The sequence below is a fragment of the Paralichthys olivaceus genome, chromosome 11 (assembly GCF_024713975.1).
Source record: "Paralichthys olivaceus isolate ysfri-2021 chromosome 11, ASM2471397v2, whole genome shotgun sequence".
NCBI classification, from domain to species: Eukaryota; Metazoa; Chordata; class Actinopteri; order Pleuronectiformes; family Paralichthyidae; genus Paralichthys; species Paralichthys olivaceus.
Genome location: NC_091103.1, coordinates 8786843 through 9075200, shown reverse-complemented (window position 1 = coordinate 9075200; position 288358 = coordinate 8786843). Strand labels below are relative to the sequence as shown.

Here is a 288358-nt window from a genome sequence, read left to right as displayed (position 1 = left end):
ATGTGTGGAAGAACACAGAGCTTAATTTAGCACATTCAGAGTGGCTAATTGTCGTGGAGTTAATTCCCTGTCAGTTAGAGCCGGATCACAGACGATGAACTGCTGCTGAACAGCGAGTGACGTAATGGCAGCTTATAATATTTCATTTGGAGCCCTGTCTCTCAGCGGGACCCAGGGCAGGGCTTTTAGTGGTGTTTTCTGGAGGAGGCAGAGAGATTAGGATCAACTGAGGTATAATCTCACCTGACAGCATGATGAAAAATAAAAACACAAAAAAAAGTAGGAGTGTGTGCAGCCTGAGGGCCAGCGCTCAGTGGTTCAGTATCCCGGCTGAGGGCTTATACAAATCTAAGTGAGCAAAAAGAAGGTTTTCATCGCATCTTAAACCCTAATCTGCTGCAGACAATAAAGCCTCCCATTAAGCACAAAGCTGTCTTGAAAGGGTTGATTACACCCTTGTCAACACACAAGCAAGTACACACATACACAAAGACTAAACCTGCGCACGGCTTCCACCCACAGTAAAAGACAATGCTTGACAACCTGTCATCTACCCGTCATTTCCTCGCTGCCATCAGATTTTTTTTCTCTATTGCGACAAAGGATGAGTAATAAATCAGTTCTTAAAGCAGTTTAGGGAACAGGCATGATTTCAGGTGCAGCAGGAAGACCTGTACGGATCAGGTTTCACATTAAACAGTTAATGCTTGTGTTAAACATAATTCCTTTTAAATACAATTGCCAGTGTGCACCTGAGAAACTACTGACAATTACAGTCAGCAAGATGCTCTTGATTTGTTGAGAATCGAAATCAAATTGCTCTAATCTGTCATGTCCCGAAGGTGAACGCTTCTAATCAAAGCAAATCAGTCAGGACAGATATAGAAGCTGCGTGGCCTGTTGCCCTTCCCACTCTCACAGCCATTTATTTGCACACTCAAAAAAGCAAGGCCGTAAAAAAAAAAAACCTGTTTAACTGAGAAACTCTCGAGCTGTCACCACCGGTTTATACCCAAAACATGGCAAAAGTTCACTAACACATGTCGTAGCCGAGCTATAATTCTGTCATGCAGGTGTAAAAATAAAAATGTTCCACACAATGACAGCCATTTCAAATAATAAAAATGTGGTCTGCTAAATGGGGATTACGCCATAATGACTACGTGATCAATTGTATGAAAAAGGAAAGCTTAACAAAGGGCTCTTCTTAGATCTATTCTTAGCAGGTATGTCTTCTGTAATGGTTTCCAAGAAGCACTTGTGCTAGTCCCCACATTCCCACTGTGATTATCAAGAGTATCAGTGTGCCTTTCACGTGGGCCCCGGCTGCAGCTACACTCAAAACAGTTTATTTGTAGATTATTGACAGGACTCTGGCACTTGTCAACTTGTCAGAGAGAGACGTTCTCGCTGTCAATGGAAAGTCACCACGAGGGCTGACACTTCTCTCTCTCGCTTTGCTCGGTCTCTCTTTCCCTCTTTCTTTCTTTCTCCTCTCTTACACTTCCTCCGAGGGACTGGCCCGGAGACAACTTCAAGCTCGCTGTTGACAAGACACTTCCTGATGGTCCCGAAGACAAACGCAGACGTTATTTCTCGTGACTGACATTTTCACTTGATGTTTGTGTCTGCCATTTCACAAATCTCTTTTTTAAAACCTTTTATTTATTTCACAGATAATACGACATGATACATATGGAGATATAAACGTATCCACCTCATCTCAATACTTTCTCTTATGGAGCGTGCCCCCTCATCTTTAAGTAGTCCACTAAACCAAATAGGTGCGCTTACAATTCTGATAGAGGGAATGATAGATAAAAGGAAATAAAAGATGCTTGTATAAATAATAAGATTAAAAAGAAAGAGAGGTGCTTAGAGCTCTGTCATTGCTATTAAATCTGTAGTCTCACTGTAATTTCAACCATAAAAAGAGTTTGTTATATTTGGTGTCTCCATGGCATTATGTTGAGGGGCTTTGGCCCTAACCAGGAGATTAAAATCATTTTATTTGCCATTAAAATCAGAATTTTCAGTAAGTAACTAATATCTCTGTCCGTCTGGCTTTCAAAGATTATACCTGGTATTCAAAGTTTTGGTTCCATGTATTAAAATTGATACCCCAAACTTTCTTCATCTCTTTTTGAACCTGTTTTCAGAATTCCACGATTTTTCCCAGAATATAAACTCTCCCACCATCCAACACTTGATCCAACATCATTTAGAAAATTGTTGTATTTTCAGTTGATATATGGAGTATAAAAAATACCTCATCTTCACCCACACCCCCTCCACGTTGGGCTGCTTGGCAGTTTGTGTCGTGTTTTCAACGTTTCCTGTCACTCTTGATCTCTTCTCATAATTCATGTGAAATTCCTCCTATAAAGGAGAACATACACTAACCTCACTGATCAACTGACAATCTAACATGTATACAGGTTAGTGCTGGGAGAAAAACTCAAAGCAATATAAGCAGGGAGAGAGAGTGAGGAGGTCTTCTTGTTCAGACCTGTTGCAACAGCAGGATTCTAAATGCTGGAGGGTTACCGATGACCTCAGCGCCTTACTATGATGTCATGATGAGCCCAGGGCAGTGTCTGGTGTCTGCATGTGTGCAGAGAGCAACTGTGCATGCAGCACTTAGACTCCTCATGCTCGGCTTACTTCTGATCGAGGCGTTTATTTCTGCACAGTTCATATATATCAAGGTTTTTCAGTTTGCGTTATTCCACATGTGCTAAAATTCACGTTTTCTGGGAGAAAGAAAAGAGAAAAACAACAGAAAACTAGCAAAAAAATCAAAGTCGGGGTCTGATTTAGTGTCTGCTGTGGGGAATTGGTTTTCGTGTGTGTCCAAGTGTTTATGTTGTCTGTTGCAGTCGATGAGGAGATTAGGGGGAAAGATCTACCGCACATGAACACACATGCAGTGTGTGTGTGTGTGTGTGTGTTTGTTGGTGTGTGACAACCTCCTGATTTCTCTGCTCCATTGTCAGCCTTTTTATCTCACCCTATATATTCCTCCTCTACTCCCATAATCCCCCCACTGTGAGTCCACTTATCAACCCGTGCATCACAGTCTGAGCTGTGCTGGGCCTGCTGCTTGTAAATTCTTTTTTTTACGGATTGTTTTTATATATTTGAAGCTGTGAGGATTTTTCTGGCAGATATTATGTTCACTTTGGTTGACCCACCACATCCTGTCGGCCAACCTCCTGGTCTCCTTCCCTCCAGCCTCGGCTCCAGACAAGTGTTACTTTTTATTGATTCTGGCGTCTTGCTGCTTCTGTCTGCACTGATAAAGAGCAAAGACGTGTGTGTGTGTGTGTTTGTATATGACTGTGCACTTGCATAGGAGCGAGGGAGATTGTTAAGAGAGAGAGGGGAAAAAAACTTTATTAGTTCACTGGTGTTTGATTTAGTTTTTAGGGATTTTATTGCCGCTCAGTCTGCGTCTGAATGTGTGTGTGTGTGTGTGTGTGTGTGTGTGATGCTGTCAGACTCGGTGTGTGCTTGAGGTTTTGTGTTGGGAAGCCAGTTATCATTTAACAACCTCTGAAAAATAATCATTCATTTGAAGGGTTCAGGGGAAGCGGTGTAAAACACAGCCTGCGTCATCGAGGTCACGGCCCTCTACATGGAGGAGGTCAAAAGCATAACGCTTTCCACAGCAAACAGTGCGATTAAAAATGAAGCTGTCTCAGCAATTACAGCCGGTCGATAACTGTACAACCGAGGTGACAGAGGAGCTCACTAAAAACGAACTGTGAATCAGAACGATAACACAATCTACTCTATTTTTCATCCACTCCACCTTAATGCATTTCTTTCTGTTTGTGTCATCTGACGCACCGTCTCTGCTCCTCCAGGCTCCTCATCACTTCGGGCCTACCCGCTCCTCTCGGTGATCACGCGGCAGCCTCCCAACGTGCCCCCGCACCTCCCCCAGCCACAGTCTCCAGGCGGGGTCCCCTCGCACCTGTCCCTGCTCTCCCCGCAGCATCCACGGGGGTCTGAGCCGTCGCCCAGCCAGACGCCCCTCAGCATCAGCAGCGAGTCGGAGACAGAGCGCAGCACGCCCCGCCTGAAGAAGCCGCGCCGCAGCCGCACCATCTTCACCGAGCTCCAGCTGATGGGCCTTGAGAAGAAGTTCCAGAAGCAGAAGTACCTCTCCACGCCAGACAGGTCAGTGTAGTTCAAACGCTCACATCTGATTGGATCGATGCAGAAAGAACTCTGGATAATCTCCAGACATTCTCCGGAGGGGCTGCATGTGAGATTTCAAATGTCCAGACAGTCTTCAGACTTTCTCTGGAGTTAAAACCTCAATGAGCTCATATGAGAAAACAGCATGAGACGCTCTGGTGGTGTGACTGTGAGCAAGTGGGTGTGTTGATAACGTTTCTTACACAATATAGACGCAAAACTGAGAAAAACTAAAACAATAGAAATATCTTAGGATGGAAAAGTGGAGCCAAACACGTAGAAGACACCAACAGAGATGTCAAGAGAGCTTTTGGTGATAAGGGCCATGTCGGTGTGAATGAGTCAGAAACAAAAACCTGTGACCTCCGCGGCAGAATTACAATGTTACGTCCTGACTCCGCCTGCTGCTCCACCCCTCACCTGAACGCTCGGGGGATTTCTGTGTTTGAGCTGAGAATTTCCTGCTGAGTTGTTCTTATGTGAATGTTCAGATCTGATAGTCGAAAAATTCTCCAGTTTATGTTTGAAAACGACTTGGGTAGATTGGATTAGGTAGATTAGAGTCATCAACACACACATACACACACACAATGAAAAGAAAGAACACTCTGCATATATACATGATATATAATGACAGCGCTGACCTCATAGCAACCTTAAATGATTTTGTGATTAAGTCACAGTGAAGAAAACAAACTGATGTGTTAAAGGTTACCAACATCTCAGTTATTAAAATGTATACATGAAAGCTACCACAGCCATATAGATGTCACTCAACTGTGACATTTTGATAACCTGCATACCTGGCATAGAGAGCATTTTGAAAGTACAGTGCAATCATGCGCACACACATCACAAAGCCGCAAGAGCAATTATGGCACAGCGGTTAAACTAACGTCATATTCTTTCTCTTTTTTATTTATCCCATGGGGGGAACGTCGCATGTAATGTGAATTTGTCTAAGCCAGAACATTACCTCAGCATTCTAGTTGAGACAAGAGTAACGTTTTAACCCGGTGAAAAAAAGGCCCCAACAAAGAAACACTGCCTTATTCAAGAAAAAAGGGAAGGTAGCCAACACAAGCAAACACAAATGTAGTACATTGATTTACTGCCAATCATCTCACATGTGCAGGTGCACATGAAGCACAGTCAGCTCTCTACGATAAGATGAAGTAATCTGCATGTTAATATCTGTCGGTCTCGGTCTTAACTTTCATTCTCTGGGTCATTTTTGGGACCCGACATGAGGTTGGACCATATTTTCCAGTTTTATTGAATGTCGTACTTTTATATTTGGCCTGCAGGCCACTTTTCCATTTTAACCCAGAATAGTATTGGACCATAAATGTTGTAAAAAGCTTTCCCTTACATGCACAGTAAGAATTTAAAACTGCTTGTGAACCCACGTTACTCAAATGTGTTATTTCATACAGCGGCAAGAAAAGAAAAGTGTGCAACCCTTTTGGAAGTACCTGGTTTCTCTGGGATAAACGGTCATAAAATCCAATGTGTTCTTGATCCAAGTCAAAGTACAGATAAACACAAAGCTTTTAAGATAATAGCACACAAACACTTATTATCTTCTGTGTCTTTATTGAGCACACCCAGTAAACAATCACATACAGTACTGGTAGTAAAAAGTAAGTGATGAAATAACTGGTCAGACTTCTTTTGGCAGCAGCAGCTTCCGGTAGCTCCTGTAGCTGTGGTGCACGATGCTTTTCTTTCTGCTTCAGCTCAGCCATTATCAACTCATTCTGTTAGATGAGGCTCACTGTGCTGCTGCATTACACAATGTCATCGGACTCACGCCAACCTTCCATGCCCCCCCACATCCCTTTCCTTCGGCCGGACGTATTCTGTTTACATAAATGCTTTAAACACATCAGATACCTCTCCATTAAGTTGTTTTATTGATATACTCTATTACATTTCAGTCTAGTTCTGTCCATACTGGTAGAGAGATCCCTCACATGTGGCTCTCCCTGAGGTTTTTCACCCCTTAAATTGTTTTTGGTTGTTTGTTTACTCACCATAGTTGAGTGGTGAGGACTGAGGGTTTTAAGCCCTAAAGCATTACATTACATTGATTTGATCGTTCTGTAAGACACCTTGATAGTGTAGGAGCAAAGTTATCAGACTCCCTCCGTGCTTCACCTTTGTGATGACGTTTCCATCTTGGTATGCAGAACACTTTACACCAGGTAGAGCTGCGCAGTCGTTTCCAAACAAATGAAAGTAAATGTAATCAGTCCACAAATCTTTTAAAGAAAACCTTCATTAATAACTTCCAGTGTCAAGCTGCTCTACTGCAAACATTAGGTATAACAGCAAGTGTCCTCCATAGTGTCCTACATTGGACGACTTGCTCCATGCAACCATGATTAAATTTTGAATGGTGAATATAGGGCTTGGCAACAAAACATTAACCTATCAATAAGTATTATTATTATCAATAGTAATATAACAAAGGCCCAAAATGTATTGATATAATTCATATGCATTGTTAAAAACAGTGAATAGTTTAACACATAATCGATCTAGCTCAGATTTGTAAAATGTTTTGCAGTTTGTCAAGTGTTTCTCTGCTATCAAAGAAGAGTTCAAAACCACAACCTTCACTCAGGAGCAAAAAATGACTCATAATCTATATGATATGATTTTTATCTTAATATAGCTTTTGGTCACATCATCCAGCTCAGGTGGAGTCCCTAAAGAGATGTGAACCAGCTCCTTTGATTCCCACCTGGTACCTATGGCGTAACATTTTTTTTTTTTTTTACCTCATATGCTCAGTTAACTTTGTAACCCAGCTTTATGCAAATTATATCTCTCTTTTTGCTGTGCATAGTTCACACTGGCATCAAACAGCGAACTAAAAATGTATCTCTAAGCCACACCTCCAATCTGGTTCCAGATTGACAGAAGTTCACATGCTTTCTCCAACCTGCACCGTGAATGTTTCAGTAATAACAAGAGCCACACAGTGCTTAGTTTGGTGTAAGTGCAAAGAGATGTAACCATATTTTATGACAAACTACTACATAAATGCAGACGATCGCACAAATAGTTCATGCACTTTGCATGTCAATGTACGTATACAGTGTATGAATCAGTAGTTAATAAAAACATCATGTAGAAAATATTCACACATTTAGATGTGCAAATGTCTACACTCACCACTCAGACGTCTCAAAGATCATACCCTCTTATCAACATATCTGCTCACCACATCTAATCTGAAAATACATTTGCATATTCTGAATAAATCAAAATTATTTGTCATGCTATTTACATCCCCCTCCCCAGGGAAAACTCCCACGATGCGTTATTAAAAATATCACATCTTGGCTTGCCTGGACCCGTTGGAAAAGTGCCATGACTCATCTTACAGGAGCCCCGAGGCAGAGCACAACTCACTGATCAAAACCAACCACCGTACGGGTGGCTGTGCCAAAATACTGTGTCCTGTCAAACTATCTGATTCTGACACTGTGTTCAAAATTAATTAAATACACTGCTGGTGGAAAAACATCAACGGAGAAAATCCCCCCTTTTAAAAACCCACATCAAAAGGTGCGACGTGCCCCACTTTGGTTTGTTGTGATATAAAGATAACTTTTTTCTCTTCCTTTCCTTGGCATTAAAACTCTGCGGTCTGGAATTAAGACTGTGTGTGGGGAGGCAGGAGGAACCAAACCCAAATTATCCCTGAAAAAAGATTTATAATTAATTATAAAGCAATAATGATTTTACGGAGTTTCCAATTATAATAATCAGTGCCTTAATCTTCATCCTCCTCCTCCTCATCATCATTATTATTATTAAAGGGTAGTTACAGCCAAGATTCCCTCATTAAAAAGGTCTGAGACTGGAACAAAATGGCGGGCTTGCCTAGAGGGAGTAACTCAAAATATGGTTTCTCCAAGTGTGTGGTTTCCCTCCATTGGGAACTAATGACCATACATAAGTGGGATGTTTTTTCCTTCTGCAATTACTTTCCCTCACCTCCAGTCGCTGCCCTGCTTAAGACCGGGGCACATCTAGATAGCTTGACTGCCTGTATGTCACCCACACGCACAGCTCTTTATGTAAGGTATAAGGTTGTGTAGATGATCCCATGAATCTCAGGGATTTGTCGTCGCTCTGCTTTTTAGATTCCGTTCACTGCTTTTTCCTGTCTCCTCTTCCACTTCCACCATCACATGACCCTTGGTTCGTTTCACTCTGTGGTCGGTGGGTAAGAGAAACCCTTCATCTGACTCTTAAAGACTTTGAGACGAGCAGGGAAAAGGAAATCTCATTTGAAAAACACTTCGAAATCCACTCCTCTCCTTAACAAATGCCTTTCTTACTTTATCTGTCTCCTTCCTAAGCTATCGAATTTCGTACCAACCAATAGCCCTATTAGTCATGGATCAACACATGTGGTGGAAACATTGAGAATTTTCTCAGAGAGCCCCAATCATCCAGCTACAAGTGCAGTGATTGGGTTACTGACCTCGGTATGGATGTTTCAAACACTGTTTCCCTTAGCTTCAGGTGTGTAGTGTCAAACTCAAGCTATTAGCAAATCGGCTTTGATGCTAGAATCGAAGACAGAGTTAAGGTTGTTGGAAAAGTCTTATAATGTATGTTGAGGTTGAGTTTGCTATGCTGGCTACTAGAATTGTTCAAATATGCTGAAGATGCAAAAATAACTGAAACACAAACTGAAGTAATTTCACCAAGTTAAAATTTGAAAGGATATTTTAATAATCAATAAAAACAAATCAGCACCATATGACCCCATATGAAGTTAGCAGCATTAACATTGAAGATGGAAGGATTTCACTCACTAAAGACTAATTTCTTTACAATGAAAACTTGGTTTAAATGAATACCGCCTTAAAATAAGTAAATCAAATGTACTTACTAGCAGCTCTAATGCTGTTACTATACCAACCATCAGGAATTTTACCACGATATAACATGAAACATGATGCAATAAAATTTTATAAGCATGTGTAGTATAATCTTAGTATAATCATATTATAGTTTGCAGTAAGTGTGTGAAATGTCTCATGTCTAATGTGCAGCTTGTTTTTCTTTATGGTTCTGCAGGTTAGACCTGGCCCAGTCACTTGGTCTCACACAGCTCCAGGTGAAAACATGGTACCAAAACAGACGTATGAAGTGGAAGAAAATGGTAAGTGTTAGCACCACAGTAAAGCCTGGCATATGTTCTTATTATTATTCCTCCAGGACTTTATATTACTTGACTTATTCCTTCTCTTACGGAAATGCAGCCTTTAAAGATGTAGTATCGGTGCATTCACACGATCCGCAAATTACACAAAATCAATGCAGAGTGGCATAAATACAGTTTGGATGCTAAACCTGATCTTCCTAAACCAAAGCGGTTCATGACTGATATAAGAGAAACAGAGTACATGATCCATATGACAGAACAAAGTGAACCAAAAGTCTTTTAAATGATATGTGCCACTGAAGGACACATTTGTTTGTATTGCAAGCTGTCATTTCTTTCTTTCTTTCTCTTTGTCATTCACAGAACAGAGTTTTTTCTTTTTTCCCAGAAGTCCTTAATTTTACATGCTAATCAACTGTTCCATGTAATGTTGGTATGCACCATCAATGTGAGAGAAGCAAATGGAATGGGAGGAAGAGAGGGAGTGAAAAGACAAAGTGTAGTGTGAGGTGTGACCTATGATGACGCCAGTGTGAGCAAACACTTTTGCAGAAGGGTCAACAATTCAGAGAACAAAAAAAAAGAGAGCTGAAATCGTTAAAGATGAATGATTGCAGGAGGGGCGGCCAGCAGCAATATGTCTTCTCTTAATTACTATAATAGCAAGCATTGCCTTTGACTGCTGCTGCCATTTATTACCAGGAGCGGTCCTCTAATGTCGTCTACGTGTTATTCTAGGTGCTCAAAGGAGGTCACGAGGCCCCTACTAAGCCCAAGGGAAGACCCAAGAAGAACTCCATTCCCACAACGGAGGAGATAGAGGCTGAGGAGCGAAGGATGAAGATGGAGAAGGAGGATGAGGAGAGGATGAGGCAGGATGACGGCGAGGTGGCGTTGGCTTGCGGATCGGAGGCGTCTCAGCTGGAACCTCAAGATCTCAGTTCAGACACTCACAGTGCGGCCAGAGTGATGGAGGAATCTGAGCGAGAGGTGCCGCTCCTCATGCAATCAGAGACTCACGCAGACAGCTAAGCAAGAACAAAGCAACCAAAGACTAACGACAACCTGAAAACAAATAGTGCCTCAGGATCACTGTAAAAAAAAAAGAAAAGAAAATAAGAAATACACAGCCTGTGTGGTGTTTAGAGCCATTTGCTTTAGGGATTTGACTGGAGACATATCAGTGTCCAATCTTTACCTAATGTCGTCTTTTTTATTTTTTGTGTGTACTGGAAAATGTACCATACAAAGAGCTAACCTGCATAGACACTGATCGCACTGGTAAAACTTTGGCCCTGGGTCCACGGTAAGAGGAGTGTAAATGTGTCAAATCCAAATAGGTCAGTCAAGCCTTAACACACAGTGACATGCCTCACGATACCAAGTCATTGTGATGACAAGATCACACACACACACACAATACTGATCCACAAAGCTGCCTCACACAGTGCATGTGCCAAAATACCAAACTTTTGCCTTGTGCCTGTATTTATGTATTATACAGTAAATCTCTCTACACTGCCAAAAAAACCCTAGGATATTAAAATGGCTACAGTGCCTTGACGGTCTCAGAGGAACGCTTTTAAACTGTTGATGAATATAACAAATGCAAGTATATTTTCTAGAGTGATTTTTGATTATTACACGTGCTGTTTTTTCTTTTTTTTTTGAAGATTGTAAAGTTTAGAAAAGGACACTAACTGTGCGTAGGTCGGAGTTAGGGTCTGTACAGATTTAAGGCACAACTGTGTTCATGATTTCCCTGCCTTTTGTTTCCACGTGAAAAGTTTCTGCCAAGCCATACACACCCTGTATCATACTGTAGAAATGTGTATAAAGTATAAGATATATGATCCTGACAGATATATATGTAAAACAGTATTTTTAGCTGCTGTTTTAAATTGGATTAAAATAGTTTGTATGTATGGTGTCACAACCGTCCCTTATCTTTTTTCCCCTCCCTTCTTTCTTTCATGGGAGTCGGTAAAACTGTTTTCTGCCGCGAGGCCACTAAGTCTCTTAAGCTGTCACAGAATCTCAGAGGGAGTAAATCAACAGCCGGTGCCAGAGATGCACAGTGAATGCTAAACATTTAAAATCTCACAGGCTTTTTTTTTTTTGGATCGCAGCCTTTGCGTGACTGCTCGAATCCGTACGTTAGACCTGCATTAACATAACGCTGTCTTCAGCTGCATGTCACTGACTCATCTGTGTACTCCTTGCAAAGATTTGTCGTTTTAAAAGAGTTCTCACTTTTTTGGATTTATACAGATTTATTTTTATTTGTTATGGTTCCATATGAAAATTGCAGTATTTTTCTGATGTAAATATAATGCTTGTTTGGTGAGCTTATTTGCTGTTTTTTTTTTTAGTTTTGTGTAAAATCATTTTTACCATATACCATATAAAAGTGTGTGTTTATGTATTTAAATGCACTTAATAAAATAGCCATCATTTAAGTTGTGTTTGGTATTATTAAGGTGCAATTGTGTGAAATCCTGTTTTTAATTTGACTTTTAATCCTCAAACATCTAAAGCATCACACTCATGCTGCTTTGCATATCCAACCAGATTCTACACGCTGTTTTTGCCCGTTTGCTTTTTTTTTTATGTCTCCAGAATAAAAACTGCTCAAACGACAATTTGAAGTCGCCTACAGACTCCCATTAAATGACTCCACAAATTATTCTCCAGTGCACTGTCACTTCATGCCGAGTGTATAAATCAAACAGTTACAGTAGCTCTGGCAGGTTGGAGTTTCGGGCGGATCCATTACCGAGGGAAGCTCTTGAAGATGTATTAGTCGCAGGCAAAGTTCACCATAAATCACAGTGGAGAGAACAAAGCATTTAAGCATTCCATGTTGTGACATTTATCATCTTTATCTGTACGGCAAACAAGATGTGCCTGTGGTGCACCTCAGGGCTTCTCCCCGTGACCATGACGGAGTGAGGAGCAGTCTGAAGTGTATTTTTAGTGCCTGATACTGGACATGGATGATTTCTAAAGCAAACAGCAGAGGTTAGCAGTGAGTGATCAACACTGTGCTTTGACACCTTGTGCAAACACTCACATCATGCTCGGTGTGTGTGTGTGTGTGTGTGTGTGTGTGTGTGTGTGTGTGTATCCAACAGCAGAAGATGGATTATCTCGAGGAAGAAGGGTTAAACATTTTATGGTTTTCCAGCTCAAAGAATAAATTGAACAGGGAAGAGCATTCCCTTGTCTCTGACTCAGCACAACTTGTGTTGAATTTATACTATTAACGTTTGCACGGAATGTTTTAAACTTGGATTTTTAAAAAGGTGTTGCCTGTCTTTTCACGGTTATATATGCTGCTTCACCTCAGCTTCCCACCTGGTTGAATTAAGACTGGAATAACAAAAGCCTCTGGAGCACGTACAGTGTATATCTACATTAATTGCTGGGAATGAATGCCAAAGTTTTCCTATTCCACATCCTTGTGAAAACAGAGGCTCTGGCTGACAGGCTGAGAGGCCATGAGCTGCAAGTCCCCACAGGCCAGTGAGCTCCTCCAGGCTAATTGTTGTGTGGCGAGGTAAGGAAGACTTCCAGAAACAGCCCTGCGGTGAGACACTGGCCTAATTGGAGAACCTGTTATTTTCTCACAGGTCCAAGTTCAGCGGTAGGTCACAGGAGTGGAGTGGTGTCAGCCTTGGCCAGCCCTTCCCCCACAGCGCCCACCCACCCACCCTGCGAGACATCCATCGCGTACCTTCACCTGTCAGCTTAGCGTATGCTCAGGTAATTAGCAGAGGGGCTGAGCCGAGGGGGGGAGGGGGGGTACAGCTCGTGTTTCGCCTTTATTGGTGTTATGACAGAGGAGTTATCTCTAAACAGTGACTGCAGGAGCAACAGCAGGGGCTTAACTGAGTCAATAAAGGTGGATGCTATTTTACGACACGCACAATGCTCCCCACTGTCTTCCACCACAGAGGAGAGGCAGTGGCTTGAGGATCACCTCCTGCCTGTCAGACGTGTGGATGACTGTGACTGTTCCTCTGATTCAACTGTTGAGCAAGACGTGGCTTAAATCAATTTTTGCTTTGTGGAATATCAAAATACGAACTGAATGTCACTCAGTAGAGGGAATACCAACGCCCCAAAGTCCCCTTATGTAACCATTTAAAATTTTATAAACATAAAATTAAAATTATTTTGATAAATGGTTAATCTTGCAAAGCGAGAAAAGTTTCCTGAATCCGCCCCCTTTTCCAGATCTGCACCAAAATGTTTTTGGGTTTTCCTTCTTTCGTGCCATACCGCTCCACGAAATTAAGTGTGAATTGGTCGCATAGAATTTGTGTAATCCTGTAACAAGAAAAACAAGAAAACAAAGGCAGTAGAAAAAATAACTTTGCAAATATGGAAACAGGCGAAATCATCACCCCCAAAAAAGAAATGATTGAAAAATGCATTAGCACAGGGGTGCACTTTCATAGGGCTGCTCTTAAAGTGCAAACCTCCAACAAGGAGAATGACGTATCTCACCATGTTAAAGAAAGTTTTGCATAATCTTCCAACTGAAGACAGATGGTCTGTATTTATACAGCTATTTTCTAATCTTGATGACTTCATTCAAGCTCACAACATTTATTTTTCACCCATTAACACATATATTCATACAGTGCATCTAGAAAACACTCTACTGTTACACATCAATCATGGAGCAACCACCACGACCTTCTGGCTAGTGGACAACTCGCTCTACCTCCTGAGCCACAGAGGCCCTAAAGGGAAACTGTTTATTTATGTTTTAATTATTTAAAGACACTAAAGTGATTTCTGCTTATCAATCTCACTGTTTGCTCGCTCAAGACCAACTTTTCAACCAGTGGTGATGAATGCAGATGACTGACAAAGCAGCTGCTCCTGATATTCAACACACGCTTCGTACTAGTTGCAGTAGAATATTGCAGGTGCTAGTTGAATCAAGTTCTGTTTTGTCGTCTCAGACAAAACAAACTGCTTCGAGTAGAGCTTGAACCCCGTGTACTGAGACCAAGGTGCAGCGGCCGCAGGTTCGACTCCGGCCTGCTGCCTTTTGCTGTGTGTCTCCCCAAATACAAGTGTCTCAGATTACAAAGTGACCTGTTCCACTAAAAGCTGTGCCATGTCTCCCCCGAGTGTGATATCTCCGTTCTGTCTTCAGCTGTGGTTAGAACACATCTTAAGAATTACTGAAGGCATACACTAATTTTATGAGTAAAACAGATATCGGATCAATTCGTAGAAGTCCCACATTGCAGTTTTTTTTCAGCTGTACTTCAGGATGACACTGCATCTTGGCCAGATTCAACTTTTCTTGCAGGATTATTCTGTGTATCCAATTCCCTCTGTGTTTTATTCAACACCATGAACATCATGCACCGTGTTTTCAACTAGAGTTCACTACCACAGATATGAGGAATCCCATTCCATTGATTTTCATAGATTACAGGTATGCGTGAAAAAAACTCAAAATCCCACACCCAGCTTTGAATAAACAATTTATTTAATCAGTGCAAGAAGACTTTTGATCATGATTCAGTGATCTGCTTGATTCTAACTTACAACCGAGGGAAGAATGAAACGAAGCATTCATGCTTTGCCAGAATCTCCTTCCGTCATTTACGCAATCCTCCCTTAACACAGATGCTTCAGCACTAAGAGCTCACTCCTCTCTCAGTGCGTTAATGTACTAAGGGATCTTTCAGCCTAATGTATTTAGTGCGTTAATTACAGTGCTGCCCGCCTCCCTGTCTTCTCTCGATAGCTCACTCTCTGGTCAACATGTCTGGGAGACGCCGACACTGCCTCCCACCTCCAGGCTCTCAAGCTCATAAATCAACTCGTGAGCATGTGTGTATTCTGTATATATGTGTGTGTGCATGCTTGATTTTGCTGCAGGGATATTGAAGGGCTTGTTATGGAAGTCATGATCACCGGCTTGGGGTTGTATATCCGCCTGCTGAGGAGATGGGCGGTAATAGACCTGTCAGTTCTGTTTTTACCCAGGAGCTACCGTGTGCTGCTTTGTCCAAATCACTGCTGAATCTCCCAGAGCTGCACAGACCTCCATGGGAAAGCAGGATGTATTAAACCTCTCTAAAACACAGCATTCAGCATGTATAACCACTTGCATGATTGTTAAATCTGGTGGGAGCGCACACAAAAAACCCACAAGGCGTAACACAAGTTTTACATTAACTGAAACCCTGATTTGATAGTGAAAACAAATGCAAAGGTTTAGATTGTTATTTCCCAAATTGCCCACATGTTAATTAGATCTTGCAGAGACTAATTTCAACTTGTTCACAGATAAAACCAAATCCAAAGGGAAAGGGAAAATCTTGTGAAGTGAGTTTGAACTAGAGACGAGTCAGTGCCTTCTTCACACTAAATGTATTAATCCAGATGATTCTCTTTCAGTTTCACCTTCAAGCAGAGACTCAGATCCTGTGCACACATTTTTAAATTCTAATACTTTCCTGCAGCGGCAAATTAGAAAGTATTTTATCTATCACTAAATGCAAAAACTGCCTGTAAAATAAGAATCCAAAATGAGACAAGAGCAATGTGGGTGGTTGGTGCCATTGGAGTTTCTCACTGTGACCATAACTCATTGTGCGGCACAGCTGAGTCTATGGGAGTCATCCATACAAAATCCTGCAAAGCCTCCTGCTCTGTTGCTTTTTTTTTTCTAGTGTCCTAGTCTGGCCTTTGAAAGATGTGCTCACATTTGCCATTTTAGACAGGCAATTTTATGGTGCCGTTCCTTGCTTTGCTTTACAGTAACAAATCAAACCTCTCAGGAGGTAAAGAATGGCTTACAGGGGGGAACGTGTACAGCTGGCGGCAAATCGATTGCTGACAAGATACGACCACAAGAGGAGAAGTCTCTCAGACGTCGCTGGTGCATGAGGCAGAAAGTTGCAAGTTGAAACAGCCCTGCCTAATACCCTCCACTAACCCTGAAGTTTTAAGGTTTTAAACATTAGTTTTCTTTACTCATCATCTAAGAATGCTGCAGTGTCACATGAGAAGTATTCGTCCCAGTTCTGAATTTCTTCTTATCACAAATATCATGTCTCTTTTTTCTTGTTTCTCTATTTCCTTACCTCTTTTACACACTGCCTCCCCCGCCTCCCTCTCTCTCCTCTAGGCTCTCACACAGGGTTTTCCCTAATGGTAAAGAGCAGCTCCATAATGCACTTAATTTGGGCGACATGAAAAACCGAGCTCAACAGGCTTGTAATCCACATTTTACACCGAGACTGGAGTTTATAAGGGAAGCCGCTCTGCAGAAGCCAAGGAAACGTCAAAAGGGGTGTCGAGGGAAAAAAGTGCAACAGTGCCGGCTGTGTAATGGGGGATCAAGCGAGTGGTAGAATGACTGAGCAATTACGTATTTGTTGAAAGTCCATTTCATAGGTCTGTGCCTAGCAAGTGAAATAAAATCAACTAGACCACAGAAACATGTGTGTGTGCTCATCTGTGTGTTTTCATGTGCTCTGTGTTCTGTATTGTTTCTTTTAAATGATGTTTTCTCAGAGAGCAAAGCAAACTTCCTCCTTGTCAAAATATCTAAATAAGACTTTTCTTTTGACACAAATCCGTGCTAGGGTGCTTTCCTGTGTTGACAGAATCCACTTTCCTTTTCTCTATATGGTGGGACACCCTCTTTTCACAGTCAAACATGTGTGTGTGTGTGTGTGTGTGTGTGGTGAAAGGTCACTTGAATTATGCAGCGTAGCCCAGCGGGCAGGTAATGAGCTCAGGTGAGCGATCTCTTCTCTCTTCTCTGTCGACTTAGAGGACGGAAAAAAAGAGAGAGAGGACGGGTATTTGTGATTGGCAAGCTGCGGGGAGCTTCTATTTTCTCAACATGTTTAGCTTCTCCTCTGTCAACTGCTCTGACAGCAGCGCATGTCAGTGAACCGGTGAAGGGCCTCTGTGCTCCTCTACCTCGGCTGATGTCAGGGAGCAGCCAGGGGTCAGCCGTCAGCCCTGGAGGTGGAGCCAGCAGAGCGGGGGGGGGGGGGCTTTGCTATTCGTTACCTTACGCCATATGTGTTTTTTGTTATTATGAATGAAATAAGCACAAAGTTTTCTTAGATGTGTCGCGTATTTCATCTCCAATCATTTCACCGCTGTCGATGGAATCAGATGTAGAGAAACAGCTGTGCTTCCACGGCCGAGGAGCATGCAAGCTGCTACATGTGAGGCAGATGTGTGTGTGTGTGTGTGTGTGTGACTCATCTGTGGGTTATTCAAGGGAAAATGTACCACGTCTTACTCAAGATTGTCATAAATAACAAATGTGAATAACAGATCATATAGACAAAGGTTGGCACAATTTATTTTGTGGGCAACGTAAGTGAAATTACTCACTTAATCATAATAAGTGTAATAAAAAAAAGAGGCAGGTGAAAGGGGAGAGGAAGGAAATAACAATCATAAAGTTGTAATAATAATGTTAACGTACAATTTGTTTTACAAGGGGTACTTTCAAATATAAATAAAAAATCTGTTGCTTTAAAGTTTGTAACACATCAAATATTAACGACTGTTGTTTGCAGATTATACTTCGGTAATAGGAGAGCATGCATACGCTCCCGATCCTCGTGCTGCTCACAGACAGAAACGTCTTTACATGTGACACGCTCAAAGTGAGTCAGTTCCTCTTGACTTGCTGTCACGGGGCATCAGAAACCACAGCTCCATAAAGAGCGAGAAGGTTCGCGCTGCCAAAGGTTCATCCCTCTCCACCTGTTGTGGCACTGGTTGCTATAAACATCTGAGTGATTTGAATTGAGAATGCAATACTGTAATGTTTCCTTCAAGATGTTATCTGCCTGCTTCTGGCACCGCGCCATGCGCTCGGGGTGTAAGTGCAGGCCGGGACACATACACAATTAGTCACTCGCGCACACACAGAAACACACACAGTTGCATTCAAGAGTTTGAAGAATATATGAAAAGTTGGAGAAAAGAGAAAAAAAAAAGAAGAGGGGTAAAGGGCAAAATGAAGAGGGGTTGGAGAGAGAGGGGAGAGAGAGGTGAAATCTCCGTCCTCGGCCCTGACAAGGTGAGCTCTCGTTTGCCCCGAGGACTGCACAAACAACATTGCTGGCAGGTGAAGCATAAGAAAGAAGGCTCAGAGCCATCACTTAATATAGATAATTTCATAAGCACTTAAAGGTGATGAAACACGAGGGCACGGCAGGTGTAAGAGAGATATGCTGTGTTTTATGTCCTAGAATGTTCGTGCGTGTGTGTGTGTGTGTTAATTGACAAAAAGACAGACACGCTTTATCACGGTGTCGACCTGTGCCAAAAGGAAAGGCAAGTGAAAGAAAAACATTCTTTGACAATGCATAACATCCTCAGACAATGCTGCTCTTATTATGATCATTTTTTGCTAACGCTGTATCAATCTGTGCGCTCTGACCTTTCTGCTCGCTGCAGTTCTGCACGTACACGTTTTGTTTACAGACTGACTCAGCTGCGGAGCTTGTGATTAGCTCTTCGGGTTCAACATTAATTCACCCCACCCCCCCACTGCCTGCTTAATTCTTTTTCTTCATTTATTTATTTTTTTTCTGTCAGTCAACTTAACCCATCACTGAAGACTGGGGCCTATCCCAGCATGCACTGGGCAGAGGGAGCGGAAACACCCTAGCCATGTAAGCCGTATGCCACAGGTTCGAGACTCTTCACGTACAGACAGTTTAGAGTCCGTCCTCAGAGGAGCCCTGAGTAGATTTCATTAAATGTATTACTCATCTGTCCACATGATCCAGACTGTGTGCTGCTAATGAATCATTGTGAAATGTTTTAATAAGTGGCGTTAAATGCTGATTGGCAGAAAGATGGATGTGCCCATGTCACATACTGTAAGATCAAACATGTTTTTCTGACATGAACGTGTTCGGTGGTTGTTACATAATTCCCTTTGTGTTTTGCCACCTTTTTCTTGTATGATGGACGATATGTTCCTGCTGTTACATCTTTTACTATACTTATCATAATGCTTCAAGCTTCATAGTGCAAAACAAAACCATTGTTCATTATTCTACACTGTAAAATCTTACTCTTCGATTTACTTTAGACAATCAAGGAAACCAATTTAAAAGAGTTAAATAGCTTTTAGTCCTAAATAATGTTCACTTTATATCTACTTGTTAATTTCACTTAACTTAGTCGCGTTTACTTAATTTTTTCCAATTGTTACAACCTATAAATGTCTTGTGAACCTGTTCTAAGTTTTATCAGTTTAATTAAAACAACTGACTAGTCTGACTTAATAGTTGTGTTTACACAGTAGACTTAAGGAAACAGATTGCGTTCGATATAAAAGGTAAGCACAACAAATAATGTTTAGTTCACAGGACAATTTTATCTGAAGAAGATTTTAAGCCAGTGACAATTAAACAATTAAACGACTTCACATCTTTCAAATGATCTTTTAAAAAGTTACATCTATTCACACTGCCACTGTCATCCATATCCATTGTTCTCACACAATTGGAATTTTACCAGGGCATTAACTCAGGCAGAGGTTGAGAGTAGTATGAGTGAACCCTTATGTTATTATCACACACTTATTGCAGGGTTTACTACGTGAACAGCAGATAGATTCACTCAAGACAAAATGCTGTCTCACCGCATAATGGGAGGTCCCGCCCACTAACACCGACCCTAGATGGTCCCTGTTCTGCTCATGTGCAGAGCTGAACTCTCATTCAAGCCAGAAAACACAAGTCCAATTCACTAAAGTGAAGTTGGTTTTATTACTGTCTGAAGAAAACATGCAAATTAGTGTGGTTAGTGACAGCAGTCATCATGTCGGGTCAGTTATTGTAGTGTGTTTATGTTTTTTGATTATGTCATAAGTTTTTAAGAACAAGTTTTCATTCATGACCACCTTATCTGGTGGAAGAGGATTATTGATAATGTAATATTATCTTAAATGTATATGATAATATACTACAGATAATATTTTTTAATAAAATAAACTGTCAAAAAAGAATAAATTATACAGAGATAGTTCCCTGTGGTACGGTTATAATTAGTGCAAAATGGAAACATTCAGGGGTCAAAAATCAAAGCAACTCATTTAAAGAAGATCAAAGCATTATCATTAACCCCCCACATCTGTTTAAATGCATAATGGCAATCACTATAAATGCAGTCTCAAAATGCATTAGGCAATGATGATGCTTTTCTTTCCTGTGGTGTGGGTGGTAATGATTCCATTTCCATGATAAATAGGGACTAGGTGCATCCTGATTAGCAACGTAACTGGAAAAAAGAGAAGAAGAAGAAATGATGAAAATGGCCCTACTATTAGGTTTGGGAATGATGAAGCGAGGGAACAGCCAGGCCTGTTGATCACCAAATGAAAGCACAAGAGAGAGGGAGGGAAAAAAAATGTCACTGCACTATTTTTCTTCCACCAAAGGAACACAGTAACAGAGCCTCGGGGGGGATTTTCCTTGCAGTCGAGGGGCTTATTTGAATTGGATCTGCTGTTGATTGAAATGAATCGGCCCAATATCACAAGTCTTTATAACTCGATCCTGGGGACAGATGGACGAGTCATCTGAGAGGACACTTTCTCTAATCCTCAGTCCTCTCATGTGCTGTGGCATTCTGAGACGTCGCACAGGGAAGAAAGAGGATGGCAGAGAGCGATGACCCTCAGGGCCCTCAGACGTATATGCAGACACACACACACACACACACACATACACACACATACACACACACACACAAACTCACACTCAATTTCATCCATAAGGCATCTGCGACTCTGGGCTCTGAGGCAATCTGATTTCATGGTGGACAGAAGAATCAGATCAAAAACAACAGAAAGGTGTTGAGGAGAGTGTTTTCTTAGTTTTACTTGTCATCCAGCAGTCAGAGCGGCAGGGTGCTGGGGTCAAAGGTCAGCTTGTCAGGCGTACTTTTCTAAACATGGCTTTGACCCGTCCTCACCTTTGACAGGGTCAAATTTCACGGAGTATCAGGGAAAATGTTTTTTCTACTTTTGCAGAATATAGCCTGTTGCAATAGCGATTAATGCAAAGTCAGATTTGACAGACACTAGTCACTATATCACATTTATGATTATCAGAATGACCTACTTTAAGCTAGGAATTTTTTTTAAATTGTAAAAAATACCATGCAAAAACATTAGGCCTAGAATCCTTGTATTTGCACTAATGAGCCATTGTTTCTGATGACTTTCTTAAACCTTGCAGCTTCTTTTTTATTTACATTTCCGCTTTTGTTTCCTTCTCACTAATTTGTCATCGAATATCCTCTGGTATTTGAACCCGTTCTCTTTCCTGCTGTTAAAACACAAAGTTTAAAAATACTAAAAATGTAAAGTCCATCATTAAATTCAATGATATAATGGCAACAACAGACAGAGGACTCAAGACCATGACACGCTGACTGGTTGAGTAAAAAGTCTTGACAGTTTTGTCAGGGAGCAGAATACAGCACAAGAACTATAAATATATAGGATAAGTCCAAAAGCACTAAAAACACAGGGAACAAAGAGCTGGAACGTGAGACTCAAAGTACTGCAACAATCTGGCAAACAGAACAGAAGGGAGAACAAAGGCTAAATACACTGTAGGAAACGACTGAGGTGTAGGTGGAGGAAACAGGGCAGGAAGTGAAGTTCTCTGAAAAGACACAAGAGGTGACAATACAAAATAAAACAGGAAATTATGCAATATAAGATGAAACATGAAAACAAAACCTTAATCATGAGTCAGGGATGTTACAAGTCCAACAATTTTTTACTGTTTCTGATATCATGATTCCATTTTTGAATGTTCCTCCTGTAGTTGTGTAGAATTTACAGACAGTTTCTTTTTCCATTATTTGCAACCTCAAAAAACACCACTTGGTAAAAATGACCCAAATTGGGTTCACTAAACCTTTACCCCTTATGGGAAGTAAATCACACAGGAGCAGGGTTGTACTGTTGAATGTTATATTATCATTTTCCAAATTACTGTTGGGTTTATACAGTTAAGGTCAAAAATGTATTCTATTTATTTACTATTTCATTTTATAAAAAATATTTGTCCTGTGTAAATATTTGTATAGAGCCTATGGGTGAAACTTGACACGGAGTCAAACACTACCATGTTTTAGTGTTAGTTTGGGTAAAAAACAGTAACATAGATAAAAATGATATATTATATATAATATTTGACTTTTTTAAAATTATGTAGCTGTTGTAGATTTAACGTTTGAGCAATCATTGAGCTTTCACACAGGGTGCTTTTCTTACAGGTGTCTCTGTCTAAAAGTCAGACATACTTTGGGACTAAATGTTTAACTGCGATGCTTCTATTTTAATGTCGTAGTGCGTTCAAACAAATTTCACATGTAATGCTGTCAGCAGCAGTTCATCATTTCCGCTGGTATTCAGGGCGAGCCAGTGGAAGGAAAGACACAATGGGTGCTGTTGTTCAGTGACGGCCTTGGATACAAACGAGTGGTTGCTATCTTTATCAACACTGGCTCAAAACACATCTGGTAGATTTCTGTTAGCTTGAGTGGCCATGCACAAAGAACGCCAGTGTTCCGCCTTGACTGACAACATCTGTGAGACATAAATGATTTACTCAGCCTTTAATACCAGGGCAGGGCACGTCCAACGTTAGGCTGCATGACTGAGAACCGAGAGATCCTACCTGCAGTCAAAAAAGCCTATGGAGGTTACGTCTTATATACCTGCATGCATTTAGCAGACACATGTGCACTGTTGACTAAACTGTATGCAACAAACCTTCAGTTACATGCACCAAATGCACACATGCACCATGCACACGTAGGAGCTGATGCATTACTGTGGTTATTGTAGCTCTGTGGAGCGTGTGCACACTTCAATTGTAGATTGTTGTGCATGTGCAGGGTTACCCAAACAGACCAGCAGCCAAGAGACAGTGAATAACACCCGATACTTCTGTGTTTTCCATTAACTGTCATCTCTGACACTCAACTCTTTCCACACATTGAGCTAAATATCTTCACAGTAACTGTCTGTCCAGATCTAAATACAAAGGAGAGGCATGGAGTTCTTCACTGCTCCAGACATTGTTTTGCTTTTACTGCGCTGCAAATGGGATTTGAGTTTTATTCTAAATTTATGTCTTTATCTGTCCTACTCTGAAAAGTCTGGTGACTCAGAGATGAAATAAAAGTACTATGTTGGGTTTCTTAAGTGTTTTTTCCACCCATGCAATCAGCAAAGATCTTGAGGCAATTACACTGCTCATTTATAAAAGTCGCATTAAGGCCTGAGTTATAGAGAACAAAGGTCCTGCAGACTCTTCTCTGCAGCACACGCATAAAATATTGTTTTCTTAATTGGATTAAAACCTCAAAGTGAGTTTGGAGACCTCCCACGTCCTTACAATGGAAAAAGCAAACTGGATCACTGTAGATTCACATCTCATAAGGTCTTCAGTTACTCAATAGCTATTAGACAAGGAGCCTTGTTACAAATTCTTTATTTTATTGAGACAATAAATCTGTCATCTAGACAATAGAGAAGGGATGCAACCCTTTTTTCACTCTCTGCCCCTTGGAAAAGATGTTCTATAAAAATAAACATTTGGTATCGTCCCCCATCATCTTCCTCAAGCCTTTTTTTTCTTCCTCTCCCTCCTCCTCCTCTTCTCCTTTGTCCCCAGGTGAAAGGAAATTGTTGGCACATGTACGTAGGATTGCTCAGCCAGTTGCAATGTGCAATGTTCAAACTTCTCTGACAGTAATCCTGGCTGATATGTGTGTATGTGCACACATACACACACACACTGTAGGTTTGTGCATTGGCTGTATGTGTGTTTGTATGAGTTGGGTTTGGGCACTTGTGTGTGTTGACAGCAACCTGCTGGGTGAGCTTAGTGCTCCGAGTGAGTTGGACGGATGACACTGTGACACATGTCAGCAAAAAGCATCCTGTTCAGTCAGCAGTCATTTGTAACTATTTACTCACACACACCCAGGAAGTCAAACACACTGTTGAGATTTATTCGTTTCTCCTCTGAAGAGAAGGAAGAACCTGCTTAAAATGACAATCTCCTCAAAGTAGATTAGTGCAACAAAAATGTAAGACTTTTGTCTCTAACAGCTTTTAACGGAAGTTTGAACAGTGTGACCTGTAGCAGCACCCATGGAGCTTAAACTAATGAGAAATACTTTTAGAGTGCGGAACACAAACATAAAATGTATTATTATTTTAATAATTATGAAGTATGTAGTGTAAGTAGGTGGATTTATGTGCCTGATTATCTGTTGCACATAATCAACAGCAGGTTTTGGATAATAAAATAAAAAATGTAATTTATTTTAAAATGAAAATCAATTGCAGTATCAGGAGTTTAACTCAGTGTGCTTCTGTTAGTTTCTTGTTCCATGATGCGTTATGTATTTTATTAGGCACTCACCCAGTAACTGTAATATTACTGAGTAAACACAATCATCACAAAAAAATGTAATCATTTCTTCCATGGCAGGACATCAAGCTTTGATTCCAGCTGTGAATCACAGCTGTAGACAGCAGGGATGATAACTTTCATCAGGCCAAAACAAATCCAAAGAAAGAAGATTTGGTTGAGGAAGAGGAGGCTGGAATTAATGTATGCATGATATATAGCATATACATATAAAGAAAAATCATGAGGAATTAACGCAACATTTAAGTGTTATAATAGTGAAAATCATGTTAACCACATACAGCACAATACATTTTGTCAATGCATCTGAAAATACTAAAACTGAGCTATCGCTAATTCATGATAAATATATGTTTTACTACCCTGAAGTATAGTCAAATGATTAGTCACTGGAAATAATCTACATTTCTGTGACAATGTTGCCGGGCATGATGGGTCTTCTCATCGCAATCAGATGACAGCCGCTCACCGGTGCCAACATTTTTATTACAGAATCAATACGTCAAACTTAAATAGCCCGGCACATAATGTTCTCCAATGGTAGCTCAGTTCTCTCTGTCCAAAGTGAGTTTTGTAGTTCTGTCCATATGTCTAGTGATTTTTTTTAAACCCTATATAGTGCACTTACAGTTTCCTACAATGCATTGTGAAAGAAGTGCACAACAGATGGTCACGAACCGAGCAATATGTACCATCATGCATTGCGCTCCTCTCGAGAGGAGAGAGGGCAGCAGGACCAACCCGACCTGTCGTACAAACATAAATATGAGAAGAGCAGCGGAGTACAAACTGCAGCAAACACGTTTATTTCAATTGCACCATTGTGATCTTATTAAGTACCATCTATACAGTGAAGCAGGGTTCAGTGTGTGGGTGATGTCTCTGTCTGTGTCTCTGTCTACGTGTCTCTGTCTGTGTCTCTGTGTCTCTGTATGTGTGTGTGTCTGTATGTCTCTGTCTGTGTGTGTGTCTCTGTATGTGTCTGTGTCTCTGTCTGCGTGTCTCTGTCTGTGTCTCTGTCTGTGTCTCTGTCTTTGTGTGTGTCTCTGTATGAGTCTCGTCTCGCAGCAGCTCTCTCTGCCACCTTTCAACCAGGCAGAGTAATGAAACCACAAGCTCAGCTTTTCTAACCCTCCTCCCTTCTACACCTCCTCTGATGAGCCAGCTCCACTGTTTCATACAGACTGAAGCTGAAACTGACCTGATTTATAAGAGCAGAATAACATAAAGAATAACATGTTTCATTAGTGCCAGTGTACAAACATCACAAGTGATATGCTGCATTGAAACTTGATAAACAACATGCCTATATACTTAGATTTCCATACAATAGCTTGCTACTCAGTAGAAAAGTATGTTTAAACAGTAGCAACAACACAACAGCAGTTGTTGTGACAACCGAAGCTCTGAATATGGATTGTGGACGTGGATTAAAACTGATTTAAAAAAACAAAAGGACAGACACGGTTGAAAAAACAAACCAGTGGTTTTTGTGTGGGGCCAATTTAGACATATTCAACTCTCACACACCAGCAAAGGTTTCCACTTGCTCATCTGAAGAACCCAATCCTCCCTGAATTACAGGGAGATTAGGGCTGGATTACGCTGCCTCTGAGAATCCCAGCCAGAGAGCAGCTATTATATCCATCAGAGGAGACAGTGGGGCCGCACCTGTTGCCACGCAGCCGCCTGGATAGGGGACAGTTTGGTCCTAATTTAAGATATATCATGGATATTTTAAAAAGAAGAAAACAAAAAAGGCAAAGAGAGTTTTTAAAATAAAATCCCGTGTTGCTTTAACCTTTCGTATTTCTCCTCCAAAGCAGCAATTTCACTTTTAAGCACCACATGTGAAACGTGTTCTGAATTTTATACCATTACTTCATACCCTGGCAAAAGATGTCTCCAACTGAACATGAAATGTGCGCGAGGCCCAAAAGGTTCTTTATTGTTCCTGCAAGCACTTTACAACCAGCTGCGTGCGCAGTAACTCACTTAAATGCAATTATCTTGAAAAAGTGGACCATAAAAAAAGCCAATTTCAAGAGAACGGTGTCAAGAGAAGTTAATAAAAGTGGGAGTTATTTACATGGATAACTGTGCAAATGACTGCTAATGCTGCCGTAATGGAAGCGGAGCGCTCACAATTAACTGCCTCTCTTAAAAGTGCTGCCGACTTGCAGGTGCAACATGAAAAAAAAAAAAACCATGAATGTGTGCATGTTGTGGAAATAAAACATGAGACGTCACCAGAAAGACTTGATCTTATAACATGGTATTACAAAATCAGAGAGGTTTTTTCTTTGCTGTGTAATCTGAGTGACACGTTGCCGAAACAGAAAAAAAAAAATGATATGATTCATTAGGATTCAAGACAATTCCAGTATTAAAGGATCTAAAGGGACAAAGGCCCCTCAGCTTTCACAGTCCACAATCCGGATCACTCAACCTTAGAATGACCGCACCCATGTCTTGTTAAACCGTATTCTCCGAAGGTGTATTTACACGGACAATGACAAGCCTTTCGTCATGCCAAGATGGATTGAGCAAGCGTGTAATGGTTTAGTACGAGTGCATTACTATTGAATCAGCAAAAGCACAACAGCTTGTTACTCGGAGCCACAACTGTGCTTTTTACCGTGTTTTGATTCGAAGAAATAAAAGGAAATGAGACGGTTACTGTGATGTTAAAGCTCTTATAAAAATTCCAAATTACAAGGCAAACGTTAAAATTAAATCCTTCAATTACCCAAAGCCAAACCACTGTATTAGTAATATGTGCACAGTGAGTGCTCAGGATTGAAGCTGTGGGCGGACAAAAGTTCATTCTGTACCATATGTGGAGTCGCGCTGTCCCCAAATGTGAACAATGCGATTGGGCAATAAATAAGATGAGACAACTTACTACAAACAGGACAGGTAACAGCACTTTAGGAAAACAACCTGCAGTTGCTAAGGAACAGGCAAACAAACAGAAATGTGTTGGGTGTAAATCAGCCTGAAGGGACAAGGGCCCAGTCACTGAGGCACAGAGAGCCAGTTTCACAAGGGAGGCCCAGCCAAGTATCATCCAGCATGCAATACCAGCAACTAATCGTTAACCTTTTTTCCTTCTCTTTCTCTCTCTTTTCTTCTTTCTATTTTTCTATTTAATCCATCAGGTCAGATCGGCAACCGCAGATTATTTGACTTTTCTGTCAAATCGTCATTTGTTCATTGTTTTACTTGTAATACTTAAATTTCCTACGAACATTTGATGGTTCCAATACCTTCTTAGTTTCAAAGCGAGCAAAGATGTGTGCTGCAAACTCTATGATCAGTCCATGCAACTGTGTGAGTGAACCCACTTTTTAAAAATGTCCTCACCCGCTACGTTTCTATTTCCCGTTCTGCTCTAATAATGATGTTTTTTCAAGAAATGTGGCAGCGTCAAATTATCCTGTCATGTTCCACCATAAATTCTAATTACGGCTCTGTTACCCTGTTATAGGCAGTTTAAAACAAAATGGTTTCACCAAGGTTAACAGTTTTATTTGACCTCTCAGAGTGAAAGATTTGCTTGTCACATTTGCGGACAGCCTTGCATCAGAACATACTGTATTAAGTTTACACGGTGCGTTGACTCTGCGCTCGCAGCATGTAATTTCCGTTCCACTTAGGCTGCTCCGGCGGATGACAGACGAGTTAGAAAGGTTGACGTTAAATGTGAGATGTCGGTATCTGCTCCTAACCGTAGCCTCTCAGTATCGCTGCTCAGCTGAGGTGATACTTGCGCTCCGGGTTTCGATGCAGTTCCACTTGACCGGGTAGACTGGGGACATTCCTCAGATGAACAGGGCACACACACACACACATACACATACACACACACACACACACACACACACACACACACACACACACACACACTTCTGTCACATGCTTAATTCATACCCACAGGGACGAGCAGCATCTTATAATGTGTCTCTTCTTGACATGTTAAGCTAAGGAATGCTGGTGAAAACAGGGAGCGAAGGCCTCGGCGCGGCTTAGTGGCCTTTTTTTCAACACCTCCAGATAACTTCATTGTGACAGGTGTATAGTGCACATTAATGTCACATTAGTGACACATAATACACACACACACACACACACACACACACACACACACACACACACATTTGCAGAACACTTACTATTTATACTCCAGAAAAGGAACAGTTTACATGAAAGGATGTATTTAATTACTTTAATGGATCGGTTTCACAAAGTGAAATTGACGAGTAAAAAAAAAAAAAAAAACATTTTACACTGACCCCGCTGACCTTGCAGCTTTTTAGGGTATATGACACACGTTCAAAAGTCAAGTACCAGATAAAAGTTCAAGGAAGTGAAGTGTCAGATTACAAAGGAAAGCCATCATAAAAACGTCGTCAGAAATAGAGTGTTCTATCTATAGTCTGGGCAGAAAGAGATTTAATCTGGCGTGCAGGAGGATTGAAAGAAAAAAGACCTGTCCAGATTTATCTAAACATTTATTTACTGATTTATTCTTCAATGCCAGATGTTTAACTTTAGTCCTTTGGTTAAAGCACGTGCACACACAGGGGTTCTGGGGTGGCTGGCTGCTTTTCCTGGTCACCTTATAGCTCCTATAACCTCATGCAGGCTGGATGCTGTCAACCCAGCTGCTGGCAATATCACTCGGCACCGGCGGCGGTGCCGTGCGGCAGAGGGAGCTAATAGGCCCCACGTTACTTCATCGCACTTCTAAAGTGTTGCTCCATTTAAGAGAAGCTGGAATGACTGCAGAGGCACTAATAAAGCCATTCAGGAGAGAGCGAGCGAGAGAGAGAGAGAGAGAGAGAGAGAGAGAGAGAGAGAGAGCGTCCCCGGAGATCTCATGGCTCTACTTGTGAATCGTTGACAGGCTTTTCCTACAGGCCCAGGTGTATCCTTCAAAGTAGGACTGCTCATTTAAATACTCTGCTTGGGCTGCGTAGTGAATTTTGCAGATGCAATAACTCAACTGAGCTCGTCAGTTTTAAGGGTTTGTCTCTAGTTCCTGTGATTTTGTTTCTCCAAAAGTTGCAGGATTCTATTTGAAGTTATTTTACTAAAAAATTCCTAAAAAGCAAAATGAGTGATATATGTTGATGGATTAGAGCCACCCATCTTAAAATGCGGCTCTAAAATCGGAAAGCTCAAGAAGAAGAATCACTTCTTGGTACTCTGTTGTGTTTGCCTCCAGGTTGGGCCCCCCCCGGTTTCTACACAAGAAGACATGTATCTGAGGATGTGGGACACATTCTTTAAGCACCATAAACCATAGAGAAACTAGGAAATGTAAGGATTCATGTGGATGGAGACACCTGTCTGGGTTGTAACACGATATTTGTTTTCTCTTCTGGAACAGGAGCATCGATCATCCTCAGTTGAGGAGATACATGCCGTTTGAGAAATGTCACATGGCCCGTGCATAAAATCCCTCAACACTACACCCTGCGAAACCCCCCGTAGATCTGCTGCTGCAGCTCGGGTCTGAGCCCATGAGGCATTTTGCGTCTATAAATTAAATAGCAATTATAGAACTGGTTGACAAAGCACTGAGTTTGTGGATCTGTGTGAGGCTTGACATTTTGGCGTGACTGTCAACACATGCAGCTGGGTGTGAACAGCGGTTTGTTAAATCATCCTCGCGATAGAAGCATTGCTTACAACAAAGCTTTACACAACGCACACACAAACTTAAGCTAAAAAAAGCTTCAGTCATTTTATTTTTCTAAATCTAAATTTAACAGGAGTCACTCGCTGCTGTTGATTGATCACACGCCTGTAAAGATTATCAAAGAGTTAAAAGGAAATGCTCCAGTTCTGATTTTGGATGCAGCGTCTTAAGGTCATTTATCATGAAGTATAAAGTGTTTTTCAAGAGCTTGATCAGTCAGGTGAGCTCACTGCGTTGGCATCGATCCTCAGGACTGGACACGCTCGGCTGCTTTCCTGCCAGATGAAGTTGCCTTTATTTTACAAGAGGAGCGTGCAGATTTTTTCCCCTCTACAGTTCAGTGTTGTTTTCTCCTGTCACAGTGATGCCAATTTTCCCTGTAAATTCACAAGATCAGATCTCAACCCATCCATGCACGTCACTCATTTCTCAGAGCAAACTGACAAATAGGCAAAAAGGACAGAGAGGAATCTTGGAGGGTTGTTAAGGAGCGATTTTAGAGAATCATAACACATAAAGACGCAGGAGTTAATTTTAACCAGTTTTTTCCCTCTAGAGGCATCAGCGTAGGTCTTTGATGGAAAAAGAATTCCTGTCCAAACGGTAATCAATATTCGCCTTGTGTAAATGTGCTTGTATAAGATTAATCCGAACGTTCTCACAGCCGTGTATTAAAGGATAACACTTAGTCCAGGTAGTTTAATAAACGTGTTGTGGACAGATCGATGCTCGGACATGTCACTGTGCAAACAGAGTAAGATTGAACCTCAGTCAACAGATACATTCGTCATCATGCAGCTGCATTGAAGGATGTTGTTGTTAGACCCAGGAATTCACAATGTGAAGAGTTCAGTGCCGTCATGACACTGAAACAATATTTAAAAAAATCAAAAACGGTTGCAATGTGTTTGTGTTTGCAAAGTGATAATCTGATATTGGATCAATTGTAAAAAATACACCTTCACATATTTTAACATAAAAACATATTTTGTCATAAAAAAATATGTTGTTTTATTAAGTTCAGAGCATTAAAGTTACAGGTTATTTCAGAGAAAATGATTTTTGTGTAAAAGCTCAGCTCACAGGTTTGGGTTTATTTTAGGGGTTTCAGTAGGAGAGTGTATAATTAATTTCAAACCTTTTATTACTTGGTATGAGCTCTACTGAGAAGTAAACATGTATACCTACGACTTAACTTCAAAGAGCTAATTGTTGTACTTTTTACTCCATTACCCCGGATAGCAGAAGTAATCAGATAGTTTGCAGCTTCAGAGAGTAGGGGATATTAATATCATCTACTATTTGAAACTTGCAAACAAAATTATGATTACTTTTTCCTCAGAATTGTCACAGCAGCATGTTTGACAGTGAAACCCTTGTCTTAAAATCTTCCACTGAGCTCAGCAGCCTTATCTCCCTCCGCTCTGCTCTGTGTGTCTTGAGCACCAGCAGTGACATCTATAGTATCTGCCCGAGGGCAGAAGGTTCAAGGAAAAGGAAGCAAGAGAAGCACCTATTCATAACTGTTAAAAAACAGGGCCCTTCCCACCGGGCCTCACCTGCTGATAGACTTACGGCCATTGACTGATAAGGAGGAGGGCATCTTTCAGCATGCATTCTCCTGCGGGGCTTACTTAGAGAGACACACAATTCACCATTCAGCAGAGAATCTGGTGTTGCACACTGCCTCTCAAGTGGCGTACACGCAGCGAGCACTGGTGTAAATAAGAGATAACCTGTCAGCCTCGCGAGCAGGCTTGACGGACTGTCAGCAACAGTGGTGGAGGTGGGGGTGAGAGAGAGGGAGCGTGGTGACCATCAGGCATTAAGGAGAACTGTAAGAAACGTTTGCATCTGTGTGCAGCGTGAAAGAAAAGAGGCAGAAAGACAAGAGAGCGAGCTGGAGGGCGGCCAAGTGCTGTCTGGCGCTCATCCAGTTGGAATGATGTAATAGCAGGTTAAGTAGTTCAGCGAGCTGAAGGACTTGGAGAGAGGCTGTTGGTTTTTTTGGGGGGGCGAGTGTGCAGCAGGTGAAACATAACAATCGCTGGATTCATTCATTGCTCAGAGGGTGAGCGGAGCCTGGAGACAAATCTGAGGACGTGGAAATCTTTCCCTGATTTTATCTCTTTGTCTCCCCTGTGTTGCAACTCTGACCGTTGTTCCGTCCTCAGGAACGGTTAGAAACTCCTGCAGTACGCAGTTGTGGTCCAGACTGTTGTCCTCGTCACTCACCCATATTCTCAGAGGAAAAATACAGATTCTACATTCACTAATGACGACTGCAATTCTCTATTTGCACGCATGAGTCAATTTTCATTGTCTCGGCTTCAGCTGCTGCAGAAAGCTGCTGCTTAACCAACACCAAGCGTATAAGGCCCATATCTCTCCTATTCCTGCCTCCTTTCATTGGCTGCCAGTCAAATTAACAACCGACTTTAAGATTCTTTTAATAACTTTCAAAGCTCAGCTCAGAGGCTCCAGACTTTCTTTGGAGTTTCTCCTGCAACCCCTCAAATAAAAACTCTGGAGACTCTTCTGCTCTGTTCTCATAAACCTCATTCAGACATTATCCAGAGTAGTCATTGTGAGTGAGTGGGGGGTTGATGACGTTTCTAATATCGGAGGATAAAACATTGGAGCCGCACGTGTAGAAGACACAGAAGTTTCAAAACACGTTAATATTATCTACCTTAACTTAGTATTTCTCGTTTTATCTTGTGTATTTTGTAAAGCACCTTGTTTAGATAAGTGCTCCAGAAATAAGGTTTAATTGTTATTCTTTTTATTACTAATCAGGTGACAGTCTTTATCAGAAGAAATAGTTGCGCTTAGTCTCATTTCTTGCAGCACTCGTTGCCACATCCTGTGCATTGCCACTTGGGGGCACTGCATTAGGCGTAGTGCAGCAGCAAACTGTTGTCGCGAAACCAAAACATCTCAAGTCATTTATTCAGTAAATCAGGTGGGTGTTTTCCCTCAATCTGAGCATCCCTGAGTCAATAAATCACTCCACAAGCAACAATGATGCATACCTGTGTCACATAAAAGCTTTTATTATCTGTGACCTTCGCATGACAGAATCTCGTGCAGGTGCATGCACAGATATCCCGTCGAGGAAAAATAAAAAGGTGTCTTTTTAAAGAGACAGATTAGATGTGGGAATTACAAGAGGGGAAACTGTTTCTCCCTTGTAATTTCATTTTGGAGCGAAGATGCTTAGATAATTCATCCGTCTCATCCGTCACGAGAGCTGGCCAGCGCTGGTTTTAAACAGGATACGTTCGACGCCAGCGCTGAATTACACAGTGCACCTCGAATGAGTCACGCTGCTAAAATGGAGATGTTTATACAGCAAATGAGAACACGTTGTCTAATTGCAGAGTGCGCTGCCACCAGGTAACTCAGGGCCGTTCTTTTGTATCATAAAAAACATGTAACCACAAACAAGGAGGGGTTAAATCGTTTTGCTGCATCAAATGCTTTTCATTCCTACAAAACACATCAGTTTACAAATCACAAAATGGACAGATCAGAATAGTGACAAATCTGTGATCAGATTTAAGGAACATTTTTTGATTTTATTGTTTTTTTGCACTAATTTTCTTTTCTTTTAGCACACATAGTTTCTTGATTGCTGCATGGTGCTGAGTCAATTAACATGACAGCAAAACATTTTGACATTTCACAAGAAAATTTAATGAAGCATCATCAGCCAATACTTAGTGCAGGATATTGCATTTTTTTCGTCAGGAGCACGATAAATACAAATACTAATATGCCAGATAATTAACTTTTACAGAAATTCCTTCTTGCAAGATTTTACTAATTGTTTTAATGAAATGTGGAAAAAAGGGGGAAGGACTAGCTAAGTATTTGTTTTTAAAGTTCACTTGTTTGCAGTGGTTTTTTTCAGTTGCTGTTTATTTTTAACATCTTTGAAATAAAAAAAGTAAAATGTAACTGCTCATTCTACTTTGTGAGAATCGAAACTTGGATGGATGCAGCACGGTTTAGGGAAGAATCAATAACAATTTTCGGAGGAGGTATTTCAATATTTAAATAACAGGCATATTTAGAGGACTGATATCTTGAGTGTGTAAATGTGTAATGCAAAGAGTGTTGCTGTATTTGACAGTGAGGGATTGTTGTTGAATGTCTGTGTCTCAAACAGGCCTCGAGTGACTGCTCCGTCAAATACCAACTCCGTAAGTCACCCTCCCTCTGACAGTGTGTTAGCAAACAGTTGATGTTACTAGGGAACGTTTGAAATGACGACACACGCAAGATTGAATAAGAAATAGGATTTAATGTCAGCGGACAGAGGTGCCAGGTAGCACAATATTACTTGTTGGTCGCCGCCTCAGCAGTATTTAAAGCCGTTGATATTAATGGCGGTAGAGGGAAACATTATCCTGAGGTCCTGTGGTTGATTTGAGCAGAGAGACCAGCAGGTCTGCCAATACACATGCAGCGAAGCCGGCCTAATATCCAAATGACATTATGGCACACTCAATCAGAGCGAGGCCCTGTTATTGCTCACAGGAGAGGACACAGGCACATTCTGTGGAGAATGGTTTCATTTATGAATCGGGTCGTAAAAAGTTTTTTTTGAGGTGGGGGGTGCTGCAGGGTAGTTAAAAATATCTGAACACGGGACGTGTCGCCGGTGTAATAACATTAAATTCACCCTTTAATCTCCATTGAACTATGTTTACTTTGCAATTATGAACAAGTCATGCACACAGGTGGATTTTAGAAATGCACTCGGATTATTTCAGAAATATGTACTGAGCAGAACTTTGACAGCTTGAGTGTGGAAAGAAAGAGGGAAGAAAGGAAGAAGTAGGGAAGGAAGGAAAGAAGGAAGGAAAGAAGTAAAGAAGGACGGATTGAAAGATAAAAAGTTAGGAATGAAATAAGTTCAAAAGAAAGAACTAAAAAAATCAAATGTTGCCATCGTTTCCTCTGTGACATGTAAAGAAACGTGTGCTCGGCCTCTGCTCTCCATTAACTCTATATTTCTGTCTGAGTCTTCAGAACTTTAACATGCACATCTCACACAGATATTCACTCAGTCCAACAACAACAGAGACAGTCTACATGTCCCCTGGTTGCTCTTTTATTTCAGTTGGACTGAGCTTAACACAGTAAAAGTATTTACGATCTCGTAGAACTAAGCCATGGCCAGTATACTGCAGAGAAATGGAACGCTTATTTAAATTAAATTTTCAGTTTGAGTTAGGTTTTTCTTTATTTTATCTGATGCTTTTACTCAATAAAACACAGATGTCATTACTGAAGTTCTGCTAATCGGGCGCCTGTAATACTTGATATTTGAAGACGTCGTGCAGGAGCCATACTCCACGTCTCTCAGACAAAACGGTGACATCACGCTCTCACTGATATTATGAGTACTATTTTGAAGATATTTAACATGGTGGATACCACCCCTCCTGAAAGCTCAAATGAACATGAGATGAAGCATTAGACCTCTGTCTTTGTGTAAAAGACCCTTTTTCTCCCCCGTCTACAAAGAAACAAGGATTTGTGGTGTATTAAGCCATTTCGCTCCACCATCATTTCCACAATCGTTTGTCTGTTGAGGGGGAAGTGGGACTGATTTCCTCGCCGAGGAGATGAAAGCCCCTCGCATCAAGGAAGAAATTGAGCTGAAATGCGGGAGCTTGCATTAGCCGTGGTGGTCTCCCCTTTTCTCCCCGCTCGGTTCTCTCTCATCCCTCCCTCCCTCTCGTGCTCTCACTTTTCTCTGGACAGTGTTTGCCAGAAGTGGACCCCCACCAAACCCCCCTCGTCTCTGTCCTGCAGCCCCTCTCCATGGACCATCGGCGAGCGGCCACCTTTGAGCGCGGCACTGAGCTGCTGTGATCTAACGGCCATAAAATGCCAAATAAAACTTATGGACAGCCATTGCCGCAGAGCAGGAGCCCGTGCAACACAATGGATCATTGTTATGGAATGGGATGATGTCATGGCTGTTGCTGCTCTCAGAGCTGTTCCTCTTCATTTTTTTTTAAGCGGAGTAAAACCTTCCTTATTATATGTGAATGCGTCTTTGATTATATCTCTTGTTCATTACAGCTTTACACAAATCTGTGACAGTTGAGTAGGAAGAAAAAAAATGCACTGAGATCACACATTTGATTGCCTGATTTTAGTTTGGTGCTTCTTGGTTATTACCGTGTGCATGTTCGCCGTAATTTCGCAATATCCATTAAAAGACACAAACAAGTTAATAACCCGTTATTATAATTCAAAAGACATCACTCCCCAATTGATCCGTTTCATAATGACATACATGGCAAATAAGAATGTGTTCATGTTTTCTTCTTTTGCAGTGGATTTTTTACATGAATACTTTTTGAAAAGTTTGTGTAGCATGCTCATGCTGTATTTTCTAGTATACATCTTATTAGAATCACACAAATTAGATTTGTATTTGCTACAGTCAGAGTTTATGTACACATCATGTAAACATTTGTTTTAATGAAGGCTGGAAAAAGCTAAAATAACTGGACCTTGAATTATATTTTCTTTTTGTCAAACTCCTGTTTCCAGCCTCGAGTGTGGATTTCCTGCTCGTGTAGTTGCTGCATGTTGAACCATGTAACACCTGAATAAAAAAATCTTTTTACAGATAAACAAGAACAGTTATATAATTGCATACTTCCCCACTGGCATCATCACTGCAGCAAATCATGGCAGTTTTCTTGTCATTGCTCATTTTGCAAGCTAAGTAATAATTTGATATGTTGCCCTGATATGGCCAGAAACTATGTGTGCATAATAATTCACTGGTAACATCATCGGGCAGGTAGTAATTAAATAGATCGGCCATAAATCTTCCCCCTGTGAACTTCACATTGGAAGTATCGTGCAATCGAGGTTACAACTGGTTTCCATTCTCCTGTTGAACGCTATAACTTTTAGGAGCATCTATATATTCATGTGATGCATTTATATATTAGTATTTATTATTCACTGGTGTCATCCAAACATAAGTGTTGTTTTTATAAGCCATCCATCTGTAGGAGTTTCCATCATATGAGTTGAACCATTTTGACTTTAAACCTATTGATGTTACAACATATGCAAATGTGGGAGTTTTACCGAGGGAGTACTTATTAAGGTACAGTGTGTAGAATTTTGTGATATCTAGTGATGAAGTTGCATGTTGCAGCTGAACACCCCTCACCTCACCCTCCCCTTCCAAACATGAAAAAGAACCTGTGGTAGCTTCAGTTGTCATAAAAACTCAGGTGTTTAGTTTGTCCAGTCTGGACTAATGTAAAATAACATGGTGACCTCCATAGAGAGGACCCCTCGATGTAAATAGACAGTATTTATATATATACAAATATAATATAAAGAGCCTTTTCTGGGGTAAAGAAAACTACAATTCATAGAATACAGATGAAACAAACTAGTTAAAACATCATGAGAATTATTCTACATTAAATTTCTGCCAATAGATCCCTTTCACCTAAATCTTACACACTGGACCTTTAACCTAACTAAACCTAATTCTAACCCCAAAATGTCCTCACAACGTCAAAATGTCCGCACAATGATAGTATTAAACCAAAATTGGCCCTCATAACTGTAGCTTAGACATGCACATTCACAAACACACACACACTATAGCTGGGATTATCTTGAACTGTTTATGATGGCGAGCTTGAGTCAAGGGAAACGCTCGAATTTTACGAGAACCTAATGTTCCAAATCTGGAAGCATTGGTGTGTCTTTATTAAACGGATTTAATAAAAATAAGACGACATAAACTGTGCAGCCACACTGTCTGTCACACTCAACCTCTCTGAGCTTTTTTGGCAGTAACTTTGTGGACCCCCCCACCCTGTGTGAGTGTGTGTGTAACCAAAGAACACAGCCTTTGGCCACAGCAGCACATGCACTCAGCCTTGTTCTTTTCTCCCTCATCCCCCTGTGCCATCCCCAGCGGTCCCCTAACCCGCCCGAGCCGCAAGCCCACCAGCAGCACCAGCCGAGCCGTGCCGCCCTTCGAGCCATCCTGAGCTCCGTCACCCTGGCGTCGCATGACATTCTTTCCCACAGGCAGCCACATAGTTCCAGCGTCTCCTCATGCGAGGGGGCCTGGGACCCTGCAACAGGCGGGGGGCACTTCAAAGGCCGGCCGGCCCACAGCTGCAGCCTGTCGCTCCAGCAGCCAGCTCCAGTTTGTAATCATTATTAAAGGCTTGACCTCGGAGGCATCTCTGCCGCTGTTCACACCCCCTTCCCACCCCTGATAACGCTTCACGGGGCTCCTCTCAAGGCGACTCCAGTTACCCATCAGTTGAGCGAACTGAGAGCGATGTGGAAGGGTCATTGTTTCTTGCTGGTGTGATGGTCCAGTGGAAGCATTAAGGACCTGTTGTCTCGGAGCTCTTCTTCAGGCACCTGTATGGCATCAGCGTGAACACTGCTTCAGTGACAAAGCCTTGATGGAGACGTGACTCATCTAGTAAAACAGTGAAATGTCATATAAAGGGTATTTAGTGGGGATCTGCAATCATGTCCATGCAGAAAATTCCTACAGTCATATGGTCTAAAAATAAAACAAACATTATATCAGTTAAGTGTTAACATGTTTTAACAACAAAAACAATTATAGCAGGGCTGTAATACAAATTATACCTGATTAAAGGCTTCATAATTTCTGAAAAATGTTGATTGACATGAAAGATAATTTTAACTTTTTCCACTGAAACTTTGACACCTTACCTCTAGGCCAAACTGGGTGCATGTGCAGAACGTGAGGGCTGCACCGCTGATCTGCTGCGTAGCTGATCTGCTGCAGCTCACACGTCTGCTGCATGTCTGCTGCATGTCGGCAGGGGAGCTGATATGTGAGCTTCTGGGTTTGATCACTGTATTTCCTTGAATAAAAGTAGCCTATGTATTCAAATTAATGCCAAGACTCTGCAGGATGAAGACGTGCAACTTCTGGTCCGGCAGTAACAATAACAACTTAATTGTTTCTGTTTAATTAATCAATCCATTCCTTATTTTTAACAGAGTGCTTTTAATTTGAAAGAACCACAGGAAGTGTTTCTGACATATTCAACAGATACAGACATTTTGCTCTTCTGCTGTGAATGGCGCCCTACATGTGGAGAAAATAGGGTGAGACCCTGAATCAGCAGCACCGTTCAGTGTGGTCACTCTAACCTAAAATATCAGCTCTGCAGTGCATTTACTGTACATCTATGGATCCTTAGCATTTGGCGCTGTGCTCCTCGCTGACACCCCTGCCCTGGCTGTCGGCTCAGGAGGCTGTTATCAGCTCGTCAGTCATGGTGTGATGAACAAGGAATTTATAGATGCAAAATACATTGTTTGTCGTCAACCTTCGCTAACTTTATTGGCATTTTTGTCATTACAGCAGCTCATTGATTAGTAGTCAGGTTACCATCAATTAACAGGTTTTAGCCTGAAGAAAGTCACGACAACTGAAGGGAAATATTATTTGGCCAGTAACCTTATCGCTCAACAGTTGAACAGCTGGATCTGTTAATAATATCGATTGTAAACAAAAAGAAAGGCTGGTTCATACCCACTATTAGACAAGCTGATAACCATCATCAGAAGCACAATGCACAATGCTCTCATGCTTCGGCACCTCTAAAAATCTGTGGCCAGATGTGAATGTGCTGAGATCCAGGATGCCCTCCTTCCTTTCCTCATTAATTCCTCGCGCCCTTTATTGATGTCATGCTCTTGACTCACTCCAAAACAAGAACAACAGCAGATGTCCAATAATGGCAGGCCTGCAAAAGTGAATGGGAGGGGCCTTTACCAGGTGTGCTGTATTGCTAACAAACACAGAGTATGATAACCCCTTATTACAGATTCCACACTTTGTATGGCATCCACCTGAAGCAGAGCTTTGACCTCAAACTATCTGCCTCTACATTATAATCAATCCTCACAATAACTCATTGGGTTTATTGCTCCGTTATACAGGTCGTAAATCTTCGACGACACCTATGTGTCAAATAAAAAAGCAGTAGAAAACAAGGTGTTAATGACACAGTTGTGTACGGCGTGAAGTTTGATGAGACAGTAGAGAAAATATGTCCTGCCCACATTTCATTCACAAACGTTATCCTCAGTAGGCCCACAGATTTGAGTTGGGCTCAACAAAGCTTTTTATTTTTAAATGGAAAACTTAACGTCGGCTTCATCCATCATCAGGAGATTAAAGAGGCTAATTGTATGCTGTGAATGTTTGTGCTTAAACTACACAGAGGAGCCTTCTTAAGGATATCTGAACTCTTAATCCTGTGACCACCTTTGACCTCCTGGTATATTTAAAAACAACAAATTAACCCCAGAACATTTTGATGAACTTTTGAACTCTTTCTTTATGCCAACTATTTATAAAATACTTTGTTAAAATCTTCTGTATACTAAAAGGCATATAACAGCATCCAATGGGACATTCTATTGAATAAGTCTTGCAAGGTGCACCAAAAACTTTTCCAGTGACGTTACTTTGCTTTAAGATTTCGCTGTTTTTCCATGTACGCAGCAACAACACTGCACAGCTACAGCTCCCATGGTGACATCATACAATCATCATGTGGGATTGAATTATTTTGAAGAAGAACACAGACGACATATCCATCTGTGTTAACAATGAATCCTGCCATGTCAAAAATCATAATCATGACTTGATCCTATCTGCTAGGAGATGCATTATTTGTTTTTATGCTTGTGATTGATATGAACACCTGCGCCTGTGTGATTTCCATGACTGATAATTCATGTCCTGTCTCACCATGTCTGCACAAGCAGGATTTACAATTGCTCATTGAATCCAAGGAAAAACAAACCTTTAAAACAACATCTTCATATTGTCAACATTACAGGGAACCCCCTCCTTTGACACTCAGTTGTTTGTATGTATTTTAACAGTTGTCACGCTAGACTAGCTGCTATACCTCATTGCTGCACCATATTTCAATTATCACAGCAGATAAGAGTGCGCTGCTGATCTAATGCATCCTGAGGTATTCCAGTTATCTAGTATCAGCGCAGTAAATATACTAAATGCTCAATCAGAGTGTAGCCGACAGTGTCATGGATATACACAGGGTGTGTGGCGAAGTGTTGCCGAGTGGAATCATTCCAAAGCCCGAAGGCTGACGGCTCCAAACAGATGGAGAAGTCTGTCGGTCCCACGCAGCCTGCTCTCTTTGTCCAACTTTTGTTTTGTTGATTTGTTTATTTTTGGTTTCCACACAATCAAGAGCCGCTGGAGCTCGAAGCACGGAGAGGCCTCTAGACATAATACGACAGTGGCAATGGACGTGAGGGACGCGCATGGGGCAGGACCCCCCAGGCGTGCCGCAGGGGGCTTGCTCAAGCAGGATGCCAGGAATGGCTCAGAGGTCCCAGCGGCACGAGCCTCTGACACTTCACAAGCGCCTTGCAGTTGTCCCTGGTCGTGACCCTGTCTCATCTCCAGACACGTACAGGCCTGAGACAGGAGGAGGCCTCAAGGGACGTGATCGATTACACTCTGTCATATCATAAGAATGTACCCAATGAGAATATTTGATAAGAGCTTTTCCATTACATAGTGTGGAGGATGATTTGGCACATAGTGGAAACCGTCACCTGTATTATGATCCGTAAATATGGCCTATACGTATGATTGATTAGATTTGATTTAAACGAGTTAGGAAAAATAAATTATACATATATAGCTGTGATCTGAGGAGACTTCACTATTCACTGCCCTACAGTTTTTATTCTGCCCCTTTTTTATTCATCTGACAGGCAGAAATCCACGATATGGCTCAGCTAAGAGCTTCTTGTTACAAGACCTTAACAGACTTTGCCTGCTGAGTAACAAGGACACATTCCCTGGCTCCTCGCACATCCTCTGGGAGGTTGAGGATCACGTACAGGAATCCATAAAGTCGGTCAGCAGGCCTGGAAGAATCAGAGCCAAGTAAATGGGTGTTTATCAAGTCCTTGTCTCAAAGAGAAGAACACAATCAAACACTGAAGGGTATTATAAAAAGCCACATTCAGAACAGTCCTGAAAAGTGATCATTTGATTTGTACTTGAAACAAAGCTAGTGTTTCACCTGCACTTTTACACATTTTGAGACGCTGCTACAGTCAGAAGTAGAAGGATGCTAACGAGGGATGACTTATATGGATGCTTTTATTTTAAAATATTTGAGGCTATAAAACTGACTTACAGTCTAAATATTTCCACATTAAAAATTGCATAGAGGAAGAGATGTGATTGCTAATGCTTTTATTGACTCTGCTTTATGAGTTGCCAAAATCATCTTGCAGTTATTTTTTATTTTCAAGCTGAGAGGTACGTTGTGGGCAAAATTAGGAAATAAAAAAAAACTTATACAAATAAAAGGTTTACAACTAACGAAAAGGAAATTGGATAAAAGTCAAGAGCCACACATGACTCCAACTCACAGCTGTCTGATTTGAGATCAAAGGACTTAAGAACGTAAGAATTTTATATGCTTTAAAATAACATCCATTATAAAAAGAATACCACTGATATATATTGTTGACATGGACGTTTTTATATTTATATGCCCACGACATAGCCGCTTTTAAAAGCTGAACCATTAAGAATCAACTCTACACATACCAGTCAGTTAATGTTGTGGACATTTGCCAAGTGTGGATTCCATGCAAACTGAGCCGCCCCGTCCTCTGTTGGCCTGGGAATACACAAAATGCCCCGCGTGCATTATGTGACACTGAAATGTGCTTCAGAAAACGCAGCTTTTAATGTTTCCCTAATTGTGGGGCATTAATCAATTCTGCTCCATCAGCAGAGGCTAAGAGGGCCTGTAAGCATCTGCCCACCGTCCAGCTCTCTGACCCGAGACCAGCTGGCTCTCAACCCACACTCTGCCGCAAAAAATCACTTTTGACTCAATCAATCAAAGCTACATTAATATTCTGTCTTGAGCAGTCCACTAGTTGGACTGCGTTCAGGGTCTTAATTACCAAAGGCCCTGCCAGAGGAAGGTGACCGCAGAGTGCAAAGCAACTGTATCAGCTCTCCCTCCCTGTCAGTTACCATACATTTATACTCCATCAGGGACTTCGGGCTCTTTCAGGCTTGTCCGCTCTGGCTCGTACATACCGCGCACAAAGGACGCGGGGGGTTTGGGTATCAGAAATCGGGGACAATGGCAACAACTGCACATCCAATTTAGCTCCTTGTTTATCACAAGTTGGTAATCAGATACGCTGCACAATGCTGGGGAGCACAATGGAATGGTGATCAGGGAGCTATTGTTTTTCAAGCTAATTAGCCTCTGGCCATTCCTCTGAATCCTCCTGAGGTGCACCATCCCAGAGTTAAACGTGGCTAAAAGTGGCATACGTCCCTCGTACCATTAAAAAGAGCCTTACAAGTCCATGGTATTTTGGGGATGTGTTATATGATGGCCTAGTTATCTGCTCATTACAATGCTTTGTTGAACATAGCCCAGTACTCTGAGAGCCCAGTAATCACACAACAGTTGTTTTTGCTCTAATGTCCATCTATCTGTTATGCTGCCAACTCACATTGTCTTGCCCTCTCTGTTGACACTGCAGCTAAGAATGTGAGATTATACGACCAACTTGGTGATGTCAGATGTGACGACATTAAACATTTTTCCAAAGCAAACTCTTGGCCAGCACATTGGCAGTTACATTATTTCTTCTGAATAGAAATACAACCCTAAAAAATATTGCTAGTTTCACATTAAGGGTAATTGTGGCGCAGAAGATAGAACCGGTTGTTCACTTACCAGAATAGCGGTGGTTCGATCCCCTGTCTCGGCATATTGAAACACTGTGTGTGTGTGTGTGTGTGTGTGTGTGTGAATGGCAAAACTGCCCATTTTCTTCCCATTCAAGAGCAGATCGGCGATAGGTTTCAACTGTTGATTAAAACATTCAGCACTCCGGGTGGGAACTGTTACCGCCGCAGAAAGCAAGAGTTCCAAATCAGCCTTGTGGAAACAACCTTTGACCTTAAAGCATTAGCCCCTGACCTGCAACAGGTGGAGACAGTGTCGTTCCAGCCAGTTGGACCAAGTGTCAGGGGCTCTCCAGCATCTACTCCCAGCTCTTATAGACAAATATTATCATTTTGCCGAGGACTTCTCTGGCAAACACGGTGTAGGCTACATGTGAGGTCTAATAGCACATGTTATTGCTGGTGTAAATGCTGTGTCTGCCACTGAGTGGGCTAGGTGGCTGCATGTTGAAAACAACCCAAACACCTGTTTTGCACCTAGAACTCGCCACAACACTGGGAATCAGTGAGAAGTAAGAATGAGGATTTATTATAAACTCCCACGGACAGTCACTTAAGAATAGAGTGTGTTATCTGAAGCATATAAATACGGGGTAATGTGAATTATTTTGGTCAATGGAAACAGTGTCGGCTTGATCACACTGTTATAATAATGATGATGATAATAATATAATGTGGATGACTAAGTCCCATCCAAATCATTTAATTGCATATGACTTATTGGTATTTCTACAACTGTAATTCTCTAAAATAAATAAAATGCTGAATATTGCATTTAAAATTCAAATTTTACCCATTCCTTTCTAATCTTCTTTGGGCGGTGCATAGTAATAAACAATTCTATAACATTCTTTATTATAAACTCCAGCTATTCTCGATATAGTTTTACAATTATTCTTTTCAAAGTAGCTTTGCATATATCAGACGCCATGGTCATTAAGACCTTCTGGTCATTGGGGTGAGGAGGCACAGGATCGTCCTTTAGCTGTAGAGCAAATGTGACAATCTTTGATCAGCAACTGTGTCGTTCTTTGGGGCCAGGCTGGACTCACAAACCAGTTGTGAGGAAGAAGCAGGCAAAGGTGTCGCCACCCTCCCTCTAGTCCGTCCTCATCGCGGGGAGAATGCGAGCAAGTGGTCCTTGGAGACCCTCCCTGACGTGGCCCTCACTGGCAAACGAGTTTTAATGGAGAGGTCAGGGAGAGTTCCCGACCAACGGGGCCCGAGGGCCAGGTGGCACATCACAGCGTCCCTATGTGCAGCTATCCCCAGAATGCGACACTGTGGCGTCGGCAAGTTTGCCTCTGATCAACGAGGGGAGGGCTGGGGCGTGATATAGCATCGCCAAATGCTGGGGGGGGCAGCAGTGGCACAGGGCCCGCCGTGCCAACTCTCGGTCAGGCCGTTCTGCTCTGGAATGAACTCACCAGGTCAAGCACTTTCTTTACACTGCCAAACAATAATCATAAAAGCGACATGACAAAACTGCAAACCCACATGTTCAAAAAAGGATGTGAATGTGTTTAAGTGGTTTCTATGGTTACACAATATAGAGACTTCTTTAAAAGCAAAACAAAACAAACAATAAATACATTTATTTATTCACTTATTAAATACAAAGGTACAAAATGTCTCAGCGTTTGCGGCTCCTGAAGCGATGCTGCTTGTATAAACTGACAGCCGGTGATCACAGGAGATGAATATACCCATTCATCAATCTAAACACATACTATAGTAAATATGAGTATCATAATAACATATATGAGGGCGTTTGTCACAAAATAGGCCCTTTTTTCATTTTGCACACCTACATTTCACACATCACCAGCTCAGACAGGATTTTACGTTACGTCACAGATTTTTTACATTTGTTTCATTCTACATGTGTGTTTGAGATCTACATTCTGTTTCCATACAACATATGTAAAGTTTTTGCACGCGTGTCTGGGGCTGTTGACACTTAGGAGTGATTCAGTAATGCCATCTACTGGCAGCATGCTGTTTCACTCCCGAGTGTACAGACCTCTAGAAACTGAATTCAGTGTTTATATTTGTGCCTCTCTCCTGTGATTAAGATTCACCTCACCACAGAAAGGGCATCATCTTACATATTAAGAGACTTTCAGTGTCCCTCTTTCAGTCATTCATCCTCACTTTAGTGGGGCTCAGTCCATTCTGGAGAGGATGACAAGGACTAATTAGGGCTGCATATGGCCCACAAAGTGGCTCTGTCATCCAGTGGCCATTGAAGAGAACAAACAGTCCCTCGGCCGCTCTCAGCTGTTCGGAGTTATTAGAAAAAACATTTTGAAATACCAGCTGTCTTGTGGTTTTCGGTGCACAATCCTATAAAACCACAAGCCTTGCAGTATAGCGACATATCTCTGCGCCCCAAGTAGGAAGATGATGTAACCGGAGCCGTTTGTTGTGGACGCTCCAGTAAAAAGATTCGAGGGTGACAGCGTCCACTTTTATATGCAACAAAGTAGCCTGTTAATGGCCTGTTAATAAAAAGCAGTTAATTCCAATTCAAAAGCATAAAGACCTCCTCTCTGCTCATTTTAACCCAACAACAGCACTGCATGCTTAAAGTAGCTGTGATGTTAAGTCTGCAGCCATAGAGATCTGTTAGAACGTGCTTCATTTGCAGCTACACTCACGTATTTACAGATGAAAGGAAGAGACGTCTGCAGAGATGCTTACTTTAATTGCTCAATAACAGACCTGTAATTAATGATGAATTAATGATAAATTTGTAGAAAATTGGTCCAGTGCTCATAAGGAATCAAACTGTCCTGAAAAGAAGTGGCTTTTAATATGCACTACAAAATCAAGTTGAGTGCATTTCACATTTACCTTCTCTTTGTCAATAGCGCCAATTAAAGCAAACGCCAGACACTCATTTCTCTTTCATAGCCTGCCATCAAATCTTCAAACACACGGCTGCACGAGTCCCTGCCTGGAGGGCAAGGCCCGACACTTTTCTTTCAAAAATATACACAGGAGAAAATGTAAATCTATGTTTATATATGTCTGTCAGCATGTATACGTCGTCGCTGAGAGATACTCAACGCAGTATTGTCCGTAAAGAAATCAGCACTCATTTCAGAATAATCATAAGTGAAAAACAAAGTGCCTGGTAAATAACATTATCCGGTCTCCATTGAATGAACATTTGTAATTTGCGTAACAGATGTGCAGCCTAGATTTTACACCTGTGCCGTTTAATTAGAAATGCACACCTCCCCACAGGCTAATTCTGTTATTTATCTATTTCGAAGTGAGATGTTAATTTGCACATTGTGTGCATGTAAAATAAATGACTGTGTGTTTGTAATCCCCTGAAACCAGGCTGTAGTCTTTAGTAACCAGGGATCACCCACACCACAGTGATGCACTGTTACAGCCCTCTGAGGCAAATCATCCCTCATTTATATCAGACTGGAATCTCATTTATAGGCGCAGACATTAGCGTTTCTAAAACGTTTGTTAATTATCTGTGGAAATCTCATCTGTCTTTATTTATGGGACCAGAGACTGTTTACACTGATACATATTTTATCCATAAACTTTCCAGTTTAGTCAATATGGCTCATTTTGTAGTTCCTGTGAAGGGCAAATAAAATGATAACTGCAGAAACACATCAAACCAAAACGACAACACAATCTGAATAAGTGTAATAGGGATTCAGGCTCAACTGTCTTCTAACCACAATTTAAGTTGAGTGAGTAAAACCCGCCGCATGTATAGATGTGAGGTCTGTGTGAGCCAACTGTCCAAAGGCAGCCGTCCTCCACGGCATTATACATTAACTCTGGCAACAGATGTAGAATATCTGCTCTCAACAGTTTTCTGCTTAAAGACAGAAGCATCAGGGGGATGAAGCTGTGAAATGTGCATCAAAATTAAAACATGCATCACTGGGTCTATTTGTTACAGCCTGTAACTTTGGTGGGAACTATTGGGAATCCATGGCAGCCAGGTGGTAATTTAATCCACCAGAACCATTATTGTCATTATATATTCAGTGTTAGTAAAGGGGGATCATACAAACTAGTAGCCTGAAACATTAGAAAACTGTTATATACGTGGGTGTGAATATATATAATTTAGTTTTTCATTGTTTCATTTTTCCTTTCTTCCATTCCTTCCTATTAATTCCTGTTCCCTTAGAGGAGTTTACTATGTGCTAAGTGATCTACTATCTTTATCAACTTTACAATAGATAAAGTTTTTTTAACAGTCTCTAATTTACCCTCTTCATTCCTAATCAACCCCTAAAAACAATAGTTATAATGATTTTTGTATTTGCTGTCAGAAGCTTTAGGGCACAGAAGTCAACATGTGATGCATTCAGGCTTAAAACTGCCAACACAGAATGTGATCCCAAAGGAACGGCATGTGATTTTTCAGCATCTTGTTGTGATCATTTACGCAGGAGCTCCAACAAACACTGTGTTATAGGAACCTTAATATGAAACCACCAGCTGTAGCACATGAGAACACCTGCCCTACCTATTACATCTGTGCTCAGTGCAGGAGCTTCCTCTGCAGCAGCGCTGTAATGAAAAGCCTGACCTTGATCGTCTCCCCCAGAAGTACTTTAAGCTCAGATAAAGAGAAGATCACATGCAAGCAGCAAAGGGTTTTCTCTCCCTCCACTAAAGCTGACAGACACTGAGTTATGATACAGTAAAACACTTTAAATATCAAACCAGGTTAATTTAAAGCCTTTCAGTCACCTCCACAGGGCTGCTGGCATATTCAGGTTTAACTTCACAAAGATCATGTCAGACATAAATATATGAGAACATTTTATGTAGGAAGTGATACCAATAAAACATTATTGTTTTAATGTTGCATTTAACTGTTTGTTTTAATGCATCGCTGCAGCCGAGGAACTGACGACTTTTCTATGATTTGCTATCGTGGTAGTTACATTTTATTTTGTGATGAACCTTGTTACTCTAAATCTAAAAGACACTGTAGAAATAAAGTTTATTATTATTAAAGGAAATTAATATCATTAACAAAAATAGGCCATTACAAAGAGACACTCACAAAAACATTGCACAGTCCGCTATGGTCTCTCAATAGGTTTAAGTAGCTTAATATTAGGACCCTATGCTTCTGGCTCAGTTTCATAAATTGCAATGACTATAAAATAGCAGACGCCGTGCATGACATCAGTGAACATTACAGGAATAATGGCAGGACAACAGTGTACCAGCTGATACAGAATCTGTGGCCCCTGCAGCAGTATTTTTTTTTTTGTTGGCAGCCGCTTTTTCAAGTCCATAATAGACCACAGTCCTTTCCCTCCATCATTCATCACAATAATTGTCACTGCTGCGAAATGAGAGATGTGATTTTCCTCTGCAGCTCCAACAGATGGCGCTAGTGCTGCACTGCAGAGCACCGCTGACAGTGTTACTGTTGGACAGCCTCTGCCCAGATGGTCAAAGTGAGCACATGAGGAGCGGCTTTCTCTCCCACTGTCTAAGAGAGATTTGCACACAGCAGAGTGACAGTGCTCTGCGGTCTCTCTGTGTTACCTGTGCTGCTGGATAGAAGCCGTACACAACACAACCATGTCGGCAGCAACAATACAGCACTGCGTTGTTGCTCTGATTGTCTCTTTTCGTTTTGATTATCGTCCTCACATAAGCTCTACTAAACATCCTGATCACTGTGTATGTCTCAATGCAATAAAAAAACAACTTCAAGCTTTAAGAAATGATTTGTAGATTTAGAAAGTTGCAAAACACGACCTTTACAGCTGAACAGGATGACAGAACATATATATTTGCTGAGCAGAACACGTGTTGGCTTTTGTGCTAATGCAAATGAAATGATGTCAAGCTTGGCTGCTTTGTCTCTTTATATCGTGCAACTCTATTTTTAAATTATGTGTTTTCATGATGACATTTATGTTATTTTGCACTGACTCATATTCTCAGACAGCACACACACACACACACACACACACACACACACACACACACACACACACACACACACACACACACTCTTTTTGTCCCTATAAGGAAGAGTCCCCATGATTTGACTGTGTAAACAGATCTTGGTGCCCACAACATCCTTAATACCTGAATCACATACACACACAGAACTTTGACTTCCACTCATTGTGGACAGCCTAACCAGCACCTTGTTCCTCACCATTACCAGGATGCCAGAAATGATGATTTGCCTCTTCAGGACCAGGGTTTAGTCCCCATGAAGTCTACTGGTCCTGACAAGGTCAGTGTTTATACTGGGAACGGTCCTACGGACAAAACAGGTACACAGGTACAAACACACACTGTGTCAGAGGACATTACAGTGACTTCTGTTCCTCTGTCTCCCTCTCGTTCTTTCAAATGTGTGTACAGTATGTGGACATATAGACTTGGATAATTGTTATTCTGTCTATGCTTCATATTAAGCCAATGCTGACAGCTTGGTATTGATTCAGAATAAGTCAGTGCAGTCTGACTCACAGCACTATTTAAATATTGAACAGGATGACAGAGGTGGTTCTTTATACACACAAAATGTAAGAGCAGGTTCCGGAAGAGAAACATCATCGCCGATAAACTATATTAGTTAGATAGTAATATAAGAAACAAAGAGATGCAGGTAAACACCCATTCAACAGTGGAAGAGTGATGAAATAATAATGTTTTGTTCAGTGTGTGAGTGACCTTGAGCAATTCAACACATCTGAGTCGTCATTATGTTTGTGTGCATAGCGAGCCCTGTTTACTCTGTATTTTGCCATTAGAAACAGTGGAAAAGGAAATGACAGATGACTTGCAAAGGCACATAAATATTCTCTATATTGTTTCCTTGTATGAAATACATGCGTATCATATACACATGGGAACAAACAAGCTGAAGAACCTGTGTGACAATCAAAGACTGAATTGAATGATATTCCCGTCACATTAGAACTGTTGTCTGATGCACAACGTAACGTGCTTTGTTTTGCAATCAGCACATTTTCCTGCAGTTAGACGACAAAGCCTTCAGAATCTGATTGAAAAGATTTGTTTTCTGCACTTTTCAATTACCTCATGCTTGATGCACAGTGTGTCAATCCAAGGATGGAGAGAAAAGTCTGCCAGTGGAGATGTGAGACTGAAATAATAAAAAATGCTCCCCATCGGCAAAAAATAATAAATGAATCATAAGTTCATGAAATGTCTCGGCCTCTGTTTATTTGTGCAATCAGCCAATCATGCATATACAGATTAGAAGTTAATATTCATGTCGAAAATCAGAAGTCTGTGATTTCAGTGACTCTGACTGCGACATGATTGTTGGTGCAAGATGGGCTGGTTTGGTTATTTTTGAAAGTGCTGATCTGGGATTTTTCACACACAACAGTCTTACAATTTTTGAAACATTAGACACATCAAGTGATCAGCAGTTCTGTAGATGGAAACACATTGTTGAATAGAAAGATCAGAGGAGAATGGCCAGACTAGCTGAAAGAGAGACGATGGTTACTCAGGTAACTACTTCTCATCCAAGATTGTACAACATGTTGAACCTTGAGCCTGATGGGTTAGAACAGCAGAGAGCACATCAGGCTCCACACCTGTCAAGAACAGAAATGAGGCAGCAGTGGACAGCCTCACACAGCCTGGTCTGAGGAAGCTGTGTTTCTGCCGAGGATACAGATGATTAGACTTTGGTGTGAAGAACCTTTTGTTACAGCTTGTTTACACCACTTAAAGGTAGTGCACAATTGATGGTCACTAGCTGAACGACATCTACCATTATGCATTGCGCTTGCGGCGTTGAATGGAAGGACAATGGCAGAGAGAAGAGGAGAGTGGGCATCTTGTGATTTTGATTCTCTCCTGTTAGCTAGATCTCTAGTGATTCTAGTCCTTCATATTCTTTTCAAAGCATTTTCACGGACCGACTTCAATAGAGTAGCTTGAGATGACGCAAAAAGTCATCTCAAGCTGGTTTACTAAATGACAGTGACTTCAGTGAACTTCAGTGGCCTCTTCAGTTACCAGATCCAGTAGAACCTCAAAAAAAATGGGAAAATCGTATCAGTATTTGTTTGGTGTTCCTAATAAAGTTCTTGGTGAGTGGATGTTGAGACTCCTAAATTAAGCCTGACTCACTTTCGAAGCTGGCTGTTGTCCTTGTGTTTACATAAATAAGCAATGGCACTAATGATAAAAAGTTTAACCCAGTTTCTTAAATGTGTTCAAAAGCAGAACTCCCTGTTGTATTTCCCCCCACTGACTATATATTCAGCAATTAATGCAAGAGGATCGGAGGCAAAAACACTCTTGGTTGGTTTATTTTGCATGTATGGCCTTGATGAGAAACAGATACTAAATGTGTCCTTGCAGTGAAGGACTATGGTTTGCAGAAGCTACTGATGTTAGCCATTGATATGCACAGCAGTTGTTTTTTTCTTTTTTTGTCTTCCCACACCAGAGACCCCAACTTCTGCTTTTAAAATGAACCGCCCACCTCAATCAATGAGTTAATTAACATATTCCAGAGTTGCTCCGAGGAGTGTTGACGAAACTTAACACCAATCTTCAGCTGCAGACGGTTACACAGTGGAATGAGCACAGTTCCCAAGGTCATACTAATCAGACAGCTGATTTAAATTATATCCTGCATAGATAGCTCCAAAGAAGCAGCAGCAGAGAGACTCCACTATCAATGAACATTTAAAGAAAAGGAGAGAAAAGCTGCTGCTTTCACACTCTAATGCTCCATGTTTGTCATACTGAGCAGCTCTGTGGTATTGCATTGTCTCTAAATGTCATGGTGGAAATGATGCAGAGCTTTGTGTAGTCTGACTCAGACAAACTAATGGGAATTTATTCTATTTTCTAGTGTTGCTTGCAGAATTTGATACATTATACACTACTGATTGGAAGTTTTCCCACTAAATAACCTTAAATTGCAAAAGATAAGCATTAATGGGCCTAAGGTAAAATGGAAAAAAGAAGTTTAGGTCACTAATGCCTAAATAAAAACATATTCTTATAGAAAAAAGAGGCCCACATTGGATTAAGACAGCTATATTGCAGCTATATTAGTAGATCAAGCCTTGAAACATAATGAATTCTTACGCTATCCCTGAATTTTGTTGATTGCCTTAAAACAATGTCTAAAAGGAACAAACAGTTTAACAGCATCCTGTTTGCTGTCCATTAGGACAACACTGTACTGCACTTCGTAGGATTGTATTGTCCAATCAGACTACAAAGGAAGGCCAACTCAGGGGTTCAGCAAGACAATGACCTAAAACATATCAGAGTTCCAAGAGCCAACCTCGGCCAATCAGAGATTCAAACCAAGAACCTTCTTGTACTGTCCTCCATGTACAGTCCAAAAGGTTTGATAAATAATGAGTGGATGGAACCAGCAGTGTAGTGAATAGACTGGTTTTCGCTTGACTCATCTAAATTGCCTGTGGTGAGCATCATTCATTGTGTCCTACAAGACCATTTTTTTCAAATCAACTGATCCATGTGAGACTTAACTAAAAGAAACTTCTGGTCCATAGACGACTGAGTTGACTCAAAATGCATCATCATGTAGCTGCATCACCCTGAAGTCTGTGAGCCAGTATTGATGCGAAATCTGCATCAGAAATGAAATGGTAATTTTACTATTTCTGGGTGAACTAAATATGCAAGAGTACATGTCTCTGTTTATAGCCCACAACGTTTATCCTTTGCTGGAATGGCTGAAAAAATAATGAAGAGTACTGTATATCCACTCTAGGCATCGCTACACCACTGGATAGAACATCTCCAATTGCTTCTTTGTTCATATGCTTTAATTTCAGAAAACAGAAAAATTAAACAGCTGGAAAAAACCGGGGTGTTGTAAAACTCGTTAGTCTGCTTCTTTGCAGGAGAGAACTCAAAGGAATCAGTTACTGATCATGCTCTGAAGTGCTCCTCAGCCTCTGCTTCGTTCTTGCCAACAACCGCTCCACATTGCCCTCTGTCAGAGTGAATTGCTCTTTTCTCTTAATAACCTCAATGAGGCGATCTTTCTTTTCCTCTCGCTCTCACTTCCCTCGCATGCTCTCCATTCCTCTGTCACTAATGCTTTAGGAGGGTTTTCTTTGCATCATCTGACAAGCCTCTCAGTGTTCAAGAGTGAGAGAGGTATAAGAGAGAATCATGGGCTTACACCTGCTCTGACAAGCATTCAGATGAAACATTTAGCTGCTGAAATGCTCTAATTTCTGAAGGTTTTTCTCGCCCTGAGGGGAAGTTGATGTTAAGGTGAGGGTTTGGGGTGGATGTTGAGTACTTGGCTTTTGCTCTTTGAGTTTTAATATGAATGTTCAAAAACAAAACACAGACCTTTCGTGTCTCGTTCTCATCTTGCAGAGCCTTCAGTCCTTTCTGTGGGGTGAATCTGTCCATTTTTATAAAAGTGGTGATTAATTTCTTGCAACAGACTTGTTGGGAGGTTCAAGTGTTTTTTCCTTGTAGTATAAACCCAGATGCTACTTCTAAATAACAAAATAAAACAGTAGAAGAGGTTCGATCAAAATGCAAAAACAACTATTAAGAGTAACAGGAACTAAAAGTTGTGGAGCGCAGTTAAATTGCAACAGCTTTCCTAAGTCTGCAGGCAGTAGGACTGAGGAGTAATATCCACAGGTTAAGAGGCTAACAAGCAAGTCTGCTGTCCGACTTTGGTTCATGAACAAATCTGGCTGCCAGTATGTTTGAGAGCTAACATCAGAAGCTGCTGAGTCATGTTAAGTAAGCTGGTTTAGTTTTTACAGGTTTGTATTGACAGGACAGTCACAGCAACAAATGTACACAGCTATGATACGATTTGAGGAGTAAACTTCATCAGTCACTGCTTTGCTCTGAAGCTCAGTGTACAGCTTGATGCAAAAAGTGAATAAATAAGCATAAACAGGATAATCACAACATGGTGAGATCACATGCGATATATGCATCTAGTGTAGCGTTTCTCAACAGGGGCACCACTACCACCCCAGGGGGTGTTGGGAGAATGTCAGGGAGTGCTGTAAGCAATATTTTTGAAAGGGAGGTTTTGAGGTGCTCTTGGGGGTCGACACGTTGAAACTTGCAACTTCTTCCACAACACTGTTGTCTGTGATATTAAACCTTTCTAGTTACCACCAACAAGCTGAGACGGTGTGTCATGTCTTCACTTCAGCATTTCTACTAGAATCTTGTAGCGCCTCTTCATGCTACCTATAAGGGAAGGGGATGTCATCTACAAAATTTTACCAATATGCCGTTTCATGTGTCAACTTGGTAAATGGACTCCGTCTTTCTTGGTAGTCCCCACGGAGGAAATTAAGAGCTCTGCCTCTTGAAAAGCTACATGAACGCTGTGTTATCGCCGCAGTTACAAATTTACCAAAGAGATATTCTGCTCTCAGACTTGAAAGACATGAAAGCAATTTCTCCAGCTGAGACGGGGGAGTTTATACCAATGCAAAGTTTCTAAGCAGCTTTATAAATAAACTGGTAGACTTTAGAGTTTTTAGCATCTTTAATATTACTATGAAATTAAGTTACCGAATTGAATTCTCCTGGAATAGCACAGAACAATGTCATACCGAACTTTTAGCGTTATTAATTTTAAGGGTGACGTGCATAATATGTGACATGTAGGCCATCATATGGATTGTGGATATAGAAAAACATTTATTAGTAGTCATATTAGCAATAAAGTAAAATCTTATCTTCTGCACAACAGCTGGTTATTCACAATGACGGCATTTGAGACACTTCCCCATGTCTGACTCATCCTCATTTACACTGATCACCTGAACATGGATATCCACGCCGCAGCTGGACATGACAATCAAAATCCATTGCAACAATGAGGCCCAGGCTACTTTATGAACCTCGGGCCAGTGGCAGCATGTAGGTCAACGATGCCTTGTGTTACGCGGCTCTCTGGGAGGAGACCACTCTGCTTCTTGATTTCCCAACAATATAGTTCAGCAGGAGTACGGCCAGGGCCTCCACATGCAGTCCCAGTATTGTGCTGGCTTGGACTCGATGGCACCAGGTGCACTGAAGCTCAAAGTAACTTCTCTGCTGCCTGTGGTGCAGAAACTGCCATAAAACCACCCAGAGCAGGGCACACAAAAAATTGCTTATTTCCTTAGAAAGTTAAGATATAAATCCTCCAGTTTTTTTCCATTAGCCTCTGTGTTTTTCCTTGGCTGGCTGCTCCTCTTTTCTGTTGAAGGAATCAATAAGAATGTTTCTTGAGTAGCAATTCTGATCGGCTGCTGTTTGTGATCAATAATGACACCTAATTAAAATTTGAACCTCATAGGTTTTACCCTTGCATTTTGCTCCTTTGAAAACTAATGGTAATGACGTTCCAACTCTGCAGTTTAATTAAATAGGTTATTCAGCATTCAATTACATGCTTTATTAATGATGTGTCACAGAATATTGATAATAATAATGAGAATGTAATAACACAATTAAATAAGCGAAATAAGTGTAAGTAAAAATATAAGTAACAATAATTCTTATTTGAAATATAAAAAGGATAATAATTATTTTTTAAAATTCTGGGTAAGACAAATAGCCTTCATTTTATTTGATGGGGTTGGTAAGGGAGCTGGATGATACATAGAGGAGCACTGGCCCAAAAAAGGTTGAGAACTGCTGATATGTGCTATGATGGCGCTCGCAAATTACAAAATCCACCTCTGGACTATAAATCTAAAGCTATGCAGCAGGTAACCGGGGCAGATCTCCCATTAACACCTGGTGTCGACCATAAATCTCAACCATAAATAAATCAGCTTAACATATCAGCCCAGACAATCCCACCGGTGAACAAAGTTTCTGAAGGTCAGTGTGTGGAACATCCAGAAACAATGTACAGAAACACTCAGAGAAGCTTTCCAGCCGAATGTTGGGCTGTTTTATGTCCCTTGAGATAAAAATCCGTCTGCGCTCCACCTGCAGAGAGACGGAAACTACCAAAAAGTCATGGAAGGATGGCTTTTTTAAAGTGAATACCAACTTCGCTGTGGTTTAATTTTATATTAGTGTTAAATATTAATGCTGGGCAGATTATGAAAGCTTTACTACAGGAACTCTGAAATCAGCGTGGTAGAATTTGAGGGTAGCTGCAGACTGGAAAGTGAGCTGGGTGATATTTAATTTTCACGTTATCAAGGAGGTGTATGACGAGAAAGCTCTGGGCCATGTCATGAAAATGCCAAGGCTGAAAGACTCAGTTAGTCGAAAAATAAAAAAGCTCAATGTAATGCCATCCAAAGCCACAGGCCTTCAACCTTACCTTTCCTTCACATCACGTTTGTAAAGATTGTGTCAGAAAGGAGCATGCTATGATATTTCTTGAGTTGAAAGATGTTGAACTGTTTCATATTTTTAAATGTGATGCAATTCAGGAAAATACCACAAAATGGACTCCTTTATAGACCAATCAAGTATTTAAGTAAGAGTGTATGTCCGATACCTTTTATTAGCGGGACTATGCAGGTTTTTATCACAAGTAGGCAGAACTACATGATGTGTAAATGGCCACATGAAGTGATTTTTTGTTCACTAGATTGCAGGAAATTGCTGGAAAGCTCTGCCCATTGTGGAGTTACTTGACCTATGAGCCATTTTAAAGCAACACTATGTAACTTTTACTGAGCGACAGCGCCCTCTGCTGCCATACGTTGTGAAGTTGTAAAGAAAAAACCATCAATCCATCAATCTGCTGACCGGAGCTCTGACTGCATGGTCCCTTCCACTGTATGGAAACTCAACTGAACGATGAATATTACCATGATTACCAAACTGGTTAGAATTCTTCACTTTTTTAAAAAAGTTTCTTCACTGAATATTGGAGATAAACACTGGTTTTTCAGATCTTCTCATTGTTTTGTACAGTTTAACAACACTCTTGATTGCAACAATTTGAGTTGCAACAATCAGCCAGTTGCACACTTCTTACAGGAGATCGTACCTGCTCACTGTAGTTACAAAGCAAAAGAACAAGCACTCAGAGTTAGGAGAGGGAATGGAAGTAGCACCAATGTCCCTATACCAAGTCAGTCAATCATAAAAGTCATTTTGAAGCTGCTATTTTAAGGTGAAAAATAGTGTTGCTTTAAAAGTTTGAATAATGTGAAAATAAAAGCAATTTATCGAATTGCTTTTGTCAGTCACGACTGAGATAGACGAGCTGCATGTCTTCTTTTGTCTGCTTCAGCCTAAAGTGGCTGCAACTACTTATCAAACTCGCTTGAACAGCGGCAGGAATATTAAAAACAGTTTAAACAGAATCCACATTAGATCACTCAGGGACTGGAGTCAACCACAGGATCCGAGGCTTAAATTTTTTAAAACGTCAAGGTGCGTAGGATTCATGCTAAAGGGTACGTGCACAAAAGTTCACTTTTACCTGGACAGGTATGTACAGGAATCTGCCTTTAAAGCCCGGACCTTACACGTGGGGAGTACTTGTGTTTGTACTGGGTTGGTTCAGTTCTGTCAGGTCTGTATAATAATGGACTCAGATCTATAGAATCTAGATCGGCTGATTATTCATCATTATGGGACAAAAAATCTTTGTGATCGCTGACCACTCGTTTTCCTCCTAATTATTCCATTCACGCACTCCTCTATCAGTGCCAGTGCATCCATCGCGCAGCATTACGCACAAGTGTCACCACAGTATTTGTATATTTAAAACAATCAAACCGATTAATTCACACATCAGTGGGATCCTCACCCCCCACTCTGGAACATTATTTGGAAAGTGATCTCCAGTGCGCTCTGTGCACCTGATGTCACAGTCATGTTCACTGCAGCAATTTTGCACGCGCACGCCCACACACACACGCCCACACACAGTATGAAAACAGTCAGACTTGAGGATAGACGCAGTGTTAGAAGATATTATTATACTTTTAATGACTTAGCTCTTCTTCTTCTGCTGTTTAATGGTATCTGAACCTAATTTGCTGTAAGTTGTTTTATATCTTTTTCAATTAAAGGTTCTAATGGAACAGTGATGTCGCTAAGCTGTTGGTTTAAAAGGTTAATGATGAAGTGGATTAATGATCTGCTTCAGTTCACCACCTCACGTCTGCCTCGTCACTTTTTCCCGTCTCCAAAATGTTTGAACGTTCAGAGTTAGCATACAAGTGCGCACATTCTCCTATCAAGTTTGTCCCAACGTTTCTGTGAGAAGTGGTGTACACATCTTTCGTTCTGTGCATATGCAATAGTTTCAATTCATTTACTTTCCAATATGCTATAAACTATTTTCTCTAACCAATGCTGTACTAACTCTTATATTTCTGACGTTCTCCATTACACCTGGCATCTATTGCACTTCTGTCCATCCTTGGGGAGGGATCCCTCACATGTGTCTCAGGTTTCTATGTTCTTTTTCCCTGTTAAGGATTTTTGGTAACTTTTCCTTACTCTTGTTGAAGGATGTCACACCTTGTTAAAGCCCTATGAGACAAATTGTGATTTGTGAAGATGGGCTATACAAATAAAATGTAATTGATTGATTGATTATAAATGAGGCCCCTGGCCTGTACTTACTGTGAATGTGCAGTTGATCAGCAGCACTAAGGGGAGGTAATAGAGACTCATGTGCAATTTGTGGGTGTTGATTGGAGATATCCAGCACAGCACTTTCAGGATAGTAGACCATGCTTTTAGGCTATTTTAATGTTTGATGATGCAAATTCAACCAATCACTGTCAACCAAGCATGCATGCCCTCGTTTACTGCGTGGGTAAGTATATATATTATTTTAGCGTCTAGTTGCGCTTCTTTATCTTGTTCTCTGTGCATGCACTGTATGACGCTTGTTGGCTGCTAACAGCCACTCAGCCACATATTCTCCTGCAGACTGACTGCCTATATGCTTGTTGTCGCAGCAGGAGATGATCATATAGCATTTGTGTATGACATGTAGAAGTTTAATGCTGTGCCTTGGCAGTAAAAATCCATGGGATTCAGTATAGTCTACAGCTTAATGGTCAGCACGGGTCACCAAGGCAAGCTTTTAGCACTGGAACTGACAGGCGGGCTAAGCTTAATGGACTGGAGTTCCTTCTTAAGCAAAGTGCGCAGACGGGGGAGCCAGGCTGGGCCGTGGCTGATTGGCCGTGACCTTAGAAATAACACTGTCAAGGAAGCTGCTACGTCTCGCTCATGGCTCAACTGAAAGCAAGAGTTAGTGTGGTTTCTGTAGGGTGGGGCAACAAGGCCAAAAATGATGAAGATAAAACTGATCACATCAGTCGATACCGATAATTATGATAAATGGCACATTATTATTAGAGTTATTTAAATTTAAAGACTTACTTTCTGCTTCTCAGTGACCGTTGTGGCTTCAACTCTTCCTTATTGGCAGACAACACATACATAAGGTGGATCAATTATTTGTAATACCTCCGCACTGTGCAAGCACTATGCACAAGTATATAGACTTTTGCTATATGGAATTGTATATTTCAATAGTTCTTGATATTGTTTTATCACTCAGCCCTACTGGTTTCCACTCCTGTTTCCCACCAGCAGCAGCCAGTTGGAAGCTTGTATTTCATGAGGCATTCAAAGTAATAGGCATAAACAGACTCCTCAATGTACCTGAAATGTCCTCATCTTCTTTCTACACGTATTATCCTCTCATCCACTCCCCCTCCCCCCTTTGACTTTACTTTATCACTTCTTTTTCTAACCTGCTCCCCCTTCATGCCAAACAGATAACGACCTATTAAGGTAAAGGCAGCGGAGTAGTAAACAAAACGTATGCAGCAGATAAGGAGATGGACAGACAGACACACAGACAGAAAGTCATCCCATAAAAACAGAGATGATGGACAGGTCCTGTTCTTACTACAGATTATTAACTACAAAACACAGAATTTTTTTCCCCCAGTTCCCTTAAGAGATTCAGTCAAGGTGAACTGAATGGTGAACACCATGAAGACATGATGAAACTTGAAGCAATCTGACCCCCAGCAGGTGAAACTGTGAAAGCTGTCTTCCATGTGGCTGCTGTTAACACACACACACAGTTTAGTCATTTAACGCAAAACAAGCCCCGTCGTTCTGTGAGAGGGTGAAGGAGCATTTTGAGACTTTGTCAGGCTTTTAAAACCTACACATCTACTGGAAAGATACCTTAAAAGCAGAAATACATTACTTTTCACCTTGAGGTATAAAGCACCTGCTCTGCTTCGGTTGGTAAAGTTCACCTCGCAACACTTGCCACTCATCCTGATGAGCTGTCTAAATTTAAATGGCATATACAGTAGCCTGAGGCTGAGGTAACTGGTGAACACAGTAGAAAGCCACTGCAGGTGCAGACGTAAGAGTAAAGGGTACAGTGGATGAAAAAACAACAGCAATGTTTACTTCCATTAATTAATTCATTGATTTAAATCTGGTTTGTCTTTTATACATGGTTCTTTAAAAAAAAAACAATACTAATCTTACTGCCCCATGGATTTATTCCCTAACCAATGCAGGTTAAGTCTACATATTTTGTCAGACTCATGAGAGGTCACTGTGACATTTGACAATAAAATCTATAAATGTAAAATAATTTGATGCTTCAATCCAAGAGAAAACTGGTCAACATTTGCTGAAGGTAGATTTTAGATGTCATGTTCAAGAGGTCAAATTCATTTGTTGTGAAGCCACCTTGATCTTCGACCGCCAAACTGTAATAAGTTAAGGCTCCGTTCACAAGGCAAAAAATGTGATTTGTGCGCTCACAGCAATCTAGATCTTTGACCAGCAAAATCTAATTCGGCAAACATTGAGTGAGACTGAAAGCTTGTTCAAAACACAGAGGCGTTGTTGAGATGTAAAGTTCTCAAGAATGGGACAGACGGACGGACAACCGTAAGACATAATGCCACTCGCTGTCGCAGGCATAAAAACCTTCCGAATAAAGACAACCTTTGTCTGCCAAACTTACATTGGTGTTTTTTTTTCTGACAGCAACAATTTATTTTCTCTATTCTACAGTTCATCACACCTCAGCCACATACCCTGTGTTCTTATTTTGAAGGTGTGCTGGGTTTTTATTAAAGATGTCTCAAGGCAGCGGGAATTGGCAGGGGTGGATGTGGATAAAAACGGCCTCCACACATGGATGCTTTCCTCTCCTGTGCTCAGATACTGTAACAAGAGACGTGTTCTAAAACCTCAGAGCTGGTTAGTCACGCGGATGGATGGGCAGAGGTTGAGGAAGGCAGGGGGATGGACTGTGAGGTGTAAAGGTTGTGAAAGGTGCCGGAAGTCCAAAGTGCTCATTCTTGCTTCCATTTAACAATCCAGCTATTGATTCTGTTTCCTAATGAGTTCTTTTGGACCATGTGGGATTTCTGTCTGGCGATCTTCCATTTGTTGTCTTTTCTTGATGAGAGTGTGGTGCTGTTCCAACCCCCACACACATCTTTTTTTTTTCTTTCCAGTCTTCCACACTGACTTCCCTGGTGAAATCATTTGCTCATTAGCTAATATATAATAATTTACCCGTCAAGCAGGATTTGGTTTTGGAGGAGAAGAAAAATGTCCCACATTCTTACACATTCAGTTTAACATGACTATTGCCTCCTACCCTTGTGCTCCCACATTGTGAAACAGGTTTTCTCTGAATTATCAACACATTTTCTTGTGTAATTATACATAATTAGTCAAAACTAAACAACAAGTACAAAAAGACCCCCACAAATACCCGTAAATCACACATTTTTAGTACTTATGTTTTCACCACAAAATATAATTTGGCATTCAGATATATTATGCAACCGCATCACACTCGCCTTTAGATCTGGACCCTTATAAGTTATAACCACCAACAAGGTGGTTCTGTTTTCATTGCTGTTAGTTTGTTTGTTTGTCTTTTAGCAGGATTATGTAAAACATTGAATTTCAATGGACTGTTGGTCCTTGGAGGAGGTGTGGCATTTTAGTTTTAAGTTAGGATTCTGTCATGCATATGATTTTCAAAAGGCTTTAATTTAATAAGCAACAGAGATATAAACTTTTCTGTTTATATTGTGTATACTATTTTTTTATCTTTCACATTTCCCTGTGTTTATATTGCATCTTTACTGTGTCTGTTTTTGTCTGTGGCCCCTTTGCTTCTTTGACATGACATATTTCTCCATAGTGGGACTAATAAAGAACTCTCTTGAATTATTCTTTCACTGAACACACACCTGCAGGCGAGTCTGCTCACCTTACAGAATATTCATGTTTTGATGTTGCTTGACCAAGTTCCATAGGTGGTTAATATATAAGTGTTTATTGATCCTTATATACCATAAAATGTATGTGTGAATTGATGCATATCAAATGAGGCTCTGTGTGAGCCGTCGTATTAAATTATTTATCTGTATTGACTGCAGCCGCGTGTCCTAAACATGCAGAACTCACTGACCTAGATAGAGTTCAAAACTGAGGCTTAGTTGTTGACACAGCTTACACAACCCGCTCTGATGTTTAATAATCGATACAGAGCGGATTGATAGCGATCAAGCCTCTCTGTTGTATTATGTTCACACCTTATGTCACTGGTTTAAGGAACACCTCGCGTTAAACAGTAAGATTGTATAAAAAGTTAAAACATCAGTTTTTGATAATAGTATTCTCACACTCTAATGTGGCACCTGGAAACAACCACAACCTTCACAAGTTATTTTATATTAAATTTCAATCTACAAATTCCATAAAAACAAAACCATCAGTTTGCATGCAGATAGGACATATTGTGTTTTTGTTTCTCAGATCCATAATAAACCTACAATGCTGAGATTGTTGAGTTGTAATTTCTTGCATTCTTATTTAAGACTGCATATCTGCGTTTATTCTATACATATTATAACATCATGGGCACATTATGAGGTTAAATGGATCCACTTTAGCTCCATTGTAACATTCACCTGACTCTGTCCAAAGACTCCTCATCTGAGGGCACATTCATTCACAGAGTATTTGGTAAAACCACCGTGGGTCAGTACTTTCCCTGGGAGCGAGACATTAAACTGGATCCTCCTGCACCAGTCATCCATCCAGTGGGTGGTTTTGGTTTGTTTGCTTGGCTTGTCTGGCTACTCCGGACTCTCCTGGATTACCTGCACCTTTCCATCTGTCTGCCTCTCTTCATGGCTGTTGCCAAGGGTTACAGCAGCTGGGGGTGAGAGGATCAACTTTTTTCATGTTTTGCACTCAGAGCAGGTCAGTAAATCCCATTTGTGCCGCCTCGTCCAGTGCATAGATGCATACTGGTGCATCTCATGCGTTCATTTTTACACGCCTGTCTTCAAGTGCCATTTCTGTCCTCTTTCACCACCTCAAACTGCTATTTTCTATGTTGCATTCCAGCCCAGCGCAGACAATATCTGCTCTATAGTTTATGTCAGCATGGCAGAGGACACGAGTCAATGAGCAAGCCCTGACCACTGAACTGTAAAGTCTGTGGGAAATCCTGTGGGGACAGCGCTGGAGGGGCATGAGCAAGACCACAGGGACGAGCGATCAACCAGATCAGATGGCTGCACCTGATATTTTGACGGCTTAAGTTGAATGGTAGCACCTTTCTGTTACAGACACAGATGGGAGAGGCAGTTTACACATCCAGGAAAAAAAATCTAAAGCGGACATGACATTTTCCAGAGTTTGCCTTTCACAGCAGCAACACAGCAGGAGATTGTTTGAGTCAGACGTATCACAACAGAAAAATGTCCAGAACATTCAGGTGAGAGGTGGTGCCTGGGTAGGCAGGACATGATGTATAAAGTCCGCTGTGGACATTTGTGTCGGCCCTTATTAGCAAAAGCTCTGGAATCTCTTTCCACGTTGAAATCTTTGTCTGTGATTTCAATGTGTACAATTTTATTGTTTTTGTTTTCAGTTCTGCATCAATCACATAGAAACATCATCACCATGCTCACTTGCTCACTGTTACTTTTTCTTATCAGCTAGAACATTTCTGGAGCAACTTGCTCTATTTGCGTTCTCTCATACAGCCCCTCCAGTAAATTTTCTGTCTATTGTTCAGTTGAAAACAGCTTAGGAGTCAATATGAGTGTTTTGCACCCTTAAACAGACTGTTTCATTTTCTTTTCCACACAGCAGCCGGACGTAGCACATGTATGCAACGTCAACACTCTAAAGCAAACGTACAGTGTCGCTCAAAACACAAATGTCACTTTCCCCCTTATATATTTCAGTAAAAATAGAAATATATGAGGCTTGGCCAAAAAAGGAAGTTAAATATCAGTGCATCTTTTGCTTGGGAGCCAAACTTACACTTAACACTTAACTTAAATTAAAATATTCAAAGGTCGCAACAAGTGCAAATGTCATATTTCAATGGATTCTGTTAAAGGTCAATAACTGTAAGATGAATATTGAAATTAGATGATTTGATGGTAATTGTCCAAAACAGATGAGTTGTGTTGGATTTAGAGTCCTGATTAAATCCTTATTAAACGGTGGAATATTACATATATGTTGTGCGAGTTAAGAAAAAAAAAGCTCCCTGCTGATTTTTGAAAGTGTAGGGTTTGTATTAAGATTAAGTTATTTTTGAGAAATTGCAGACCTCCTTATGTTTGTTGTTTCCAATTCATCATTGTTCTATTAAAATTTAGACTTTCACTTACAACCTGTCAACTTTGATCAGAGTTAGACGTAGAGCTTGGAAAAGGTTCTTCTCTAATGACGCGTTCACACCAAACATGAAGTGAATTTTTTTCGCACCATAACATTACATTCAAGTCAATGCAAATACCTGACAACACACTCACTCAACTACATTCAATGGCTTCACTCTCTGTCAAGAAGAGCCAACCAGCATCACAAATGTAACTCCAGAAACAGGACCTTGTCAAGACTGGTTCAACAAAACAGGAGCAATTAAGACTCAGATGAGAAAAGTTCAGAAGTCAAAGTCTTTAACTCAAAAACAAGCAAACGCAGGTGCAAAACTCAGGCTGAACTGTTTGAAGCTTCTGGACATAGACACAGGCATATCTGTTCTGGCAGTTACTGAGGGAAGCAAACACACTTTATATACACACACACTCAATTGCACACAGGTGGGACACTCAAACACAGGTGAAACACATCAGGGCAAGGCAGGTGATCACGCAGGAGGGAAACTTGACAGGAAGTGGGAAATGAGAAACGAGAGACGAGATGTGAGTTAGCCAAATAAAACAGGAAAACACAGAGTGATTAATAAAACATAACTCAAGGAGCAAGGTGGGGTGAGACGGTCCAGACACTGACCAGAGCTACCTGGTAATGAAACTGGCCACTGGTCAGCCTCAGGCAGCAATGGGAACAACAGTCATCCAGACACAGCTCCTGAAGAAGACGGTCAAAGTCTGCGAGCTGTGTGTGCCTGATCTTGTGGACCCACAATGTGCGAAAAGGTTTTATTTACTAGTATTGTTTGTGCGACTAGCTATGACATGAAAATTCACTTTGTGCTTAGTGTAAATGCAGCATGAGACAAGTAAACAAAAGATGATGATTCTCAGTTGAGGCATTTTGATACAGCGATGGGTTGTTCTCTGCTTGTATTTGATGAGAAATCAACACGGGCAAAGAAATGCAGAGAGAGGCAAGACACAAAAAACATCCTCACATGGACATATAAAAATTGTGTTTAGATTAACAGGGAAAGCATCTAAAATCCACTTGGCATGACTTTCTCTTCACACAAACCATTCAATTATCTTGCATGGGGGCAGAACGTGTCAGTGACGATAGTTGTTATGGACATGACCTGAAATGTATGCATTGATACTCAAAGCAAAATCTGAATAACACACAGAGAAGACCGTAGCTTTGGCTCTGATTCTGGACTGCGCTTTAGGAAAAGAGAAAGGTGAAAACTGTCCGAGTGCTTGTCAGGGCAGGAACTATTTGTTTGTATTTGACAGCTGTCTTTTTGTCCAGGGGAGGCATCTTAGTGATCAGAGAACTGAGCCCTGCAGACAGTGTCTGGATGTTTTCCTCGCTTTCTGCTGATGAAGCTAAGTGAAGACAACAGGCTACACTTCACTGTCAGCTACCACCCGCCACTATCCGGCTTGCTGCTAATGATGCGTGTGTGACGAGTGTATAGACCAAGGCCGTGCTGCATCCATTCATGTGTATATCCTTACTTTTATTGTGCAGGGTTGGAAATGAACATGATGGGTTTTTTTTAGATTTTACTTTATTGTACGTTTAATGAGGATACGATTTGAAAATTGTATAATATAATGCTGCTCTGAAACAAGTGTATGTAAAATCATCTATTTTAATAAATTGAAATCTAGAAATAGAAAAACAATACACCTCATACATGCGTCCAATTACTGCTGGAATATGCAAGTAAGGTTATTTTACCATAATGTGCTGAATCTCCAACAATGTTGCTGTTCATTTTGTGGCTATACAAATTCAAAGACACATTTCTTTTATGTTCTGGTGTGGGCAATTTGCATAATGAATGGGAGCCAACTTGACTCCATTACCCTTAAACTTTGTAATGAACCTTGTTTAGGCGTGTTTGATATGGGCGACTGCAAAAAAACCACCAAAAAAAGAACCACTCTGTGATTATTTATGAAAAGATGCCTGACACACACCCACACAGCCAAGGACCCACACACACACACACACACACACACACACACACACACACTGAAATGTCAGAGATGCAATGAGCTACTTATTAGAAAATATGCTCGAGAGAAGCCTTGCTTTAATTAATTCTGTGTCTGCCAGTGACAAAGACAGGAGAGGGAACATGGTCAATATGGTCTCAGTGAAGACGTCTTCAATCGAGCTGGAGGCGGCAGCTCTTGTCTAAAACTTCATTATGCTTCACTTATGTGTGAGTAAAGAGAAATGCTACCAACAACCAACAATTGACAGTGTAATAATGTTCCAGCCCTAGTTTGACATCAGTCAGATTACACTGTGCCTAAGTGAGAAGCTTTGTCAGAACCTTGTGTCTGACTAACAAGTCTCTGAAGCTCTTATTAGATTTGGATTAGTTGGACACATTATGTCACCACTGCCTCCAATCTTCTGTATCTGCAATGTTACAAAGAATTTCAAACTCTTTCTCAACGTATAAGCGACCGAGCCCTTGCTGGGGTGTGCAGCGTGCATGTGTCAATCAATTGAGTGATAAGAGGGATGTCTAGATCGTGCATTGTATGATGGTATGTACGGTATGTGGCATCATGACAGTCTGTGCAGCTTTAAGTGCCTCTAACCCGTTGACTGTATATAACAAAGGACGGATACTCTGGGTTTGGAAAGTGAAGCCAACCCAGAAATGCCTGACACCTGTATTCTCTCAAATGATAAGCAGAGGGCGACTTCACTGCCTAGTTAGTTTCAAATCTTCTTCAATACATTGTTTTTCATTTAGTAAATTATGGTCTGCAAATACCCCAAATGGACCACACTGTATTATTGCATAAAATCACATCAAAGCTGGAAAAAAGCTTCTTTGATTTTTAGTATTCAGTTACAATAATTGTTAAAGTTTGAAAATGACATACTTTGCTCTCAGCACAGACATGCTTCAGATTATTTTTATTTGCTATTATGACTTTGATGCCATAAAAGCAGCTGTAGACACATAAAAGAGGAGCTAATATGTTTTTGGTGGATGACAATCACTTTTCGTCTGCACTTGTGCACCCTCACTAATTTTAGATGCTCCCTAAGGCCCCAGACAGAGCGTCGCTTTTTGCAGGTTGCGCTGCTTTTTTGATGAGGCCTACATTTTTGAAAAACAGTAATGCGGTGCGTTAAAAGAAAATGTTGCTAGGCAACTACTGAATCACCTGTCATAACCATGATTTTGTTATGAAATAAACTCACAGCTTGAGTGCATGTTATTTAAATATGCAGGCACAAGGCACTCGACTCTTGTGGAGGATGAGTGGCAGTTTCTAAATATCACAGTGGACACAGGGAGACTGAGATCTGTGTGGGTACATGGAGCCTGCAGGGAGAGGGAGAAATCACAGGGGAGTGCCACCAGCTGGTCCGCGAGCTTGGATGACGATCGGTTGAGGTTCGGAAAGTTCTTGTGACTCTGCAACTGTTGTGTGCAGCAGCTCTGCCCACGTCTTATCAAAAACAGAGGCACAGACACAACTCAGCGGCTCTAACAGGTTGGCATGGCAGCAACTCAAGAGAAACTCCAAATCTCCTTGAAAAGACAAGTCATCACTTATTGTCTTTACATCTGATGATTCTTGAAAAATCCTCAATTATGCTCCTAATATTCAGGACTGTAATGAGCTTTGGTTGAAAAAAGTTCTACTTGGTATTGTCACTTGTATCTTAATACATTTTATCAACTTTAATTTCATTATATACCATTTCAAAAGAATTTTCATCATCATTCACCACAATTTTCCCATTTCATAAAAACTACCTCTTGCATAATGTGTTGCAGAAGTCTGAAAAACTCATGTTTCACAAATGAAATGAAAGACACTCCTCTCCCTCAGAAAGCCAGGGGAGGTGTGCAATGGAATCTTAGCCTCGGATCGACGAAGTCCAACTCTAAATAAAAATTAAACCGTCATAAGATTTCAAAATAAATCTAAAATGAATCCAAGCGTATAGTCAAAGCTGCTTCCAACTCTTCAGAGTTTCACTGTTTCTCATGCTATCAGTGTGGATGTTGTTGCAACACATTGACTGTGTGATAAGAAAAGCTTATGTGTGTGTGAACGGGTGAATGTGTCTTGTACTTTTAAAAAACTCTATACAAATCTGTCCATTTACCATCACGATAACACATTTTAACACAAGTTGTACTGTGACAAAATCAACAAAACTGTTTATCAGCACCTTCTAAAATGACCAACACTATAAAGGGAGTCATATTATTTCTTGTGGTTACGTTAAGGCAGCAAGGCAACGCTGTGAAATGCGAGTTGTGCTAAGAAAAACACACGCTTGTGGATACAGGTTGGGCTGTTGGACCATTTTTGTCCACCAGTGTTAATGCCAATATTACAAATGCTTTGCCCCAAAGCTCTTGCAAGTTCAAGCTTTGCTTCATCTTCATAATGCATCACAAAATTACTATTCACAGTTGAGTAAATCAGCTGTTGTGCACTGACGCATCAGTCAGATGCTTTTATTTGAGTGACACAGCCTTTCTTTAAACTGGTATTCCTGTTGTGTTGAGCAGGAATGGAAGTAACAGGAGCTGAAAAAGTTTTTGTAGAGCTGTTGATGCTCTGCTTAGCATCTCAGAGCCCCCCGGTGTGATGGCGTATGGTAATAAAAAGCACTGCAGGATGTCCTCTGCATCCTAATCTGCTGGTGTGAAAATGAATTTTGTATGTGAGTGTTTGTGTGCGTGTCTTAGATTTCACATCTCTGTGATGCAGCATCTGCTCAACAATTGTTTCCAGAATTGTGTGTGTGTTGCACAAATATGCATTTGTGCCCATTCCTGTTTGTGCATGTGGCAAATGTGTGCATGCATGGGGTAGTGACAAGCACAGCACTTCATCTACATATCAATTTTCCGCATTTGAATACACCACTTATTGGGTGATGGTGGTGATAATTACCTGTTGTGCAGTGAGTAGGGCACTGGCTCCCACTGGGCCTCTCATTGTCAGACCGGGTCACTGAATCTGAACACAGTACAGTGGAGTATCACACACTGGGGACTGGTGAAGACATGACAGCACAGCAACAGCTCTCCTTCGCCAGCACCACACAATCCCCGGTAGCGTGCAAGGGCCATCGTGTGGGAAATGACACGAGGAAAATGTGTTTTTAAATGAGGAACGTCTTCAGTGGGAACTTCACAATTTGTGTGCAACAGTAAGATGTCTTCCAGAGCACGATCTGTTGTGTCAAGAAAAAATGGAAAACGGTGCAGAAACAGTGGCGCGATACTGTCACAGAAAGATAGCTTTTAAAGGTTGTGAGAGCTCGTGATGGAAAATATCCCCTGTTTATATTTGTCAAAACATTGTTTTGACGACGTAGTGGAGATAACGGATGACAGCTTCAGATGTCAGATGTCACTTCAGGGAATAAAGGATGAAATGGAAAACCTTCAAAAAATACAAAGGATATTCAATTCACATGTTTTCATAATAGCCTTTTCACTCAAAATGTCTTTAACCTGCTGAGATAGACTCAGTGAAGCAGATCCCTCCACCAATGCCCAACAGTCGCCTTACATCTAATCCAGCTGCAACAAACTACACACTCGTAGAAAGGTCTGTATTGGTTCTTCACAAATTGTTGATCGCACGATGTGAAACACAATGAAAAAATGATTCCTTGATCTGCTCCCAACGTAGGCCGAGATGTCTCACACAAGCGTATTGGTAAAAAGCAAAAGTGACAACACAACTGCAAGAGCTACACAAAGGAAAAACATTCGCTATGGAATTGAACGACAATGGATGTTGGTACAAACAGTTACTTACTGCTATAAGCTAACACTTAAAATGTGTGCTTGTCTATTTGAGGTGTGCTTGGAGTGCCCAAAAGAGATGATGAACTTTACTTTTTACTGTAACACCTCAGGTATACAAGTAATACGTTTGTGTACAACATCTCAGACACCAGATCACCCTTGATCCTGATTTGCACCATTTGTATGGGTTCTTTTCTGACCCATACTGCATCCTTCCACCCAGTTTCATGGAAATCGACCCTGTACTATTTGTGTAATGCTGCTAACTATCAGACAAACAAAACACAGATGGAAACTTGACCTCCTTGGCTGAAGCGATTCACATTATTTAACAGATGTTTTTGCAATCATCTGAATTCATTTGTGAGACAGAATAAATCTGTTTCATCCAACAGTTGGACTCGCAACAAAGAGCCCACTCTGTGTCTGTGTGAGTCAAGCCCTCCAACCAGAAACTGTGCCTTCAACCTCCTGCTGCACCTCTGCCATCGTTTCCACGTGGCAAAGCCCTGACGATGCCACTGACCATTAAAAATAATCCCACTCATGCTTTACAGCTGTGTGTTTCTCTGCCAACGCTGCACCTCTGCGCTGTGGTCCAGGACGCACCGTGAATAGCACAAATGGGGGAATGAAAAGGTGACACTTTAATTATGTGGCCTTTCATTGGAGCCCGGCGGAGTTGGGCCCGGAGACCGTGGCTCTTTTAATTAACCTCGGAGACAGTGCCAGGCCGGGCACCTGCAAATATAGGTGGACATTATCTGCCAGTCTACATGACTCCCTGGCTTTTAATTACAAGCACCAAGGGAGTGAGCTCACTTCTCTTCACCCCCCCCCCCCCCCCCACTCTGTCTGTCTGCAAATGATAACATCGGCCTTGCATGTTGCAGTCCACTCGCCTAACACCGCTGCCATCGGGCCACAGCTTTGGAGCGACAGATTGCTCCTCTTAAGTCATTTTTTACTTGAAATGAGGCCAGTCCAGCCTCAGACAGTATTTTCTGTTATCTTCACATAGATGTCTGGCAGCCCAGAGTGAACCGGCATTGGTACTTTCAATTTCAGAAACTGTCGTCTGGGTCAGAGAAGGAGGCAAAGAGATCAGTTTGCTGTTCTCCCTTTACGAACGATGCCAGAACCAAAGCAGTAACTGTGTATTCTGCTGTGTTTGCAGTGAAAGCCTCTGTGCATCATCCTCACTTGGAGTTTCATTCTCTGCGGTTGACTCTTCAAACCGTGGATTTGATTGACATTTTTATCCAATTATACTGGTAATTATCTCTCAGACTACAGATGTTGCAGCCCACATGCTTCCAGCTTCTTTTGACCAGACAGAACAGGCTGCAGGAATCAAAACTGCTTCTTTTGTGTGATCTCGTCTAATTTCACGTCATTTGCATGTCGACATGATTTGTGGTATTAACCCCAATACCAGAGAAAACCAACCTACAGTAAAGTTTGCCCTGTGAATGATAATCATATAAATAATAATAACATATTCTTGTTGTAGTGCTCTCAAGATGATGGGTATATTTTTTTTGATGCAGTTTTAACCAAAACAAACCAACGTCTGTTTGCAATTTTTTTTAACGTTAGTATTACTCACATGCAGAAGACTCAGGAGAACAATATCAGAATCATTCTGTCTGCTACAGTGAAGATTTCTGATTTCATGCTGATTCATGATGGATCATGTTTCTAATGTGTATCAGTGGAAATTCATTAGATTTGGGGGTGCAAATGTAAAATAGACAGAACATGTGCTGAATTTTGGAGCAATTAATCTGGAAGATGTCACGTAAATGTTCACCTTCATAGAAAAGTTCCCTTTTTTCTTCTCTGACCCTTTAAATCACAATACAAACAAGCAACAGCCCCCCCGGAGATGATTTCAAAACAAAAGTTCCACCACTGTTTGAATGTTTTGAGCAACAAAAGTGCAATTTAATGAGTTTTCAGTATTTTCCTGAACCTTTGTTCTACTTACTACTCTGACTAGACACAAGAACCAGCTATTCATCAGTGATAGCAGCTACAGCTAATTGAACAAGCTTGCCCTCAGCAAACAGTCTCAGCATAACCCGACATAAGCAGGCGAGAAATGCATTTACATGAGGAATTATGGAAATAAAGAATGATGCTGCTTTGTAGGTAACATGCAAAAGATGACGCAGCACAGCAAACTCATCCCCGATGTTTAAGAAAAGAGTGGAGGAGGTCCGGTTGGACCAGTTGAAATGTCAGGCTTTATTTTAAGTTAATCACTAACGATGGTGAAGTCAATTATAATGACGCCTTTTGAATTCAACTCACAGTCTAATTGTTAAGCATGGGTTTACCTCTCATTGATTAATTTCTGGCTCATAATGAAAGAGACATTTAAACGGAGAAGCCCTGGATAAAATAAAGATATGTGAAGGTTTGTAGGGAATCTGTTTTTTTTTTTAAACGTTCATACATTCATTCATTTTTTGTCGATTTCATGTGTTTGTTTTCTTTCTCTCTTCTTTTCAATCAATATTCATAAATACCTACTGCAGTTTACACTTTTCACACACTTTCACATTCCCACTCATCACATTTTGGATTGAATAAGAACTAATTGATTAGCCTGTATGTCATCGCCATGATTTACAAGTTTATTAATGTATAATAAAAAAGTTTGATTTACTTTATAGATCAGACATATTAATTCACAAGTCTTACATCATGAAACGTTCAAGTCAAATTCAAAAAACATGCATTATGCACTTTTGCAAAGGAGAGCGTCATGGCACCAAGGAAGAGGCAATATAATAATGTCAAAAACCTTCAATACATATATTAAAGATTAAAATGTATTTTTCTGGCTATTTCTGTGTATTTATTGCAGGATGTGCATATCCCCCTTTCAGTTGGAGAGCAGCTTTCAGGCCTTTGTTGCCATGGCTACCCTTTTGTTTGCATTTTGATCACACAGTTTGCCTTGGGGAAACATTAAAACGATGTTGCAAGCTGCTGTCCTTCAAACACAACGCTGCACACAACACCACCTCCCACATCTCAACCATGAGCTATACACACTGTCCCTCGAGATTCGGTTGATGAGCTTCCGTTGTCCACCTGCAGGCGCCAACTTTCTATCCCCATGAGCTTTCAGAATCCCATGGCAGTGTAGCAGATCCATACTAAATGTCATTTTGCCAAATGGGCCGATATTAGAGCTTTTCCAGGAAAGATGTTAGAGAAAATAAGGCATACATCGCACCAAGAACTGAAGACGGATCTTAGAAGAGAGGTGAAAACGTCTTTAAGAAAGTCCAGTTGGCTGTGTGCACTTGTAGAACTCCTGAAAATTGTTCCAAGAAGCTTTCACAAAAATAGAAATATGCATACATAGCAAGCGAGCCAACAAAGTGTACTGATTAAAGGCAAACTTTGTGTTAAGTTGTTTAAAATGAGATTTTGTTGCTTCATTTAGCAAGGGAGATGGTGAGATCAAGTGGGTGCCACGTGGAAAAAAATAATGGGTTGCCCTTTGTAGTAGAGACGCCAGGAGGTCAATGCAAATTACTTATCATCTAGTCAAGGCAAGTCAGGGCAGATTTAGAGGCACCCAAAAATGGAATATGCACTTGTCTATGTTCCCAGGTTGTATTATCTGACTTATGTGTAAAATCCTTTCTTCTCTGCAAGAACAGGTACATTTGGGTAGAATTAAACTTAAGAATCCACTAACTGAGAAACTAACCTATTGAATCTCCCTCAGTCTCTGTCTGTCTCTGCTGACTTCTCCAATAAATTTCAATTTTCTCTGAAGTGCTGTACTGTGGACGTTTTGTTCAGATACAGCAAAGGCTCCAATTTTTGCCTCCTCTTTCCAGCCCTCCAACAGCTCTTATTCCTCTTCTTTTTTTTTTTATTGGATCGCAAGGAGTCCTCCGGCAGTATTGAGTATTAGGCCTCTGGGCTCGACAGGTATCACTCTCACATGGCTCGCCTTCGCCTTGCACCCATTGCACTCCGGTTTGAATTAGTGCAAGCTCTTCAAGTCTGATACTTTCCCCTCTTACTGTAGATATTGGATTTTTTCCCTCACAGTCCGCATCTTACATCTGAAATATAACAGTGATTTGCCTTGGGGCAGAGTGTGTGTGTCTGTCTGTGTGTGTGTGTGTGTGTGTGTGTGTGTGTTTGTGTGTAATGGAACACTCACGGTGATATTGCTCACGATGTCAATGCCCAAATAAAGTCAGGATCTTGGCCCACACAGAAATCTAATCAATAATGCTGTATTTGATCATCATCCAATTTGCCTGCTGCACTTACCTAACAGTAAATACAACAGCTTTTGAGGTTTACTGGCTCTTGCTTCACTTTTTACATTTTTTTCTGTGTGGGTTAAATAAGGAATTCAGCCTTGGATCTAGTGGTATAACTCCTCTTTCATTCTGGGCGATAAAGCGCCAAGTCAACAAGGGTACAAGTCATATTCATTTCTGAAAGGTCAGAAGAGTAAGAAATGTTCAGAAAGGTACTGTGGCAAAGGGTATCTATAACTTCACACTCATCAAAACATTTCAGAAACCTTAAGTGACATCAACATCTTATAGAAAAATGTGACCATTCTCTCTCAATGACCTCTGTGACCAAACCAAGGAAAATCCGTGATGCCACATAGTTTGAATTATGTTGTGTTTGCACACGGTACTGATATATATCAAATCTTTTTAGATACATCCTACAGTTCACTTACAATCCCTCACTACCGTTAAAATACAGTAATCTACTGTAGATGACATATTGCATTATGCACTTTACCCACAATGCCATGCAAATGTAACTCTAGAGATGTTTTATGGTATTTAAGTACAGCATAGGTGATGAGAAACTATTCTACTTGATTGTAGTGATAGACAATGATGTACGATACATGTTGATACCAAATGTAATATTTGAGCGGATTATTTAAAGCTATATAAGCAGTTGGCGGAAGTGACTGGAGAAGTGCCGTCTTTAGCTGTGCTCTACTTGTCATGTCATAGTCCTGTATCACTTATATAAGTGTTGCTTGTCTATATTAGAGGACCCATCCTGTTGTCTCTAGCAGACTTTAAGTTGGGTTAACTGTGTTTAACTGGAAAGCTGGAGCTATTCATCCTTTGCTAACTAACTCCCACTCTGTATCTATTTATTGGTGCTGCACACACAGAAAATAAATTCTACCTTTTTCTACCATTTTTCTATATAGTTTTATAAATAAATTAGCAGCACTGACTTTGCCCTCTAGTGAACTCTTGTAGGAGGTGCCAGCAGAAAATAATAAAACTATTATACAAGTTAAAATCAACACTAAGAATCAAGCTTTACTTTATTTGTCGGCTTGTTGGTTGGATGGTAAATATGTTTCTGTGTTTCTGGCAGTTTATGCCACAGACTCTGTGCACGGATGATTTTAAACCACATTAAAAAAACTAAAGACCTGTTCTGTTGCCTCCTAATCATCCATCGATGACATTTAAATTAATTCTCATTTGAATATGCACACAGCCTGTTTTGCTGTCTCTTTTCAGTCCACGTTCAGTCTCTTTCTTTCTCTCTCTTCAGCTCCCTAATCGAAAGGATTTATCACTTCAATGCGCCCTGACTGTTCTCCACATGGGTTTTTTGAGATAATTAGAATTTTTAACATTAAGTGCAAATTAATCCTTAGAGCCCCTTTGTAAAGCATCACAAAAATAAGTAACTTCACCATCACCAAACTGAGCGTCTCTTTGACTTGATGAATTGGACTGATGTGTGGGGACAAATGATACACTTACAGCACCAAAGGTTAATTAAACAAGGGACGGTTGCATAAGTGGCTTCTTGGGTGAAAATTACTCCCCGTGGAGGAAGTTGTGTGCAGCACCTGAAAGATATTTGACTGACTTCCACACACATTCTATCCACAAACCTCTAATTATCATCACAGATGGGAGGGTTGTTCTTCAATCACCTAATTCGGCGTCCTAATTACACTTGACATTTTACTCCCGAGCGTCAAAAATCTTGCTCCATATTTGTAAATGAGATCTAAATTTCTACATTATGCAAATAAGGTTGGTAATATCTCAGCAGCTCCAGGAGAAACATTTAAAGCTCATCCTTTGTATTAACACATACATAATGTTTTCTGATTGAGAGGAGAGTTTTAACAAGCCTGTTCAACATAGTATTCCATAAAAGGTTTGTCATGTCACTTACATTAACAGTATTTATGTTATTGTTCAGATATTTATAATACTTTTCAAGTAGTACTCAAAATATAAATCCCACATTGTTTGCTGTGGGCAGAAAAGATTTGGTCACCACTTGTGAACACAGGGGGGCAGTATGGACACATAATCCCTGAGTGACGTATTCACGTTCATGAGCTGAGTTCAGGCTTTAAATAAGAATATGTGAATTTCTCATTTGGTATCAGATCTCAAACATTTGATTTCAAATCTGCCACAACTTTAAAATAATAACCAATGTCTTTATGAAGTGCCTTTCATCTTCAAAGAAAAAAAAGGAAGAAGAAGAAAAACAACAACTGAAAAATAGAAAAAACGCATTAAAAAACTTAAACAGCTTTAATACTCTGTGACATTTATCATCACAAAGCTGTGCATTTTTGCTTTGTGTGCCTAATTAGTAACTTTCAGCTCACATAGTGTCACCGATGAGGCTGTTTTGTAATGTGAATGGTTTACATCTGACTGACCAAGAGACACTAAGGGGGAATGTTCAGCTCATTAGAGAAATGACTCATTGTTTTCTCTCCTCTCTCTCTGCTCCTTCCTTGACTACAGGCTTGGTCACAACCCCTGGGCCTAACCCCCCCCCCCTTTCCACGCTTGTGTGAATAACTCAATAACTCCCATCCATGGCACAATTAAGGCATTATTACACCCTCCGCTGGACCTCACGCTCTGGGGTGAATCGCGGGGGCAAAAGGGGGCCTGGCCCGACCTGCATTTCAGTTCCCTGGCCCACTGTGAAGCCTTGGCCACTCTTATCCCTGACCCATTTTAGCATCTCCATGTGCCCCGCTTCCACACAGACACACAAACGGCCTTTCTGACACATATAATCACACACACCACACAGTTACACTCCCCCCTCCGCTGTCTCCATCCAGCGAGCAGAAACATAGCATCATGAGTCACGTCAGTGCCAGCAGCTGTGCAATGGGGGCCATGTAGGGAGCTCGTTTGACCAAACAGTGGGTGGGGCCCGGGTTTGCATCGTTAGGCGTTGCAGAGTTGTGTGTGGACACCTCTTCTCTGTCTCTTTGTTTTTACCCTTCTCCATTCGTGGCTCCGCATGAAGGAAGCCATCTGCCTACTGCCAGTCATCTAATGCTGCTAGAGCGTCTGTGCCACTTTGAGCTCATCTGTCACCCACCCACCTCTTCTCTTACACACAGGAAGAAACCATGCTGAGATCCACTGCTGATCATCACCGACTTTTTTCTCTTTTCTGTCACCTCCGACTTATGATCAACTCAATGGTTCTATATCTCCATCGCCCTTATTATCTTGATCGTGGGCACAATGTTAGATCATCTTTGTGTGCTGGCATCGTGATGCCAACATGTGTCTTTTGTAAAACACAAAGAGACGTGTGAGAGTGATTTTGTCAGACCCTAAAGAAAAGTAGGCTTTGTATAAACTTATCAGCCAGATCATTTTCCACTGCATGTTTTTGTGCTTGTTATGAAGTATCAAGTGTAAAAGTTGTACCATATATATATATATATATTTGTCAGCTCAAAAAAAGACTAACCCACTTTATCTATGTGATAAACCACAAAAGCCAATATTTGTGCAAACACTTTCCTCCCAAGCTGATCAACAGCAGCACAAAAGCTCATCCCTCTACTCTTTATCGCTGGAGTGACTCCAGCCCCTCTCTCTCGATAACATCACAGACCAAGGTCTTGTTTTTCTGTATCACAGAAATCTGTTATTTCGGTGGATTAAGTGAAATAAAGGTTATCAGTGCCTTTCTTCAAACTGCAATAAGCAATGTTTCATTGTGATTTACAGGAATTAACCATTGGTTTTTTGTTTTTTTAAACCAAGTTGCAGCCAGCTGATAATATAACTCTCTCTGTGTGTCCACTCTCCGTGTCTTATTAGTATTCATACGTGCAAACATTATCACGAATGCTTCCAACTCCAAGGGAAGAGTCTAACAAATGGACCTGCAATAGAAGAGAGAGGTTTGCACTTCAAATGTCATGTCTGCGGGCTGTTCCATTTGTTTGAATGCTCTCCAAATGAAAAGCAATTTAAGAGCTCCGACTATTAGAGTAAAACCCTCACTACTGAAGTACAAACCAAATCTTAATTAAAAAAAATAATGATTGTACTCTGCACATACTCATTTTATTTACAACTGCCCAGGCCGGTTTCTTCTTCTCATTCCACCCTCCTGACTGTTTCCCACATATAAGAGACTTCGGACTCCCTCTGCTACTATTTGCAAAATGTCAACACGCCAGAGATGAAGTTAAAGCAGGTCCGTGTAAAGACGACACATCTATCACTTCATTACTGGCAGAAGATTAACTGGTTGACATTTCTCTCCAGTAGATTGGCACCATAGGAGCTGATCCAGACGATTCTCTGTCAACAAGCCCTGTCATACACACAGTGCATGATGGAGAATATAATTAAGCCAAAGAAATCTTCAAAATAACTCGCTGTAAAACATTGTATGTTGACTGTCGTTGACATTTGTGTTGCTGAAAATGCCATTTCAACTATAAATCAAAAAGTAAGAGCTCAAAGACACACGCCTGTGTGTGCTGAGGCATGTTCAACCATCCTGGCTCGTGGCCCCATGCCTCACCTGTTATAATGCTGTGCAAATACAGCCAGAACAATTAACAGTCTAATATGGAGAGCTAATGTTTGATCAATCCAAAGTGACTGTAGTGTGAGTCCAGTAAACAGAGCTGGAACAAGCAAGAGCAAACCTTAACACAGGGAAAGGTCACGGAATCAATAATTCATTTAAGATGCTCCCTGGGATTGACTCTGCAGTCGCCTTGTAATCAGGAGGGGAGATTTATTTATCTTAACCAACTTTAAATCCACATTCCTAAGGCAGAAAAAACATTGTGCCACCCCCGGTCGATTTTCACTGCCCTCGCAAGGCCATGAGAATTTCTGTTTTATTTAGCCCCCAGGATCTGGCAGGGAGCTGCTCTTTAATAGTAATTCAACTGTGGACTAAGCATCTATTTGGGAAACTTTGTGGGTGAAAGAAAAAAAAGGAAAGAAAATCCATGGGTAAAGACGAATCCAAGGATGGAATGCAGTCTTAGATGATTGTATTTGCAGTGAAGAATCACTTTGCTGTCTATGTTCACATTGTACACGTGCAAGTTCCTTCAATGCAACTGATTTCTTCTTTCTTTTCAAAGAGTGAAATCTACACATGGCCGATGCCATGTGTAGATTTCACTCTTTGGAAATAGGAGCTATTATTTGACAGACCAATGCTTACGTAGTCAACGGACATAATAAAATGTATCATATTAAAAACGTTAACACGCTTTTATCAAATGTGGGCTGCCCCCTGCCATCCACTCTGTAGAGACCACGTAAACCATCATCCTCTCCCTTGTCTTGATTTATGTGTTTATTACAAATGTGTCTGCAGGAAAAAAAACCCTCTTTGCAATGTATTCAAATGTCTATCATTTAGTAAGTGGGGCATTTTACATGTGCAGGGCTACGCACAGACACAGCCACCTCCTCCAGATTTAAATAATGCAGCCCTGCTGAGTGGAGGCATCCAGAGGCTATGTCATCTCAAACGATACAAACCTGTATGAAAGATTTACAAAGTCGCCAATCAAAGTCATGTCCAAGAGTGATGAGGAAACGAGATTTTACAAAACTCATTACCTTGAAATATGGAAGCTTTCTTGGAGTTTTGTCTTTGCAATTACTACTCCTCTTACCTGATGTGTAGATAATGGATGAGATTTTATATTCCAACTTTACTCTTCCATGTTAACCTAAAAAACTGATGTTGGTTGTGTTGCTACAGAATGATTCTTATGGTAGGCATGCCCAGAAATAGAGTCCTGCACAGGGTTGGATAACCTGCAAAAAAGTTAAATGATTGACTTTAAATCTAAATTCATAGACAATGGTAAAAATGTAATGAATGTGAACGGGCAGTGGGCAAACCTGAAGCATTGTTTTTTCGTTTTAGTAGAAGATAATAATGAAAATTATCTTGCAGAATTTTTTACATCTAAATAAGCTTATATAAAGCCTAGCCAGCAGAAATAATTGATTTTATTATGAAAGTCTATGTCTACATCTCCTTTCTTCTGCTACCAACACAAAGCTAGAGAGAACATCAAAATGGATCAAGTTGTGTGGATCTGAAGCAGGAACTGGACCCATCAGAGAAGAACTCAGAGTAAAATAACAGTCTTTAATGAGAGTAGTGGTATTTCACAGCTAAGGTCAAATAATGTCTCTGGTGTATATGTCTTGTTTGGTGTGGCGTGACAGGACATAAATGCATAGCTGTGTGTGTAACCCCGCTGGTTATTGCACTGACGACAGATGACTTTCAGGGCAGACAGGCAGGTATAGGAACCTGAAGAAGGCAGAGAATCAGCTGATTTGAAAACACACTGACAGGGAACAGAACTGAGCCAATACTGACGGCACTAACACGTGAATATTCTGGTGAAGAGTGGAGCGATGACCAGGGTTCTTATACTGCTGAATTAGTGGAGATGAGCTGCAGGTGGCCAGGGACCTGCCGAGAGAAACTACGCCCCAAACCTGCCGCACCAATCACACACACACACTCATTCATCCCAAACCTGCCGCACCAATCACACATCATTCAATCAAACACACAGAGAAGGGAGGGGCAACCACGGTGCAGACCATGACACACACAAATACCAAATGTCCAGTGGTGAATATACTCACGATGTAGCTTTTCGTGGCCACAAGCTAGGCAGGAGCACAGGTGATGGACAGATGCTTTTCCAAGAACACAACTCAACCACCAACACAGGACAAGGAGGCCATAACCCATTTGATTTGAGTGTTAGACAGGTCGGGTCGCAGGTATTAACAGGTCTGGGCCATTCAAGATTTGACTCTGAGAAAATAGCGGGTCAAGGTTTGGAGCGTGCCGATTCAGGTTTGCAAAGACGGATCCGTGCAGGCCTCAAAACACATAAGCGCTCACTGCCTTACAACTGCTAGAAGCCGACTTTTTGCTTGCTAACAGTTTTTGCTCCAGTGGTGTATGTCCCTCCATCCTGTGAAGCACAGACAGGTACGCCAGACAATCATTCAGTCCTAATGAAATGATTGGTCTTTATCACAGTCCTGTGGGGGCCACAGACAATGGCTTTTTTCCCTTTATGAATTGATGGTTATGGGGACGTGAAGAGGTTTTCAACAAATAAGATACAAAGTGTTACAAAAACAACTCACCAACCTTAACTTTAATAAATAAATGACTTAAGAAAGCAGCATTGTGAAGTTTTGCCTCAACATGTCATTCAACTCCCTAGGAGACTAGAAACAAGTCTGACAGTTCGATGAGACAGCATAATGACCTCAACCAAAATATGCAGGTTCTGTTGACGGGATTTTTAGTCACTTCAAGTCTTGTTCAGCCTCTTCGCTCTACCAACTCTCTCTACCCCAGCATGGAAATACCTGCCTATGATTAAGTAATGGAGTGCGTTGGTGCACCTAACAGAACAGTATGCTGTTCGCTCTAAATTTTTTGCCTCTGTTAAATTGGATTCCAGATGCAATTATCTGCCTAGGTAATTCATGACAGAGGAAAGGATGCGGAGTCATTTAAGAGTCCTTTTGGAATAATACTATATCTCTTGGAAGAGGTGAGGCCCGCGGAGAGGCAGGCAAAGCTTTCTACTCTGTCAGGAGAGGTGGGCATGAATGATTAGTGCTTTCCAATTAGCTCTAAGGAAAGAGTTTAAAATGATACTGCAAGCAAATGTCTGGCCTAGATCTGAGCAGTAATGAGTTCTCCGTGATTAGTCAAATCCATCACATATCCGCAAACTGTGTTAATTGTATAATGTTTGCCCAAAAACATCTTTTCCTTTTACTGTTTTTCTTTTTACTTATTTAAATTCAGGACAGGAAGCTTTTCCAGGGAAATCATGTTGTCGGCAGATGGATATCAAGACCAGACGGGTTATAACACTTGCTTTGCAGTAGAGTCCTTTGTCTGGCGGAGTACCAGTTTGATGTGTATAACGGCAAAATTTGTACTTTTCCCTCCTTAAGCCGCACAGTGTTCTTAAATCAGAGGACTGTTCCTGATGTGGGGCTTCAGAAATGCTACAGTATGTTTCCATACAGGCTGCAAGTGGATTAATCCAGCTAAAGAGTAATTGCCCCTGGATTGTATTGACTGTATGCATGAGGGAATTCAAATCTGTTTTAAGTTTCAGCCCTCTAGGATTGGAGCCAGTGCTCGGAGACAAGCTAAGGTGTTTATGTGAGTTCATTTAATTTAGAGTAAGACTGCAATGGTCCTATTAATGGATTAAAGGGCTGCATGTAAATGTAATGGTGTGAATCTGCTGACTGCCAAGGAAATATCAGTGGGGCAAGAATAAACAACAGTCACTCTTAACAAATACTGTAAAAGTACACTTGAGCCAGGCATAGAATAGTCTAGTAGCTATCGGCTAATTGAGGTACTGAATATGAGTGGATCAAGATGTGACTGAGTGACGACCTCTTTTCTACAGGCTGGTGCTGTAAATAGGATTGTGTTATTTTTGCTAATTCTAGAATATTTTTTTTAGCATCCTCTAAATATCCTCCTCATCCGCTACGTCAAATTCAGATAAAGGTACCTTTTAGTGGAGGATATTCACACAGGCTTAAACAGCCAACTACAGACAAAAAAAGAATAGTAATTTTTAAAATCTGAGCTATTTTTATTATTTTCCCTGTCCACAAAAGTTGTACTCAGAGAAACCACTGTCCAAAACTGATTGCAAATAGTGAATATGGCGACAAACATCATACTGGGCAAAGGATCACACATTCTGCTCACAGTCATTCTTTCTCAGACAAAAGAGCAAAAGAGACACAAACTCAAACATCATTTTTATTCTCCAAATATACAGAGCAAAAGCATCATAGATTCACAGACCAGAACAGTTAAAATACAACCTTTTTTCAGATTTTTTTTTTCTTAGATACAGAGGGCCACCGCCTGAAAATAGCGGTTCACCGTTTAGAATTTACATGTTGTCTTTTCATCACTATAACTGTATGTTTATGGTTCATTATTTATACAAACTCTTCAAATGACCATGTGAGTTCAGTACTTTTTTATAGACCTGGTTCCTGTAGTATTTGCAAACTAGTTTGCATTACACAGAGCGATTCAACCAATCACAGAAGCAAACTCATTTGACTTTCAAATGCTTTTCAGTCTCTCTGTGGCTTTATTGTACACTGGACGCTGCAAAACCAAACCACACAAAGTCCCCGGTGTGCCCTTCAGGCTAAAGCAAACTCTGGGGGACGTTTGCAAATACTACTCAGTCCAGCCCTTACATTAGTATGTCATTAAAGTACTAACAAGGTTGATCGGTAGAAAAGAACAGAAGTGAGAGAGAAAGAGAGAAACAGAGTCATAAAGCATTTACACAGTATCATTTATTATGATCGATCCAGAGTTTCGAATGGCACCTTCACTCTCTTGCCATTACAAACACCTATCCTATACCTGACACTGCTCATAACCTCTGTGTCTCACCACATTACTGTCCTTTAATTGATTACGTCGCTGGACGAGAGACCTGCCTCCTCTGCTCTGGAAGGGTAGCTCTTGTTTTATCAGGAAAGGGCAGCAACCCCTTTTGTAATTTGTTGCGGGTGTTTGTGTTTATTCATCTGTTCTGCCCTGGCATCTGCCTGCTGGCCGGGCAAACAGGCGCCGCCAGCACCGGCCAGAGCGACCGTCCGCAGGTGAACAGGGCAGATTTCCGTCACCACATGGGCTTCGATTTCCAAAGACGGACATGGCACTCGCGTCCTATGGCGCTCTCACGCCCACTGTGGCTGCTGCTGTACTAGGGGGGGATCGGGACAGAAGGCTGGGGCTTATCAAATATTTATCTGTTTGCTGTTCAGAGTGCAGATTCTCTGGACTGGGAAAATGTATTATGTTTGGATCAGTGTGGGAGCGGATAAGGAAAATTGGAAACTTTGGACTGGAAGGCAAATTTGTTGTCTTTTTAGGGAGAGACATGTTGAATGTGTATGTTTGGTGTAAGTTTTGAATGGGGGGACATTTTTGACTTTGGATGCTGCGGATGTAAAATGATGCATAATATATGCAAATATAAATATAAATGAAAATTGTGTTTTCAGTAGCTACACAGTAATTGACTCCAGCCAATATCAGCCAGTAAGAATTTGGTCCTGCACTCATAAATCCTGAGGAAAATAAATGAAAAAACGGCTCAGGCATACTTGACAGACATCATGGTGCCAAATGTCATATATTGCTGGGCATCTGGGCATCTCTCAGAAGGGCTGAAGGTATAATAACCTCTTCCTGCATCTCACTTCAAAGCTGTCCTAGCTAAGCTCCCGCTTCTCATCCTATAGCCTCCTGTGTGCTCTGTGTGCAGAGTGCGAGTTTTCCCCTGTGAGATCTGGGCAAGGCGAGAAACTCCTCGCACAAGCTATTCATGTCATTTGCGAGAGACAAGCAAGAGAAAACAAACAGAAAGTGATTGTCAGCCTGTACAGTTTTGATGCCACGTGGATTTGTTTAGCCTCCGATGTGGCGAAATCTGACTGGGAAGAAAAGAAAAGCCAGGAAAAAAATTATATACAGAGAAAGACAGCATTGGAGATTTATATACAGTCTGCTAAGTGCTAAGCTGGATTATCAGCATTGAAACAGAGCTTTTTGTCTTAAGCTATACAATGGGCACCAATCCATTTGTAAAATTAGAGTCCAAACCACTGCCACTCAAGTGGAAAACCCCATTCAAATGCCTTGAATCTAATCGTATGTAAAGTGCTTACAACAACAACTTGCTTTTGTTAGAAATGTTTTGCTTGGTTTTTCTCGGGTTGGGAGTCAGATTTCATAGTTTCAGACTCGCTTTATCCCAACTGACTGTGGCACCATGGAGCATACTGAAAAAAACAACCTAATTAGATCATATATATCATATTATGCTTTGTATTCTGTTTTGGTTTGGTTTAGGAAAACAAAAGTGACATTGCCACCACGAGCCACTGTTTTACAGCTTTCTGCAGATATTTTCCAGGAACTTCAAAGACATGATTAAATGATAGCCGGGCGGATTCTATAAAGTGTGTTTGTGAGTGTGGGGGGGAGAAACAGACCTTGAAAACCTCAGACATATATGAGGCTTTTGGTGGCTGAAATCAAATGTGATGTGAGATGTTAGACTCGACGCTACTGTGGCTGTGACAGATATGATCTGTGTACTGTGAAGGGTTTGTCCTTATCAGTCAAAGTCTGCTTTAAGGCAGCTTAAGAAGACACCAGTGTTCTCTGATGGCAAATTGTGTTAGGTTTCCATCTGGTTTGGAGGCCTGAATTTAATTTGACACAATGTGATGTTTGGTAGCATCCAGGCCAAAATAAAGATGGAATACTTGACAGTGTCTGCACTATGCAAACTTCTGCAAAAAAACAAAAAAACAAAAAAAAACCTTGCACAGTTGATGACCGGATCGCTTTGAGATTTTACGTAAAGTACGAGTTTGTGTTTCTGCATGATTAGTTACTACTCTGTCTCTAATGTCAGCTAAAACAAATACAACCTCCATGATTAAATAATACATTTCACATACAGTGACGAAGACAACAAAATGAACTGATGCACTTGGAATATGTCAGCGTTTCTCCATCAGCTCCACAGTAGCCAAAGATGAACAGCAGACAGCAACAAATGAAACAATTTCTCCAAATATGTTATGTCCCTCGATGACCAGCAGGGTCGCTGGTAGGAGCACAGTCAGCAGCTCGAGTGTCAACAATGTTATTGACAACAACAATGGGATAACAACACAATAAGGAGCTCAGCTCAAATATAATGTCCATATTTCATTTAACAGTTGACCCCCAAGTGTGCGGCTGATGATCTGCGGCGTTAGCTGAGGAGCTCATGCCTCAGAAGTTGGATTTAGCGCAGTTCACACCAACGTAGGACGCAGCTCCCCTTCGACAGAGGAGTCATGGCTGTATGTCTATCTCGTTTAGACACAGTTTGTATTGACACAGTTCAAACAGACCCTCAAGGCAAGGACGATATGAGGGAAGAAGAGGCGCTTGTGTCTCTTTTAGAGTCCTCCATGAGGGCAATCAGTCAGAAATTAGATGCTAAAAAAGAAATTGCAGTCAAATATGTACACTGATATTCTTTTTATCGCCGAGTGCCAAAGTGAAATAATGACTCAGTGATTTAAAATGAGATCTCGGCCCCGCTTTATCTCCTCGGCTCTGTGGCCCAGATACAGCTGCGGAGAGGAAAAAACAGCCGATCTTTTTCGGTGCTTGAGACGTCTGTGGGCACATGGAGAAAGTTTTTCTTCCACCTACACAGGAGACGAGTTTCAACAAGCTTAGCATACAGTGTTGAAAGGGAAGGTGGGGGTGAGGGAAGAGTTATCATTTTTTAACTAAAACCAAGTGCACATTCGTTTTTGTGCTTCAAACTGCAGGAGAGCAGCAGGACATTGGCTTGCACTCATTGTCTTGCTGGTCGTGCTGAGAGCTTCAACTCTCGTTACAGCAATCTCCGTTTTTCTTCAAAAGGCAACGGGAACTGATTGTCTCACAAAAGCCTCATATTCCTGCCCAACAATCCCACTGTCAAAACCAAGAAGTAAATGTTCAGACTCCGAGTCTGTGTGTTGGCAAATAACCTCTCTGTGGCACAATTCTGATTTTGTGTTTAAAAAAGGAGGTGGTTGATGAGTTAAGCATGATGAAAAAAATAAGGCTTCTTGATCCACTTTTGTGGGACATTGAGAAGTCTAGACAAGTTGCCCGGCGAGTTAAAGCCAGTCCCTTCGTCTCCAGGCATCCAGAGGAAACACACAGTAACACAGTTACCTTAGCAGCTCCTGGGAGCTAATTGTTTCACAGTTTCACAATCCAGACTTCTTGTCACAGCCTGGTGAAACACCCTTCCTCCCTGGTGGTCAGACATGGGTCTGCATGCGCTTCTGCAGGGGCCGCGTGAGGTCAGAGTTCTGCGAGGACGATTGGGAATAGTGGGAGGAGGAGGAGGCTGATGCCTTGCTGTCTTTGTCGAACTGCACATAGCCGTCCGGCTTACTGTAGCTGCTGACGCTGCTGTCACACTGTGTGTCGATGAAAGAGCTGGAGTCGCTGAGCGAGCCGCGCTGGAACTCCCGTTCGCAGAGTTCGATGGAGCTGCTGCCCATGCCCAGCACAAAGCGCTGGCTGTAGTCGTAAAGGCGGTTGGGACCTGCTCCCAGGGTGGAATAGATGTTGGTGAAGGACATGCCCGTCGGTACTCGCTGCTTGCCCAAGGTACCTGTGTTGGTGGGGTTCCTAACTTCCATGGACTGATTCCCTGCCATGGTAGGCGTGTGGGGCTCCTTGAAGGTATTAACGCTGTAGTAGCCGTTTGTAGGGTCCTATTCAAAACACAGGAAAGAAATACTATCAGTATTTTTATCTATGGAATCATTTCAGAAATTTCTGTCTGTCGATTTGCATGTGGTTCACATATCTCGAGTATTGTTCTACTCATCAGCTTCACACTTGGCATGTGTAATGTCCAAGGACGTGCTGTGATGAATTTGGTGCGATTTGGACTCACGATACGTTCAATAGTAATAAAGTTTGGATGAACAAACTCAGATTCATCAACACATGTTCTGGATCACAACAACGTCATGTCAACACAAGCTATCATGGCAACTGATCCTCCAGTTCGGGAATAAACAGGTGAACAGCTCTTTGTGCAGCAGCAGTGGCACAACTTCATGGTTCTCCTAACCCCAGGAGTCCTGCAGCAAGTCTTTACAATTACTGAGGGTCAATTTTACAGTTTCAGTCAGAAAGCTGCTCCCAGCATCAACACAGGACAAAAAAAACATTTCAAACTGGCAGGTTTAGAAAAGGCACTGCACTAGTTGTAGAAATTGGAGACTCTAAAGTGAGTATTGGCGTGAGTGGTTGTTTATATCTGTATGTTGGCCCTGTGATGGGCGGGTGACCTGTCCAAGGTGCACTCCACCTCTCGCCCAATGTCACTTGCGATTGGATCCAACTAACCACACGACCGTTAAAGGTAATGTCTAACAGATAACCAATGGATAGATGAATAGGTTATTTTTATAAATCTATATTATTGGAGTTATATGTAATAACAAAGTACAGTAGAAATAAATCAAACTATTTCTTTATTTCATATGCATTCTCGTGTATTCTCCTCAAAGTTCACCACAGCCAAGGTCAAACTAGCTGTAATTACCATTCAAATTGGTGAAGAAATAAGGAAACAGTTTGCTGCGCACATCATGAGAAAGACTGAAAACAGCAGTGGAGCTTAATGCTAGGATTTAGTCAGCACCCATACTAGCATTAAAATCATGTGTCCTGCTAATTAAGTGGGCCACAATGATTCATAATTTGGCATCCTACATGTCACTGCAAAGTTTACTCACATACCAGCTCTAATTGGATCTCAATGGATCGTACTGTCAGTAATTTCACTTATGCACAGAAATGGCCTCTGAGGCTACGACTGTGCCACTTGTGTGTTAGTCTGCAGGCACCACGCTGTTGCTAAGGGTTCAGATAGGGCATGCGTGGGTTTGTGTGTCTGTGAATGGACGTGAATGTCAAACTTGGTGAGCATGGTGGCAAATCGGAAAAGAAGAATGCTCATAATGAGGAAATGAGAGAGAGAACCTGAGAGGATCCTCGTTATGCTTGTCATTATCAGACAGAAAGGGAGGTTGTTTGTGTCTGGCCTTTATGTGTTTTTCAGTCCCCCCTCTGCTCTCGCCTCAAGCACGCCGTCATTAGCTGGGATCAAAAAAAAAAATTCAGCCAGAGGGATGCAGGGGTGCCGGTTCGAGCAGGCAAACACAACACAAGCACACTCCAGGGAGCCAACGCCAACACTTGTTCCGACAAGAGGACAAAAGAACAGGACATTTGTTTCCATGTCACTGATAAGCTCCAGCGTGCTGCAGAGTCTGAACTGACACCCACCTACAGAACGTCACCCTGCACATATAGGACCAGAATTGTGATATAATCTTTATTTTATAAATTAAATATGAATCCCAGAGTGAGAATTCATCTACAGTCTTGGCGACAACAACGTGGGTCAGAGGTGGAATAAACACCTGCTGAGAAAATCCTCTGTGTTTGATTTACTGGTGCATTTACATGAAAAGCAACAAGGGATAACAAACACTTTTCCCCATGTATTTGAATAACTTGAGCAACAACTTACTTATAAATATTGTGTTTTTCTCTCGCATGAGTTTGGAATATGAGCGAATTGTTGCACGGAGGCTGTTTTAATGTAATATTGAAAGATTTCAAGTTACCTTTTTCAATTATACATCCAATTTAAGTATTTAGTAACTGTGTGTAAAGGCGATTTTACCTCTTTTATTGACTCTTTCAAATGAAAAAACTGCAAATTAGTAATTTATTAACAAAGTTACTTCACTGCAGTGGCAGCAGCACACAGAGGAGAAGCCGACGACTAAACAACTCTACTAGAAGTTGGACGGACAGGAAGTGAGCGAGGGGCCTTGATAGAAGACTGTCAACAACTTGCCAAATCACACAGGGATCATTTATTGCAGGAATTACAAGCTGTAAAATGCTTTCATGTGAGAACTGGAAGCAAAGTGCCTCGTCTGCACCAGCCGATCCATTCATGGCTATGTAAATGGGTGGACGGCTATAAACAGCACTGAAGTCAGTTTTTATTGCGTTCATAGAACATTGGCGTCACTGAATAAGACTCACTTGGATGGATCTGACCACAGCAGCGTTTTAGTCTTTTTTATATGTTCAGAACCAGCCTGCATAACTCCCGCAGCATGACCATTGCAGGAGTATTGATATCCCAGGATGTAGACACACACCGCAGCGTAGACGCCATCGATCAGACACTGGTGGAGTACCCTGGGTCAGACTCATTTATCATGTTTCTATATATATCAGAATTGTCTCTTGCTACCTGCCACCACAAGTTTCAAAACGTCTTGTTATAATTTGAAATTGCACCGTGACTCACACTCTGCAGTCTGTTTGACATGCTGATGTCGACACCGCCTGTTTAGTGGTGATGTGATTAAAATGAATACTTTCACTGCACAATGATTAGATCACTGTTCTAGGTCTTGTTTTAATTCTGGTTGAACAGATAGATGAAAACAGGCTGAACTGAGGGATTAGTTTGAAAGTTTGGAATGTGTCGAGTACTATCAACTACTGATGATTACATACAAAGTACTTTTTTGTTAAAGTATATACTGAAACAATAGAGGAACACATGGAAATTGTTTGCATTTGCTCTGTTCCAACAACTGGAATGTCTCAGGACTAGAACTGCATTTGCACAAAAAATATTATTGTATTGTTTCAATACACTAAAGGTTCTTTCACTGAGTAGAACAAACAGATGAAACATGTAAATCAAAGGTGATGAAGCAGTGAAGCATAAATGTGCATGTTTTTTTTCGATGTACCTTTCTACAGCTGCTAACCAGTCTTCAACACTGACGTAATTTATGTTTAACAGAAGTTCATTTTTTTCAATGTTAAGTTTGACACTTAAATGACACTTAAATGAAGTACATTTTTATTGTAACAGTACATTTACTGTTTTTTGTAGGTTGATATCAATGTAATTGATATATATATATATATATATATATATATATATATAATGTTGTTTCATAACGATCACAGGCCACTGAGTTGTCTTAAATTGAAATGTATTGTGGCAGATTTTGTAATATTGGAAAATATTGTATTGAGATTTTTCGCCATAATTATAATAAAGCTGTATGAATTACATATAAAAGGGACACGAAATAAAGAAAGTCACATATTACATCATTTAAGTCAAACATGTGTATAAAGGTTTATGTGTAGGTCTCAATGGCTCTGATGTGTCACAGAACCCCTTTCTGCTCCTCTTTTCAAAAGGTGAGTTTATTCCAAATTGTGAGCGATTAGAAATGCTGCAGAAAGAGCTGAATCAGCACATCTCATAAATCCCCAGCACTTCTCCTCATCGTCCTACATAGCCCACTCTCCATCTATATGGTAAAGGTAATAACTTACATACGAGCTTCAGGGGCCAACCAGCCTCTGATTTCTTGAACCACTGTTGATGAGAGACTAATTAATAAAATCAGACCTCTAACAGGAGTCATTTCGCCTGTGGACTTCTCCTCAGAAGAAGTGTAGCAGAAGAGGGATTAATGTTTTTTTTTCTTGCTATTTTGGTCCCAGAGTTAAAGACCACCCTCTGCCCCAAAGGCTCCCTCTGTCTCTCTCTCTCTCCATCTTTTGCTCTCCCGCATTCACGCCTTCATGTTGACGTTGTTTTATGATTCATACCTTAATGTGCTGGTACTCCTTCTCCTCCTCTTGTAATACCTCCAGCTGCTTCAGAACAGACTCCTGCTGGAATTCTCCTCGCTCAACCTGCATAGAAAGCAAGCAGAGTGTACTGAGAGTCTGTGTAGCTTCTCCCCCACTTGGAATAAAAAAAACACACTGAAGAATTTTATTTTCATCATTTGTTCCTATTTTTTAATATCACTCAGATCATGTTTCACCTTCATTTAAGGCTGGCAGGGAACATTAATAATGCAACCATAAATATCTTTTATTTATCTTTACAAAATGTAGATTTGCGAGGTAGCGAAGCTCATTTCCCTGCGATAACACGTCTAGTATTGACTGCATTAAGTGTTTTTGAAAGAAGATGTAATCCAAAACCTCAAACTACAAATAACCTGGCCCTGGAGCAAACTGCAAAAATACTAAAACACTGGTGCGGCTCCAGAGACGAAACTGTTCTTTATGTGGCATTTATATACAGAAGTACACCCACTGTAGGATTACTCTGTATTCATCAGGATCTCCATAGTTACAATGCATTGTGGTCTGGCATCATATTGGTAAATATAACCCATGTGCTTTGACTCCAGCACATATACAATCAACATGCCTTTCTTTTTCTTCCGTTAGTCATAAAATGATGTATTCTACATAGAACAGCAGAAGCAAATAATAAAGTGCATTCATTATATTACTGTCAGCTTAAGAAGCAAATGCAAAACATATCAAACTGGAATTACCGCCTCGCTGTTCGATGCCTCCGCCAGCCGGTCAAGGTGCAGTTTACATGTCTGCCAAAACTTGTATAATATATGTGGTGAAGAAATTTAAATTAAGGTCTTCAGTTTATTTTGTATTTGTTGATGTGTGCATGTTTTGTGAAGTCACATTGACCTCTCACCTCCTAAATCAGATCAGTTTATCCTTGAATGAACAATAGGACCAAATTTGTTTGTTTGAGTTGTCGCACTCACATGGACGGACATATCACCTCCAGCTTCAGCCGAGGCATCAAACAAGCTCATATTATATTTCTCAGAACAGGAACAAGAAGTGTAAAGTAGTATGCTGTGACACTCACACTCACCATCAGTTGTTTCATGGAGGTGTGCTCGTCGTTCTCTCGCGCCGCGTTGTGGTCCTTGTGCACGATCTCCACACGGATGTCATTCTTTGCCGAGACGACTCCTTTCAGATCTGGCACAAACAGACGACACACATGACTCAATTATCTGGATAAACACCATCCTGTATTTGTTGACATTATAATTTCCCCCCAGTGCAATTTCCAGCCTTTATAGAATTTAGCAAAGATCCCCATTTTTTATTTTTTTTGCAAAGCTCCCCACTTCCCACCGAAAAACAATACAAGGCATTATTAATCATTTGTCTCCTGCCAACACAAGATTATCGTTTTCCGCATACATATGCAATCTCTACACAGCCTTCCGCACGGTGGCTCATTCTGTTGGGGACAATGCTGATGATACTGTCATATAACAAAGTCTTACTTTCTGTCTTAATTTTGCTTGCAAGTTCTCTCTGGTGAGCACAGATGGAGACGGGCAGTGAGGGCATAACCAGGTGCGCTTCCTCTGTAGTATACAGACAATAGACATGCTGAGGGGACCAGTAGCACAGTTTGATTCTTGGCAAGAGACAGTGGACTGTCTCTAACCAGAGTCACTTGGTACATAGGTGGGTGAGTGAACATGGTGCAGGTTGTAAATAGCCTCAAAAGCGAATGCATCCAGACTGAGATTGCATGAAATGAACCCTTATCACAATCTCTGTTCCACAAAAAGATGTCCATCTCAACAAGGCGTTTAATCTTGTATTAAGTTTGACATTATGTTCCAGCAATTTATCTTGTGACAGGAATTTCTCACAGCAGCTGTCAGTGTCTATTTTTTTTAATATCTTTTTTTAAAGCTGATGCACAAAGCCAAGATTACTCAACTTTACAAGCCGATCTTTCCCCATTTGTGTTTAGCAAAAACAATATCTACAGCTGAGTGGATGGACATGTTTTGGTGTGCTTGGGGACCATACAGTACTCTGGCATACATGCTTGAGTGGGTGTGAAAGGGCAGAGGAAACGTACTTCTCTGGGAGCGGGTGCAACAGAATGCTCCAATGGTGCCCATGAGGACAATAAGGGCCACGAACGCTCCCACGGCAATGCCGATGATCACCGCCACCGGGAGGGATTCTGTAGGGAGCAACAAACAGACACGTTTTCCTATGATAACATACCACAAACATCTCAAATACACATTAGGTTCAATATCGGGTAAACGACAAATAGTGCAAAGCACTATGCAGAGGCCACCTTTCTCTTTCACACTGCCACATGCACCTCATCTCTTTTCTGTCTCTGCAGCAAAAAGGAAAGGGAAGGAAAACATGCTATTTTTTATCCCTGTAAGTTCATTTCACATTATCCCTCAGGCACAAGCTCATGTATTAAAAAAATACACAGGCACAGTGCCACAGGAAAAAAATGTTCTGTAAGGTGCGTCCAAACAACTGGAATAACTGGAAATTCAATTTAATAAAAACTAATTACCAAATCTTTTGTTGCCAGCGCCGGATAAACATTGTCCCACTAATATCGTCTCATTATCCTTCTGTCTAATAACTTTTAATTTACACTCATTTGGGCAAATAGCAGCCTTTCACTGAGGGCTTTTATTTTCATCGAGTGGAGTGCAAGAGTGTGTGCATCCGTTTAAATGTAATCATGTTTCTGCGATGGATATTACGGTGTGTGTCTGCGACCAGCATGAGATTAAACCTGCAGGCTCACACATCAATATACTGCTGCAACATTAAAAGTCCTCATTAAAGTGTGGTTTAATGAGGACCTGGGTTACCAGCCCACATTTATGACCTTCTCGCATTTTTAACAAATGCAAAACAACCAAGTGCTCTTCCTACGCCATTTAAGCCTATTTAATGTCTCCATTGATCAATGTCACTTTCACATAAGCAGCTTATAATTTATCATTTGTGATAAGTGGATAGAAAAACAGCCTTCCCCCACAGTAGGAGGGAAAAGGTGAACAGATAAAAAGTATTCATTTTGAAGCAAAATACACGTTACATTTCTCTGGTATGTAAAGGAATCAGCAGGCTCAGTGCACTTCATGTTCAGACAGCACTGTGTGTCTGTGGTCAGCAGTTGAAATTACCAGGGAGCCGCATTTTATCCCAAAAACTAATTTATAAGCAATTTATTGTGCGTCCTCATCACATTTACTGTACATCAAACGCTTCAGAATGTAGGCCATGCACTGTAGCTATGTATCAACATGCAAGTCTAAATTGGTAAAATGCATTTTTTGAACTTACTTCTGAACGTTTGTGTTTATGCATATATAAATCAAAGTTTGTTTAACATCAAAAACATTCACTTAAAATGGGGCCAAAAGATATGTCAAGATAATTTTTTCAGTCAGTATCGATAATACTCACTGTTAATGTCACATTTTTACGTGAGGTTTTAAATTCGTCTTTATGAGCAGAGAAGGACACTAGCAATAAACATGAGCAACATATTTAACAAATCTGAAGTCAATAAACTTTGAGTTATATTATAGTGCTAGCACAATGCATTGAAATTTTGTTTTATTGCGATTGATGAAAAATTATTATTGCGCTAATTAGCTATATCATTTTATTGCCCAGCCCTGATTGAACATTTGCTGCTCATTCATGTGGATGTTTCTTGTTAAAATTCATGGATTACTAATTATTAATCAAATCCTATCCCACTTAATTACATACACAAGTACATTCACCCACAAACACAGTGACACGAGCGGACAATATATCATAGACATGTGAGCAAACACCAGAGCTGTGGACCATCTGTCTAAAAACCACTGTCAGGTGATTTGAAGAAGAGGAAGGTGGAACCTGTCGAACCTTGGCTCCCACCTTGTTCCTTAAGGCGTATGATCTCGGTGTCAGAGCCAAAGCTGTTCCACGCCGTGCAGTTGTAGATGGTCTGGAAGTCAGCTGGGACAATGTTGCTCATGGTCAGTGTGGAGATCACTCCTTCTTCTGTGGTGACCGTTTCCACCGTGTAGCGGCCGGATGTTCCAGACTCCAACACGGTTTCCTTCCATGACCAAGCCTGAGAAAAGACAGATGGCAAAGAGGTGGTATTTACCGGGTGATGTTATGACCACTAGAGGTGCTGTGGAGGAACTGTTAGATAAGTGGGTCCCTGTTTTGTCCCTGTGTTTTTATGTCCTACCAATAAATGTCCAAGGACAACACATGCAAATGCATAAACACAGGGGGTTTGTTTGTGACTATAAAGAGGAAACGACTGAATGTCTGTGCAAAGATTAAGCTTTCAACTCATTTCATAACAGCCATGGCAGGTTTTTGGCCATCTAACCAGTTTAGTTGTGCAGGCAGGGTGGCTGTGGTTCGATCCCCGTCTCCTCCATTCCACATGCAGAAAGTGTCTTGACGCCCAAATTGCCACTAACAGCTGTGCCAGCAGTGTGTGAGTGATGAGTGACAGAGAAAGTGCTGCACATTGCTGTACTGTATGAATGTGTGTGTGGAGGGGTGAATGGCAAAGCTGTACTTTAAAGAGCTTTAAGTGGTCATCAAGACAAGAAAAGTGCTGCATAAACACAGAGCATTTACCATTCACCACTGACAGCATTATCGTTTGCTCAGTCCGTCCACCACTTCGGTCCAGACTAAAATATCTCACCGATTATTCGACGGTGTATAATGAAATTTGTGCGTATAATCACGGCTTCTAGAAAACAAAGTTGACGTTTCCTCTGTGTCAAATTTGTTCAAATGAGTTTATGAATCCAATAGAAATCTAATAATAAGCAGCATTCATGTTTGCTGATTGCATGTAAGCATTTAGTTCAAAGTTACAGTTCTGCAAACATGGGTGTAGATAATAACTGTTACTGTGGGTTGAAAACACATTCGACATGCATAATGGGGAACAACCGAACATCCTTTGGTACAGCTCCTATGTGAAAGTTCTCCTACATCAAAGGCTAGTGATCTCAATATACTCACACTCTGACCCCTGACAACAACCACCACTCGTTATGGCAGTGACAACAAGGGATCAAGGGATCAACAACGGATCTTCCAAATTCAAGTGTCAAAGGTGACCAAACCATCACACACCACCGCTTCAGACTAGTGTTGACCAGCGGATATATTTTTGTCAGATGGTGCTTTAGAAGATGTTTAATTGGATGCTGCTGCCCTGGTCATCATATCATTTCACCCTGATGTCCTTAGTTCCTTTATGTTGCTAAATGGAGCCAAACAACAACCATGAATATATGAAACTGAAAACAATAATGAGGGGATAGCTGTGTTTTATTCTGTTCTGAGGTTGATTGAGTTCCTGGTATCAATGCAAAGACATTAGCTCATTGTGTCAGGTAGATGTTAAAACACTTTTGACCTCTGCTGTGGTTAAAAATGTTTTTACTCACTGCCCGTTTCCTTTTTTTTCTGTTTGACAAACTGCCAGCTGACTGAGATTTCTGCAGCATCTGTACACAAAGCTAATGGGTAATTGCGGACTGCGCGCACTCCAAGCAGGTCTCTCTCTTCACCGCAGTGTTTGAATTACTGTTTCTTTTTGTATTTGGCTGTTAAGAGACACCACTGAACCATTTATAAAACAGTGAGCTAAATATGAAGATACTGATATTACTCTGAGTTTACTAAAAGATAAAGATTACACTTTAAAAACAATAACAAACCTTACAATATATATTTTAATCAACACAACAAAAAAACATGTTTTCTTTTTTTTTCTGAAGTGGAAGACACATTGCCAAATAATCAGATCCTTTGATCTTTTGCACATTTAGTGTCTCTCAGTAATAATACAGATAGTGATCAAATTAGATGTTATTGCATTGGTTATTTGCAAAGCACTGTTTACAGTCCTACTTCCTTTCACTGGATCTGGACGGAGCTAAAAGAAGTCTTAAGCTACAGACCAGTACACAGCAGACACTGTTTGGTTTGTTTGTGGACGCAAGTAATGTCAGGCAAATTGCTTATGCAAACTCATTGTGACATGCTACATTTACATTCACATTTACTTTAAATTAATTAACACTTTGATAGACTGGCGAGGAACAGGATACATTGAATAAATTTATTCAGTCATAATAATGTAACAAAACAAACACGCTAGAAAATCCATTTTGTGTGAGGGAGTGATGGATATGATGGGATAAGGTGAAGTTGTGTTGACGCTTGAAATGATGTGCTGGGAGAACTGTGGGATATAACAATAGATATTTGCATACGACGGGTTTATTTATGCAGCGTTATGATAATGTAACACGTGCCATGTAGTGGCTGCTTGTGTTTGATGCATCTGAGTGTAGACTGCATTCATTTCTGGTGAAGAATCACATGATTAATTTTTCCTGATTTTAAACAGAAAAAAATCATTATACTGGAGACAGTTGGAGAAAGATGAAAAGGTGCTAGCAAATAAACAACATACTTCAAGCTCGCAGGAATGCAAAGATGAATAAGTGAAGAAATGGAAACGCAGTGTTACTGCTTTTCAAATTCTTGTTTTCATATTTTTTATAAAAGATAATGTTCCGTGGAGGCATTTTGTGATTTTTTAAAATTAATTCAGTTTAAATAATACACTTGACCTTATCATATATTATGATGAATGGTTTGACAAGTCTTTCTTAAATAAACAGAATCCAAAATAGACACTTCAGAGCAGGCAGCCCAGGCTCCAAAGCACACCTCTCAAATAAACATGTTATTAATTATGTTGCTACTTAATTCTGGACATCAATATAATAAAAAGAGACATTAGATGACAAAGTGTGGCAATTAACCACGTGCATATGCAAACACGCACACACCTGTACACAAACAAATTAACAATAAGCGCAAAGTGAGCTCAGAGAGTAGGTTGTTTATATGAGGTCCATAAATCTTAATGGGATCAGTGCTAACAGAGCATAAGTGCGGATTAAATGAGAAACTGAAGGTTCGCGCTGTAGTTTCAAGCCCATGTTTTCATATGACAACAAACAAGGTTCCTCAGCCTTTTATTTGCTCTTACCATCTGTGTAGTAAACAGATCAAGAGAGTTCAGTCAGATTTTATATTCAGAGACAGCAGTGGAAAATAAAACAGTCATTACATTGTGTTTTTAATGCTCAGGTGCCATAAAGACATAAAGCACCTATTTACAATGTAGTTTCCTGGGAGTCCTCGCAATAGAATCAGCATCAAAATGAAGACAAAGGTGAGATCAGAAAAAAAAAATTGAAGAGATCCAGATGTACTTACAATGCGGTCTGGAGGAGGCGTACTTCGGATGAAGCATTTGATTTGTCCCTTCTCTCCGTGTAACGCTTGCTGTGTCTGTGTGCTGGAGATAGTAGGTGGCCCTGAAAAAGAAAATACAGATACTCTAAAAACTTAACTTTGAAGATGAGTCATAGAAATTGAGAAGATGAATAATTAAATTCATTTTCACTCTCAGGTCATATGACAACTCTGCTTAATCCAGATCTTGAGGCACATTATTTTGTAATCGCTCCCACGTTCCAGGCACCTGAAGAGTTCAGTAATTTGGAACTCCGGGGGGAAAATTGTATTGCGTAGCGGCACAAACATGCCTCATCCCTTGTTACAATCTGGCCAAGGACATGCCAGGATTGAATGAAGGGCATGAGTGGGGGCTCAGACCTCATTCTGGATCAAGAAATTGTTGATTTATGGCTGCTTTGATTCCTCCCACTGAGATAAACGTCGCTGGAGAGTGCTACAGCAGTTTCTATGGAGTGTAATCAGGACTACACAGATGGAAAGAGAAAAATGCCATTGTGGGGAGATAACACCTTTGTTGCGGTGTTTCACCTCAATCAATCTCCTGGCGGCAGGTTTGACCCCTGAACCGCTAGGTCAGAAAATAACTAAACATCAAGCCCCACATTCTATATATACCCAAGCCAAAAGACAGAAACAGAAATACAATTTATTCTGTTATATTCTTACACAGCTTTAGTCTAAAAGACGTTCTGTCGGCCTAATTCAGGTTTCTCCGATATCAAGTTTGATTAAATGGAATGTCTTCATCAGAGTTAAAGACTGTGTGATCAGTTCTCGCTCAATTAGCAGCAGTTGCAGGTATACGGACGTGGAGCCAGCATGTGTTAAACCTTGGTCAGGCTACAAGATCTCATCTGACAAGGGCAGCTCAGCCTAAACGACTGGTCTGCCTGCCATCTGGTCTGGAGGCTGTTCACACCAGGTGACAGCACTAATATGAAGACAAGATGTCACACATGACCCAATTCAGTATTTTAAGTATATTTCCCCATTGGTCCTGAAGAGCTCCCTGTAAGTGAAATTATAGCAAAAGCAAAGCACAGAGGTTTACGCTAGTTCTATATTTTCACCTGTTTATAAAAATAAATGCTGGAGGGGGAATTTGAAAATGATCCAAGCATATTTTTCTATTATTCTTACGCTTTAATTGCAGTTTAATTACCTCCGCCAAGGACGTTATGTTTTCACAGTATTTTGTTTGTAAGCAAGATTGTGCAAAAACTACTCAACTTGGTGGAACAACAAATCCAGATCAGGAGCAGATCCAGGAATCTTTTCTCTCACTTTCTTTGACATTGCAAGATGTTTAATTTTTTTTAAATTTTCCTAGATTGAATTTAAGGGGACTATTGGATCTACTTTGAACAGCATTTTACCAAGAGCAGCAAAGACTTGATTATTTTTTATTGAATGAGAGTCCACACAAACAGCATTTTTTTCTGTTAATTTCCCTTTCTGTTTCATTGAATACGTAATTTATGATTCTTTTTCTCAGGCTGCTTGCATGTAACTAACTTTTGCAATACAATTTCTCTCTGCTCTCTTTTTTATTACTGTTCTCACCATCACTCTGAGATTTCTAATTTCGACTTTTCACAAAACAGACGCCCAGCCAGACCCACCCAACATAATCAATGATTTCTTGTGTTAAAAAAAGCCATGCAAGCTTTGAATCAGCAGCCTTGAGTTATCTTCACATTGCATGATTGCTGCATTCTGAACAATTTTATTAGATGCATCATGGATATAATTAAACACAGTAGTTCTGCTGTCTTCCGTTGGTTGGACAATCACCAGTGTTACATTCATAAGAAGAAAAGTTCTACACAAGCAGCCTTCCAGGATTAACGCACTATCATTGGCAATGTTAAGGACAGACTTCAATTTCGAACTTGCCCAACCCAATGGAGACTGTTATTTCTAGCATATTTACCATTCCCGAAACGTCAGCTCCAAACTAATTGACTCTGAGTCGAAGAAGTTGTTGGTGTGTCTATATTTTTGTTGAATGTATGAGCAAAAAGCTGAGTGTAAACATTGCAAATAGCAGCTTGTAGCTCAACAACCAACAAACAATGGCATATCATCCAAATTTGTGTTGGAAACAAATGTATCCGAATGTTTCAATAAGTTTGGTCTAATGATGATTTAACTAGCTACAAAAACTTCTTTTTTCTATTAATTAATAATTAATTTCGGCTAATAGAGCAACCAGGTAGAGTGTACCTAACGCACTGTTGTCATTGAGTGCACCAATCAGTTGATTAAAGAGCAGATACTCTAAAATATTGTCTTTGTTTGAGAACACTCCACACTCCCCTCTCACCGCCTGTAATTTCCTCAAATGAAACACAAAATAACAAAGGCAACGGGTCCATCTTATCCTTTATTTTGAGGTCTTTAAAAATGTGTAAAAATCAAACATCAAGCACGTCTCTTGTGATGTGGAAGGTTAAGAATGTGGATTTGAGGGGGTGGCAAGTGTGGCAGCTTCTTGATTAGAGCTACAACTCGCATCCCTGCCAACTTCCTTCAAACTCCCGCTCTCTGCCATCTCTCTGACGATACATAATTGCAGTTTATTACCTGTCTCTTATTAAAATGAATTAGCATTTTAATGAGACTTTGCCAGATGGTGCCTTGGTATGCTACTGGAGGAAGCTGGAAAGCTGCTACACGCTGCAGAGTGAATGCAGCAGACAATTTGAGTAAATAAACTGAAAGCTGTTTTCCTGCTTTCCCTGGTTTGCCAACATGGACTTACAGTATGAGTACAGCATGTACAGTGGGGACAAAAAAGTCTGACAGTGCCCTGTATCTTTAGACTTTGTATTTGCTTCAGTTGTGTGGTGTGCGTGTAAAAACTTAGGAGATGAAATGCAAATATGTGAGTTTATATGTGAGCTCTGACTGTCACAGACAATATGATCACTTGCATGACGGCTGAGAAAGGATGGTAGTGGTTGGGGAAGATCTATTTTATGGATTAGGGCCCCAAATGAAGAATATAATTAAATAGCTTTATCTCATTGGCTCAGTCTGGGTTGTGGGTATATGTGCTTGTGTGTTTGTATTTAAGTATGTGTGGGTCAGGGAGGTGGGTGGCTCTACAACATCAATGTTAGCAGCAGGGGAGCTAATCAAAATGTAGGTGCAATGTTTTGCTCATTCATTTGAGGAGGTGTTAACTCTGGAGTGGTCATTGCAGTCTGATTACACAATATCAGTGTGGGAGTCAAAAGGCCAGGGCTTACATTTCCTCTGTAAACGGAGGCATCCGCTTTGAACTAAAGCTCCACATTTCCTTGCTACCTCGACACAGCTCCTTTTTATTCATACATTTTCTTTGTGTGATAAAAGAGAGCACAACCGAGCCACAGGGCAGCTGGAACAGAAGAGAAATGTCTTGTATTGTCACTGGTGACCATATTTTCCTCTGGGGCATATCCATGGTGCAGTGAACCTGCCTACGTGCTGAAGCTGCCTGTTGGAGTCAGTTCTTACTGTTAATTTGTTCGTCATTTTGTTAAATAAATTATACCAACTTCGAGATTTTATATATATTTAGATGTAAATACTGCATACTTGTTCAACCAGTATAATTTGAATGCAACATATGCTTGTATGTGGCTGATGATGATGGAATGTGAACTGTGATTGTGGATTATGTTTACAACTAGCGTGCTTAGCTTCTCACATATGCCACCATTATTGGCAATACCACTGTCATTACGATTGTCATTACTGCTATCTTCATCTCGGCTGCATCGATACTTTAATCGGTGCACCTCTTCATTTACTTTCTTTCTCATCAATGTTGTAAACATTGTTTGTGATCTTGATGATCGATGGACGGGTTGGCAACCAAGGCATTGGAGCATTGCTTCCATTGAGATTTTAAATATTAAAGTCCTGCATCCCAGTGGTAATATGTCAAGTAATCTATTACAGCTCAGGTAAAGCAACAGTTTTTTCTTATCTACAGTAATTTTTTTGTCTATTTATTATGTTTTACTGCAAGACTGGAGGAGGATCATTACGGCTCTTGTTTTCCTAATCTCCCTGCTTTTTTCATTTCAGCTACTATATCACATTAACAGTGATAGTGTCTGAGCAGATGAGGAGCTGTTATCACGACTCATTTTATCTCTTATCCCTAACTGGCGAACGGAGGCAGCCATTACGTTTAACTTCTGTAGAAACACACACTTTTACTACCTCGAATACTTCACCTCATTTGCCTGCTTGGGCTCAATCCAGACTGTATTTTCTCAACCTCGTTTTTTTCCTTGAATGGAGTGTGATCCACACAGTGTGCACTTTGTACTGTAAAGTACTATTCACAGTATTAACACAGTGCAGAGTAACAGGCCAGAAACACACATAATTTTGTTCTTTAGCCACATTTAGAGCGTCATCCAAATTTGCGACATGTCAAGACACATTGAGAACAATATTATTAGCTCTGGCGTTTTACTAGAATTCCTTTCCATTTCAGTGGTTGTGCCAATGAAGATTTTTCTACCACTGTCTGGTCAAATATTTTAAAAAGAACATTAGAGCAGTTTTACTAAAAGCTGTTGCACTCCAGTGATCAAACAAATCTAAACCTCCGAATGAACCTTTCTGCAAATCTACTTTTTAAAAAAAACCCAGTGCATTGCCTGTTGTAAAACCTGCCTGTTTTGAATGGGCTGTTTGTTTGGCCTGTGGTTATGTTGGTTGTAGATATTAGTCAAGACCCGCTGCTGGCTTCAGTCCACACAACCCTGAAGCCGCACCACGGCTACTGCAGAGCCGTTCATCTGTTTATTTGAAGTTTAGAGAAGCTTGACTCAAGTCGGTAGTACGTGGAACTAGAGAATCAATTTCATGTGCTGTTGTCGTGAACACGAGTCCTTGCCGCTGCAGCAAAGCTCTGATCGCCTGTTTAGTCAAAGTTCATACATTTTGAATGTATCACGTGTCCTAATTGTATCAGATTCAACACTGCACTTCCTTGGGCCCTTAAAAATACATGTCAAGTGTGAAGTCAAGATATAAGAGCCACAAACAGACAGAGAGAGATTTCCTGAAATAGCAGAGATGGTGAGAGAACATATTAAAGGTATTTTTTACACATAATAAATGAGAGTTCTAGTGACAGGTACACAATGTGAAGAAATTAGTTCAAAGCCATAAAGTCCAGATTAGAATTTAGTACGCTTAGATTTAACTGGTGAGATAAAATATGCTGCAATATGCCCCCCCTCCTCATTAATTTGTGCTGTTCTTTCTCATACAATGTCAGTGCCAGTTTAAAAAAGGCTGGAATGCTAATTGGCTATGTACATAAAGGCTGCCTAGAAAGAGGAACATCAGAAAAGAAAAAGATCTATAACTACGCAGTGCTTTGTGGGATATCGGGGGGATTCTCAAACCCTCCCTCTTCTTAATGTGGAAATGGACTTTTTCCTCTCCAGCTGTTCAAGCACTGGAATGTATGTAATTATACATATTGCTTAGCCCAAAGACACACACACATACCCACAAACATAAATGGCTGTACTGATGGATATATTTATTAATATGTATTGCATGGATATATGGTCCTTGAGCATATACAAGCTAAATCCTTCCAAGCACGTCAGATAACTTCTCTCAATTCCAACTTCTGCAGGACTGTGGGAAAAAACATGCATATATTTTGAATGCTATATAAATAATCTCACGCATGGACATGCACAGAAGCCCACTTCTTGCAGTACATGAAGTCACTTGACGGATGTGACGCACACGAAACGCAGAGATGCTTTGCATTCTGAAAATGTTTGACTAGAGTAGGCAATATGTATCCATTAGTGGCTTAAACACAAACTGCCTCCCCTGCTAGCTGTTTGATTATAATTAAATTACATTCTTCCCCAGGGAAAGCAGGAATCCTCGCGTCTATGCGGTACGCCACAGTGGGAGTCAGTGACACACAACGGCAGAGAGGAGGGAGACAGAGCAATGACAAATTATAAACACATGTAATTTAAATGATGGCATTAAGGAATCGGGGGGAATAACTGCAGGGAAAACAAACAGCAGCGAAACATTCAAATGTGCAGCAGACACTGTCGCATCATCAGCGCTCTGAATATGCACAGTGTCGCCTGAAATGTTACTGTATCATGGGTCGTCCTTGGGAAAAGCTCACTCATCCGTTATGCTAGTTATTCACTGTCAGAATCAATCGAGTCCTGCTGACTCTCACTGATGTTGGGCCTACAGGCTGGTTAAAGAGCGCTCACACACTTATTCTGTAGTTGAGACAGCGGCACAGGACGGTCCACGAACCTCCCCCCCAACCGCAGTGTTTGCACTTTCACAAGCCTGGCAATCTGATTCGCCTCAAAGACAGAGTACGAAATGACTCAGGACTCCTCATGTGGTTTGAAAAAAAAAAGATGAATTTCAATTATTCAGAAGGCTAAAAAGAAAGGAGGCTTCTGAATGTCAAATACCAATCCGGGCAGGGAAGTGCAAGATGCGAAAAAGAAGAAGAGGAATAAACAAATAAAAACACTACAAGTCATCCAGAACCTGCTTGAATGAAGTCCGCAGAGACTAAATAAACATGCCATTTCTGCATTCTTGTATGTCTGCCAGAGTTGTGTGGTGTTGTAATCTTTATTAAAACAATCCATCTTCATTCTCTCGTGAAATCTTTTTTGAACACAACACAATCTCCATAGTTACATGAGCAGAGAGGGGATGCATCAAAATAAACTGGTGCGCTGGATATAATGTATTCTGTTTGCACATTAAGGCTGAACAGTGGATGCCAGTATGGCTTTCCATCCAGAGAATGGGAGACAATAGAATTAGTCATGATTTTGCCTCCTGCCTCTTCCGCCTCGAATTTTAACTGAGATGGAGGGAGCTGATTGCGGTTCACAGAAAGCCACGGTTCTGATCTTGCGCTGGAGGGGATGCTGGTATCCCATTCTCTCTGATATTCAAAGCTAATGTCTGGATTTTGAAAAGAAAATCTTTACACACACGTTTTCTCGCTACTTGGTGTATCATCATCCCCAAATCAGCATCAGCGTAGCTTACAGGCAGAGCCTTTTGTTGGCTTTCAAAACGTACAATGATACACTGTCAGCTTTTTATCTCAGCATCTTAAAGTCCTCCCTGCTTTTTTTCCACCCTGCTTTGGCCCATGCTTCTCTCAGATGGACACGGGGGAAAATAAGAGACATGTAAATCCCACGGCTAAGAACCTCTGCCACACCAAAGCATCGCTCCCTGAATATCAAGCACTGATAATGAAGTCATTTGTTTGAGAGTTGCCAGGTCTCCCACCAAGGCGGGTATTCATTAGTCACACAGCGCCTCAGAAAACGGCAGCTTCCCTGTTACTCATGCAGAATATAATTAGCATTGAAGCACATTTCACCTATTTAAGAATTGTGTGACCATATCTCGAAAAGTCTATATTTGTTGCACTTCCCAGTTAAAGGCTTCAAAGTGATAACAGCTTTTACCTTTGTCAGCAAATCTTTTTTTTTAAAGAACACTATGTGCCACATCGTTGTTCTCTGTGTTTGTGTGTCTGTCGTGTGGGATAAATTGTGTGTGTACTTGCCTGGTAAAATCAACCATGTCTCCAAGAAACTGGTTTAATCGAAAAAAAAGTATCCATGAGTGAAATAAAGCAGCATATTCTCTTGGAAGTTTCAGAGGTTGAAGAGTTTTGTAAACCACGGAGGAAGCAGAAAACTGACTCCTGTGACAAATTGCTTTCTTCTAGCCGCCGCTGACCCCCAGACCTCGGGATTCACACTTGTATGTGTACACACTTGACAACTTTGTGGATGTGCGCCTATGTGAAAGTCATATCAATAATACAGCTTACCATTGACAGTGAGTGAGACCTCCTTCTCCCCCACTCCGACACGTGGGACCACGGCGCGGCAAACATATTTCCCAGCATCCTCCTGCCTCACGGATTTCAGTGTCAGGAGGTTCTCATTGCTAAGAACCTGCGGCGAGATAAAAAAAAAAGAAATTCAAAGATCATCAAATGCAATGACAGAAAATGCACCTTTGCATGAGATAGCAACAAGGAAGGGCTATGGGGAAAAAATGGAGGTAGCACATAGACCATTTAATACCTTAAAGGGCACCTCTGCTCAATTATTAAAATCCAATTTAGGGTCTGAGCTCAGGAGAGTGAAGAGGTTGGCTTTGGCCTTTTGTGTTGACAGAAGCAAAGGTGGAATAAGTTTGAATTTGTGGATCAAATCAACAGATCTCATGAGGCAAGGTTGCCAAGGGGCTCGGACTATAATGGCTTCAAAATCTTTAATGGACAATTCAAAAGAAACATGGCGATGACATAAAATAACTACTCAGAGGACCTTGTATGTAGTAGGCATATGACGTAAAGGTGTTGGAATCATCTCAAAAAGAAGTTTTATCTGAAAGAAGTAGCTTTTGATTTTTTGTGCACCACAGAAATCAGTGTACTCACCACACCAGAGCCCCTCTTCATCCACACTATGGTAAGGGAGGGATTGCCCGTCCATGCACAGTTGAACACGGCATCAGATCCCAGGTCCACTTGCAAAGACTGAGGCTCTGCAGCCATGCGAGGGCCAACTGTTGAAACAAACATCGTTAACTGTCTATGACTCACCCATAATGCATCATCAGCTGTGATGGCACTAGTTTTTGGAGCTCAGTGTGAAAATGTTTAAAAAACAGTGCAAAGAAATCTCAAATCATTCGTTCTCACATTGCTGGCATTACTGAAAAGCATGCAGCGCACGCTTAAGGAGCCACTCACAGTAAACATCAACGTTGCGGCAGATGTTGGTAGTGCCAAGAGGGTTGGTAACCTCACAGGAGACTGGCTCCGTAAAGAAGGAGTGGTCCACAATAACCTCGTACGTGTCTCCAGAGACCTCCTTGATTATACTTCCTCCTTTGGCCCACCTGGAGTGAGGATTAGGAGGAAGGGAGGGGAGAGACAGGAAGAAATGGGAGGGAGTGAAGGAGAAGGGGGAAAAGGCATTAAGACAGGTTTTCACACCATCTTATGTCAATAGCTCTCTTTTGTGTGAATAAATCATCATTCTAGGGCAAGCTTTCTGTGCTGGCTTCAGCATATTTTTGTGGCAGCCTTCCATGCTGTGACAAGCTCCCCGGCGATTCGGAGCAGACAGCACGTTCCTCATTACGCCAGGCAAAGAGTGCAACACAGGGTGCCAGCTAAGAAAAACAAATCACAGAATGACAAATGGGTAGCGGCTCCACCTTTGAAGACGTTGGTTGACACATACTGTATTATACACAACAGCTGATGTTAATAAACTGACACGGGATCACATAACCAACATCTGTTTGTGTTTGTGAATGATGGCTTCGGTGACGGGGATACAGACACTCCCCGAGTGTTTCGACTGCACTTTTATGATGTCACGGGCAGCGGCGTCTTGCTCTGTGTGATGTGAATGGCTCTGCGCTGTTTCAACAGACAAGGCCCATTTATAAAAGTGAAGTGGAGGCATCTGTGGATGTCTCGGATTTCTTTGGAAATTTTAGACAGTGCTGTGGGATCTACAACGCATCATGCATCTAAACGCTGCCGTCCCCCACAATGGAGTCGTTGCTGCATGTTGATGTGGCAAATGAAAACAATGACAACCGGTGCCCGTCTGCGTTTTATATTCCTGCCAGTACTGAGAGCAGTTTTAGCGGGATAGGGAACTCATTTGCTTTCCATGACTAAGCTGCCCCATGCTTGACTGAAATGCTATCATTTAAATGAGAACAGATTACCTCGTTCACTCAGTAAGTGAAGTGAAGCAGAATTCTAATTGGGCTTCATGGGAATTTTTTGGAGCTTTTTTCCCCGCTAGCAGTAGATTCTCTCAGAGTTGCGCTCTTGTGTGACAAGGACACAGCTGAGAGCTCCGCAACACGTGTTTCCGAAAGTCTTTCGATTAGGGCAGATGGGTGTTTTCGGCCATTTCTGATCCAGTAGCAGTAATACAAATAAATATGTCTATATGAGTACAAACAAATTGTTTCCAGTAGCAGAACAACCTCCAAATACTAGCACACAAGATTCAAATGGTAGCTACATATGGAAAGATTAAAAATGTGAATGATGATGACTGTTAATGTTCATGGCAGGGTGTGAAAATGAATATCAATATGAATGTCTCAGCTGCTGTATATTTGACAATGACGATAAAGATGAGGATGATATTAATTATGCTGGTGACGCTTGTCATCATAGTGAAGACGATAATGATGATGATTACAATGATGACAACATTGATAACGATGATGAGGTTGAGGATTAGAATGTTGATGAGAAAGTTACAGATAAGAGTTGTGAAAAAAACAATCATATGCCTCCTCAAGGTCCATTTAGCTGCCATCCTGGAGCTTTCAGTCACTTCAAAGAGACTCACCTCAGGAAATATAGAGTGGCGGAAGACACACAGCAAAGAGCAGGGTTGGAATCGAACCTGTGGCCGCTGCAGGGCGAGTACAGCCTCTGCATGCCCCGATGGAGAAGTCTTTTATTCGCTTGACCATCACGAGGATAACAGTAATACTGGTGATACTTTCTGACAACTCCACAAGTATCAAAATGTCACTTGTGTCCACCTGCAACTGTCTATCTCATACTGCAGGAATTGTAAGGTGGTAAGCACAGATGTTCGGGCAGCCGGCTGCTCCTGATTGGAGGATGCCGCAGCCAGGTTTGGATCCCCTGACAGTGTTAGAGAGACAGAATGCCATCGTACACAGGGACCCCCAGAGTTCTGTTAATGTGCTGGGTCTTGTCCAAGACTCATGTCTAAACATAGCCCGCCCAAGGTAACACAAACACCTGCATTCCCTTTTGGGAGGTTAAAAGGGTCAGAGCAAAGCTTACTCAATAGCTGACTCACTTTACAATGCTGTATCTTATTCAGTGATTTGATTCAGGGTGTGAATCCTGCACACTCGCACACTCTGAGTGCATGGTGTGTGTTTCTGTGTGTCCCTGCGTGCGTAAGCTAACACTGTTATACAGATAAACAGGTCCACTGTTAATGGAAGCAGAGGATGAGGGAGACGTGGTGGGAGGGGGGGGGGTAGTTTTGTATTTGCAGAATGTGATTAAGGCAATAAAACAGTAACAATTAAATTAGACAAGTATCTGTGCCATCAGCAACAAGACCCACAGTAAATCAGGCCCTACAGTTATTATCAGCATGGTTAAGCACAGCACAGTGTGGTTCCATTCCCCCTAACGTGCACACTCAAAGTGATGACTAATGAATTCTCAGTGGAATATAAAATAAATATGCAGGTTTATGCAGTATTAGCATGTAATGGCTTAGGCGTGGAGTTAAATTACAGCGCTTATTTTATGATCAGTGAAAGTATTAAAACATATGAATGAATTTAATGTTATACTCTATTTATCTGAAAACAAAAAGTATTGTCCGGTAACATGCAGACATTAACTCTGAAAACATATGGATAGCCCAAAAAAGCAGGGAAAGTTGGGAATAACTTTTAAAAGGCACGAATAAAACTAAAAAAATACTCAGGGGTATGCTGGTGACTTATTTAATACCCAAAGCATTTGTCATAACTTCCCAGGGATAGGCTGAACTTTTTGGTGATATTGCAAACTGAGGTGCCAACTTTTCAGGCTGTTTTACAACTTGCTTGATTTGTATGTTTGCAGGAATGTGCCCATTTATCTACAATGTATTACTTATGCTGTGAATTACTGAAGCAAAACATTTCAGGAGTTGGGTCTGGATACTAACACTTTTTAACAGTATAAAGTAACAGTCCTTTGTTTCATTCATTTTAATCATTGCAGTCAATCAATGCACTGCAGTTTGGCTGCAGCTAATGTAGGCATAATGAATGTGGTTAGGGAAAAGTAGGGGTGCCCGAAAAGAGATGGTGGCTTCAAGCAAAATGTTTCAATTAGCTAAATCTAAGAACATAAAGAACGAAGCTATGGCAGTCGCAGTGACAGTTAAAAGCAGAGAAACAATTTAACAGAAGCACATCTCACAATATGCTTGTGTGTGTTTGCGTTTGTGTGTAAACGTGTGTCTGGAGAAACCTACCGTAATGGAAACTGTCCATCTATGGACAGTGTAGTAATAACTACAGAGTGTTCATGTATTGATGCAGTAATAATGATCTGAGTGCTTATGTGATAATGCAGAAAATAAAATGAGCACATATGTGATAATGTAGTAATATCTACCAAGCAGTTATGTAGTAATAAGTACTGACTGCTGAATGATTACTTAGTGCTCATGTAAGAATCTGCTAAAAACTACTGAGCACTTTTGTGATAATATGTTACTGAGCACAATGTGTTTATCCTGATGTAGCGCAAACTACTGCTCATGTAGTACTGTAGTAATGACCAATGAGCACTCATATGATAATGTATTGAGTACTTAGCACTCTTGTAATAATGTAGTAATAAGTAATGAGTACTCCTGATTATGTAGTAATAACTTCAGCGTATTCATGTATTGTCCACCATGCTTATAAGACAGAACATGGAAACGGACGTCACAGCTGGTTTACTACAAGTTTAGTCCAATAATTCAATTGGTTGTTTCCTTGATTAAATTCATATATTTTGTGAACATCAACAACATCTTGTGCCTTTTACTCACTGTAGAAATCCAGAATTTATTTACTTTGTAATGTAATTTTTGTTTCACTTCAAACGCTGGTGAGGATTGGGATGTTCACTGCAGTGCCATACAAAGGAGGGGAGGGGGGGGGTGTTGTGGCTCTGTGCATGGTTGCATGTGCAGACGAGGGACCTGATTTGCTTTGTTTATTATTCTTTCTCTTCTCTCTGGCGGGTTCTTGTTTGGATTGGAGAAAACCCTCTGTGTCTTCATCAGAGGGTGGTTGAGTGATTGTGATGTATGCTGGTTAGCCCTCCTACCATTATAAAAAAGATGTTCCGACCCACTCGTCTTTATCTCTCGGAGTGCTTTGATCCCCTGAGAGCTGACTGGAACACATGCCCGTTACTCTTACTTCATTCGCACTTCCAGCATTGCCTTCATCTTCTCCTCTAGCCCCCATCCTCTCCGATCCCCTGACCACCCCTCTCCCTCTTTACTGCCCCCTAGAGCCAGCAAACGTTCATGTATCTGTAGAGCTGTATCTTCTCCCCACTTTCCTGTTTAAAGTTATTGAACCAGTGTTTTCAATCAGAGGCTTGTAGAAAGCACCAAGGCTTTGTCTAGTACACCCCCCCAACTCCACCCCCACCCCGCTATCTTGGACCAGTGTCTCAAGTGCCCACGCCACTGGAGGATGGCAAAGTGGTGCAGTGCACATTGGGAATGGATGGCTCTCTTGGGGTTGGAAAAGAGGCCATCTGTCTAAGAACTGCTCTGTCCTTGTGCTGTATCTGATCTGGGGGAGACAGAGTGTATTAGTACTGAATAATGGCCCCACACTGCTTGACCAGCTTCCTGCTCTCCTCTGTGATATTGCTCTCTAGAGGGGGAATTTGTGGGGGGCTCTCCCTCGTTGAAGCCTCTCAGGCAAGCATTATGGGGCCCAAAATTCCCCCGCCTGCCATACCCCGAGCTCCACTGGTGCATGAGAGTCCTGACGTGCTTGTATAAACTGTAGATAAATCTAAATGGGAGATTATATAAAGTGGAGAACGGAGGAAGTATCAGCTAAAAGTATAACCTTGAAGTTTCTGAAGTTATTAGTCTTAACGAATATTATTCAGTCCTATAGTGGGTTGTGTGACTGACAGGAAGCCAGACAGATGTCGAGAGAAAGGAAGGAAGACATAAATGATACAGTAGGAAAGTGGTGTTTTAGTCTACCTCAGCTTCAACCTCCAACCTTTTTTCATTCAGTAGTCTTCATGCTAAAAGAAAAAGTCATCCCCGCTGCCATTGCGTCTTAGCTCTTGATACCTTGGGGAGAAGTCTGATTCCAGCATTGATCCAGACTAATAACAATGGAGGTGAAATCCCACTGCAGGCGCAATATACGTCCTGTCTCTGCCGTGAACCTGCACAATCAAATACAAACCTTGTTTTCCACAATATCTCTGCCCTCCCTCCTCCTCGCCTTTTTTTCAAAAGGGCAAAAATCCATCAAAAAGGCAACATCTCTATTTTGCCACCTGTGAGTGTGTTGTACATCCATTTTATTTCCCAGTACCATTACAAGATTCAGAGACGGCCAATTCCCTTTGCTATTGATTTTATTCAATTTATTTTTTTTTGGCTCTGGTTTTTTAAAACCTCCCACACAGAAAACCATCTCTTGACAAATCACTTCAGTATTACACTTCTGGAGGGCCATGCAAGATTTTATGAGAATGATTAATGTCCAATTTCTTGTTTCATTGCAATTACAGATATTATAAGATGAAATACTAACACATGCAATTGAGAATGAATCCAATGGAGGAGACGACAGCAGCTTTACGGATTTTGGAATAACTCAGTTGTACTCTCTTTTATTCTATCTATTTGTTTAGGTTGCTGCCATTTGTTTTGCTCTAACTTGATTGGAAAGTTGCAATTAATTATATGTGTTTCTGTCTGTCACAAAGTTTTTCAGCATATGATTTGGTTTCTGATTGAAGAATAAATAGAGACTGACCTTGTCTATTTTCATGAACAATATTAGTCTTTTGTTTATTTGAATACAAGAGTCCCAGAATCCCAAAGGAGTTATATTCTCACAGGAACATTCTGCCAATGACTTAGGGCTAATGCTAATGTTTACTGTTTCTTTAAAATCAAGTAGGACATCTTTAATTTGATGTCTTTGCCTAATAAACATAAGACAGGGTTTTACAGATTTCATCCAACGTGACAATAGAGTCTTAGGAAAAATGTTTCCAACAATTAAATGTATTTATTAAGCGCTTTTCCAGATCAGTTAAAGCGCTTCACACATGTCCCAACAGCACTATATACACCATCTTTTCTATCACACACCATTCACTCAGCTGTCGGGGTCAATTGGGGTTCAGTATCTTGCCCAAGGACACTTCAGAATGCAGGCTGGAGGAGCCAGGGATTGAACCACCGACCTACCTCATGAGCCACAGCTGCTCTTCTTCAATGATATTAAAAAGGTAGAGTAGCTCTATATAACTTTCACGTTCACTGACACACATGTACATATGGCCATTACAGCCATTTATGAAAACTAAATACAATTGTAACACATAATATACTATACCCCAACCCCCACTCACTCTCAGACCCATGCACACACATCAGACACCCGGGGGGAACCTGTCGTTCTTACTCCAAACAACAGAACACAACCCAATCTCAGAAAAAGCTGTAATTTTGACAGCTTCATCAGATGTGGTATTTCCACCTTTCTTCCGACACACTGATGGACATTTAATGTTCAAGGGAGATGATATGCAGCAAAGCATCACATTGCTTTGCTGCAACCCACTGGAACACAAACAAGGTTTCCCCAAACGATTTTTCTGAGGTGTATAGTTTCATTAAAATTTTCAGCATGACAGTGTTGCATAGTTTTCCCCCTCCCTCTCGTCATTTCAAAGTGTGGACAGATATAGCTGTGTGATGGCATCATAACAAGGTGTCTGGCAATGATTAATGCCATCAGTAATGAAGTGTAAAGATTTTAGTTAATGTGAAAATGTATTAACCATCAGACACTGATCAGAGATGAGGACCTTGTTCAAAGTTAGCTGCAACACTGTCTTTCTTTTCGACATTGCAGGATCTTTCATGTTTTGCGCATTTGTGTTTGCTCCAGAAACACTTGTTTTTCTGCTCTCACCTGTAGAGTGTGACAGGAGGGTTGGCCTTTGCAGAGCAGTGGAATTTCACAAGATGGCCCTCCAGAACAGGCTGAGGCTCCACCGAGAGATTGACAAGTGGGAGATCTGAAAAAAAAAAAAAAACAGAGACACAAAGACAACCAATTATGGAACTGGCAGCCTCCTCAAACATTCTGTAGTGAACTGTAAGTCTGAGACAAACACTATGTTGTTGACATTTTCAGTGACTGGAAAAGGCTCGGAGAGAATATAGAAAGTATATCACATTTTGTCAAGGAGGCAAAATAGACAAATTGTAAGGAGCTTCAAAAAACAGTCAAACTCAAAAGAAAGCACACATGCAAAATAAACTCTGTTGTTCTTTTATTATTACTTACATTTCCCAAACATACATTTTCCTTATGACCCAAACACAATTTGCAACCTTTTCTATATCAGTACAACAGAAACAGTATTGCAGGCAAAACTGCTCCACTAAAAACCACTAAGTGATTCAGAGTATCTAAAATACCACTGCAGCAGCACTTCAGCAGTTTTGAAGTTTGAAGCCCCATTGTGGAATAATGCTGTTGTGTATTTCACAGGTGTGGGAGAGAAGGTGCTATTTTTATTTTCATATATTCATTAGAAATGTTATTAAGGAGCAAATCAAAGGGGAACTTGACTTGATAATGAGTTTCACTAAATGGCAATTTGCAAACAGCGACTAGTCCATAGTGCAATTCACCACAATTAAAAACAACGAACATCCTGTGCTATACAGCACAATTAAAGCAGTTCTTAGAATAACAAATATTCAGATTATGCAAATGTAATAAACAACTTAATTTATCCTAATTGACAAAGGTGGGATTCTTTTTGAAGATACATGTTTATTTCCATATCAATCCTGTCCCATGTGAAACAAACAGCTCTTTACCCAACACACTCAGAGAGTGAATTTTAAGTAGTTGAAGCTATTTGTCAGGGTTTCTGAGGAGACGGAGTATATCATCAAATGCATCACTAAATATAACCAGAGCTTTATGTTAATGCAGCTTCAGGTGGACGGAGTGAACAATTCATACACATTTGCATTACTAGGTAACTGTAAAGGAAATCAAATAATTTTGATATAATTCATGGGAGTCCATATTTCTTTGCATTTTCGCTTCCTTATCCATTAACATTAGTGTCTTCTGTCATATCAACACACTAGTGCAGTAGTGATGGTTGCAGAAATTGACGTATCCTATGTCTATAACCCCAAATTTGACACTGCACTTCCTTGGGCCTTTAATAATTCACATGCCAAGTGTGAAGTCAATTAGAGAACTAGTTCTTGAGATATGACAGACACACAAACAGACAGACACTAACCTATGAGTGTGGGAAAAAAAGTAAGATATAACAGTGAAAAAACGAAAAACAACGAAACCTGACTCCTGCTTTATGAAATGCAGTTACATGCCACAAGCTTAGCAGGGTTTCTGAGAAGCCACTTCGACAGAGATTTGTACTACCTGACATACTGGGAAGCCATCATGGATTGTGAGACTTGTCACAGGGGGGAAAAAGCTGGTTCTGTGTTTTGATGCCGGCGCTGCCATCTGTTTCAAAGGTGTGTTAAGTCTATGTGCTTTGTGTTCAGTAATACGAGTCTACTAACCAGGGACAGTGTTTGGATGCGGATGTGAAGAGCAGTAGTGGGCACAGAAATCCACACAGAATTCAAGAGGCACACAAACAGCGCTGTAGTGAAGCCAAATGACACTGTATAGTTATGGAGAGGGATTCTGTGGAGAAGGGGGGTGGGGGTGGGGGGGTACGAAGTGTAGGAAAACTGCCTTTTACCCTGTAGCTGTGCAGATGCTCTGGGCTGGCTCAGCTGCCATGGAGCCCCAGAGACTGGGGTTGAGGGTGGAGGGACTGGGGTGCGGGATTCCAGGTGCCGTATTGCTGCCTACACACACCACATCCCCCATCAGCAGACTCATTTCCCCCCAGGACAGTTGCCCAAGCCCCCCCCCCCCCCCCCCCCCCGAAACCCCACCAACCACTCTACCACCTTCAAATCCGTGAGCTCTACCTGTGCCAGTTCTCCCCAGGCCAGGAAAGAAAACAACAACATTGTGAATCCTGGAAGACTGAAGGCCGCAGTGAGCCAGCGAGTCTCTCCAGATACCGAGCAGCCAACTGTTTGTGTGTCTGTGTGTTTGCATTTGTAAGTTGGGTTATGTGTGCGTACGAAAGGCCAAGTGGGTGAGTGTCATAATAAAAAAGCAGCAAATGTTCTTCTGCCTTGAGCAGCAGTGTTAGCTGCCCAGTAGGTGTTTCTTAGCATTGCAAGCGGTTAATTGTGTGGACCAAATTGTGGGCAGAGGGAACCTCAGGGGCAAAATGACAGATGTGGCAGTGGTGGAGGTTGCAAAAAGAGGTAGTCATAAAAAGAAGAGTGAGGGAGATCTGGAGGTAGTGTCATGTGTTATTAGCCACAGTCATATAATTCACGGGCCTTTTTCACTAAAGGCATTCCAACACTGTACTTTTCCATCATGCCAACCCCTTTTCTGTCCTCTGGTCTTGCTGCCAAGAGACTTCCAGCGACACAAATTCCCATAACTGTCAATCTGGCGACTAATTAAAGTTCTTTTAAACGATTGAGACGTAAAAACTGACCCTCCCTTAAAGACCAGAGCTCCTCTCAGCAAGAGGTGGTGTCATGAAGACTTTACATCTACTTCTAAGTCTTGAGAGCGATGTGTTGGATTGCTCTATCTCCCCGAAGAGCTGCAAGCAAGGACAGCCACGGGAGCAACAACTGTCAAACGTCTGCCAGCGACGGCCTCGGGTTGTGAGGCCTGGGACTGTCACTTCTCTGACCTTTGACCTTCCAGATATGACAGACATCTACTTAATAAAGAAGTCCATTTGCGACTGTGATGTATAAATGCATGAGTTGCTGAGCGAGTGCATTTGAGGCATCATGCGATGGCACATCAATATGCAAGTCTGTTAATTCCTCAGTTTCGTCAAGAGAGTAGTAGCAAGGGGGAGAGAGAGGGGGAGGGAAGGATGGAAGGATGGATGGATGGATGGAGGGAAAGGGGATAGTAAGACTGATCGGTGCCTGGGTGAAAACAACAGGATGAATGGGTTGGGGGATGGGTTGTGTTATATTTGGCCGACAGCTTTTGATCGGTTAGTTCAAAGAAGAGAGCAGATGGTGTTTTTGGAACAATCTTCCAACTTCTCTCTGTTTCCGGGAGACAGCGCCAACACAAATTGTTTTTTCCCTTTCTTAAAGCTCAATTTCCAATCTCTCCGGGTCACTGTAGACAGCTGTTCTCCAGTAGGACCAAACTCAAACTCCAGGAGTGACGGCTCCCTATGTAGGATGGGGAAGCTGTTTGTGGGCCATCAGCTTGTGGCTTGTGGCCTCAGCAATATGGGCAAACTGTCACATGGCTAGTAGAGTGGAATACTTCAGGGGCGAACAGACTGACAACCTGTGGTTCGACATATTGATCATGAGCTATTTATAAGAATTCACTCAATCTAATAGAGGCAGATGCTCTGCTAATCTTGAAGCAGATGAAATTTTGAAGCACAGTGCTACGCGCTTGGTGTAGTACATCTGCGAGGGTCTGGATACGTTTGTGAGCATCACAGTTTTGCAACAGATGCAATCGCAAGATAGTCGTCAAAGCTTAGTTTAGAACATCAGACAGATCTTCGGTGCATTGGAAGTGTGATATTCAGAAATCATGTCTTAACATATGAGATCACAAGATTACTCTGCATCGCAGCGTCATTAAAGCCGTCTCTTTCCCTCTCACTTTCAAATTCTGTCTCTGTTGAATTTGCCATTATCTGCTTGATTAAGCAGGGAGAGCATGAAGCAGAGCCAGCTACCAAAAACAAATCCTCCCCAATTGCACATCTGCATGTTCTTTATTAATTAGTCTCAACAAATGGCATTCGTTTCCCCCCCCACATGGCTCAGCTTGTTTGCAATGCAAACACACAGGGAAAGCTTGGCTTCGTTCGTCCCCAGCGAATTAATTTCCCATCACGTGTTTGAAAGGCGTGTTTTCGCATCTGGGGCAATGCTCTGCAGATATGCAGCTGGACATGGAACTGCAGCATCAGAACCATATTTCACTGCAGTGGTTTTATGCTGGGGGGGGGCGGTGTAGTTAGGAAAGTCTAGTGATTAAAGTCCAAAGGGTGTAATGCGAGTTAAGTCAAACTGCTGGACAAAAAAACATCAGGGAGTAGCCACCCCTCTGCTATCAAATAATTACAGCCAGCTAATGGACTGGTATGGACAACTGAAGTCAGCAGTCTATCCCGGGTTCTGAATCACCTCTGATGGCTATAAACTCCTTTCATTCTGGCAACATCACCAGTACATAATGTATTTGGATGCTAATTTGTCTAACCCTTGGTCAGATAATGCTGTATGAACTTCTGTGGGAGTGAAAATGCTGAGGTGGATGTAAATCACGAGCATTAAAGCGATGATAAAAAGAAAATGGTGTTGTGAAATGCATTGGATTTTAGGTGGGTTTAAGCTGTAGAGCAGCGTGCTGGGTTGTCTTTAGATTACTCTCATTTGGATTGCTGTAAGGATGGAGCGGCGAGAAAAAGGGCACCTCAGCTCAGAAGCGACTGGAATACAAAATGTTGAGAAAGGGCATACAGACGGAGAAGATTTTAATTACTTTTGTTGCTATTAATATTATCTCACTAATACGGTCAATTAGATAACTCAGGGCAAGGAAATAAATGAAACTTTTAATTCTTAATATCGGGTCTTGCACACAAAGAGAAATAAAATAGCCATTGCCAGCATTTATACAAAATCCAAATTTTTAGGGAATACACAGGCATTTGAGGAAATCTGCTTATTTGCTATCTTACTGGGTGTCTGATGAGAGCATCAATATCAATTTCATCTCTCTGCGCTCAATACAGCTTTCACACGGTGCCTGGGAAATATTTGCAAGGTATTAACCCTCTATTCAATAGCTGTCAACGCATAATTTCCAATGGCTAAATAGGAAAGAGAAATAAAATGACACTTGAAATTGAACCTGGTAACACTGTCAACATTTGAGTTGCTTTAACAAGACTGTATGCTTCAAAAATAATCACTAAGGTTAAAGCAAGGCAAGTTGTACTCTCCATCTTAAAATGTATTCATTCATTGGGCACAATTTCTATCCAAAGAGTAAAGTGGCATTTCAGTGAGTGAATTATAACACGATTCAATCAGATCTCTCAGGGACAGTGCTAGGTTTAGAGGGCAGTCCAGCTTCCAGGGTCCCACTTAGACAAACAGCAACTGTTCACCAGATATTAATCCCTCCATCTTTGTTATTAGGCAGACGGACATTTCAGAACTCATGAGAACACAACATGAAAAGGGACAAGAAACAGAATGTATTATTTGCTCTAAAAATGGCAACCAGTTATGACTGTTCTTGTCAAAGTATTTGTTCAAGGTATTTCATGTTTCAAATAATACAGATGTATATTATTCTTTCTGTAAATGTCCCCTACTAAATCAGAAATTAAGTGTAGCCAGCATATGTATGGGATATGTAAATGCAATATTTGCAAAGTATTTTATAGTTGAGAAGACATTATGACAGAAAAAACCATTCACCTAAACAGTGACTGAAGAAACCTGTTAATGTTTAGGATTATAATCTTTTGAAGTAGTTTTTCATCAGCACCAATTATAAATAGATTAAAAATGCAAATTCATGGAAGAAGGCAACGCTTTGTCATACACAACCTTGGACAGTCACTGAACACGTGTGCACAGCAACACAACATATCGTTAGTATGCAACATGGCATCTTCCCAGCTGCTTTGACAAAAGCGGTTTATTTATCTTATGAATTATGACCAAACTGCAACATCACTTACCCTTGTAAGCTTTAAATGTTGCCTGTCATATGGCAACATCTTCATTTTGATGGATGTGTGAGCATGAATGTCATTAAGTTCATGTTTATCTCTTAGAAGAAGTTGATTTAGAAAGTACTGTATAAATTAGGAGTGTTTGATGAGATCAAGTGTATGCTGAACATATTGTACATCCTTGCTGCTGCTAGCTTTATTTTCTATTTTTTCTGGAAGCATTGAATACTGCCAAAAATTATGAGCCGGTGCTGTTAGATCCTGACACGTGACTGGCTCTCGCTGTAGAATAGTGAGAACACCCACCACAGTTGTAAAGAAGAGATGGTCAAGTGTTACATTTATTTCACAAACTGACAAGGAGCGCCTGAGGGAGCCATTGCATTGATAGGCTGGATGATGGCTTTCACCTTCTCGAAGAAAGTCTTACTGAGAAAGTTGTAGAGTGAGGTCTCTGTTTCTTGTGTGATTCATTCCCCTCTGTCTCGCCTCTTTTCTAATTATCCATCTGTATTCATCATTGATTATTTGTTGAACGATCACCATTAATGTAACAAATAAATCAACACCTCCCTCTTTGAGTTATGAACTGAGAAACAAATTGATTTTTTTGACAAATTGATGTCATTTGATTAATAATTGGAATGAAAAATAGTATTCAAATCAAGCCTTCCATGAAAACTGGGGGATTGCAAGGCACAAAAGGATAATTCTATAATTTCCGGCTGTTGTATTGCATTATCAGTATATTTGATTGGTACTAAGTTTGAGGAACACATACTGTCATCTGTCTCCCTCTGTACCTTGGAGTCTGTCTGTTGGTCGTTGCTGTGTCCAGACTACTCAGCGCTCACTGTAGCTGCCTATGTTCCAAATTCACGCTCTGGATCCTTTGCAAATCCTGAGCAGTGAATACATCAGAACAGGCAGACAAAGCCTGATGCATTTATAAAAAAATAGTCTCCAAATGTGCACTGCGTATTTAAGTGGTCATTGACAACTCATGAAGTCAGGAACTATAGCATGACCACGTCATAAAGCTCAGATTCAGGTGGTTACGAGATACTGGTAAAAACGCTTGAAACTTGTAGTTGGCACAGTGAAGACCCTTTCAGTTAGAACGTGACAGCAGCACCACTGCACTATAAAACCCATTCTCACCAATCCCAATTACATGTGACTGGTAAGAATGTTTTTTCGCTTTTTCCAGCAAAGTGCAGGAGCTCAAACAATCAACACTTTATTGTGGGTGTCTGAGTTCCCTGAATTGAATGACACCAATTTAGGTGGAGAACTCTTTTTCTTAGCGTTTCCTGTAGGTTGCTAATCACAGTGTTACAGACAACCGGAAGCTAGACTGATGCATCATGTTACTTTCCAAAGTCACTCACTCACTCACAAGTATTGAAATTTTCACGGGCATGTGTCGATAGTTCCCTGGTGAAAATTGTCTGATTTGGTTCAGTCTGGTCTTCAGGTCATTTCAACATTCACCGTTGTTGGCTGCACTCTTGGAGGATGGAGGTCAAATGTCAGCTGCTACCATTCCCTGTGCAAGTGCTCCATCATTTATTTATTCAACAGTTGTGTTTATTGTTCCAGAAAGACTGGGTGCCACTCTCTCGTCACCTTCTTTGTAACATGTGGTGCATTCACATCTAAGTGGTTTAGGTTCTACTTCACATTAATCCTTTGTCACAATAATATGGGATTTTACCACTTCACCGAAGTTTATAAGCGAAAATACACATGCATGTGAATAATCATGAGAAACTGAGTCAACATCTGTCTTTGCAGGGGACAGTAGATATGTTGTACAGCTGCAAAAAGGGCTTATATGTTTTAAATGTGTAAAAACTGCATGTTTCAAATGTTGTTGACAAGCCAAGAAACATTAAATCAAATTAGACAGCACTGAAAATAAGCAAATTGATATGCAGCACAAATGGATCAAAGTTCAATTACAGGGTGTTTCATTTCAGGAGCAGCTTAATTTGGAAGAGAAACTCCGGAGGCTCTGCTGAACTGTGCTGAAGACTTTACCTGTCAAGTCTGCTAGGGGGGTAGGGGAGCGGGAGTGGAGGCAGAGAAACAAGAGGCTAAGCCTTGTGGGAGACAATCTGAATCTCGACAACTGGTCACTGCTGTCGCTCAGTTTGATCTTGCACAGCGAAAAAATGTTTTCAGGAGGTTTAATTGTGTAAAGAGCACATTTTGGAATGCTAATTAAAAATCTGCTGCAGTCATTTCTTCGGGTTATATCATACACTCAGAAGAAAAGGGTGACGCTATGATGGCGAGCGTTTATCAGAGACACATCATTATACATGGTGACAAATCAGTTTACATGTGGGCACACTTCCCTCTCTGACTGCTTGACAAAAAAAGACGAGGACAAACTGCAAGGGTTGCAGACACTAACAACTGTTAATCATTTTTACTCCCGCGCCTGAGTTGGCCCGTTCATGCCGTGCCCGCTCTTGCCATTCTCGCCTCTTGTGGTGTACATAATGAAAAGAATGGGGCCGTCAGTCATAATGGCTCTCTAAATAGCATTTTCTGCTTTATTAGTCATACTTAATGGTGTTGAAGGGGCTGTGAGTGATGCAAAATCCCTTTGTTCAAAGCCCTTCCCTTACTGTGAATGCTTCTTGATCGAAAAAAGATTCCTGACAATCGAGGCTGAATGTGTTTTACACGCTGGGCTTACTTTGTCTATATTAGAGGGGAATTGTGCATGCTCTCATCAAAAAGATTGATGGCATGAGCGAGGACATAAAAGAGGTGGAGACAGTGTGCGTACTTCCACATCAGGCAGGTAGCTGGACCAAAAAAAGACGGTCCCATTCATTCTAGATGGACATCTCTGATATTTCATTATAAAGAACAAAAAAGTAATGCATCACCAATCCATCCACCCACCTACATGGTATGAAAGTAAAATGGAAACCAATTTTAAATATCCATCAGAGCCTAAAATGAATCCTATGTTTAGAGTGTTTGTCATCCATGCCTGTCTGACAGTTTCACGCCTCTATGTTTGAGAAATACCACATATTTATGAGTAATGCATGTCATACAGAGACACACTCAGAAATCATTAACAAAGGAACTTAAAAAACAACCTCCCGGCAAGAGAGAGACATTGAAAACCATAAAGACAGAGAAAGAAGTGGTTTGCTTACGCTGGATGTCAATTGTGACACTGGTCTCCTTGCCATTGGGGACTGCCTTGTTGGAGGCCTTACAGATGATCTGCTGACCTGTCTCGATGTTGGAGGGTGAAAGGTAGAGCGTGCTCACAGTGCTTTCTCTTCTCCCATCCCGCAGCAAGGTCTGCAAAGAGTGAAGAAAAGGGCTGAGTGAAGTTCAAAGTAGCAGTGTAGGCAGTTGTGTGAATTATTTAAGTATGGTTGGCTGGAACCATGGATTCCATCATCAATAAACAGATTTATACATTGTAAAATTCGAAGTTGGGATTCTTAACAGAAGAGATGGAAGAAACTGTTCACAAGATTAGCTTTGATGGCGAAAGTCTAAAACTGTAAAAACAGCAAAGCTGGAAAAAAGAGCAACAAATTCATGTATACACACATTTTGTCCGCTTGGATCCAGACGCAAACCCTCAGAGCAGCCAAACCTGATTGCAAAGCCAATTGATGTGAAAAAAGAAAGAAAAAGTAGAAAAAAATATATTTTTTTAGCCTCTTTTTTGTGTCTGGAGAGCTGCGCTCTAGTGCATGGCTTGTCATACTCTACAAAGGAAATCAATCTTCTTTTCAGTGCTCATCCTCTGAGCCCTACATTGTGGAAGCCATCTGGAATCGGTTGGTAGCGCTCAGTAGCTCTTGCTCTCCCTCGAACGCTCAGGGGAGGGCTCTGGGAGTCTATGTTAACCAGTGCGGGACAGAACAAAGTCACTGACTAGAACAAATTGCGTGGGCAACGGGGCACAGTGTGGTCAACCACAAAGGCAAGATGCATTTCCCTGCCATCTTTTAAAGGGAGGCCCATTATTGCTGTGTGTCTTCTGAAGACAGAAGAACCTGTTATAGTCAAGGACATCAAACATTCTCTTAACATACAAAACAGAATGTTGACCATTTTGAACTCACTGTGGAGTTGCTTTCATGCACTACCACCTGTAGATTAGCCTCACAGATGTATAGTTTGCTCCAAAGACATTTTCTTTTCGTGGAGTTTTATCGCACAAACAAATCTTCATGTTCCATCTCAAGGTCTATATTCAACATTTTAGTCTACAAGCCAATTCATTTCTAAATGTAATGCTATAGGTTTAAATTTGAAACAAAAGCACTTGAAAGGCTTTAAGGTAAGTTTAGATGTCAGGACTGAAAGTGCATGTTCTCTCAAAGTTCTCCAATCTCAAACGCTACCCATTAATCATTAGCTCATTCTCATTTTGTCAACCAGTAGTAATTATCTCCTCATTTCTCTGCTGTAATGCAAGAGTTTCTATTAAATACAACTATAATCTAAGTATGTGCCTTTCCTTTTTTCTTAAGCATACATGCACATTCTGAAAAATATAATTAACGTGTCATTAGTTAGGATTTTGCAGTAAAAAGAAATTATAGATGGAGTCCATTTGTAAGTAAGAAACCTTGTGATGAAATTCATAGCTGTGCATGAGCCACTTCTAAAGCAGAACGCATTAGCTGTCAGGCACAGGATATGTCAATGTAATATCCTTTCTGACACAGTCAGGATTGTTTCCCTCGTCGCTCTGGACCTGTCTGAAGTCATTAATCTTAGAAAAGGGGGTTAGCTGGCTGCTGCATTGAATTCAACACCATGCCACATTACAAACTGATAAATTTTCATATCACTGCCTGGAGGCCATGCGAAGAATAGTTTTAACCATACTAGGAGAGAAATGACAAAAGTAACAAGATTGAGATGGAAAGGGTTGGTTCTTTTCATGTATATTTAAAGATGCATTATATGATTGCTGACCTCTGGAGGGTAAAAGTAACACAGCAAAGTGGCACCCCTCATTTTACTAATCTGATTAATGTGTCAGCAAACATTAGCAGATGCTGTCGGCTCTCTTTTTGCAGACTGATATACAAAACTACAATTTTAGTTGTTTAAAAAAAAACCTCTGCTGTTATCATGGGTAGCAGTGGTACCCATGAAGTCAGTTTGGCTCTAATTTTGAGATAGATTGTATTCTTCCTCACGATACAACTGCCAAGAAAACCCTTTGCATAAGAAGTGGGTGACCTCAGTAGAAGACCAACGGGTGGCTCTTACAAAACCGGATTTAGTTCTAATTAAAAAGCCAGCAGAACAAAACAGATTATCTACTAAATAAAACTTGCTGTGCTGCTAGCCAAGGTAATTAATTGTTAGTACTAAACCAGGACTGTGTTAAATGTGAATTTCAGCTGCATTCAACCTGTGTCACATAACTGTTTCATTTGAAAGCTTTTTCTGATGTCTATTTAGCAAAATGCAAGACAGATGTTTCTTTGCAGACATTGCATATTTTCATATTGATCATGAACTCCAGTTAGAGTCAACCTTTTTACCACAACAGGGATGTTACAGTTCATAGTCGACAGTGCTGTATTTTTCACTGTGTGCCATAAAAGTGAGTGACTCACTAGTTCAGACAGTGAGGTTGGAAAGGTTCATAAGCTCTGACGCTAATCATCATTAGCAAGTCAGTGTCGAAAACGTTGAGCTGGAGCTTATCATTTTTAGCCGTTGCTGAGTGTCACTGTCGCTGGTTAAAATGGCAAATGTTGTCGACAGTTCGTCATATCAGCTCTTAATAATTGAACCTGGCTGATGTCGGCTTGTGTGCTCTCTCTGCACACCACCGTGAGGTCTTTACAAAGATAGTATACGACAGGATTTATTCTCAGATTTACAATCGGTTAACTATACTGCACAACCACATGCTAACTTCGTCTGTCTAGTGGATCTCATGGTGGCATCCTCCTAACTGAACTCTGGTTTATATCATTTCAGTTAATTACACTCATAATGATATTTTTGTATCATGTACCTTCGTGTTATTTCAATGTGTCATATACAAAGGATGTTTAATCAAATATTAAAGTCAGACTTATTTGCAGAAGTCAAAGCTTATTTTTCTACTCATGGATGCTATTGTAGTTTTTGTACCAGATTTATCTAAGCAAAAGCTCAGAATTTATATATTATTAAAATTCACCATGCAAGGGCTCATTTACTTGGGCAGTTAAATGATTCATCATTGTACTATACATTTATGAATAGGTGAAAAATATAATCTTTACTATAGTCACTGTGGTTAAAAAGAACAAATGTAAGTAAATCAACATGCAAAAGTCTTTTGAGATCCTTTAAAGTGGATTAATTAACTAATTAGTGAATTTATTTGTAATTTGTAATGTATATATGTATATACATATAATCTTTTTTTAAACTCTAACATATGGGAACTTAAGCCATTTCCCCTTGTGTTAAACAGCTACATGATTTTACTGCAAAGTTAAGAGTATACAGAATAATATTTTATATTTACAGATATTTTTCAGTTTGGGCTTTTTTCTTTCTGAAACCTCTCAACACTAAAATAAATCCCTGGTCTCCAGTTCACCTCTCTGCTTCCCACTGGAGCTTTTTGAAAAAACATGTTGCACACTGTGGAGAATTACTTTCAGGTATGCATCATGCTTCTTTTGAAAGGATTTGTTGTACCATTCCAGTGCAAACACATCATATAGCAAGTGAGCACACCCCCGAACCACAGCTCAGACCTGGAGGCTGCATGTTACAAACTGTGCTTTGCTGTTTGCCACTGAGAAACTCCACTGGTGGCAGATGGGATTTGAGTATTTGGGGGAGAGAGAGAACATTATTCAGAAAATGTCCTGTGCCTTCACTGCTATAGTCTTGATTTTTTTTAACCATTCGCCTAATGTGACAACCTTCTGCCTTTTTATTATTTGCGATGCTACCTCCATGATACACTGAGAGTTCTGTTTTTGTTTTGTGTTTTAAAGCTGCCCTCACTAATGATCAGCAATGCATCAACTCAGTGACTCTCTGATACAGCAAACCTAACACACATTATTACTAAGTGATAGGTTTAATCATACTCTTTCTCTTTAACCACTGGTCCAGTAAATAGTTTTCTAAGAGGTCAGGAAGATGAAGTTTTTGGAGGCCTTGGTGGGAAATTATCTTTGGGTCAGTGATATCATTAGATACAACACCATCAGGAAAGCCATTTCTGTGAATCCCCCACCACATCTGCTCACATTAGTCCCCTTCATGTGCAGGATATAAGAAGATCGTCAGAGCAGATGATTATGCTTACAAAATGTCCCCCTCCTGCCTGCTCTGCGGACCCAAAAAAAGAGTCATCTTCTTTTAATCGAACCCATTGCTTTTTAATGGTCGGCGATAGAGGGAAGAGGGAAGAGGGACATACTTGTGCTCAGTGCAGGCATGTGAGCATCCATCATCTATACCAGCACAGAATGTCCTCACATCTGCTGTCGCTATGAGAGGAAGTGAAGGCAGGAAGCGCACTCTCCGCCCACCATTAGTAAGTGGCACCTCAAGCAATCACTTTATTCAAATCGGCCTGGTGCCATACCCCAGTCCAATCAATGGCATTTATCTGCTCTTTGTAAAAAGCCGATAATGGGATGAGGCAGCACAGGGAGTGAAGGAAAGCGAGGGAGGTGTTAGTACTCTAAAGTGCCTCGTCTATTTACGTCCTTTGTTTAAATGGAAATAGAACATGACAGTGTTGATTGCATGATTAGCCTTGAGGGCTAACGTCAATCAAGAGTCTGTGGTGTGTATGGTGATTTTGACACAGACGTGGTGTAAACAGTGGCTATTGCGTAATTTGGCATAAAAAGTAGAAACATGATCTGTAATTGAGAATCATCAGCTCTGTTTGGACCTGGCATTACCACCCGTTTCGGGCGATACAATCCCAAGTGGACACCTTTCGGTACAGGTGTGAATGTACCCAAGATGCATGTCTGTGGAGGTTCTCAGTCATCCAGGTTATGTTATATTCAAGTGCTAAAAACAGGTCAACTGGACTTGGTTGAGTTTCTTTTAGACCTTTCACCTCTCATCCAAGAGGCTTCTCCAGTCCTAACTGACTGCCCAGGTATTTAGCTTGTAGGGTCATTAGGAGTACTTGAGGTTACCTGAGAAGCTGGACCCAACAACAGGGTCTTGCAGCAGCCAGTTAGAACGGAAGAAGATGTTTGCATTTAGAGTGAGGACGTGTCATTCACAGGGGAGATTGAGAGAGAGACAGAAGACACTTAAGGAGGAGATCAAAACAACAGAGACAAATGCAAAGTCACTGATAGTTAGTTCCATGATCTCACAATCTGCTTGAGCTCATTTGTTTTCAAGGGAAAAAAGCAACCTTTGCAATAAGAACACAAACTGGATTTTCAAGGGATTTCATTTCAAAAAGCAGTCTGGATGCTGGAGCAAAACACCCACCAATAGTTATTTACAGCAAAGCACAACTTGGTTTCCTGTCACAAAAGAAGAACGGCTCATCCCCCGGCCCACCATTTCACCCCCCATCCTTGTCCCCAGCTGGTCTACAACCCTGATATGACACACACCTCTAAGCTTACCTTGGAGTACATGGCCCCATTGAGGACCTCTCCATTGCGGATCCAAATGATTGAGGCTGCTGGCTTGGCATTGTCAGCATGGCACGTCAGGTTGAGCGGGTCGCCAGCCCTTAGACTCACCACTGGCCCTCCGCTGATGACTGGGTCCTCTGGGGGAACTATTGATACAGACACACAGAGAGGGAGGCGTTAGCGATATGATAAACATATGATAATGAATGGAAGAATTGTATCAGCAAATCAATCCGGACTGAGTAATTCTGTAAATCTGGACCATTAGTAGAGTAAGTATGTAATTGAGTTTTTAATCTATATATAACATGTTTTGTTGATGAGTGCAGACTGAGGGCACTCTGGTCAGTAAAAAAGAAAACAAATCTCAACAGCTTTGTTTATCAGATGTGTGGCACTTCCACAACACTGTGATGCAGAAAATATACACTGAACCACTTGAGACAACTATATATTTTATAAATATGATACCAGCAAGGATTTTACTGAGTGAACCCAAATCTCATCATACAGTTAATTTCCATATATTGAGTGAATTTATGAAACCAGAAAGGGATCAAAGCTGAGTTTATTGTACACAAATGAAGTTTCTAAAGAAATTGAAAGCCATGTTTTTGGTTACTAGTTCAGGTTAAAGTTCTTAATGGAAAACTAGCAGTAAATAAATAAAGACAGAGTAACTGTATTAACATTTAAATAACCATCCATCCATTCATCCACATACATACAGTGCACAAAGAAATATTTAAATGCTTCCAAAATAAGCAATACAACAATGCTATGCCTCTAAATGGCACTGATCAAAGTCCTATTCCTGTTTTGCCCATGAGACAATCTGTTTTTTTTGTTCCTTCTAACTGAAACTGCAGTGAATTATTGATTGACCTGAGTGCTGATTACAATGCAGATCTGGGGCAAGATGAAATCAAAGGCTGCAGGCAGCTGCCATATTCCCCTGCAAAAGCATCATAATTGGAAGGAAGGTTGTTATGGGTAAGATTTATGCTGTCAGACAGCACCGAGATGAATGGAAAGAAAGAACAATTTCATTTGAGACACTGGTTTGTATGTTTAATGACAATAAGTATAAAAGGGCTGTTTTATGGCAGACATAAATGAGAATGTGATTTCAGAGAGTTGTGTCTATAGAATAATGTTGCTCTTCAGAAAAGGTTATCCATTCATCTATTTTTAACATCATCAAACAAAAGCATTTTGTAATTATCACTTTTTACAATATTCTTTGTTGTTAGTGGCAGTGTCCATTATATCCAGGCTGTGTTGAAATTACATATGCGGTGAATGTGATTAAAGGGATTCACATGAAATTAAACATGTCATACAGTGTTACTGTTATTTTACCTGAGAAGTGCTGTTAACACTCCCCTCATGGTAAAATAGTGCTGTTAGTGCTAATGCAAAGCAAAGATTTCACACTGATAAAGCTGCAAATTAAAATTGTTGCATCTTTTCTAGTGAATGAGTCTCATTTTGTTTTTTGTTAGCAGGTCTGTTGTAAAAATTGAACATTGTAATGAAATGAGGAGAAGCAAATCCCAATCAGTTGAAGAGCTCTCAGAGCGTTTTTACATCTGACCATGGGCTGATTCAATGTTCATGTCTTTGTAACATGGTCTGCACTTGACCTGGTTAGTTTTTAGATTTATCAAATTTAAGGAGCGGACAAAAGACTTTTGTACAACATACATACTACCTTTCATCATTTGTGGGGGCCACATTTATCTATTCTTGACATTGATTGGTTTATAGACAGGCCAGTTTAATGTATCAACTGGTTGCCACTGTAATATTATTATTACTACCAGCAAAATGAACATCCTCATTGTTCAAACATCATATCATTAAGCAAAGACTACGAGCAATCCTGCCAGCCACTTCTGCCTCTTTTTCTTCTTCTATTGTTTAATGCTGTCTCAATTTCCTGCAGGTCAGACAGGCCAAACTATCAAAACAAACCAAAGTTTTTCAACCAATTTCTTCATTTAATCAACATATATTCATGTCTTTGGACCGCAAACAGTTACACTGGATGCTCTTACGTTGTATCTCTGTAAGTAACTGGTTGCTCAATTGTCCATTATGCAAATAGAAATGCGGTATTTGTGGCATGACACAAAGCAAGTGGAGCAGCACATAGACATCGATCATCGCAAGAAACATCACACTCCAGTTCTTTGTCAAACACAAGCTCATCTCAGTCTTGCTGTGGTTAATCGGTGCATGGGGATGGTGTTTTTGGTCTTTTGGTTGTGACTCATGCCTTTATAACATAAAACTGTTGACTAAAATGTGGAAAATGTTTGTTTGTGCAAATTGTCAGACACTATAAGCATCACTGCTGCACATTAGCAATGAGTAAGAACTGAATCAGACCAGTGTGGGAACAGTCTGGACTCTGACTAGACCAATGACCAACTTGACCTGAAACCCTATGATTCCAAAGGCAATTCCCACTCAGTGCTTCCTGTTGTGTGTTTGAATTTGAAACATGGTTTTCAGTCTGGCTGGCTCCCTTTCATCTGCTCTTCATTAATATGCGGATGGGTGGGAGAGGCGAGGGATCTCAGGTCAGCACTTGCACATCAGACAACAATGTGTGCTTATCTTAGCAAGTAAGAACGGATCTACGTGCGAACATGGTCACCTCCCGGTCCTTCATCATCAACTGGAAACGAGGTCAAGAAGATGGCATGCGATTATTCTTATACTGGAGTTACTTCATGGCATCTAAATGAGACAGGGAGCATGTGAAAGACATCATGAGATGGGCCTCTTGAGAAAGCTCTCGCATTCGTCATTATAGAAAATGAAAAAAAAAAAAAGGAAAAATGATGCCTGGTGGTGGCCCTGTGACAGTTGATTGCAAAGATCCAGTGTACTTGGCCCGCTGTCACTGCTCCCTTGCACACATGACTGAAACATTCATTTAATATAAGGCATCCATAAAAAGGCTTTTTAGCAGAGGGGGAGATTAAAAAAGTGTTGGACAGCATGGGAATGATAGGTTTCACTCACTGCACATCCAAGTGAGGTGATTTCATATTATTGCTTAAAAGTGCTCAAACATCCGGAGAGAAAGAGAGATCATAGTCTTTTTGCGCTATTGAAGGAAATACTCCTTTCCACCTTTCTACATATAGCAATGTAAACACATGCTGCAGGGTCAGAAGGCAACACAGCTATATGTGATTATAACCAAGCAGGCTCTTACAATAAGTTACAGTTTGACCTTTAATTGTCTCAGTTGTCTACTATTATTCAGCCTTAAGTTTTCCACTGAGGGATGTCAGAGCATACGGTGCAAGAGGAGTTTATGATTTCGAACATAGTGGGGCTGCATAGGAGAGAGGAGGTCACAGGCAGACCAAATAGTGCACTGCTACACTTTCAGGTCATGTTCCCCTGGAGGGCTGCCTGCCAGCAAAACACTGTGGGTGAATGGTGAACAGACAAGGGGAAGAAGGACATGCCTGGCTGCCTCCATCCTGCCTCCCACCAGTCTGTGTCTTTCTGTCCTTCATTGTGTTTGAGGTCTTACTGTGTGCAGTAGTTGCCAGTGTGGAGACAGTTTGTAAAAGTGTGGACTGAATCTGTTGTCTCTCAAATTAGCACTCTGCTCCTGTTTCTGTGGCATGTTTTTGGGAGGATTGCCACAACTAAAAGATGGACTAGATTATGAGGAGGAAAACCATCTGTTGGTCAATTCTTCAGAATTCTGAACTTCTCTAAGCATATTCATCTGAAGGGAAAGGGTTCGCCAAGCAGATGTGAACTTTGATGCCTCCAAACCTCAGGTGATGTCCATTAATGTCACTACTCACCATGAATGTGGACACACAGCTATAACAAGGAGACTTCCTATTTTGGAAGTCTTGTCAGCAAAGACAAGGCAGCAAAAAAGGACACCAATAAAACTGCAATGTAAACGTAAAGAGCAATGTAAAACCAATGCTGTTGTGTGGCTCAGAATGCTTGGGAGTGACAACATGTGACATGAAAAAGATTGATGCCGTCCATCATGGATTCTTTCACAAAAATCTGCTGAATTTGATTGCCAAGGCTTGCCAAGGATCAAATCCCAGGGAAAACAGTAAGGTGAACTCTATGAGGGAACAGGAAGCAAGGTCATCCCAAAACAACACAGTTAAAGAGAGATGGACCTAACAAGGGGCGAGACACAGCATGTGGCACAAGCGGATTCTCTACAAGATCACTGAAGCCTTATCTCCCACCAGGGACAAACAGGATTAAATTAGTTAAGTAACCACCACTAAAGACTCATGGGATAAAAAACATAAATGAATACAAATTAAAATATAAATAATTTCAATAGATATGTGGTTCTTTCTCTTCATCTGAGATCTTCCACGGATCCTGTCTTATGACTGCCAGGTCTGACAGATTTACAGAGGCCAAGCCTTGAACTTGAATCAGCCATCATCATTACTGGGCTGTTTGCTAACTCGGCAGTCCCTAATGGTTCTAAATTAGCTCTTTACGGCAGCCATTCGATGGACTTGGCATAAGTAGTGTGGTCAGTGGTACAGATTGATCGCTCCTCTTTAATTACAGGGCTGACTCACTGCACACCCTGCTCCACTCACTACATTTTTTTTTCTTGGGGATAATAATGTAATCCTTTTCAGCACTTATGCAAATTTGCATTCTCCTGTGCATGCAGAGACATACACTGTTGGCATGCATCTGCACAGACACTGACATTCAGCCTTATTTCAGTGATTATAGGTTTTATGTAAATCAAGGTTAACTAACTGCAGATCAGTCACAAAGGAGTTTGTGTTTTTAATATATGTCTGTATTAATCAAAGACGTATGGCATTGGGTGTCACCTGAAAACTGTACAATAGTTAATTGTTTCCATAATTAATAGGTTAGCATCAGGGTTAAGGTTAGAGGTCTATCATATCACCTAGTCTGATATAAATGTTATATAAGATTAATTTATGTACTGTATTTCTTCAGCTCTATCTGACTCATTTGACAATAAACCCCCATCTTGGAGACCTAAATCAACCAGAAAAAAGATACTGATGTCAGATAGCCTGGACTTCAATGAGATCATTTGCTTTTACAGGATAATCAAAGATATCCATAAATGAGACCAAGGCATATTGATGTGTAATTAACTCAACAGTGCAAGGCAGTAAGCCTGTCACCCTTAAGAGGGTCCTGAATAAACCCAGAGGGTCATAAAGCTGCCTTTTGCCTCACGTATTAATTTTACAAACACAGCACATAAAATTCCCCCAAAAACATAAAACTTGAATTTACAGTTTGCGAGAAGCAGATGATGAAATTTGTTCTTTTCAGCCTGGTAACAACTGGTGTTGCCAACGCTGTGCCTGCCAGGTTTTTCAGGTCAAACCAATGTTTGGGGGACCCTCTCCAAAGCAGCAAATTAAAACTTGCGAGCACCCCAGCTTTCGAGGAGCACGAGCAAGGGAGAAAAAGCTATTTGGAGGCAAATGAATGAGAGATGGCTCCTCACAAGGATGCTGAAGGGGGAAGGCTAGCAATGTGTATCTGCTGTAGTGCTGTGCTTCAGCGGACGTGTCCTGAACAGCAATGAGCTCCCTGACTTGCCTGTCTATTTCAGAGGAATACTCGCACGGGCTGCCTGTCACCCCACTGCGACAGCTTGCAGAGTTTGTGATAGATAGATCAAGAAAAAAAAGAATACTTAAAGGAAAGGAGAGAAATACCCAGCACAGGTGAATGCAGGAGACATGCGTGGCTCACTAGCCCAAATCACTGGTCCGTTTCAAGTGCTGTCATTGTACACCTGTTTGAAATCCAGAAGATCTTCAGTCATGGGTGTGCACATACACACACATGACAAGGGGAAGTGAATGAGTGAAATTATCGAATGAAGATGAAAGAGAGATTAACACACAGAATCATTTTAATCTTAAACAGAATAGCAGTTGGTAATCACAAATAGCATGACAGCCTGTACAAAATGTACACGCAAAAAAAAAGCTGCAAATGATTGATTTGCAGGAAGGTTTGCTTTGACACCTGGTAAAAAATAAACTGTGGGTCAGAAGAAAAATGGAAATAAGGAAATGTAATTGAATCGGGACAAACAAGAGAATACTCCAAGGACTTACAGTAAGGAAACAGTAATCTTTGGCCATGTTGGTGTCATGATCGACCAAATGAACTGTGCAAAATAAAATGGAGGGAAGGAGGGATGAAGATGAGATGAGGTGTGGGGGGATGCCAGAGCTGTCAGAGATGTGCCGCGACTGCTCCGTCACAGCGCAGCCATGTGCAGCCCGAAAAGCTGCTCACCGCAGATTGGGAGGGTGCTGACATTGCTGCTCACCACCCAGCTGAGTTGTGCTATGTATCTACAGTGTGCGTGTACGTGTGTGTGAGGATGGGATGCGAGAAATTTGAAATTGAGGATCATAATGGGTTGAAAATAAAAATGTTATTTTATTGATCTGCCAATTGTTAGCCCTCTTTTAGATTAAACAAGAGGTTATCTTTGCCAATAAAGTTCTCCAGCACAATATCAATGTTAAAGTCGCCCCTTCATCGCTCACCCCAAGTTGCATCTGTCATACTGTTCGTTCAGCTTTGCACTAGGCCTTACCTGAATCAGTATGCCACCCAGCTCTTAGTCCAGGCAATGGTTATCTCTCACCTTGACTGCAATGCCCTTCTGGCGTTCTTCCCTTCAGTAAAACCCTAAAAGATGGTCCAGAATCTGACAGTACTTCAAGACTTAAATCGAAAAAGGCTACATGTCACTCCCTGTTACAAAAGCATCTTGGACTGACTCTTCTTGGCCACAGCGTTCCTCCCAGGACAAGGCAATCACCGTCCAGACTGTTCTTATCTATGGTCATTGGTGTGTAATGTTACTATGCAGTTCTTCAAGAACCTCCTAAAGACTCATCTCTTAAGAGAGCGCCTCCTCTTCTCACTCCTCTCATAGATTAAATGCCTAACTCGCATTTATTATTCCCTTTCAATGCACTTTACCTGATCTCCTTATTTTTCTTGTTGAATACATTTAGCACTTAGCACTTACTTCAAGGTCTCCTACTGTGCTGGAGTTTAAGTTTTGTTCCTCACTTGTGAATAACTATGCACAAAAGTGTCTGCCAGATGAGTAAATGCTAATGTTTTAGATTTTTCTTCATGTCAATCATTTGCTTCTGACAGCAATTAGAGTCAGCTAAAGCAAACCTGTTTACTATGTGGCGTGAATTTAAATCAGCTCGGTACCTGTGCACAGTTTGTTGTACTGCAGAGCACAGATGTATTTGCATTATTTCACTTCCTTCTGTTGAGATGCTGAGGGAAATAACATCCTGCATGCAGTCTGTCTGCCATAATCACACACCTGCTCACAGTCCCTCTGATATCATAGTTGTAGTTATCACTCCATCTCGCATTTCAGACAAAATGGCAAAAAAGGCAGTGCAACATAAGTGCTACAGTCTAGTTTTCTCTGAGAAGCAATGCCATTTAGGACACCTTATCTCTCCCTGTGCTTCGACTGAGATGCATGGCTAGACTGAAATTAACTTTTGTAAAAGACAAATTGGTTACGTCCACTGGAGGCCTTCGGAACTCGTTATTGGAATATAGTGCGAAATTTAGCTTTAGTGGCCCAGAATCTGGCTCAACCCACGTATGCACACACAATTTCAACAGCAACACTCAGGAAGAAGGATATAGCTAATTTCTATTATCTTAAATGATTGAAAAAGGTAAACAAAAATATATGCATCTACACAGTACTCATGCAAAAGTTACTGCTATGTACTGTGATTAAAAGCAAGGTAATAGAGCTAACACCACTCATTAAGTAGCCGACTAATTAAAGTTACCTCTATCTGTGCTGAGCTGTCACACAGCTCTACAGAAGCTTCTCTGAAACACTGCATGTCATTGATTTACTGGGATATTTTTCCCCAAGAAGCTCCAACAAACTGCATTTGTTGTTACATACTCAGGACAACACTTGCAAACTATGTCTTTTATTACAGACCCATCATTAGTCAGCAGTTCCCACTCGCTGTGAACAGCATCACTGGTTAAATTAGGAGTGAAAGAGCTCACACGCTCTCAGAGCAGAGTGAATGCCACGGATTGTGGTTTTGATAAAATACACAGTCATGGACTCTGTGGAAAAGTTTCTCTCATGTTCTCAGCATGAAAACTTCTAATTCCTGAGGAGATTCTTTCTTTTTTTTTTCTCTGCCCTCAAAGTTCACTTCCATTATTAAAAGAATGGCAGCATGATCCTTGAAAAACAATGAATTCAGACTTATCCACAGAAATGGCTTATTCAGCGTTGGCAATTGGAAGCAACATTAACAAAAGATACCCTTGGGCTTTTGAGTACATGAATATTGTCGCTGAAGCACAGGTCCAAAACATTAACAATGCAGGAAAGGAAAACAACTAGCTTGCACACAATGATCCGTCAAAAACGTTTGTTTGAGAACTAGCATCACACTCTATTTATGAACTGCCTGTCATTTTGAAAGATCTCGTGGAGGGTTTCTGAAGTTTCACCCCCCTGCAACAACTGCATGTACAACTCATTACAATAATGGAGGGTACGAGGTATTGGTTGAAAAATTATGGGGTCAAATATGAAGCTAACACAATGCTGTGCTGGAAAGTCTGTCATCCCCTAGGAGAAATAGCGTTTATAAAGGGGACAGAGAAAAACTCCTCTTGTGGGCTCAAACAACACTTCACACTGCGTTTGCTTCACACACGTGTTTTCAGTAAAGGGAAATATTTTCTCCTGATGACCTCTTGTTATTTGCTTTGAGTAAGATTAACCTCTGAAAGCGTTTCCCAACTTCTGCCTGATCACAGTCCGTATGTGTGTGACCCTCATGACCCTGTGCCGAGCAGAGCTTGAGCAGAAGAGAGTAAATTTAGAAAACGTGTCAAAAATGTATCTGAGACTAAGCCATGCTAAACACCCTTGCTTGTCCTTGAAGTAAAAAAACAAAACATGAATAATCCCTAAATTTTGAGTCTTAAATTAAACTGAAGGTCAGTTTTTGTGAAATCATGCATTTATTACACAAGGATGGCAACACTTCAGCCAGCATTTATTTTTCTAAAAAAATGTGTGTAAAAGAAAGAAATCATATTGACTACTTTGTTACCGTGTTTATCTTTGCTAAAAACCTGATAGGCAATTCTAAGCTTCAATCAAGAGAGATTACATTGGCGCACAAAGTCTCTCTGTAATACTTTGCAAATTTATTGTGTATCCTTTTAACACAGTAAATGAAGAAAATGTAGTCATCAAAGAAATCCATGCCTCTGCATTACGTAGAAATCGTTGAGTGACTTAAAGAGAAGACAAAGATAAAGAATAAGAGCGTGAAAGAAAGATCCAAGACGAACACTGATTTGTTGAAGTGACAGGAATGAGTCAATAAATTGCGCTACATTTACCTTCACCATGGAGATTATGCTTGTTTGTGGTTTTTGTTAGCAGACTACTGCAAAAACTACTCATTTAGTGGGGGGATTGGGAATGATAGGGAAGAAACCATTGATTTTGGTGGAGGTAACATCGTGAGATAGGACTTTTTTCAACATATTTTTATATGTTTAGAGGACTGATATTTATGAGATATGTGGAATTGGGTGCAGATCCAAATGAAAATCAGGATCTACTGGATTATATATGGTTTCATTAGGGGAACCAATTGGACCTTTTCAGAAGTATGCACTTTGCATGCTATGCTAGTTTGTGACACTTTTTCTTAAGTTAAAAACAAATGAACAAGATCCCTTATATCAATACAAATATAGAACAACTTGGAGTAGTTAAGTTTTTTTTCCTATTTTTTTTTTTTTATAGCCAAAGACCTTTATGGAAAAACGACGACCTCCATTCCCTTTGTTCTAGTGGTCCCAAACCTAAGGTAGAAGATTAGAGCAAAGGTCTGGAGCAGTTCCAACTTGCTGCGGGGGATATAATTAGCCTCAGGGGTATTTTTTGGACCTGAAACCCTCCATTCTCTTCCTTCATGACTAATTCACAAGACCTTGATTCTCCTTTGGCATCTGAGGCTAAGCCTGCGAGCCATGTAAACGCTCAGATGGCTGAAGTTCACTGTCAGTTTTTGTTGTCAGAGCTTGTTGATGGAGGAATCTCACTATTGTTCCTCAATGTCGATCTGTGGCCATTGTTTTCCTCCTTTTAATTTCAACACCAGTGAACTTAATATTAAAACAAAAATTAAAAGGCATTTTCATGGCTACTTTAAAATGTTCTCGTATTCAGAGTCAATGCTGCGGCATCCTTTGAGTCACGTGACCTGTTTGGCTTTCAAGGACAAACTCACCAAGTCCTTAGAAGGAAAAGCAAAGAAAATGGAAAACATGCAAATTTTATTCTTTAATAAAGTTTCTTTTCTCTGTGTTAGAAAAAGATTTGTGTTATGTTATTCCCAGCCTATCTAAGTCAAGAGGAGAGAAGCCCCTCTGATACGGCACATGGAGGAGTTTTGGCTGATATTGACGTATGAAAGACGGAGGGTCGAGTTTTAGATTTATTCTGCTGTCAGCTAGGAGGAGGGAGGTGTACGTGTGAGTACGTATGCACTGGTGGGCGTGGGCGTGCATGTAAACTTATTGTGTATATGCCTATGTAATTGTGTGCGTGTGTGTGTGTGCACCCTTGAGTGTGTGCATGCATAGGTGTGTTGGGCCATAGCTGTTTTCCGAGTCGATAGACTCTCTCCGTCACCACTGGCAAGTAACTGACAGCTTGGTGTTTGCAGTGACACAAGCCTTGCATATATTTCCTCCATTACATTGTGTGTAAGTCAGCCTGGATTTCTACCTGGGAAGTGCATTCTGGAGTCAGCTGTGGCTCGGCAGGGGATTAAACAAACGCCTTCTATTCAGGCTTATTGCGAGGAATGATAAAACCCCTCAAAATACATCCGTCCCCCCAAAAAGGCTTTCTCTTTCTCATTGCTGTTTATTTATTTAAATACAGTGGGGCCAAGTACTGAACTTCCTGCTGCTGTACGTTGTTTGCAGTCCTAAGTCAAGCTTGTGGCTTTTTTGTTTTTGCTTTAATTACTTTGAGTAGTCAGTGGGGGGCTTGCCAAATTACGAAAGCACAGTGACAAAGGGATTATAACAAAAACAAAAAATTATTTGCATCCGCTGTGTATGGAAGCTTGCATGGGAATGTTTTCCAATGAATTGGCCTCGTCATACTCCTATGGATACTAAAATAATTTAGAGAAATGGGCGTTCTGTGTACTACTTTAGCAGTATTGATACTAAAACCTAAAATGCCCTTACATGCCCTTGAACACAGTTGAATTGATCGAATCCATTGACAATGATTTTCCCTCCTCTACTTGATGCTGTGATCCAATCGCAAGGTCTCTGTGAAAAGATCCGTGTCACAACAGCTAAACGCTGAATGATCTGAGCGAGTACAGAAAGATGGACAGTAGCAGAAGGTAGGAAAGTGCAGTCGTAACAGACATTTTTAGCTCTCTGTAGAAGTATCCATAATTATTCCCTCATATCCATTTGCAGGAGAGCTTGAAAGCCAGAGAAATGTTACGCCGCAAATTGTCTCCCGCTCTCTTTTTTTCTCCTGCTGCCTTCTCCCCTACAAATCGTTAGTTTCACTTTTCATTAGGCTGGATCAATAAGGCGGATCAGTCGCTCGTGGCGAGGATACTGCGCGGCAGACATCCCTCTCTCCCTCTCGCAACCCTTTTTTCCCTCACCTCATTCTCTTTTACTCTGTCATTGACTCCAGTGAAGCCTCCGGTGAGGGAAGTTCGCGAGAGGAAGCAGGAGACTTGAAGGGGCCCGGGAACGAGACGCGATTCTACTCTTGTTAACCAGTAGGGCAGAAATGGCAAAGGTGAATGATAACCCAATAAAGTTTAATTAAGAGCTTGTGACCTCTCGAGCTTACAGTAATAATGGAAATGGAGGCTGCAAATGTTAAGGTCTGTAAAATAAAAGTCATATTGACACCGGCTGCCAAATGGAAAAATATTTTAATACAAAATCCATCTTGCTTGTCTCAGGATTTACTGTGAACATTTCATCAGAAAGCTGAGAAATAAAGTGCACTAGGATGGAAATCACAGATTTGTAAAGCACCACTTTTTGTTCGAGCCCCTGGAGCTCTGATGCTGCTTCTGTCCAGTGCTTCAGATCAAATCAGACTGGACAAGATAGCCAAAACGTTATCAAATAAAAATCTTCAAATCAGTCTCCTGAGTGAACTGAGGGCAAAGAATTACAAACACTCGATAAACAGCAAAAAAACATTTTACAAATCTGATGTAAATCAATTATATGTTATATATCCTCACTGTGCACAATGTATAAGCAATATGTCAATATGTTGAACATTTGCTGTATTGCTATTGATTAAGTAACATTAATAATACACAATTATTGATATTGTTTATCGCCCAGCCCTTTGATCAAAAGTATGGATTTGGGTAAAATATTTTAATATGCTGCTGGTGGACTACTTAACCTGCTCTCCTTTAGACACCTGAACATTCATCTCAGTGTGTTGGCAAATTAATGCAGAATGTTGATTGTGTAACATTTCTTCCTATGAAAGAGTAGATATAACAATCGTATGTAATAAGACTAATAAGTTTTCATTAGTAATAATAAGTACTTACTAGTTATATTAAATAAATATTGAAAAACTGAAGAGTGGGTGAGAAGCCGGTGTCACATGCAGTGAAGCTGCCCCCCTGTGTTGTTTTTGAACCACAGTTACTGGAGGTGGTTGCTGCCAGCTGAATGGTGTTGTTTGGCATTTGTGTGTGTGTTTATTTTGGACTCACCCAGCACAGTGAGACGGGCAGGACGGGACCTCATGGCCGCCTGGACGGCCTGGCACTCAAACACAGCGTCATCCATCAGCTCGACCCGCTGGATTCGCAGATGATGCTCTCCTGAACCATGGTCGCCAATCACCGTGTAGCGAGGATAGCCTGCAGCGCACACACATTTGTTCATTGTTTTTGTTAAAAGCAAGACAAGCTTTGAAAGCTTTGAATACTTTCAGCAACAACAGAACAAAAACACAAAAGCATTCTGAATTGATGAAGTTTATTATCATGTTGTTAATTCTAACCAGTAAACATGTTTTTAATTGATAAAAAGCATGTGCCCATATTACATTGCACAAACATGTTGAGTTTAACTGATCTGCATAATCAGATAAGTGAAATAGCTCATTGGAGAATAATAGATGACTTGGTGAATGTATTTTTTATTTTGATTGCTCACTCGTTCATTTCCTCACAATGTATTTTCATACATGTTTTATAGGACACCTGGCCACGATAAGGAGCTGCTGTGGAGGTTCTACATTCTGAAGAATGAAGATTTTACTGCAACAGTAAACAGGAGCAAACTCAAGTTTGAGGTGTTTCAGTGTTGCTCTGTGAAATGATTTACAGTTTAATAATGCAAGAAAATATAGCAATATCCAGGAGACCTGGGCGTTTTACACAAGTCAAGTGAGATGTTTTTGAAAATATCCCCCTAACTATCATCAAAATATGCAGTGCGAGTGCGCTGTGAAGTGCATCTCTCCGCTGGGGCAAATAAGCAAGAAGAAGAATGTGTTTGACTGGGGCGCTTTATGGGGTATTTCTCATGCGTTTGGAATTGCTCGTCTCAGATTATCCCTTTTCTCTTTCTCTCACTCCATCTTTCTAATAATTGGGGATCCAGTACAGTGGACTGAAATGAGAATGTCTTTTGGTAAAGAATTGCACTAAAAAAAAAAACAACAAAAAAACTCTAAGAATTTCCAGACAATAATTGCTTTTCCCTCCAGTGGTCTTTAAGTGATGGATCAATGATGAAACTGGTGGAGAAGATTGGAGTATTTTTACAGCGGAACAAGGCCAGTCGCACTCTAACTTTGGGCTTTGTAAAAAATAAAACTTAATTCTTTAGACTCATACACTTGTCATTTCCTCTCCAAAAAAATAGTCCATCAGTACCCATCCAACCATTGCGTCAATGGCAACAAATGTTGGAGAGTAAAATATTGATTTCTCAGTAACAGCTAGCCAATGACTCATGTTCACTTCAGAGAACACTCCAGTCTTTCACTGTAAAGATTTTATAGGCTGGTTATATGTTTTAGTGCTCAAAACAAACTGGGCAGACATATAACAGCTTTCAACTTCTTGAATATGTCTACGGCAAAAAAAACATGCCTTTAATAGAGCATGAAGTGGGCTCATTTTATGCTGGTGGGGTGAGAAACAGCCGATTAAGCCACTCTCTGCATTTCATCCACCTACGTGTGGGTTTACACGGTGAGAGGACAAAGGACTAAACCTAATTATTACACCTGTGGAGAAGACACGGTGAGGGAGCCTAAATGAGCAGTGAGCTAACTAAAAGACAACATGTAAGCTGTACCAGTGCATTGTGGGGAAACGATGAAGTTTATATCAGAAAAAAAAACTATCCTTTTCTTTGAATTCCCTCGCTATGATGTGTCACACACTTGATCTATGGCGGGGCTCTGGTGAAACAGGTTGTAGATGGAACAGGGTTAAAGGGAGCTGGTCAAAACTAAAAGCTTCCATTATTGATATTAATAACCATTGAGCCAAAAAGAGCTTTCCATGTGTTCATGCTCAGAAATAGTGGCTTAAATAGAGGAAGCCCCATTATGCCCACAAGGTCACCAGGAGAACCATTTTGCTTCAATTTTATGTTCATTGATGAGATTCAAAGCAATAATGCTATTGCGGATCGCAAGGGTAATGATCATTGCACGTTCTGAGTGATGTGACCTTGATTTGACTCCACCTAGTGAGTCTTTAAAATACCTAACCCCGGAAACAGAGTTAAATTCACATGCCCTTACATTTTGTTACTTGTCTAAATTGTAGCAAGGTATAAACTATGCTGATTTCTGTTACACAAACAGATGATCTGGCCAATTACCTCATCTGAGCCTCTGGCAGTCTAAGAATATTTTTTGCTGTATGAGGACGTGGCTCTGTTCCAGTTTCATCTCCGTGCATTAGCCGGATCCAAAAAGGAAGTCATCTGCATTAGTGGTGGATAGTAAATGATAAGAATGTTATGATCTCATTTTCAGAGAACGTAAACATACTGTAATATGTTTCTGCCACCTTATGAGCACCTTGATGATGCATTTTGTCAATATGACTGAAATGATTCTGGTAAACATTAAGACTGATTGCTTGTGCACATGTGATATGTGCCTTTACAGGGCCATCGATCATGGATCTCAGCTACTCTCAAAGACAAAATATGTTACCCAAAGCAAACAATGTAAAATAGGCCCATTAAGGAGTAATGAAACCATCAGGGGGGAATGGATTTGTCTTGAGGCTGGATCAATGGTGTATGTGCATGTGTGCATGTTTGTGAGGCGTGGCCTAGTGATTTATAACATTCCCCTAGAACATGTTTCACACAGTGTAACCACCAGGGGATAGAAACAGGTTAGCTGCAGCTGTGAACAGGTGACTGGTGCTCAATCTGCTCTCATGAGAGGAGAGACTGTTAACGTATAATTGTCAGCTTCTCTCCTCAAGAGCTCATTCTCCGACATCCTATGTGGCATAATGTTCACAAACACGTTTTCCTCCATTTTGGAGTGCACCAGGAGAATTCACTTAAAGCTGCTCTGTCTATTGTCGCCATCGTCACGCATGGCAGATAACATTCTTTGTCATGCATATTCATGGCATTGATTGGTATGTTCCGAGCTGCTGTGGGCCCACTTCACTTTTCTTTAATTAGAGTGGGAAAGCGCAACACAAAGGGAGTGAATAGGAAATTCAGGGAAAGATAGGAATCATTGGCTTTTGTGCTGTGATTTCTTGCACTGAATGGTAAAAGTGTTCTCTTGGTTTAATCACTGCTCCCGTGAATTGAAACAGGTCCCCGGCGGAGCATGCCGTTGCCGACGCAAGCTTCTTTCTATGAATAGCCAAGCAGACCTATATTATTGAAATGCTCCATGCAACATTTGATTCGTTGCACATTTTATGTATACAGCTGCCACTTTCCTTTCATTGTGTACATCTTACCGTGGATGTACCACCACTCTTTTTACTACTGCGTGCACTGCTTGTTTATGTAGGCAAGGGTGATAAAAAGGACAGCTGTGGAGCGCTTTTATTTTGAAAAAGTGTCATCCGTCTCAATAGAAGGCACTCCCTGTCCGTATCATGCTGTTGATTTGAGCAACCTATCTTCTCCAGGCAGGCAGCTATTCCTCCTCATAAAACCCCTGTGGGTTTTCTAAACAATTTAAGAGAGAAAGATCTCTTTGGCTTCATATCTTGGGCCTGGTTGTGGAGAAATGCAACGTCAGGACTATACTGCATTCTATCCATCACTATTAAACTATTCACATACGTGTTATAAAAGCTTGATCTACCATAGCTTCCTTTGAGTGTTGGGATCCAACCTCCTCTCTTATCTATGCCTCTTTTCCTCTGACGTTGTTGAAATTAGATTTCTTTGTCTTGTCTTGTTAAATTAATAAAATACAGAAGTCTGAATTTGCAGTTTCACTCTGACCCTAAATAAAATGGTGCTCCCTCCTCCTTCCTCTCATTCTCTGTCTCTTATAACCAGTAAGTACTCTCCTCCCTGTCTGCCTCCTCTTGCTCCAAAGGAGACTCAGAGACTGCAGGACCATTGTTTACTGCAACCTCTCAGCCTCCCCTGGGCCAGATAAGAACGTGAAAAGGGAATAGGATGACTTTACTGGGGCTCTGTCAGCCACTGAGGTTTAATTACGGACCACATCAGTGACAGGGAAGCCCTCTAAGAGTGTTTGGTAAAGGTCAGAGGGTAGAAGATCCTCAGTCTCTTGTGGAATACATATTTAATAATTTCTGATCATCACAGACTTTTGTGTTTAAAAGAAAAGGCAGCAGTTGGATATTTGGTTGTTGTGTGTTGAATTGCAATTACATAAGATTTCTCAATGGTCACAGACTCAAAGGTGTTTGAGGTAAATTAAAAAGCTCTAAAACAAAGGCCATGCCCCTGCAGAGTAATACATCCTGTTGTGTGGTACACAACACACACAGATTCAAATGAGTCTCTGTTTTGGAAGAATTTTAATGATCATTTCAATAAATGATGTGGGCATACATTACTTTTATGGATTTCTCTATTCAATATAGCCCAGTGCTTAAAGAGGTTGTAAATGTTTATGTTGGGGAGTGATGTGTTTCCTTGAAATTCATCAAGGTCAGGAATAAAGCCTCGATTGGTGGAACAACAGGCTCCTAAATGACAGCGCAGTGATCACTTTCACTCCACATTAAACAATTGAAGCGATTACACACGAGGTGCAGTGTAATTAGAGGAAGCCGGCTACTCTTCAAATAGGTCATTTTGCAGCCTGAAGCACCAGAAAGACCACCGCCACCACTGATTTAACATTTTCATTTGGATTTTTGGTCTGCATCAAACACAAAGACAGAAATGACTTTTTGATTCTTGTGTTGTGTGTTGTAATTACAACACTGCTACTGTAGCACACCATGATAAGGCCTCTTTTATCTGTCTGTGGAGTGATGTATTTGGCAAAGGGTCAGATGTTGACATAAACGAGCTTTGGATGACAAAAAGCAGCCATTTGAGTATGACAGTTACTGTATATTACCCAGTGTAATTAATGGAGGGGAAGTGAGAGTGATGGAGAAATGCAGGGTGACAGGGGGATAGATGCTGCTTCCTACCAGAGAGGTCTCTGCCAACTCCCAGCGCTAGGCCATCTTTGATCCACAGGACGACGCCATGGTAACCAGGGATCGTGCACGGTAACGTGACAGGCTGGCCTGCCACCACCACCAGGTCCTGTGGCTGCTCGGAAAACATGGCCTCTGCCCCTGGAAAAGAAAACAAGAAGCGAAGGGTTAGATCTAAATAAAAATCATTACATTTTTTTATATAATCAGGACAAGCATTTGCAAAAACATTCAAGATCAAAGTAGAGAGTACCATATGCTAATTTCCACCTCATGCTAACCTCTTGTTAAAAGCATGTTTAAAGAACCCTATAGGGTGATAACAAATGTGGGCTATTCTTGGACTCGTCAAGATACAGAACCAAACCACTGCACATGCATCAGAGGTGTCAGCGCTGCACCAGGACTGAAGTGCGAACTAAGAGACAGCCGTCACGACTCAGCTTGGTTCATTACCGAGGGATGTCACTGTACAGATGGGCTGGGCCCGTACACACCACGGCACATAACACAATCTTATCCGCCAACACTGCTCTAGTGGCATACATTAGCTCAAGTTCACACCCATGTATTCCAACTGTGCAACCGTTATTAGCTGCACTCTTCTCCGGCTTGCTCAGGCAGAAAGTGGTGTGCAGTGTACTCCATTAGAGGCAGAGGGTGTGTTAATGGTGGGGGGGGGGATCAGAGTGGAGAGTACAGACTGGTGCTGATGTGAGGTTAGAAACATTGGCAGGCTGCCTGTCAACTAAGGCCCCAACACACACAAATTCATACAGACAGTCTGATTTACAAGCGAACATTGCAGCAATGGTTTAAAATGTGTTTTCTGTCTTTTGCATTTTATTGAGACACTTCTGTTCACAGTTTCCCGAACTCCTGAGCTCATGTCTACCTTCTCTGTGACTTATAAAGTATCATCTAATCTTGTCCTCCACAAGATTTGCTCGTGCCTTTGCCAACTCAACAGATTTCCTCAAAACTTGATGGAAGAAATGGCAGAGGTCAGAGAAGTTCTTTTATATTGTGAGATAGACCCTTTTTGTTTGTTTGTTCTTTCCCAGGGAAAGGTTTGTGTGAAATTAGATTTAGCTTGATTGAATTTTAAAATTGAAATATCCTTTCTTCCAATCTCAATGTATAGTAGTACAAACACATGCACATAGAAACAGAAGCATAATACTGTTATGCTGAATTAGCCTCCCACAAGTTTTCTATTCTAATTATTTAAAAAAAAATGATAGGATAACATGCAGGACAAAGATGGAAGGTAACATGAAAGTGAACTTTTATTTCACATCTTTGATTCAAATTGCAGTTATCTACTGCAGTTCCCTGGATACTTCATTTTTATACTCACAGGACATTCCTTATGCTTTTGTCAACAAGGTAATCGATTAGCTTTGTTGTATGATTCGGAGGATAAACTGTTGTCATACAAGAAACTGATTTTAATTTAACTTAAAAATGCCATTCGAATTTTGCCACTTTTCTGCTTTGAATTGAGTTTCATGTCATGGGAAGCCGGTTAAAGAAGTTTTCAAATGATTCATGCTTTGAACACTCTCCTCTCTGTGTCACACATGCCTACCTCTTTCTCTCTCACACACACACACAAATACACAATCCTGTACACCGCCTCATTTCAATGTGCATCTTTTACCAAAGCAACTTCAGGAGCACTTCAAAACATATACTGCACTGAGCTTTTCAGACTCAACAGCTTCTCCCTGGCCAACCAGGCCCTTTGTAAAGGTGCATGTATATTGTGGCTGCTGCTGCTGCAGTAAGACTTTATCTCACCATATGTATTGCCCCACAAGGCTAGACAGCTTTGTTCAGTCCTGACTGTGCTCCCATGTGAGGAGCTTATCTGTACTCTGCTATACCCAGTCAGTATGCAGATAAAGCACGCTAATGTATGGACAGCTACTCAACGGAGCCCACTTCCATGTTTTGGAGAAAACACTGCAACCGCCGGGAATCTTGTATTTGCTCAGTCATGACTGATATGATCAAACAGTTTAGTTTATGCTGTAATTGACTTAACAGTAGATGGATCCCTGTGTTGGCAGGATGCATGGTAGCATACTCCCTATAACCAGCCTATGTCCTCACTGTCCTCCTCTCGGGCCTCATGTGTAATAAAATTTAAAAAAAGGCTTGGCATCAGGTTAAGGAGAGCAGAGCCTGGTGTTAGCACTATAGATCCAATGATTTAAAATGTAGTTAAATGTTGTTGTGTTGTTACAGGTTCCCTGTTCAAGTTTGCATGTTCTCCTTGTGTCTCCGGCTTTCTCCATGTTTGCGGTTAGGTTAACTGGAAAACCGAAATTGTTCATGGGTGTGAATGTGAGTGGGAATGGTTTTTAATCATGTGTTGGACCTGGGATACACTGGTGACCTGTCAAGGGTGCACCTCGCATCTTGCAAATGTCAGCTTGGATTTGCCACAGCCCTCCTCTTACAACCCCAAAGGGATAAGCAGCATATGTAATGGAAAGAGTATTACTATTATCAATCTCTGAGCCCATCTGCTATCGTCTGATGACAAATTTGCCACTCGACAGTGGATATCTGGGCCAAGATTTCATCTTGTGTTCACCGTTCACTGTTTACAGTCCAAATAGAGTCGTAGGTGCAGACGATATTTTGGCTAATCTCTGTTAACATTTCAATGCATTTCAATCAATGTGTTGTGTCTGTTGTGCTCTCCGCACAGACTGTTTATCTGGCAACCAAAGCCTGCTCAGACGTGATTGGTCAAACCAGATAATGCGCTGACATTTCCTGCTTCACCTACAGATTCTGCTAATTCACATGCTAAGTCTATTGGACATTATTTTATATGATTACTATTAAACACGTTTCACTTGACCACCAGGTTAATTGTTGAGCATGCTAACTAGCTTCTAGCCACCCCCAGGCCCACTGCTGCCTGAATACCCAATATTACCAAAGAAGCGTCTCACAAATTGACAAGAGCACAAAGGATCTATTTTACTAGTCTGCACAGCAGCTAGCGAGATTTTCTGTCTATCATTTACACCGGGTAAATGTATTCAGTTGTGCTTCGGGTTGTGTGTTTAGGTGTTGTTTCACTGAGCTTCACAACACACCATATTTGGCCTGCGTATACAGCAACAAGAGTATTCGGGGGAAGGGGGAGGTGTGGCAAAAGGTGACCGAGGGAGCATTTGTTTTGGTGACAGTGAATATAACCTTAAACTGACACCAGCTCTTTCTTGTCATTCGAGCAGCTAAAACGTGACCTCCTTCATTCAATTTAAAGCCTGGCTAAGTCTTCATGAGACACAGCAGTGGAGAAATGGAGGTGATGTGTTTTGGAGGGCTGGGGCTTAAATCAAGGTGGCTCTACACGGAATAAATCTCTGTCACATCTGCCAGAGTTATCCTTCACTGGGTATCACAGTGTTGGCAAAAAAAAAAAAGTGCCCCTCCCTAATCTACCTCATTTTCTTCCAGGCATGACATGCAATGGAGTGAAGACAACTCCTGTCCCTTCACTTATTCATGAAAAATATTTTCACAACCAAAATGCCCAATTAAGACTCAAGCGCATCGTTTTGCAGACTTTATCACTGACAGTAATCGGAAAGGGAGTATGGGTGGAGGTGCCCGGTGAGCTGCACATCCACGTTAACAACGTTTTATTAAGCATCCTAATGGGGTTTACTCAAGAGCTTGGTCCAAATGAATGAATAAATAAATAATAAAATGGAAAAACTAGACATGACAGTTTGCTGACAAATGGGCTTCGACTTCAGGTTCTGTGAATGTGTGGGCACACAGATCAGAAACACCTTTTGTCTATCCCTAGAGACAAAAGACAGTCCCTTGGGTTTTATCACTCAGCATCAGGCAAACCAGAGATAGACAAGGCACTGTATGCTGCTGTGCAAATCTTTCATAAGAGCTTATCCACCTTTGTTTACTGAAATCAGCCACTTTTACTTAAAGAACACTGCAGACTTTTGAACGCATGCAGTCCACATATTGTATTTTAACATGGTGGTTCAGGTCTCTGTCTAGCCCAAATGGAAAACAATGTCATTTTAACAATGATCATAGAGGAGTACATCTTCAGGATAAGAAGGAATTCTTCAAACATATAGAATGCTTCATACAGAGATGGCACCATATTGCTGGTGTGTGGTTATAGCATGCCAGGGTTGTCAGAGGCCTGATATGTAACACAACAGGCTCAACATGGTCCACCATGCCAACATTACCTTTTATATACAATTTTTCAAACCTGAATGTCTGAACCATGATCCAAACCAAGGTTCGTCTCTTTGCTACATTATTTATATGCATTCCCATTTAAGTTTCACATTGTAATTTATGGAGTGGACTGAAGACATGCCATATACATACAACCTGTCATCATCACCTGTACGTAGGCTGTGTCTACCTATACTTGTACCTATACTTGACATTGATTGGTTTATAGGCGTGTTGTAAATTCCGTCTTTGTATTCAATAACTTTTTATCAAAGTAAAGTGTACAGAAAAAAAGCAGTTTTCCATTTGAATGGAGAACATTTTGTTGCCACTGTGATATTGTGACACTGTCAAACCCAATTCTGTGTTCGCGAAGGTCAAACTTTCACGCCTTCAACAGACTGTGTAAAAGGGGCTGCTGATTACATTTGTTAGCATAAGATTATAATGTACAGTGCATACCCTCAATGCAATGGGTATGTCTGGCTGTGCAATCGCCATACATAAAATCTGTCAACAACTTTCAGCTTATTAGAGAGAAAGATCTCAATGCTAGTAATTCCGTTAAAATTCAAACAAACACGAAAAAACATAAGAGATGTTTTCAGCATTTCTATACCTCTATGTTATTATTTACCTTTATATATTTAAGTAATAGAATCCCATTGCAAATGTCAATGTGTTATTTACACAATTTTAGAAAGTCAAGCTATAATGACAGGAATTGCCTTCGGTGTCTTTTGAAAAGTGATAATTACATGAGGCCATGGACAAATGTCTACCTTCAGAGAGGAAAGGAACAGCATGAATGACAAGGCCTCAAATATTTGACATAGCACTGCTGTGGGTGGTACCTGGTATTCTCTGTAATATATGGGAATTGAGATGCTGGAATTCAAATTTCGCTAACCTGCTTTCACCAAGGTTTAACACAAATTGTAACATGGAATGATGCGGTATTCCTCGGAGCAGCTCGGCTTTTGTTACATGGGCAACTTCATTAATATAAAAATGTAATCTCTCAGATGCAGCTGGCAATGTTACAACAATAGTTACCAATAATGAATATTTCATAAAGCTCCATCAAGCCCATTAGAGGAGCCATGTATTACTATCAATCTGTTTTCCTCATCTGAATGTTCAAATCCTTTATGCCTGCCTGTCCACTTGTAAAACAAACACCGTATACGGACTGATAATGTCCACGGCCACTCACTGGATGTGTTTGACTATGACTAGATTGATGCTGGGTTTGATCGAATGCCCTGTGTTTAGGAAGGTAAAGCCAAAGATCTTGGATAAGGACTGACCAGTTGTTTCAAATTGTCGGGTGGAAAAAAAGCAGGTAGTTAAAGCCTGTGCACAGAGCCATATTCATAATGTGGACCGGCACTTTGCATCCCCTAATGTTGTCATTTCACTTCAGATAATTTGTTTACCATTGGATGGATGCGGCATTTCCACACACTCCAGCACTATTTTCCCCTCAGTGCTAACTGCCCCCAATTTCATCGCTCTTTGCCAATCAGGGCCTGGAAATCACCGTTACCGACACACATCCAGCCCACTTCAGAGAAATAATCAGCATTCTGTCTGTGCGGCATGTGGCCACACAGCACCAAAGCTTAGCCCTGGATCATTATCAAAAACTATTACCCCTCTGTCCTGGCCATTTTACACCAGCAATTTAGAAGCACAGGAGGGCTTCGGAATATGGAGATGTGGGGGAGGTGTGTGTGCTGAGGTTTGGTTGGCCACAGTTTGTCATTTTTTTAGGGCATTGCTGCAGGTAGTTTTCAGTGGCACGGAAGTGGAAGTACTGGAGAGACAAGGAGAGAGGGGGATGAGTGGGAGAGGTTTATTTTTTATCTGCGTCTAATCCACTGGTAGCGCTGCCATAGGTGACAGGCGGTAGACACTTTTGATAAAAGAGTAAATTTAGATACTTAGTCAAGTTATTCTTACGTATCCTCCTGCAATGACTTCCAGGACATAAGTCAAATGAAAAATATCATGCACTCACCCTGCAGGGGCCCATTTGTTTAAAACACATTGCAGGGATGAAGAAGTACATCTTCTCAGCACATGGCAAGACTTCTTTTTTTTCTATCCCTCTCGAGGCTAGACCGAACTTATAAAGGTACCTTGGTGGTGTCTTTAATCCTGCCCCGTAGTTTGGCAATAAACCAAAATCTGAAGTATGGATATTTTTATGTAACTCTTCATGTCTGCCTTCAGACACTCACAATTCCCATCATACCCCCATCCTTGACCAGATCTCTTTGATTCACCATACTTGTCCTTTGTCAACAGTCGCTGATTAGTCATGAGTCCACAACTCCAGCATGCATCCTGTCATTTTCACCGTAGGTCTAATCTCCGTGATTTGTGTGCTTTAATTATCTGCAGCATAATCATTAATTTGACACTGTCAGTGAAGCATGCTGCTGTGCGATTCATCAATCTCCTTGACTTCCACCTCGTCTGTGGTTGTAGGACTCTCAGTAATGTTGAAGGCTACTTTCAGATTGATGATATAATAACAATTAGAGTTTTTCCACGTCACAGGTGTGAAAGAACATTACTACAAACAGGACGGGAGAACAGTCCTGCTTCACACAAATGTCTTCTATTGCAATTCATACATATTACAAATAAGGGGGCACCACATAATTCACACTATGATTCTGATGAGCTGTGACTGATTTACTGCTTGTAAGACTTTTACAGTGGTCATTAAATTCAATTATTATTATTATTTGATTTGACGATTTAAACTTATAAAACAAATAACACATCTTTATGTGCACAATAAATAGAGATAAATGGGGAACTGAACAAGTGCACTACACATACACAAGCACACATAAACATGGTACAAGACACACTATGTCAAAGCACTCTAATCTCAGAATTAAATCTGCAGGCACCTAATCTGCAGATGAAAGTGACTAAAAATGAAAACTCACCTTACTGAAATACATTATAAACCTCTATAAAGAGGTCTACACCTACTGTCAATGCACAGGAGAGGGTTTAAATAAAATATCTATTTAGAAACTCAAGTCATTCTGGCAGAAATTGCCTCTAGTGTGTCCTGGAAAGTGAAAATTCAGGCAATGAAAATAATTAGAATGACAAGGTCACAAATAGTTGCCATAGTATTTATAGATCTGGTACCTGGTATTCGGGAATTCAGATGGTGGAATTCCAGCTTCTCTAACCTGCTTTCACCAAGGTTTGACACAGATTGTGCCATGGAAGGAGAATTTTACAGAACAGTAATTAGTAGTTTCTGTCCATCTGTCCCTTGATTTTCACAAGAACTGCTCATCTGATTGATATGAAACTTGATTGCTGCAAAGTGCAGTGTTGACTGTGAAATGTTTTGGGTGAGTGGTTGTACAGACTCTAAGCCCTTACCCTAAACCACCCATATATATATATATATATATATTTAAACTGAGTATGTAAATAAAGCCTGTTATGTCCATCAGGTGCATATTTTAAATAGGCATTAAACATAGTTACTAGTTAATATAAAGGGAAAGCAAGGAACATATATTTAAATAGCATTGTTCAGAACTAAGGCAACTCAAAGTGCTTTGCATCAGCAGAAATACTTGAAAATAAGACATTAAGAAGACATTATAATTTCATTTGAAAGACAACAAACAGAGACAACTAGAATAGCGCTAGAGTGCAAACAGTCCCCTTAGGACACCACATTTAAATCCATGAATTATTATCTGAGAAATAAAATAAAATGCAATGTTAAAGGAAATGAAAAAAAGGAATTCATGGACCATGAATTGGGATGTTTTACTTCTAAACTGTCTTCCACTTCAGAATGTTCAAATCCTTTGTTCCTGCCTGTCCACTTGTAAAACAGTCTGATAACACTCCAAGCCTATCTGTGTTGTGATGTCTGCCATATGAGTAAAGTTTTTTCTGTAGGAATGCAAATTCAAGAGGCAGGGAAGATAAACATCAGTGCTGCCGGAAGACGTTGTATTTATGCCCTCTCTCACACTGTGCATTAGTGGAGCATGACAGTTGCCAAGGCACAATCAAGACGGATCACCTCCGATGATGACTTCTAAAAATTACAAATGGCAACAGTGGGAAGGCCTTGCAGGCACTCGCTTTATCATCAGCTACACGGCCAGAGGAAGCGAGATTTCATGGACATCGCTAACCGGAGTATCGGGGGCCACAAGCGGTTTATTAAAGTTCTCGAGGCTGCATCTTTCCTGCAGTGTGCGTACAATTGGCTCCACAGGTCATCAAAGCATCACGAAGCCATGGAATGGATTTTTACCCTCCCCCGAAGTCCAGAGCAGACTACAAACAAATCAGTTTCAACATCTTCTATAATGGATAAAAGGATATGCTTCTTTAATGAAGTGTGAAAGTCCTCAAGGTCGTCAGCCTCTAAGCAGACGAAGTAATGTGAAATAGAACAATACACACAAAGTAGTCTACTTACTGGATGTGTGTGCTTTGTTCTGTAAACACAAGACCCTGTCTGACCACTGATTGTAATTACTGTTATAAAGCAGCAACTCCTGTGGGCTGGTTTCCAAGGTAACTACAGTTCAAAGAGAACAGTTCAAATATTCTAGTTAGCATAAATGCGACTGAACACCATATAACCCTCTTCCCCTGGCTGGTATTGATTAAAAAAGTGCAAGGGAAATGGAGCGGCTCACTTTGCAAACTGGACTACTTTTTTTTTTTTTTTTTAGCGTGTACACTTTTGCATAATGTGGAGCAGGGACATAAAAGAGATGTAAATGAGGGAGGGATATGGAGAAGGAGAAGGAGGTTGGGAGTTCAGATGGGGCCCTGATTGAAGAGGAAGGGTCCCTTCTGTTTCCCAACTCCCATCATTACGGCCTTTCTTTGTCACCCTTTACCACTACCATTGCCTTAGCGCTCCTGGCCGCAGGTGTGTTAGTTTGAATATTTGTTTTCAGAGCCCAAAGAGCGGCCTCGTTGTCGTCTTTTCGCTGACGCGCAAGCGCTCGAGTGTTTGCCAAGTGAATGGATGTGCAGACATCAAGACGAGATGATTTGCAAAAGGAACATGTTTGTGCGGGGGGGAGGGACCTTGAAGGGTGCTCAAAGTGAGCCAACATTGGGATTGATCATGTTCATTAGGGAATGATGAGCATTTGAAACAGACTCAGGTGGCTGATTTGATGGATGCGTTGCAGATAGGGCCTTAGTCCAATATAGGATATCATATATTTTGAGGGAGAGTCCCATTTTTCTATTCGAAGGCATGTCACAGGCACAGAAAGCAACATTAAGCTGCCTTTTGTCCAGTCATAACTCATATTTTGTAGGTCTGACAAGATAAAAGTGTACCTTGACTTTCAAGACTTGCAGCATTTCTTTTGGTTCTTTGAGTGAAATTAAATCAAGATTTATATCTCAGCCCTTGGACAATGAAGCTAAACTGGATGTATTTGTGTTGGGAAAGGTGTCCACTTCTTCAAATAGTTTAAGTACATGAAAAAACACCTTTATTTGTGGTCTATTTCAACAAATTTGCTTTTAATAAACATATTTTTACAGTAGACAACCCGCAGGGATGTGAGCGGAGCACAGGGGGAAGATATCTTTCATAAATAAGCCATACCCTCCAAAAATATTTGCTCCGAGATGAGGTTCTCACAGTGAAACAGTGACAGCACTTTGAGTTGTTTACGGTTTGCAGGATCCCACTGAAATGCACGTCATGTCTGTCAAGGCTCCTGTTGCAACGCTGTGTTGTATATATGCCGCCCGCTCTGTTCGCCATAAGCGGCGGAACAGAGGCATCAACGTTTTGCTCTTCATGAGGAAATATGCCGCTACAAGAAGCGGCATGTTAAACTTGTGTCATTGCTGGCAGGATAAACAAAGGTGCAGAGTAACCTATGATATCTGAGGAGAAATGTGGGCTCAGCTGGGTGGTTTTCACTTACTCACATACTTTTATATAGCTTCAATCTACAGAAATAGATACATGCGCAATAGGTTACAAAATTATAAAAAGTGCTATAGAATAAACTAAAACAGGAAAAAACTAAAACAAATGAAAAGTCAGTAGGCTATTGCATATGATAATGAATGTAATATTGCACATAATATAAATAACTAATAACATGTAATAGCCTACTGTATATAAATACAGTAGGCTATTACAAGATTTTAAAAAGTCAAAATAATATTGTACATGATAATAGGAAGTGATATTATACATTAAATAATAGAAGTAGTTTGGATGTATGGTACATGATGTGTAAATAATGACATAATGATAATAATGGCATTAAGGTTATAGGCGATGAGTTACTTCAAGTCACAAAGTGTATGTTAGTAACCGGATGATCTTTTCACAAATGTTGTTTTGAACAGTCACAAGGCAGCGTATTGCATATTGAAATGGTCTTGTGGAAGAAGGAATGCGGCCTCATTAAAAGAGACACTTTCACTGAGCTTTCTCTGACTCATAAAATCCCCATTCAACACCCTCCAGACAGTGGAGACATCCATTTTCCTCTCATCGTCTTCAACTATTTGCTTCCCTTGGAGACAGCCTCATCTCATTCTTCTTCGCCGGCTGCTGTGACATTGAAAGAGACCCCTAATCAAAACATTTGTCTTTCTTTCAGCCAGGCGCTCAGACCGGTGAATGAGAGCTGACACCAGAGGGAGACGTATTTGTCCCAATCAGGGCCTCATCTCCGTGTCACTGCTGGGCGAGTGTTTCATCTCGACAGGGCACTGATGAATCCGCCACTTAGCCTTGATTTGGAGGAGCGACTTGCCACAGCCAAAATGCCAGGTTAAATCACAGCGTCGGTGGCTCAGCCATGGCCATTACAGGCAACACAGGCGTTCTGCTTTTACCATAAATGCTTATTAATGTTGCAATAATGATCCGAGCCTGTTTTGTTGTCAAGTCAGCTGTAATTACAATTTGTCTTGCACTGGCATTGGATCTTTCACTGCTTTTACGACTGTGTATTCCTGTTTTTATGTTTGTGACATATAAGTGGCAATTATCACTTCAGGTTGTCTGATCTCTCAACTTATTCTATCTTGTAAAATGTTACATTCAGAACTGTGGAGCTCCAGACAGAGAGGAGATGATGGCTTTTTTTTCTTAGGCAGTGTTTATCTGTAATTGTGCTTCACTTCACACTGAAAAAACGTGTATTAGCTCAAAACAAATGAATGATAGCATGATAAAGCATAATAAGAAGCACTGAAGTAAAAGAACTATACAATAAAATTAAATGTATATAAACAAATATAAAACTTAAATAAAAATATGTACACTGTGAAAAGAGTTATCATATTGTACATATTTTTGTTTATTAATTTAATTTTAATGGATAGTTTTTGTATTATAGTGCTTCTTAATTTACATTCCTGCTATTTTTTACTCAATGTCTGTTATGCACAAAACATTAAAGCATTTAGGCTGATAAAATAAAAGTCTGGCGAAGCGAGATGCCGTTCACCAGGCTACTGATCTGGCGTTTACAAGGGACGCCTCAGATGCTGGGTCTTGGCATTTGATTTCTTTATATCTAAGCCATTATTTCCTTGCAAACAACAGTATAAGCAGTGATCCATGTCAGGTTTGATTAATAATAGATCACTGTCACCACCTTCTTTCAATAGCAGGGCTTTCATAAGAGCCTCAGTCGTTCCATTAATGGTACTTAACCCAACCTCTCTCTGGTTAGCAGGTTGTGGGCTGCCAGGAGCTCTACACACATAAACACAGGTGATGAGGATGAGTACTTAACAGTTTTAACCAAAATCCATCGCCACAAAGGCTGCATTTACAACATTAATGAAAAAAACCTTTTTGGAGAAGTGGAGAAAGACTTGCATGTGTGTGTGTGTGTGTGTGAGTGTGTGTGAGTATGTGTGTGTGGAGAGAGAGAAAGAGATGAGAGGCAGGTTGCTGCTTGGTACAGAAACTGTCAGACATAGTGGAATGTTATTACAAGACAAGGGAGGAAAGGCGGCTTTATCAAGGTGTGCAGGATACCACTGACATGAGATAAGAGGCCTGAGTCGGAACTACATTATGCCACACCTCCACTAAGAGGACTCTTTCAAGACAGGAGAAAAGAGATCCATTTCAGTGTGGGAGCACGCCATAATACTTGACTGCAGAAAGCCATTACTTTTCAAGCATACACTCTACCCTTAAGTGCATAAAAGACAATAAGCATACACTCTATCCTGTAATTTCATTTGGATTACCAAACCCCTCTTCCTAAAGACTATGCTGTGGGCATTGTCTTTAAGGTGGTGAAAAAAGACTGAAAAGCTGAATTATGTTAGATGAGACAACTGTCTGCGGAAGTAATCTCAACGGCGTGTCCTAGAGCGTCCTCTACCAGTCTGCGTGGTTCTTCGGCAATAGATCACCCAGCACCAAATGGGACCACACAACATCTCTCCCTGAACTTGGCTTTCAGACAGCCACCTCGTACACAACATCCTTTTCATGAATATCTCTCAATCAAAGGTTCATTTGCATTTCAAAGTAGCACTTTACAGCCATGACAGGGACATAAAACCACATCTGCCTTCAAATAAATAAATGGGAATTGAAAATGGTGTAAAAAATGATATAAAAGCTAGAGCTGGCAGAAAACTAAGCTTGTCATATTTTATGTCATTTACAGTACATTAGCAAATGCCATAAAAGTGCACAGCTGTGCGAGATGCAGTAGTCATAGGATTTAGGGGACTTAAGGCAGTAATATAAATGGGAGGGTAATGATAGGAAAAGGTTTGCCAGAAACTGTGTGGGCAAAAAGCCTAAAATCTAATTGAAAATGCTCCTTTTACTTTTAGCATTTTCTCTTCAGAATCAGGTCATATTCTAAACCAGATCCATATATTTAAAGAGCTGTTTATGAAACTACTTTGCTTAAATGGGAATAAATACACCTTTCCTCAAGCAGAGGGCCGTGCACCTTCGTCAGTTAACATTTTCATGAGACAGTCTTCTTTCAACAGATGGCATAAATCTTCCTCTTCACAAACATTTATATTCCTCGCACAAAAAAATCTTCAAAGGGAACGATGACTTTTTCATTCCAAAAATATTTCTAATGAAGAAGTTTGTCAAAGAGGCATGACTTGTCAAACTTCTTCACTCTTGCTGGCTGGTGTCTATCATGACTAAAGTGAGACCAGCCTGACCGGACTGTGAGGATCGCTCGTGTTAACCATTGTTGGGGATTCAGTGAGTGAACACATAGAGAGTAGTCTTCAGTGGATCACAGGAGTGGTTTGATGCTGAGGCTCAGGTACCTCTCATCTCAAGTTGCTGTCTCTCAGCGCTTCTGGCCTCCCCCGGGGCACTTTGCCACATCCAACTCAGCATCACGGTTACTAGACTGTGAAGTCTCTCTTTTTTTAAGATTACTCCACTCTTTTTTTACACACCTCTTGAACTTTCTTTTGCCAACAGCATTGCCTGGGGCCATAATTCAGCTCCCAATAGTGGAAGAGCTTTGAATCCCCCACACTCCTCCCAGCTCCACCTTTTAAAACCCCCCACCTAACTATGCCTCTACTAATATGCTTTCCCATTTTCCTTATCTTGATATCAGCTTCGCTTTTGACAGTTTTTATTTTTTGTTCAGTGAAAATGCAGTTGCACCTTTTGGTTTCATAAAAGAAACAATCATCAAGGAGTCATCGCAACTTTGCCCCCTAACTCAGTTGGGTGTCAATTTGACTAATGACTCTGATGAGCTTTTACCAGGGGTTATGCCACCATGAAGTGTTTACAGTGAGAGCTGAGCTGTTTGAGAGCGAAGGTCAAACATTATTCATATTTTCTTTTAAAACCCAGACTTCAGTAACTGATGCACATTGGCTGACCCAGCGATGATGAAGTGTGTGACTGATTACTTCCCTTCACACTTTATATCTCATTAACAGTAGACGGAGAAAGTCAGGTTACTGCCAATGCTTCACAATTTAGCTTGACTACGCGGAAAGCATTCTGGACAGACTTTGCCTTAATGAGAGCTCATTGGGAATATAGACAGTTAAAGTCTGAATGCCAAGCATTGAGAAGTAGAAGAAAAAAAAATAACTGCCATCTACTGTAGAGCTCTCTCAAGAGACTAGCTATACCTCATTATATCAAACAATCTTCCATTTAAACCTGTTCTTGATCCCAGGTCAGTCCTCACCAGCTCTCCACTTAGTATGTGTGGCTATTGGGTCGTGGAGGCATATCTTAAACCTCTTCAAGTGATGATGACACGGGTTCTAAACTAATTAGAGGCCCTCTCAACACGTAGCAGTCATGGTCCTGTACAGTTTATTCGCTGGGCACTTAGAGGCTTTTCTGCACTTGCCGTTCGCCTGGTTTGAACTGTCCCCGTGACTCCAGTCCTCGTGGGGCTACCTTCGGCTATTACCCTTGGATGCCATTGCCTATAGGTTGTCAGAGCTTTTGTCCCACCACCAGGCAAGGGGCCAGTTGCAAACTGCACAATTTCACAAGGCTCTCACAGAAGCACACACAAACACATGAACCCACATGGATATATGAACTTGGCTGCTAGAGAAATGTGGTGCCACTTTTGTAGACACTAATGGAGGTAATGTTGCGTTACTGAAGGTCAGGTCAGGGGAGATTAGAGTGGCTGCCCCGCACTGACAGTCTGACCTTTAGTGAGGTAGTCCTCACAGTGTGACTTCTCTCCTACTGCCTTGCAGATTTTCTGTGGCAATGCCTTACAGTGCTCACACAGCCCAGAGGCTTAAACTCCCAAGGCTTTGAAAAGTCAGCCACAGTTAGCAATAGAATTCTCTATCCTGAGATTTCTTGGACAATCAGGAAATGCAACCACAGGAGGGAGGCGTTTTGGAGGGCAAGAATTATAGTGCCCAAAAATGTAAACTGCAGTGATACCTGAAAAGGTACCCAAGTACTTTACCTGCTGCTCAAAAAGGGCAATACATGGATGGTGGCTTGTGAAGGTGAGGCAACATCTCAGCAAGCAAGTTTGGTGCAATCAGTTTGAGTGAGCTGGACTGTAGATGTGACGTGATGCCCTTTGGGATGATGCGTATGTGTTTGTTCGTGTCAGTGCTATCCTTCAAGTGTGAATGAATAGTGGAGCTATGACTCGCAGGTAGTTTTAGACCCTACAGGATGACAACTCTCTCCTGCACCTGGCTGCAGAGGAGCAATTAACATGTCACAACCTGAACCTTCTGTCCGAAGCCTTTTTCTGAGTCTGTCTGACTCCTTGTGTCTCACTTTATTTCACTCAGCCTCTCTATCTGTAGCCTTACCTTTTTTTGCCCACCCCCTCTTCCCACTGCTGCCATGTGTACCCCACAGTTGAGAGACTAGTGAGAGCTGCTTCAATTCAGTGTAGGTTGACAGTAAGTGTCATAACTGGTCCCAATTAAAAGAAAAGACCTGTGGACAGCCCACCACACATAATGTATGTGGTGAGATATTCTACCTTCAGTTGTGGACACAATGCAATATAACATATGCATAGTTACAAATTGCCTGACATGCAGATGATATAGTTGTCCAAAGGCATTTATGTTAGTGCTAAGCACCAGGCAGTTTTCAATTGGATTTGCAAAATGCCTCTGCCAAAGCCCTGATAAAAAAGAGAATTTATAAACCAAAGGGTGAGTGTTTGCCTGACAGAGAAATTCTTGAGTGCTGAATGTAAGTGGTGATTCTGAGTGAAATGAGCAGAGGACGTTAACACATATTCCTTGTAGTGACACCATTATTGCCACTTTATTCTTTTATAACCACATTTAACCTTGGCTGAAATAGTGCTGAATATGAATAATAGGTTGCAGGTGTTAACCTGTGCACCGGTGTTACCCTGTGTTAAAAATACCTTCAACTACATGTCCAGGATAAAGCTGTATGCATAATGCCTCTCCATTAATTTGCAGGGGTATATTTTTTATGAATAATTATTTCCGGTATATCCCTGCATCTCCGAGATAATGAAGTCGTCATGCAGAGAACGGACAGGAAGAGGGATGAGAGGGATGGGTTGTGCCAGAATAATGGGGGTTGAGGCCAGTTGAAAAGTTGAGAAAATAAACTTTCCATGATTCTTAAAAAGAGTATTACGTGTTGAAATGAACTAAATTCCACCTAAACTCAAATAACTCCGGGTCTACCGAAAACATTTGCGCCCATGATAATCCATCCTTTTGACTATAAGGGCACATGATACTATAGCATAATTTAAGGAACGCTATCCATTTGTTGTGGACTGCCACAGAAGTTGAACAGAGCTTGACTTATGAACCAGCCAATCACATCACATTTAAAAAAAACACACAAATGCAGGTGCTAGCCAATCATGTTACTGTGAAAGAGGAGGCCGATCCAGCTGATAGACCTGGTGAGTGCTCATCTGATTGTGGATTTTATGCCCTGCGTACCTCTCTGTAGCAAAGTATTTATAGCTAACATGGCAGTTTGGCATGAAAGCTAGCTATGTTCTAAGCATGACATCGTGATTGTTGGCGAGCCTCAAGCGTTGGGCAGGCCTATCATCAAACATTAACGCAATTCATACATGAGTCCAGCATTTACAAGAATGAGTCTGTGCCTGCTGCAGTTCTCCTCATTGATCAGTGTTATTCACGTCATGTATTATATGCATATACAGCCAGTTTGCTAAGGTTTATATAGCAGACAGAAACAAACCTTGAGAAGTAGAAATTAATTGAGTGCATATGCGAATCAGATCAGCATGTGGAGTCCAGGAAGTTCTGCCGCCCAGCAAGGACAGACGCTGTGCTCCTGCTTTGCTAATGCCTGTTTGTATTCACAGTTGCCTCTGAGAGATAGAGATGATTTATTAGCATTTTTCGTCTATATGGGACACTATCAAACATTGATGTTGATACCCCTCCGGAAATGTTGATCAAATTGCCTTCTTACCCACAGTATATCTTCCAGCTGCCTCATCTGTGGGCAGCATGCATCAAAACCGACCTGACATGATGTGACTTTTCATCTGCAGGCTTTGGAATCACACAGATATAAACAGTATTATGTCTCTCTCCCTCTTTCTCTCTTCTGTCCATCTCTATTCGCCCTCTGAATCTCTCTCACTCTCTCTCTCTCATTCTCCAAGCCCAGGGCATATAATTTGTCATCTGGAGAAACTGTTTCCCTCTCTTTTGCCATCATGGTGGAGCATATTTCCGTGATCTACAGGATCAAGAGGTTTTCAATAAAAAGGCTCCATATCATCCAGTGACCCTGGCTTCACGCTGCAAGGCTCCTAATGAGCCTTCAGCAAACGGCTGTTTTTAAAAAAAAATTTCTTCTTGTCTGTGCCAATTGAGCTGTGACCCGACTAAGGCCGTGCAAATCAAAGACATCTTGAGTCGACTCATTATTTACTTGTGACAGCTAGCAGAGAAACAAGATTAAAGGGGGCAAAATGAAATAGAGTGGAAAAGAGTAGAAACAGTGCTGTTGAGAAATTCAAACTGATTTTATCATATGGTTACTCTGTGCGTGCTGAAGGTCATCACTGCTAATTAAATGGAAAAATGGCTGTTTATCACACTATTTTATATATATACTGAAGTTCAGCCCAGACAGGAACAGATTATTCATCAAGGTATTCTTGCAATTAAGTACACAATCCTTCTGTAGGTGCAGCAGTGTGTGTGTGTGTGTGTGTGTGTGTGTGTGTGTGTGTGTGTGTGTGTAGAGAAGATAGAGAATGATTGTTTTCCTGTATGTCTGGGAGAAGGATGAAAAAATGACTTGGCCGTGTCCACGGGACCATCAATCACTTCTAGGTGTGTGCATGACCAAAACCTTTCATATCTCAAAGAGTCACTTTGTCTGGATGTCACCACAGTGTGTCACATTGCTAAAGAACATTTCAGAAGGTCGGCCCACTCGACATGCGTCTCATATTCATGATGTTGTGTTCGGGAAAGTCGTTTGCCTTATCGAAAGGTTGAGCACATGAGTCAGTGACAGACACGCTGTGAATGATAAACTCACTAAAAAGATTCCCAGCCAGCCGCTTTACAAATGAGCTTTTTCCAGTCAAGTGCAGAAGGGACAATTAGGAAATACCAAATAAAATGTTTACTCCGACCAATGATGTCCACCATTTAGACAGGTCTCAGCGGAACAAAAAGATGTGAAACGTTTACTGGTTCAGTGCTCGTGTGCCACCATAAGAAAGTAGCTGACAGTGGATTTTGTGCTAAGCTGCATTGCTCAAGCATATGTTGGCACAAACAAACATACATGCCAGACACAATTTAGCCATTAGAGGGAAGCGTTTAGATGGCAAGGCAACATGTCCTAGAGGATGAGACGGAAAAGGCGTTTGGGAGTGCAGAGGGAGAGAGGGAGAGTGTAGCTTGTCCCCACAAATGTGGAGAGGGCTTAATTAGGGCCCAGGCATTTTATTAAGGCAGCCATTAAAGTCAGCTTTGTTTTGTGGAACACTGGCGTGCCACAGTGGGACATTTGAGCCTTCACACACATACACACGCATGCAACCATGGAATCCAGTGGACCTGAACAATATGCAGTGGGGCAAATTCCTTTCGCTATAATTAATAGGGAGCCTCCCATCCCCGACCCCTGCGGGTGGAGAATACATATTGTATCCTCCACCCGCTTTCTTACACTTGCAGGGGCCATCCGTCATTTTGCCTTAATGTGTTTAGTTGCAGCACACAAGGACGAGGGATTTTGAACAAAATCATAAAGGACACTTAGATTGCCATTACATGAGAAAGGGGATCCAATATATCACAGCCCAGTGTGTGTTCATTTCCTGGAAATGACTTGGGCCTTATGCTGTAATGAATGGTTGATCTCTTCCTCCATCTCCTTGTCTGCCCCTCATAACAAGATAAATATAAGAAGATGGTAGCAGGCAGTATGTCTGTATGTTATGTTATTATGTTACTGATTGGGACGCATTTCATTCATTTTGAATTGATATACTTCCCTAATCATAAACAAAACATATTGTGTCCTATTTTAGAAAAATCATAATCCTCACTAAATGCACAGGGGGAAATGGTGTACAATGGGATTCTGCTTAGTGTCAGTTTAAGCCGAGCCATTGACTCACTTTCCGCCAGCCTGCTTTCCATTCTTTCCAGCCAACTGATCTCTAAACCATTTGTTAGCCTCTGCATGCAGGGACTGCACGAGTCATCCCATGAAGGGATTGGAAAGATGGGAACACAGCAAAAAAAGAAGAAGAAAGAGTGAAGGGGAGATAAACTCATCTTTGATCTTAAGTGACAATTTGACTTGGCATTTTGCCAGGAGAGCCCCACATTGATGAAAGAGTGCATAAATAAAGGATGCAGAGAAGATGTCAGCCAGTCGCAGAAGAGTGGAAGAGACGGAGCGGGAGAGAGAGAGGGGAGGAGGAGGAGAGACAGAGAGGGGGAGTGAACTGTTTGGACACCTCTGGCTAGATTCCCTCGCCCATTACAGAGTCTGGATCTGACTTCACATGCCATTAGAGGGAGTGTAAATCAGCGATTAGGTTCACAAATGAAGAAATGTCAGCTATTACACAACAGGCCGACAGACCTTGCCATGGAGCATTTCAGCAGAGCCAGGATCACTCGTCTCAGCCAGGCAGCCCGCCACCCACTCACATGCACACATGGGTCTCCACTCATGGTTCAACAGAGCAGTTCCTGACTGGTTGTGGCAAGAGAATGGCACTGAGCTGCGCGGCTCAATTAGACATGTTGTTGTAGTTTACAGTAAGTATGACAACTGCTCCCTGTGGAACTGTCTCTATCTCTTGTCTCTTCTGAGGGATACAAAAAGCTCAAACAGATGAATAAAAAAGTGAGAATAAAGCGGCGAGCACAGAAGGATAAAGCAAAAGTACACATGACATAAAGACAAAAACTGAGAAAAATGGAGATATATTTCTCCTTTTAGCCCTACATCCCTATCGCTGGCAACTTTAATAAAAGCAAATGATGGACACAGACACAGTCAGAAAGAGAAATGAAAATGTTAGGCTATACCTGCAGGGAGAGTTTCCTTTTTTTTGTCGTATTAAATTTTCTGCTTAAACTTTTCAAAAGTTAAAAGAAGAATCCCTATTTCCTCTCTCCATATAACTCCCTATATCCCTGCTGCAGTCTGCAGAGGTAATGCATTTAACCTTGTGACCATATATCCAGGGATCCATCCAAACACCCATTTTCTACCTGCTTATGTGTTCCCAAGGTCAAAGGGAGCAAAACCCCATCCCAGCATGCATTACTGAAGGTTAAAGGCGGGGAAGCACTCCGGAGAGGGTGACAGTCTAAATGGCTGAAACATAAACTAACAAATGTTGCACAACTATAGGCAATTTAAAGTTTCCGGTTGGTCTGACCTCATGAGTCTGGACTGTGGGGGGGAAACCTACACACTCAAGGGAAATAACATGAAGTTAAAAGTCTGTAAACCAAGGACTCTTTAACCTCACAGCCTATGTGTCACCTAATATAACAATAGGGCTCATTAAGGTAATTTCCAGCCTTTTTTTTTAAACCATGCAACCACAGCATCCTTGACTACATTTGCAGCATGTAGGTTTTTCTTTCAATGCTGTGCTTAATGCGGGGAGACTTAGAAAGTGGAGGGACGCAACGGAGAAGGGGGGGGGGGATATTGCAGTCTCCAAAAGGAGGCCACTTTGCAGCACTGTCAACAGAGTTGTCCTAATTATGCAGCCACCCAAACAGAGGCCTCTCTAATCCGCAGGCACACTGGCCTGTCAGATTTCCTGCGAAGATCAAGAATACACACACACACACACACACACACACGCACACACTCACTCCATGCAGCAAAATATTTCTGCACACTCACCTCATGCCCTAAGCCAGCTAAGGCATAACTTTACTGTGTTGGGGGAAATTTACACAAGTGTGATAAGATCGAACATGAGCACACGGTGCCCTAGATTTACTCCATGTCCAAGTGTTGGCTTGTCAGTGCAAAGGATAGGGTGCTGTGACCGAGAGAGATGGAAGCGTTAGACTTCATCTTGGAGCACTACCCTCCAGGGATGTGCTTACTCTAATGCAAGTTATTAAAGCCAACAGCTGCGTTAGCCACGGGGAGCCTTTTGTGCGAGTGTGCGCTCCACATGTTTGGGTGTGAGTGGTGCAGAAGTGTGCGGAAGCGACATGAACATTCAGCGTCGATGTCGGGAGATATCGCACGCAACTGGATATTCTGGGGTTTTCTGTGTACTGTGCGCTTGCCGATACTTTCTGAAGCAGCCCGCAGCCCCCTCGATGATTTGACTGGTAATTAGATATATTCCCAATGTTCTTTGCTGGTGCTAAATGTCATTATACACCTCATATAGCGTCTTCCTCTGGGCCGGGTAACACATTATAATGACTGCCTTTTTATTCCCACTTCTACCTCCAACATCTACAATACCCACCTTTACACAAAGCACACACACACTTCCTGCTGCCATCACAGCACCTGGTGCAAAGTGACATTATAGGTTTATTTATCATACCGGGTGCCATATGGGCAAATTAACAGAACACCAGTTCACTCCCTTGGTGTCACTGATGCAGCTGTCTCACGTGGGGAAGTGTACATGTACTGATGTTAAACAATATCCTTGAGTGGCTTTAGTTGACCGGCACGGAGGCAGCAAACAGGAGGGGTGAGAAAATTAATTAAGTCAGTTATTCAGGATAAATTATGTTTCCCTGTGCACTTCAGAGAGCCTCCAGTCTGAAGTTGATGAATTCTGCCATATTTTTTTTGGCCCCTCCTAATTTTGTGTGTGCATGTGTGAGCTGTCTTGTTTCTGTAAGTGTGAAGGAACTCTTCATGGTTAGGGAGGCAAGACTGAGGGGAAAATGAATAGGCTGTTGACTGGGTGTCTGCAGCTCCTGTCTCCCCCTGACATTGCAGATGCTTCCCCTTTAGGTAACAGAAAGCTGGACGGGCTTTAAGATGCTGGAGATACTTGGAAGGATGAGGACAGGCAACATCCATGCTGCTGAAGGCAGCAGCTCCCTGCATAGAGATGCGTTTTTCAGGCCAAGCCTGGCAGCAAGTTTACACTGCAGACCCCAAACACATGACAGGCGTGGCATACAAAAAAGAAAGCCAGCCCCATCTCCCAGATGGAAAAGGAGGAGATGCCTTACGAGTCCTGTTATGAAAGGTGTGGAATGATTTCCCAAAAATAAAACCGCCCATCTAAGCAGAGTCTATATTCTTGCTGCATCTCTTTTTCCTTCACTCTCTCACATACAAAAAGCACAAAAACTCAGCTGAGTAAGCACAGACGCCTGAATGACTTTTTACCCTCATTTTTTTTGCCCAACGCTTTTTTTCCCCTCAGCGGATGCAGTTTGTCTTCGACCCTCTTGCTTTTAGTATCAGGGGCCATCTGAGCAACTCTGCAGTAGGACTGTGCACTGCAGGGTTTAGAGCGGTGTGTGGGAAGGATTAATGTGACAGAATCTCCCAAACATGCCACAAAACCATCATCTTTAGCCCTGGCAGCAAGAAACGCACACAAAAGGGGGTTAGTAAGATGAGCTAACTGCCAGGCTGCTATCTACCCCATACCCCCCACCACTGAAACAGGGCTTTGTATGCTAATGAAACTCTGCAGATAAGCAATGGCAGGCAGGAGAAAAATGTGCATGGCATTGAATCATGCCTCTGCTTGCATTAAAGAATAATAATAATGGAGAACATTGAGACGTCTCTGGTTATTGATGTGTCTTTTATGACATGTCTCGACTGAAGAGAGTATGACACTAATGTCTGCCCTGTGGCAGGGAGAGAAGGAGCATTAGAGACAGCAGTCGCTGTTCATTTATTTGCAAGGGGAAAAGAAGAACCCTGTGTCAGAAAACATATACAGTTATAATTCCAAAATCCAATTTAGCCCCTCTCTGAGACTCGAAAGTGTGTATCAACCATAAATCCAGCATTTACACACAATTCAGGGTTATCATTTCGCTGTTATATCCATGTGTTCGAGGGATTTTGGAAACTGGCAGAGATGGCATACTTATCAAGTTGGATGGATGGAGGAGGGGGTTTATATTGCAGCAGTTTCTCTTCAGTGCACCGTGGCCTGATTGTAGCACAGTTTGAGGAGACTCATGCCCCAGGTGCCACCCTGTGACAGCTGGGCTCAGATGGATCTAAACCACCATTTGCACTGTTGGCAGCTCTTTTCTTCCATATGCTGTAGAGTGGGCAAGCAAAATGGGATGCTCAGCTGGCCGTGTGGAGTGGGTCAGGGGGACACGGTCCTTTGCCCAAGGCTAGCTGTCTAGGGATTTGCTGTTGCTTTGTTGCGCGTGGCATTGAGACTACACTGGCCACTTACTGAAGCCCACGTTAACAAAACAGCGGTGAGGAATCCTGTAGAGGCACAAAACATCACCGGCTTAGATGTTAAGAGAGAACACAGGTGGCAGCAGTGGTAAAAAAAAACTGCCCCATGAAGGTGAAAAAGAAAATGTTCTTTTTATGTTCACTCAAGAACAAATACTGTTCAATTAGTTTTTATTGGAATTCATTTTTCAAAAAGTGATCATAGTGATTCAATTGCCTTTGCAAATGTCCTCGCCATGCAAAACAAGTGCCACTTTGGAAACTAAAAAAACTAACTGTTTGCAGATTAATAGAGAGTAGACTTTCTATGACACTCAAATCAAATTAACTCATTCAAACTAGAGCATTTCCCCACATCTTTCCTGCTCTGAAAAACAACATTTTTGAAGGGGAAGCTACAGCACTTGTACTTAGCAAAGCCTCACAACTGCAGCATAATGTGTGTGTAAACATGTCCTTGATCTATTCTTGCTCTGGATGTGTCTTTCCAAAGTCTCCAGCTGCGTGTTCCGACACTGAGGTCATCAAACAGCCAGAGTATTGATTCTATTACAGTTTCTTATCTTTTTCTCCACCCTCGGCGTATTTATACCATACAACCTGAATTCCAGGAGCGCTACCTGTGTGACCCTGCCCTGCACCCCGGGCCTGCAGATCCCTACGTGCTGTAAAGCTTCATCAGACGTGTTTGTATGTTTCTTTTGGGGGTGGTTGGGTGGGGGGGGCTAATGGAATAGTGTCTTCCTGGGGCGAATGCTCAGCGCAGAGATTGTAGAGAGCATCGTTAAAAGCATGCGAGCGTGCTCACAACAGAGAGGGGCCAGGCTGCTCAGGAAAGGGCAAGCTTTTATAGGGACAACCTTTGGCTACGAGTACAAGCAATCAACATCTTTTCTTTGTCCAAGGCTCTCAGGATTCCTGCGATTTTTTTTTCTATTCCTGCAGCTGTGTTCATCCTGACGTTTGTTGATTTGTTCTCTCTTACCATCACACACACACACACAGTCAACACAGCTTGTTGCCACGTGGCTGTGACAGAATGTTGAACCAGCAGGTCAAAAGTCCCTGATAGGTTGCTGCTTCTCAGACTCAATAATGGCACTGATTCACTTTCTTTATAACACCGCTGCGTTAATGGTGGGCCAAGGGTGTCAGTAAAACCATATGAAAATAATAGTGTTTGCCATGTACTGGCTTGTTGATTTGCTGCCTGATGGATTTTTAATATTCACTGTCGGGTCGTTCCAGACGGTTGGCTGTGGCCATTTAGCAGCTCGATGCTTCTGGACAGGAGCTCGTGCTGCCACCGCAGAAAGGTGGCAAGGGGTTGGGAAAAGACAGAAAGGGTAGAGACTTCAAATTAATGATGGTCTGTTGCAAGTCTACTCTGGTCTTGGCCGGTCCGAGGGGGGGATGTATGTTCAACGACTAAAAGGTTTGTTCTAATTAACAGAAGAGACTGTGTCTGGATGGAGAGGCAATAATCAGGTTTGTAGAGGACAAGTAGGAGAGTGGGGACACAGTGACCTGTGAGGAGGGAGCAATGAGCAAATAGAGAGATGAGGAGACTTAAACTGGAGGAGACAATCAAAGTGCCCTTCCAAGGCCTAATAAGCAATGACCTTGTGTGACTCATTGATGTCTGAACACCTTCACTGCAGAAACACGTTCTTCTGTTTTGTCAATGGTTCAAAACACTCTTATCTGTTGGAACAGATACATTTTTGTACATTTCATGGTCTCTTACATTAAGAGTGCAGAACATCTTTGAAAACTTTTTTTTTTGAAAAGAGCATTATTCAAATTACAGTTGTCCTGTGGTTAAATATTGCACATTCATAAATTACAGGGGGATTGTACAACGTAATGGAATACTTAAAATTGGAGCAACAGCAGGTGAGATATCTTGATTCCAATCCTTAATATTAGTCAAGCTTTGAAAATGCTGATCCCTGCAACTTACCACTGTGTTTCATTATCTCCTAGTGTGAGATGTAGGTTTTTGGTCAAATATTTAAAGTCTCAAGCTCAGTTGATGGGAGATTTCTCATGTCTATGGTAATGACCGTGATGACATCATTAGAATCTTCATCAGAGTCATACCCTGTGTGATGGCATCATCAGGGTCGTTAGACATTAGAAAGATCCCCCCAGAGCAACAAGAGACATTAAACAGTACAGTTTGGTCAGACCTGTCAGTGTTCTCCGTCACAGGTTGTTTTTGGTAATCTCTCTCCAAAATTGGTGGACCAGTCCTTTAATAAAACTTGCAAATGAATAAATGAAAATAAGCAATATGAGTAAAATAACCAGATGGAGAGAGGAGTACAAACAAACAACTGGAAATTGTCATCATCCCCCAGTTTGAATACTTGACAGGAACCCATCAGCACCGGAGTCGAACCATGTCGTTAAAAAATTCAAAATTATATTTGTGCTCTGCTCGGGTTCAGTCACATTTGTTGAGTAATCTAATGACAAAAAAACATGGGAAAAGTTTCAGGATCTGGTCAGGTTCTGGCACAGAAAACAGCGGCCTGAGCCGGTGTCCAGAATTTTGTGTCTGATACATATCTCAATAAACTTATTATCGTGTAAAGTCAGAGAGGTCTGGAGGCCTCTGCGTGCTTTAAATTGGGATGTTTTATGTTTTGTATCAGGAGTTGCCATCTTGTCCTTGGTATTGGGTTAGAATGAACTTTGAGAGAGCCTCCACTCTCATGAGGATAATGAGTGCCCCCCCCCATAATATGAGTTTCTTTTGTACTTCATATGTTTTGGTTTCCTCTCTGTACAAAGATCTGTGTTGAAATCCATTCATGCAATCAAGTGAGGCCAACTGGCAAAGTGTTTTCTTTGTCAGAGTGACACTGAAAACACATTCAAGAACACCTGGATGAATTCTGATTCTGTTTTCCCAAACACTCAGAAGCTAACTTTGACAAATCAATTTGATTGGACATTTTGGAAAATTTGGCACATTCATCATCCACTGAGAGCACCTCCATAGGAGCAGAGGTCAGTACTTTCGAAACATTGCTCTGAACAACTCTTGGTTAGATATTTACACTTCTGACACACAGCAACAACCTCATCTCTCTGAGTGAAATGAACCTTGGTGAACTCAGCTTCACTGTGTGTTCACATAACCATCATCTTTCACATGCTCTGTAATTCAATTTGGCAGAAGAACTTGAAATACTCCATTTTCCACTTACGGGTTATTTCATCAAACTGTCTAAAAGTGTCTCTTTCTTGTATAAAGTCATGGTAATCCCCACTATCAGGAGTTTCTCTTACAGATTACACAATATACTCGCCTCGGGCACTGTCTACCCATGAGTTCCCATTCATGTGTAGGTAGGCCTAATTTGACACCTGCCTCATCATTTACAATTAGGCATTATGGGATATAATTGGCCATCTGCCTCTGCCATCTTGTGTTCCTGGAGAGGGGCCATGTTTGTCTCCTGTTGTTTGGAGAGCGCACATACACTTGGAGATGCCGCTGCTCTGAACGTGACCCTTTGATTTGAACAAAGATCATTGTGCAGCACCTAAAATGTTATATTTTTCATATACCCACATAAGATATGACTCAGTTATTCTACGTTTTCTGGATAGTTTCTTAAGCGGATAGAGTATCGAGGTTTAGGCTGTAAGAGCAGTGAACATTATTTCAGGTTGGTCATAATTCAAGCAATTTTGAGCAATTTATCTGGGCAGTGGTTCTCATAAAAAGGCACCGGAGCAAAGCCTGAGAGTCACTGTTTTGTAATTATTGGTCATAATTGAACTCTTGTATCTAATCCGAGGAGCTGGGGACAATATATCAGTGTCTAGTGAGAATCTGACAAAAACATGCAGAGATGGAAATGGAAAGATTTAAAGCAGCAGATACATATTGCTTCCTCAATTACCCTCACCTCCACTGAACTCAACACCCTTGGCAGGTGCTGTAATTGCTCTGTTCTTCCTGTCAGTCACGGTTAACTCTCTCCGTCGCTGCTCCCACTTTTAGCTCCACCTGTGCCCCGTCGCCGTCTCGCCATGATGACAGGCACCACATTTCTGATGACAGGCAAGAAAATCTTGACTGACAGTGGCTTTCATTCCTCCATCCCTGTCACTCAGGCTGCCTGGCCACTGGGAACGGGTGTTTCAACTTAGCTTGTTGTCCCCTGTAAGGTAAGTGCTTAACGGTGACAGTGCAGAGACCATGGAATTATTTCACAGCTACCCAGTGGTTGAGGCCAGCATGAAGAAAGACAGCCGCCCACGAGCTAGTGAGCCATAAGTAAATGCCCTAATGTATGTCCCAATGAACAAAAGAGCCTTTTCCATTATTTTTTATTTTGGCTTCAGGCACTTTGTTTCCTGCTGTATGAACCATGCCACTGAAATCACTACTCTTCCTCTCTGAAGTTGTTAAGTCCCCTATCAAAAAACAAGGGCCAGAGTACCTGTGGGATTTAAGTGTGTTTACCCACTGGCACACTGTGCAAACAATAGCTCCATCTCCAAATTTTGATTTATTGCTTGCAACAATAAGATTCCTGAAGTCATGTTTACTCCTGGCATTTTACTTTGTATTCAAATCATTGATTTGTGTGTCTCATATCAACAGGTCATGGCACTCAAAATAAAGCATATCAAAAAAACTACAGTGAATGACTCAAGTTGTCCTTACCCACACAGTCACATCAAAAAAATGCTGTATGTGTTGGATTAAGTCAAATGTTGAAAAAGGATGACAGTCAGCCTGTCAGGTGCCAAGGAAACATGTTAATCTAAATTTTACACCTCATTCAGATTTCCTGCGTGATCCCTGCTCTTAGTACATCTACGCTATCCTGTCAGACATCTTCATTTATTAACATTTCTGTTCTCCACTCTGATGGGTTAATTAACATAGCTCAAGGAGCATGTGGGCACACACATTCCTGAGAGATGTGTGCGTTTGTTGCTCATTTCAAGAGGCACTAATAGGGTTTTTTTCGCCTCCAGAGAGGCACAATACTCACTGTGGCCATGTTAAACTAATCCATGGGGGTACTGCCCATCAAAATCCAGCAGAACTCCCCGCAGGGAACCTTCAGCTCAAAGAAGTCGCCTTGCATACAAGGATGGCTCCTTTTAAAAGAAGCTTTGCCACGCTACATTTCTACATTGCACCCATCCCCACTTGTTTTATTCAATACATTTTAACAGCTCTCCAAGTTGGATTATGTGTGTGTGTGTGTGTGTGTGTGTGTGTGTGTAATAAAAGAAATATGGATTTTTTTTCTCTTTTAGTTCAGAAGGCCAGAAAAGCTAAGGTGTTATTTTCCACATTACTTACTTCATATAAGTTATTGATTGTGCATTTCCATTTCAGACATTATATATATGAATCTTGTTTAATATCTATTATGGCAGGGCAATAGAAAATAACACAAAAGAGAATTTATCGTCTTAGAAAAACAACTCGCACATAACTTTTCCTCTGCACTTGTTTATTGTTTAATGAAGTCGATTTCGGACTTTGGATGCTAAAGGGTAAACATCAGCCCAGAAGAACACACCATGCTGCGCTAGATCTAATCAATTCATGTTGACATCAATACTGGCTGAGCAGCCTGAGAGAGGAAATCAAAGAAAATAGTTTTGCACAGGGTTTAAATTATGAGAATTTTCAAATGCTTGTGAAGTACCAACAAGTTTCTTTTTCTTCTGATATTTTCACATATCTCAAATATTTTTACACGCTACTGTGTGAGAAAGGTGGGATGCCCCTACTGAAAGAATCGATGCAAGAAGATGTAGCGATGCTAACATGCACAGTTTTTTTCCTGTTGTTTTATTAGTGTGAAAAACGACTCATCAGTTACTTAATTGCATTGCATTTGGCTGCAACACTGTTTACCCCTGAGACTCAGAAGTGTTTTGCAGTCTCAAACACTTCACCCAACCCTCCATCGGCATAGTGATAATGAGTGAATTCTCATTTTTCCATGAACTCTTCTTTTAATACCAGGTCTGAACAGGGCCTTTGTCACCTGTGTAGCATGTGTCATCTAATCAAACTGCCTTGATACTCTCCAATATGAAGTTACTGTATATTACCAGTACAACTCCTCACATGTGTTCATGCACACAGAGTGTGATATTGTATAACCTGCCACGGAGGTGGGAGTCGGCTGGTTGTTGTGTCACTATGACAAAACATGACAGATGTGTTTAGGCAGTGGAGTGCCGGACCTGCCACACAGCATCAGCCTCACACAGTCAGAGGGGAGAGCACTGGGTATTCCCACAAAGGGAGTCCAATCATCGACATAACAAGGGTTTGTCCACAGTGAGGATCGGATGTCTGAACAGAGCAAGAGAGCTGTAACCAAAATCTTCTGCGATATATTAGGGATTCACTGATGGGTCTGTTGATGCGGAACGTTTCATGGTTTAACGGGGGCTGGCAGCTTATACAGTGAATCTCAAAAGCTGAATTCAGATGAGTTACTGCAGATTACTGACATGAGCTAACATCACACGATCAAAGACGATCTCATTATTCCTCTGTCACTCTCTGAGACCCTTTTTTTAACTTCAAAATCCTGAGTAATCATTAATTCATCTTAAGGAGGGTCATGCGCACAATGTTCGTGGGAACTGACAGATTTGACAGGTATCCTAACGCAGCTTTTCATGTTCACTTCTCATCTGCTGCTCGGCTTGTCTGGAAACCAATCAGTGAACTACATGGCACCCTATTGTCGATAAAAATCTCTAACCTGACGACGGATCCCTCTTGAAAAAATTCACGGTGTTTGATCAATTATGGAATGGCATAATGGGAGTCGTGGAGAACCTTTCTTCTCTTAGAGGCTCGTGGTCAAATGAGAAATGTGATATTCCGCCCACTCCATAAAAGAGCTGACTTTGAGACATAATGAACACAGCCTTTCTGTCCGCATCATCTGCTCACCTGTTGTCCGTTTCACTGTAATGCACAATGGCAATTACCACGGTTACCCCCGATAGCAACTTCAACTCAGTTTAATGCCAAAAAAAAAAAAAAAAAAATACCATGGCATGACTTTGTGAGTAACCTTGGGAAATTGTGCTTTTGATTACCATAAAATTAACTGCCAGCTTCATTTCATAATAGGCACATGTGGGCTACATGAAATGAGTAGAGGGAAACCTTTGCTCTGGAGCATGAGGAATAGTTATATGATGCGATTACCCTGGGTTTAATGACCATACTGTAGAAATTAATCCTGATGAAATAATACATATCCAGTCAACACTTACTGTATTAATTTATGTATATAGCCTATATAATTTTTAATTCCATTTAGACAAATACTATATACTCCATATTACATACAAACACATTTATGTTTCTTGGTGGTCACATGTTTTAGCTAAACTTCCCCCCTGGCTGCCAGTCTCAATTACTTTTCTTTAGTTGAGATAGTTTGTTCATGATATTGTTTTATGCATGAAGCCTTTATTTGATGGAACAGAATTAAGTGTGAAATGGAGAGAGAGCTGGGAGGACCTGCCACAAAGGGTGAGGTCAGAACGGAACCAGCAGATGCTGCAGGGGGACTCAAGCCACATGTATTCAAACACTGAAGTTAAAATAACACTAATATCACTGAAAGAAAGAAAAGTATCGAGGGAAAAAAGAAATAGTATTATATATTATTATTGCTATTTTGTTAAAAGTAGTGGTAACTACAGTAGCAGCAGGTAGTAGTAGTATTGTTTAAAGGGTTAGGGGTATTATCATTAGTGATTGTAGTAGTATTATCATTAGTGGTAGTAGTAATATAATTATTAGTGGTAGTAGTAGTATTATTAGTATTAGTAGTATAGGGATAGTGGACACAGGCCTGCGGGTGCATGTGTGAAGTGCAGCTGCTGTCAACATGAGTGTGATCACAGCAGAGGTCAGCAGGACTCGGACCCTCTGGCTAAACCACGGCTGCCTTCATTTAATACCATGAGCCGAGGTCCGTCTCTGCTTAGCTGTCACTTACATACACATAGTTTCTATTCTCCTTAACCTCGACCATGCAGACCTAGACAAACAGATTCCATCTCCCTCTCTAATCCATGACACATGCGGGGGCAAATATAATGCTTATTAGTGAAAAAGGCTCCTCAAACTTCGCTGAATGACCACCCCCCCCACTTCACTTCACCAGCTCTTAGTCAGGTGAAGTGTCCATCCATGGTGAAAGAACAGCAAACCATTATAAACAAAAGCAATAACAGTGTAAGTGCCTGCAAATATGACGCAGTATGTCACAAGCTGGCCCACTTCTTCCACCCGGAGTCACACGGCTGTCGCCATGGCAATTGAGTTTCCTGATCAAAGCTGTCCACCAATGAGAAGCCTACGTCACTCTAATCGGACGGACAGCCTGCTCGTGCTTACAGCAACACGTCTACCCACTAATTTGTAAGCCTTGGGCTTGAGAATCCACACATTCCCCTTCTTCCCTCCCCCAAACTCCAGCTACAAGAGATCCTAATGAGAGTGCACATGTTCAGCTCTAGACCCAAAGTAGTTCTGACTTTATACCTTAAGCAAGGACTGAATCCAACACTTGATGTTAAGGTTGCAGGTGTGACACTTCCCAGGCAGGGGCATATACAGTATTCACACACCTTCCACAAGCCTCTGCTCTCGGGCAAAGGCAAAAAGAAAAACCTGAGGAAGTTGCAGGGAAGCTGTTTCACAATAAAACCTCTCCTGAGCCTCTCTCTTTCTAATTGGCTACAGGACCTTCTCACCTGCTTTATTGGGTGTTTTGACAGTGTGAGAGTCCAAACACTGCCTCACAAGGCTTTTCTTTTCATTTCATGTGTGAGTCACATTTTGTTCTCAAATGGTGTTACATCGAGGTTAAAAAACGTAATCATGCAATCAGGCCAAACTGGAGAATAACATCTTCATGTCTTTCTTCTGTTATTATTCTATGTGAGTTACAGTGTGGCTTCTTTTTTTAGGGTTCTGTTATTACGATTAGATCACAAATGCATATTATGATTCCTTGGATGAATCCAGTGTTTGAAAAACAAGGAGAGGCCTCTCCACCTATGAGATGGCGTCTGAAAATATGTTCTAAACATGACATTGAGAGAAATGAGATAGGATTAGGAGTGGGATTTTATCGATTGTGGTGGTAAGAGGAGCTTATGAGAGGCAAAAGTCTGATTTAAGTCGGTGAGTCAAGATCTGCTCCTTTTGTCAAACCAAACAGCATCTCTTCTCATGTGATGTTATTACCCCAGCCAAGGAAGCTATATTTTATCCTTATTTATTTTATTAATTTAATAGTATTAAATTTAATTTCTTTTTTTAATTTATTATTTTCTTTCTTTTTATTCTTTATCGTTTTTCGAGAATGCTACCTTCCTGGGAGGTATAATAACAATGTTTGTGAGAGCATCACCAAGTGTGCGGACATTCTCAGTTTTTTCACTCGTCTGTTTGTTTATTGTTTGCTTGGTGTGTTTGTTTGTAACCAAGATTACACAAAAAACAGCTCAACAGATGTCCATGAAACCTGCTGGAAGGATGTGCTTTGAATCAGAATCAGGAAGATCCAGGATTCTTTTTTTTTTTTTTATTCAATTCAGTTTAATTTGTATGGTGCCCTTTCATTACATATATTATCTCAATGCACTGCACATATTAAGGTCAAGACACTCTTGGACATTGCATCTTTCAACATGTTCACAGTTTTTCCAGTGAATAATAGATCCAGATGCAAACAAGTCAGGCACACATTTATAGAGCCGATGTCTGAGTGTGTGAAATTTGAAACAGCTTGATTGAATATGGGAAATGTTTGGCCTTGGTGTATTATTCGATATATATATATAATATATAGTGCCATTCTAGTTTGCTGGTCTTGACCCAAGTATCAATACAAAGTGTTTTGCAGCCATCAAATGCACTGAGCAGTTTATGTTTCCTGGCTTTCAAGGATCACGTTATTAATCCTTATAAACTTGAATTAGATGTTTTAGTGAAGGCCTATTATTGTCACAACCTAAGAGCTACATATGTGACTGAACGTAAAGGTCCAGTGTATAAGATTTAGGTGAAAGGGAACTATTGGCAGATATTTAATGTAGAATAATCCTCATGATGTTTTTACTAGTTCATTTCACCAAAATATATGAATGAGTTTTTATGACAGCTGAAAACTACAACAGGTTCTCTTTCATGTTTGGAAGGAGAGGGTGAGGTGAGGGGTGTTCAGCTGCATCATGAAATTTCAACACTAGATATCACTAAATTCAACACACTGTACCTTTAAATAGATCTCATTTTTCTCTTTCCTTAAATTCCACGTTGTTGTCAGTGGGAGAAGGACAAAGAATAACATCATTCTGTGCTGGCGCTGCTTACATCCTAGACTGATCGAGGTGATTTCAATTTTGACTGGCACTCAAGCTTTGTTTATTGTTGACAACACTTGCACTCCAGCATGCATGTGAGGGAGCATGAGGATAATGGAGGAACCTGCCTGAAGGTGTGGCTTTCTGCCCTACGGCTGTATTGTGCTCCTGCGCAATATGGCCCCGAGTGGCAGGAGAATTAAAAACAAGCCCTGTCAATTTTCGTTATTAGGCATCAGGTGCTGTGCCAGGTCCAGCCGTCATACTCGGCTGCTCTCCACCACCCTCTGAGCCTTTTAACCCTAATTGACAGTCTTAAGTCCTCCATCCTGATGCTGCCGCGGAGACAGACGGACAGGGAGGAGGAGAGACTGAGGGAGATAAAATAAAGATAGATACAGTAAGAGCAGCGCTCCGTGCAAGCCCATGAAATTTGAGACTACCTCATGACTAATGTTTTCCAGTACATTTGCAATAAATCACAATTAACAGCAACACAAATACACAATTACTCCCAAGTTCAATAACCACGCAGACTGAAGAAAATGGCGCACCTTTGCCGGATGAGGTTAAGTAGTTAAAAATGTTCCTTCCCGACTTATCACGCTGATTTAATTGGGACAATGGACCCTATTTCATTGTCTCTGACTCCCGAGTAAGTAAATGCCTTTATCTGCTGAACACTGCTGCGCATTTACCACTGAACAAGTTGGCTCATAAGCTGTGTAACCATCCCTACTGCTCCCCTCTCTTCTCTCCTCCCTGCCGTTAAATGCTAAACTGAGTGAGCCGTGCTAATCGGTGGAAAGAGGCGACTAAAGCTACTGCTAATCCATTCTGGAATTACGGGGGAGAACAAATTAAGAAACTTCAACTCATCAGCTGAGCTTTAATTCACCGCCCCTCCTGGAGTAATCCCTAAACTCAGCCTCTCCAGTTAATTATACTGAGGCCCTGGATGAGAGGCCCTTCATTGTGTTTCTGTTGTTGTTGTGCCGTGTTAAGTTTGCGAGGTGTGTGTGTGTGTGTGTGTGTGTGTGTTTGTCTCGATGGTTTTGACTCAGACAGGCAGACTGAGAAACATCAATACTACAGCGATATCCTACAGTGAGAATCAGCTGAAACTAAGTATTCTTCAGTTGGTGAGATAACTGCAAAGCTTTGAGAAATGTATTTATTCAAAGGTTTGGGCTGTAAGCGAGATGAAGGTGAGTGTGTGTGGATGCACTTTTCAATTTGCAGTGTGGGGACCTGAAAGTAAACTACATCAAAAAATATAAACACCTTCTATCAAAAATATGTACAGATCTCTTTTCCTTCATGCAGGTTTAAGGGGGGATTTGCTTTTTGCCTCTTCTAGCCCTTATATGTGCAGGTGGCTAATGGTAGCTCACCACTGTGATCAGACGAGCCACAGCCAGTGAAATCAAAAGAGTTTCTTTCAAGGAAAAGTCACTTGCAGCCAGCTGTAGAGTAAATGATTTACAGGCTTTGGCATTTTTCTCTCACCTCTTGGTACCGATGTATACAAACACACTATGATGCTGGACTTTTCCGTGGCAAGAACCAAAGACGTGTAAAATGAGAGCCATAGTGAGCCACCAGTTTCATTTGATGAGTATAAATGAATGCAGTGTCGATGTGTGATATTGATGTTTCTGTATTCCACTGCATTTTATCTCATGCAGTTAATTTGTTTCAGTTACTCAGCTCATAATAACATCTGCGGTGCTCTTTTGCAACTATTTCCTATTATCACATTTGATTGTGATGCGTCATAACACGCTTCTCGTACTCTTAACCCTGCACACAAAAGTGGAAATCGATACCATCCACATTTGATAAATGGTGCAGTTACATGGACAGAAGTGCCTAACAAGGACATCTTTACAGACTTTAATCTGTTAAACAGAACACACCAGCATGCTGTGACTCAAAAATAAAAATATCACTCCGTCTTCTGAAAAAGCCACATCATTAAATGGATTTAGCTCTCACGCCCGCAAGAGTGTTGAACTAGGTTTCAATCTACAACCACAAAATTCAAATCGTTTTTTTTTAGACACCAGATACTTTGTAAATTGGTGGTAGCTGCACACTGTGGCCACCGGCACCTTTCAGAGAGGATTTCAATGGCTTTCCGAGCTGTGTGGATGGATTCACATTTGAACTTTGTCATTACATGGGTGATAAGCCACCCATAAGAGAGGCTTTTGTAATTTTAAATATGGATAAGTGGCGGTGGAGGATCAAACAGCAGCGATGGATGGATGGATGGAGGGAGGGATAGATGTGAAGGCCTGCGCTTTAAAACCACTTCATGCACCTCACTTATCTTGCCCAGAGACATATGTTGTGATTGTCGTAATCAGACGAGGACCTCTGGGGGACTTAATATAGAGGCTGTATAAAACTTGTTTCCAATTTGCTTTTGTTTACGCCGCATTCGCACAAGTGGCTCGGCCATTTGCAATTACTGCCTGGATAATTAACCCCCGCATCAAGTGGACCCACAGACAGCATGGATGCTCCCGTCACCCTTCTCCCCCCATGCCCCCCGCCCCCTTCCGCCTACACCCTGCTGTGAGCACATTGATTCGTGGTGCATGGGAGGTGAGAGCGGGGGCCGATTGCCATGGATCTCTCATCAGGCTATCGAGACGCAACGTGACAGCTTTGGTGACTGGGTGAAGAGAGGACACCGCTTGTGGCTTGTTCTATCACGGAGCGGTACATACTTGTGCCAACCCCCAACTCAGAACACTGCTGTTATCCTCCTATAGGGCTTTATTAAAACCAGGAGTCAAATCTTCCAATAGTTCTGTTGCACATGTTTATGTTGCAGTAAAAAGCACAGAGGTTCTTCATTACCAGTACACATCAACAATTACATCAGGCCCTTGACTAAAAACAGATACAGATATTTTTTTGCAATGAAATAAAATAAAATTAACTTTGTCAAATTGAATTGGAAACGGCCTTTTCAAGCATCTGCAGGCACAAAGTCACAACAGAACGGGCTGAAAAGAAGCAGAATGGAAAGCCTTGATCCTTTTTACAGTTGTTAATGAGTTTTTCTGCACGTGAAGAATAGGCTTTTGTTCCGGTCGGCTCGCCATTGTTCTCTAGTATGATAGTGTTCATTGTGTGGCGGCGCTGAAGGTAAAAATATTATCAAATGCACATACAAAAATCACAACATTTCAGTGTGATGGAATCGTCACAACACTTGAGCCCGACACCCTAACTGGCTTTCCCCCACACACATGCACAAACACACACTCCACGCTCACTTCTCCACACTGGATTCCATCTTCGCTAAAGGCTCAATCTGATGCCAGATCAGATCTCATCAGTGGCGAGGCGAGACCACAGCCACGCTCCTGCCAGCAGCTAGAGCGAGAGGGTGAAAAATAAAAAAATCTGTCTTTAATACCTGAACCTAATTAGCTCTGAAATCTGAGGTTAATTAAACAAAAGGAGGTTAAATTAAGTGGCTGGGATTTAAGCGGCGACATACCGGATTAAAAACGCCCCCGTCTTTCTCTGAATCACTCATCCCTGCTATCCACAAGAATCCTCCTCTCTCGCCTCATCCTCATGTATTTTTAAGACATTTGGACCCGTGTGAAGCGGCCTACACTCTCCTTCACCAACGTTTCTGTTATTTTCACATCGCTACCCCACTCGAGCACACACAGCGAGAGTATAGCGAGATCCATGTTGTGCACAAAAGGTCAACACATAGACTAGTGATGTTATTGTGGCCTCACCACTGTGTACCTGTGTTACAATACCTGTCACATGCCTCGACTAATAGGATAACAGTAAGAGAAAATTACCATCAGGTTTCTCACATACAGAGAGAGAGCCTGCCTCAAAAGGGATCAGAGTGCTCTAATGAATCCCTAATTGATATATGAAGTAATGGTCACTACGCAGCCTCCTGAGTGAGCTAACGACGAAGTACAATGGAAGCTTTTGTCTCACCATAATCAGCTTCGACCGGCAGTAATGCTCCGTCAGCAACCTCTGAGGTATAATGGACTTTTTAACATAATTTGGAAGCCAGATATTAACAGGGAGGTGTATTGGGCAGGCACTTCTAATTCAATTGCTGACTTGTCTTATGATTTATCTGCAAAGCAGCATTAAAGGGGACTACATGTAAGTCAGTGTTATAAATTAGAGAGAAAAATCATGGCTCCTGCAGCATTGCAGTTTATTTTGAATCATTATTTTGTTTATCCATTTGCAGGTCGCCCTGGCTTAATCACCACACTTCCAATCGGAAAGAACAAAACATGAATCCCTCTTCACTCCCACGCGCGCTGTCGCTTCGTCCTCCTCCTCCCTGGAGTGTGTTCAGAACCAGAACACCTGAGATACACACATATTCCAAATTACATTGCTGAAGAAATTACTCTCAACATTCTTTTGAAAATGAAAAAATAACTGGAGAATTTTAAGCTGCAGGATAAATATTCTAAAAATGCAAAAGCTCCTGAAGCCACAGCCCAGAAAGAAAAAGCCTGTCACATTTTGTTTGAAAGCGCTGCCTCTTGCAAATGACCTTTCGTGGGTGGAAAGAAGAAGCAGACTGGCCATTCACTCCTCTTTTTTGTATATGGACATAGGGTGACATGATGATAGCTCATCGCTTTCACTTGAAAGCCCACTACCCTTATTCGCTGCCACCTGTGTTTGGTGGACGTGTTTGTGTGCACTCAGACTTTCAGTGGCGGTTACCTTCCCTCCGCAGCCTGCTAATGACGCTCGCTCGGCTTGCAGGGAGAAAGCTCTCGATGAAAGACCCTGGGTATCTTAACCATATCAATGATGCCTCTCTCCGACATACAACATTCCACTGTTAACAACCTCAAAAAAAACAAAAGAAACGCTGCCTCCTTCCACATGGCACTCCGAGTCAAAGGAAGGCACAACTTTTTTTGACGAGCTGTTTCATGTTTTCAGTGCGCTGCAAGCCGGATATGTGCTAATGCTATTAGTGAGTTTCTGCACGGAGAGAACGGGAGCTGGCAAGAATGCCCAACGAAGAAATCTGCAGGATACATCCCTAATGTGGGTGAATTTTCCTGTGTAGGTAGAGGCCTTAGCTTAACCACTTTCTGTCTCCACTCAATGGTCCATCATTATCAGATGGAGAGCTCGGCACATCCTTATGGAGGCTCTGCTGTCACCTCTGCCTCCACATGGTGTTGAGGTACAAAAAAGTAACACCATTGAACCCCTTTCTCCTGCAGGACGGAATAAATGGCCTGAGGGGGGTCATTTGTATCTGCTGCCCCGATTCCTCGTCTTAGTTGTCCAGCCTGTGGGACATCATGTCACATGGAACCAGGTGTCAAAAGGAGTAGTAGCACAGATCCGTGTCAAAGGACTGCACTGGAATTGGGGACGCTTCCTTTCTCTCATTTTATTCATCCCCACTGACATGAAAAACACTAAAAATAATATATATATACTTCCTGGTCTTACTGAGCCCCTCTCATCTCCATCTCCAGTCAGAATATATATCACGAACACAGCTGTGGCGAGGCTTTGGATGATTTGGAGCCAGAAAAAAACCTTACAGTGAAATAACTAAAAATGATGACTTTCCCTTAGCAGATAATTATTTAAAAACCATCAACCTTTTTCGGGTGTTGTCATCATCGGCTCCTTCGACACCACTGAGGAAATGTCCAACCCACTGTACACTGCTGACTGATATATAGACCTAAGCCTTTGCAGGAGATTACCAGAGTAATCATCAGAATGTGGTTCCTCCAGGAATCAGCTATGAAAATGAATGGATTACATGAAAGTAATTCCAAGCTCAATATCAGAAGCTATCCCGAAGCCAAGAAAGCAGATTCTGATCTCATTCTGCTGCCGTGTCCTCCGGCTCTCTGCAGCAGTCTAAGTACCTCTGAGACTCTCTGGAGCATAAACCACCTTCGGTTTGTACCACAGAACTGTCAAGGTCACAAGTTCACGTGGATATTTCGCGTGTCTACTTCTACAATTTTTTGGTTGTTTTTCTTCTTTGAAATAGCTCGGAATCTTGCAGCAACCCCCTCCATGCATTTATTCATCACAAAGCATACATTCTGTACATGTGTACTAAGGCAGACAAACAAACAGGAAAAAAAGAAAATCCTGAATTGTAATTGTAACGAGAATCTCGAGGAAATGTTTTGGAAGAAGAAATTCCACCCGGTGTTCCCTCCTATACTAATAATATGGGTCTGCATCTGTCACTCTCTGCCCGTGGCAAGACCCCGTCTCCCGGGAGAGAAGGTAACAGGCAGCTAATCAGCTCCATCTGACATCTTCATCGCAAACAGCCACACGCAAACACACTCGGCCACTCAGTTGCGCACACAGACACACACGTGCCCAAACAAACACAAAGACCTGGAAACATAGCACAGACAGATAAAAAGGATTAGGGTCTAACAGGCCAGCAGACAAAAGGACAGAGGAAGGACACGCTGGTGTGTGTTGGTGAATTACAGCTGTCTCTCTTTTTCCCTCTCACTCTCTCTTTGTCTATCTATCCCTCTCTGCGTGCTACAGTCGGTCTGTCTCTCTTACCTTATGCACACAATGCTGCACGACACCCAGTCTCATCCCTCCACGCTAAACTCGCAGCCTCTCCCCCCTCTCTTCCCCCTGCCTCGATCATGCCTCTGTGATTAACAGCTGAGTTTTTTGTATCGACCCGAACAATGGTTATTTATAACATCAACATCTTATTCCCTTTAGGCACATGCAACATCTCTGCAACAAGTCTGTGCGTCAGCCAATGCACAGGTTTTTGCCACATAAGAAACAATTTACTTCCCCAAAACCAGATTTGATTATCTCCTATTTTGCATATGCACACAGTCGGGCAGATATAAGAAAAGGACAGTGAGCTGATAACACCTTATTATCCAAGTAGATCACTTCGTTCCCAAAACACAGGCTCTCTAGTGGTTCCAAGAGTCTGTAAGAGTAGAGCAGGAGGTAGAACATTTAGCTATCAGGCTCCTCTCCTGTGGAACCAGCTCCCACTCTGGGTTCAGGAGGTAGACACTGTCTCAGCATTTAAAGTAAAACTAAAAACCTTCCTCTTTGACAAAGCCTATAGTTAGAGCTGGATCAGGTGAGTCCTGAACCATCCCTTAGTTGTGCTGCTATAGGTTTAGACTGCTGGGGGAACTCCCATCATGCACTGAGCACTTCTTCACTTCCCTCTGTCTCTCTGCCCCCCCCCCACACCTCTATATTTATTTATTTATTTATTTATTAGTTTTAACATGTCATCATGTCAAAGTGTCACTTTGTCCTCCCATAGTCCCTCTGGCTCTTCTCTCTATCTCGTTTCAGATAACTCCGGCACCGGGACTACAGGACCACAACGACCACCATCACCATTGTCTTCATTTATTACAAGAACTCAGCAATTCATTAATATATCTAGTCATGTTGTAGATCTATACATTGTTATTGTTATGGTTAGCCTTGATTTTGATGGTGCCAAATTGTTACCGGTCTCTCTCTCTCCACCTCATCTCTCTCTTCTCTCCCCTGCTTTCCACCCATCTCTCCTTTCCTCCCCCCTTACTTTTCTTTCCTCACCCCAACCGGTCGAGGCAGATGACCGCCCACATTGAGCCTGGTTCTGCCAGAGGTTTCTCCCTGTTAATGAGGGAGTTTTTCCTCTCCACAGTCGCCTGTGCTTGCTCATTGTGGGAACTGTTGGGTTTCTCTATCTTAATATTGTTTTAAGGTCTTGACCTTTAAATGTAAAGTGCCTTGAGATAATATAAATTATGAATTGGCGCTATATAAATAAAATTGAATTGAATTGAATTGAATTGAATTCAACAGGGTACATTTACATTTCAGCATTTAGACACAACTACGATCAGTTAAGAGTTTGAATAAGCCTTACAGAGTCTACTGTGCCAAAATCAAGAGTATCTGTGTTCGGTGTTTGATGCTACTATGAAATGTATCAGAATGATTTCCAGAAAAAGAAAAAATCTGCCTCCACAGTATGTGTCATTCATCATCGTGCTGTAAAATTGCTTCTCTCAAAAATCCGCAGCTCAGCAGAGGGACAAGAAAAGGTCTCAGACAGGCATTTCAAGACCTGGCTCCTTGCAGTGATCACAAGAGGTTTACAAAACATTGCGTAACCTCGTGTCCTGATGACCCCCACTGCTTAGCACGCGTTTGATACAGGCATGGTAAATTATCATAAATCTACTAACTCGTCGATCAAAGTGCGCATAGCCGAGATAAGACAAGCACGACTCACACTGATTCCCCCTCTCATCTCTCATCCGAGTGTAAACAAGAGCATGTTTCTTTTTGCCATCTGGGGCCAGATCACTTTTGGACCAAGGCTAAAAAAAGAAAGAAAACATTTACTATCTGACACCAATTAGTATAAAGAAGTTACTGATTTATTACTGGAATAGAGCAAGTTAAGTTAAACTGGCCTCAGACTACAGAAGTTGTGTCATGAACATGAGGAGATTCTACAATCTTAAACACGCCCTTACACCACATGATATGAAAATAATTGTGCATCACACCCTTCTTTAATCTTTGTATTCATGCAGATACTGTAAAGAAGTGTCAGGGCGTTGTTTGAACACACTTAATACAAAAATGTGACACATTTTGTTCACAGCGTCCATGTTTTTTCAGCTTTTTAACCTCAAAGCAACGACTTCACAACATAGAAAACTGGACCTGACGTGGAGCATGTGGATGCACAGGAACTACCTGTTGTCTCTCATGCAACCTCACGGGAATGTAGATGTAAACAAAGAGTGGTGTTGAACAACTCGCCCTAATGTACATTTTATTCAGTTTTATTTGTGTCACTCCAAATCACAAACGAAAACAGAAGGCTGGTCAGCACTTATGATTCCGTAAGTAGTTTGGGTGGTTTAAGAAAGCTTCTGTATCCCCTCGCACTTCAATGTTTTCATCTTCCTAGTCGGTTGTGAGCAGTTATTTAAACTACAACAAGATTCATACTTTGAGCATTGCACTCTCTGCCCCATCAAATGGCCCCTTTGTAACCTTTGTGAATATTTTATGAAAGTGATTCCACTTGGCGATAGTATTATCTCTTTTTTCTTTTTCTGAATACATGCCATAGACAACAAAACGTCTCCTGACATTCCAGAAAATGTCAAGGATAGAAGAGGATATTTACCAGCCACAAATAAAGAAAAGTTCACTCTTCCAAGATGAGTAAATTACTTGGTGCCCTTCATTTAGTGGCACAAGCTGTTAATGTAGCTCATGCGCGTCTTAGTGAAATAACAGAAAATAAATAATCCGAAAAAAAAGAAAAAACTATTAAAGCTTTGAGAAGTTGAGTGAGGTTAAAGATTTACCTCTTCACCTGCCTGTCCCTGTGCACCTGCTGCCAACTAGGGTGAGATCAGCATTAGCCTGACATTAGCCTGACTTCAGCGCCCTAATCCCCGGGCAGAGGGCAAACACCTATCGGATGTTTTTGCTGGGAGCAGCTGTAGGAATGACGCCTGCTGCTGGCAGGGAGAGGGGGAGATCTCTCCCTTTCTCTCTCTCCCTCACCCTTCCTGCCCTTTGCTCACCTCTCACCTCCCCCGCACTCTGTAGAAAGACCAGACTCACTCCCTCTCTTCTCCCCGCTTCCTTCTTCACTAATGTATAAAAAAATATGTGTGTCTACACTTAATGCACACACGCACACATAAAGTTGAACCCTGACAACCAGTGGGCTAAACCTAGCATTTACCTCAGCAGCTGGGTTCACCACCAGCTACAATTACAACCATTAGCATGCTTAATTAACAGATTCGCTGGCAGCTCATGCAGGCTGAACGTGTGCCCCCCCCCCTTCTCTCTCTGCCTAAACCACCGGGCCTCCAGAGATCCAACTCCCACACCACTGCCTCATAAGGTGGGCAATTTGTGGGGAGGCTGAGAGAGTATACCATTGTGCTGCTTTAGCCTTGGAGGAGACGGATAATGAAATAACATATTTTGTTATTCATCCTTTTTTATATTCCGCCCGCCTGTCCCGTTGACCTAGCCCGTGTTTGACGCAGACTGTCGCAGCGGTGCCTTTTTGACGTGATGTGCATGGCCAGGAACAGTAAACATGTAAACAAAATCTGTGTGAATACAAACATCAAAGCTGCGTTCCTCCTTATTGTGGCTCACTGGGTGAGAGCGAGTGGCAGCAGTGCCAGCTCTGGCACATGTCCGAAACACTTGAATGCTGCCTAGAGGTACCAAATAAACATTCACTCCCTCGAAAAAGCTCAATCCACCTCGTGTTGTTAGGAAGTGTGGGTGTTGAGGAATCTCAATAAGAAAGCAGTACAGACTGTGCGACCCAATATGCATGTTATGTCAATGTATTGTTCTATCCCCACATACTAACAAGCTCCTCAGTTATCATTCTGAGTCCAGTGGAAAGAAAAGGAAGAGAGGAGAGGCTGATTATGGATTTTTCTAAATCAGGGGCCATAAAGGGGCCACAGTTTACACAGAGGGGCCAATTATATGTCCCAGATCCATCCAAAAATCCTGGATCTATCCGCCCCCTCATCCAGATCCACACCAAAATGGGTTCTCCGTTCGGTCCACTGAAATTTATGGAAATCAGTTGAGAAGTTTTTGTGTAATCCTATTAACTAATAAACAAACAAACACCTAACCTCTTTGGCAGAGGTAATTATATAGCATTTGTGTATAAGTAGAAGTATCGTCCCAATCCCCCTACTACAAAAGCTGCATTACAGTACATAGGTACAACAATATGACCCAAAAGTATTGAGTAAACAGCAGAATTTAAGGGAGAACAATGACACTGGAGTAAAGGAAAACCTAATTAGATGTGTGGTGAACAGTCCTCCGGAGAGGCCGACTGGCTCTGTAAAAAATGTATCATAGCGCTCAGCTTATTAAGATGTCATCTGTGCGAGCTCTTCAGGTTCAGGGTAAATACACCCATGGCATATCCTTCTGTGGGCACGTCGATCCACCCTGTCGCCACTTCTTGCAGTCGATGGCTCTTTAGAGGCTGTCATTGGCTGCCTAGAATGCTTCATAAACATCTTGTGCTTTTTCACCTAATTAGGCTGGAGGGATTTCATTAAAACACGAGCGAGAGAGAGAGGGGGGGGGCAGCTTAATTCTCGTATCGGCTGTGCTGAAGAACCCGCTGCTGTAAACGGCCGCCCTCCTCTCATCTCTTTCCCTCTTTGTCAGCTCTCACACTTAACAGTGTCACATTGTTGCTTTTATTCATTGCTCCACTTATTTTTTTAATGTCAATTGATGCAGTGTAACATTTTAAAGTTACACAGACTGTTTGTGGTTAGAGGGCCTTTGGGGCTAAACTGCTAAAAAGTCATATCTTTCAAAACAAATCTTTGCAGCTTCACAATCATATTGTTATTGGCTTCCATCAGTATGGACCCCAGCAGTGCCTTTCATGTATACTGTGCACACTGTATTCATGCACTGCATTATATATACATATACTGCAGAGCCAAACATTTGTAGACTGACTTGTTCTGTATCTAGTTAACTGCCAACAACCCCTAACACACATGTGCAAGCAAACACACAAATATTCACGAGCACGCATCATGCACTCCGTGTAGACATGTGTGAACGAGACATCTCCATAACCGGACCAGCTGACCTGAGACTTGCAGAGCTGGTGACTCCAGGGAGAACGATAATAGAATTTCTCCAGCCGCCTTCCTGTTAATTACAACAGATCTTGGCTCTGAATAAATATTTATTCAGAGGGCACAGCAATCTGCATGCATATTGTACACAGCCGAGCCCTGGCCGGCCAGAATAATGGTCCATATGCCGCGAGTAAATATCAGAAATGACGAGTAATAATAATTGTATACACAGAGACGTGGGGGTAAACTAATGCTTTCAATGACCACCAAGGCACAAATGCCCAAAATAAATGCACCTGGACACTTTTTGACCAAAACAGAAAAAAGAACATGGAGGACACATTTCTTTGTCAATATATAAGTTAATTAACACAAACCTTATGGAATCGCACCCACACTGGAAGAAACAGATGCAAGAGGATGTTTGGGGTGTTGACAGGGTCAGACCACACTACAGCGACTGCACTTTCTGTGTTAAAAATAAAAGTCGATTTAAATCCATTAAATTAGTCTCAAACCTTACACTTGGAGCTGCACGGTGCTCAGCACATTCTAGAAGCTGTGAAAGACTAATATGTACATATTCATGCAACAAGTATTTTTTTGTGTGGACTGTGTTGGTTGCTGATGTAATGGAACCAGCTGCAGCATCTGCAGTAACACAATATTCTGTCTTTTCCTCCCCAATGCCACTACTCTTTATATTTATGTACATATTACATAGCAGTGGCTTTTGTATGGCTCACACGTTTATGGATACTCATTTGCAAAAAAATATACGGAGGGAAATATACTTACCAATTATTGCCTATGCTGTGTTCTTTGTGCCTTACGCAGTGAGATGTAAGAAGTTGCACTGCAAAAACACTGTTGAGATGCAGAAATGTTCTTTGACAGATGGAAGAAAATTACGCAGGATCTATACTTTGGCTGCTTCGCTGGCAGAAATGCCAGACATTTGGCAGGAAGATATTGAAGCAATATAGAGAAGGACGGAGAGAGAGAATCCAACACTACACTGAGGTGACTGAGACATTAGTCACTGCCAAAAGCTGGTTCATCTGTGAATCTGAATTTTTAGAAAGACCTGAAAGGACAACGCACATGAGCAAAAAGATATATGAATATAAAACTGAACCCTGGTCTAACTTTTTCACACACATACATTCCCCTTTGCTCTGTGGGCCAGGCAACAGCTGTGTTTGGTGCAAGTGGAAGAGCAGCTAATGAACCAAACAGAACGCTTGACAATTCACATCTGCTGACACTCTCCAGCTGCTGCCAGCAGACTGGCCTAGGCAAGCCTGCCCAGACCAAGACCTAATGCCAGGGTAAACACCTGAGAAAGACACCACACACACACACACACACACACACACAAACACACACACACACTTTCAAGCAAATACTGCACATAAACACCAGTCACCCACGCACAAACATGGACATATTCCTAAAAACCCCCCTTTGAGTATGATACTGAAAAGCTGCTGTGCTAAAAAGCCGGAGTGTGATCTCATAATAACTGAGGACGCAGGCGTTTGATGCGGAGGCAGCGGCGAACGTAATACACTTGACCACAAATGAAACCACAACAGCCACAAATAACCCTTGTCACTCTTGTCATCTGTTGCATAAATTACTCGATTCATTTTGTCGCATGAGGCGATACCTCGTTATACCACAGAACACAATATCCTGCGGAAACATCTTGTTTGTGCCGCTATCTGTGATACCCGCTCTGTGTGTACCACTTCACCGTCTGTGTGTCTGTATATGCGAGACTTTATTTATAGCCCGGTATGAAGGGGGGGGGGGCACGCTGTCATTGCAGCAGACAGGTTTAGTGGTCCTCTCCCTCCAGAAGGCCTCATTATAGATATCTCACAGGACAAAATGGCCAATGCCCCCGATGTCTCCCTCATGTAGACATATATATATATATATATATATATATATATATATATATATATATATATATATATATATATATATATGTTATCAGACGGACAAGGGGGAGAGTGAGCAAGAGGTATAGAGAGGTGGCTCCGCTCTTGGCTGAGCAACAGGTCTCTGCACTTATTATGCTGTGGAAATTCATGGATGACAACAAATTCACTTGATTAAAATACATATATACATACATATACACACATCTGCTCAATCTTCTGTAATAACACAGAGACACAATGCAAACACGGCCAGGTTTACCGTGGTGATTGTAAAAGCAGCCATAGAGTGAGGATGCTAAGATTAAAGTGCCCTCCTGGGATGTCGTCGCCACTCCTCTCCGCAGCCTCATTTCGTTCGAAATGTCTCAGCCGCTCAGTGAAACTAGTAACATGTATAGTACACACGCTCGTGCGCAGAAAGGTTCCTTGTGTCTCACTGTCTCTTCACGCTGCATTTCATGAGCCTGTTTTTCTTACCACGCACTCACTCCCACATACCTGTACATAAATTTGTTCTCACCGAACGCCCTTTTGCCATCGCCATCCCTCCCGACCACCCACCATCCCCGGGATCTTAATGTGGTGGAAGAGTAACAAAAAGCAATTGGCTCGTCTTTCCTGATTGCATTTGATAAGAATTTTGTCAAGGCTCCTCTGGCAGCCAATGAGGAGCAGTCCCATCAGCAGCTGTAGCTAATTAGCCACTATCGCTAGCTGCATTTGGCTCACCCTCCACTGCTTCCCTTGGCCCAGTCACTTGTAAGTATAAATTATTGGATTGTTGAGATAAACGAGGGCTGGCAAGTAGGTGAACAGGAGAAGGGGAGAGATGAGGAGAGGGGCTGAAGAAGGAAGTACGCAGAGGAGAAAATGGATGGACGTGCTGGTAATTCTGCCTCCGACTCTTACAGTTTACCTACAGCTTTGTTTGAGGTCATGCCAAAAGAGGTTTAAGGTGGCTATTGTTATTTTTGTTGGATCAGTGTCAAACAGATTCAGTGTGTCCTTTTCTTTTCTGCTGAGGACAAGCCTAGCTTCCCCAAAAGTGTCTCCATCTCGGTATAACAACTCTGATCTAAACCTGTCTGTTTGGAATGGGCTATTTGATTGAACTGTGGTGGTGCTGGCTGCAGCTTTCTTTCTGAAACTGCAAAAGTGACCTGCAGTAATTGAGCCATGGCAAGTATAGGCCTGCTCCATACAATCTTCAGAGCCACTGCTATCGACAGACGTAGAAGAAGACATTTTGGTCTGTTGGCACATTGCTTCGCCCCACTGACTGCAAGACACAGGTCGTCTGTTCTATCAGAGTTAGTTAATACTGAATGTATCCTGTGTCCCGACTGCACAAAATGTGACTGATTCTACTGTTCAAGAGTGAAGCCAATAAGAGGAAAGGCTCTTGAGAGCTACGAGCCACATAGACAAACAGAGATTTCTGAAATGTATGAATAGATTAGGAGAAAGATACAAGCTTACTGTTTACTTCAAGGTATGGCTTCTAAAAAAGGCATAAAAGAAAATAATAGCTATCCTATACACATGCTCTGTATGAGCACACAATGAACGTCCTTTTCCCTGTGTTACCACATATATCCTCAAGCCTGACTTCACAATATTGGCGATAACAGCAAAAACATAACAAAACCCCAAACTCTAAAGGACTTGAGGTAATTTGCTGTGCACCACTAAGGTGCTGATAGTTGCTGACCGTACAAGAGAAAATGCAACTGAATTACTGTGATACGAAAAAAAGGAGTGCAGTGATGAAAACACAAGGCAATCACAGAGAACAGAAAGTCTAGTCAAGGACAAGCAGCGAGCGATAACACATGGAACAATCTTTTATCCCCCTCTGATTAATTCTGGGTCCTCTGTGCTAGACGCTGGATACAGTGTCATCAGCAACCTCTATGTTAATGGAAGTTTCACCAGGGTTGCAGGAATGTGGCCCGTGGAGAGCTGTTAGAGTGTACAGAGATTAACCTCCTGGTCGTCAAAGGCAGTTGTTTGTTGTTTTTCATCCTATCTAACGCAGATATTGCATCTACTGCAACTTACACATCTTGGGACCCCAAGAGGTGGAATAATGAGATCCCCATAATGGCAAAATCAATATAACAGCCCCAATATGAATCTGAGATTTGTGAATTTACGGTTTTACTATCAAATGTGTGAATCTTATGTCTTTACACAAAAAGGGAGTAGAACAGAACTGAGAGCATGCTGAACATTTTCAGCTGATCACTGACTGAGGCGGTCTCATTTCGACGGTCAGCAGAGGATTCACTTAAGGCAGTAAAATAAATCCTACTTTGGTGGAATAATGGCCAGTCGGAAGATCTGCTTCACAGACACTAAACAACAGTGATTTGAAGAAAAAAATTGAGGTGGCATGTGTTAATCACACTGTGGAGCCCTTAAGCAAATAAAAAGCCGTTTGAAGAAAAAGGAGATTAATAGCATCAGGGTTAAACTAAACAGGATTCATTTAGATTTAAATGGAATTATGCATTGCTATGCTTGGCACTATGTGCCACAGCAATTACTCATGTGTCTGAAGTATTCTACTGTTGCCCAGTGATGAGCTACGACTCACGTTTATGGATAATTTGTATTTTTATCACACTTTACCAAAACTTTTCCATGGACTGAACTTTTTTTTTTATTAGATGTTATTCTTATACTTGAGAGTCATCAGCAATAACTCAATGAGATAGATGGCCAAGCACTGATTATTTTATTTATTTATTTTTTAGAATAAATTGTTACTTAGGTTTTTGGAACCCTCTCAAAAATGCATTAAGGCATGGTGCTTCAACAGTTAGCATCCTGTAAGAGGAACTTTGGCAGTTCACCAACACAAATTACAATGAGGCACATAATGCTTAAGTTTAGGCAGTCAATCACACGGTCATGTGGTGATTGATAGATTGAATGTGACATAACACTTGTGATTTGTACTATATGGCTTTCCGCAGCCTGACGAGGGCATGCAACAGGAGATGTGATCATTCATCACTATAGAGCTGAAGCCTTGACAAGATTTGATCTATTTTACATGTTGTTTCTTTGTGTAATGTCTGTCAGGGGAAATCAATGTGGAATGTAATAGTTCTGCATGCAGCATTTACTAAGGGGAGTGCTCCAATCCATATTTCTGCCAAAGTGACACATTTGCTTTGGAAGGAAAATCCCAACACAACAGTGACTGATCAATCTCAAGGTTTTTGGAAAGACATCCTGCCACGCTACATGTCTCATGACTGCACCGTTGAATTGAGGATCCGTTTTACCTCGCTTAAAACAAATCCAGCAGTGATACTGGAATACTGTCACCTAACTGCCTCTGCACAGAAATCCCTGATACTATTTATCACTTTGATAAACCAACACACTCGATGCTCCAACTGCAGGGGCTGCTGGAACCTTTCTGTCTCACAGGTTGTCAGAGAAAATCAATTAAATTAGTATAGCAGCGACATTGAATGCAAACTGACATGACTAATTGCTGGCTATATAATAGTACCCACATCTACCATATGCAACATACACATAATATATTATCTCCACAGGAGGGCTTGTGATAGACTGTGTTGAAAAGCCAAATGCAACCGGCTGCATGCTTCATCTTGTGGAATTGGAAACTGGAATATTGGATAGAGCATCCGTTAAAGTTTTTAATGAGGCAGAAAGCAGGAGTATAGGAGTCGACAAAGTCTTCCGACAGGTTTTCATGCTAATTGAACATATGCCAGCAGGCTCACTCGTGTCAAAAGCAGACATACCCCCTGTGACGGTAATTCAGTCAAGGTGAATAGTATAAATGGAGACGAGAGAGAATACAATTTTGGTTCAACCAGCTTCCTTGTGACGCCTACACACACTGACAGTTGTTTTGCCACGTTGGAGTTGGGAATTGTATTTTGTGTGCGTGCACACAGGAAGTTTTAACAGGGTGTTAAAGAAAGCAAGCAAACAAGTTACTGGCAGCGCTAAAAAGCTGCTAACTAGATTTGCAATTCATGTATTGACCTTCACATCTCAAATAGGCCTACATCAGAGACAACATTATTCCTCTGCTTGTACTGTGTGTGTGTGAGAATGAGAGGAAGAGTGAATTTATGGTGCATTATTGTGTTTTTTTTTGACAGGCTGCACCTGCCTTTGACTATTAAACATATACTGACAAAAACAGGATGAGATCGAAGAATGAGGGGAGGAAAATAAAACTGTTTTTGTCATTTGAATGAGGAAAAAGTGGATTTCTGTGAGCCATGGGTGATAAAATAATAATGTGAATTGGATTATTATTAGGCTGGCTATCTTAAATCATTACATTTTAACTTGATGTTCATCTCTGACAGCATTAAAAAATATTGATCCTCGCTGTCTCTCCCTACAACATCCCTCATTTCTATTCTCTCCATCCTCTCCCACTTAAGCCAGCGTGAGTCTATTGACGCACCAAATCCTGGACGCTTGTGAATGACAAACTGCCCCTTCAATGAAATTCTTCATAAATCACACAAATAATGGTGTGTACCCCTATGCCACACTTGTCAGATAAGAGATGGATTGTGTATGCCGCAGGGCTACGTCCAAATGACGCACCCCATTAGGTGTAGAGTAGAGTTATTCAAATCGATAACTCTGTCTTGTAAAAAGAATCCACCTCCTTCCCTTGAGGTCCGGACTTGTCAAATAACGACACCTGTATTTGTTTACCTTGTCACCTTCTAGTCATAGTCACCCCCCATTTAACTGCGATGAACGAGAGCCTGAACACTGTGACTGCATGACCCACCAAACTGTGTCTGAGGCGTCTGTTCTTTGAAATCATTGTGAAGAGCTGGAAAGTAGAGTAATGTAATAAATGAAGCATTATCATTTATTAAAGTAAAGTAATATGACAATAATGCAATACAACTGCATCATGTAGAGAGGCCCAACAGTCCCCTTATGAGATCTATATAGATCTGCATCAAATTGCACTCACTCATCAATATCAGCCCCCTAAACATAACAGTTTTTCTCCATCAAGATTAATAAATTATAGTCTGAGAAATCAGCTTTTCAAGAAGTGAAAAAAGAAAAATCCTGGATGTACCTCCTGATCCAAGCACTAAAATTTGATAGACAGCAGTTTAAATATTAAACTATTATCTGACATTTCATACAATTGATCGAGTTAAAAAAAAGAGTAAATAACATATTCATTTATAATGAAAATCATTGTTTATGTAAGCCTTGATTAATTCCTCAATGAATAAGATAAGACACATTTGTATAATTGTAATTTGAATATAAAGCAATAGAATAGACTTGATACTATGGTCGAGTACTTGAATTGTGAGCTCAACCTGTCGAATGTGATCAGTCATGACAGTGTTAATCTGGTCATCTCAATGTAAAACACACAAGAAATGGTTGAACGCACCAGAGGCCATGATGTTTACCACTGCAGGAGCCTCATTGTATCAAATAAATTGTTTCATGTTGTCTGTAGGAGTTGATAAATGGTCCAAAGCAATGACATTTGCAAAAACAAATCTGTAAAAACAAGGCGTAAATTCTAAGGGAAGCCATCCCGCTGTGGACAGATCTAGTGAGGCAGCTGAAGTACAAAGAATAGAGGAAAAGTAATAGCTCCACACTGTGTGTTAGATCCTCCAGGCCTGCTGCACTGCATCTGGCCAAAGACAAAGCTAATCGTGGAGGACGGCGGTGTGGGGGAACTGTGGTGGATGGGACCCACCGCAGGGCAGCTGTGCTCATACTGGGTGTGATGTTTGTGTGTGGATATGTGTGCGTGCTACTTTGATCATGAGCTCAGAGTGTGGGGGTCATAGCACAAACACCACGGAGGCTTACCTCAAACTCCACATCTTGTGCACGTGGCTTTTTTGTTTTGTTTGTTGTATACGTGGACATGTGCACGTGTGTTTGCAAGCTTTGCCTCAACAGCAACTACAACCCAAGTTGTGAGCAAAGCATGAAAGACACTTTTGGCCATTTCAGTGTCTGACTTTTTAAATGACAAACAGCATTTGTCATCCTCGATGATGTTGCTGCTATCGCTCTGGTTTAGTATTCCAAAGACAGTGGACTATACGTCCTCTCAACTTTTCACACAACTTTTGTGTTTTTTTCTCCCCTTTGAACATCAGTGTAATTTAAGTTGACCAGACTTGTGCATGAGCATGCCAATGTCTTGTTCATTACACACTGTATTTCAATGAGTCCGTCTGTTTTCATCCGAACTGTGGGTCTCTGGAAATGGAAATAGACCAAAGCTATTTCAACGCAATCATCTCTTTTTCCTCTCTCTTGTAGCAGCAATATGTACAAGTGTTTCATTCCTTTGGTCCATGCTTGAAATTATGGAGAGCTCTTGGGATAATGGCCAAGAATTTGATTAACTTCAGGCACATTTAATGTAAAAAAAGCTAAAGAAGCTTGTCACATTTCTTTAACCTAACATACCTGCACAGGATAAGGTTGGTAAAAGGGTTCTGTGAAGCTCTAATCCTATGATATCACCGACTCCCCTGTGAAGGATATAGACAAAAGCTTCCAAGCATCTCCGCTGAGTGAATGATGAGAGCAGTTGTATTTCTTTGGACAGACACCATGTTAGAAGAATGGGATCGGGAGGGAAGTAGTCATTTGCCAACTTTGACACCACGGGGAGGCATTGTCAAACACTAGTGAGAATATTGAAAGAAGGATGTGAAGGGAGGGAGAAAGTGAGAAAAAAAAGAGCGGCCTGCTGGGTCTTCTGTACCTGGGCAAAGAGGAAAAAGTACTGGAGGTTGTGAATAACAAATTAATTAGAAATGGGAGCAAGATAGCGATGGATGAGGGGCCCAACGGACAGGGTCCAGGGAAAAAAAAGCCAATCACGGAGCAGTGAGCTGTGAGCCCCATCCATTATGTGGGGACTGACAAGTTACCAGCAGTCAGTGCTGGAGCTGCACTTAATAAATCAAAGCTGACAACTCCTCCTTGGCCCTATCTAAAGTACAGCTTTCCAACTTCCCCTTCCCCAGCTTCCATTAAGCTTTACCTTCTGTGAATACCAGCTCCACCGCTGCCCACCTTCCAGGGGCTTTGCAGGGACTGGATTTGTTATTCCCTTGGCTGTTTCCAAAAACATGTACTCTTCAGTACACTGGATTAAAAGATGGCAGTGACAGTCAGATGGTCGCAAGTTTCGGCCAAAAAGCTTGTTGAATCCTGTGACCTGTAAAGTTGGGCTAATCCCACAGTAGAAATGGCCAAATAAAGAAGTGGTACTGTTAGCAAATATAAAAAAAAAATGTTTTCAATCTTTTCTTTTACGATCAAAGGTAGAATAAAAAAGTAAATAAAATAAACAACTAGTGATTCAGTTTTAAATATGAATTTTGCATTTTTTTCTGATAACTTGAGGTTCACAAGACTATTACAGAAGAGTCCCAAGTGATAATTGTTTGGAATTTAATTTAGGAAATAATGCCCTTCATATAGTCCCAGTGTAAACAGAAAGGCACGTTCAATCATGTATGATTGAAAAATAGCTCTTCTTCAACACCCGTAAGCAGTTTTATCATTGGAAAAAGGTGAATTTAACTGCACAACAGCTGTTTATCCATGTTGGATTCTACACTGGCAGCCTAGACTAACGACGGCATTTTTCTTCCGGAAAGGGGTCATGTGATATGAACCTGACAGTCAGAAACGGCTACATCGAGAACAAAAAGACCCAATCGAAAAATGGATATGAGTGTCTACACTGTTTTCCATTTCTGCCGATTTGTACTAAATCTCCATGTTAGCAGCTACTTCATGCATCTTCAATAGCAAGTCTTCTTCAGCTCAACAAAGGCCATTATTCAGCAGAGTAATTCAGCATCATTTGTTGTTAATGTAGGAGAGCTCCAGAAAAGTCAAATTTTAATTAAAAGAAGTCTGTGCTTCTAACAGTGACACATTAAGTCAAAAAAACCAAACCTTTCAAAGGGTGATTAATTAGCAAGTGTCAATGAAGCAAGTTATTTTCAGTGGTGGAGACTTTTGCTTGTACGAACAGAAAATGCCTCTTTAGGGAACGGTTTCACACACACACAAAGAAGTGATACAATTACCAGCGCAGATAGGAGACTTTGCTGGGATCAATTCTAATCAAATGTCTTAAAGTTGAGCTGAGAATAAGCTTTGGCGTCTCCTTGTTTTCACTTCATGTTCTGCTCACAATAACGCTGTTGTCTGACTTTGTTAAAAACATGGGCAGAGTGGGAAAATAAATCAGTAAAACTCAGAAACACTAAACTTATTCAGAAAAACTGATGAATATTTCTAGTGAAAAGCAGGAGATGGGCATTTAACCTTGACCTGGAGCTTCTCAGACCCACAATACACCTGGCAAATCAGATTGGGTTTTACAGGTATGAATGTGAGTTCTCTGCCACAAACAAAAGCAATTTACAAACTCAGGATTATTTGTAAAAACTGATATTCAGTCCAGTAATTTCAGTCTTCCAAAATGTGAGTCCACTGTTAAAAGGGTGTCAAATGTAAAATATTTTCCTAAAGTTTTTTCAAATCTTTTTGGGCATGTGGAAGATATAATAGAGGACACCTAGGTTGGAAAGGTTAGTTGGTTTCAAACAACCAGCCATCACGCTGCTCCTACATCAGCTGTGGGCCAAGAGAGCAACAACCACATTGTTTTCACCCCTGAGGTTTTAGGGAGTCTCCTGCCTGTGCTGATATACTGTATATGAACTCTATACCTGCAGTTCCCTGATAAAGAAGAGAGAGATTTCAGAGATTTACCGAACACAACGGCTCGCCGAGCGATAACGGTGGTAAAGCAAAAGCCACTGTTTTCCTATCAGAACAAAACCTGGCATTGTGGGATAATATGAGCAGCATCATAATCTGGGGATCTTGTTTGATTTGATAATAAAAAATGCAAACCGAGCAAGGGAGAACAGAGGGGGGGATGTTGGAAGGCAGGTAAGCTGAAGTGGAAGCTGGGGAGAAAAGGCTGCGTGTCCATTCTGTGGTGAGCTTTAACTGAGTTCATTTGGAGAAATATCTCAGTGCATGACACACGTTCTGTATGTAAAGTAATAAAGGAATTAAATGTGAGACAGATCTACAGACATGGTCAAGGACACGGTCCCTCACAAACACATGCTCTCCCTCTCAGACACACAGTTCAATTTGCAGAATCCTGTTAGAGCTGCTGTGTGATTCCTTCCTGAGACCATGCAGGACAAAATTAACCTTGTGTGTCCCCTGGTCCTCTTCACGGTCTGTGGTCATATAAGACACAATTTACTCTATCTGTCTCTATAGCAGGGCAGAGACATAAACAAATAATGCAGACACACAACCAACTAATGAATTCATTAATCTTATTACTATCTATTATCAAAAGCATGGCACACTGTGAATGGCGTTCAAACATGTGCAAGTAATGTAGCTTTTTCCCTGACATGTCCAGTTTGTATCTGGTGAAAGTTTCTCCTGCAAAAAAATTGGGGAGAAAAAGAAAAGATAATTCCCTTGTAGCTGTGTTGCTGAGCAGATTGGTGCCCTAATGTAGCCATGACCTCCCTGGCACTGAATTCTGCAGCCATGCAACAACATGCCGACCAGACCATTTTAACCCATTTTTTGGGTTTAGTTTAAGCCTAATACGATATGATGGAAAAAGTATGCATTTAAAAATAATTGTGGGTCTTAATGGATTACAAAGTCTCCATCAAAATGACCTATAAAGATAAACTTGTGATACGCTGCTGGAGCATTTTAGCTCAGTTCTAAAGTCTAACATTGGTGTCTCACCTTGATCAAAACATTTTCAGACAAAAACACAAGACTTCTCCCTTCAACGGTCAAAGTTTCTACTCGCTCTGTACTCCCTGAAATTGGACTGCTTTTAATTTGTTGTTTTGGGTTGTATACAGGTGGGTGGTATAGAAGCAATCACTTCCAGAAGCAGTTCTCCACAGCACCATTTTATATCTCCATTGCTCATCCCTACCCACTAGTCTGCTGCTGTTCTCTTGAGGCACCACTTGCTATGCATTTGCTCTTGAGGAAAAACTTATTGAGGCTAGATGGGACCTTTCCCATGCGAGACAACTTGTCACTCCACTACATATGACATTAGCTTCTTGCCTGGTTTAAGTAATTGGTGTGCCTATCCATCAGCCCAGAAGGCTAGGGGTTAGGGGGCTCAAAAGGATGTAGAAGGAAGGGAGGCAAAAGTTCACCGGCAGCAGGTATGCCTTCACATACCCTTGCTGATGAGGTCCCATGAGTCCTGTGCATCTGCTGCTTCAGATAAGCATACCTCAGATGCCAGTAGGGGAGGTGAAAAAAAGATCTTCTCCTCTTCATTTCATTCTGAAATGAAGAGCGAACTTCTCCCGCAGTAATACATGGAAATCCGCAGACGGCTGGGTGCATGTTAGTCTCATGGAACGCATGATGTTGTGGTCATTTGAGATTATTCAGCTTCCCTCAGAATTAGGGTTAAGTTCTGGTTAGATCTGGGCATTATCCCCAAGCAAAACTCAGAGGCAAATAAAATTGGAGTGGGAAAAAAAGTGATGGGAATTTTAGATAAACACTCTTCAGTCAACAAACTGGCTTTGCTGTGTAATTCTCAGGAACTGAACAAGGCTGTGAGTGTGCGTACTCTGGGAGATCTGAATTGAATCCAGAAAAGTAAGAATACATCTTTGTCTGATTTGATTCTTCCCTCCCCAGGCGGTGTGACAGACAGATGGCTGCTGAGATTATACTAGTTGGATGTGCTGCCTGCTTCCTCCCTAAAGTCGCTTTGTTTGATGTTGCAAGGCCAACACTTCCAAAATAATAATGGGCACCAAAGTCTAACTCATGTATTATGAAGACAGGAAGAAAACAGGTGCGGAACATCAGCAACAATAATAACATTAGCTTCAGCAGAACAGTGTCAGTGGCCTTAGTTGCGTGTTGGACTCAAGCAGCTTTTCTTGTATCTTCTTTTGGGCTTACAGCCTGATGCCATCAGCCCGCTGCATCTCAGCCAGCTACGTGTGTATGGGACGGCACAATAGTGTGCAAACTGTCTGATTGTATAGAAAGGTAAAAATGAACATAGAGCATCAGTAACACATATTTTCTTCAATAAATTTAAGCTGTAAAATATTCATAGGACTCAATCTTGTTATTTTAAATTATTTTAGATGTTTCTTGTCTGGTTTTCCACCACATGCTGTGTATAATTGAACCTGATATTTAATCACTCGCCTGAAAATAATTACACACCAATTTAATAGTCCAGGTTTCTAGAATATACATATTTGAGATGTGGCACATTCATCCCGCTCTTAATCGTCTGTGCATGCTTTCAGCTTTTACATATTAAACGTGCGAGTGGATGCTAATACAGTGTATGCGTTTATTCCCAAGTTGACGTGCACACGAGACTCTTGGCATACATGATTCTGCAGTGACAGCATGGATCTCTGATCGAGATATGGTTGAACGGCTGTAGAAGGAATTACCTCCTCTCCCTTTCTCTCTTAGAGAAGCTATTACTCACAGCTACATCATGTTCCAGGCCAAACAAATGACCCAAGAAAAAAGTCATCATCTTAAGTAAAATAACTAAATAAAGAGTCTATTTGCCAGTTTATATTAATGTCAATTATGCAACAAGCTGTTCTTGTTTTCTTTGTTCCGGGACTTAATAAAACAAAATAACATATTTTTGCCTAAAATCTATTATGGAATAAGCTTTCCAACACACATACACTAATCCTTGACCTGTGGGAAAAGACTGCACCAAATACTACATGGTTTAGCATGAATTATGAGACACAGTGAATTTGAATCATTCAGTAAGACAAACTGAGTAAAGGTCAATGTCCTTGTTGCTCCAGGTCCCAGTCCCCTCCATGTGACTTTGCCACTGTTCCTGAGTAAATGTCTGACTTAATTTAAACACGGCCCAGACGTCTCTCTGTGAACACCTGTACAATTGTAAATCCAGTTGAACCATGGTGGCACGGCGAGAGCAAGGGCAAAGAAGGTTTGTGTGTATGTAGGTGAAGGGGGTGTTCTTGGGGGACCATTTCCATTCTTCTACTACCATCTCCGGGCTGCAGCATCCTTGACCCGCTTGTCACCAATCCGTCATGCTGGCTGAATGACGGCCCCAGCGCATCTCTTAACCTTCTTTTAATCAACCTGTCTCTCTGCATCACCTTAAACATAAGAAGCCGCTGACGGGGGACAGGGGCCATTTGTCTTTGCATTATGGGCGGACGGCCTCTCCTTGAGAGGCCCACCAGATTCATCAGCATGATAAAGTGGTGTATGGTGCTTAAAGAAAGCCTTGGGTAGGAAAGGAGAGTGAGAGAAGAAGAGACAGAAGGAGAGAGACAAAGAGAAAGTCAAAAAAAAAAAAGGAGCGAAAGGACGACTAAAACTCTGCCTTTGTTTCTTGTCACTGAATGTTTGAGGGATGATCTTCTGTACTGTTATTATGTTAATCAGTAATCTTCAGTACACACTCAATTTAATACATAGAGTCAGTTAGCAAGACTACAGTCATTCTCGTGGTTCTGTGAGGCTGAGGCACAGCTGTGCTTTGGGCTAAATTCTGATGCCAGCAAGCCAAGTAAGTAATGCTTTTCATGTTCATGCTCTAAGTATGGAGTATTAGCATGCTAACATCTTCCTAATTTACATTAAACCACCTGAACTCTGTACCTGTACAAGTTGTTGTGGCAATAATCCAATTATTTTTTTGAAACATTTCACAAACAAACTTTATTAAATTCAACAGGGTAAATCATGTGGGCAACATGCATTTCTGTAAGACAGTTTGTGCTATTCTATTTGAACACTGTGGAGCCATTGTGTAAAATGTCATGATATCTACTAATCGTTGAGACATTTTACCTCTTGAACTAAAGGGGTGAACAAACAGACAGGCTTCCACCACTGTCCCTAGAGCAACCCTGCAGTCGAAGCTAAAAACAAGCAACCCAACACAAATCAATCGATCATAAAAACCCTGGTTGAGATGCAAGTTCTGTTCCAATCAATCCGCCGCTGGCAACCAGGCTGAGTTGTCCAGGCCATTACCCATCACCCTTTCTCCTGCCACACGTCTCAGCAGACTTCAACTGAACACGCTCACCATTTTATCAGTAAGATTTCAGACAGCAATAGGCTGGATCCCACTCACAGTCTCCACCTACCTGTCATCTGCAATCAACTGCAGCAGTGCTTCTGTTTTTCCTGCTGCCAACCCTGAATCTTTATGACTCACCCTGCGCTTTCTCTTCCTCTATGCTTCACATCAAAAGTACAAACACTATTATTCATGCCAAATAACTTTCATACTTTATAAACACTGGCAAATCCTTAACCCAGTCCACCCACTCTAGAGGAACAAGCCATGAGCATCTGTTCCTTGCTCCCAACAGAGTATTAGGCTCCTTTACAGGTTGAAGGTCAATGCTCCACCAAACAGGCTTTGTAGACACCGGGGAGGGCCACTTCCCCAGTCAGAGTGTGTGTTTAATCCTGTAAAAAACTGCATTCTTGCCACAGAATCTTTCTTAGAGACAGACTAAAGACTCACTAGAAGAGCTATTTTCAAGGGAAAACAAAAACTAAATCATCATGTTTAGTTACATATTTAGAGCAGCAATATATTGAGAAATTTCTACCATTCTCTGAGACCTTTTTTTTATTTTTTTAGTAAGACAAAGATGCATTAGCAAAATAAAATTCAACACAGGCATTGTCCTGTGTCCTTTCATTATATTCAAGGACAACTCTCATCACAACACCACACCAACTCCCTGTAGACAAAGAGAAAGTTACAGACGTGCTTCATACCTCAGTTCACCTCACATACCCATGGGACTCAGGCTCGAGCTGAGAAATCATTAAAAACAATATTTCATAGAACGGTACCACCGCAGTCTCATTCACCTTTGACTGTGATAATCTAAGTAGCAGCTAATTGATTACCTGCTGGAATCTAAAAGGACCGAAAAGGTCAAGGTATGGCACAATGCAAAGGACAAACATCACAGGTGGCGAGGAAAGGTCACAGCCCCTTTGCCTTTATGAAGAAAGGAGCAGTGGATGAGCTAACAGGGTTCCCAGGGGAGCCACAGTATGAGTAATTTTGGGGCAGACGGCAGTCTTGTCTAAATATAAGCACTCAGGCTGTGCTGGCTGGCACATGTTGAAGATCCAGTCTTGAGACAATGTTGAAATCCAGGTCAGGGAGAGATAGCTTTGCTGTAAGCTTTATATAACACTGCGTGTAATTGCTGTATCAATTATGGTAGTGCTGAAATGCAAAACTGTAAGGTCGTAGCACTAGTGCAAGTTGGTACTTTTTTATAATAACAATATGTATGACAACAAATGGAGAATTGACATGATTTGATGAGCATAAAAATGACTATCTTATAAATAGCATATAGATTAGCTATTAATTCATCATTTAATGATCACTGTACTCTCTGTTGTAAGTGAATTCCATTAACATTGAAATGCAGGATTATAATGGGGAAATGTATTTCTACACATGGTGAATGACAGGGTTTAGACTAAATCCCTGTCATTCCTGCTTTACCTGTCTAGTTTTTGGATTCTCACATATTGTATAGTAAAACATGAATTTATGTGACATCATGACACTCGTCAGTAATGACTTTGTTTCAAATCTCAATTCGACATGTAATATGGCTAACATAACACAACAGACATTTTGCAGCAGTGCATATTTCCTTTGTAATAAATGCACATGTGTTACATGTGGAATATGGAAACTGACAGTTTTTTTGAGAAATGATGCAATAATGTTCATAACAAAACCCGAAATCTACATGTTACAAAACCTCAGCTGTCGTGTCTGTATGCATTAGGGGATATTTATATCTGTGTGTGTGTGATATATATATTTATATCACACACACATACACACAAATATACACAGTCTACCAAATCCATCCTAATGACACATGGCCATTGTCAGTATCCTCAAGTCTGTTTATATGATTTAGAACTGTTATAAAAGGAACAACACGTCCATTTATTTGTCACGATGCTGCTTTTAGCTGATGTCTGACGACAACACTGTACTTCAGCCTTTTTGTTATCCAACCCCACGAAAAAGCGATGAAGTGAAATGGCGGTGACAGATGTGTCCTTGCCGGACCTGGCCAGACATTGCTTGTTAACACACAGAGAATGAAACAAGACTAATGTACACTTCAAGGGCAAAGAAAAAGTTGAATAATTGAAAGGCCCACTCTCGCTAGGACTATGTGTTGAAAGAGCCGGACGATCACATCACATTGCTTTCACTTTTACATTTGGTTTCCGCTCTAGTGCCGGGCAGCCCCTGTTGGCACACAGGCATTAGGTATTCTTTCATGTAAGCTCTTTTTCTCCCATGAGTGCCTGAGCTCTATTCAAGGTACAAAGGGGAGATAGTGTTTGCAGTCTTTGATTCACCGATGGGGCCACCATAAGATAAAAGGAGCTTGGGAGTCAAACTACACCAAATACTGGGTTTAGTAGACAGCAGTTACCGGCAAGGCTCCCTTGGGACCTATGGCTCCTACTTGTCAGCTTGACATACTTCATGTTGCCATTTGCACTTTTACCACAGGTTTTTTTCCCCCTCCCTATTGGGCCTCCAGAGGGCTCTCCTCTCAGGCAGCAGCAGCATTACGATGGAGGGAGAATTCATGGGTGTTGCATGTTTCACCGGAATACAAATTCTGGGCCGAGGCGTCATCTGACCCCAAACTGTATCGAAATTCCAAGCTCTCGAGCACACTTGATAAAAAACCCATGCATACACACACACACACGCATGAAGTGCAAGCGCTCCAAAAAGGAGTAACCGCTAAATTAGCTTGGGCTGACTATAGCATAATCTGACACCTTCTGCCAGACTTGCAACTCTTAGCCTTTTTTTATTGTTTGCTTCATGGGTTTATAAAGGTATTTTAGGAGAGCTCCGGGAGCTGCGTATACTGCATTTGCTGACACTTGTATATTTTACAAAGTGTCAGGGCTGCAGATCAAGGTATGAGAAGGTGGGGTGGGGGGTGCAAGACTGCAAGACACATAATATTAGTCTTAAGACTAATGTGCTGCAAAAACACTGCAGCGCTTCTCTTTTTATATGTGAATTGAGTCGTTTGCATACTTGTTTTCAGAAGTTAATGTCAGACTTCTGCAGATTAGGCAGGACGACCCCTCTGACACTCAGATGATCATTCACTGCCATGACTCATCAATCAGATCGGAGGTGTTGTGAGACGCGGGCGGCTTGATTGATACTATGTGTCATTGTGCTGTGAACAGAATTCGATTCAGATGGTGACTGAGAGCCTCTGGGAAGTCAGTCAATATGTTGCTTGCCAAACTGTAATTAGCCCAGTGGGTTATTTGTGCTGGGGCAAGGTAACATTGTGAGTCAACTGCCAACTTTAATATGAATGTTCGGTTTTGAAAAGTTACGGTTTGCCAAAAGTGTCAAAGCGTATTATATATGTGAGACACTAAAATGTTCTACTTGAGAACAAAAACTATTATATCATGAGCTGGAGGCTGCACTGTTGAAGTAATATAATAATAATGATAATTATGATAACTCTATTTGTATAGCACTTATCTAAACAAATTTACAAAGTGCTCCACAAAAACAAAACAAAAATCATAATAATCTTCAATTGTACCTTGGTGTCATCGGGTGTTTCAGCCTTTTAATCACAATAGCATTGAAAGAGGCTAAAGGTAAATCTGACTTTCTTGTATGGATGCTGTGTAGCCCTCTCAGTAGATCAGACGTCATTACCTCTGTGCCTTTTTTTAAACTAAACTAAATACCTACTCTCATAGGCAGCAGAGTCAGAAGCTGTCAAATTTAAAAACTACATAAAATGTACTTGGAATAAAAGTAAGATGAGAGGAATAAAGGAGTTAAAACAACACAGAAGTACCAGAGTGACAAATCTCATGTTAAAATTGTGTTCCTATAAAATGTTTTGAGCAATGATTTAAAGATAGGTAATACTACTAATGATAACTTTATTTGTATAGCGCCCATCCAAACGAGTCCACAAAGTGCCCCACACAAAAGTCCATGGCATAATGAAGAATGGATTGTGATAAAAGGTATTGTGTTCAATCCTATTTAAGAGCGAGATCATAACATAAGGTCAAGACCTTAAGTTTAATGAGAAACCCAACAAAGAAGGCGACATTTTTAAAATTGCTCTATTTGTGAAACGCTTTATTTTCTTAAGACATGGTGATATTAGTTGCTCATAAAACTTTCAATGAACCCAACTTTGGCTTAACTTATCATAAGGACTAGATTCATAAAGTGTTATGGTACACAAGCACTCTATTAATAAACTTCAATGCCTACGTTCTCCTTTTTAACTAAACTGTTGGATGTCATAGACAAGCCTGCATGCTGTTTCTCCACAGTGCTGTTCAAGATACAAAGGGCATCAGACACAAGGGAATGAGCAATTTGTGCAGCTAAAATCTCGAATCTTGCTGAGATGTTTATCGTGCAAAAAAACCCAGTTTTCGCGTGGGTGCTGAAAGATGCCGTACACGATGAGCTTCAGCGGGCTGCTTTCCAAATGAGAGGGGGTCTGAACTCATTAATGGATGAGGAGGAACGAGAGGAACAGAGATCATATTTATGGGATAAAACATGCAGATTCATGTGTGCACGTGCATACACATTACACGCACACACACAACAAAGCGCAGTAAAGTGATGGCATGTAATTATTTCTTCAATGGCCGACCATGTGTTTATCAGAATGTTAATGTATGCATAATAACAGGCTCCACAACGCCTGCAAAAATGTCAAGGCTGTCGGCCCGTCAATCAAGCCTCAAAATAGAATGGCAAATAAGTATGCGCCAATGTCTTGCTAATTGACAGACAGAGCCCCCTCATAGCCCCTAAGCTGACAAATATCAGGCCAGTGCATGGGGTGGAATTATTGTATCAGGGAGCATAGCGGACAAGTGGTCATTTGGAGGCAAACCAGCACCTTGAACACATGGAGCATCGAACTGAGGATACACACATAAGGATAGTGTTCCAAAATAAGACAGGGGGTACGCATAAAAAAAACTCACCAGTGTTTTACATCATGTGGTGTAGAAGAGCAGACAAAGCATCAATGCGTTTCCCACTTGTAGCCAATATTGATTTCCTATGAATCCACAGGGAGAACCATCCAACCCCCACCTACTATTCACCTTTAAAAAAGCATGAGGAACAATTGTGGGTTGAATCCTTCTTACATCGTGCAAGCATTGTCTTATGCTGGAAAAGAAAGCCTGAAGTGCCGAAACCTTTTTTTATTGTTACTTCTGACAGCATGTAGGTGTGGAGAGTGAATGCACTTTGAGTTTTTAGGTAAAATCACCTGGTCAGTGATAAAGTAGTCTTTGGAAAAATCTCTCTGTGCACAACATTCAATCCGAATGTAACATAAACTGGGAAAGATGAAATTGCATCCAAAAGAGGATTGTCTTTGCTAGAACTAAATTGAAGAACAACAATGGGGAATTAAAAAAAACAGTTTCCGTCAGTCTACCTATTCTCCCAGTGCACCCTCCCCCTACTTGCTCTTACAAACAGTTATCAGCAGGGCAGCATTTATCTCCTTTGCCTTATTAAAGAGTAGAACCTGATTGTCATCCTCTACAGGACAGCTTTTCTTCAGATTAGTTCAAGGATGGCTATTTAAGGGAAAAAAATGGCAACAGAGGAGAGGGATGCCAGTGAGGCTCCCTGGATGGATCTCTGTGAGTGTCCATAAACCCAGAGGACTTATCGCAAGATTGTAGCCCCTGTCTGGACCACACGTTGTGTAAAGGATTACGAGCGAGATGTGAAGATGATCTGTTTCCAATATGAGGCGAGGGAGACGGGCAGACAGGCAGTCTCACTCACACACACGGAGTCTTCGCTGAGTGGCTTATCCATGAAGAGATGCTTTATATATTACACTTTTCAGAAAATCAGGGGGCTGTGGTATCAGAGATGTTCTACAACACACACACACACACACACACACACACACACACACACACACACACACACACTGACATGTACTGGATGTACCTGACCTCAGCAAAGTTTAGCTATACCTTTGGGGGGAAAATGTTGCATTGATTACAGGCATTCAACACAGAAGAGGCATCTGCTTTGTTAAGGAATTCTGAACTGGAGTCACAAAAGTGAAGCACAATTCATCAAACATACAATAACTTCGTCCTAAAAATGTTTTCTTGTGAGAACATCGCTGTCAAACCTGTCAGTGACTGGCCGCCTGCCATCTCAATGCAACGCCTCTCAGCAAACAAGCTGTTTATTCTTCTCCCGTCTCACCCCTGCTGGAGCAAACCTTTGTCAAAATCATGATGGACAATAAAGAGTTCATTCTGGGGAGCAGAGACGTAAATGTAGGGGACACATGTGAGAGTCCTGATTCCTCTGCTCCTCATCTGTTATAGCAACAAGAGCTGCGGCTGTCACTACTGAGCTCCGGGGCCCTTATTTGTATTACGACAAAACTCACCGATGTAAATCACAAAACAGTGAGGTCACCTGCACACATTTAAGAGAATTAATGCAAGGGCCTCGGGGACAGGATGGGGTATCCGTCTGTATGAGCAAATGCCACCGAACAAAGTTAACCGAGCAGAATCGTCTTACAATAATCAATTCTTAATTTCATGCTGAGTGCTTCAGATTAATCTGTGCACCAAGGAGAAGTGGGTGAGCTTTGATTTTGGTCCGTGTTACTGCTCTGCTTGTTAAATGCAAAAGAAACGGAGGTGGTGAAACTGGAAAATGATAGATGGGTCTCCTCTACGCTATTCGATGATATACAAAACTCAAACCATATGACTGTTGGAGTTATGGTGTTTAAAAACCATTGCAATGACAGTAAAGAAACAATTCATAAAGGCCAGTTACTGCAGAGGAAATAACAGCACTCTGTCAGGCTAAATTTCGAAGAAATGTGCTTTGGAAGGCCATGGTCAGCCTCGGCAGCTTTAAATTACAGAACCATTAAGTTGCAGTTGTAATGGTGGAAATTGCATTATGCACTGCACACACAGAGCCCCTGAAAATCATTTTCTATACAGATGTTTAGCAGCACGCTCTGCCATGCATTTAAATGACCTCATCTCATAGGGCGATGCACGATTTATGAGCTTTTTCAGTGTATAATCAGCAATATCCAAGTCAGATCAGTATGCCTCAGTAAACAGTTTATGAATCAAAACAAGCAGATTTCCCCTTAATAACAGTGTTCAGTAGGCAAGACTGACAGCATCAGTGGGAGAGATACTGATATGCTACATATCGTCTTATACAAGTCTAATCAGGCTCTCCTCCAGCGCGACCTTGATCGCAGCAACCTTCAAACTGTTCGGAAAAAAACAACCACAAACACACACAACCAGGCCAGAGACACACTTTCTAATCATTGGGGCCAATCTGGGGAAAACAATCACCCAGTTAATTGAGAGCAGTTTAGTAGATGAGAGTATCAAACGCGCGCACACAAACACATAGCCCCACATGGAGGAAGAGAGCTTACAGGGACGTCTTAGTTATTTACTAAGTCATTTCTCTTATCACTTAGACTTTGTAAACAGCCAGTGGGGAGGTAATGCAATCTCTGGTGCTGCTCACTCAAGTCTCGGATTGGTGGGGGGGGGGAGAGAAAGAGGGAGGCACATCCCAGTTCTCCCAGTCCATCATTCTTGACAAAGTGGCTACCACATGAGGTGACTTAGAGAACAAAGCTTATATATTACAACCTTTGTTCCACTATATATGAGAAATGATGATCCAGATGCTGAGAGAAAGCAGATCATAGATTTGTGCATGACGAGCGGGACCCCTCTGTCAACAGCCTGACACGGCGAGGAGACTTTCCTATATCAAAGATTGATTTAGCTGCTGACCTTGTGTAATTGAATCGTAACTAATTTTAATTAGCAATCAGGGTGCGGAACCACCCTCCTTGTAGAGAGCAGTATGTCCACCGACCATCGGGGGAGGCTCGCAGCCCTGCTGTCACTTTTACTGCTTGTCAATTGAGATCTTCAGACGGGGGGAAATGAATCAATCATCATATGCATTTACTGGGATTAATCAAGCATATACTTTATGCTTTAGGAACTAACAAACTATACATCAATGAAAAATCAACTGTAATGTGTGATAGTAGAAATCCATCCATAAGACAACACAGCTCCTTCTATTTTTTGACACCTGTACATATTTTCTAGTTGGCTTTGTCCCCACCATATTACTACAAAGACATATTGCTCTTTCAGCTGAAGAGGTGATGGATGATTCACTGCATTTTCTGTGGCGAAACGCGTGTTTTCTGTAAATTTCATGCTCCCCTTCGAAGAAAAGCTTGAGAAAGGAGTGCAAGAACCATTTAACCAGCAATTGCAAATGACAGAATGGGTCGTTTCATTATGTTATATCCCTCTCCTTACCAACCCCTCCTCCACTGAACCCACCCACTAATACTACCACCACCCCCACATTCCACCACACACACACACACACACACACACACACACACACACACACACACACACACTGCGATCGGGGATAATGCCTCCTTTTCACATAATACAAAGATAAGCATGCTATCGCACACCAGTATCTGTCAAGTGCCATTAGTTTCCCAGCTATTCCATTTTGCTGTGTGGATCCATACTCTGTGCCTGGTAATGATAAAGTCAGTGAAATGGATGGCTGTTGGGCTGGTTGCAGATAATCTCCATTGATGAACGGTCGTTGGTGTTCCACTTCCTCAAATGCTCGCCTTGACTTTGTAACTAGGCTGTAATGCATGTAGCACACTACAGTAAATATGAGAGTCAATTTATGAAGCAAGTGCTCTCTGTACTCTGCATCTCAGAGTGTAGATTAGAAATACTTGGGCTCATCTCCCAAACAACTTGACGACAAAATGATTTTTTTCTTTTTTTAGAGTTTCAGCGTTTCATTTGAATGAAAATGTGATCAAATGCAGCATCTTCCAAATCTGCAGATGTCAACAGGGCTTACAGCAATGTGTTTATTGACTATAAATAAGGTTTTTTTTTGTCTTTATATGCTTATATTTCTACTCTTACATGGAACAATTGTAACAAAAACAATTTCCCTCAGGGATCAATAAAGTATTTCTGATTCTGATTATTTGTTTTGGGAGGAAAACATTGAATAGTTTTAATGTTGAGTTTGTTTAATACATTAACTTTTGTAGTCAAACTGATTAAGAGGACACCTATGACATATTTTTCCAAAGGGTTGTGTAACCATCACAACAACTGAAAGAAACAATTCATTTAGAAAACTAATATGGCATTCAGAGAGAATTAAACCACATTTAAATTCAGTAGATATTGATTTTTATTTGGAAAAAACACTCAAAAAGATCTTTCTGCTAAATATACCAAATCTGTTTCATCGAGATCCATTAATTATTCTCTGAGAAACAAAGGAAAATGTAAAAAAGCAGCTGCACCCTATTTCTCAATGTTAAAGTCAAAACCCCCCCTGATCCAAATCTGCAGCAAAATGTACGGGTTTCTTCTGTTCCAGCAACTTTCTAGATAATCAGTTTAGTTGTTTTTGTGAATTCCTGTTAAAAAACACAGATGAAACACATAACCTACTAAAGGGGAAGTAATTAAATCTGCTGCATACATTCATTTATAAAATCTCGTTCATTTTCAGCATCTTTTTGTCTTCATTGAAGATCCTTGAGAGCAATTCAGATGTCCTCTGTTATTGTTTCTGTGACAAATCAACAGCCAGTAGAGTGAGATGTACACCTCAGGTAATTTGAAAATACATTTTGACATCATGAACCTACATCAGCCTACAACAAATCTATTTAAATAAGTTCACATTCTTTCCTAGAGGCTAGTGGAGGATCTCCTCTAGTTGAATTGACAGAATTAGACATTTCTGCTGTCAGCTTTTTTTAAAAAGTGTGTTCCATGCAACATCCCCCGAGTACCATCATCAAAACGGGGAGGGCTGCATATGTGCACCCGTCTAATCCAGCTGGTGCTAAATGGAGAGAGGCTCAATCTTGCATAAAGATATGATCTCTGCATCTGTGAAGCTAGTTGAGCACAGCACGTTATCGCGCCCCACATTGAATTCCCCAACAACATGCCTGCTTCACTTATTGCCATAGCAACTTACACTAAGTACTACCAACTCACTGTGGAGATTTGCTCACTACACAGTAAAGACTCTTAAGTCCAGGCTTTTTGGTTCCACATCCTATCTGCAAGCATTTGACAATTCAACTGTGTACAACATCCTGATCATTCCTAAAGCAGACTGTAAACTCTTGCCAGCTCATGCAGATGCAAATACTGTGAACCTTTGAGCTGCATGAATATATATGCACACATTACTGAGCCCGCAACTGCTCAATTGCTTAGAAAATGAACCTAACCCTACCGATTTTCAATATGGAACTATCAGGGAAATAGCTGCCTTTTTTTACATGCTCGCTATGCATCACTCAGAGTTAAAATCAGAGATGTGTGGTCATTCTTTCAAAGAGTTACAGAGCTTAAAGAAATCAATGCCATCTCTTGCTGTATTTCAAGGTCTAATCCTCTACGGTTGTTGGCAACGGCTGTACATATGGAGCAGATGTTGCAGATGGAGGTTTTTTGCTACACTTCACAACAGATTTCTAACTGAAAAAAAAGAATAAACAAACAAACATCTACAGTGGATGATCAAAAGCAGAGCTAACATGCTGGGACAAAACTGACAAAAGATACCAAGTAACTTGGGCTGTCATTTTGGGTTAGCTCACAGCTGTGAGATAGAGTTGGGAGGCAGTTCCAAAAGGAGGATGGGGATGTTGTTCTGGCAGCATTTTAGATTTACAGAGTAAAGTAACAGACTTGAACCTGACGGGAGAAAGAGTGTTTAAAGGTGTTACAAAACAATCCTTGTCTAAAGGGGGGCTCACATAAAGGGGATCAGTGATAATATATGTGATTAACCCTCAGCATCCTTTGGTTGTCTAGTCAGTGCTGGAATTTGCTGTCACTTTATTTTGCACAAAAAAAACGATTGACATATCAAACCATTAATCTTTCATCAATTGAATCAACATATTTGTAGAACATCTTGTTCAACGTGAAGACTATTGGAAATGATAAATATTGACATTTTGTTCAATTCTAATGTATGGGAAATGACACGTTTAAAGAGCACTGTCAGAAGGTAATACATCTATTAAGCGACAAAAGCCCCTTGGAGCGCTTTCCTTGACACTTACTGGAGAAAGTGCAAATCCATTGAGAGCCCAAGAGACGAGACTTACACAAACAAACTTGACTGCATTCTCCAGAGTAATGCTACTTAAGTTCAATGCTTATAGGGTACTTTTGTTGAAAATGAAACCAGAGGTATTTGCCAGTATCTTTAAGATTCCACCGCCTCAAAAGAAGATGTGAAGAATGTAAGCTTCCCCTCAATGGGATGGTCAGTGCTTTTGTTCACCAAGGACAAGGACTCAGCTTTCTCCTGTAGGTTTGCAGTCATTGCCGGAGCTTAGCTGTTTGTATTTGAAGCTGAATAAACATGGCTTTTTGAACTAAAAGAAGTACACAACTGTTCATCAGTGAAAATGAATTACAGATCCCAAAAGACAGAGAAGAAGTTGTGAATGCATATTGTGGATTCACAAGCTCAGTACTCAGAGTTGATAGTGAGGTTACGTATCTTGTTTTGTGTGTGACCACGAGATAAGGATGAAACTAAAGCCCCTATAATGCAAAATCCATAATGTTTTTTTTATTGATTTTTTTCTAAAAACTGAGGCGATTGATAGCGGGGATTTGAAAGTAGATACTATTGAACTCAACTGGGATTGATTTTTAAAAGCCTTTACGAGGTAACGACCTTCAATTCAGAGTCAAACTGGTTGATAAATTTGAGACTAATCAGAGGCCACATGTGAATTTGCAACTTTTCCGACCATCTGTCCAATTCAGAAAAATACAACATTCACTAAACTAGAGAAAGAACTACAACCCGTCAACAATACAGATGGAGTTTTTGTTTGTCATGATGAACAAAGATTAGTTCTCCCATTCTGAAAGTGACAATATAAGCAATGTCAGAGAAGCTCATTTTCCCTGCTCTTCAATGTTCCCTTGAAGGAAGATATATTGAGAGCAGTGGAGGAAATCATTCCCTTGCCGTGGCATGTATATGCCCAGAAAGACCTTCACATGGCCCCAGGAGGAGAGATAATGCTACAGAATGCTGCGGTCAGCCTATTGTCTCACGAGCAGAGATTTACAGTTTAAACAGATAGCAGTAGAAGCATTAACAAAAGCATTGTAGGAAAAGCCGGCACAGAGAACTGTAATATTTCAGAGATCACAAAAAAATACATTTTTCCCTAATTTTGTTCATTGCTGTAACCTTTGTGGCTCAGCAAAACTGTTCCATTATTTTTAAGTGGTCTGACTCCATTGTTTGCTTGTTCAATTTTCTGTATTGGTATTCCAAGAGAAAATATATTGGCTGCTGAAACCAAACACAAACAGTGGGATTCCAGGCAATAGTGTGTACAGTGGTGGAGGTTTGCAGCCAAGTGGATTCATCAGGAAAAGTCAAGGTACGTTTCATTTATCAAGATACCTCATCCTATCAAACTCAACAGTGAACCAATTGGTATTTCTGTTCCTCGAAATTGCACTTTAGCCACAACGCTGAGACCTATTGTTTCCAATAGTGCACAAGCAACACATACACTTGGTGAAATAGTTGAAACGAGTAGATTACGTTGTGTCTGTCCCTTCTGTAGCAATATGTCTTTGAATCACACCACCCAAAAAACATCCATATCAAGGTCACTGTCACAGTGTCTCCTGATAATCCTGGTTGTTTTCAACTACATAGATGCTCAAGACTAAAACTGCTCACGTATTTGGTTTCCCCACACTTCATGAATCAGTGTAGGTAGATAATACCACATGAAAATTAAGTTAGACCTGCTCACTTGAAGAGGATGCCATCAAACTGCAATGGATGAGTGTTATGGAGTATAAAAATGGGACATAAAGTGCCAACGTTTCTAGAGGGAAGACGGGTCCAGGGGGGGATCTTGTACCTTCCTGACCGGCAATGTGGGCTTGCTAGGTGGATTAACAGAAGTCCTAAGCTGAGTGCTACAGATTGTCGGGATTTAGGGATTTGGTGGGGAAGGATTGACGTAGTGCGTGTAGATCGGGGTGGATATTGAGAGCAGATGGCTGTGATTTGGGCGTGATTATCCAGCCGGTATTGTCACTGATCTCCATCATCCTGTTTCATTTTCTCAGGAAGTGCAGCTCATCTGCAGTGAATCCAACTGCCCCAATCCCAGGCAATGAACTCTGTTAATGGGGAGGATTAAAGGTACTCCTTCCCCTGTTTCTGCAGTGCCTCTGTTCCTCTCCTGACCTGATAAGGGCCGTCTCTGGTGCGAACGTCATCACTTGTGCCAACATTATGAAACGTCTGATGTGCAGGTGTCTCGATTAGACGAGAAAGACAGAATTTACCTCTTTGTGGGTTTGTTTGTACCTCCAACGCTATGTTTCAAAATAGCTATTATAGAAAAGCCTTGACACAAGCAGCACAGAAACTGTTGGCACACGGCTATAGAGATTTATACCATTAAGGCAGGTGAGATCAAAGAAAATCACACAGTTAGATCAGTCATTCGGAGCAATGAAGAAAAAAAAAAGTCTGCTTCAGAGGTCTGCCAAGGGACAGGGGCCAAAGCGACTTGCCAAAGAGGGAAATTAATTTGACGCTATAGCAAGTAGTGAGTATTGGAAGGCAAACAATATTAATCTCAAACATGAGCATATGTCGTCGGGTATTTCTTGGCACTGTGCAGTCCATTAACAGCCAGTTTTTATCAAGTGCAATGGTTTGTCCAAAGCCTAGGTCACAGTTAGGTCAACCAATCTTTCTCACACAGCACATTTAAAACAAGGTTAATCCCGGCGCTGTCTCTGCCTTATAGAGGGCGCGCTAATCTGAGTGCGCCATTAAAAGCCTGGAGAAGGTTAACTCAATAGCTTTAACACAAAAGCTCTTTGAAAGACATGCCAACACACACAGTCACACCTGTGTCTACGTAGTTAACTTTTAGCCTGGAGAGGGTACAAAAAGAACAAAGTGGTCATGTTTTGTTTTTTTTTCAATTTAATTCTTTTTGCACCTGTTTTCCACAGAGAAAAAGCAGCCACTTCCATTCACTTTCACACATTCTGCCATCTAATTAATCCAGCTTCAAATTGAATAGCTACAGGACTCTAAATCAATTTAACTCATTATGTTCTGTTTTTTTTCCTGTCTATTTCAGATTTTTTATGGTAATTTGATAATTCCATCATAAAGCATGCGTATTAAAACTAAAACACACATTTTACAGCCACTGGCAGGTTCACTAATAGATTGACTTGAAAAAAAAAAGTATGTTAAAATTGTGAAAAACAAGGTCTAATTAAAAAAAGAAAATTAGAAAACAAGAGGAAACCATTACCCATGTCACCTGTCTTTGCTACTCACATTAAGCTGCTTTGGCAGAGTGATACCTTGTCTCACTGTTGAACTCTGCCCAATCTCGTGACAGGACCCACTGTGAAAAAGGCTGTTGGCACAAGTTACAGCAGCATGGGGTGTAAGCGAGGCTCCCACTACCACAAACCATTAACACAAACCCTCCACATCCAATTTGATATCCATGCCTTGTCCATGTGATCGGAGCTGTCAAGGGTGTGTGTGTGTGTGTGTGTGTGTGTGTGTGTGTGTGTGCGTGCCAGGGCTGATATACACGGCTCAGGGCAAGCAACAAACACTGGAGCTCTAAATCTGGAGTCAGTGGCACCTCGATAATGAGAGTGCGTGGACACTGTAGGGCACTGGGGGGCAAGATTATAACCCCTCGACAGTATCGCCGCCTGTGCCACATCCTCTGTGTTATCCTGCCGCAATGCAACTTTAGTCATACGAACGTGTAACTGTGGGTTTCAAGTAGGACTAGTTGCCAAGTTACCAAGTGTCTCCAGTTGTTTGAGACACACTTTTGTCTTTATGTTCTTTTCCTCCTTTCAACCATTCAGCTGGAGAAATGTTTGTGCGACTTCAAGGTCACTTTATGAGACAATAGTTTAGCTACCATGCAGATTCCTTGTAATGCTTCAGCCAAATGTTTCAATGTCAGCGCATTCAGTAAACAATGTGATTCATTTCACGCACACTTACAAAAAGTTCCAGTCAACATTTCACGGTCATAAAGTCTCAAATGTCTTCTGTTTCCCTGGATTTATTACAGGACTTGCTTATTACAATGCTGTGTTTTTTTTCCAATGAGAAAAATAGGACAAGAACATTTCAACATCTGTTTTCATGAGTCATAAGAGACTCAAAGGAGAGCTCGGTGCTTCATGTGAATACAGATAAAATCTGCGCATTGGAAGAGAAGAAGAGACTCACAGAATGTGTCTGCTCTGTGCTATACACACCAGGAAGAGTATTTACTGATGCTGATGAGACATTTTAAGCAGAGGTCAACATTTTGCTTCGCTGAGGGCTACTCTCTAACCCAAAGTATGATATGATATGGCATGGAGGGACATGATATTAAAGCTCCGGGCTGTTTTTTGTCTGTTTTGTTTTCTACCTCGGGAAGGCACTCTAGCTCCGTGCTATAGGAATAGAAGCATCATGCTAATGAGAGCTTGCCCTGTGAAGAATACATTTGCTGTTGGAAAACATTTTGGCTTCTGCCTTGGGAGCTAATTGAGTACTCTGACAATGCAGTGCTTGGCTGGTTCGCGTACACACAGAGGTGGAAAATTCAATTTCGCAGCAGGTTCAGAGCACTCTGCAAGGAGACGCAAAAGGAAAATGGGTGCCTGGATTAAAGAGTCTGAGCTGGCTCTGTGGCTCGGTGTCTGGCTCAGTGGGCATATTCTTTTCATTACACTGTTGTGTTATATTGTTTTATTGACCAGCTGACAGTGAGACTGAATGTGTAAATATGCAGTGTGGTGCCCGTCTGAGGGTTTTAGAGCTGCAGATTAGCATTCTACTTTTAAATTATGAAGATATTTAATTGTAAATGTATTTTCAAACCATATTGTAAACTAAAATATGTGTTGGTCCCATGTAATGATCAGAAATGAATTGAGGCTTTGTGTAAGACAGGAGCAGACAGTACACAATGTACTTGGTACACAGGTGAGGTTACCACAGGTTACTGTTTTTTACTGGTATTCTTTATTGTTTGGTATTTTATCCAAACCACAACTACTGGCCAGGCTGGTGCTTTGGATGTTTCCCTTGACTCTTCACTGCAAAATACTAGATAGTACACTCCTGTAGGCAAATATCATTCACATGTGGCATGATCATGGTCAAAAAGGGGGAAATGATTTTGATTTGTTAAACTACTTCAAGATAACATTACCTCCAATGCTCCAATAAATAAACTCCGCTATCATATTATGAGTTTTGTAGTGAATACATTAACATCTACAGGACACATGGGACCTCAGGCTTATTGTCTCAAATGTACAAAATGGAGCTTTTAATGATCACGTCTTCCCATTTCCTTTATGTTTATGTGTCAAATTCTTGGTATTTCACTCTGAAGTGCTATCAACAATGTTTTTGATGAACTTTTTTTAAATTTGGTATTTGCCTCCAATAATTAAAACTGTGTAAAAAAATACCTATGATCATGTATTTAACTAACCGCTGTCTTGCAAACTCTCTCATTAAAGCCTTAGTTGGAAAGCTTCCTAATTAAGCCCCTATACGTTAAAAAACACAAAGGCTCAACAGTAAGACAACTACACATTATCCGCCTAATTGGAGTAATTAAGGTATTGTCATGTACCTCAAGGTGATTTCTAATGAAATATAAAATCACAAAGAGGGAAAAAACAGATAAAAAGGGATGAATTTAAGGAACAATAATAAATAACATTTCCTCTTTTATAATGTTATCTTTGTGAACCTGTACATTTTTGATTATATAAAAATCAGAAACATCAGGGTAAACTGAACTCAAGTATTTTACATCAAAAATTAAAATGTTACATATAAAAGACAGAAGTTACATGATGAAGATATGATGAACAATGTGAGAACACTACAAAACAAGAAGAGCCATGCAGGTCGACAGCAGCAGCAGCAGCAGCAGCAGAGAAGAAGCTTCCAGATTTGATGCACCACCCGGGTAACCACGTCAAGCGTCTCAAATCAATCACACCAGCAATGTTGCGTGACCAACAGCAGGGTCTGGCTAAACCCTATAGATGCCAAAATACTGATGGTCGATCATTCAGCTGTGACTTCTGCGTTCACTTCCACCGTCAGTGAGCTGTGCACCTCCGCTTTGCCGTTTTTCGAGAGCCCAGTTTAGACTGCAGAGCTCCATCAGCGCAGTGAGACCAGATATACCAAGGAGGTTATTTTTCTACTGCTGTCCATTAAGTTGTTGGCTTGTTTGTTTGTCTATAAGATTACACATACACACTCACTCAAAGCTGACAAACAGATGTCCACATACATTGGTGGAAGGATGAGATATGGTTCGGTTACATATAGCTCAGCATCAGGGGGGATCCAGGTGTTTTTCAGCATTTCTCTGATAGTTCACATTGAGAATGAGCAGGCAGAGAAGTTGGTTTCATAGCAGATTGTGGAAGAATTCACTGTTGCTGATGAAAGCTGTTTATAATCTCCCCCTTTTCTATTACTTTGTGTTTCTCAATGTTCTATTCGTTCCCTTCTCCTTTTTAGCGACAATGGAGTAACATTAACTGAAAGAACATTTGGCCAAGTTACTCTGAACTTTTATTTCAGTACATTGTTACACAAGTGATTGCACTAACAGCACTTGCATTTGAGTACAAGTACTCTTACCATCTCTGATATACCAAAGAGCTAACACAGTGGTCTTCAAGTCTGTCTGTATGACCCCCGTGTGATGTCTGTAGTTGTACGATGGTATCCAAGTATGTATTGCAAGTGGCAGAGGGACCCAGCTGGTGCCACTGGATTGTCCCTTGACACAGACACAGTGCTGGGGTCAGTCCCAGTCATAGAGGATTGCTCTTTATGCCTGTCTTGCTGATACGGCTCAGACAGGGGGCAGAAGAAGTGGCAGTGGGTGGCCTTAAGAAAGCCAGAGAGAGAAAGTGGCTTCTCTTATTAGCTCCAAAAACACACCCACGCATACACTCACTGAAATAATCAAAGTGACACCCTGTAGACTCGGTGACCACATTATTACTCCAGGGAAAAATGATTATTTAAAAACATATGACACGTATGACTATTTAATAAATCCTTTTTCTTTCTTTTTTTGTGTGTTTGCGTCGCATGTTGGATCAAAATGCCATCGACTATAACCAGCACTTTCTGTTCTGTGATGCTCTATTGGTGATGCCGACTGATCTTGACAAATGAAAAGATTCAGTCAACACAGTAAAGATGCCGTGGAGAGGGGAAAAGAAAAACTGGAGTACTTTGAAGGCAGGGTTACAACACTCTCGGGACAGCCTGCAGATTTCTCATTGTCATCAACATAGAGGTGGCCTTGATCAGAGACGCACACTGCCCCCATTGTTTGCACCATGTGCAAGGGGGGGAGAGTACTTCCTGCAGTGTCTCTCAGTAGAAGTCTATTTGTTTCCTTTGAAAGAAATGCGGCGGAACCAGGTTGGTGTCTGACAAATGAAAATCAGTGCAAAGACCAAAGTGTTGTTTAGTACACATTGATTTTGGGCCCTAACCACAGTCAAACAGCTACATTTCCACACAAAGGTAGTTTTCTCGTTTCTTGTTTGACTGAATACTCCGAACCTATTAACTGTGCTGTGTTGCTCTGCCACAGTAATTATTCGAGAAGTGAAGCGCAGGTTCGAATTTGCATTATGATGTGGAGAGAGCACGTTTTCACTCAGCACTACACTTTTCGAGCTCTCTGCAAGATAGCAGAGAAATTAGCTGGGAGGCATCGCGGTGCTGTGCTGAACTCAGTCTCTCGCTAAATGACTCTCAATTCAGGGGGCCCTTTTCTCCCTTCGAATACCGAGCAATTAGCATTTGATGCTAGAGGTGCTATAGATCATGCTTTGGTATAGCAGAGGCTGTGGAGCCTGTGGAGCAGAGGACGAGCGATGTTAATTTCAGTGTGGGGGTGGCCAGTCGTGGGAGGACAAAGTTAACATGGTTTGCCTTTTTTACATTTCCAACTAGTGAAGAATATCAGCCAAGTACCTGGCTTTACTGAAGGTGTAACTGGAAGAGATTCTCCATCTCTTACCTAATTTGCACTTTATGCCAGAAGTTTTCTGTCGGTAGCCTTCAGTGTTGTTGCTGCCCTTCTGCTTTATACCAACACAATGGCAGCATACCTCAGTGGAGCAGACAGACCTATATATATATATATATATACAAAGAACCAGAGTCCATCTTTCAGTCTAGTGAATAAAGGGCCACGTGGCATGGTAGCCTGCCATTCTTTCTGGAGGGTTCAAAGGTCCTTGGCATTTCTGCCACACACAGCAGCAGTGAATGTCCAGCCTGGCCTGCAAGTGGATATTTTGTATGTGTTCATGTTTCAGGAATAAGTATAGTATTTCTTATACTGTTTTCCCTCTCCCCCTAAGACACTGCACTCTGCCATCAGTCATCTATTTGCTTCACTGTCACACAGGCATATGTTAGAGATGTCCTGTCATGTTGCATTTCGTGAACTTTAAGATGCCCCTGACCTGCTTTATGTCGCCGGAGGGCGAGGAAACTGCGGGTTGGGATGATGGGATGCAGGCTGGTGCACTGTGTCCTAGCGTGAGTCTCTGGGGTCAGGTATAAGTAAGTTCACATGTGACATGCAGTCATGTTAATACTTACATGTTGCTATTTATTTTTTTATTTCCCTGCTGTCAAACCCCTGCTCCCCTAGCATGCTCCTGTTCAGTTTCCCAACTCTCACTCCAGCCGTGTGACTTAATCAGTCTGACAGACTCTGGGTGCCTGGGGAAAGTCTCTCTCTCTCCGCAGTCCCCTTTCTCCTCAAGTTTACGCTCTCTGTGACAAACTCATTCTGGCACCTTTCGAAATGCAGAGCTCTCTGTTCTACGGCCCTCTATGGTCTCTTCACACTCACACACATGCGTACGCACCACGACTAAGCACACAGGGGCAGTGGAGTACAGGCCACACACAATGCTATGGGGATGCACACAGGTACACAGGAACACACACAAACACAAGAATTTGCAAAGACATAAATAGACAGAGAATGTGGCTAAAAAGCAGGATCCCCTCATCACACATATTATGTCTCACACCTCACTCCCCTAGATACCTTCTTCATTTCATTTTAAGTGCTCACTCAAACAGCTCCAATGCATAAGAAGAGGTAGCAGTTCCACGCATGGGTTTATTGTCATTGAGTGACATTCTCAATTAGATTTCATCTGAGTCTTGTGGTTTCTGACCTCTTGAGTCCTTTTTCAGAGCTTATTATAAAAGAAACACAAGGATTGTGCATCCGTGTCGGCAGTTCCAGTGAGAAAGTGGGCTAAAGTAAACTTCAGCCTGTGGTTAAGGAAGTCCCCACAGGGCTGAGAGGCTTCACTGTTTAATTCAGCAACAAAACCCATTCTTCAACCACTCCGTTCAATCTGGGACCAAAAAAAGGGTTTTATTTTCTGGTAAAGCCAACGGACACTTTGTCTATCATCTCCTGTGGCTGGAATAAATTTGGACAGACAGCCTTTTAAAAAAGGATGATGATAGTTTTTTTGAAAATACTGAGAAAATAAAAAGTATGCATCATAAAATATAAATATTATGGAAATATGTCATGAGTTTAAACACATGTCTAAGTCAAGTCAATAAAAAAACTAGAAAGGCAAGTAGAGAGTGCATATGTCCCCTAATGAAATCACATTTAAATTTGCATTTAATAATCTTTGAATTATTCTCTCACAAATCAATGGAAATATTGAAATTTCCCTTAATAGCAACATTCAAGAAAGTGAAAAAAAAAACAAAACAAGCCAGGACATATATACAGACAGATATAGGTGGCAGAATGAAAACATAAAGTTAAAATAACATTTATGACTGACCAAATTATTAGTCACCTACAACAATCTCAACTGAGCTTCACCTGTTTCCTATCAAATAGATAATCTGTGGTGGCTCAGACGGAATCCTGTCTGTTCCTACGATCAGTGTGTGCACTTCACAGAGGTGGAAGCTTTCATACTTTCAAATTAAGTCTATCAACGTTTACTGTGCTCCAGGCAGTCACAAGAGCAAGCCGCAAATTTGGAGTGGTCCATTTAGACCCTCTCTGACCTGTCTTCTCCTCCAAAGGTCTCTCGATGGTGGGCTTTCATACTGATAGCACCTGACAAATGTTTGCCCCGACATAGCATTTCACCTCCTCCCATCTCTCCTCATTCTCTTCCACATGCCTAAGCACTTTAACAACACTGGCTTCGAGGCTTTCTCTGGCCTGGCTGAATTGATGGAGCAGAGGTCCGATAGAGCAGAACAATCTACAGAGGTTTTTTCCCTTTTTTTCTGGAAGGCAAAAACAAGGAGAAAAAGGAGAAAATCAACAGAGGGGAAAGATTTTTAGGAGTCAGATAAGGGACATGTGTTTGTTCTGCTCAGAGATTCTCTCATTATTCTCCATTTTCAACAGAGACAAAGATTAGTACCAAACATTTCCTATCTCTGAAATGACAATTTGGCCATTTAATGCCTGTGTTATGTGGGCCTGACATTCTTATATCCAATCGCTTTGCACTAATTTCAGTCTTTTCCCTTTTATTTCTAGGCTGATAATTCTCACTTTATTTCCATTAAGCTTTGTTTGTTCACAGTGATCTGTTGCTGCAATTTATTTGAGCTGTCAGCTTAAATGATGTGGCATGCCGACACAGCCCAGCAAATAGTCACACCCCTCCCTTCCTCTTCTCCTTTTATGGAAAGCTGCCCTAGTTTTTTTTCTTCTTTTTTTTTTTTACAGGGAGTAAGAGGGAAACATTACAATTAAGGTGGCAACATCAGCCCCCTGGTGGCCATGCTCAGGGACCAGATGTCCTGTCAGAGAGATGCCGGCCCTCACCTCCAGGGAGCTCTGGGTTGAAATCTGGTTCATGTCTCAGTGGGGGTACACCACTGCTCCTGTTCCATCATTAATTCAGGGATAACTGATTCTGGAAGTATTAGGTCCCTTGTTCTTTTCTTTTTTTTCTCCCCATTGTGGTCGACTGCATAATAGAACTTTCTCATTCAGGCATTTTTTTCAATCGCACTCTTTTGAATTCACATCCTGTTCTGTTCTCCCCATACTCATGGTGATGTACTTTGTTGTTCAAATTACCTTGATGCATGTTGTAAATCCCGTGAACACTGTCATTTTATAACCGCTGACAGAAAATATCAATTAAACAACAATGCCATAGCGTATTTGTGGCGAGATTTCAGACACCTACGCAGACGTATGAAGGAGGCTTGACCTGCTTTAATGTAATTGTCTTTACATTTTAGTTTGTCCTCTCTGTAAGGATCGAAAGAACTGGCATGGGTTTTCAAAAGTCAATATTCTGCTTGGCCTGCTAAATGGAATCAAATATTGGCTCTTTATTGTTTTCAACCTATTTCGATGTTTGACAGATGCCCAGCTATCTGTGTGAGGTACATGTCATTTCCCTCGCAGGAGGCCTTTGAGGAAATGCGATCACAAAGAGGACCCCACAATCTTCATTCCCAAGCCTTGGATGCTGCCTTTCTCTCTCATTCTGTCCTGTTCTCCTTTAGTACAAGGTGGCTGGTGGTTTTTGGAGATGAAAGTCGCTTGTTTGGCAGCCTTCAAAGAGTCACAGTACTCACTTGTATTCCAGAGAAGTTGGTTTGCCATTTTATATCCAATATGGAGGTGATGATCAAAAGGATCAGAGCTGTGGGAAAAGCTAAAAGATGTCTGCTTTGGAGTAAACAACAACAGTACCAATTCCCAGACCCACTCTACATTCTCTTTTTAAGAATTGTCCTTGAGCTAATGCTGCAGAACCGTTATATCATTATTTCTACATTTGCAAAGTGCATTAGTATTGATCAATCATAATGGTTTCAACATTTTTTACTCACTTATAGCTACTATTTTTGCTTTATCCCTCCATAAAATCATATATTTATCCATTACACTAACTATGTGACATGCAAGGCAAAAAAACATAGAAGAGAAATATGAGGCATTAAGCCATTACAGGGAGCTTGCAGATGAAGACTGACAGTAGACTCCAAGCCATTAACTCTCCACTCAATGTGGAGCACACCCATGTGGAGAAGACTCTTAGGGCTGCAGGAGATCCAACATAAATTTATGAAATAGATGTTTCAAATGAAGCCGTGTTGGAGTGTGTACAGCTGGGTCGGAGCAAATTGCATCTTTTAATGAAAGCCTTGTTAATAATTAATGGCCGTAACCTGGGGAAAGTTTAGGGGCCGTGCACTGAAGGTGATGAGGGGATTGGTGACACCTCTGAACATCCCACTGAGCTGCCGCCATCGTCTTTAGATGCCCCTCTGCATTTTTAATGCCCTGCTGTGAGCGTGTCACACAGTTTTGGGACAGAGGCATTAACTTCTCTCATCAACAAAACATAAGCTAAAAGTCACACTGGGGTATTTTTTAAGAACAATAATACAAATCTCTTCTGTTAAAATTCTACCCCTGTCGAAAACAAACAGCGGAGTCCTTTGAAAAACCAGTGAGTGGTAGGTTGAACCAATGCTGTTTAGAGGAAGATAGGCAAACAATGTGAAGTAATAAAATTAGCATACAACGAAAGCGGGGAATAATCACATTTGTGCTTGTTCGCACACAGGCACAAATACTCTACTCAGACAACAAATACACTGGCATTAAGGATTAGGGCTGCAAGACGCAGATATCTTTTAATTTGTGACAAGAATGCTCTTCCTTTTGATATTTCTTTCTTTCTTTCTTTTTTCTTTGTTGTTCTCTATTCCTGCTCACTTCTTTTCCAAAGCACTAGATATTTGTGTTTACCTTGGAAGGCATTGTGTTGTCATTACCATCAGCTCTCGGCTATTAAATAACATTGCCTTTCAGCAGCGAGAAAATCCTCTCGTCATCCTGGACAAGACGAAAGCAGGATTTTTACATAAATGCTACTTTGCGCTTCCAAAACGACTTCATAAAACCCTTGAGATGCACGCTATGTTTTTGTATTATTTCTCTATATATTCTTCCCGTGCTTCAGTATAGCAAACATTTCAGTCCACACATCCCCTTGAAAAAGTATTTGACATATAAAAAAAAAAAGCATGATCAAATATAAATTTCATATATCACATATCGAATGGCAGCAGAGATAAGTGCTTTCAGGGAGACTACAAATCTTGACAATAACACCACTGGCATTTTCCCAAAAATGCCTCATGGTTATCAGTGATGAAATGGGATCTAAATTGCAGCTCATCTGAGCCTCTCTAAACTAGCTGTACCTGTGATGATGACAGTGCATTTACTGTTCCTACTTCCTGCTCTTAAAGAAGATGAGAAGTTGACCATGGTGGACCTGCCTATCCACCAAACGCATTCTCGTCCGATGTTCGTTCTTCACAGGGTGCTGTCCACTCATCTGTCATTACGTGGCCCCTTTCTCTTGTAACATTATCACTTTAGATAAGGTTTCAATAAACTGCGCATGGCTTTTAGGGCTCTCTCTCATGCCACACTAATCCAATCTCTGATGTGGAGTCTGTTCATCATCATGCACCGCAGGCATTTTCTGTGTCCCTGTGCTCTTCGTTGCCCAGGAAGTAATGGATGGCCTTGCCCTTGGTTCACCCAAGGCCTTCAGCCTCCTCTTCAACTGTTTGTCTTCAGGTTGTCTCAAATGGGTCTGCGCTGTGGTATTTTGATTTGATTAAATCAGGTTTAAAAGGTTAGAGATGGAGGGAGGAGAGGGGTTTGCCCTGCCCAGTATTGTGAGCCAGTCCTCCTGCCATTTTGCATTGGGCAATGGCCAAAGGAAAGTGGGAAAGTGAAATGACTTCTGTGCTCCTTTGTGATTTGCTCTAACGTAACCTAGGGATTGAGCAATGACCACTGTGAATTCCCTCAGGGCACCAGCCAGATTGAAACCCCTGCCAACAGATTTGAAAGGACGGCAAATCATTTAAACTCCCCAATGTGCATTAGCATTTTTTAATGCCCAGACTAGCCTCCACCATATTAAACTGCACTTGATGAAGCAAAATAAAAATCAGAGAGCGCGACAAGAGCTCTTCCACCTCCAAATCAGCAAAGTGAATATTGGAGTGGCCACTAAAAATATTAATTATACATTAATATACTTTGTTTACTCTGTCAGGTTTCCGACATCGGTTTAGGAAGCCAAGCTGATAAGAGACAGGACTTGTTATCGAAGAGGCACAAAGGCACTGAAAGGTGCTGTGTGGCAGAAACACATGAAAGTGAAATAAATCTAGGGACTGCCTTCAGCTGAACCTGCGTGTGACTCCACATTATTATTGCGTTTAAAAATAGGTCATGTATTAAAGTGGGCAGAATGAATCCCAGCAGAACCATATTAAAGAAACATCAGAAGCACAGGCTTAGAATCAATACAACTATTTTCTTATATGAGGATATATTAATGTTTGAGGATCAATACAAACCTTTACTCTTAAAATGTTATAGAACCCAGTAATACTGTTCAGCCCCTAGTGCTTACATACTCCAGGGTTTCTTACCCGTTATTGTACTTTGATAATGCAAGTTAGGATAATGAATGTGTGTGTCTGTGTGTTTTTGTGCGTGCGTGTGTTCAATGGATGTCTTTCTGTATAATGGTTCAACCAGATGAAGCTTTGCCTTGTAAACACACAGAACCACAGGCCTCTCACTGACTTAGTCTGGGATTTTCTATCAACATCTATCAAACCAAGCCCCCGTGTCACAGGTTTCCTTAGACTGGGGTCAACTGCGTCTGCATTTCCCTTAACAAACATACAAATAGGAACGAAAGGAGTTGGCACAGTGCCATCATTAGCGGTCCTGAAAGAGTTTTTCGTGGGGGAGGGGTGGTGTGCAGGGCAGTTTCTGCAGTTCTTTTGGCTCCTATGCTAACAGTGCAATCTCCACTAGTGAATGGCCCTTTTTTCCCCCAATTGCTCAATTGTCTTAGTGGGACAGGCAGGTGGCCCAAAGCCTCATTTGGCATCTGGTGAAAAAAGAAAAAAAAGAAAACACATCTACATAGTATATGGGAGTGTTGGGGGAGGGTAGCGGCATTAGACATTTTTCATTCACAAAGCTGCACATTCCTCCCTTGGCAGGTTTCAAAAGTTTTGGCTTGGATCTCGAGCCAGTTTGCGCTACTATAGTGTTTGATGTGCTTTGCTGAATAAAACATCTTTTGGTATCAGGGCCAAATCAAATAGCCTTTCAAAAGCCATGCCTCTCACCATTGGTGTCTGGGACCATAGAGAGAACTGTTTTCCTATCTGTTAATTAAAATAGAGGCTTTCAAGCCCTTCCATTTAGCAGCCTGGAAATCAGACCAATCAGCAAGCTCATGTTTATTCACTCTTGCAGATGGGTCCCCCTTCCTGTTTAGACAGATTCCCATCCATCCTGAGACAGGTGAGGGTTCGGGCTATGGCTGGACGTGATTTGGACCCTACTTTGTGTCTTACAAGATACTGCTGCGAATGTTTATGGCTGTGGTTTTACGAGGAAGTGGTTTTTAGGGTCTCTGCTCTGTGCTAAATCAAAAGTTTCTTTTCTCTTGTTGATTGTAGGTCCAATTGTGTCAGCAGACTTTTGTTGATAATGCCCCTTGAAGGCCCAACAATGAAAGAGGTTCAAGTCACATTCAAATTTGCGATTGCCACAATATCCATTTAGCACTGCTGAGCAAACTTTTGACGTGTGTATTTACAATGCAAATACACATACACGACAGGGGGGAATGCCAGAGGCACATCACTGCTGTTTCCCAAGAGTGGAATTTAGTATACTGGAGTCCAGACAGCCTCAAGTTCTGCTTGCAAATGGATGTACAGTACATGCTATCTAATGCCATTGTTGTTTACAAAACATACATCTGTAACGGTAGAGACAGATCCACACTCATCCACAGCTGAGGAGTTTTTACTCTTCAGATTCTGCTTGCAAAAGTCAAAAGGATGATTTGCCATTCATTGCTTAAAGCCGTCATTGTCGTGACACAGACACCACACATACAGAATGTATGTGAAGTGTGCAGCATGAAAAAACATTGTCATGACTCTTTGGCATGACAGGTTTGGGACAGGGAGAAACAGGGAAAAAGATGGGGGAAGAAAAAAAACAACAACAGGGGAGAAGAGAAGAGGGTGAGTTCATCCAGGTGTAATATTGAGCTGTGCCAGAAACTTCCCGCCAAACACTAGGAAGTCGTTATCAGATCAGCAACCCAATTCTTCAAGTGCCTCCTCTGCTGAAGCACCACATACATCTTCTCGCCTCTCTGCTAACACAGCCTTTCACAATCATGTGGATGCATTGGCTGCCTGGTTTAATCACAAATGTTTCAAGCAATAGTGGGGCATATATCCTGATACCAGTTGCAGTGTTGTACTGCGACAAGGCTTTCAGCTTATAGCTGCAGATCTGAAAAGATAGCAGCATCCTAAAGAAAAAATGGGACAGAGAGAGTAGGGCAAAGGCAATCAATCTATACAGGGATGTTGTTTTTTATAGAATTGTTACATACAAATGACTCTGCTTGACTTATTTTGTGTTATTTGCAGAATCTCATCTTGCATCAATTTCATCTTCATATGAAAGCTGCAATCTTTAACTTTGTTCACATGCAAACTACTGCAGAGATGATTGAGAATGTATCGTTGTTGCTTCTGTGACGCATCAAATATATCATTGATTAATCAGTTCTGTGAATGTAGGTATATAACCCTACTCCTACCTAGCACTGATAGGTTCTTCTGAAGAAAGGAAATGTGTTGTTCTATTTGAATTTTTTTTGGTTTTTTTGCCACATGAATGATAATGGATTTATCTATTACAAACTTTTAGGGTTCATTTGAAACTTGAACGTAAGCTTAACATAATCTTACTTCATTGACTGTAATAACATTAATTTACGATTTTAAAGCAGAATAGAAATAACTAAAGTATTGGATGTTGCTTGCATTATGATGATGGATAAGAGGATATTTCTTTCACTACTTTTTACATAAGTCACAGCGGTGTCGCCCATTCAAAACAACACTGTACTGTACCGATCACTGCAATTCTAGAAAACCACAGCTAACAAAAGCAGAGCTGTGTATTTATAGATCTTTCTTTTGTGCGTTTTGAATTATGAGTGTGCGAGTGCCTCCGTCTCAACTCAATGCTTCTCTGCAGCATGCCTCCTGGAACGGGCAAACGCATATGAAAAATGCAGCCCCCTCGGCCCTGTGATGACAGCTTTCATTCAGTTTAAAAAAAAAGGGGGTTAGGGTATGTTAAGGCTGAATGTGAGACACAATGAACGTTTAAGTTAAACATTTCCTCAGTGTGACTGTCTTGAACAAAAGGCTTCTTAATGCCTTCGACTTGCAAAGCAGGGATTTGACAAGAAAGGAACAAAATTCTTCTTGTTAGCTACGATGTCTGAACCCACCTTGTAGAGCACCTGTGTTGTACAAGCAATGACAGAACCCAGCAGCAAGTTAAAAGAGTCCTATCAATCAAAATCTGGCCTTGATAGAGACAAGATTAGCAGAGAAAAGACACAGTCGGGGTAAAAAAGCATCAACATTTTTCTTTCATCCCAGCTGTGGCAATGCTTTCTCCTCTCCAAGGAAAAATAACACAGTGTGATCCACAACTTCTCAACTTAAAACACCCCCACAACAGAACACACACAGCCCTATGGGGCCGCTCTTGGATGCTTTAGCCTGTTGTTTCCTGTGCATTAAACTGCAATTTAGAGGCCATTAATCCATCCTTTAATCTGTCACCAAATAAAATCCTGACTGGGGATAGTGAGGGCATCCACACACACCCATACATTTAACAGCATTCCTGCACCATTATCCCTGTTGTGTAGTTCAAAGATAGCGTCTCAGTGGGAAGGAAATGCAACAATAAAGAGTTGAATGAAGAAGTGCAGCTGCTAACCCTGCCATCACAGGTGACCCAGTGATCACAACAGCATCTGGTTGAATAAGTTAACACCGCCGCCCAACAGACATGTAATCCGGGATAATGCCCTTTTGCTGAGTGCTCCAATCTGGATAAATTCATCCCCGAGGAATGAGATCCAACGGCGGAGTCTCAGAGAGCGAGAGGAGATGAGGGGCTGGAGGTGGGGGGAAGCTGGGGGAGCTGATTGGTTGGTGCTAAAGAAAACTGTTGGGGCTGGGGAGAGGGTCTTCTGGATGCATAATGAAGCCCAACAGTAAACAGCTTGATTTTGTTGACTGACTGCATGAGAGGAAGCAGATCATTGCCTGGGTTTCCAAGAGGACTCCAAACTAATCATGCTTCTTTCCCTGGCTGACCTGAATCCTCAAAGACTCAAGACGAGGCTTTCATCCAGACTGTGGTTACTGGGGTATACGAAGATTCTACAGTTTTATTTTGTATAGCCTATAAATAAAACATGAGCATTGAGGTTTTACCACAAACAGATGCCCATCATTTCATATCATCATTAACTCTACAATTAGTGATTGATTGTTATATTTATATCAAACATCTGTACAGCCAACAACTAAACTCACTGTTTTGTGTCATGGCACCAACCAAATACATGTCTTTGCAAAAACGGATTTTTAATTTTTCTTAGAAGTAGGATCTCTCTTAATTCCACAAGCACTGACAAACATTGGGACTTACAAGTTCCAGCTGTCCAGAGGCAGCCTCTCCGATTATTTATTCATATGTTTACTTATTACCATAAATATCCAACCGGGCACTCGGCTCAGAGGGATTACAGTGGGTTTAATCTATCGTGGCACAGAAATGAGCAGGGGTCACAGCGGCTGAGGTGACTTAAGCTGGCCAGCCTTGATGGGACATGCAGCACAAACAAGAAAACAAACTGCATGCCACTGGGCCCCATCATGGGCTGATGACATCATCCGTCACTCACTTTGTTTGCATAACATGATCCAGACAAGGTTGGTCTTACTCAATACAGCAGTAATGCACAGCGACTGGGAAAGTCGCATGAACAGGTCACTATGCCATATGCCTATTAATTGCCAGACTTCCATTAGAATACAGGCAGCTCCTAGTCATGCTACTTGTGTTGAAAATATAAGTCCTGGAACAGCATGGCTTATGACAGCATGCAAGAAATATGGTGTATTACATTTTGCATCCAGATAGAATGGGGATAAATCAATTAATTACCTCTGAAATATTGTGGTCATAATCCGTGCATTAGACATACAAGTCTTGCTTACAAATAACTATTCATAATAATGAGGCTGAAAATTGCCATTTCTGTTTGAGTAGTGTTGTGCAGTGTAATGGGCTGTATTTCTTTCTCTCTTTTTTCCCCCTTTCTTTGGAGAAGTGAGAATGATTTCGCCATCCATAAAAAATCCACACATCCAAACATGACATGGAAAGACATTTAATTATACTTTGGTGGAGAAATATGTATCAAAGCCGGCTGCCCATGAAAAGCGGATTTAGAGTCGTCAGACAGCAGTAAATGAAATAGGGGCTGCTGGGGGTACTAAGACGAGCTTTCCAGGACTGAGAAAAAGCTTAGTCTGGCTGGGCAGCAAAATCAGGAGTTCCAACACGAGATATATGAGGGGTTGGGAGGCGGCAGGAGATTTTTAAGAAGATTGGGATTTTATTCCTGTGCAGCGACACTGCCCCTTGTGGGCGAACCTTGAGCCAAAGACAGCCCAAGTAGAAGATATAATTTTCCAAACAATGTGAAGCAAGAAAAACACTTCATCCCAGACAGTTTGTGTATAAATTTCACCAGGTGTCACTCAGAGAAAGAAAAGCAGAGAAGAAAAGAGGCAGAGAGAAAGGGACTGAGCTCGTACACTTAACATTGCCAATGTGAGATTTTTCTCTAGCACATATTCTTCAGAGTCTGGCACATTCAGTATAAGACTGTTCTTAAGCTGCCCTTCCTCCATTGGAACATAATGCTGTCACGTATTTCACCCTTTTCCCGACAGAGGCTAGGGTTCTCAATCACACTGCCTCTCACAGCAAAAAGGCAAAAAAGAGAAAAAAGAAAAAGACAGGGAGCAAAAGAAGGATGGTTACAGAGACAGGGAGGGAGAGATGTGTCGCTGCAAGGTGAGGACTGAAATCAAGAGCCCACGAGCCAACACCAGCGCTGTTGGACTATCGACTGGATAGGTGGGGGAAACGGTGAGGCGGCGCTGCGAGAAGATGGACCGGGTCCTGTACGAGTTTGGCCTGAGGTGAATATGTTCTCGGAGACTGTCTCAAACATTCTCTTGACTGGTGCTGTGTCATCTGTCACTGCCAGGAAAGGTGACAGTGAAAGAAAAGGTGCCCTACATGCTGTAACAACACAGTCGGGATGGACAGACTCCTTTCTCCCTCTTGCTCATTCTCTTATTTTCACGCTCTCTTTCTTCCCGCGCGCTCTCTCACAGGACAGCTGTGTCTAAGTATACGACTACCATGGCCACAATTCCCCTCTGTCCCCTTGTTCATAAAAATGAGATTGTTTTCCGCAGCTTTCTGCTGACACCGGCTCGGCACATAAACAGAGCCGTAATTTGTACAACAACAGTAAGCTACAGGGAAGCACTTTTGTCTCCCTAGAGGCATGCATAGACAAGGTAGGTTGTTATCCCCTGTTTACCTGGCAGGGGGAAGTAGTATTTTACTTTATGGTAATAACCCACTGTGCTGAAATGCACAGCAATCTCATCTCATTCCCGTCGTTGCAATCGGCTTGTTCTCGTTGGCGCTATCTGAAATATGATGTTAGTTGTTCCCAGAACAGGAGCAAAGCCTGTGATGGTATGTGACTGAAATTGTGACAGTTACAGAGTAAAAGTCCCAAACAAAGTGTGCTGTCAATAAATCCAATGTGCTATTTAACTGGGATGTACTTCAGGCTATACACTTGCAAGAAATGGAATTGCAGAACAGTGCACACACACACAGAGTTGTGGTACACAAACTGAGAAGATGTGAAGCAGAGAGGAGGAGAAGAAACTAATGACTGAGCATCAGAATAAGCACAGATGGTACAGAAAATCTTGACAGAGAAACTAGCGAGGATGTGATACAGCAAAGCAGCAACAGCAGGGACAATTACAGCATCTTAAGTACCAAGTCTGATGCCCTGTAACTGTCCTGCAAAAGATCTCATGACCTACAGAGACAGCATCCACTGTCCTGTCCACTTTCTGGGTCAATTTGCTTGTGTCACACAATGGCAAAAAAAAACAGACAGTCCCTCTCACAATGTCCCTGGCAGAGATCTACAACTCTTAAAAGTGCAGGAAATCCTGAGAGGGAATTAAAAGCTTCATCACTCCAGTCAGTTGCAAATTGGTCTGTCCTGATATAATTATTTTCCCTCTGTTTCCACAAGAAAAATGAGTCAGCAGAAACATTTAATCACAGTAAATTGTTGCACTTGATGAGCGGCATTTCTTTTTTTGTCCTTTCTTTTACGGTTTGTTATGGGCTATAAATCAACATGTGGAACAGCTCAATTCAGTCCCTTAGAAAATGATCTTGTTTACCAAGTTTCATTTGCCGCCGCTGTGTTTGCAGCATGATGCCGACTTTGAGCTGTCAATTTCCACGCAACGTGTGAACAAACTGAGATCTATAATTGGAGGAGGCTGGGTTTAGCCTTTTCTGAGCTGTTCCTCAACAAAAGGTTACAAATCCCTCTGGGAAACTACTGCTACACACACACACACACAAAGAAACACACACCCAAATATTCATTCAGTCAGTGCCCTCCTTAGGACATAGTCCAGTGTGACAGGGTCAAACTTTGAGGAGAGGTGGCTGCTGTGTCATTGACCCTGACCCTCAGAGCGTAAACCAGGCGGCTTGCTTCGGAACAGGAATGACAAACATCCACTGTCTGATTCAGCCCTGTGTGCGTCCGTATATCACACAGACGCCACAGAGAGTTCAGGCTGCACTTTACTCACTTCCATTGTTTTCCAAAGACAACCACCTGGTGGCAAGCTGGGGAAACAACTAATCCATCCTCATTCTGTCCACAAATAGGCTGTCAAGGAATAAAAATAACAACAGGAGACACTGTCCTCGGGTCCGGAGATGCCAGACTTTATTCATGAGTCTGAAGCATTTGACTGTTAACTTTTTCGCCCCTTTTTCTTTTGACCGGATCCCCCATGGTTAAGACTCAATGGGGAAGGGCTGTCATTTCTAAACAATGTGACTCAGGAGTGGACGCTTGACTGAACTGGACTATAGATAGAGGATAGAGGGCTTTGTGTGTGTGTGACAGGAATATGAAACCCACAAAGGAAGTATTTAACTTGTCTGCTCTGAAAGCGATGACAAACTACAGACAGGGAAAAAGTGCAGGGCTTTTCAGCAGCTGCGTAACCCCCCACCGAACAGCCACACTGACTTTCCCCTCTTTTGCGTCAAGACAGAGAGCCATATTATACACAGTTTAAAAAACAGAAACATGTAGCGTGGTAGCACAAGCGCAGACATCACAACAAGAGATGAATCCTGAGACACACTTCCCACCCAGCATGTCACACACAGCAATCCAACACAAGCGCGCCAGAATGGGATGAATGAGCAACTTTAACGTGGGAAAACTCACCGTGTCCGGAGATCCACAGGAGCAGGAGGACCCAAGAGATCATGACTGGGGGGTGGAGAGGGCAAAACCTACAAAAAACTGTTGGCGAGTGTGAAACCGAAGTTGGCAGGCACAGACACATGCACGAGATGAGACAGTGCCCCTCTGTGCTGTTGTGGATTGGGGGGGTGGGTGGGGGGTTAAGGATGCTACAGTCCCTCAGTGATGTCTCCTTTTGCCAGTGGAGGGTTGGTAGTCTGTCTCCGGTCCTCCTCTGCCTCTTCTCCTCCTCCTCTTCTGTGGCTCTTCACTCTCTGTGTCACTCTTCGGAGTTGCCAGTGGTGGGCTCTGCCTCACACGCTGTCTTGTTGACGGGGAGCCGGTGGACTTTGTGCGCCTTCGCTTGCTGCTGACTCTGGAGCGCACACAGACTCACTGTTTCTCTCCAGCTCACACGGTTTCCCGTCGCCCATCCATGCTCAGTCTCCTCAGCCCCTCACTTGCCCCCCTCCTCCTTCTCTCTCTCTCTCTCTCTCTCATGCTCAACCACTCACATAGCAGACACAGTGAGGGGATAGAGCTCCTGAACTAGACTCCTCCCTCCCTCCATCCCTCTCTCCTCTCTCTCTCTCTCTCTCTCTCTGGATCTCAGCCTGGCTGTCTGTGGTGGAGTGCGAGGCTGGGAGGCTCGGCTCCACACACAACGAAAAGGCTTCCATGGGAGAAACAGGGGAGGGTGCCCTTCCAATTAGAATGAGAATAGGAGCAACTTGGCCTCTATAGCTACAAATAACACAGACATTCACAAAACAAAAAAGTGCAGTTTTACCCCCTCCTCCCATTTGGCACCCTTGCCTCTTTTTCAGATTCTATGGGCAGCACTGAATTCTGTGCCATCCGTCAGCCGCCTTCCTTGGGAACGGATAAAGACCACATTAGTATTCAAGACCAAAGTTGTAGTATTCATTAGTTTTCAATTTTTATCAGGGGGTAAATTAGATTCATAGTCACTCACTCAGGGAGCCATGATGCAAGACGCCATAAAAGGCCCAAATGCACTCAGTGCTTACTAACAAGTTTTCCAGGGTTTGCCCTTTAAATGTTTAAAAAAGGGGCATTCTGTTTTTCATGTTATGTTCCAGGTCCACATATAAAACAAAGCCCTGTTTGTCTTGTGTTGTAAAACCACACATGAATTAATTACAGCCGCATTGGCTCTGGGAATTGCAACATTCATCATTGAATCACTTCGGTCTAGGCTGGAAGATCTGATCGGATGCCACTAAACTTTGTACCCATAGTCACTGTGGCCAAATGATGAATATTTCGGACTTTTTGATATTTCCTGACATTTGTGTTTTTGTTTTTTTTTTAAAGAAACTATTTGAGAATAACATTAAAAAGGACTCAGATAATCCATCCCACTGCTTATTCTAGTAGCAGGTTCACATTTGTGGCATTTGATGAAATATCTTAACCACCTTTAAGTGAATTTCACTGAAATCTGGTCTAAGACTCATCCCTCAGGATGAGCTGCAACTATTTTTCTGATCCCCACTTTTTCCATCTACCCCCTTCATCATGCCAACTTTTTAATTTATAAAAAATCAAATGAATTCATGGCAAAATACCTGCAAAACACATCTGATGTATGTAACATTAATGATAATTAGTAAATGTTAGCATGCTAACATACTGTATATGAAATGAGTCAGTAGTCAATTGTAGGACTATTCACTTGACAATCATTTATGACTTCAATTGGATATAAGCCTTTCGACTTATTATTATAAAATACTTGAAACCTCACATTAAGCCCAAGTATGTTAAGAGCTCCATGAATTGGTCTAATTCATTTCTGGAATCAGCTAATGTTAAAGTTATTCATTTCCTGCGAGGTGACGCTTAATTCTCTACCGTCCCCGGAGTACCTAATCAAGTTATAGTAGAGAACCATGAAGAACTAATGATAGATTAACATTAAGTGCACTCAGAGAGCACATACCTCAGCCAAGGCCATCACATTTTCCCGCCATTTTAAACAAAGTGAAAAAGTTCCTGGATATGCCTGTTTATCTCTGCACCGTGTTCTCCTTTGTTTCATGCATCACTGCCACACAAAATGTCATGAAAATCAGTGATGTTGTATTTACATAATTATGCTAATTAACAAATTCCAATGAAAACGTAACCGTCTTGGTGGAAGTACAGATGATGCCAAAGATAATGTCCTTTCCTCAATTATGAGGCAGTACAAAAAAGAAACTGCAACATGCAAAACATCTGGGTTTAAATTTTCAGATGGATATGCCACGACTGCAACCACATTACAATCTGCGCAAATGTATGAACTGACAAGACACTTCCTGTCTTCTAGGTGGGCGTGGTTTCAAAATAAAATATATGTTGTTCCTGTTATTATAATCTATTGCTGCATAAAGCTATGACTTGACCATATCAAAACAATACAACACTAAATATGTTTATGTAAAATATGTGCCTTAGTTTGCCACTCGTGTTAATCTGCTATTTCAGTATCTGACATCTGATCTCATTTCCCTTAATATGCCAGATTCTTTTCACTAAGATCCCTGAGAAAACATTTAAAAACGTAAAAACACACACTATTTCTCAATCTTCAAAAAAGTGAAAGAACATTCCTTGATCTGCACCAAAATTAAACGGATTCTTCTCTAACACATAACACATCCTTCCACCAAGTTTCATGGAGATCTGCTCTGTTGTTTTAGTGTAATATTCCTTATAAACACACACACATACAAGCCAACCAAACAACAAAAGAACCACCACCTCCTCTCTGAACTCCCTGAGTAACTGACTATGTCCAACTTTGACAATTGAAGTTGCGCAAAGAACGAAGCATTGGTTAATATTAACATAGATAGCAGGCTAAGTCTTTGCTAACATCAGCATGGTACCATTAGCTGAAGTGCGATAAGAAACTGAGAAGAAAGACAGAGTGGTCTTATCATGAGCGCCCCCTTTTCCCAGACAGAGCTAGACAAACATCACATCTATATTTTACAAAAGCATGGATTAGAGAAGTTTCAAGTAAATAAATCAGGGGGTAAAAACACATTTTTTTAATATATAGCAATTTAACGTCATTCTAGTGCTGTAAGTACCTGGATGGTTTTATATAACATGGTTAGAAACTTAAAATAGAGCATTTATCTCATCCATCGTTGTATCTCTCTTCCAAATAATGACAGACATGTAAATCTGGAATGCAGGGAGAGACTGTCTATTAATATAACATGTACAGTAATGCCCACTACCTCAAGATCAGAGCTCTGATAATGACACAGTGAGGGCTGCATGAGGCCGGAATCTACTTCATATCAATTTAATCCATCCCTTTGACCTCCTAATCTAATCAAAGGGCCGGAGCATGACAGGTGGTCTTTTCATCAGCCAAACTAACAGCTACACACAAAAACAACCCCTCTGCGGCTCAACCAGAGGATAACAGATCTGCATTCTGCCGAAGAGGGGCAGAGAATAACAATGGAGCTTATGTGCTTGAAGGTTGAGCAATGAGGGTAAATGAAGTAAACAAATTTCTATGTCTAATACCCACAATCCTATGCTATGTACAATAAACTCTTCGCCTGGATTATTTTTTAATATCTGGAATATTTGGACACATTTGAGGATGATGGACTGAGCTGAAAATCATTTTGTTTGTTACCATCCACATTAAATGAGTTCTGATTTTTACAATGAAGAGTTGTATCAGGCTCATTTTGAGATCAAAAAGTAGTAACAAAAAAATAGTAGTAAGAGGTTTATTCATAGTTAATTGAAAATACATGTGTTTTTATAGCACGTAAAGATAATACGCGTATTGACAATTGTAATGGGAATTTCTTAAATCTAACTGTTTGACCTAAATGCTCACGGTGAGCTCAGTTCAAATGGCCAGAATCAGCATTAAGCTCTACTAGGAATGATAGCTCGGGTATGAACCTGGGGAATGTTTGTGATCTGTGAGTTGAATAACCTGGTGAACTGTTTGATCAAATATGCAGAGTGTTTATATCTAGGGAAGAAGGATCGATGTTCACCTTTTCCACCATGCAGCAGGTTGCAGGATTCGTGACCATGGATCGATGGTGACTTGACTGAGGACAGCTGCGTGTTCGTAACTTGGTGTATGAAAGCCGGCCCGTCAGGAGAGACATTTGTCAGATTGTTGATGCCTGCAGTGGCTTTGAGAACTCTGTCCCTATTTGATCAAATAGTAATACTGTAATTTTGTTTGTGTTCAGTGTACTCTGTGTGATTCCGCTGTGCTTGATATTAAATACTTTGATTACACTTATCCTGAGTAATCATTTACTTCCTCACCAGGGAATTAAAAGCAAATTCCCACCACAACAATAACTGTTGACAAAAGGGGGCCTCAGTGCACTAATTCCTAAGATAGACTGAAAAATGAATATAAAATTCAAAATGCGAAAAAGTAATACAGAATAAAAAAAAAAAAACATCAACACCCTGTTTTGTATTATAATGCTCTGATACATGCGGAGGGGAAACATTACAAGATGTGAGGTCTAGTAAAGGACTCATACACTGTTAAAGCCACAGTGCACCCACAGGGGGCATAATCTTAAATGACTTGGGAGACGGGGAACTCTTCATCGTAGCCTTTAAGAGCCTCTTTATGCCACAGACCATAATCCACAGTCAAGAGGACATGCTCAGAAGAAAGGGAAAGTGAGCTAAAACAAAATGAAGATATAACATTTATCGGTCAGAGCTGCCTGTGATTCACCCACGCTATTAACTGCAGACCATCTCCACTGTAGTGCAATATTATAAAAGTTGAAAGGCCATTTTGTGCTAAACTAATAATTGATCTTACAAACTTTATATGCGATCCCTACGTGTTCATGAGAAAAGCTGCAATTGCAATCTTGCCCTCTTCTCACATCAATAATATCTGTTCGCCTGATGACGAATTAGCCTCTGCAGCATCGGACAATATTCTGGAGCTTCTGGTAAAAACAAGAGCTATCTGCATATGAATGCCGATCAATTGGAAAGCTGATCAACCAAAGCCTGCTCAAACGAGATCAAACAATTAAAAATGGAAACCAGGCAGCTTTACCTCACCTACAGATTCTGTACAGTCACATGCAGAATCTGTTTAAATAGAGATTAGTATTTTAGAATTGCTCATATTGAGGCTTGTATGAATCACACCACGTGGTTAAAACTAGTGAAGTGCGAGCACTGCATTGTGTTCAACCAGTCATTGCTGCTGATCTGGTTTGATAAGAAGTGATTTACCCTCCTCAACACGTACACTATCCCCTTGTTGAAAACGGCAACTTATTCCACAACTGACATCGCTGCTAAAGTACTGAAATATGTATTGAAAATTTTGGAATTATCAACATAAATAATGTGATTGTGTCACATTGTCAGACTCAAGGTTGTCAGTTGGAAAAATAATCCAAATTGATGCGGCAGAACCAGAGCTATTGTCTTTTTTATTGCATGCATTTTTCTTCCTTGTCAAACTTGTCTTCAGAACCAACCACTGCTGACTTGAGCTAATTTATCAGATTTCCTTCAGCGCCCACTTTGTGAACTTTTTTTTTTTTTTTTTTACACCTTTGCAGTATAGAACTTCTAGAGACCAGTAAACAGACTTTGATGTGTAAAATTGTTGGTCCCATTAATGACCACCTCAGTAACGCACACTGTCTGCCAGAAATTCAATTTCTATGGAACGAAAGTGCAACAGCAGATATGTTTTCGAGGGAAAGTATTTGGTGGGTGTACAATGCACTGGAGTGTCACACCAGAGACTGGGGTTTATTATTGAGACGATAAGGGCATTAGGTCTAGGCTAGATCATGGATTTGGTTAAATGTAAATATCCACATTGTGAAGTTTGTCTGTGTTAAACTAGATCATGATCTTTCCCTAATCTTTTGCCTGCTGCAAACCATAGGATTTTAAAATCACAACTGACTTCAGATTCAGTCAGTGACAGTAAGATTATTCCTGTAAACCTCTCACTCATAACCTGTTTCTTCTAATAACAAGTGGATATAACACTGAAATACTTTTAATTTACACATGAGTACATATTTCTGACCTTAATACATAAATTAACATATCCTCATACATTTAATATGGTCTAAATGTTTGCATTTGCTGTTACAGTTTAGATTTCGAGAAAAGTAATTTCTAGGAGACACCATTCAAACCTACTAAATCAAGGAAAATAATTATGGGGACAAAAAGCCGGCAAGAAAATGAGAGACTGCCTTTCAGCTGATGGCACAATGCACTAAAAAGTTATTTTCAAATATCCATCCAATTACACCCAAATATGCTATTTTTTGGTTTCACAGGGTTTAATGTGACTCAATGCCGCAACTTTATTAACATGCATCTGAAGCCTTCCAACCACCTTATCATTTAATGCAGTGTAATGCGAATGCTAGAGTAGGTTGAAACACCGGGATAATGGACTGTCTTCTTTTTTTCTCTTACTCATACTTTCAAGACACAGGATTATTCAGTTTCTTTTCAAGTGAGAAATGGCAATAAATCTTATTTATCCAGTACTTTCTCAAGCCTGCATTTCAAAGCTCGAGGAGCACATCTTGCACTACGCAGCAAAACAGAAGCCCCTAACTAATTTAATTAATTTGGTTGGCTTACAAAGTGACCTTTGAAACCTGAAGGCTTAAAAATCACCAGAACATATTGGGAAGCAATCCAAAACTAAGAGCAGAAAAGAAAATCCAATTAAGTAGACATAAGTAACTCTTCATTGCACTGTATTTTTTTAAATTGATGGTGGAAATGGAATACATGCATGGAGAAACAAACACAAATAATTAAATAAATTAAGACATAAATTCTAACTTTTTAAACAATATGGCTGCCGTGGGGAAAACAGAGATGTGTTGCATTTCCTTTTTCCTTCATTTCCACCCATGAAATTTTAGCCTCCTCCCTGTCGCTACGTCAGATGAAATGCACAGTCTGATTCTCATACTCAAAAAGTGACACATTAACATGATGGACAGACACTCTGTTCTTGAGCTAAATAGAAAGTGACATATCTGTTTATTTCTCTTGGGCCTGCATATCCGCTGCTGAGACACCGAAAGGTCTGCAACGCTGCTATCTGCGGACATGTGTGCGTCCCAGTGTGCATGTGTGTGTGTTACCATCAATTTGTATTTTGAAATTAGCAAATCAGCCAGTTGTCTTTCAAGGAAGGACACCCACTCAATCTTTGTCAGTCAAATAATTCCCCAGAGATGCCCCGTCTCTAGGCCCCGACGCGTCAGATTCTCATTCTAATCAAGTCTGCAAAGTGGCACAGCAGAGGGCCTAAATGAATGGAATTAAACAGTATGGCAAGGTGTTGGATGGAACCTGGAAGAATGACAACATCTCATTTTCACCCAGAGCGACAAAGAAACTGGATGCTGATGGCGAACGGTTCATTTGGAGAATCAAATTGAAAACAAAAGAGGAACAGACAATAAAAATGCTGAAAATAACCCAGCAGTTTTTGTCAATTGTTTAATTACATGTATCTCACCAATTCATCCATCCTCATGCTCTTAACTTATAGATCTAACTGAGCTAATGCCAGTTTAAAATCCATCCATTCATTATGTTTAACACTTTTCCTTGTATCACAGGGCTAAGATACAGAAACACCCACTATTCACACCTACGGACAATTTAGAGCCTCTAATTCACTTGAATGCAGTCTGCTTGTCTTTGGACAATCAGAGACAGGACACACATTCAAACTTCTCTCTGGCAGACATGGAACTTCAACCAGTTACTGTGAGACGATAGTAATAACCACTGCGCCAGCATGCTGCCCAGTTTAAAATGAGAAAAGAAGGCATACAGTCAAGACCATGACTGCAGGCTTCACTTTCTGCTGCCTCGTACTCCTTCATTTGAAAGCTTTGTCCTTACTGATGTCTCACCTACGTGCAAGCTCACTCACCCTCTCCGGGACAGAGCTCTGCTGACTTCGCTGATGTGAACTCAAGATGTAATTATGCTCTGAAATGAAGTGAAATACACGCTGCACAGCAAGAGCTAAACGAGGACAACTAGGTTCAAGAGGAATAATGACTACAGAAGCCATGGCTGCAGACCTCCCCCACAATTAATTCAAATAACATATGTTTGCTGAATAATAAAAAAGTGTAGTGCACTGAGAATCCCACACAGTGACAGTTGGCAAGCTTGGGCAGTGCATCTTTGCAAACATGTCCAGTTGTTCATGTAAACTTAGTAAACATTGTTTCCAGGTCCAGCGCCTGCTAGAGCTTGGAGCTCCTCTCTGACTCAGTCAAGTTCACACAGCTACAGGGCAGCTGGGTCATTTAACTCCCTCATTTGAATTTCGTCTCCACTGCACCATGGAAATGAAGCTTTTTTTAACACGATATGCAAAACAGCCAGTATGGATTTGTTTGCCATCTGGAGATAGGTAAAGAGCAGAGGTCAGCAGTGTGCACCTTAAGAAAGCTTGCCAGGGATCACAGGTCTTTGCATAAGTCAAGATGGATTCCCTTCTTGATCGGGAATTGGGGGCATGTTGTTTTACATCTGACAGATCGACCGCTGACATCTTCTTTACATGCATTACTTCTGCTGCGTCTGTTCCCTGCCAAAAGTGTGTGGTAAATAAATGTTGCACTATGGATTATCCATCAGCAAAGAAGGAGGACTCCATATGTCTACAAAAGAGAAGTGAATACATCAGCTAAAGGAAAAAAATAATGTTTTTGCGAACATATTTGGTCGAGCAGTGTTACTATGGAAAATTAATTTGAATCGCTAGTAATCATGTTTACTAAAGGCTTTACATCTGATCTGAAATCATTTCTTTAAAAGCCACACTCAAACATATGTATTTATTTTTTTTGCATATAGACATGCGTGGTGCTTTAGGGCATATCTCTAAGCGAAGCATCCCAGCAGAGGTTACAGTTTTGAGTTAGGATAGCATAAACATCAAAAACACACAAAATGCTGATGTTGTGCAGAAAAGAAAAGGACAAAATACGCTGATTCAGCCTATTATTAGTCTCCACTAATAATATTCAGATGTAAGTGTTTTGCCAGTGGTCTTAATTGAAAATTCAGAGTCTGCGCATCTCCTTTGCCCAAAGCCAAGCCTTTCCCATCGTAAACAAATTACGCTTGAGAAAATGTGAGGGCCGTGAGAAAATGATATTCTGGGAACGCTTAGATTTGAATGTATTTCCAACTGCAACGGAACGCAGAAGGGTCCTCAGATGTTTTATTCTCATGAGATAAACAACCCCAGGAGTTAATCCAGAACCTCACTGATAATACTGCTCTAGCCTGTTAAATCATCGTATCAGTTATTGATTCATGAGAACATTATCTTTATTTTGTGTTCTTCTCTCTACATATTGTCTTCAGTTATAGATGTCCTATTTTTACATTTATACTAATATATAATCTGTATTGAACAGTTTGCGTGTTTACTATTTTATTTTGTTATATTTGTGTGTGATTTTCATTCAAACCATTACTGTAACTACAATATTTCATTTGTGCATTTTGTATTTATGTTGTGTCAACAAAACCAAACGTATATGTGGATAATTCTAATGTACATATGTAGTTTAGTGAATTTTATTCCCCTTATCTTGTATTTTATGTGTAACATACATTAATTTGAATATAAATAATCAGTGTAAGTGTGTAGTTAATCATGTGGTGCATTTTAGGTCACATAGGAAATCAAATATGAGAAAATACCCATAATGTCAGCTTTTCGATATGACCTTTCGACTACTAAATCTAAGCGTTTTGTTCTCTAAATCAATCCAGTACAACAATCCAGCTCGGAACTTCACACCAGCTGGTGTTCAGGGGGTCTCAGTGCTCAATAGTTTGCTCAATAATGTGGGGATGTCGGCAGCTCTTGCTGTTGCCAATTAACACCATTCACCCAAGATCATTGCAGATGCGAACACCTCACAGAGGCTCATCGGCTTCAACTTCAAGTTCAGACAATAATTACTCTCAGGCGTATGCAGACAAAGCAATACAATCTTCATTGTGTATAAAAACACATGCTTGTATGTATCACTGATCTCATTTCCAATATTGAAAGTCAATAAATTGAAGTCTAAATACAAATTTTTGAAAAAAACAAAACACAGCAATGAATTAACAAACAATATAAAGCTACTTTTCAAGTAATTAGGGAACAAATGTTGTCACTTTTACACTGATATAACAAATCAAAGTCTCTAATCCATCAGTATTTGAACCACAGGACAGCATGGTGTTAGCTGAGTTATGATTTTTTTGAAGTTATGAACCAGCTTGGCAAACAATGAAACACAGACATGCAACAGTATACAGATTTTGATCACAGTAAATCAGCTGGAGCGGATATCTTTTACCGTGCCTTTTATAATTACTCGTCCAACATAAACTGTTAGTATAAACCAAAGATGGCACATTTTCAGTGAATCAAACACTGACTCAGCTGGTAGCATTAAAACTACAGATTAGAACTCCTCCAATTTTAAGAAGCGTTGATGTCAACACTTAAGCAAAAGAAGATATAGAGCAGCAGCACAACATGTTTAACAATGCAGCTCATGTTGGCTTCAACTAACACATAGCATGCTTACCTGTCCAACAAGAAGAAGGTCTGTACTGGAAACTTACATGGAGAAGTTTCATAGCCGGAAGCTTTAGACACTTTACTCCACTTGAATTCTGGTGGAATAAAAAATAGAGAGCAGTTAATCAAGCTGGACAGAGACACATGTCCAATAGTTGCAAAGGAAGCAGCCAAATTAAGAAGAAGTAAAATACAAAAGATACATGTGTTAACAGAGGCAGAGCTGTCTCTCTTCTCCTTTAACTACGTAACATGATTGTTGATACATTTGACATTTTCTTTACAAGGGTAATAACCATGACCATCCCATGTGCCTGACACTGTCGAATTCTGAGGGGAGTATTTCATGACAATGCTGTTCACGCTTTCAAACAACAACTTTGGCAAAGATGTCATTTTGTGTGAAAATCATTCATCATTTTTAACGCTGCTCGCAGTAGTTTAGCCTCACTGTGCAGCCAAGTGTATTTTTTGTTTAAGTTAACTGCTCCTATTGTTGAGAATAAGCCTTTTTGATGCTGTGAAAGGTTAATCATATTTTCAAAGTAAAAACATTCTCTCCAGTTTGAAGGATGCCAAAGGTCTTTCTGGCAGCTGTGGAGAATCCTGTTAGATGGTGTTTGTGTTACACCTTAACCTCTTTTTCCAGTAAATCTATCTTTTGTTTCGACAGCTTCCCATATGAAGCTTTTCTACCGAGGGGGTTTAAATATATACCAAGCATGTGGAAAGGCAATCTGGTGCTATGTTTGGATCTGCACACCTTCTTATTTTGTTTCAAGAAATGAGTCACACAACTGGTTCGTCCAAATGTTGCCCACATTGAATTTGTACTAGTATTTATTCTCATAATCATTCACAATGTATATGTGCTGACCACTGAACACAGTTAGAATGGTGTGAGAGTAGACATCTAACGGTGTTCAAATAGCCTTTAAAACCTTAATGTATTTATTTTCACAAGAAAAGTGTTGATCGAAGCAGCAGCACAGTATTCAGACTGTGTGTAAGCACCATGCATTGATAATCCTCGGAGAATAGAATGAATAGAATATGCAGCGCGATGTAGCGGAGCACAAAAGCCCAACTACAGAGAGTAGCCTCCAGCTGACTTCTTCAACCAGTTGCAATAAAGCATGCTCAGACTAATACTGCACTTGAATGGTGTTATTAAATATGCAAGAGTTAAGGGAAGGCAACATTGAAATTGCTGGTCTTCAGCCAGGTACTTTGGTGCTGATGGGATGGAGTTAAGACAAAGGAGAGGGAGTGAATGGCCTTCACTGAAAGAAGTATATTAATTTCTGCAGATTGCTTAGTGAAAATGTATTTTGTTTCTCTGAAGCTCGGTTGGCTAAATTGTTTCCAAGCATCTTGGGTGACTGACATGTCAATAACTAGCATCTTACATAATGAGGATTAATAGTCATGTAAATATAACAATTAAGTCAATATATTGCAACATAATAAGGCAAACAATTTCCATCTGTTTGATACAGTAGCTTTGACATTAACTTTTCATGAGTTACTCTCTGTTCATGCAGATCCTACAGACTTTAATGGGGCTATTTCCTGCTGAATGAGAGCGTTATGTGGGTCAGACTATTTTCCTTTTGACAACCCCTGAGCACGCTCTTGTTGTGCCACACTCTTGATTAATGGCCCAGAGTGTGTCACACTGACCTGAGATGAAAGGTGTTCTTCGCTGTCAGAGACCGAGAAAAACGACAACGCTACAATCCAAACAGCACACTGATTTCTTACGCCGTTATTTCATTCTCCTCAGACAAAATACGGTTAAGCTCTCAGCTAAGTGACGTCTGTGTGAATGGAAGATGCAACCGAGGCAGTACTGTATGGTGCACGGTGAATGTTGGTGGAATGAATCAAAGTGACCTGTGGTGAAAATCAAAGAGCCTTCCTTTTAAAGGAAAGCTCTTAAGTACATTTTTCTAAATGAGTTGAGCTGTAATTATAATATAATAAATATATATATATATATATATATATATATATATATACATAATATGAAATGTATGGTTTCTTTTCTACTTTACTGCATCAATCGTTTGTGGGGTTTTTTCCTTAGAGAGCCTTTGGGGAATAATCAATGCCATCTCTATATTTCAAGTGCTGATGACTTATTCAAAAAAGATGACTTTCCTCTCTCACCACAAAAATGGAGTAAAAGAAAACACTTTAGTGCAGAGTGACACTTCAATTAGCCTCTTGTCCTCCGCTACTAATAATCAGATCGTGAGCCATGTAGAGGACAAGGCAGGTCATTAAAATATCCTCAAAAACCCACATGATTTACTGTAGGCTGTAGATTTGGTAGTATTTGCTGACAGCTATAGTACTAATACCCCCATCCGCTCCCACCCCGTAAAGAAATCCCCCGCCCCACCCTCACCCAGAGATGAAATAAAAGCTATCTCACTGTAATTGCTGAGGAAAACGCATTCACCAGTGTCAGGAACACTTTGTGTGCCCTCTAATTTCGTTCAGCTCTTTCTTCAATTGCCAGACCCCTCACAGGGGCCCTCATCCATCCCGTTCAGCTCGATCCAGCGTAATGTCACTGCGGACCCAGATAACCACATTATGTAGGCACGCTGTTATGAAAGTGTAATCAGACAAGCAGAGATTTGACAAAATTATTATCGAGCAATGTATGTTGTACAGAGGAAAGAAAACCTCCACAATTAGCTTGTCGTCTGCACGCTGCATAACAGACTTTTATCGTATTGGATTTGACTAAAATAAATAATTTTGAAGTTTTTATAAAATAAACAGGTAGGCAAAGATTAAAATTAATTTAGCTTTATCCTGATTTCAGTTCAAACCTTTTACGTAAAGTAACCTTTTTTAAAAAAACACTGAAATTCCATCTGGTGCTTTAAAGTTAAAGCTCAATGTTGTTATATTGTTTTACGAAATTGGCCCAGACTGTCATTTCTGCTGTTTGATCAAGCATAGCGTTTCCAAATATGTTTGACTTTGTCCATCCCAGGCTGAAAAATGAGTCACACAGGGAACAGTCAATGGAGAGTTTAATTCAAGTCGAGAGAAAAGGAATGAAAAACAAGTCCCCTCTAACAACAATGCCCACTCATGCCAGACACTGGAGCCCACAACAATGCACGTTCCAATTAGACTCACTCTGTCTGTTACTGTGTAAAAACTTTCATCCAGACCAGTAAATATTAAAGTTTTTATAAATCAATGTTATTTTACAGCTAAGCATCAAGCTAAAGGTATTCCTAGTATTGTCACTTAAAATAACTAGAGTCAGAAAAACTCACTGCAATATGGGCTGAATGGGATAAGTGGTCTTAGCTATTCATAAGTTTAAATTTTGTAAATAAAAGAATGTCTTCCTCTGGATGTTACTAAGGAACACAAGACAATGTTCTGCTTTCCAAATAAGATGTCTAAATGTTTGAAATTGTGTTCAGTTTCCCAAAGGTAAAACATGTTACTTTATTTTGTAAGAAACATTGTTTTTCTCTCCAAATGCTATTAATAATGGAAACAAATAGTGTTTACCAAAATATCTCACTTTCCAATGTTTGAGCAATTGATGAGATTTATGGTGATTTGCATATTTTTTCCATATGGGTAGTCTGGATATAACATGAGGTGGTGGATGTGGGGGCTATGTTTTATTTAAAGGGATATTTAGTAAATTTCAGGGTGATGGATAGATGGATGGGTGTGGGGAGGTAAATATTTCTCACGGGTTATGTAACTGGCGTCAAATGTTCAAGCTTTACGTTGTAAGAGTTTACACGGTGAAGTATTCTGGAACAAAGGATGATTAACTTTGACTGACAGAACTGGGTTGTGTGTAATTCCTCATCTTCATTTGTGCGTCTTTGTCCTGTCGAGGGGTGTGAACAGAAGAAAACCAGAATGGCCGTTTAGTCTGAAGCCATATTTGACCAGCCTTAGCGAACGCACCGTTTGCACGCCTGCCCATAAGAACAAGTGCGGACTTAATTTCTCAGAAGCAACTAGTGATAAATGCAAATCGGCTTCCCGTGTTTCTTAGACCTCTAATGAATACCGTGTTTCCAAAGATACATTTTAATGTGCTTGTGTTTATCCGTTTCCGTAACTGAGAGCCATCTCTCTTGTGCATTCTTACCTTTTAGGTTATATTGCTGGTATGCAAATTGTCAGCTGGGGACGGGCCGGCTGTAGTAAGGGTGGGTAATGTGTGTGCATGAGTGTGTAAACAGTGGGTAATTAGTGTGTGTGTGTGTGTGTGCGCAATGAGTCCTTCCCTATCAAGCTTGATTTGTGATGTGGCTGGACCATCAAGGAGCAGCAGGGAGTCTGTTAGCGTAAACTCAATTGCGTAAACTGGGGCAGACATGTTTAATCTACTCACAGGGTAGTCACTAAAAAGTGGTGCCCATTTGCATATGGTTCCTACAGCAAACTGTTTTTAACTGAGGGATTACTGTTTTATTTATTTGTGAAATATTAAAGTATTTTCAGATGTCTTCCATCACTGAACACCAACTCCTGACAGATGCTCCCATATGTATAATGGTCACCACATTTCAGGCAGAGTCTACTTTGCTGTGAGCGATTCAATGATAACATCTTCTATCAGAATTGTTCATCACACAAAAAGTGGAATTGCTGGATGGTCACCCACATTTGAAGTATTCCAAGATAACAGCACTGATTGGTGGAAGATTGCCAAGAAAATACATTTTCAAGTCAACCATCAGGACTTCTGAAGCATGTCAGAGGATTTATTGCTGCGTTTGACGTTATTTTTTCTTCAAAAGTCTTGTCGTGTTCTGAAAAAGCCCGTACATCCTCGTTTGTGAGGAATCACTGCATCCTTATGATTTCATGACAGCATCTCGCTGCATCACTTTGCTGTAGAAATGATCAATATGGTGCAGTTTCTTCAAGGCTTGTTTCCAATGTGTCTAAAGACGTTTTCAGACATGGACTCCATCTTATGTCGGCATGTTGGAGAATGTCTGAACTTTCTGTCTGCAGCTGTCGTTCAGGAGCATTGAGGTGAGGGGTGGCGCAGCATAACGGATACATTCCGCTGCGGAGCTGCTGCGTTTTATTTACAGCTCACGACACCAGGGTCCTCCCTCTCGAGGAGTCATTGTCTTTTTAAGTTGACATCTTGATCGGTGTGTTCTGCGTATAAAGCACCTTTTTTCATCTCGAAATAATTGTATTTTTTTTCCCCAGTTTTGCAAGAAATGTCATTAATGAGAATCAACTTGACTCTTGACATTAGCGTTCTGGCAGCGCCTCCGAATTACGGCAGGAGATTATCTGGAGTTCAGTGCGTGTCTAAAAGCAGCCAGAGCGTCAGATGAGGATACCAGTATAGCACCTCCTGATTCATTCATCAGCACAAGTTGTCAGTGAAGACCCAACATGATGCTCGACAGACTTGTCTTCATTTTTCAGGACTCCTCTCTAAGTTTAAGACCCATCAATTTCTGCTTGCACACCTAAAGTTATACAGCACAATAATAATTGAAAAAAACCACACTGATTTACATTTAAATCGAAAATCACTATCTTTCTAATAATGACGTGCTCTAATCCACCCTCAACTATCACCAGAGGAGGTGAAATTTTGAAATATTACATGCAGCAATCGAAAGATCCCATTCTTTGAGTGTCTCCCGGGACCTAAACCCTGTTCTTGGTGGTTTCTTTTCCTTCTTTGAAGATGGGAAATGAGGAGGTTCAGAATTGGGAGGTGTGGCAGGGAGTTCAGACAATCTCTTTTTAGCTTCCCCTACACATTGCAAGACACAGTGAATTTAATACCTCCTTTTATGTGCAGCGAGCGGGAGGAGTTGCAAATGTCATGTCTTTATACTGAGGTGATGTTCACTGTGGTGTCTTTAGGCACCTGGGTGCTTTAATTCCAACTGCATGGATGTGTGTGCTAATGGGGGAAGTAGTTTTGTCATTTGAATTGATAAACATGCAATGATTGTGATTCTTGTCAATTGGTTGATGTAGGTTCAAACTTTAAAACACAATATAAAACAAGTTAAAGTAAAGACAGTGCATCGTAGTACTATTTACTTGATAAGCAAGAAAACAGACCTTCAGATTTTGCCAGATTATGTGCAGTGTAATCAATACATTTGATTTTTGAGTGTACAAATCAGCATGAGAAGCAATCATTAAATTCAGTCCAATTAAAATGCTGTCAGTTCACTAACTTCTACTTGCATTGCTACAGCATTTCATCAGATTACAGGAAACCATGTTGAAGGTTTTTAAGCAGCACAAGAAGTAAACACACCTCACTGGAGCAGTTGTTTGTTGTTCATTTGGTCTCCTTCCACTCAGCTCTCTGTCAGGCTGCCTGTTGATGATGTAATTTGAGCAACTGGCTCAAGAGAATCATGGGAAATGTAGGGAAATGCTGCAGTCCTGTAATTACAGCTGGTGACCACAGTGAGTGCTGTTTGGTAAAAGTCACACGAGTTCAGTTTCAGAGTGGAAGTGAAAACAAGGACCTCTGAGATGCCGGTGGTGGTGGGGCAGAACTAAACAGCTGTAAATTGCAATTAAAGTTTAGAGGTAAAATATATGCACTGATTAATAAAGGATTTTAATTAAAATTATTTTAAACTAATGGAATTTTTGGTTTCAGTGATGTATCAACATTATTGTTAATGCATTTTGACATAGCTGAAGAAAAACAAAAACAAAGGACATTTTTAATGTCTCATTATTCTTTTTGTGTTTAGAAACAATTAAACGGTGTATCCCTGCTGTGCCATTATGTCCAATATGGTCGCTTTGGAATGTGAAAGAGTTCTCTTCAACAAATCTGTTGTTAATATCCATTTACTTTGCACCACAGCGGTTTCCTGCCTCCTACCAAAAACTTGCTGGAATGAATTCCCTCCAGACAACCTGAAAAGGTCTAATAGATGATGTCAATAGATGATGAGATATGGGAACAATCCAATAAGAAATCTGGACATTACGGTATATTATAAGTGGATGACATCTTTTGATGCTGCTGACCACTATAGCCTCAATATATTACTTTTACCCCTCATACCTGGAATCCTTTTCAGAAACTACTACTTACGAAATTAAACTTTACACACTGAAGGAGAGCTTCTACCACATGCATGCTGGTTGTGCAATATCACAGGCTTAATAAATGTAGCTTAGTAGTTCAAATGTCCATCATCTTCCTCTGTGATATAATGTAATGTAAGCTTGCCACTTTTTAATGGGAAACGAGCGAATGATACTCAGAGGTTTGACAAGTTAATTAACCATGAATGCTCCATGTATACTTTTATTTATTTTATATTACTGCTACGTTCTAAGTCATCTATCTCAGAGTAGATAATCCATACGATCCACTGCAGCAGCTCTTCAATCATTATCTTCATCCATCATGAAATATAAAAGTCAAACTGTACGTATGAGACATGAGACAACAAGTTTTTTTTTCTTCTCTCCTTTGACCTTACTAACCCACAACCTACTAATATACAGTAAAGGCACCCACATATATTAGCATTTCAGTCATAGGCAAAAAACCACACGCAAGCTGCTACAGCTCGCCTCCAACGGCATCGGCTTGAATCAATACATAGTTCAATAGCCTTGATTGAAGATCCGTGTGCTGTTGCTTCCAACCTTCCCTCAAACTGTATACCATTAACTACCTTACAGCATAATGAATATTGTTTGTATTCAAACCCCGAACATTACCTCTAAATATGCATAAGATTGTCAAAGAAACAACACTGACAACTCATGTTAGCCAGGTTAATCAACTCTGGTGGCCACCATAAGTCCGCTCACAGCTGTTGCTGTTGGGAGAGAGGGAGGAAGACTACGGAGTAAAATGAACCGTGTTGACCTGCCAGGAGAAGCACAAGCAGGTCTATACTTAAAGTTAGCCATCATTTCACGAGGTGTAACCACTACTCCTCACCCACTCATGCACAGAGAGGATTACCAGATCCATATATAAACGTCTCAGCTGAGCAAAAAGCAGTTGTTCGAGTTATAGAATCGCCTCTCATTATTCTAACCTTTGACTTCACATGCTCTCACTCTCGAGCAGCTCTAACACTTAAAAGGAGGAATCATCTCCATGTACATAATAACAGATGTAGTTGTATTTTCCACTAATACTAAAACATAAAGGGATAATTTATACCATTGTTAATATGTTTTCAATTGAATATATGAATAGCCTACTGGATATTCTGAATTGAAAAAAAGTTAAGGATTCAGATGTATGATGCAGTTTAAGTCAGTGTTACTTTTTTTTTTTTTTTTTCCCTCCTCCACCACATTGGAAGTAAAATGATTGTGAGGTGAAAGTGCTGACTTTCCGCTGGTGTTCACATTGATTGTGGCTGAAGAGTGTGAGAAGCAGCTTTGTTTTAACCTTAAGAACAGAAAGGGCAGCAATTTTTACATGGTTCATTGACTGTGAATGTAAACACCCTCAAATTGAACCTGAATGGCAGCAGAATGAATTGCTCTGCTTTCTTTGTGGTTCTCTGGTAGATTGCTGCCATTAAAGAAGCACTGTTGTTACCGTGATCAGCCACGTTTGGGGTCAATGCTTCTTCTAAGCTGCTGTAATGTCCACTTGCCAGCATTATGGTCAAAGTTGCAATATAAAGAAAATTAAGTTTCAATTCAAGACTTGAAGTTTGAGATTTGAAATATGCAACAGTTTTCCATCCTTCCTTAACCAACTTTATGTGCAGTTACATTTTTTCTTTTTGCAGACAAACCTCAAATGACTGAACTTTTAAGCCAAAGACTGAATTTAAAGTTGGACAATGCTTCAAATAACTTATTAAGACCAAATTTACCGTAAAAGCAGTTAAACACAAATCAGCGTGATAACAACTGCCATAAATGACAGAGACCATCATTGAGAATAATTTCAGAAAAACCTGCACTTTGACTAATATGGTCCATATCTCATCTGTTGGAGGAGGTGGAGTTTATGGCTTATACTCCAGCCGGCCACCAGGTGGTGATCAAGAAGCTTTGGCCTCACTTTCGAGGAGCAGTCATATTGACCATCTTTATTAACAGTATATGGTTAAACCCTCTGGAGTGTTATCTTTTAAAGTGTACTTGAATACACAATGTAATGTTAAAATAACGTCTCGTGTTCATGTAAACAATTTCTGTTTCCAGTAGCCCCAGATGCAGAGCTAGCAACAGGAAAAGCTGGCTACTGCAGCTAATTTCAGTTCTAAAATTAATATTGAGCCACATAACACCTAAATGCTCATCCACAGGAAAGCTCATCATGTTGATATGAGCCTATGTTTCATCATCGTCCATATCACTGTCACTGTAAACAAAGGAGAACAGGGGGGCAGCAGGCTAGATGAACATGCACTCCGAACGCTGCTTGTTCTACATAAATCAAAAGAAATCAATGCCAGATTGAGGATTGTGGTCTCTGTTGTGCAAATGAAGCCCAGCTCCTGAATAAGATAATATATCCCTGCCACATTATTTCAGCTTTTGATAAATGAAGCAACAAGGTGTAGGGGGGAGGGGGGTTACAAGTTAGAGCAGGGGGCAGACATCTGACTGCGAGCACCTCTAATAAAACATGAGGAAGGCCTTTGATTCACCAACACAACACCTCATTTGCTATGTATCACTGATCAAGCACCCTGACGTTCCACTGTCCAGAGGTGTTAGCACTTATGATTATTCATTTCTGACACATTATCTAGAAAACTATATCAATGGTGAATCATGTTAAGTATTTGCAGAATGCAGCCACAATCCCAGCAGCTCGTAATTTGCCTATTTTTTGGGAAAGAGATCTGGTCATGTTTTTGATGTTGCTGTGCATCACCCATCAGTATGGCCAGAACCTCAGTCAGGAGTAGGCCAAACAGTATATCAAAAGCCAAGCAGGTTTTAGCCTCAGACAGATGTGGGATCAGTGTCAGATGCAAGCTATGCCAAAGGGCTGGTTTGGTGCAGAGGGAGGAAATGACTTGACCCTAGTGGCCCCAGTATGTCTTTGTACCCCGGCCCTGCAGGGCAAGGGATGGCAGGAATGCAGAAAGGAAAAAGAAATCCACTCCAGCCCATGCCACCAACCACCCCCTGCATCCACTCCACCATCATCTCTGTGTCACTTTTACTTCCATCTCCTCTCGTCAACCTAACACCACTGCTGCACTCGGCAAGAGCAGAGTAATGAATCGCAACCTTTTTCAGTTTTCATTTGCAAGATCAAGACTCTTGCAGATTTGAATTTCACACTAGATATGAGATGGAGGCCTGAAACAACACATTTCCAGCGAGACATTGTGCACGTATTAACCTATGTTATATATATATATATACGTGCATGTGTGAAAGCATTTTTCCTCCTATAATTTGAATTAAAAAATTGTTGCTATATTTTTTAGCATGGAAACAAACCATCAAAGTGTGTGATGTGGTATCTATTCATTTGATCTATGAAATTTGGGATCTGTGAATTATTGTGCACAGTGTATAATATTTACACAATCCCTGTTTGCAAGTTTCAATGGACTATTATCCTTCCATCCATTATCTATACTTTATACATTTTTATACAAGTCATTCATGCTTAAATCTATAGATTATAATTTAGAGTCTCCAATTAACCTATCCCCAATCTTCTTTCTTTCACAGTCTCTGGACTGTGGGAGGAAGTCGGGGTACCCATAGAAATCCCACACAGACACTGACAGAACATGCAGACTCCACACAGAAAGACACCGGCTGTGCGGCAACATTGCTAATCCCTGTGCCACCCTGGACAAAGCCAGTTTACGTGATTTGAGAACCAAATGTCGGAGTTGTATGTATTTGTCAGGCAGAAGACGTCAGCCGAGTAGGCGGTCCTTTCCATGTGGCCCAGGAGACAAAAAAGAAAGTGGCCATATGCATCCCAAACCATCTCTGAATGTGTTATGAGTAATCAGATGTAAATGTCTCCTCAGTACGTCTTGGCTGCAGACATGTCCACTTGTGATTGGATCACCCAGGATGAATGTTAATGGGAGTAACAAACAAAACTTAGATCTAACACATCGTCTGCAGGCTGAATTAGTATGCTAGGGTTAACACTGCTGAATTTTGTTGCTCGCTCAAAGCCGCCACCACTGTTATCAGCAGCCGCTCAATGGTGCCACCACTGTCAAATCACTGAAAGTTGACAAGAGAGGCGGCTGCCATGTTTATTTCATCGTATCTTTCATTCCACCCATCCCGATCCATCTATTCTACACAGAAATGTTTGCCCCGAAGGGATTAACGTTGAAGTCTCCTGTTTCTGCTGCCTCTCTCTTCGATATGGGCACTTAGCATTCAGCAGAAGGTTGTTGTACCTGGCACAAATATTGACAAGTGCTATTGTAGTTCTAACAGCCTCATGATTTGCATCCACATGGGAGGATATTGCACACAGAACACAAAGAGGTGGATGCCAAAATGAATTAATAAAATATATATGTGTGTGCGTGTGTGTGTGTGTGTAAGATCCCTGGTATTGTCAAAGGCCTCTTCCAAATTCCAAAGACTTTTCCACATCATTTTCATTTTCTGTTCCCCCTCCCCCCTCTCCTTGCTTGACATTCACCCCCAAATTGTATTCCTCCACAAGATCTGCCCGTATTCCCTTTTGCCTGTCTCCTCCTTCCATCCAACTCCTAATGGGCCCAAATAGAGAGCGACAACTCTTCCTGTTCCCTGTACAAAATTCATGATTAATGTTTCATTAATCATGGATTTTTAAAACATTCTCCTCCCAGGGGCTTTCTTCTATACTAAAGTAAATTAATAAATAAGCCTGGTGTGCACAGCCGCTGAGAGACATTGCTTTTTCCATGCCATCCTTTCTTATTGCTCAAATAATGGTCATTGTTTATGGCACCAGCTGCACTCAAAGGTGCTTTCAGGAGAAGACGATAAAGTGAGCTAGTGTTTTAGCGAGTTTTATGTGTTGTCTAAATGTAGTATCTCGTCTTGTCAAGGACTGGGAGGGTTTACACCTCTGAATACTTATATTTTATTAGAACTATTTAGAAAATATTTTATATTGCATACAGTCAAAAGATAGGGATATGTTAGGCCAACAGACTATGGCACATCAATCTTGAATAAACCATTATTTTAGGCTCCTGTGTATGGATGCTGTGTTATCTTATCACACAGCTGAAGTGGTGAGAGTGTTCCTGAATAACAGAGAGGGAGAACACACAAAGAGGCAGATAAATAAAGCATATATTACAGAGGACAACACTGCAGTGTTAAATGAAGCCATTGCGGAATTTAATATATGTAACATTGGCAAAGGAATGAAGGGGGAAGCAGAGTTGGTTTGAAAGTCATCTTCAGTCTGACTCCTTGACTTCAATCAGTCAATATGTCAAACCAGGTCATTGTGCTGCGAGAAATGACTTTCAACACTCTGCAGGAATAATATTTATAACTTGTGACCAGACTTGGAGTGAGAGAACCAAACACGAGAAGAGACTCACGTCTTCACTCAGTGAGAAACAAGTAAGTCTTTCATTTCATCCAACAATCCATCTGCATAAAAGATATAAGCTGTTCCATACAGCAGGCATTCAAAGACTTGTGTTAGAGAATGTTGTTGTTCATGTGTCTGTTGTGAAAAACGGTCGACAGTTTTGTGCCAGGCCTGAACAGTAAACTGTCTTGTCTGAGTAACATATTCATCCGCAGTTGAAGAGGCCAGCCATAAAGTGATGATCAAGTACACCGGCTCAACTATTTGAAGCCAATGACCTGTGGCCTGATCTTGAGAATTATTGGCCCTACTGGAGGACGTTGCCAGCTCTGTAATTAACTGTGCAGAACAGAGTGACTTTAAAGGTTAGTCTCAAAATGTATCCACTGAATTTGATTGATGTATCATTCTGTCGGCAGGAAAGTGCTCGCAGTTTCAGTCCCACTGACAAAAAAAAATCAACGAGGTCATAAAACTGTACCGCGAGTGTTAGTGCAAAATCTCTGTGTGTCCACACCTGCTGAATTTATTCTCATGTGATGAGCAGATATGAATCAGGGTTGAATTATATGTAGCATGTGGAATTACATTTTATTATCAATATCTTGTTAGATTATAAAATGACAAAGTGGCGATATTATTCACAAAAAAGCAAACAGTCCATTACCTCCCATTATCTTCTTTTCATTTTCTCTGTGAGCAGGATTGCACTTAAACTACTTGACAGATTACCACAAAACTTTGGAATAAATGCTGTTGCCCTCTGTGTACCTGTGACACAGTACACGGCCACACATATGTGAGTGTAAAGGTGGCAAACCTTCACCTCACCCCACACCTAATCAGAGTGAGCAAGGAGGAATACAATATTTGCTACGAAGCAAATCTCCAACGTGGCTCTCCAACTTTGGTGAACTTTGACCCGCAACATTCGCCTGCATTGACGTACGTGTGACCGTGCCCTAAAGAGTGGAAGAAAACTTTATGAGTGCGAGAGACAACTGCGTTGCTTGCCACTTGCAGCGACTCGTACAACTGCAGCTGAAATTATGAGGTTCTACTGCATGGACAGTGTAAACTTAAAGGAAGATAGCTTGGGCATGCAATAGCATGAGTGAACACATGATAAATAGCACTGCACACAGTTACACAATGTAGAAACGTAGCAACACCCCAAGATCTCTTATGTTATTATAAGAGTAAATATTGTTTTCTGTTCATTATAAAACTGTGGGGACAAATTAAAATACGAACTGTGCAGCCACAGTTGAGATAATTAATGAGAAACACTGCTTTAACATGGCAAGATAGGGAATTAACCTTGTTGGACGTATGCGTTATCAGAGTGTCAATGGTGCAATTCAATATAATCTCCATTTTACAGTGTCATGTTAGGCCTGCTGGAATGCTCATTCATCTACAGGAGGAATATAACAATGTAAATACAACAATATCTTAATTGGGACATATGCACATCATTCCCTCACAAGGTGACTCTGACTAAGAAAGAAACTAATGCAGAAAGTGGAGATCTCCTTGTGTGCTCTCATTTATTTCTTGCATCTTTTTTTACAGATCAATGCAATCTGCCAAGGGGGTCAATCTTATTAGAATTTGAAGCTATCGATCAACACCACCTTATCTGCTGTGGTGCATCTGTTTTTCTTCCTTTTCTACTTACAGCTCCCGTTTCTGTCTAGTGATCACAAAGCCTATAATGAGAAAAATCCCATATTAGTTACTGCAGGCAGATATAGGATATGCTGGCCCTGCAATAAAGGGAGCCATAAGGTGGAGAGTGATGGTGTATGTGCTCTTGATAACGTAATATTGACTTTTCAAGATTAGTGGGTATATAGATGAATAGATTGTCTGATTGTTGATCACGATTAAATAAAAAAAAGCTGACACATTGTAGCATCTAGAGGACAGAAATATTCTCCTGGTAAACTTGTCAGTGCAGATTCGGTTGAAGGACCGCAAAACATGCTGGATGGACAGTGGTGGAGACAGTACTCAAACATTTTACTCAGTTAAAAGTACAAATTGACAAAAATGTGCTCAAGTAAAAGTATGTTTTATTTGAGTAATAGTAAGCACTTGCTTTGAGATATATTTAAAGTACTCGCAGAGTGTAGCTCATATGGCTGCTTCAGTGAAGGAGGCGGGGTGTGATGTTTACCCCTTTTGTTAAATTAAATTAAAAAACAAGGTGAAGATGCAACAAAATGCTTTGTAGTAATGCAGTCGAGTAAAAGTGCCTGAAAATCATAAGTACAGTACTTAAACACAGTAACAAAGTAAATGTACTTTGCTATATCCAATCACTGTGGACGGGCGATTCGAATTTCATCATCAATTTGTTGTGTGAGGGTGCTGCTTCGACCGTGATGTACTGACTTAGTGACAAGTTTAAAAGAAAGCACCAACACCATGCACACACAGACAATCGAAGTATTCAAATTCTCTATAAAAGAATTAACGTAGAGAAGTCTGCATGTAACACTTCTTAGAAATCGACATATTTACCCTGGAGAGTCCATTAGAGGCTATGAAGCATCGTTAATGTTTCAAAGCAGATGTCTTACAATGGCACAAAGTCTCTTAGTACTCTCGCTGTGCTGGGATACGAGAGTGTGTCATGAACAAAGAATCTCTGTTTAGCTAATATGGTCGTCTGCAGCTGTTAACTGGAGTTTAATAATGGTCCACACAACAAGCATCCTGGAAAAGTATCACAGTTAATGGACCCCAACTGCATCCACAAGCAGTTTCTTCAGTGAATCAATGAAAGCTGAAAGAGTGCGTCATCACATTGAAACTCATCTCCCCCGCACAAATGACTGAATGAATGTTAAACATGTTTTACAGTTATTTCCCCTTCTATTTGAGCAGCACACATCTGCTTCTCTTTCGTGCTTGACTTCCATGGCGGGCTGGTATCGGCAGTTCATTGAGGAGGCAATAAAGCCTTCTGGTTGTGCTGATTATCTGAATGATAGCAGAAAGAATATTCAAATACTTTTGGGGGATATCAAATAATGAAATGTCACGTTGGAACGTTTTTCCGAATAACTTCAGCAGCATCAATAATGCAAGAGCACAGAAGTTGCAACAACGGCGTTCTGCAGAAATAAGCAGACTGGGCCTCTTTGACAAAAAGATGATGCGTATCATCCAAAACATTCAGTCTACTACCATATAAATGTATTTGAAACCCACCCTTCAATTCTATTCTCTGCACTAACAATTATGTCGTAATATTGTCATTTTTCTTCTGTATGACTGGCATTTCATTATATTTCTGTGTTAATATTTCCCTCTCTCTTCTCATGATCTCGCATTCAATCTAAATTCCTTCTGTTGCTCTGATAATTGGAAAAAAGCAGCTCACTGTCACCTTACGACAATCTGACGAGGCGACCAAAACTAATAGTTTTAGTATTGTATTGGATTCAAGCTCTCGGTACCTTGATTCAATTTGAATTTATTTTTTGCACTGCTGAGCTGACCTGTTTCTTCTAGTCCAAAACATTTCACTGTCCTGTTGAACCTGTGATAATTAACTTGCACATGACAAACACAACTCGAAATTTCATACAAATGATTATAGGTGTTGACTTGACAGTTGAAATTCTAACAGTCAGTGTCAGGTTTGATTCATGCTAGTGTGGTAACAGTGATGAGTCACAAGATGTGCAGTCAAAAACTAAAGAAAAAAAATCCATTACCCGTACAGCTGTCAGCTGCACTTCCTGTAAGACGACCTATGGGAAGTCAATAGATTCAAATGTTGGAGGTAGATTCTGCAGATTGGTGTAAATTCAGTGCAGCAGTGTATGAAATTGGTGCAAATTGGATTTTGTGCAGTGAACAATGGGATTATAGGCTAGATCTACTAAGAGAAGCATGAAATTGCATAAATTTGCAGATATGTGAACAATAGTTAATGCTCATCGCTAGGCATGATAACCATCTGTCTCTATGCTGTATCCCCTTTGTCTGATTTCACATAAAAAATAAATGGTTTAAAGACAGTAAGACAAGTAAAATGGTATTTAATAGTTTCAGATGAAAACCAAAAATCCCAGAGACATGAGGGATCTTCGCTATTTCAGGAAAATGTGGGTCTTTGGAAATATTAGCATTTTTATGCTGTAACTCCAGGAAAAATGAGATCATATGAGGTGACAAATGTAAATGGAAGGAAAAGCTCAAATAAATGAACCAGAAACGTCACAAATGCAGGTGTTTCCATGTTGGCACGGCGGGTTACTGAATGGTTTGATTAACAAGAAGATTAAATGAATCAATAATAATCGATGGTCCTCACAATCAGTATTAAAGATTGTAGACAAAACTTATTAGATCCATTATAGTAACATTTTACTAGAATGATCTCAGAGATGTGACAACTTCTGTGAAGGAGCATGGAAACTGGTCTTATCAACACTTATTTGCTTTATTTGACGCGATATTACCGTCCTACTTATATCACTTAAATGTCTGTATGTGAAATGCATGTCTTGTTAACCATTTATTTTATCGGCTTCACACTTGCCATGTGTATTGTTTATGGCCAAGGGAAGTGCACAGAGCTGAGTTTTGTGCTTGAGACACAAGGTTCATTCAATATTAATAACAATTGAATAAACAGGCAAGCTTCACTCTGTAGCAGTCAGTGTGTGACCGAGTGGATCATGTTGTCTTCAAAGTCTTTGGTTAAACTGTAGCAGCAGTTGGCAAATGGGTCAGACTGCAGGTCAACATCGCTGCCAGATCATTTTTGATCATTTCATTTTTCTATTTAACATGATCAGAGTGAGGCACAGACTGAATGACCCACGATGGGAGCTGATCGCTGTCATAGCAACAACATGCATTGAATCCCATCCTGTTTCACAATCTAATGCTTTATGCTGAGCCATATTACAGAGCTTTTATTTTCAACAGTTGTGAACTTGTGTCTATAGATAAGTTTTTTTTTTGCAGAACAGCAGTTAAAAGCAGTAAATAATTTAAACTCATATATAAACCACACACTTGAACAGTCATAAAGTTTCAGTTTCATTTTCAACTATAAAATCTTCACTGCAGATTAATCAGGTATCATAAAAACAAAGTTGTCTAACTACCCTCTTCACCATAAACAGTAAAAAAAAAAACGTAACACACAATGTCCAGCACAAAAACAATAAAAAAGTGACAGTATTTTGTAAAACTGTTTGAGGAGGACTCATTAATGCTCCTGAGCATTAACACAGGCCAAGAAAACACAGACAGGTTAAAATAGGGCTCTGCACTAGTACTCTAATAATTATATGGCCATTCTGTGCCATGATACCATAAAACGAATTACACATTTGGATGAGTAAGACCGTTTCTTAGCGGATATGAGTTTGAGATTTCCTGACATTTTTCTCCCTCAACATTAGCGAAGTTGCATTGTGAGCCTTTAAAATCATTGTACTGAAATTCAATAAGACTCTGGGCTTTGGCCCAAACTTGCAGCACTCCCAAATAAATGTCCTTGGTGCTCTTAGACAGGTTCCCCCCTCATGAATTTACCTGCATTTGGCTCCATTCATTACAGCCACTGTTATTATTATTGCCCCAGTCTCCAGCTTTGACGCATGGAGGAAGGCACCACTTTAGGTGAATGCTTTCACACATGGCACTTTGCTTTGAAACTCAAGAGTTTTAGTTAGCAAAAGTCAATATTTACCTACTTTACTATGGATATTGGCTTACTTGGCTATTCATTGAAGAAACTCTGACTGGATATTGGTTTCATAGCTTCTCCTATGAAATATGTCCTTCAACAAGTTCATCTCCACTTTATACAAACTAAACTGTGAACTGTTTTAGAACACAGCACAAGATGGTGAATATCAGTTGTATGTTTGAATGTCTTCAGCACTAGTTAAGTTACCAACCGTCAGAAGATGTGAACAACAACCAGACGATGTATGTATGGTTGAACATCTCGGGGCCCAGTTGGGATCATTACTCCTTATCCAGAGCCATCGGCTGCAGTGTTCTGCAGTCTGTGATTTTATGATCTGGCACTGGGTTTGTTTGATTCTAAATCTAGTGGAGGAGGCCCTCTTATTTCTGTTCCCCTTCTATGACAAATGGTTTCCTTGGAACTGCGCTCAATGTTTTGGAGGGCGAGACATTCGGAGCATTTCTCTTTGTTTCTGTTCATGATTGGGTCCATGCAACTGAATTAGGAGATCTAATATAAATGACTTATATAATGTTTAGATTGCATTCAAATAAAGTCAAAATGTGTCTCTGTTTTGTTTTTCTGTTAAATATATACTGAAAACTTTGAAGAGTTTAGAAATGACCATTGTTTGCCTGTAAATCCTGAATTTTCTTCTTCATCCTAAAACTGCTGACTGATAATTCCATGAACATAATAGTGTTTTAAATAAATACATATACCCAGCCACCAAACATGTTTTTCTTTCAATGTTTTCAAAAAAATACCTTTATTTTACCAGGATGTTATACATAAAATATAAAAAAACATATTTTCAAAGATGGCTTCAATTACAATTTGCAAATAGCTCCTTTGTTATTTGAAGTAAAATCAGTAACACAACATACAACCTGGGAGTGTGACATTTGTAATGATATTGACATTTAGTAAGTTTATACATCCTTGCATTGGTGGGTGTTACAGAAACACAATTATGAAATGCATATCTTACTGCAGTTTTCAGCAAAACCAAATGTGTAGAAGTAATTATATATCAAGAAAATACTGTACATAAACAGATCTCAGCCAATCTGATGACATTTGGTCTATTAAAGCAAATGGTCAGCTAACATATTACACTTTTATGTCTCAGGTGTTTTAACAGTTGTCAACTAAGTCAGTTAAGCTTATCCAACAGGTTGAAATGTATTTTATGTTTTACCACTAGTTGAAAATGTCCTTTATGGCTCACTGTGTCCTATAATTAACTTCTACTATAAGTTGTCCCATAATACTGACTGCAAATCATTTCCTTTCCTTTTTAATTAACCAGGGCCTAAAGAGAGTGTTGGGAAGTGGGGGAGGGGGAAATATGAGAGTGAAAGAATGAAAGAGATCAGATCTTAAGTAACTGGCAGCTGCTTTGACAGAAAATTTGATTAATTTTCTACTGAGAGCAATCACTGTTATTTGAACTGATTAGTTCAAGGAAGATTTCTGAGGAAACATCAGTTGGCTCCAAAAGTACTTTGTGTTTGCAGTAAGACGTGCAAACACACGATGCTTTTACCCAAATCAAACATGTACAGCATCTGTCATGTTTCTGGGTTTTCAATGTGAAACCAGCCAGTGTTTCTCTGAATCGCCCCCGCATCTTTAAATTGAACGAGTGATTAAAATAGCTGTGATGTTTTTCTTGTTTGTTCTGATGTTGCCACAGCTAATGTTATTCTTATTTTACCAAAGTGGCTTCCAGGTCAGACACATTAATCACTGCTCTAAATCATCGTTCATAAACTGTGTTGGATTTTATATTGATACAAATTAAAAATGATCTTATTGTTTATGAGAGGTGACTTTTTCCTGTCTGTAATGTTTACATTTTTCACAGCAGAGATAGCGGTCTGCTATAGACAGTAAGGCCACGCTCACAGCACGATATATCATGCAATACTTTGGGTTAACTTCTGATATAAAAAGTTTAAAGCCTATACTCAGTAAACCACATCCTGTCTTTCCTCTGAGAAAAAAACAGAAACTACCAACGGACAATTTTATAATGTATATCTTTTTGATTCATGTTGAAGCTTCTTTGTTTTCATTGATATCATCTTAATGTTGAATGTGTGTTTCTTGAGATTTAACACTATAGCTGCATGGGAAAATAACTGACTGATGGCAATAAAATTAACAGTAGCTGAACTGTAGTTGACTGAACACACTTTGACCAAACACTACACAATTTTTAGCCCAATTTTCCATTCGCTGACAAGGAACTCACAGATAAGACTCAAATCATGCAGTTTGGCGACCGCTGTGTAAAATCCCTTCAAAGATACGATTTTATAAGCTTGGCAACATGTAGCTTCCTCCGACTGGATTTCTATCAGGCTACATATCTATTTATAATCAGACATATTAATGTATTAATTGCTCCTGGAGAAAGATCATGGAGTGTGTGACCCTTTGTAGGCGGTCAGTTGCGCAGCATGAACTTACAAGACTCCAGATCAGAATCAGAATCAGAATACCTTTATTGCAGCAACAGGACAGTAGAGTTTTTTTAAAACAATAACAATAGTGAAAATAAACAAGATAATTCATAGATCACAAGACAACATGTCACAGTAGAAGTCAGTGTACAGTTACCTGGATTTTCTGAATTGCAGACAACGTGTCTTGACACCCCCATTGTTTGGGTTATCATAGAAAACAATAGAAGTTTTAGATATCTAGCTTCCAAACATTACTGCACAGCAAGTTAACAGGTTGCTGGCTGCAGGGTTGAATGAAAATTGACAGTTAAGTGGCGATTAAGTCTGTATATCAAACTTCTCTCTGTGCCTGCGTGGGTTTTCTCTTCTTCCCAAAGTCTAAATGCACACAGGTTAGGTTAATTGACAACTCTAACCTGCCTGTAGGTGTGAATGTGAACATGAATGTTTGTTTGTCTCAGTTTGTTGGCCCTGTGATATTCTGGCAGCCTATCCAGGGTGCACTATGCCTCTCGCACAATGTCAGCTGGGATTGGCTTTAACCTCCCACGACCCTCAAAAGGATAAGCGGTATAGATGAAGGATGAACCAGTGGATGATATAGACACTGTTAAGAATCTATCACTGTCCTTGGTGATTCTTATAGGAATCTTAGTTCTAGTCTCATCTCTGTCATGGTGCAGTGGTGGGACAGCTACCTGTAAAAGACAAAGAGACTTGCAGATGAGTTGTGATATTGCACATATTTAGATACTGTAACAACCCAAGGTTTAGCCAACCGGAAACAGCGGCGTCATAGCGAACTTGATCTGCTTTTTGACCCTAACAGAAAGGTGTGGACACAGTCGGTCTGAAAAAGATTGCGGATTCAACTGGCGCAGGCTCAAGGTGTTACTCCTCCATATTGACAGAGAAGGATGCACCCCCGGGCACCTTCTCGTGAAGGTGCTCCAGGCATGACTGACTGTGGAGAGACTTTGGGACAGACTGATGGGTCAGCTTGTCCTGCTGTCTCTGTGACCCTGAACTAAACAGATTTGAAAAAGGACAGGTATAAATAAAATATTTTTCAAACCTCTCCTCAAATTGTGCCAGTGATAGACAAGCTCTCACTTTAGTTCAGTTTTTCACTCTCACATTGTGCATTCATATTTTGAATATATTGCATCAGTGTAAGTATTGTTTTATTGAGCCAATAGCACTTTATTCAAAACCTACAAGGAAAAACATGTACCGATATAAAAAACAATCCTGTCAAGGTGATTCAACAGAGTAATGAATGTAAAATAAGGCAACTGTGGCCTTGAGTCATGTGTGGAGCATGTGTTATAAAACAGAATTCACATGAAGTGTTATGAAAGATCTCGGCATCTGTTGAAATATAAGCACAAATTACAAAGACAAGAAATGAGGAAAAATTCACTTGAGAGAAAATGTGTTTTTTAGAGGTGTGTATCGTAATTTTAAATGAAAAATGTTCCCTTTTGCAAATATAGTGCAAAAAGTACTCAGAGATATTGTTCACAAAACCTTTTACAAGCAAAGCTACAGAACAATGTAACAAACAAGTGACTTAATAAATAATAAATACCATTCTCTGCTGTAGAAGGAGTGTACCGTCAACAATAAGAGGTTCCTAACGAATTTCAAATAATGGGGTATTGATTCAAAGCAGGGCAGCAAGTTGAATTAGCAGTAGTGACATGAAAGATTAAATGCCAATTCACAACTGTATCCCTCATTAGAAAGATTTTTTTTTAACAAGGGAAACCAAAAGAAAGAAAGAAACTCTTAAATTGCTTTAACAGAACCATTAATACGTACTGACAACAGAGATGTGCCTTTCATCACTGCTCTGCACTAACAACCATTAACAGTGTTGTAACCAATCAATAATTAGCTGGGAGATGTGTATCCCTTGTATCAGAGGCCCCACTGAGATGCTTTGATCCGCTGTGTGTCGAATGATTACGCTCAAAATTAATTGTACACAGATAACAGCCATAGAGTGGAATGGACACAGAACAACAGAGAGCCCATTTACATGAATATTAGTTTCATTATTATTTCATTTCAAATGACAGTTTTCCTTTAATTATTTTTCCTTTAGTCAGATCAGTTTTTGTTCACTTTGTTTTCAGCGCTGTGTTTTGGTGCCATTTCATGCATCGAGTTCTAAATTAATAAGCCAGATTTGAAACACAAGTAGCTTATGGTGGACATAAATTATCTGAACATATGGATTTCTCAGCACAAAGTGGATTATGTGACAATACCACAAATGAGATTATGTGATTATGATATACTGTAACACGCACACGTTTTGTCCCAGTTTGTCATGAAACGTCAACATAATGTTGAAATATAAGCAAGAAATACTGTTTTCTGTAAGTTCTATGAAATAGTTAAGATGTCTGGATAAATTAGTGTCAGTTAATAAAAACTATACAAACCTCAATTAGCATTCAGAAGAGTGCCTACATTCACAAAGGCTTAACAGTCACCTTTTTAAACCGCACTAAAATACATTACATCCAAGTTTTATTTGGATCTGCAACAAATTGCACACATTGATGTCAACCTGATTTTTTCCCCCCTCCCTTATCCGGAACCACACCAAATTATAATCCTTTTCTCCTAAAACCCAGACCACATTCTGCAAGTTTCATTGTGATCTCTCCTGAAAGAAAGAAAAAATCCTGGATCCACTCCAAAACTTTAAGGGTTCCTTATTGGGACATGTAGCACCCGTGTATTTGGTGCAGACCTGACAGATCCAGGAGTTCTTCTTTGGTTTTCTGCAGTGTTTTTCTGTTTCTTGTCGATTTTAAAGATTTTTGACGTTGTGTTTTAAAACATTTTCACCAATTTTCCAGGGAACATTATGTGGATCACAGTGACAAAAATCCGGCAACTAAGTGCGGCTTGATTGACTGTAAGGGGGACTGTTGGCTCTTGACGTAGCTCTGTGCGCTACTGAGTGGCATTCTGGTAATTATGTCATTAAAACAGTGACTGTTATCAGCAGTTCTTCATGTGGTGCCTTTGTGCTTTGTCCACATGAACTCCATGCTAAGCTTTAGAGAAAATCTCTACAATGGTTCAGGTTGTTGTTAACACAACTGCATCCTCCAAAATCTGCTCACACAAAACTGAAATCACTGTTGTTATTTACTCTGTATTCTGAAGTGCTTTAAGTCTGTGGCAGCCTGCAGGTCCTTCCTTCTCTTTCCACATCTCCTACTTAATATGACTACTTTACTAAATACATAACATTATTCACTGTATACATATTTATGAATGTATATATTAAACATGCCTTCCTTTGTGCAGAGTGTTGAGTAATTTATAGACTACTGACATAATAATTAGTTTTGTTCTACTTATTTTGGTATTGATTTGCATATGCAGCTGGCCCTTTGTGTCTGTCTCTCTCCAAAGACCTGATTTAGGGGTCCATCATTAAGTATCACAAAAGTTTAAAAATGCGTTCAAACTCTTGAGAATTATTAATGGGGTTTATATGTATTTGTCACCAAGCATACAACTGTCAAGAGACTCATCTTTCATACATATGAAAACTCCAGCCGCAACCTAAATACCTAAATACAAGGGCATCTTTCTTATTTGGGTCACACAGACCATTGCTCACCAAACTTCTAAATTAGTTTTTCAGGGGAATAACAGCACGCAGGATTTGTGTCACAGTGACCCCATATAAAAATGCTCCAGTGATCTGAGGAGGAGGAGAAAGACACAGAGAGAGAGCGAGAGAGAGAACGAGAGAGAGAGAGAGCGAGAGCGATATAATATTCTACTGTATTGATCTCCTTGAATACTATAGTTGGTGTATTGATATTCCCTGTGCTGGAGCATATGGGACAGCCTTCATTTGGCAAAATGAAAGCAGAGACGCGGTAGTGGAAAGCTTGTACACATACTGGTATCGAGCTTGGTCTCAGAGGGTTTGTGTGTACGCTGTGTGTGTGTGTGTGTGTGTGTGTGTGTGTGTGTGTGTGTGTGTGCGTGCGTGTGTGTGCGTGCGTGTGTGTATGGCATGCATGTGTACATGTGTATTTTGATTCATGTGCCTCCAGCACGCACTCATGCGTGAAAAGATGGGAGCGATAGCTCACCAAACGAAAATTAATTAGAAGGCAGATTTTAACGATAGATGCTAGGTAATGAAAGAAACTTGAAAGGGTTTTAGAAGCCTATATATGTTTGGAAGTGACTAAAATATTAATGCAATTACTCTTTAATGTGTTCAATTTAAGAGAATATTGCATGCCATTTACATTTTACTTTTGAAAACATATACAGTAATATACAGTATTGATTTTTAGTCATTTTTGCCTACAGCTACTGTAGTTGAGGATTTCCTTACCAGGAAAACATTTATTTTTTAAAAAGCTTAAAATATGAGACTTAAACATCACAGTTAGAATCTTGTCCTTTTCCTACAATTTACTATGTAGATTTATTTCAGTTGTTTTAAGGAATTGTTTGACTATATATTATTATTAAGACAGAATTGATATTATCATATCTGTGGCCTACATTTAAAGTATCAATCACTGTAACTTGGCAATGTCTATATGTTGAATATGTCATTTTATCATTTAGCTGAATTTAGCAAGAATCGTGTAAGTACAATTAGTCTTCAAAGTTTAATTCATGAGTTTAAAAATTGTTTTTATTGTTATTGCGAGACTGCAGGATCCACGGCTTCATACTGTAGTGTCTTCATATTTAATCAAGTGAATAGTCTTACTTTTATTCAAAGAAATACAGCATTAATACCAGAAACCTCATGTAGCAGCTCTGCAGCAGACACGCTCCATGTGTAAACAACAGATGTGTGCGAGATGGAGCAGATCAACGACGCAGCCATCACACCCAGTGGTGGGATGACCTGTCCTCATGTGTTGTACAATTTAGTAAACCTAAAACTCTCACTGTGCCAAAGAAAGTGAAAAATAAAGTCAAGGATCTGCCTGTTTAACTGAATTTAATAATCTTTCTGGGATCATGGCCCACGCCTCCGGGAGAGGAACTCAAGAAATCGGGTTTTGACTAATCCTGTCGGTCTCCGAGTCAAACAAACACCTCTATAAACATAACCTAATTAGTAGAGGTAATTAATGCAGCAAGTCAACTTGTACTTTATTTTTATTTTATTAGCAGAAACACACTGTCCTTGAAGGCGTTTTGATTTATTTATTGATTATTTTATAAATCTCCTCTGCAGATAAAACTATTTTCTCTCCTCTTACAGTAAATTCCAGTGTGAGGATGTAACCCTTCTGTGTTTTGTTGTTAATACTCGTTTCCATGAATTGTTTGTTTTCTCCCCTGACGACACCTTTTTAACATCTCACCTACACTTTTTACTCTTTCTCAGCCCTTTTTCGCCCTCACTCTCCCTCTGTCTCTCCCTCAGTGTCAGTGACAGGGTCTGTTACACGAGCAGACTGCCAGCGTGCTCGGTGCCAACTTCTCCCAGCTCTGGGGATGTGGTGAGCAGCCCTTTATCTCCGGGAAACAGATGCGTCCGATCACCTCCTCAGGGGGCTGGTGTGGGCAGGGAGGGCGAGGAACGGGAGGAGAGCAGCAGATTTTTGTTTTTTTTCTCCTTCTATTCCAAAGTCAGAGTCATCCAAAAAATTCATGCACACACACGGACACACACACATACACACACTGAAGACTCATGAGTTTGAAGCTCATTTTCCCCAGTCTAAGGAATGATGGCAGTTTATGATTTATGTATTAATTAACATACCTCACTGTGTTCCTGAGGGCCATGATGCTGTTAGTAACCACTTTCCTTATTCCTTCTAAGCTTTCATCCCTTCCTTGCCAACATTTGGTCTCAGCTGCTCTGACCTGTATGAGATATTTGCAGACGAAAACTGTCTTTGTTTGAAAATCTGTCTTTAATTTGCGCTCGGTCATTCATCTACATGATAAAAGCTTTTCCCTCTCAGAAGCTGATTGAAATGTATCTTCAGACTCTAGTTTGTCCTGTAGCTCGGGCCTGTTTTCACTTTTTTACCAAGCTCCAGTGCATCTAGCAGCAACAACCACAGTGGCCAAAGGTTCAGATTACTTACAGAATTTACTGGGATGTCTTTAAAAGTCTGTTTCTGTTAGATTACAGGAGTCATCACGTACACATGTATTAAGACTTTAAGAATTTAGTGTATTTATCTGCACTGACCTGAAACATATTGGGAAGGGACGGATGATGCCTGTGCTGCCCAACAATTGTCGATCACTATGCAACATGCATTTGCAGCAATGTGCTTTATCCAGCAGTCCGCTTAATCATGACCTGAGGCTTTTACTACCTGTTTTTCATCTCACCTATTGCCATCTGGCAGCAGTGGCTCGGCTTACAGCATCAATTTCCCCCAGGTTAAATGTCTTAAACAGAACTGAAAGACTCGTCTGCTGTGGTTATCATGCAAAACAACACCTCAGTTGGGTGTTTTCCTGAGCCGGGAAGGTAATGAATGTATCAAAGACATCTGTTAATCTCTGGAAATGACAGCGTGCAGAGGAAGTTCTATTAAGAGACCCACTAAAACCCCCTCATCATTGTCTTTCAGTGGCAACGTAGAAATATGGAGACAATTAAGCCGCACCTCTGAATATGGTGTATTCCAACAGGGTACTAGAAGAGTAATGTGCTCAAAATAAAGTTAATAAAATGTCTGCAGGTACAAGTCCAGTGGGGGGACACTGATTAATAACCCATTCATTTTTATGAGTATATTCTCCATGAATTATGATTGCAATTTGGTGAGACTGGGATAAAGGTCTGCCCTGCGACACTGGGCGCCCTTTTCAGATCCAGATGGTTTCTGAAGGGGTATTGCTGACACCAATCACCTTAGGAGCTATCAGCCAAAAGGGCAGGGTGAAAGAGAACAAGTCAGGACTTATAAAAAGTATAATGTTAATAATGACGATGATAATAATGTGTAAAAAAAGTATTTTATGTTATTTTTATTGTAATTTTTGTTCGAAATATGAGCTTTTGCCTGTTACACTCAAAGGTCTCTCAATTATCAACATTTTAGTTTTACCAAAAAACCTCATTAAATATAAAAGCTGGCACAAGGAAATTAAACAGATAGCCTGGCTCTGTCAAAAGCTGTGTCCCAATTCAGGGGCTGATTTGAAAACCAGCGGCCCAACTAGGCTGTCCCTCCAAATGCTGCCGACAAACGCCTCCTTTCAACTCAGCTTAACAAAAGCTTCAACGGGTGAATCCAGGGCCAACCTATCCCAGAATTCATTGCACTTTGGTGACAAACTATTTTTCATAGAAATAATGATGTCAGCAAGCAAGGAGACCAACATGTTGCACCAAACAGCGAATGGTACACATGTTAAAAAAGCAACAAGCATTAACACCATCTCAACTGCACAACTGCAGCTCTGTTGCTAGGTGACAGTGGTACAGATGCGACAAGCTGGTGACGCAGATCCCGTACATCCTCTCTAGACCAGGCCGCCTCATTTAAGTTCTGCCTTTCAGGTTTTTTGCGTCTCGTAGACAGCGTCCTCTGAGGGAGGCAGGCCCTGAATTAGGACACAGCCCAAGAGTAACAAAGACCGGACACCAGAATCTTTGTAAAGTCCACAGGTTGAGGTAAACATAGAGGTTCTGGTACTGCAGGTGGATTTTCTTTGATTTGGACAGAACCAGAATATCTGTTTTCAGGCTTCGTGCTCAAGTAAGTTAATAACATATTCAGTCAAAATAGTAACAAACTTCAAATGTATCCCACCTGTCCCTGGACAGCGACTGCCTCCCCAGGACAATGCAATAATTGGCAAGGCTGTAGCTTCTGGGTGTTTCAGAGCAAGACTCTACAAAAATCTCCCACCTGAGAGACAGCTGGGAGTTGAAAGCTAAAAAAATCTTTCAACACCAGCTCATGAGGAGATTTTCCTCTGGTGGCCCCCACCCAGATCCAAACAGTTCATCAGTGCAAAACAATATTTGGACATAAGAGAAAGAAGATTCCCCCAGGGTGCATGCAATTATCAAATCTCCAGTAATCATGTTTTTAATCCTGGTGCTTTCATACTTCATAACCATTGTCTGTAATCTGCTGTTTTACCACTCATTTGACTCACTGCTTCTCAGAGTAACAAATAATCTGTTTTTAGGGCTTGGATAGCGCCTTCAAAATAGATTTCGAAACTGATTATCCCACTGCAGATTTGTATTTTTACCACCCTTTTCCATTATGTTTCTTTGTGTTTTAATGTTTAGCATTCTTCACTTTACTTTACTACAAGAAAATATGTGTGTGCACCTTAATTAGAACTTTTTTATGGTTTCTTGTGCAGTCATTTCATTTCAAAAGACCTGTGACTCTTGAACAAAAGACAAAAGAAAACAACATTAGTAGAGATTTGCTTTCATTAAATAAACTCATTCTTACCATTAATAACAATCACAATTGTAATTTACTGAATCAAGAGCATTTTCCCCGCCCTCTCTCTAATTTGAGTTATATTCGTGTAAGAATGACTCTATAAGTTATGTAACTCAGTAATATTTCATGATCCCCCCTTAGAAACAAGTAATTTGAGTAATACAATATTCCTGCATTCATTTGACAGATTACACAGACTTGTTTTATTTATTTATTTAATCTGATTTTAATTACATGTTGGGGTTTTAAATACTGATGTGAGACAGAATGATGGACACATGAGTTGTAAATATGTCAGCACAAGTCTTGTTACTGAGTTATCTCCTCATAACTCTGTGACTTTGGTCATTTTTTCATTTAAACTTACACATTATTAGCAGAAATCAAGTTTAAAAAGTTATAAGTAATGTGTGTAATGTATTTCTTGAAGTGTACTTACAACCCTGATGTGAATTTCCTCCTTTACATTTTGCAGTATGATCAAATTATTTCTTACTGGAACAGCTTCGACTTTGTTATGACAAAATTTGTATTTATCAATTGACATCAAAAACATAATTAGGAAAATAAAGACAGATGAATAAGAATAAAACATATGTCAGCAAATTAGCTACTGCAGTATCTTTCTGTGCAGATATGAAGTCAGAAATTGTCTCTCAGTCTCCTTGTTCTCCTCGTGTGCTGCTAGAGAACACCTGTACTTTGCAGATTCTCAAACAGGGATTTAAAAAGCAAACATATTTGAAGAGGAATTTCAAAACTTGTGCCTGTCTTGGCAGTCCTGCAGTGACTTAACACAGTGAACAAAACCAAAAAAAGTAGCACTGCGGCCACTTTGATCGAAAAAACTTCTATCTCAACTACCTCTTGAGTCCTGCTGATTCAGGATTCAGAAAATGTGCTCCATCCCTGACATTTATTCTCAGTAGGGTCTCTGACTAATAGGTAGAACTTCAGTGCTAGTGCTACAAAGCCCGGGTTTGTTCATATAGGGCTGTCAAGAAGTGTGTGTGTGTGTGTCTGTGTGTGTGTGTGTAATAATGATCTTATAGACTTTGCTTGTTCCCAATGGATGGCTACATAACTCCATATACCAAAAACTTTAGAAACACAGTGTCAGTGCAGATGTGTACACAGTGGCTCTCAAAGCACTTTGAGATTTGACACAGGATATCTGGGTTTACCACTGCCTAGACACTACAATGATTCCTCTATGGGGCTAAAACTTGCCCTCAAAGTAACAACTCATACCTCAGTCTGTGTGTATGTGAGCAGACGTGGTGAGACATTCAAATCACCTTGCCAATGTTTAAATGAGAGAAAGTACACAAGGCAGCAGTAGGTCCATGCGGTAGCTGGACTTTATGTGTTTAATCAAATTAGGTAGATTAGCAAACATCGAGCATGATTCATCGACTGTAACTGTCAGACAGTTTGTATGTTGTTTGAGCTGTCAGTGTAGCCATCATGTGCAACGTGTGTTTGTTAGTGGATGGTTTCTGTCATTGTCAGTCGTTCTTATCACGCTGTTGATGTGTTCATTTTTCACACTATAGGATAATCAGGCAGCAGTAGGTTTATGCAGTAGTCAGACTTTGTGTTTATTTAAATTATGTAGATTAGGTAAATTCAATCATTTTTTCTCAAAGATATCATTGGTGTTATTTCACTGTTGATGTGTGGTGCACACTAGAGGATAATCAGGCCGATTCTAAATCTGAATTTCCCCTTCTGACAATTGCAGGAGCGTTTCTGAATGGAGGCCAGTCAGAGCTGAACCTCTGCCCACATAATCCTGAAGTATAAAGGGTTCCCAAAATAATCTTAACGCTACGGATTGTGTTGGAGCCGCTCCGATCTCAAATTGTAAAACATATTTGATATTTACGATAACTGGCTTGGACAGAATACTGAGCAAATGAGAGCGAGCTGACTGGGAACTGGATGTTGCATACTTGTACAGCTGCCACATAAAAAATGAAATGCATTTCCAACTCAACTCAAAATCTGTCATTTCGTCCGTGGTTTTCCATGTTTTTAAAATCATGATGATGAAACGTCATGATTGACAGCTTAGACTAACTCATAATTTGTCAAGCCGGTGTGTTAGTGGGACATTGGGACAGTTGCTCCATCCCCGAATGCCACTGCGCAGACAAAATGTGCATGATGGCAGCGCTCACATCTGGGATATTTTGACCTCATGTGAAAGCAGGAGGAAGTGGAGATGTGATGTCCACCTTTTTATACAGTCTATGGTGCGTCCACGTTGTGTGGTTTCTGTGAGCAGCTCGACTAAAATGAATCATTAGGCCCTTACATTTGTCTACATCCTGTTATTAAATAACTTGGACGTGTAATAAGAAGCTGTGATAAATATGAGTCAAACCCAGTTCATTTTTCTCGACCACCACTGCAGAAAACCGCATCAGTAATAACTGGACGTTTATATCACCTTCTATCTTTAAACAGGGATTTAAATGAGAGAAAGTTTATGAGGGCAGTTGTGAAGACAGATAAATACTGTATCTAATTACTACTGTTTAACTACTCATTACTTTAAGGGGGAATAGTTTGTCTTTATTAGGTATACTGACTTGTGCAGGACTCTGAGCTTGCTCTTGCTTCAGTGTTCATGAGGAGCTCTTTTTTCTTGGATCACCACTATCCGACTTGAAAGGTTATGAATGTAATAAAGTTCCTAATTCTACTTTAAATAAGTTTTGGTTCATCATACATTTACAAATCTTAAAAGTTTGCATTGATATTTTCTGTGACAATATTCATAATCATTCCCTGTAATCTCAAATTTAAATCTGCTGAATGTCAGGTTCTATTCATCTCTGTACAGGACAAAAGCACTTCCACTTTCACTTAAGCTTCAAATTGACAATATTTCATCAGAATGGAACATCTTTGTCGGTGCACATATTGGTTTTGACGGTTTGAAAAAGATGCTGCTCTGTTTCAGTGTCTCTGCATGCTGTAATGAGTGCGAGAGGTTCTTTACAAAGATGCCATCTCTGCCAGAAGGTGCTGACACGCTGAGAATAGAAATTGTTACTGTAAGGGCACATTAATATGGACACTTGAATTACTGTGTTGGTGTGTAGCTTCGACAATTACTGGCAAATTAGCATAAGAACAGAAATAGCTTGAATGTGGCCTGCTGGGTGCAGAGTTAAGAATAGTTTGTGCCCAAACCTCGGTTTTTAACTCTTCAGAAAGGGAAAGCCACACATTTCCTTCTAATGAAAGAGAAACAATGAGTTCTTGAGAGTTCAAACTGCCCCTTCCTGCACTCCCCTGCTAGTTACCGGAATAGAATTTATTTTCCAGTGGCTCATCAGGAGGAAGTATGTTAATAGCAGTGCATGGAATCACATTTCCTTTACCATGCATCCCATTAGCATTCATTTGGTGCACTTGTTTAAACAGTGAAGTGACTACAAAGCTCCAATAGAAGACTGTAATTAATAAGTTCTCGCTGTAAAAAAGGAAAAACCCTGAGGATGCATTGTTAGATTGCTGTGATTAAACACTGGGTGCCATATGTCCAGAGCCTCTTGACCTATAATGACTGTATTAACAATGTCCTCTAACTACACTGGAGGGGTCAAACACACTGCAAGTCCACTAACAACTGCTTCGCAGCCAGTAATGTGTAGGCTTGAATACAGTGCATAATATTCCTCTAGTTATACGGGTGCTTGTTTTCATGCCAATGCTGTAAAACCATTTGACATTAATGATGCATGTGCAAGGATGTCTGGAAAGTAAATCCTAGTTTTCTGTAAGCCAAACTGTAGTAGGCTTCATGTAAATTGAACCATTTATAGATGTGCATATAGATAGCTTGGAGAAACAACAAGCTTTTCAATAAGTCTGTGTGCTTGGGTCAGGGCGAGTTAGAACTGATGATGAAGAGGAGGGGATCTATTGCTGAGAGGGTTACGGCACAGACCAGTGCCTTCACTGTGGGCAATCAGCCTCATGGTGTCAGAGAGTGATGAGATGTATAAGAGTGGGCAGTCTATTAAAAACCCATAGAAATTCATTTTCATACAGTCAGACAGGAAGCCACAGAGGCTGAGGAGACCGGGGACCTGCATGCCCGGAGCCCTCGGGGAGGAAGAGATGAGTCTGACTCAGTCGAGAGAAAACATTGGCTGGCAGAACAAAGAGGAGACTGTTTGGGAAGGCAAGAGGAAGGGTGAGAGTGGGGTGGAGGAATGGAGAGATAAATAACGAATGGAGAATAAAGGGAAAAGGGGGGAAGGTTAGAGAATGAGAGAGCCGCAGGAGAAAGTGCTTTAAGTAATTTCAATATCGTACATTTTCACACATTCATCATTTCAGAGCTGTGACTCTGAGCAGCGTAGTTAGCA

The 288358-nt window shown here is 40.9% G+C and overlaps 2 protein-coding genes and 1 long non-coding RNA gene across 10 annotated transcripts in view; 2 read left to right on the top strand and 1 right to left on the bottom strand.

Annotated features, from left to right (window-relative positions):
* Positions 1-11859, top strand: part of barx2 (BARX homeobox 2) — a 14205-nt gene extending 2346 nt beyond the window's left edge. The window contains exons 2-4 of the mRNA XM_020094975.2: positions 3870-4185; positions 9313-9397; positions 10139-11859. Coding sequence (XP_019950534.1) covers positions 3870-4185; positions 9313-9397; positions 10139-10432 — 695 coding nt within the window. The 3' untranslated portion in view covers positions 10433-11859. The remainder of the gene's footprint in view (positions 1-3869; positions 4186-9312; positions 9398-10138) is intronic.
* A 54180-nt stretch (positions 11860-66039) lies between these two features.
* Positions 66040-67827, top strand: LOC138412045 (uncharacterized). The gene is made up of 2 exons (XR_011244567.1): positions 66040-66900; positions 67440-67827. It is a non-coding gene; the product is annotated as an uncharacterized lncRNA (long non-coding RNA).
* A 17268-nt stretch (positions 67828-85095) lies between these two features.
* kirrel3b (kirre like nephrin family adhesion molecule 3b) lies at positions 85096-244611 on the bottom strand. 8 transcript variants are annotated; one of them, XM_069534407.1, is made up of 16 exons: positions 244082-244611; positions 149247-149396; positions 144324-144473; positions 131422-131579; positions 125971-126121; positions 116872-116977; positions 109850-109998; positions 109535-109662; positions 108917-109043; positions 100987-101087; positions 97573-97783; positions 95747-95854; positions 95154-95237; positions 94724-94839; positions 93637-93723; positions 85096-89669 (listed from the first exon to the last, which is right to left on the bottom strand). In XM_069534407.1, exons 1-16 carry the CDS (start codon positions 244200-244202, stop codon positions 89208-89210), a joined length of 2409 nt encoding a protein of 802 aa, XP_069390508.1. In that variant the 5' UTR covers positions 244203-244611; the 3' UTR covers positions 85096-89207. The 8 variants fall into 8 exon arrangements, with proteins under 8 accessions (XP_069390508.1, XP_069390509.1, XP_069390510.1 ...); XM_069534408.1 differs by having other exon boundaries at positions 94730-94839; XM_069534409.1 differs by having other exon boundaries at positions 97585-97783.
* Between the last annotated feature and the right edge of the window lie 43747 nt (positions 244612-288358).

Coding starts and splice junctions, on each gene's coding strand:
- kirrel3b (XM_069534407.1), bottom strand. CDS start 244,202: ATGTGTCTGTGCCTGCCAACTTCGGTTTCACACTCGCCAACAGTTTTT. Junction 144,474..149,246: donor AGTTGGCAGAGACCTCTCTG/GTAGGAAGCAGC, acceptor TGTGCGCTGCAG/GCTATCCTCGCTACACGGTG. Junction 131,580..144,323: donor TGCCCGTCTCACTGTGCTGG/GTGAGTCCAAAA, acceptor CTGTATCAATAG/TTCCCCCAGAGGACCCAGTC.